This window comes from Pituophis catenifer, unplaced genomic scaffold, assembly GCF_029215685.1.
Source record: "Pituophis catenifer annectens isolate HBS135680 unplaced genomic scaffold, rPitCat1.0.hap2 SCAF_9, whole genome shotgun sequence".
Lineage (NCBI taxonomy): Eukaryota > Metazoa > Chordata > Lepidosauria > Squamata > Colubridae > Pituophis > Pituophis catenifer.
Genome location: NW_027256889.1, coordinates 468,503 through 683,600, shown reverse-complemented (window position 1 = coordinate 683,600; position 215,098 = coordinate 468,503). Strand labels below are relative to the sequence as shown.

At 54.9% G+C, this 215,098-nt stretch overlaps 15 protein-coding genes and 1 pseudogene across 32 annotated transcripts; 12 read left to right on the top strand and 4 right to left on the bottom strand.

The window, feature by feature from the left end:
• Positions 1–5,249: 5,249 nt before the first annotated feature.
• Positions 5,250–10,375, bottom strand: FOSB (FosB proto-oncogene, AP-1 transcription factor subunit). 3 transcript variants are annotated; one of them, XM_070950229.1, is made up of 5 exons: positions 10,244–10,375; positions 8,458–8,799; positions 7,020–7,127; positions 5,866–6,045; positions 5,250–5,712 (listed from the first exon to the last, which is right to left on the bottom strand). In XM_070950229.1, exons 1-5 carry the CDS (start codon positions 10,373–10,375, stop codon positions 5,560–5,562), a joined length of 915 nt encoding a protein of 304 aa, XP_070806330.1. In that variant the 3' UTR covers positions 5,250–5,559. The 3 variants fall into 3 exon arrangements, with proteins under 3 accessions (XP_070806330.1, XP_070806327.1, XP_070806329.1); XM_070950226.1 differs by having other exon boundaries at positions 5,250–6,045; XM_070950228.1 differs by lacking the exon at positions 7,020–7,127 and having other exon boundaries at positions 5,250–6,045.
• Positions 10,376–29,594: 19,219 nt separating this feature from the next.
• LOC139321307 (snake venom vascular endothelial growth factor toxin-like) lies at positions 29,595–33,575 on the top strand. The gene is made up of 6 exons (XM_070949978.1): positions 29,595–29,599; positions 30,189–30,337; positions 32,409–32,605; positions 32,723–32,802; positions 33,299–33,349; positions 33,515–33,575. Exons 1-6 carry the CDS (start codon positions 29,595–29,597, stop codon positions 33,558–33,560), a joined length of 528 nt encoding a protein of 175 aa, XP_070806079.1. The 3' UTR covers positions 33,561–33,575.
• A 2,294-nt stretch (positions 33,576–35,869) lies between these two features.
• On the top strand, positions 35,870–50,533 carry PPP1R13L (protein phosphatase 1 regulatory subunit 13 like). Of its 2 annotated transcripts, none has more exons than XM_070949724.1 (13): positions 35,870–35,911; positions 41,581–41,693; positions 43,511–43,641; positions 44,133–44,676; positions 45,541–45,639; positions 45,986–46,080; positions 46,200–46,599; positions 47,100–47,614; positions 48,113–48,250; positions 48,985–49,118; positions 49,262–49,428; positions 49,653–49,852; positions 50,024–50,533. In XM_070949724.1, exons 2-13 carry the CDS (start codon positions 41,639–41,641, stop codon positions 50,060–50,062), a joined length of 2,517 nt encoding a protein of 838 aa, XP_070805825.1. In that variant the 5' UTR covers positions 35,870–35,911; positions 41,581–41,638; the 3' UTR covers positions 50,063–50,533. The 2 variants fall into 2 exon arrangements, with proteins under 2 accessions (XP_070805825.1, XP_070805824.1); XM_070949723.1 differs by lacking the exon at positions 35,870–35,911 and adding an exon at positions 36,380–36,435.
• Positions 50,534–53,091: 2,558 nt separating this feature from the next.
• On the top strand, positions 53,092–64,840 carry ERCC2 (ERCC excision repair 2, TFIIH core complex helicase subunit). Of its 6 annotated transcripts, XM_070949418.1 has the most exons (23): positions 53,092–53,172; positions 53,348–53,447; positions 53,564–53,641; positions 53,795–53,857; positions 54,031–54,144; positions 54,493–54,609; positions 54,910–55,026; positions 56,069–56,192; positions 57,018–57,114; positions 59,403–59,536; positions 59,763–59,931; positions 60,187–60,305; positions 61,046–61,115; positions 61,361–61,430; positions 61,568–61,669; positions 61,843–61,906; positions 62,151–62,272; positions 63,051–63,143; positions 63,331–63,403; positions 63,603–63,673; positions 63,959–64,102; positions 64,187–64,330; positions 64,557–64,840. In XM_070949418.1, exons 1-23 carry the CDS (start codon positions 53,168–53,170, stop codon positions 64,647–64,649), a joined length of 2,283 nt encoding a protein of 760 aa, XP_070805519.1. In that variant the 5' UTR covers positions 53,092–53,167; the 3' UTR covers positions 64,650–64,840. The 6 variants fall into 6 exon arrangements, with proteins under 6 accessions (XP_070805519.1, XP_070805520.1, XP_070805524.1 ...); XM_070949419.1 differs by lacking the exons at positions 64,187–64,330; positions 64,557–64,840 and having other exon boundaries at positions 62,151–62,262; positions 63,535–63,673; positions 63,959–64,093; XM_070949423.1 differs by lacking the exons at positions 64,187–64,330; positions 64,557–64,840 and having other exon boundaries at positions 62,151–62,262; positions 63,959–64,047.
• Positions 64,841–64,987: 147 nt separating this feature from the next.
• Positions 64,988–71,104, bottom strand: KLC3 (kinesin light chain 3). The gene is made up of 12 exons (XM_070950089.1): positions 70,759–71,104; positions 69,710–69,937; positions 69,308–69,356; positions 68,824–69,049; positions 68,509–68,596; positions 68,261–68,362; positions 67,291–67,464; positions 66,719–66,818; positions 66,561–66,601; positions 66,155–66,279; positions 66,016–66,082; positions 64,988–65,379 (listed from the first exon to the last, which is right to left on the bottom strand). Exons 1-12 carry the CDS (start codon positions 71,044–71,046, stop codon positions 65,323–65,325), a joined length of 1,545 nt encoding a protein of 514 aa, XP_070806190.1. The 5' UTR covers positions 71,047–71,104; the 3' UTR covers positions 64,988–65,322.
• A 12,788-nt stretch (positions 71,105–83,892) lies between these two features.
• Positions 83,893–89,931, top strand: CKM (creatine kinase, M-type). The gene is made up of 8 exons (XM_070949956.1): positions 83,893–83,991; positions 85,589–85,802; positions 87,216–87,370; positions 87,625–87,757; positions 88,139–88,310; positions 88,580–88,703; positions 88,978–89,167; positions 89,552–89,931. Exons 2-8 carry the CDS (start codon positions 85,610–85,612, stop codon positions 89,728–89,730), a joined length of 1,146 nt encoding a protein of 381 aa, XP_070806057.1. The 5' UTR covers positions 83,893–83,991; positions 85,589–85,609; the 3' UTR covers positions 89,731–89,931.
• A 2,061-nt stretch (positions 89,932–91,992) lies between these two features.
• Positions 91,993–115,418, bottom strand: MARK4 (microtubule affinity regulating kinase 4). Of its 4 annotated transcripts, XM_070950059.1 has the most exons (18): positions 115,111–115,418; positions 106,870–107,136; positions 105,867–105,920; positions 103,981–104,029; positions 103,366–103,431; positions 102,509–102,579; positions 102,175–102,231; positions 101,606–101,842; positions 101,034–101,153; positions 100,282–100,381; positions 99,929–100,038; positions 99,432–99,591; positions 98,385–98,602; positions 97,023–97,126; positions 96,135–96,404; positions 93,942–94,021; positions 93,112–93,156; positions 92,320–92,476 (listed from the first exon to the last, which is right to left on the bottom strand). In XM_070950059.1, exons 1-18 carry the CDS (start codon positions 115,159–115,161, stop codon positions 92,412–92,414), a joined length of 2,124 nt encoding a protein of 707 aa, XP_070806160.1. In that variant the 5' UTR covers positions 115,162–115,418; the 3' UTR covers positions 92,320–92,411. The 4 variants fall into 4 exon arrangements, with proteins under 4 accessions (XP_070806161.1, XP_070806159.1, XP_070806158.1 ...); XM_070950060.1 differs by lacking the exon at positions 93,942–94,021 and having other exon boundaries at positions 91,993–92,476; XM_070950058.1 differs by lacking the exon at positions 93,942–94,021 and having other exon boundaries at positions 91,993–92,476; positions 98,454–98,602.
• Positions 115,419–120,049: 4,631 nt separating this feature from the next.
• On the top strand, positions 120,050–138,770 carry EXOC3L2 (exocyst complex component 3 like 2). The gene is made up of 12 exons (XM_070949720.1): positions 120,050–120,076; positions 124,362–125,082; positions 129,394–130,012; positions 130,183–130,297; positions 130,835–130,945; positions 131,747–131,847; positions 133,109–133,219; positions 133,412–133,547; positions 133,879–134,001; positions 134,338–134,493; positions 134,836–134,957; positions 138,254–138,770. Exons 2-12 carry the CDS (start codon positions 124,383–124,385, stop codon positions 138,546–138,548), a joined length of 2,589 nt encoding a protein of 862 aa, XP_070805821.1. The 5' UTR covers positions 120,050–120,076; positions 124,362–124,382; the 3' UTR covers positions 138,549–138,770.
• Positions 138,771–143,634: 4,864 nt separating this feature from the next.
• On the top strand, positions 143,635–145,872 carry POLR1G (RNA polymerase I subunit G). Its single transcript, XM_070950129.1, has 3 exons — positions 143,635–143,707; positions 143,835–143,964; positions 144,061–145,872. The coding sequence occupies exons 1-3, from the start codon at positions 143,635–143,637 to the stop codon at positions 145,688–145,690; spliced, it is 1,833 nt and encodes a 610-aa protein (XP_070806230.1). The 3' UTR covers positions 145,691–145,872.
• Positions 145,873–146,012: 140 nt separating this feature from the next.
• On the bottom strand, positions 146,013–150,609 carry ERCC1 (ERCC excision repair 1, endonuclease non-catalytic subunit). 2 transcript variants are annotated; one of them, XM_070950138.1, is made up of 9 exons: positions 150,213–150,609; positions 149,203–149,529; positions 148,556–148,659; positions 147,866–147,965; positions 147,495–147,571; positions 147,173–147,272; positions 146,986–147,057; positions 146,561–146,629; positions 146,013–146,101 (listed from the first exon to the last, which is right to left on the bottom strand). In XM_070950138.1, exons 1-9 carry the CDS (start codon positions 150,258–150,260, stop codon positions 146,048–146,050), a joined length of 951 nt encoding a protein of 316 aa, XP_070806239.1. In that variant the 5' UTR covers positions 150,261–150,609; the 3' UTR covers positions 146,013–146,047. The 2 variants fall into 2 exon arrangements, with proteins under 2 accessions (XP_070806239.1, XP_070806240.1); XM_070950139.1 differs by lacking the exon at positions 146,561–146,629.
• Positions 150,610–150,718: 109 nt separating this feature from the next.
• Positions 150,719–166,541, top strand: CIPC (CLOCK interacting pacemaker). Of its 6 annotated transcripts, none has more exons than XM_070950131.1 (5): positions 150,719–151,069; positions 151,923–151,987; positions 162,709–162,921; positions 163,248–163,423; positions 163,603–166,541. In XM_070950131.1, the coding sequence occupies exons 1-5, from the start codon at positions 150,939–150,941 to the stop codon at positions 164,458–164,460; spliced, it is 1,443 nt and encodes a 480-aa protein (XP_070806232.1). In that variant the 5' UTR covers positions 150,719–150,938; the 3' UTR covers positions 164,461–166,541. The 6 variants fall into 6 exon arrangements, with proteins under 6 accessions (XP_070806232.1, XP_070806237.1, XP_070806233.1 ...); XM_070950132.1 differs by lacking the exon at positions 150,719–151,069 and adding an exon at positions 151,138–151,417; XM_070950134.1 differs by lacking the exon at positions 150,719–151,069 and adding an exon at positions 160,670–160,757 and having other exon boundaries at positions 151,138–151,987.
• A 3,991-nt stretch (positions 166,542–170,532) lies between these two features.
• On the top strand, positions 170,533–177,692 carry LOC139321427 (cytochrome P450 2G1-like). Its single transcript, XM_070950130.1, has 9 exons — positions 170,533–170,739; positions 173,221–173,383; positions 173,473–173,622; positions 174,049–174,209; positions 174,555–174,731; positions 175,321–175,462; positions 176,198–176,385; positions 176,823–176,964; positions 177,308–177,692. The coding sequence occupies exons 1-9, from the start codon at positions 170,560–170,562 to the stop codon at positions 177,487–177,489; spliced, it is 1,485 nt and encodes a 494-aa protein (XP_070806231.1). The 5' UTR covers positions 170,533–170,559; the 3' UTR covers positions 177,490–177,692.
• Positions 177,693–182,500: 4,808 nt separating this feature from the next.
• Positions 182,501–186,593, top strand: LOC139321430 (cytochrome P450 2G1-like). Its single transcript, XM_070950137.1, has 9 exons — positions 182,501–182,695; positions 183,218–183,380; positions 183,575–183,724; positions 183,832–183,992; positions 184,176–184,352; positions 184,750–184,891; positions 185,401–185,588; positions 185,680–185,821; positions 186,412–186,593. Exons 1-9 carry the CDS (start codon positions 182,516–182,518, stop codon positions 186,591–186,593), a joined length of 1,485 nt encoding a protein of 494 aa, XP_070806238.1. The 5' UTR covers positions 182,501–182,515.
• Positions 186,594–189,263: 2,670 nt separating this feature from the next.
• On the top strand, positions 189,264–191,433 carry LOC139321305 (cytochrome P450 2A5-like). Its single transcript, XM_070949976.1, has 5 exons — positions 189,264–189,455; positions 190,235–190,397; positions 190,462–190,649; positions 190,798–190,939; positions 191,252–191,433. The coding sequence occupies exons 1-5, from the start codon at positions 189,279–189,281 to the stop codon at positions 191,431–191,433; spliced, it is 852 nt and encodes a 283-aa protein (XP_070806077.1). The 5' UTR covers positions 189,264–189,278.
• Positions 191,434–194,302: 2,869 nt separating this feature from the next.
• LOC139321304 (cytochrome P450 2A13-like) lies at positions 194,303–198,971 on the top strand. The gene is made up of 9 exons (XM_070949975.1): positions 194,303–194,482; positions 195,371–195,533; positions 195,806–195,955; positions 196,342–196,502; positions 196,786–196,962; positions 197,385–197,526; positions 197,760–197,947; positions 198,101–198,242; positions 198,557–198,971. Exons 1-9 carry the CDS (start codon positions 194,303–194,305, stop codon positions 198,736–198,738), a joined length of 1,485 nt encoding a protein of 494 aa, XP_070806076.1. The 3' UTR covers positions 198,739–198,971.
• A 2,264-nt stretch (positions 198,972–201,235) lies between these two features.
• LOC139321431 (cytochrome P450 2A13-like) lies at positions 201,236–212,670 on the top strand (annotated as a pseudogene).
• Positions 212,671–215,098: the final 2,428 nt, after the last annotated feature.

The window sequence follows — 215,098 nt, the reverse complement described above, 5'->3', positions numbered from 1 at the left end:
TCTTCCTTACTTCCCCTCCCCAGCCATTGAGTAGTGACCCTTCCTCTCCCACTTTCCTTGGCCTGGAGGGGGCTGGGCAGTTGCTGGTTTTCCTTCAGCTCCCCCCAAGAAATTGGGGAACCCTTGCAAGGGGGTCGGGGGAGGACCATCATCCCTTTGAATCTCAGCCCTGCAGTTGCAGAGGCTCAGGGAAGCTGCTAAGGGCTGCCTCTTTCCCTCCTGGGGAGGAGGGGGCTGAGAGAAGCCCCCACTCACCCACCCACAGCCAAGGATTTGTCTACCAAGAGCCGAGGGGCTAGTATCCCACGCTCCTTTCTCCCTCCATGTCCTGGCAACTTCCTCCTCCTCCTCCTCCTCTTCCTCCTGCCTGCAGTATTTGTCCTGGGTCCTGAGTTGAGGCCGGCCAACCTGGAGCATCCTTCCCTCTTGAGGAAGGGGAGCCGCTCGAGGTTGGTCAGGACTACCTCTGCGCCCCCCCCCCCTGGTCTGTGGGATGTTGTAGCTGTTCCCCCCCCGCCCCTGCCTCTCGTCATCGGCCGGGCTTCAGCTTGGCTGATCAGCTGGCGGGTTGGGTGCAGCCAGTTCTTTTTGCCTGGATATTTACACTTTAATAAAAACAGTTGTGAGAAAAAAATAGGTACGCATGACCGCTTGGTCTCCCGAGTCTTCACTCGTGGCTGTGGTGCACTGTGTGGGTGTGTGAATGTGTCTCCCTGCCAAAATTCCTTTTTTTGCTCCTCCTCCACACCAAGTCATAAAGTCTAGTTGTAAACTGCAGGGGCTTAGTGTCCAAGCCACAAAAGTTGGGGCCAAAACGCCCTTTGCCTGTCCGTGTTGCCGAAATTGTGCAAGTAAATCATGTCCTGGTCTTATTCCTGCAAGCGGTTGAGTTGCCACACAGGCAATTGGTGGGATTTGCCTAAAAGGGGGACCTCCAAACCTGGCTATTTTAAGACTTGTGTTCCAATATCTGAGGGGGCCAAAAAGAAGAAGGAATCTGTTAAGATATTCAGTTTAATAGCTGGAGAAATGAAGGGTTGGAAAACGAGTAAAAACACACCCTTTGTAGCTGAGTCCCTCATGCATGAGGGAATCTGAGCTGTGATTGGTTGATGTGAGTGTCAAGAGGGAGTTTCCTTCTTTCCCGCCTTTTTCCTCTGTGTGTGCCATGTATGCTGTAGACTTTACCTCACGATGTTCCTGCAGTGTTAATTTACCTCAAGGGTGGGCATGGATGGCCTCGTTATGATTTGTGGACTTCAACTCCCAGACTTACGCTCTCTCTATATATATAACTATATAAGTCTACAACTATATATATATAGTTGTAAAATATATTTATTTAAAACTAGGCGTCAGCGTTTTGGGCTCCATTTGGACACCAGCTGTACAATTCCTATCAACCTATGCTCCAAAGCACCCAAAGGCAGAAGCAACAGATGGAAACTGATTAGGGAGAGAAGTAACCTAAAACTAAGGAGAAATTTCCTGATAGTGAGGACAATTAACTAGTGGAACAGCTTGCCACCAGAAGTTGTGGGTGCTCCTTCACTGGAGGTTTTCAAGAAGAGACTAGACAGCCATTTGTCTGAAATGGTATAGGGTTTCCTGCCTGAGCAGGGGATGGACCAGAAGACCTCCAAGGTCCCTTCCAACTCCAGCTATGCCAGTTGAGGAATTCTGGGAATTGACGTCCACAAGTCTTAAAAGTTGCCCGATTTGGGGACCCCTGACCTATAACAACTGCCAATGGTGATGGAAATCATGTAGCACCTGTGCCCACTAGCCTTCCTTGGTTCACCCCAGGACTGGGAAGACCCTGATGCAAAACCCCCTCGATCCTGGGGGGATTCTGGCACAGCCCCTCACTCAGTGTACCAACTCCTCAGTGTGGTGGTTGGGAAAGTACAGGAGGGGGAAATATAATAAGTGCCACTTGGATCTCCTGGAGGGAAACCAAGATTAAAGGAACAAGCCCACAACAATCCATCTTTGACAAATTGCATCATGATCAGGGGTCTTCAACCTTGGCAACTTTAAGCCTGGCGGACTTCAACTCCCAGAATTCAGAAAATTCAGAATTCAGCAAAGCTGGCTGGGGAATTCTGGGAGTTAAAGTCTGCCAGGCTTAAAGTTGCCAAAGTTGGAGACCCTTCATCATGAGGACCAAACTCTCTGATGCTGGGAAGGATGGAAAGAAAGACAAGACCATGATCGGCTGCCAAATGGAGGGACCCAGTTACAGGGGTGATGGGGACATGGTTGGGAGACCTGAAGAGGGAAGGTTGGGGAGAGGTTCTTTGTACATGGTCAGTAGTAGTGGTCTACTACTACGTGGTCTAAAATAATTTGGCCTATGGATCAGTCTCCATCCAGCTGGGCTGGGAGTGTGGCCAGCAGAGGGAGCCCAAGGATCACAACACCTCAACCACAACTGGAAACTGTAGGCAGTCCTCCACTTATGGCCACAATTGAGCCCACAATTTCTGTTGCTAAGAGAGACGGTTGTTATGAGTTTTTGCTCCCTTTTATGACCTTTCTTGCCACAGTTGTTAGGTGAATCACTGCAATTAAGTTAGTAACATGGTTGTTAAGTGAATCTGGCTCCTCCATTGACTTTGCTTGTCAGAAGGTCGCAAAAGGGGATCACATGGCCTCAGGACACTGCAACTGTCCTAAGTACATGCTGGTTGCCAAGTGTCTGGATTTTGATCATGTGACCATGAGGATGCTGCAATTATCATGTAAAAATCATTAAGTCACTTATTTCAGTGCCGTAACTTCAAGCAATCACTAAATGAACTGTTGTACGTTGAAGACTACCTGTAGGTAGTCAGGAATTAAAGTAAGCAGGGGGCAGCACTAAGTGACTCTGGGGCGGGAGATCTGCAGGGACACCAAGGGCCATAGGCCAGACTGGGCAGGACGCAGCAGTCCCAGCAGGAGGCAGTGGAGGCAACAGCCAGCCACTTCTCAAGTGCTGCTAAGTCATGAGAAGCTGGTGCTCTCTTTCCTTCTCTATACAAGGATGGCTTATTCACCTTTCAGGTTTTCACTACTAAGTGGAGCCTCCATATGCAACAAGACTCTACCTCAACAATCCCAGGAGATAAAAATTTTAGCAGAAGACACCACCAGATAATAAACATGCTTGTTTTTAACAGGACTGACAAAGACTATATGGATCCTGGGGTGACACCAGAGAGTCCCCTGCAAGGGCCTCTCATCAACTTCACCCAAGCCCACCACCCAAGACACCGAGGGTGACGGCAACGGGCGATCGGGTCTCAATGTGGAGAAAGCCAGGCAGATCTACGGCTTGAGATCTTTTATTGCATCTCATTTTTTTCTTTACATGAATTTGAAAAAATAGATCATATATTCATCATAAAAAGTGCATCTTTTTCAAAGCTGTGTTTATTTGCTATTTTGCTGACCAGTTAAGTGCAGGACAGGAGGGCCAAAGCAGGGGCCAAACTTCGCCTTCCTCTACTGGCCCTTGGATTGCTTCATCAAATACATCACAAAAAAATATTACAGCACAAAGGGGTAAATAACAATAATTAAAAATAAAAATATTCCCCCAACCCCGGCAAGGATCTGTTTTGTTTTCTTTTGTTTTTTTAAAAAAGCTGGTTAAATAAAAGTCCATAGGTTAAAAAAATAAAATAATAAAAAAAACCCACAACATCCAAAGCTTGGTCACAAGAAAAAGTTTTGGAAACATTCTGTATAGCATCATGGCGAGCTCTGGGGAGCCAAGAAGCAGCACAGCAGCTTTCTCAGTCCAGAAACACACTCGAGGGGAGGTTAACCAGAGGCACAGAACAGAGCAGGCTGCACAAAACACCCCACGAATGCAGAGTAGCTGAGGACCCCCAGCACAAAATGGAAAGCAGCCCTGGGTGGGAGGCTCAGAAGGGCTGATGCTCTCAAAGAAGGTGCACTTGGCACAGCTTGGGTCGGGGGGGGGGGGGCAAGAGGCCTCAGGGTGGGGCAAGAAAGCCCCCTGGCCAGGAGAACCAGGTCTGGAAAAGCAGCAGTGTGATTAGGCCAGAGGTGGGGGAGGCAGTGAGCAATTGAAGCGGTCACACTCCAAACTACCGGTCTAAAGCAGCAGAGACGGACCCCTTTCGGACCGCTGGGCAGCCCGGAAGCCTGGCCTGAGAGCAGAGGGGCAGCAGCTGACCGTCCTAAGTGGGAGAATGCAATGAGTTTGAGGTCCAGCTGGCCAAGGTCAGGAAGCAGAAACCTAGTTCCCAACTGCAGGGAAAGCAGTCACTTGCAGAGGTCCCTTCACAGTATTTGTCACCCAGACCCACCCCACCCCCCATCCCTTCTGGAAGCCAGTCAAAGAAACAGCAAGGGAGGTGGCCAAAGGGAAGTGGATCCCTTCCAGGGAATGCAGAAAGTCCACTAGTCAAGCCTGCTGGGTGGATGGACTCACTGGAAGCACCGCCTGGGCCTGGCAGGGAGTGGCCAGCCAGCCCACCTACAACAGCAGTGGAAGAAAAATCTCAGCTGCTTTGGGGTTTTTTTGCAGGTCCCATTTTCCTTTGGCTTCTCAAAAGTTTCCTCCCAGATAAAGTGTTTTTTGTATCACCCATCATTCCCATTTCCAAAACTGGAAACTGAATAGATCTTTAAAAGTCAACACTGACTTGATGGCACAATTAATTTGCTTGGCTGAAGGTTTCAGGGAGAGTTGAATGCCCACCGAAGAAATATCACCCTGACCTCAAAGAATCCAATGCCCAAGAGCAGCCTTACAATTTGCAGAAGTCCACGGGCGATTAAAAAGCAAGGCTGCAACAGTTTGGCCCACTTTAATATGACAAAAGCTTTCAGCAGGAATGTGCCCAAATAATCCATAAAAGGTCTGCCCTGATTGGCCATTTAATGTGGATTTTTCATCCTAGAGGAAGCAGATCCTGTAGAATTGTAGCCTGAGAGATCCAACACTCAGGATGCGAAGCTGACTAGCAAAAGCGATAAAGTGCCTGTTTTAAAACCATGCAGTTAACACATTCACAAAGCCACCACAACACATGAGCTGGGTGGGGGCAGCACAGGGAGGGTCTTCCCCCTTAAGTTTTCCTCTCTGCAGGGCAGCCCCTTGGCACAACCCTCATTGACAGAAACAGTGATGAAGTGTGGAGGGAAACGGCATCGTCCAGATCCACCAAGCGTCCCAATTCAGTAGAAGGCAAATCCTGTTTCCAGAAGAAAAGGTGGGCTGGGTGCCCTCTGGGTAGGGGGATCCAACTCACAGCCCAGAAACATCCTCCTTTCTCCTCTCGATGTGGGAATCGGCCGAGGAGAGGGCCAAAGGACAACCATTGGCTCCACTGTGTGCTGTACCCCCAAGGAGGGAATGAGAACGCATCGCAAGGGCTAGAGGCGGCGGCTGCAGTTGCAGCAGAGCGGGTTAGAGGCTCCCAGGTGGTAGCGGTGTGCCCAGGCGCATTGGGGCTCCGGCCCCCTTCGCCCAGCCCAGCATTGGCAGGGGTGGGTGGGCTGGCAGGCTAGACCCAAAGGCGCAAGTTGTGGGTTTGAGTGTCACAAAGCAAGGAGCGAGGGAGAGTTCAGAGAGTCCGGGGAGTGGTCGCTGCTGCCGTTCCGCTGGTGGCTGGCTCCGCAGGTGGCTCCCTCTGGGTAGGTGAACACAAACGAAGACGTATAGGAAGGGTTAACCGGGTACGGGTCGGTCAGCTCTTCACCATGGCTAAAGTAAGAACTAGAAAACGCTACCTCCGCCGGGGCCAGGGCTGCGGCCGGGAGTCCGCCCAGGGCCTGTTGGTAATGCAGGGGCACTGAGGAGTAGGAGGCCGAGGGCCCAAAGGGGTCCTCCTTGACCGGCATGGCCAGGGCGCTGACCTCTGCCGAGGGGCCGGGCTGCCCGCTCAGTTCCGTGATGTCCTGGTAGGGGATTTTGCAGCTGCCCTTGTGAGCCACGAGGACAAATTCCAGCCGCTCCCGTTCCTTCTGCAGCTCCGCAATCTCCGACTCCAGCTCAGCTTTCTCTTCCTCCAGCTGATCCGTCTCCTGGGGAAGAGGCAGCACCAGGTCAGACTGGGCTGGAGCAGCCAGGAACCAGGGAGGCAAGCAAGTCGGCCCAGAGCAGCGCCTCCTTCTTGCCCGTTTCGTCTCCTCCTTCCAGGCCCATTGGAGACTCAGCTCAAGGGAAGCGTTAATTGTTGGGATCCTTCCTCACCGTCCCCCTCCCTCCCCCCACCTTCCAGGTTCCCCCCTGCTTTAAGGTGCAGGGACTGGGCTGGGGTCTTTCCAAGGGGAAGGCCTTTGGTCTCCCAGGGGTCCTTATTTGTGGATTTGGAGGGGGCGTGGCTTGCTGGAGCAGACGCCACCAAATCTTAGTGAGGGTGGCAGAGACAGCTTCTTCCTTCTCCTTTTCCCAAATGGCCCATGAGCACAGGAGAAGGAAAAGGTCCAAGGGGACCCCTTCCTCAGCCACCCCCAGGTGGGCCGCTAGAAGACCCAGAGCGGTACCCCAGCAGCATCTCCCCCTGGAGCATTCCACTTCAGAGGACTGGTGGAGCAGTATCACCCCCAAACTTTCAGAAAACTCTGCAAAGTGTGGTCAGAAAAGTCAAGGTGACATCGGCATCAGCACAGTGGAAGCTCTGCCAGCTTTCTAGGAGCTGCAATGGCAGCTTTGGGGCTGCATCCTTGACTTTTTGACTGCACCATGCAGATACCCCTGCCCCCTTGAAATAAAAGAATGAATGATTCTAATGCAAAGTGAAACATCCTCCTCCCAAGGACGAGGCCCGCAATAAATTATAATAAATCCTCTCAAGATAAGGTAACTCAAGGCCAGGGGTCTATCCTGACAACTGGCTCCTTGCTTAAGGAAGGTCCAAACGGCCAAAGCCTTTGACTTAGGAGTCGGAATCTATGCAGCCACCACAGGGACAAGATACCAGATTCCCTCCTGGGGGCTTTATAAGGCCAGAACAAGGATAACACTAACTCACCCCCCTATTTGCACTAAAACTCACCGCTTGAAGCCGGTCGGTCAGTTCTCGACGTCGATTCCGGCACTTGGCAGCCGCCAGCTTGTTCCTCTCCCTGCGGACCCGGCGCTTCTCTTCCTCCTCGGGGGTCAGCTGTGCGAGCAGAAAGGAGAGGCATATCAGGCATCGGCTGCCATTGTAAGGCCAGAGGCTTCCCAGGACTCCTGGCACTTTCTTGCAACTGGGGGGCAAGTTAAAAGCACCCCCAAAACACGGATAGGAAGATGGAACTGTGTCATCATCCTTTATGACAGATAGATGGGGAAGGGGAGGCAGGGAGGGGGGACAGAAATGTCCAAGCAAGGAACAAACCAAAGAGCCGGCCAGTCTGCCTGTTGGAACACTTTGGCTTTTGAAGATCTTTAAAGCAAATTTATTTCAACCCTAATTCAGGCTTCATGGGTTGTTTTATGATTAAGGCTGTTTTTTATCATGTTGGTTTATTCCTAGGCTTGCTTTTTGTAACCTTCATGCCTTGTAAGCCACTCAGAGTCTTTTAGGCATGGTGGGCTATAAAACCTCTAAATTAAATAAATCGGCACAGTGTATTTCTAAACTGATAAGGCTCTAAATTGGGGCATAAAATGTTTTTTTTTTTCATGAAATTCAAGAGCGTCTGTGGGCCTTACAACAGGGGTCTCCAACCTTGGCAATTTTAAGACTTGTGGACCAACTCCCAGAGTTCCCCAGCCAGTGCATGCTGGGAGTTGAAGTCCACAGGTCTTAAAAGTTGCCAAGGTTGGAGGCGCCTGCCTTATGACACACATCTACTCCTCAAGGCATGTCAAATCAAGATAATATAGCCACAAGTAGCTCAACCAATGTTGGTTACTGCAGCATTTGATTCAATGTCACCAGAACTAGCTTCCGTTTGGCCTCAAAATTGGACGCAGCAGAAGTAGTCCTCTGGATTTCCTGGTCTCCCAAAGTAGCATCTGAAGCTATAAAAGACCATCAAGATGATTTTTGGGAACCTTCAAACTCATTGCCCCAGGAAGATCCATTTTCTAGATTGTTTTAATTTTTCAAAAAATGAATGGGAGCTTAGCAAACTGCAGAGCACACGCTGCTGTCCTAACCCCTATTTTCCTCCCAAGACCTTCTTAGAGAACAGAATTGGGGAAGGAGGCTGCCTGTCAGCTGCTCTATTTTTCTTGAGGCGAACATGTGTTTTTGTGACCGGGGCACTCCGCACAATTCCCATTTTGTAAGAACACTCACAATGGATTTTCAATGGTGAACGGACTGTTGATAATCTTCTAGCTATATTAAGTCCTCCCCACAAGGCATCCCAACTTCCAAGGTGACAATTTGGAAACGGGGAATCTCTTCTGGGAGATTCCAACATGCCAGATATCAAACTTTAGCAAGCAAAGAGAACCGAGTTCATGATCTCCTGGCTGAGGAAGGAAAAGCAGCTCACCGTTTCTTCCCGTGTTCTTCGGGGCCGGGCCCTGCTGGACCGAGGCGGAGTGGTCGCAGCCACAGGGACAGTCGAAGGGCCAGCCGCATAGGCACCCATTCCTGGGGCAGCGTAACTGGGGCCGGGCAGGTCATAGGGGTCCACTGGGGGTGGATGTGGCCCCGAAGGCTGCTGCTGCTGCTGCTGCTGCTGCTGCTGCTGCTGCTGCTGCTGCTGCTGTTGAGACTGAGCCATTGAGGAAATCAAGGTAGGCTGCACCAGCCACTGGAGGTCTTGGCTTGTGGATATAGCAGTCACTGTTGGCACAAAAGATCCGGGCATTTCCCCAAGGCCGCTGCACTCCTGGAGGAAAGTGAAGGGGTCAGGTGCTCATTATGGGGGTCTGCTTTGGAGAACAGGGAGCACTTCCCTGGCTGCACCGCACCCCCCTCCAAGGCGGTTCCACAGGCATCCCACGGCCAAAGCAGCTCCCATTTGCACTGCTCCTGTGTCCAGCATGCAGGACCCCATACCCGGGGAGGGAAGGCACCAGCCAGAAGGGACTGGTATGTCGCCCTAGGCACCGGCTGGGCAGGCTGGACCCCAGAGACACCCCCTCTACAGCCGCACCCTCAGCCAGGGAGCCCCGCAGACCAGAGCTGAGCGCTGACTCTCGAAGCCAAAAGCCGGCTCTATCAAGCCATGGCCGGGAACTTAATTTAATTAATTGTGGGTTTTAAACTGAATTTTAATTGTTAATTTTAATCATATTTATTATTGTTGTTTTATTGTGATTTTATTGCTGTGAGCCGCCCCGAGTCCTTCGGGAGAAGGGCGGCATATAAATTTTAATAAACTTAAACTTAAACTGAGGCTCATTCGGACTCCGAGGGCGGGGGCTTCACTTTGGCCAGCCAAGATCAGCCCGCGGGGAGGCAAGAGCCTCCGCGGCCGAGCTGGGAGGAGGGCAGCCCGGCGGGCTCCGTTCCCCAGACCCGCGGGATCCCCAAGGTCCCCCGAGCCGGGCAGAGACGGAAGCGCAGCCCGGGGACAGCCGCGCTCTCGGGCAGGGCTGCACCTCGAGACCCATCATCCACAGCGGGCAAGTAGTCCGGCGCCGGGGGGGGGAGGCGAGCCAAACAGCCACCCCTCGGGCGCCCCCCGGGCAGGGCCGGCATGGCAGCCCCGCAAAAGCCTCCCGCCCGCGCAAGGACCATCTCGGGCAGCCCTGCGATCTCAGCTGGTAGAGGGACGGGTCGGAGGGGGCGCGGCTGGAGAGCCGCTCGACCAATCCGAGCGGCCCCCGGCCTTGCCCCTCCCCCTAGCAACGGGGGAGGGCCAGCTTTCCAAAATAACCCGCGCGCCTCGGGGAGGAGGAGGGGGAGGAAAACGCGCCGTACGTGCCTCACGTCAGCACGGAGCGTTCCAGTACGTCATGCGTTACGCACAACCCCGCCCCCCTTTCTCGCTCGCGTTCTCGCCTCTCCTCCAGCGCGCGTGCGTGGAGGGAAGGGGAAAAGAATTGAAAGGGGACGATGAGGAGGACTTGGGGGGGAGAGGGTGGCGACCCCCTTTGCAACGCCTCGGACGGCGACCGGATGCCGGGAGAAAGACGCTTCGTCCGCACCGGGATGGGCAATGAGGGGGGGGAAGCGAGCGGACCCCCCAAATCTGGCCGGGGGAGGGGCAGGGGAGCGAAGGAAAGACGGGGGTCGCAAAGACCTCCCGGGATCGGACCACCCGCGCTATTCCCGCCCTCCAGGGAGACCCCCCCCAAGACCCGCAGCCGGGCGCCCCCGTCCCTTACCTGCGAGGAGGCGGCAGCGGCGGCGGTGGGGCTCCCGAAGGAGTCCACCGAGGAGAGGTACTGGGACTCGGCCGAGGGGGACGAGCTGCACCGGGAGGTGGAGTCGTAGTCTCCGGGGAAGCCCTGATACATCTCCCTCGGGGGCGCAGGCAGGAAGCCGCGGCCGCGCGGGGGTCGCCTGGAAGCCAAGATGAGGGGCAAGCGGGGCCAGCCAGCGGGCGAGCGGCCGGCCGAGAGTGCCGCCGCCGCCGCCGCCGCCGCGAGGTCGGGCTGGCGAAGTTGCCTCCAAGCGGGGCCGGCTGGCCGCTCCTTCTTCCTCCCCCTCCGGCTGTCAGTGCCTGGGGGGGAGACGGCGGGCGCCCTGAGCGGCGAGAGGCTCGCCCGGTCCTAGATCCACGTGTTGCAGCGGCTGGGCACCGCCGGTGGAAGCGTCCGCTCAAGTCCGGGAGGAGCGCTCCTGCCTCCGATTCTGCAGCGCCTGCAAAGCCCGGCGCCTCGGCTCAGATGGCGGCGGCCACGGGGATGCGGGCGAAAAGGGGAGTCCACCGCCGGGGTCCCTCGCAGCTCCGTCTCCGTCGCGGGTCAAAATCTTATGAATGAAGCGCGGTCGACAGTGTGGCTTATTTATACAAGGAAGGGGGCGGGTCCCTGCTCACGTCACCAGGAAAAGACCCTTTGGGGTCGCCGAAACCGGGCTCCGGGCCCGTCTCCGCGCCCCAAACTCGAGCGGTTGCGTTCTCCGGTCCCTGCGGCTCCTCCAGCCCAAGAAGGTCTCTCGGCGGCCCCGGCAAGGGGGTCTTTTTCAAGCGCTAAAGCAGGGGATCCCTCGCTCCGCCCCCGGGTGTTCCTGTGTGACGCAATTAACCATATTTGGTCTTGTGCTGTGTTTGTTTGGTATCCTTAGCAATACGTCAGAGGGAATCCCTTTCTGCTAAGCCGCGCTGCGGCGGCCGCACCAGCCGCGCTGATCCGCCCCCTGAGCGCGCGCGGCTTTTGTTGGGTATTAATAGAAACTTTTACTATATTCTAGAAACGGCATGAAAGCTCCGCGGCGGGCAGGGAAGGAGCACAGAGGGAAAGCTTTCTCTGGCCGCCGCGGCCAAGCGCTGCACGGCGCGAGAGGCGAATCTCTCGGCTGGGCACCGAGCGGGCGCCCTTCTCCGCCCCGACCCCCCCCCCTCCGCAGCCAGGGGCAGGAGTAAATCCTGTACCCCGTCCCCGGCAGGGCCCTTAATGTGGGGAGCTCGCTGCCCCGGGATGGAAGGAGGGCGGCCTTTCCGCCAAAGACAGCCTGAAAGGATTTCGACGGGTCCTTTGTACGTCTGACACAGCGGCTTCCCTGTCCACGCCCAGCCCACAGTTGGGGGCTCAAAGCTTTCATCCCCACCGTCGTGAAGCGGGGAAGTTTCCAGGTGCGGCTCGGTTTATGACCCACATTCCCACAGCCGCAGCAAGGACGACTGGCACCTTGACGCTGAAAGTGATTGGCCAACGCACGAAAATGTGCTGTATTTTATTCTGCCTAGCCTGCTAAGCCAAGAAGAGTTAATGTTTCAAGGAGGGGTTTTTGAAGGGCTGGAAACCCCCTCCCTGCCATCATCATCATCATCATCATCATCATTTTACATCCTCCAACGATACCTTAACAGTTCCTAGGTCCTTAGTTAGGACTCAAGCTGCTGAGCTATTAACCAGCCTCAAAGGCTATGAATCTCACTAAAGATTAACTAATAATAATAATAATAATAACAACAACAACAACAACTTTGTTGTCATTATATTTGCATATACAGTATTACCCATACAACGAAATTCACTTAACACCCAAAGACCAGGTCCAACACACATAATAATCCCCAAACGCCCCACCACCACCACAATTCCCCACCACTAAACCACCCAAACATCCACACAACAGACCAAGTAATGCTGTCCAACAGCTCACTGATGGTGGCCCTTCAGTTCATGGTTGAGTGCAATTATAGCTCTGGGATAAAAACTATTCAGAAAATGTGTGGTCTGAGTTTTAATTGTTCTGTATCTTCTGCCAGAAGGCAACAGTCCAAAAAGATTGTAAGCAGGATGGGAAGAGTCTCTGAGAATGTTATGCAACTTTCTCAAACAGTGAGATTCAAAGATGTCGTCCAGGGCCAGTAGCTGGAGTCCGATTATATTCTGGGCGGTTTTAATGATTCTCTGTAGAATATGCCTTGCAGATATTCCAGTTTGGTGGACCCTGTTTGAGGAGGGAGGGATTAGACCCGAAGGCAGGAACTTTATTTCGCTTTGTGTCTATACACAACCCCTCCCTTACCTGACCTTTCTGGAGCTTAGCTAAGACATCACACCCTCCTCCACTTCCAAGAGAGCCAGCCTGGTCTCGCCTGTGGCTGGGGTGTCACGGGGTATGTGCATTACCCAGTCTGGAGTCAGGCAGAATGGAGCAATCAAGAAACCTTCGAATCTCAGGGACTGAGATTCACTTCCCCTGCTAAACAGGGAGAAAATTGTTTCTTGGTTTGTTTATTACATTTATTTGCTGCCCATCTTACTACAAGGCAACTCTGGGCTGCTCAGAAAACATTTCAATACAGTGAAATACGAAGGGAGAAGCTATGTTGAAAGAGGTACATGCAACCATCTTATCCATGTTTAGCTAACTCACAGCTCACTCAAAGCCTTGGATTTGCAGAACTTGTTGACCCCTCACCTACTTCTTTTGCACAGAGTGCGGTTTAGAGTGCCATGTGAACTCAACCACAGAAAGGCAGACTCTGACTGCAGAGCTCAATAAAAGGGAAACCACCTTTCCCAGGCAAGGAGTCCCCGCACAAAGGAAGGGATCGCCTGAGGAAGGCCCCACCCTTCGCTTGGGAAAGGCTCAGCCATCCTTCCTCCTGGGTGAAAGGCCTGGAGGTTCCCCCCCACAGCAATATATCACACACTGATAGGTAGGATGATTTATGATGTGGGTCTCAGTGTTAGCCTGGCTGCCTCTTTCCCTCTGTAATCTGTGGAGTGGGCCAGCTAAGCCTTTCCTCTTCAGTTGCAGTCTTCTGATCTATTCCAGATGTGTTTTGGAGAATATCTGGTTACTGGCCTGCCTGCAGAAGATTTGCTGAGCCGGGATCATCTGGTTTCCTTTGGCTTTGAATTAGTATTTGAATTCTACCACCAATCAGCAAGCTCAATGGTAGAAACTCCAAAAAATGTTTTGAGCTTCTTAGAAGTCTGAGGCAGGGGTCTCTAACCTTGGCAACTTTAAGACCTGTGGATTTCAACTCCCAGAGTTCCTCAGCTAGCTTTGCTGAGTCCACAAGTCTTAAAGTTGCCAAGGTTGGAGACCCCCTGTTCTGAAGCTTATATCCATATCCAGAATGGCAAGACCTGGCCTAGTGACAGGGCACCTGCTTGGCACCCCCAAAACTTTCCTGGAAGGTGCAGTTTCTGCTTTGGGGCCTTTGGAGAAACCAAGGTTGAGTTGGGCGAAGAGAAGAATCTGCCTTCTGCTTCTCTGGAATTCTCCCACCTCCCACCCCCGTCTGATGGATGCCCTCATCTGTGCAGAATGGCACTGGGGCTGCTGACTGCAGATCCTTTGAGGCTGCTGGGTGTGCATGAGTGAGGGATTGACCCATTTCTGGACCTCAGACAGCTGAATGTGTGAATTTACTGCCTTGCGCTGACTGTAATAATAGCACTCCAGTGCCCTACTCAGAGTGGAACCTCTAAGTTTGGATTCCGCTTTCTGCAGGTCTAAATGAATGCAAGTGATGTCCTTGGTTGCTGGGTCCATGAATGTGTGCAGGGAGCAATGATCCGTGCCGCTCTGTTCCAGCAAGGTGTTTGTCCCCAATTCGGTAGGAAACAGGAAATCCAGGATCCTCTTGCAAAGAACATGTTCAGTGCGCTGAGCAGAGCAAGTGAAAACACTGCAGGCCTCCAAAAATGCAGGTCATGATCTGAGATAAAATTCCTGCTGCATTGGCTGGGAAGTGGGGTTTTTTTTTTGGGGGGGGGGAGGTACTGGAAGCCAAATGCCAGCTGTGAATGGAAGCATTTCTGTAAGTAGAGCAGCCGCGTATAAATTTAGCAGCAAGCCAATAATCCGTCCTTCTCAGAACAAGTCTTGCAAATGCGCCCCGAGGACACCATCGTGCTAAAGAAGAGCTGGGTGGATTTGCTGAGTCCCACGCAGCCCACAGAGCGTGTGGCAGGAGGAGAGCGGGGGCTCAGGGCTGAGTTCCTGTGGGCAGGAAGGGAGGAATAGCAGGAATCAAATGGGTTTAAATGTAAACTCTTCACCTTCACCCTTGTAATCTGTTGGCTGTTTAGATCAAGAACTGTTTCCTCTCAGCAGCTAGTTAATGTATAATCCCAGAAGTTAAGAGGGAGAAGCTTGGGGGGGGGGATTTACTCCTGGATAAATCTGGAAAGCTGCTCTTTTGGTCTCTTCTGGGGGTTCAGAGTGGCTGATTTCAGACTTCTGACAGTCTTCCTTCAACGAGGCATCTCCTGGGGTCCTGGAAGAAATATTAAAGAATAACAGGTTCTTCTAGGCATGCACAGAGTGCCTTCCTTTGCCACTTTCCCCATCCTGGCACCTTCAAGCCTGGGCTTTGGGGATCTGGGGAGGAATGTGCCCAAAATTTGTGCTCTTCCCTCTAACATCTGAGGTGGGTAGAAAAGTAGGTCAGAGGGAACAGCTCATTTAGGACACAACTATTATCAAACATGTACAGAGTTTATTTTTCAGGGCGGCTGGCATTTTAAAAATAAGGCATCATTAGACTCTGGTATACAGCTTGTTCTGGTTTCGGCTGGGACTGGGTGTGAGCGGCGTTTGTTCCCAGCGACAAGAAACTTTCTAACTTGGTCAGTTGTTTGCATTCCACCCAGCCTGGCTCATAACCACAGAAGGAATAAAGCACAAGAGCCTCTGGCAGATCACACAAGACCCGGCCAGCCGCGGGCCAGACGCAAATAATGACAAAGTGGGACCTGGACATTTTGCCCGGTGACCAAATATAGTCCCTGCCCCACCAGCAATCAGACAGGCCAGGCTGGGCTATTCTGGTTCTTGCTCTGTCCTGCCACCCCCTGTCTGCTGTCTGACCAAAGGACCCCACTGGATGGAAAACCTGGGTGCCCACATGCTCACCCCTGCTTTGCCAAGTCTTTGGGTGGAGCATCAAGTTTGCAGGAAGTGCTCTTAGGTACTCACAGGTAAGTTTGGCAGGACACAGCACCTGGTGCCTTGAAAGGGGTCCTGGGCCTCACATCAGGTGGGTCAGTTTTTTCTACCCGAGTAGAGTTCAAATTTAGCCATTGCAGCAGGGCATCTGGGAATTGTAGTCCATGTGGGTTCCATGCTGGGGAGAACTGGTCTATATGCAGTGGATCATAGAATCCTGGGTTTGGAGGATATTTGGGGGGAATCTAATCCAGCCTCGTGCAGGAATCATTAAATCACCCAGGACAAACGGCTGCCAATTTTCCTTTTAAAAACTCCAGTGATGGAGCTGCCTCAACTTCAGGGGGCAGCTCTCCCACTGCATCAGAAGTGCCCCTCCCAGTCAGGAAATTGCTCCTCCATTCAAGTTTGGGTCTCTTTCTGTAAAGCTTCCACCTGGCCTGCCTCCAGGTGCTATATCAGGATGAGGATATATCCCTCCGTCTTCCTCTGAGAGAGACTCATGTCTCCTTTTAGCCTTCCCTTCCTTAAAGACCAAGCTCCACTCTGCACATTTCACCTCCAGGCCCTGCACCATCCTTGCTGCACCTCCCTGCATGTTTTCTGGGTCCTCAGCATCCTCTTTTGAATTGTGGCTAAGCCACAAGTGAGTATATCTGTTGTTTAGTGTTCTGTGGGAACTCTGTTTGTGAGATCCACTTCTTAGAACATACTGCTGTCGGGCCACTTTAAAATATCCAATTTTTTAGTCATAGAAACTGCATCGTTGGATGTCCATTATAAAAGGGATGTCTTCCTAATATGTTTTCAAACCTATTACCCACAGAAGGGGTGCCCAACTAGGGCAACTTTAAGATCCGTGGACTTCAACTCCCAGAATTCCCCAGCCAGCTGTGCTGAAATTGAAGTTCACAGGTCTCAAAATTGTCCTGGTTGGACACCCCTGCAGTATTCTTTGCAACCAAATCTGACCCTTTAGATCTTGATCAACCCAGGCCAGCCACAGGGGTGTGCTGGGGCATGTGTGTATGTAAACTAGTTCAAAATGGCAGCCACGGCCATGTGATCAAAGCCCATCCCCATTCATCTCACGTTGCCTGTGAAAAAGACTGGGCTTTGCAGTCCTGGCTGCTGATGCAGACCCCTCTGGTCAGCTAGCTGCTTTATCACCTCTCCTTGTCACCTCCTCGCTCTGTGAAGTGTGTGTACCCCCCCCCACACACACACACCAGGTGAGTACCACAACCCCAATTCCACCTGTACACCCAGAGGCTCCAGAGCAGAAGGTCAGAAGCCAGAACTGGGTCCGATGTGTCTCTGGACATCTAGATTCATCCCCTGGCAAGGATGCTCAGCGACCTTGGCATGGCCCCTGATGAGTAGTGGCCACTGAGGAGGCGGCTGAGAAGACCCCATTGCGGACTCAGAGAACAGAAACAACCTGTTTTCAAAAATCCTTGTCTGGGGTGTTCACCACTGGCAGGAAGTGGAGTTTGGTTCCTTAACCTGCAGGGTTCTTGCAAAGACACGGGACACTAAACCTTTCAGCATGTTTTGCAAATTCAAACCGACACAGTGGGACAAATCTCTGACTTTGCACATGTTCTACAACTGTGATTCAAAGCAAGCTGTCCTGTCCTCCTATGGCCCTCTTACCTGTCTGCCCCTTTCTTTGGGGTACCTCCGCTTCGTCACAAGTCCCCTGCTCCAGACCAGCTGACCATGGGCCAGAAGGCAGAAATGGAATGCCCTTTCTCAGGGCTGACTGCCAGCGGCGGAGACCCCATGTGGTGGGGGCTTTGAGGTTTCCGCTTCAGAGACCGGCTGTTTTCTGAGAAGGCATTTCAGATGGTCTGGCTGGCTGGGGAGGAGGGAGGGGGTGGAAGCCCAGCCCGGGATCTGACACAGCACTTTGATGTCACTGGCCAGGAACGTGGCAGGCATGTCAGGGGGCTGAGTCATGCTTTGGGCTGAGCCTAGCTCTGCGGAGGAGCAGGCAGGGCTGACTAGAGTGCCCCCCCCCTCCTGCCCTCCTCCGCAGAGGGGATGTAGAGAGGAGGAAGGGGGCTTTTGATGTGTGCTGGCGCCCTAACTTCGACAAGCAGGTGTAATTGCGGGTACAAAGAGGGGAGCTACGACTCATAGAACAGAACAGAGTACCAGAGTTGGAAGGGCCCTTGGAAGTCTTCTAGTCCATCCCCCTCTCCAAGCAGGAGACCCTATACCACTCCGGACAAGTGGCTGTCCAGCCTCTTCTTAAAAACCTCCAGTGATGGAGCAGCTACAACTTCTGGAGGCAAGCTGTTCCACTGGTTAATTGTTCACGAAAGACCAAGAGGGCTAGTGGTTAAAGCAAGGAAGAGGGGAAGGTAGGGCAGGTTTTATTGGGAAGGGAATGGGGTACAACCAACAAATGAGAAACTGAGGAAGCCCCTTTCCAGAAGGGGGTTACTCTGGTTTTTAAAGGATTAAAAGCAGGAATCCTGTGTTTTTTCAATGCTTTTCCTGGATGTTGGAGGAAACAGGGTGGGCCAAAGGCCTGAAGCATGGCTGGGCACTCTTTCCCATGCTCTGGAGGCTGAAGGAATCTGAGGGTTACGGCAGCATTTCTCAATCTCAGGAACTCAGCCGTGGGAACTTCAACTCTGAGAATGACATTGAAGTGTTTGGAGGATTCTGGGAGTTGAAGTCCACGCCTCTGAAACCTGGGTTAGGCAAGGTGATAGGTTAGTCTCTCCTCAGGCTCAAGGTTGACTCAGCCTTCCATCCTTTCAAAGGTAGGTAAATTGAGGACCCAGTTTGTGGGGGCAATAAGCTGACTTTGTATAAATATACCAAAGTATGAAGGCTATTGCTTAGCGCATTGTAAGCCGCCCTGAGTCTCCGGAGAAGGGCGGCATATAAATTAAAGGGGAAAAAAAAAACTAGGCAAAGTGAAAGGAAGGATCAGAGGAGATATGACAGCAATCTTTCAATATTTGAGGGGTTGCCCCAAAGAAGAGGGAGTCCAGCTATTCTTCAAAGCACCTGAAGGCAGGACAAGAAGCAATGGGTGGAAACTCATCAACCTGGAATTAAGGAGAAAATGTCCTGACAGTGAGGACAATTAACCAGGGGAACAGCTTGCCACCAGAAGTTGTGGGTGCTCCATCACTGGAGGCTTTTAAGAAGAGACTGGACAGCCATTTGTCTGGAATGGAATAAGGACTCCTGCCTCGAGCAGGGGGTTGGACTAGAAGACGTCCAAAGTCCCTTCCAACCCTATTTATGTATTTATTATATATTTATTTATTGAATTTATATTGCCGCCTAATCGCCCGTGGCGACTCAATGTGGTTTACAGAATATATTGTTCTATTCTAAATATTAGTGATGCTTTGTGGGCACTTTTAACTTGTTAGCCTGCCGACCTTTGGAAGGAGTTAAAGTCCTTCTTTTAGGAATCTAAACAGGAGCTCCCATTTCCTCCCCATATCTGTTCGCTGGTCAGACTGATGCCTTCTCTCTCTCCCCTCTCTCGTGGCATGTGCTTGGGCTGCCCAGGACCTTCCCGTGCTGTGCGAGATGTGCAAGCATTCAACCACTCCGTTTTTGGCTGCACATTGTGTCTCAGAATTCCCTTCCTTCCTTTCCAGCTGAAATAAAAACACACATGTTTCTTTGGCTTCTGCCTGTCACATGAGCTGGAAGGAAAACTCCGGCAGCAGGCAGTAACATGTGTGTACGTGTGTGTGAGTGTGGGGCCTGTGGTGGTGGGACAGGGTGGAATTGGCTCGTAATTGGCTCTGCCCTTGGAAACAATCCACACCTCAGCAATAACTGCCTACCTCACCCCCCATACCAGTTTAACCTGGCTGTGGTGGGAGGGGACGGAGCTCTGGGAAGGCTGGATGCAAAAGGATGGTCTTTAGAGTAGGAAGGGGAGCTTCAGAGAGACCCACTGGGACCCCCATCCCTGCTGACATCATTGAACAATGCCCACCATAGGTGGGTGGGGGTAGGGGTGGAAGTAAGCTTTCCAAATAATAAAGTTTATTTGTACACCAGCCTCAGTCCCTGAGGGGTGAAGGAGATGGGCAGTTTTAAAATTAAGAGACAGAGATGAGAGACAGACAGACAGACAGAGAGACAGTCCGATCCATCCATCCATCCATCCTGGAGGCCCTCAGCCCAGCCCCAGAGCTTCCAGCGTGGTGCTGCAGGGGCCTGGACGGTGGGCTTCACAGCCACGGAAGAGAGACCGAAGAGAGACGGGGAGGGGGGCGTCCTTTGCGGGCCGCCGGCCAGAGAGGCTGGGAAGGTTAGGGGGCGTCTGTGGCCGGACCGGGTGCCGCGCAGGGAGGAAGTAAGGCTGGGGGGGGCCGTGCCTGGGCTGAAGCCTTCGCCGCCCGTGGACGCTCTCCCGGCGTCTTCCTTCCGTTCCTTAAACGACGCTCGTTTTTCCTGCGACTCCATCGTTCGGCGGGCCACCAAAGGCAGCTCAGCCCTCCGGAACAAGCAGGGGAAGACGGCCACGGAGTCGGGGGAGGCCTGCCAGCCGTGGGGGGGGGGGCAGAAATCCCGGGAGGGACAGAGAGCGCGCCATGGGCTTTGTAGTCCAGCGCGTGGGGCGCGCGAGGGGCCCCGTGGTCCGCGGAAGGGTCTCCGGCGCGTCTCCGCCGATCACGCGGCCGGCCGAAGAGAACAAACAACCCGCCGTTGCCCGGCAACAACGTTCCATGGTCCGCTGACGTCACTCTTCGTTTGTTGACGTTTCCAGGCAACGGCGGCGCTGCCCCGACAACCGCCTGAAGGGGGCGGGCCTCCCCGCCTGGCCAGCCTCCTGAGGGGCGGAGCCAGCGGTGCTTGTGGCGGTTGCTCCGGTGGGGAGAACGGGGCGGGGCCCTTCGCCGGTGCCCCCGCTCCCCCCCCGCGTGGGAAAGGCCCTGCCGGCCGCCCCGACCTGCCTCCCGCGGGAGGCGCGGGGACCTTTGCAGGCACCGGGTCTGCGTTGCGGCTTGGTTGCCACGCGAAGCCCCCGCTGCGCCTGCTTTGGGGCGACCGGGCGGGACAGGTCCTGTCCGGGCTCCGGCGGCGGCGGCGGCTACTCCCAGGCCCTCGGGGCCCTCCGCGGGGGAAAGGCGCTTCTCAGGCTCCCCCTGCCGACCCTGCTGCGAGCGCTCCGAAGGGCGGCCTTATGCGGGAGCCCCCTCCGGCGGAGCAGGCGAGCGGCGGCCGGGCCTTGGGAGGGCCAAGAGGATCATCGCTGCGCCTTTCCTTGCTCCGGCCCGTTGGCCGCCCGTGGCTGCGGAGGAGGCTGTGAGCAGAAGGCTCCGCCGCGCGGCTGAGGGTGACTGGAACCCAGAACGGCGTTTCTCAACCTGGGCAGCTTGAAGAGGGGCGGACTTCAACTCCGCAGCCAGGTGGAGAGAAACCTGCCCTGAAGGTTAAGCAGCGCTCCTGGCCAGGCGATTCAGGGCAGCCGTGCTGGACTAAGACCCAGGAGATGCTGATGGCGCCTCCGCTGGTTTAGGGTTTGGCGTGTGATCTGGCAGTGGGGAGCTCTAAACCTTCTTTCAGTGTGACCAAAATTGACCCATGAATTGAATTGAATTGGCTCTTCACACAGCCTTCTGATCCCAGCACATGATGCTCGGTCCATCACCCAAAGCCTTCCAGATGTGTCACCCTTGGAACATGTATGACTGCACCGGTGTAAACAAATCTCATTGCAACAGCTGGTGCGTAAATGATGCGTGCGGGGTTCCTGAAAACACTCAGCATCCAGGAATGGCGCTGGGATGGGGGGAAGCAAGCAGCATGTCCTCTGGGCGTGTGAGAAAGTGGGGTGGGGGGGAGAGAGATTTGCAGCCTAGGGCAGGAACAGGATTCCTTATCTGGGTAAGTGTGTCAGGGAAGGGACCCAGCGGAGCATTTTGTGTGTGAAAGGTGACTGCAGGCGCTGCACATTCCAACATTCCCCGCCTGTCTTGCGTGCCAGGAACTGCTGGCAGCGGCAACCCAGCCTTTCCCCACCGGGCTGTGGGCTCTGGCGCCCGTCCAGAAGAATTTGGCCTCTGGCCTCAGTAAACAACAACAGCCAGAATTGGAAGCCGAAACGTGTTGCTAAGAGACACGTGTTTTGCTTCTGAGAAAATGGGGCCTCCGGGCTGGGAGGGGCTGAGAATGGGGTGGGGGACAGAGGGAGAAAGCAAAGGGGCGAGTAGGTCTCAGGAGTACAAAGTAAAATGGGGGGGGCTTCTGGAATTCCCTCCCCAGAAAGGCCGCACTAGTGCCCAAATTGCATCATTTCAGCACTAGGAAAAACTTTTAAGTTGCATTCTAGTGGTAATATAAAATACAAAAGAAAATAATAGGAAAACGGGAGGGAGAAGGAAAAAGAAAAGACATTGGCTTCCAACTCCCTTTGGTGCAGCAGAATAAGATAATAAACCTCAAGTTTTTACTTTTACATAATAACAACAAGCATATCCAATTGGTAAAACCCAAAATCAAAGTTTTAATGTTTCTACCTCAAGCACAAAGTCCAGAAATGGTTTCCAAGTAGAAACAAAAGTACTTATGTTTTTTTTTCTTTAATCAAAGCTGTCGGTTTTGCCATCTCTGCTAACTCCATCAACTTTTGCAGCTGTTCCTCCATTGTGGGAATCAAAGTGACCTTCCACTTTTGTGCAAAAAGTGATTTTGCTGCCGTCAACATATATAACATCAAAGTTCAAATTTTCCTCCAAGTCTTTTTCCATTCATTCTAGTGGTATTGCTTTAGATTGTGGTTGTTCAACCTTTTGGCTTGCCTATGCTCATCGAGTGAAGAGGAATTGTCTTGGGCCGCAGATAAAAGATATAATATATATATAACTAACAATTTTTTTTATTTTTTTAATACTGTTTATTATCTTGTGGGGCCACATTACTAATTGTCCAGGGCCATGTGCTGGTTGTTGGACTGCGGGCTGGACAGGTCTCCTTTAGAGTTTGACATCTGCCTTGCTGTGGTCAAAGTTGTAGTTTATTTTGCCTTTTATTTGATGTTGTTAGTATATTTCAGCTTAAGTTGTCTTGTTTCTTCTTCGGTGTGTTTAGAGTAAACCACCCAAACAGTTCCTGCTATTGGGCAATTTAAAAATTGTGTTCAATAAATTTTTTTTTTAAATTAGAATAATAAATTGTTGCACAGCAGATACCCTCTCTACAATATAGCACCCTGTTCTGCCTTTCCTGCCTCAATGGACCTTACAGCTGTTTTTCTCCCTGCCCCTGGTTCTTTTCCTGCCCAGGGTCAAAACGTGGCTTAGTATACACCCTCCCCCTTGGGGCAACTCTGCCACCCCCCTGCCCATTTCCGTGCCTGTCCTACAGCTTCCTCTCTCTGCCTTTCTGTCTCCTGTGCCCTCTGGGGTTCCAGCATGGTGCCAAGGCAATTTATATAACATCAGACCTGTATCTTTGGGAGGTGCCATGCAGAGGTGAAATGTAGCCGGTTCTCACCTGTTGTCCGAACTGTTAGTAAATTGCTTATGCAGTTCAGAGAACTGGTTAAAAATAAAGTGCAAGAGTTTTTTTTCTCTCTCTCTCCCTTCAGTTAATAGCTCCACTTAACTGGAATGCAGCCGATACACGCTGAATCAAGTCAGTAAACAACAGAAACTGACAGGATTAGGGCAGGGAAAACCATCAATCACCCATCTAGGGATGGGATTAACCTTTCCCTTCAGGAAGGAGGACAAGATTACAAACATTTTCATTACAAAGAGTATTAAGTAACACATCTGTGATCAGCTGATACTCCCTGCAGCTTTTATAGCTGCTGCAATGTTGGCTACTTCTTGTTTCTTCCTGGGGGAAAAGATACAGGAGACGACAACGATGCAGCTTGATCGTACAGGCCCTGAATCTAATGCATGTGTGGTCCAGCCAGCTGTATGGCTTCAGCTGTGAAGCACCCACTTTAGAACATAGAGAACATAGAATAATAGAGTTGGAAGGTTTAATGGCTTTTGGCAGCACGCCCAGGCTTTCAATTAGCCTGAGCAGCTGCTCTTAGTTTCCCTCTCAGCTGCTGCGTTTGCTCTGGGGTTGACGTTTTTAAAAATGGGGAATGGCTGTTTTAAGTTTTCTGCATTTAGTGGTTCCTGGCACTGTCCTTTTGGGGTGTACTTCCCTCACTCTTTTTGAAAGTCTCTAGTGATGGCAATCTATTCCATTGGCTGATTGGTCTCACCCATAGAAAATTTCTCCTTAGTCCTAGGTTACTCTGTTATTCTATGCTATTCTAAATATTGGAACAGTGCTATTTTATTATGAGTTGGACTAAGGAGAAATTTCCTAAGGCTGAGACCAATCAAGATGGCCGCACCTACCCAGTCACATGACCCATTTCCCACAGAAAACACTGGGAGCCACAAAACCTGGGCAGGTGTGGCTGGGGTGTGTGTCATGTGACTGGGTGGGAGTGACATTGAGTTGGCCACACCTGCCCACCCAGTCACATGACCACCAAGCCACACCCACCCAGTCACATGACCTCCAAGCCATGCCTACAGAACCTGTAGGGAAAAATTTTGAATTTCACCCCTGGTGCCATGCCTTAGTGGTTAAAGACTTGTCAGCTGGAGAGCTGACAGCCCAGGTTCGAGACCTGAGTGCCACGCAATAGGGTGAGCTCCTATGCCTTGCCCCAGCTCCTAGCAATTCAAGTGGATAAATTGGTGCCATGTGCCTCAGCGTACAGTCATGCTGGCCACATAACCGTGGAAAGTGTCTTGGACAATGCTGGCTCCCTCCGCCAGGAAGCGGAGATAAGCAACCTCCCCCGAGGATTGGACATGACTGGAAAGGGGAAACCTTTACCTGCATGTTATGATTGCAAAGCTCCAGCCCAGGGAAGGACATTCTGTGGAGAGCCACCTGGGCCCCAGAAATAGATTCCTGGCCTCAGCCTGGCACTGCCCTGGAGTGCTTCATTTATGGAAGTGTCCCTGGCTTGGCTGCAGGAATGGGGGAATTTTACAAGCAATTGCAGATCGGCGTCCCTTTCTCTCCTTGTGGGTTATCTCAAAGTTTCCAGCTGTCCTGCAGTGTCTCTGTAAGGAAGGAGGAAGATACTGTGCAGCCGAAAAGTTGCAGAAAAAGAGCAAATAGGCAGCTGAAGCCCTTTTTCAGAAAAAAGGCAAAAAACAGGGAAAAGGGGAAAACAGAACAACCTTCTCCAATCCAAGGTCATGTAGTCACCGAATTTCAGTCAACTGAGCTAATGCTGTAAGGAAGCAAAATTCCAGCCACGCCACATATCCAGACATTGTTTAGAAAAGGAAATTTCAAACCAGATAGCAGGCTGGCACGGCCTCAGTTGTAGCCTGGTCCTTCCAAGGAGGCCCCTCCAGACATCCCAGTTAGCGAGAGCTGTGCCTTCTGGACATTTAGAAGACCACTCCCCACCTGCCCTCTGTCCCTTTCACTTCCAGGACCTGCAATGTGCAACACATACGAGAACGGCCTTTTCACCCCTCCCCAACCAGGTATCGGCTTCCATTTTCTACAGCTGTGGCTGGATTTCTACTGGAGTTCCCAAAGGAAGTACATTTGCTAGGAAAGAGGGAGCAAATGCCAACGGGACAAAAGGGTGGATTTATCTTCATGCAGGGTGGGTCTTCTATCCCCTGGGAGGGGGGACTGGGCCCGGAGGGTTGCATGTGCAGCTCAGAGGTGCTGGCAGGCTCAGGGGAGCAGCCGACTGGGGTCAGCAGCTTTGTCCTCAGCCAGACCTGCAAAGGCAGCGATGGGGCCGGTTGGAGATCCAGGTCACCCAGGATATTGATTGGAAGATGGAAGAGGCTCAGCTGGAGGAATGAGCTGGCAGCAAACTGAGATTTTGGGACGAGATATGCTGCCTGCAAAGGGTCCATCTGGCTCTGGTGCTCTGGGTATCAGCGCTTCCCCCAATCAACAAACCCCCCCCCCAAAAAAAACCCCTTTCTGTTCAGGTCCCGAAGGTGCTTTTCCAAGAGGCAGTTGGACTTTTTGGTTTTTCTTTGAAGACGTTTTGCTTCTCATCCAGGAAGCTTCTTCAGCTCTGACTGGATGGTGGGGAAGGGAAGGATTGATCCTCCTTGAGGCTTCCTGTTGAGGCTGCCATTCCTAAGCGGTGCGCTCTCCTCTGTGCAGGCCTCCTCCATCAGGCCACTTTTTCCAACACTTCCGGCGGGGTGGGGTGGGGAGTGTCCTGATGCCGAGTCCTGTGGACTGTAGGAAGAGTCAGTCCCTCCGCCTGGCTGTTCTTTCGGGATGGTCAGCAGGCAAAGCTCACATCCCCTTCCGCCGTGGGATGCCCGGAGGGGGCAAGCTAAAGGCAGGCCATGGGGAGGGGGCTGAGGGGCTCAGAGCCCCGCAGGAGCCTTCTGGGAAGAGCTGCAAGAGAGTCCCGCCGACCAGTCAGCAGCGAGATACGCGACGGGCGCCGTGGCCTCCGCATTCCTTCCGACGTTCAGCTGGCTCGGCGGAGCGCGGCCCTCGGGCGGCCTCTGGCGGAGCGGCTGCAGAAGGGCGGCGAGCCCCCGGACAAGGCGCGCCAGCCCCTCTTCCCTCCGGCCGCGCGGGTGCCGAGGGCTCGGCGGGGAAAGAGCAAGTCCTCCTCGCGGATCGCGGCGGGCGAAGAAGGCGGGTCGAGGGTCTCGAGGCTCCGCTCCGGCTGCGGCGCCCTCGTAGTCCCGGGGCGCGCCCCTCGGGGGGCAGAGGCTGCCGGACCGTTCCGGGCCGCCTGAGCCCCGCCGGCCTCTGATTCAGCCGCTGCGCCGGCGCCCGCGTCATCCCGGCCGGGCCGCGGCTCCAGAGGAGGCTATTTCGGGCGCGGCGGCCCTAAAAATAGCGCGGGGGCTGCTCCCTCTTGCGCGCCACGCGTCAGCCGCGCTATTCATAGCCCTGCGCGCGCTCGCCCGGGAAGCCGCCGCCCGCCGGACCGAGCCCGCCGCTGCCGCTGCGGCTGACGGCATTGCGCCGCCCCTCCTGTCTTGCGCCGCCCGGCCGCGCACCTGCTTCACGCGCATCTCAGCGTGGAGGCGCGCACGTCTCTCCACCCCCCCCCGCCCCGTCGGGTACATTCACAAGTGACGCGGAGAACACGCCTCCCGGTCTCGGCTGAGTCACCGGTGAGGTAAAAGCCGGCCTCAGCCGAGGAGGGGCTGGTGGCGTCGGTGCCCGTCGCCCAGCTGGTCCGGGAAGCTAAAAAAAGCAGCGCCAGGCACGTCATGCCGCACCGAGCCTCCTTGGGTAGGCGCAGTCTACCCGGGGGGCGGGCGACGGGCAGGGCCTGGCCTTGCTTCGCACCCTTTCTCGTCCGGCGGCCGCAATTCGGGGTTAGGTGCTCTTTCTTTGTAAGGCGGCCAGTGTCGTGTGAATTACTGTCCGCCCGGCTCCCTGGAGGCCTGGCTTTTCGAACATGGGAGTGCATGGCTAGCTGTGGGTGACGGGTGATGTAGTCCAAGCCTTTTGGAGAAACCCGGGGAGGGAAGGCGCTTTGCAAAGCGGCCTTTAGAGGCCGGAATGGCCAACTTTGCACTCGGGCAGCCCATGGCATCTCCCCCCCCCCCGCAGAAGCGCTCCAGCGTACAGGAAGCACTGAAGGGGTGCGACTGTGCTGGAGGGTCTGGGTCGCTTCCAAGACGGGGAGGGGTCTGTAGAGAAGGGGGCAACGCTGGGGAAATCTGGATGCCCACCAAGCAGAATGCCCAGGACAAGGACTCTTCCTCCCCGCATTGGCCTGCTCGGAACCACGGCCAACTTCTCCTCTTCCAGCGGAGAAGAACTGATAGTCCCCAAAACTGTTTGCAACTGAAGACCTTCATTTGCACCGTCTCCAGCTTGAAATAAAGTCAGAGCTGAAATTAGAATATTGAAAGGATGGGAGAGATTCCTAGCCACAAGATGGTGCCATGTGTTTTTCTCTGTGTGACTGTGTGTGTGTGTGTGAGAGAGAGAGGGGGGGGGGAAAGAAAGAAAGAGAAAACATGAACTGATCCCATAAATATCTTTACAGTACAGGTAGTCCTCAACTTACAACCACAAGTAGCCCAAAAGTTCTGTTGCTAAGTGAGACAGTTAACTTTTGCCCCATTTTACGACTTTCCTTGCCACCTTTGTTAAGTGAATCACTGCAGTTCTTAAATTAGTAACACAGTTGTTAAGTGAATCTGGCTTCCCCATTGACTTTGCTTGGCAGAAAGTCGCAACCTGACCCTGGAACACTGCAGGCGTCATAAATGGGAGTCCGTTGCTAAGCATCCAAATGTAAATCACATGACCATGGAGATGGTGGAATGGTCATAAGTGTGAAAAATGGTCACTTTTTGGATTTTTTAGAAAGGGAGGTAGAAGGACCAGGGCTGGGAAATCAAGACCAGCCTACAGGGAACCGCCATCTCAAATGGGGAAGTAGCTGATGGGGCTATTGGGGTTTCCCAGGGTTGGTGCCCAGTCAGATTGAGAAGCAACTGGCAGAGCTCTGGTCTTCCATCATTCCAGGCATGGCCAGATGGTCAGCCGTCCTGCCTTTGCCTTCTCTGCCCATGTGGACCTCCCTCCGCTTCGACTTCTACAGAGTTACATTTCATTTGTAGACTATGGGTGTCCAACTTGGGAACCTTAAGACTTGTGGTCTTTGACTCCCAAAATTCCCCAGCCGGCTTCTGGGAGTTGAAGTCCAGAAGTTCCAAGAGTGGATACCACCAGTCTAGGGTCTCCTGCTTGAGCAGAGGGTTGGACTAGAATACCCCCAATGCCCCTTCCAAGTCTCTTCTTCTTCCTTTTGGTCGTGTTTCTCTTCCTGCACTTTGTCAGGCGTCATCAAATCTCTCCTTCGTCAGCCCTGGGGAGCTCATGTGCAGAACAGCCTGTGAAGCCTCCTCTCCCCCCCCCCCCCCCGCTCCCCCAATCATTTATCCCAGCTCCAGCAAGATGACCTTGACTGCTGTTTCTTGGGAAAGTATGGGCCCACCCTTGTAAGCAATCTTTGCACAGGCTTAGAGGAAGGACAGATGGAGGCGGGTGGGACACCTGAAGCTGCAGCCTTCCCATCCACATCACAATCCCTCATCCCCAAACACTGGATTATGGGTCATCAAGTCAGGGTCAGTGCTTAGCGACCACACAGATTTCCTCCAAGCACACTGGGGACCTGAAAATAAATCTCCCGGCCATTTCTTCTTGTTAGAGCAGTGACAGACAGGATGGATGCTGGCTGGGGAATTCTGAGAGTTGAAGTCCACACAAGTTGCCAAGTTTGAAAAACAGTGGTAAGGGGCCAAACGACTCCCGAGTTCCCTTCCTCACAGAAACCCCCCTCCCTTTTCCCGTTTGCAGTCTGTCCCCCTGGTTGCATCCAGCTGTGCCTCTCAAAAAGGGGGCTGCACTTCGCAAAAGGCAGGGCAGTAAGAACGAGAGCCAGGAAGCCGAGCCAAGATTCCTGCTGGCGGAGAAACAGTTTTCTTTACACCAGGATATGCAGCCTTTGGAATATTTTGGTTCTCCCCCCCCCCCCCCGGGGTAACAAATGGAGCTTCATGGCCATCCCAACCTCATCCCGCCCGGCCACCAGGGAGGCTCCACTCGGTTGAATCCACAGGTTGACGTGGGAGCTACCCACCAGCGTCGCTTACTGGAGCGGCCCGCCGGGCGGGCTTAGCCTGCCGTAGGGCCCCACGGGCTGCTTCCCACCTTAAGGGGTCCGTGAGGTGAAGGGCACCGGGCGCGGGTGTGAAGCCGGCTCCGGTGCGCGAAGGGAACCTGCAGCTCCGTCCTCCGCCTCCTCCGAGTCCCGCCCGAGGCGACGGCGTTTCCCACCACAGCGCTCCCCACGAGGTGGGTCCTCTGGAGCCGGGAGGCGCGCCCTTTCCCGAAGCGTCCGGGAGCGGCATCCAGGGACCGAGAGGTTGCCGCGTAACCCCTGCAGACCCCCGCCTGGCCTGTCGGGACCCTTCCAGTTGTCTTTGAGGGCTGGCAGGGAGCGGGCCTTAGAGCTCACCATCCGAGGCCCTTGAGAGTTTGGCCCCGTTGTCTGGAGGGGGGGGGGCTGCGCGTTGAGCCTGCGCTGCAACTACATAGATCCTAAAGTACTGGCTAAGTCTCGGCCGCTGTTGAAGTTGTTTCCACAGTTTCTACTGAAACATGCAGTACTACTATATTTGTTGGAAACATTTATATTGTACCTCTTAAACCAAAACTGCTTCCCACAATAGATTAAAAACAGCAGTACTGTAATGGATAAAATCTATATTAAATTATTAATACTAGGCAAGGTCAGCAAAGTTTCCTAGAATAAAATTGGAAAGGAGCAAAATGGCAGGTCTGTAGCTTTTTGCCTAGTCCTCCAGAAGTCAATGGACCCTCCCATCAGACAGAAGGCTGCTTGCCCCCTGACACTCCCCAGGGCTTATTCCAGCAGGCGGGCAGCAGAGAGGAGCTGCCCATCTGCAGGGTTCCTTCCTTGGTGGTGGTGGTGGTGGTGATGTGTGTGTGTGACCTTCTGTTTCCCATCCTGCGTTCCCAGCCAAGGTTTGATGTACAGCCTTAAGAATGCAGAGGAATCTGGGCTAAGCATAATGTGGCCTTGCCACAGAGGACCAAACAGAAGGGTGCCACCCTTGTGCCATGAGGGCTCCTGCAAGGGTCTGGCTGTCTCTCCCACCCCCCCACTTTTGGGGCTGGCCAGGGTGGTGGTGGTGGAAGTGGCTCCACTCTGTATGTGTTTCTTCCCAATAGGCTGTGCCCCATTGCTCCTCCCCTCTGCCCCTTCTCCGCCTTTGGGCTGGCCCCTCTCTGTGCCTCTTATAGCTGCTCTTTGCTTTCCATGAAAGCAGATCCGACGGGTACCGACTGCCAGGCCCTGCTGGGCTTCTTGGCCGTGCCCAGTCTGTGCCTGCTTCTGCCTCTCCTTTGTCCTATTAAATCTGACCCCCCATCTGAAATTTGTCCAGTTCCTATCTCACCCCCACCCCCTTCTTCTGAGCAGTTGTGAAGCCAGGAGGATTCAGGAGGCCATGCCTGGTTACCTACTGGCAGCTGCCATCCTCTTCTGGATGCAGGTGAGAAACTGTGGGGTTCCCTGGTGGGGGTCAGATCAGATTAACAGAGTTGGAAGGGACCTTATAGGTCATCTAATCCAACCCCCCCTCAACAGGAGACCCTACACCATTTCTGACAAATGGCAGTCCAATCTTTTCTTGAAACTCCCAATTGATGAAGCTCCCTCAACTTCTGAAGGCAACTTCTGTTCAATTGGTTGATTGTTCTCACTGTCAGAAAGTTCCTCCTCATTTCTAGGTTGAATCTCTCCTTGGTCAGTTTCCATCCATTATTCCTTGTCTGGCCTTCAGGTGCTTTGGAAAATAGCTTGACCCCCCTCCTCTCTGTGGCAGCCCCTCAAGTATTGGAACACTGTCTCCCCTGGTCCTTCTCTTCACTAGATTAGCCATGTCCGGTTCCTATAACCGTTCTTCATATGTTTTAGTCTCCAGTCCCCTAATCATCCTGGTTGCTCTCCTCTGCACTTTTTCTAGAGTCTCAACATCTTTTTTTATAGTGGGGTGACCAAAACTGGATGCAGTACTTCGGTGTGGTCTTACTAGGACTTTATAGAGTGGTATAAAAATAGAATATAATTTTTTATTGGCCAAGTGTAATTGGACACACAAGGAATCTGTCTTGGTGCATATGCTCTCAGTATACATAAAAGAAAAGATACGTTCATCAAGAATCATAAGGTACAACACTTAATGATAGTCATAGAGTACAAATAAGCAGTCAGGAAACAATATCAATATAAATTGTAAGGATACAAACAACAAAATTACAGTCATACAGTCATAAGTGGGAGGAGATGGGCGGTGGGAACGATGAGAAGATTAATAGTAGTGCAGACTTAGTAAATAGTTTGACAATGTTGAGGGAATTATTTGTTTATAGGTCCGGACCCCAAGCTCCTCTTCCCATGGCATGGCGTCCTGCGAATGGCCAAGCCTGCTGCGGAAGGACCAGGTTGGCAGTGGTGGTAGCTTTTCCACAAACATATGTTGCCACCTGGCTTGACTGGCATGACGATACACAGAGCAGCTCCTGGGGCGAAGAGCGACCTGCTCTCTGCCCCCTGCAGGAGACCCAGACAGGTGCCTGGCTGCATCTCCCTCTAGTGGTCATCAGTGGTATAGAAGCTTCTTGATTTCAAAAGTTACCCATTGCATTGTGACCACTGGGCTGGAACCACCGAGGAGAAGGCACTTGGGTGAGGTTTAAACCATCCTACACCAGCAGTTTTCAAACTTGGCCACTTTGGGACGTGTGGACTTCCACTCCATGCTGACTGGGGAATTCTGGGAAATGAAGTCCGCATTAAAGCGGCTAAGTCTGAAGAACACTAACCCCGCCCCCCAGGTGGAGGACTATAAGAGTGGCTGGGGTGCAGACGTGTCCTCGCCTTTGGCACTTCCTGGTTTTCTTGCTTTCCTCCCATCTGTGATGCCCCCAGGTGCCAGCTTCAGGCACCTCTGCTGACTGGGCCTCTCTCTTGCAGGGTTGGTTGTCAGGCAAGGAACAAGGCAAGTACCCCATTCCTCTTCTAAGGTCTCATCCAGTAAATGGGGGCAGGGGTGGTGCCCAGAGCATTGCTCCTGCCCTTGAAAAGAGCAGGTGGCAGACAAGGGGACCCCCGGCTCTCCCCTCACCCCTCTGCCAGAATCTCTGGGTGAAATCTCTGGCAGAAATGCCGCCCTGCCACCTGCGTGTTCAGAGCACGTGGAAAAGGGCTCAGTGGGAGGGGGAGGGGAGATCCGGCCCAGCTGGAGAAGAGGAGGGTCTACACCTGGCCCACCATCCTGGCTTTTTCCCAACCGGGGGAAAGGAAGGCTGTGCTTGGGGCTAAGGCAAGAGGCGAGGAGGGGCTCCGAAAGCTGGGGCAGCGTCTGACCCTCTTTGTCCCTTCCTCAGAGACGCCTTATATGCAACTGTACAAACGCAGTTCCTGCCAGCCCAGAGAGGTGCTGGTCAACATCCTCAAAGAACATCCCCAGGAGACTGCCGACTTCTTCAAGCCCTCCTGTGTAGTCCTGCAGCGATGTGCCGGCTGCTGCAATGACGACAGCTTGAAGTGCTTCGCTGTGACAAAGCGCTCCGTCAGTCTGCAGGTCAGGACAGCTCTGGGGGAGTCAGGTTGGTTCTCAGGGGCTGGGAAGAGCAGAACCCAGCCCAGCCTGGGACTGCTGCTGGAGTGCAACTGAACAGCTGCGTCTCTCCTTGGGTAGATGATGCGGTTGAACCCTAACACACAGAACTTGCGGATGGAATGGATGCACTTCACGGAGCACCTGACATGTAAATGCAGGTGAGGGAGGGGACCAACGAGCAGCCCTCCTGGGTGGCTAGTCAGCGGATGTGGGATGGGGAGAATTGCTGGAGGTGGAAGACGACAAGCAGCTCTTGACTGAAAACCCTCTCCCTTCCCCTCGCCTCCCGTTTTGCTTGCTTGCTTGCTTGCTTCCTCCCATCTTTTATTATTTTTACAAATAAGGTGGCGAACATATCCCTCCTCCTATTTTCTCCATCACAACAACCCTGTGAGGCGGGTTGGGCTGAGAGAGAGGGACTGGCCCAAAGTCACCTGGCTCCTTTTCCATACTGGGGCCCCTGAGCAAGGAAGGCTGCTGCAGAGGGCCGCTGAGCAGGAGGAGAGAGGTGGAGGGTGCAGATCTGTGCAGATTGGGGGGGGTGCCTCCTCTCCTCTCCTCCTCTCTCCTCCTCTACCTGGAGCCCCCAGCCCTGGGTCGGCTTCTGTGCCTGCTGGCCATGCAGAGTGCAAACAGGTTACTTCCTCTTTCCAGGCCTCGGATAGTGAACAGGACAAAGAACGGGAAGAGTCGGAAGCGCAAGAGGTACCTGGAGTGGGGCTGTGGGGGCTAACAGAGTTGTGAGGGACCTTGGAGATCTTCTAGTCCAATCCCTGGCTCAGCGGGTTGGGGCAGGAGGGCAGGGGCTGTCTCAGAGCTGCTTCTCCAAGATGGCTGCTTGAGCTGAACTCTTCTCTCTCCCCTTTGCAGGAGCCAAGCGGAAGGGGAGCCGAGAGCCAGACTCCCCTTTATCTGACCAGCCTTGGAGGTGGAAGGCTCTGGTCTGCAGAGGCCAGCTGGGGCGGCCCTGGGTCCCTGTTCTTTCTGGTGCTGGGAGTGGGTGGGTGGGTGGGAAAGGGAGGCATGTCCAACTTCTGGAGAAGTTGCTGTGTGTCTATGTGCCTCCCCCATGTTTTTTGAACTACAAAACACATCACTCCCAGCCAGCAGGGCCAGAACTAAGACCCAGCACAGCTTCCTTTTCAAACAACCCAACAACTGAGTTTGAATTTCTGGCACCTTTTTCTTACATCTGAAAGCCAAGTTTGACCCCCTATCTCCCTTAGGCTTTGCCATTCTCTCAGCTTCAATGGCTTTTAGTAACATTGTCCTTGTAATACACAATTTTTAAAATTAGAATTTAATCTCTCCCGGCTCCTCATCAGGGGATCTGGGGGAAAACATTTAGTTTCTTTTAAAGAATGCGGAATTATTTCTTTCGGCCCCGTCTGGACCTGCATGATTTTTACAGAGCCTTTGAATAAATGGAGTAAACTACAGGTGGCTTCCTTGCTTTACTCTCAATGTACAACAGGTGGCGCTGTTCTGTAAGGATTGCCAGTTTTTAAGCAACACCTGTCTCCTGATGTGTTCACCTCTGCAAGGCTTGAACCCAGAGCTGAGTTTGTGGACTTAGGAGGTAGTTTGCGATCCCAGCTTGTGGCTTCTGGCCGCAAAACCGCCACTCTGTTTCCCTGAAACCTGAGGGCACCTGGGGAGGCCGGAGCCAAGTCCTGACACCTGTCTGGGTGAGAAGCTTAGTACAAGAATTGGTAGGTGTGGCGGGACCCCCCCCCCCTTAGTGTCTGTCAACATGGCCACAATTTGATGGTGTGCTCAGCAGCCTGGAAAAGGGGCCGCTTGTTCCGTGAAGAGAAGCAACCTTGCGAGTGGCCTCACTTGACGGCCCTCCGGCTCCGGAAGGCCTACGTGTCCTTGAAAGGCAGCCAGGGCCCCAATCAGGCGGCAGTCCTGTCCCCAGCCAGCATCAAGTCTTAAAGTTGCCAAGTTTGGAGGCTCCTGCTCTGGCTGGAGAAGCCCACAAAGTTGCCATGTTTGGGGAGCCCTGGTTGAGTTCCCCTCCCCCCCTTTGCTGGCTGCTTAAATTAAGAGGGTTTCACATGGCTCCACCGAGGTGCATTATGTGCTGCAAAGCTTTCACGTGAGGGCCTGTGTGCATGTTTGAACATTGTACAGGTAGTCCTCGATTTACGACCCCAATGGTGACCAAAATTTCTGTTAAGTGAGACAGTTGTTACATGAGTTTGTTCCTTATGACCGTTCACTGTAGTTGATACATTAGTAACACCGTTGTTAAATGAATCCGCCTTCCCCATTGATGTTGCTCGTCAGAAGGTTGGAAAAGGGGATCACGTGACCTTAGGACACAGCAGCCGTCATAAGTATGAGCCAAGCCTCTGAATTTGGGGATGCCGCGAAGGTCGTAACTCTGAAAACCGGTCATAAGGCACTTTCTTCAACGCCGTTGTCGCTTTGAATGGCCTCCAAATGAAGCGTTGCAAGGGGAGAACTGCGGCGACTGCCGGTGGCTGCGGGGAGTCTGGACGGACTTCTGGGCTGCAACCGGAGGCGCCTGAAACCCGCCGGGACTTGATGGGCGGGAATGAGCGGAACTAACCGGGATCAGACAGATCTCCGTTTACTTGCTATCCCAGCAATAAAGGCGACGGCGCGGATGCAGCGAAACCCATTCAACTAAAAGACCAATCTGACCCCCCCGGCGGGTCCTCGAGTGCTGCCCCCTAGTGGCGCCTTCAGTTCCGTTTCCCACCATCGTCTCGGGAGGGGCGGGGCCGCTCAGTCGCAGCACTCTGCACCGGCTCAGAGGCCGCCCTCCGCTCTGGGGCAGGGCGAGGCGGGGGCGGAGGGGAGGGGAGAGGCGGGGGGCATTCCAGAGACGTGCGTCACGCGGGGAGCGCGGGGGCCGCCGGGAGTTGTAGTGCAGCGCCATCCCCGCTCCAGGTGCGCCCTCCGCTTCTCCCCGCGCGCCCATCCCCAGCCGGCCTCCGCATCGGGTGCCGTCCGAGGCCGCGGCGGTCCCCGACCCGATCGCCCAGGGGAAAGCCGGGACGGTTCCCGCGAAGCGGCTTCCGCCCGCAGCAGGCGTCGGCTCACCTGGGGGGGCGGGGTCTGCCGCGGGAGGCGGCGCGGACTGCAACTCCCAGGGTGCAGCGCGGACACCTGCGGGCGGGGCGGGGCTGTCCGGCGGCGGCGAGTCTAGCGGAGCCCGAGCGAGCGCCCCGCGGGAGGCAGAGGAGCGGCGGAGGGTCCCGGCGAGCGCGGCCGCAGCTCAGCTCCCCGCCGCAGGTCGGTGGCGGGCGGGCGGGCGGGCGGGGCGGGTCCCGGGTCCGGCTGCGGGGCTTCGCCGGGGCCGCCGCTGTCCGGCCGAGGAGCCCGCGGAGGGCGGGGGGCTGGCCGGGGGGGAGGGAGGCGCGGCCGGCGCCGCGCTCCTCGGGTGCCCGAGGCCCCGGCAGCCGCCGACTGAGCGGCCCCGTCGGGGGAGCCCGGCTGGAGACTCCGCTCCGCTCCTCTCCGGACGGGCCGGGCGAGGGAAGGCCGGCCGAAGCCCCTGAGCAGGTCCGGCGGGAGCTGGGTCTTCCCGGGGCGGAGGGCAGAGGGGTGGTCGCGGCCTTTCCGGGGCAGCCAGGATTGGGGCACCTGGCAAAGCCCCTCCCGCCTCCAGATGTGCCCGAGGGCAGGGCAGAGCCAGGGGGGTCGCCGAGGGTCCTTCTCTTGCAGCCGGACCTTGGGCTGAGAGCCAGGAGGTCACCCTCTCCGCTGATCACCCAGCCGGCAGCGCCCAGGCTAAACTTGTTCCCCGCCCCTTGCAGGTGGGCTCCAGACCCCACGCGGATCTCCCCCTGGAAGAAACTAGGTGGGAGGATGGGGAGGGCCTCCCCCCCCCCCCGAAGTCTGTAGGGAGCTGGATCCCACGCTGGCCCTTGCCTGGTGCAGCTGCCTCCATCTCTGCTTCTGAGGGGTGGGCCTGATTCTTCCCTTCTTGCTGATCCCCAGCATTCAGAGATACGCTGCTCCTGTTCAGGGAGGTTCCACTGCTCTCCTGGCCAGGGGCTGCTGCTGGCTGGCCCCTCCACAGCTGGCTCGGTCTTTCCAGCTCTCTAGGAGCCTTTGGGGTGTGGACACCCCTGATCTTCTGTCAAGGGGGGGGGCAGCTTGAAAGGGGATGAGTGAGCCAGCGAGGGAGAATGCAGTTCTGCTAAACCTGCCCTGCTTTATCGGGTGACCTTTTCAGCACGTCAGCCTGCAGCTATGCCAGGCTCTTTGTGTGGCAGACTCTGCTGTTTGTCTGTCTGCCTGCCTGTCCCTGGGTGGGAAGTCTTTGGGGTGGAGCAGGTTCCTTTCCTCAGGCCCACAGCCACGCAAGCTGCCTGGCTGCTTCCTGCATTGGTGGCCACTGGCTGTGACAATTGGCATTCTGGGCACATTCTGGGCAAGCTGCTAGCTGGCCTCTGGAGCAGGCAGACTGCTGTTGGGAAAAAGTCCCTGACCCAGGCCCTAAGTGCCTTGCTGATGTCCTGGGCCAGTGCGTTCTTGGTCTCCCAAAATCTCAAGCTTCGGTGGTCCTCGTTTGCTCTGTCAGCCAGAACCTACTGAGATCAGGTGTATGTTACCCATAGCTCCCTGGATATTCCTGAACTGCAGATCCCAGGCCGTTGTTCCTGTGTGTTGGGGCTGGAACATTTGGAGGGCTACACATCCCTGGCACTGTTGGGCTCCTGCAGCAATCTTCTGGGCCAGCTGTTGAGGCAAAGAGCTGCTCAGATAGAATGAAATGAAACCTATTAACCTTTTGGATAAAATGGATCTGTGATGGGTTTTGCTCTGTTCCGGTGCAATTATAATGTGGAGGAAACAAACACCAAGTGCAGATATTTGGCTATTTATTTACTGCTGTTTACCTCCTGCTTTCTAATAAACAGGTCATCAGTGGCTTACAGGGGTGATTAATGCTGACCAGCTAAGAGAGGACTCCAGATTCTGCTTCAAATCCTAAGGGGTAGCACCAGCCCTGATGGAGCAGAACTGTTTGCCCCTTTAGAATAAGCAAAGTCTCCATCTGAGATGTCAAGACAGACTATGGAAATTGAGCCATTTAACCTTTTAAAAATGGATTTAAGTGTAACAACTCTGTATGATTGCTCACAAATGCTGGGCACCTTGAACTGACGTTCTTGGGTTGTTTCTTGGTCCAGGAGAAAAAAGAAAGGAAGATATTGTATTAATACATAAAGTCAATAATGGATTAGGGAAAAATGTGGTTGGGTAGCTTAATAGATGGCTTTTGTCTTCCCTGTAAAATACGATAAATGAAAAATTGCTGTTGCAATGTTACACAATGCTTCCTACTCAGAGTAAACTGGGTCGGAGATCTCAGCTGCTCTGCTGTTTTGTCAAGTTGGTGCCAACTGGAACCTGTTTGGGCTGGTGGGGGATATTAATCTAACTCCCCCTCAACCACTTTAAGATGGGGGCACTTCAGCTCCCAGAATCCCTCAGCCAGCGGGCCAGGGAACTCTGGGAGTTGAAGTCCACCTGTCTTAAAGTGACTGATGTTGAGAAACACCCGTCTAACCAGTTGTGCTGGGCCTGGTTGGGAAAAACTGGGATGGGCCCTGCAACCATCCCGTGCAGATGCAGAGAGAACATGTCACATGGGAGAAAAAGTCCTTTTTTTCCTTGCTCTGTTTGAGAAGTCAGGATTAAAAGGGACTCGTTTTAGCTTCTTCCAGGCTGGAGCAGCTTAAGATCATTTAAGGTCGCTTGGCAACTGGCAGGTATTGACACTGGTTGCCGTGTTCCAGGTCACATAAAGTCAATGGGGGAGCCAGATTCACTTAACCGTCTGACTAACTTAACAGTGGCAGTTATTCACTTAACGACTGGTAGGAAAGATTATAAAGTGGGGCAAAACTCACTTAACAGCTGTCTTGCTTAGCAGCAGAAATTCTGGGCTCCATTGCAGTTGTAAGTCGAGGACTCCCTGCATGGAGTTTTCTGCTCACAGTCTTTTGTGCCTCCTTCCGAGGAAGACCAGCAGAAGTGCGTAGACTGGCCTTTCCCGGCCTAGTGCCATCCAGCTGTGCTGGACCAGCTCCCATCATCAGCCCAAGTGGTGGTTGACTGGGAGGGGGGTCCCGTCAGAAAGACCGTGGCCCCACCCTGCTGCAAGACTGGCAGGACTCCACAGCGGTTGAATGTAAGGGAGAGATTTTTGTTTTTAATCTGTATCCTCTGTATCCTTCCTTTATGATGTTTACAAACAACTCAAGGCAGCAAACACAGCCTTCCTCCTCCTCCTCCTATTTGCCCCACAACAACAACCCTGCAAGGTGGGTTAGGCTGAGAGAGAGTAAATGGCCCAAATTGGCTTTCATGGCTAAGGGGAACTTGAACTCATGGCCTCCCACTTTCTAGCCTGATGCCTTAACCGCTAGACTTGAAGTGGCTGCAGATGCTGAGACAGGTGCTCCTTATTGGTTCCACAAACCAGGTGAATTCTGCTCATGCTCAGAAATTCCTTCTTGTTTACTCTTTCTCCAGAGCAGGAACTCCAGACTTGCAAGATTCTTACAATAAAAGCAGAGTTAGTCCTCACGGTTTTGGTTTCCTGCCTGGACTAGCTCAAACATCTGACGTCAGCCTTTGCGAGCCTGGGAGCGTTCCCCGCCTCTGCTTCCCAGAGAATTAGGGGAGAGGGTCCCTCCTGAATCCCATCCCTCCTTTGGATTCGGATTTCTCTTTATTTTTCTTTGGTCACCTTCTCCCCAAGGTTATTCTCACAGCCCATTACAGGGCTGGAGAAATGCTTGCTAAGCCATGGGTTCTTTAAAATGTATTTTTTTGGGGCGGGGCTCTGTTTTACATTGCAGCCCTTTATTAAAAGTTTCGAGCAGGGCTGTCCAACTTTGACAACATTTAGACCTGTGGACTGCTAACTCCCAGAATTCCCCAGCCAGGAAAACTGGCTGGGGAATTCTGGGAATTGAAGTCCACAGGTCTTAAAGTTGACACAGATACCCCTGGCTTAGAAATTCCTCGCTTTGTCTTCAGTTGTTGAGAGCAAAAAGTGGAAAAGAGTCTCCTGGCTTGCAGTTGAATATGGCACCTTAAAGTAATCTGAACTCAAAGCTTTGGGGGTCCCTCTTTCAGCCACAGCCCCCTCCTTCAAAATGAGAATGCCTCTGAGCATGAGCAGAAAGCTTTTGCCTTCCTGCTTGGTGATCCCGGGCTTGAGATCTTGAGAAAAGTGCCATCGTTCACCGGGATGACTGTTCCAGGTCTGCCAAGGTGAACACTTTGGGGAGCTGCAGCTGGGCGAGGCGGAGGGTGCACGGGGGGCTCCACCTGGCCCCCCCTGCCCTGCAGCCTCGTGCGCTGCATCCCTGCTGGGGATCCGGGCCCTTTAGAGAGCGCGTATTTTTGGCAAGGGCAAAGGGTTGGCGCCTGCCCCGCAGGGCTGGGTTGAGGCTGGCATGTCTGGGTTGGCAGGGTGACAGCACGTCACCCTCTGTGCCTCGCGAGGGTGGATTGCATCCTGCATGCAAATCAGGGTAAATATTTTTAGTCTTTGCTCTCGTTTCCAAGGGGGTAATTGGAAGCTTGACCAGAGGGTGACCTGGGCTTGAATGCACTTACTTGGTCATATCCCTTGTGAAGTCGGCCGGTTGCAAGAATTCCATGGGGTGAAGTCACTGGGGAGTCGAGCTTGATGCTGGGTGATTTACAATCCATCTGTGTTATTTCCTTATTAACAATGTGGGGTTTGTTTGCTTCCCTGTGTCTGGTTTTGCTTCCCAGCCTCGTTGGGAGACGTGGCATCCTGGGTGGCCTCCCATCCGATGCCTAAACAATTTTTCTCAGCTCAGGCGACTCAGAGCAGCTCGGAGCTTCCAGGGGCACCTTAAATGGGTTGATTGGCAGCCCAGTCCAGTCTATTTGTGGTTAGAAGGAAGCAGCTTCCTTCCTTCAGACGTTTCCTGAAAAGCAGCTCTGTCTACGGAGGTTTATAGGGGTCTTTGGGGCGGGGCTAAGGAGACCCAAGCCCCTTGTGAGCAGGGGTGGGGATGGAGAGGATGCAGTCCTGCTTTACTTTTTCCCTGAGTTGGAAAGAAACGTAAGCTGAGAAAATTGAGAAAGAAAGACGTGGGAAGCTTAAGGATTGTAGGAGGCAAACTCCCTTGCAACAGTGACTCCGTCTTGGGAATGCAGAGGCGTTGAGGAGGGACAGAAACCACCTTTTCTAGGAACAGGACTGGGAGAAGGCAGGGATGGGGCGAGGATAAAGGCCCCCCTGAAAGGGGCTTTGCTGGGTTCCCTGGATGGAGGAATGGAAGTCAGATGCATTTTTCTCCTTGCTTAATTGGATTCCTGGTGTCATTTTTTTCAAAATTGGCTCTAAAAAGGCTGCTTTGATCACTGACGGAAGTAGCAAGGGAGTTCACTCCTGCCTCTTTGCTTGTCATGACTTTGGCCCCTTCCTGAGGACTAGAACCCTGTTCAAGCCTGAAGCTAAGGCCCCAGAACCATCCTGGAAGCCAGCAAGAGGCTTGTTTTGGGGAGCTATTTACTTCCCAGCTAGCCTGGCACCTGGCCCCTGGCCCAGGAAGAGGCCACACTGGTGGGGGAATCCTGGGGCTCCTCCGCTTTTGGCTCCACCTACCCTCTGGCACTCGGCTGGGCTCCCCAGGAGCTTTGTGATGGCGCAGCTCTTCCAGGTCTTGCCAGCCTTGCCCAAGAGGCTGGATCAAGAGCTCTGCTTGGTTCTCGGCCCCTCCCTGGAAAAGCTGCACCGGTGCCAACTTGCAAGCAGGAGACGGGGAAGGCTGATTCCTTGGCAGCTGCAGAGCTGTCCTGGGCAGGGCAGGGGTGCCAGGAGTAGGCATGGAGATGCCACCCTGGGGCAGGGCAGCAAAGGGACGTTGGATGCCATTTACGGAGATGCTTCCTCTTCCCAGGTCGCTGAGACCCTCGGAGTGCTGCTAGCTGCCAGTGTGGAAGCCCAAGTCGCTCGCCATGGCCAACCAAGACCTTGCCAGCGCTCAGGAGCTCCTGGATCTCACCTTCCAATGTGAGTCGAGGGGAGGCAGAAGAACAGGCATGGGCTGAGAGAAAGAGAGAGAGAGAGAATTGGAAGGGGCCACACTGGGCAGCTCCCGCTTGGACCCCCCCCTCCCTCCACCACCTTTATTCTTCCAAGAAAGCCGAGTTTGATCTCCACGTGGAAGGCCTCTCCAAGCCCAAATTTGACAGCAGCAGGTTTCCTAAATCATCCATAATCAGCCTTTGTCAACCTTGGCGGCTTTATGATGGGTGGACTTCAACTCCCAGAATTCCCCAGCGGGCTAGGTTGAGACCCACTGATCCCTATATTCTAGAGCAGAAGTCCCTCGGTCCCCACACAGACGGTAGGGCTGCAGCTGCAGAAGGCGGCACTTTCCCTTCCTTCCAGGCCCACCTGGAAGGCTGTGTTGGTGACCTCTTTGTGCCTGAGATGGCCACTAGGAGCGTGGGACCCTGAATAGCAAGAGCCCTTACATACCACTTCACAATGCTTTGCAGCCCTCTCTAAGCGGTTTACAGAGTCAGCCTCTTGCCCCCAACAATCTGGGTCCTCATTTTACTCACCTCGGAAGGATGGAGGGCTGAGTCAATCTTGAGGCGGTCAGGATTGAACTCCTGACAGCGGGCAGAGTCAGCCTGAAATGCCGCACTCTAACTACGGCGCCACCAGGGTTCAGTGGTCAGAATGCAATAGTTGAACCTGAATTTCTTTGCATTCCTCTCTGGTTGGGGGAGGGGGCTGTGGAACGATGGGCAAGCACAATCTCTCAGAAGAAGAGAAGAAATGGCTCGGTTGGAGTTTGCAGCGGCAGACTGAAATGTGAACGAAAGAGCTTGTGTGTGTGTGTGTGTGTGTGTAGGGAGCCTGTGTTGTGTACATGCAGATAGATGAGTGATGGTTATAATTGTTGGTTAAACGGCCCCTTGTTGCTCTGAGTGTCTCTGGGGCGGATGGTCGCATTCCCCAAAGGGTTCCTCTGCCCCCTTCCAGAGGGGCCCTGATCCATTGCTTTGCAGAGATCCCCGTTGTTTGGCTGTGCCTACTGGGGATGAGGGGGACTGTAGTCCAGCTTCTTGGCTGGAAACCCTTACCCCAAGCTGTGTAGATTCCCATGGAGGGCGTATGCCAAGGTTTATCTTGGCAAAAGAGGGGTGGAGAGCAGGTGTCCCTGCATTCAATGGGGACATGATGTGGCTAGGAAGTAGCCAACTGGCTCATGTCTGGTAATTTCAATGCAAATGTAGTATAGATATGCAGGGTATTTACACCTGATCAGCTTCCTTCTTTAAAGTGCAAATACTGTTAGGAAGCCAGGGATGCTTCCTCACAATCAAGAGCCTCTGAAGAGTCCAGCTGTTGCACCAGGCCACTGGCTGGGCCCTCTCCATTTTCTCACAGTGGTCAGGGAGACGCCCCCTTCTTGAGAAAACCCCAGGTGAACAGTTTCACCCCCACCCCATCACCTGCCATCTCATTTCCTTGGCTCCTGCCATTCTGCTAGCTGGGGAATTCTGGGAGCTGAAGTCCACATGTCCAAAAGGGGCCAAGGTTGGAGACCTCTGAGCTAGGGCCGGTTTGGGCTAAAGCCGGGGCTGTTTGTCTTAATTTTGAGAGGCAGAAAAAGACCCCCTTGTGGGAGCATCTTGCTAAGGACAGGGCCTTGGGCTAACCTCCCATCTCCCGCTTCTTGCCTTCGACTTTGATTCCCATCATCCTATATGGCCAAGGATAATGGGTGTTGAGGTCTACCACACTCAGAGGTTGTTCTTAAAGTTCTCAGGGGGGGAGCCCTGCCCCTCCTCACCTGCTGTTCTTCCCCACAGCCCTGGCTTGCAAGCACATGGACCTCAAGCAGCTGGAGCTGGACACGGCCGCAGCCAAAGTGGACGAGCTCTCCAAGCAGCTGGAGTCGCTCTGGACGGACCATCCCGGGCCACCCGCCCTGCCATCCCTGGTGAGGCAGAGGAGGAGAGGCCAGGGCCACCCTGGGGTTGTGTGGGGCCTGCCAGGCTGCTCAAGGGGGCTCCATTAAGCGGTTCCAGGGTAATTGGGCGCTGCTCTGCCGTCTTGGGAGGCGAACTGGGGATGTTATTCATGGGAAACTGCAGCTCTGACACTCGGCAGCCTTTGGTGCCAAGCAATTTTGGGGGAGGGGCTGAGCCTTTCTCTGGAGGGTGGCCAGGCTGCTCCCTGGATCTGCTCCAGAGGTTCTGGGGCAGAGAAGTTGGAAACCAAGCCCTCCCGAGGGTGTCCCAATCCCTCCTTTCCTCCTTCGAATAAACAGACATGTCCTTTCATGTTGGAAGATGGTGATTTGGGGATTGGGCCCTCCCTACCGCAGGGAGATGGCAGCGATCCTTGGCAAAGCCCCCGCTTTAGGCGGAGGCTGCCTTTCCTCTGCCTGGAAGGAAAGATGGCTGATTCTCCCCCCACTTCGCTTGGCAGATGGCTGACAGGTACAGCTCCATCTCTTCTCCGGACCTGCTGAAGATGGACACCCGGGCCGCCTCTCCCCTGCACCTGCGAAAGAGCCCCACCTGGGACCTCGTGGAGCCCAGTGGCCCCCCCAGCTTGTCCCCCTACAGCTCCTCGCCCAGCCAGCTTCTGGCCCCCAAGCCCACCCTGGGACGCCCCTCCTCCCCACGGCCTTCCTTCTTCCTGCAGTCGGATGTGGACTGGAGCCCCACAGCACCCTCCAGGCCCAAAGTCATGGCCGTCCCTTACGAGGGCCTGTCAGGCCCCGGGGCCCATGGTGGGTCCCCTCGCTGCCTCCGGCCTGCCGGCCTTCCTGAGCGCCAATTTGACTACCGGCCATTTGCTGCCACCGGTGGGTGGGGGGGCCGGGCTGGTTCTCCGCGGCTGCCTGGAGAAAGCTCCATGTCCCAGGCCTTCTTCCCAGAGCGAGGGCCCTCTCCGCGCCCCCCTCTCCCGCCCCCCTACGAGAACCACAGCCTGTATCCTTCGGCGCCAGGCTCCTTCTGGGCACAAGGTAAGTGCGTGCCAGACCTGTTTGGCCCTTTGATTGTTTAGGTGCCCTGCAGCTGCATAGCACCTGGATTGCAACCCAGGTTCAATCTCTCCCAAGTGTTTAAGAGGCTAATTATGGACTGCATTCAGGGCGCAGAGAGGGGTGTGTCGGCTGAAGGGGGTTGGGATGTGCTCTCCCAAGGAACCCGACCTTTGAATATCAAGTTTCCAGCTCTTAGGCGGCTGCCGAGACGTGTTTGGGCAAGGCTAGATGGATGCTGGGGGCCACCTTGGCTCAGCCAGATTTCTGGTGGGAGGGAGGGGGGAGCCAGTGTTCCTTTCATGTCCCGTTCACTTCTTTGTGCTGCTGAAAGAGGAACGGAACAGCAAAGGGAAACGAGAGGAGAAGAAATCCGAACAAAGGGAACATCTGCAGAATTTCTGCAGAACAGAACATCCCTCCCCCCCCCATATCTCTGTTTTTAATTTGGGCGTTTCAAAAGATAAAAGTCTTGCCTTTTAAAAAGCAATAGCAGAATTTAAGTTGAGAGCTTGTGCAAAACGGCCCTTCCCTCCTGGGGATCTCTAGTTGGACTGGGTGCAGCCCCCCCCCCCCAAGCAGCAGGTGCTGGGAGTTGTAGTCCTGCAACGTCTGGAGGGCTCTAGGTGCTGGAGCTGCCCTAGAAGAAAAGGAGGCGAGCAGAGCTGGCAGAGTAAAACGAGGCCACCTTTTTCTCCAAGAAGCTGTTCAGGCACCCCCCAAAATCTGGCCTCTGCTGCATCTGGCCAAGAGCGTCCCCCAAAGGCTGGTGTGGCTTTTCCCCTTGTCCGGGACGGAGGCACCTGGAGCACTTCTGATGCCCTCCTGGCTGTTTCTTTTCTGCAGACGACCTGGTGATGCGCAGGAGAGCGCCAAAAAGCTGGAACGAATCGGATCTGGATGTGGCCTATGAAAAGAAGGCGCCGCACCCTGTTGGCTACGAGCGTGAGTCTGCCGTGGTGGGGTGGGGGTGGGATTCCCTGAACAGACCTGGCACTCATAGGGGGCACATGCCAGAGGGTGGCTGCCCCAACAGAATGCTCTCCAATGCCCACTGGCAGGTTTTCCCAGAGGATCCTGGAGCAAGATCTGGATTCCCCCTGGTAGATCCCAGTCCCAGGGGGTTGGTGCCTCGTGTGTCAGAGGGATCCCGCTGAGCGAGGGTCCCTCAGAGGCCGTTCCCCATGTCGGTGCCTGTGACTGGGGACAACTGCTGGGCACAGGAGAGATCCCCGGCAGAGGGAGGGGCCAGACAGGGACTTGGTCCCACTGACGATGGGCTTCCCCCCAGGTGTGGATCCGCACGCAAGCCTTCGCCAGAACGCGGCTGGGCTGCCCCTGGCTCCCTGGAAGGAGTCCAGCCTGGATGGGGGCTGGCCAGGCAAGGTCAGTGTCCCTGCTGGAGGCCCTTTGGCGGCTTCAGAGACAGCAGCTGGTGGACAGGAGGAGGAGGAGGGATGGAGGGTGGCAAGTGACCCTCTCTTTTGGCTTCCCTCCCCCTTCAGGAGGAACATTATGGGATGAACAGCGCCACCTTGCCCAGGAATTACAAGGTCTCGGCCCTGGCCGGCGAGAGGCACCCGGACAGCTCCTTCCGCCGCTCCCTGGGTGCCAACCAGGCCGGCACCCTGCCCCGCAACTGGCAGCCCATCTCCCGCATCCCCATCCCCCCGCCTGCCCCGCAGGGCGGCAGCCTCCCCAGGCGCCACAAGCCACTGCCCCTCTCCATGATCTTCCGGCTGCAGAATGCCTTCTGGGAGTCGGGCGCGGCAGGTGGCAAACTCGGGCTGCCCCCGGGGCCGGTGGGGTCGCCGTTGGCCCTGCGCTCCTTGCAGAAGCTGCTGCTGCAACAGCCGGCCGTTCCAGCGCAGCCCCCCCTCCGGACGGTGCAGCCTGGCAGCGAAGGTGAGTGGCGCTGGAGGGAGGAGGCAGTGGGCAAGGCTCCCTGGTGCCACAGCTGGAGGCCCCCCGTGGGTGAATGCAAGTCAGCTGGTAACCCCGTGGTAAATACTAGTTGTCCTCGACTTAACAACAGTTCATTTAATGACCATTTAAAGTTACAGTGGCACTGAAAAATTTTTCACACTTATGACCATTGCATAATCCTGGTCACATGATCAAAATTCAAATGCTTGGCAACTGGCATGTACTTATGCCGGTTGCAGTGTCCCAGGGTTATGCGATCCCCTTTTGCAACCTTCTGTCAAGCAAAGTCAACAGGGAAGCCAGATTCACTTAACCACTGTGTTACTGCAGTGATTCGCTTAACAACTGTGGCAAGAAAGGTTGTAAAGTGAGGTGTGGCTCACTTCAAAACTCTCTTGGTTAGCAACAGAAATTTTCTGGTCATAAGTCGAGGACTAGCCATACACGAATGCTTTTGCTGAAGGCTTTCCCCCCTCTAGGCAACGCCAGCCCCAGAGCGCCAGTGGTGCCAGCTGAGCACATCGTGCCCATCGTCCTGACCCCGAGCGAAGCGGAGCCTGAGCTGGAGAGCCTCTTGCCAGGCAGTGAGCCGGCCGAGATGGACGACCTGGCCCGGCCCCTCAGCCCCACCCGGCTGCAGCCAGTCCTCCCACCCGAGGCCCAGAAGGTGCCCGAGTTTGAGGAAGTGGCCCGGGTGCTGGCAGAGATGCCTCGGCCCCTGAAGCGCCGGGGGTCCATGGAGCAGAACCCCAGCCCGGCCCTGCTGCCCCCCCACAAGAAGCAGTACCAGCAGATCATCAGCCGCCTGTTCCACCACCAGCCCCGCAAGGAGGCGGCTGCTCCCACGGGGGACCCCCCCTCTCAGCAGGACCTCTCGCCCATCACTGAGGCTGCGGAGCAGAAGGGGGGCCCGGGCACCCCAACCGCCACCCCTGCCATGACCCCTCCGCCAGCACCAGAGAGTCCGGCCACTCTCTCTCCAATGGCCAGCCCGGTAAGTGCAGGGTTTGGCGGCTGTTTTGCCCAATTCCCTGAGGATGAGCGCCCCCCCCTCCGGAGGTGTGACCAGCTGGCAACCACAGCAGACAAGACCCTTTGCAACCCTGAAGGCTGTTCCTCCTTGCTTGGGACTCTGGTGCTCTGTAAAGAGGAGGCCGAGGGGAATGGCTCCACCCAAAACATCTGTCTGGACTGAGGGGCCTCAACCTGCCCTAGCTGGGCTGTTCTGGTGCTCCTCACAAGCTTAGCAAAATGCTCCCTTTTGAGTTGCCCTTTGGCGATTCTGCGCAGCTGTGTGGCCCCCCCACCTCGAAGGGTCCAGGAGCCCCTGGAAGGAGGGCAGCTCATTTGGTTGAGGAGGGGGCATAGGGTGCCCATTGAGGCTCCTTCCTCCTCCTGGCTTGGGAAGGGACTCCCAGGGGCCGATAGCGGGAAACGGGAGTTTGTGTGTGGAGGGGGGTTTGCTTTAATTGCTCCTTGGGCTGCTCTGCAGGAGAAGCGTTCGGTGCTGCGCAAGGTCTCTTCCCCCCGGAAACGGACGACCAAGAAAGCGCGGCTCAACCCCTTGGTGCTGCTGCTGGACACGGCCCTGACTGGAGAGCTGGAGGTGGTCAAGGAGGCCGTGAAGGAGGTGAGCTGGTGCCTGGCAGCCCTTGGATGGGGCACCTTCCCCTGACTGAACATCAGGGTGAAATCCAGCAGGTTCTGACAGGTTCTGGAGAACCGGTAGCAGAAATTTTGAGCAGTTTGGAGAACCGGCAAATGCCACCTCTGGCTGGCCCCAGGGTGGGGAGGGAGTGGGGATTTTGCAGTATCCTTCCCCTGCCACGCCCACCAAGCCACGCCCACAGAACCGGTAGTAAAAGAATTTGGATTTCACCACTGCTGAAGGTGCCCTGCGGTGGTTGTTACGGCGTGGGGTTGGTGTTCTCTCTCTAAGCAAAGAGCAGCTGTGCGAGGCAGTTGGACTCAGAAACTGCGACTCCTGCAGAGAGAGAATCCAGAGCAATGAGCTGGGATAAAAGGGGATTCGTAGAAGGAAGTGAAGCTCCGTTGCTGGACTGACCGGGGGGGGGGGGGGGAGTCTTTGGTGCTCTCTGAGCTTGGCGGTTTCCTTGCAGGCATTTCATTAGCAGACTGGGTCACATCCTCACTGCAAGCAATCCACCAAGCTCAGAGCACCAAGAACTCTGCAATAGAGGGGGTGGGGGTGGGGGTGGGGGTGGGCTGGGCTAATGAACTGATGCGGGGGGGAGGTACAGCCAGACTGGGTTTCTGGGTAAATCTGTCCCATGAGTTGGTGTGGCCATTCTGCAACCCAGTATGTTCAGCCTTGGATGGCTCTCTGCCCCTTTCCTGCCCTAGCTGAATGACCCGAGCCAGCCGAATGACGAGGGCATCACCGCCCTGCACAATGCCATCTGTGGAGCCAACTACAGCATTGTGGACTTCCTGATCAACATTGGGGCCAACGTCAATTCTCCAGACAGCCACGGCTGGTGAGTCCCGGGGACGGGATGAGGAGTAGGAAGGGTGGTGGCCTCTGCGAAGCTTCCTGCCTGTGGGGAGGGGAGCACCCTGTGTGGCCGTTGCCCAGACACGATGCAGGCCTTCCCTGAGCTGGCCGCCTCCTCCCTTCCAGGACCCCCCTGCACTGTGCAGCTTCTTGCAATGACACTGCCATCTGCATCGCTCTGGTGAAGCATGGGGCCGCCATCTTTGCCACCACGTTCAGCGACGGGAGCCTGGCCATCGAGAAGTGCGACCCATATCGAGAAGGCTACAACGAGTGCTTCAGCTACCTGGCAGGTGAGGGAGAGGAAGGCCGGCTGGCTGGGAACCCAGGAAGGCAGGAAAGTCCTGGCAGCCCTTCGATTTTGCTCAGTGGCACCAAGCAGGTCCCGCTTGGCGAACTCCCTCATTTCTCAGGTGGCACCGACTGGCGCCACGGACGTTTCTGGGGCACTGAAGCCCGGAGGCTGACTGCTTTCTGATTGTTTGCCATGTGTGGGGGGGTGTCTCTCTTGCCACAGACGTGGAGCAGAACATGGGGCTGATGAATAATGGGGTGGTCTACGCCCTGTGGGACTACAGTGCTGAATTCAGCGACGAGCTCTCCTTCCGCGAGGGCGAGCCGGTCACCGTGCTGCGCCGGGATGGCCAGGAGGAGCTGGACTGGTGGTGGGCCTCTCTTTATGGCCAGGAGGGCTATGTGCCCAAAAATTACTTTGGGGTGAGTTTTGAAGACGGGGAGGTTTGTCCCGGGGGAGCCCAGGCCAGAGGCAGCCCGGGACCAGAGGGTAGAGCAGGCAGGGTCTGTGTGTCCTGCTTTCCAGCCACGTGGGGCTGCCGGCTTTGTCAGTCGTGGCCTTTCTTGCTCCTCACGGCCCCCTTCCTTCCTCAGCTGTTCCCCAGAGTGAGGCCCCAGCAACAGAAGACGTAAAGCTCCAGCGAGGCTGTCGGTGGGGGAGAGCGGGAGCCCGATGGTGGGACTCGCATCCGTGCCCGTGGAGAGACCCAGGGGAGGGTCCCTTTCCCTGCTTCTGCTGGCCACCCTCTGCTTTCAGAAGAGCGTAAACGGAGGGGGAGGGGTGGCATTCAACCCTTCCACACTATCCCCCTCCTCCTGTCGCCTTTCTTGCTTCTCTATGTGAATCCCACTCCCCAGCTGGGAGGAGAGCTTTGTGTCTTCCACAACAGCCAATGCAGCGATGCGCCCCTTCCCCAAAGGCTGACCAGGGAAATTGGTGCAGTGCATCTGGGGCTTGGCTGCACTGGGGGGGCTCGGCTTCCAGTTCTCCTCTGCCCCAGTTTTGCTGACTTTCCTCTGGAGCCCCCAGCAGAGTTTGCCTTCGGTGGAAACTCCTGCCTCCCGGACTTCATCCTTGGGGTCACTGTGGTGCTGCTGCCCTCAACTCACAGTTGGTGGGACTTTCAACATCTTTTTTTTTTTCCCTCACCAACCCGGTGAAGAAAGAAGAAAGATGGGGCACCCCCTGGCTCTTTCTGTGCCTTCTTCTTGGGCATCTGGAGAAAGAGTGAACTGCTGTGCAAGGACAGAGTGCAGAAGGGGGGGGCACAGCCCCCAGGAGTTGAACTAAAAGCCATGGGCTCTGTAGTCTACACTTCATTTTAAATGGGCTATCCTCAACTCCAGAAGTTCTTTCTCAAAAATTCTCACTGCACTCAAGACACGTACGGCTGACAAGTACCCCATCATTTTGAAATGAGTTAAGTGATCCCAAGTTGTCACCTCTCCGTATAACTCTCAAGTGACGCCAAGGCTGGGATCTGCTCCCCATGATTCAACATTAAGACTGCAGTGCAGAGGTCCCCTGAATCCGGAGCAGCCAACTCTTCCCTCTCAAAGAAGCATAGCCCCCCCATTTTTACAAATCATGTCTAAAGTTGAACCCCATTGTGGACTTGATTCCCTGAGGTTGCAGCTGATGTTCTGCCAGGGTGGAAGAGAATGCCCCTGGCTGCTTAACCTGAGTAACTCAAAGCATCCCACTCCTACTCCGGAGGGAGGAAGGTGGGGAGGACCCTGAGTCAGTCTGCCCTGCTGAGAGCTGACAGAGGCCGTGCAGCTGGACAGCAGCTGGGCTCCTTCCTAGCCAGTGCTGCCCACAGGCTGATATTCCAGCTACAGCAGAGGGCTGTGCACAATGCTGGTGTTCATTGTGCATACTCTACAGCTGGAATGAGATCACAGGGAGGGAGGGAGGGAGGATGATGCCCCCTGCTCAGTGCCGCCTTTTTGCCCACCTGGGCAGAAGCTGCAACTTGCGTGCCAAAGCTTGGTTTCTGTGCCTGCCTCTGCCAAGCCAGCGTGGGGCCTCCATGAGAGCTTCGCCTGGCCAAGAGCCCCTTCTTTTCACACTGCGCCTTAATTTGGGCCGGGATGCCAGGGTGTGTCCTGATGCTTCTGGGATGCCTTTGGTGGGCGCTAAGGGAGGCGATTTTGTGCCTTTAAGGGGGTGGGGTCTTTCAGGAATAGCTTCATGCAGGTTGGGGGTCCGTGGCCTGCAGGTCCCGCATCTGAAGGCTGCTTCAGTTGGGGCTTGGCCAGGCCCAGATCCAGGGAGGGGGGTCGCTGAGGTCCAGGTGGGCCCTTCCTGGGATTGTTGGTAGCCCTGGCTGGAAAATGTAGCATTCTGTAATAAAATGGTCTAACTGGACAAATGTGGCGACTGTGTTCCATGTGGGGGGAGGGGTATTATTGCCTCTGTGCCAGGAGGAAACATTTGGCTGTGGGGTGGAATACCACCCACCCACCCACTGGATGATCCGAGTAAAGACTAGAGAAGACAGCAAAGGTGCCCAACAAGCACCAGAGTGCATAACACCAGACATGTCACTAGAAGGCAAAATCACGCCCCACTTGCTTTGGTCACGTCTTGCAAAGGAATTCAATGGAGAAAGCATTTATGTTGGGAAGAGCTAGCAATAAATGGAAGCCAGGTCGCCAAAGAACACGGTGGACCGTTCACAAGACAACAGTTGGTGCTTGGATTCCCACAAAACGAGTTTGAGTAAAAAGCACCTTTGAGAAGGTGGCACATGGCTCTGTCACAAAACAAAATCTCACTTTGGCTTAGCGCATGTGCATCCAGCACGAGGTTATCCAAACCATGCAACTTCCCCTCTGACGGGGTAGAGCTGCTTCCTTCCAATTTGAAAAGGCCAGACGGGCATTAGGCAAATTCAATTACGATTTGGGGCTTTGATTCAGAATGGCCCCGCACCAATCATGCTGGGCTTCTCTGAGGGAACCGGGTGCCAAAAGTCCTGCCTGTAGCAGCCCCCCCCCCCCCACACACACACACTACAGCAGCCCCGCCCCTTGCATCTCCCTGCCTTCCCTGGCAAAGAGCAAATTGCCCCCACCAGAGTGGGAACAGGACCTGCTGGGCCACAAAGGGGTCTCAATGGGTCACTAACTTCTTGAGCAGGCTGGTCAGTTTGGGATTCAATGCCAGGAACGCAGGTCAATTACGCATCGCTTCAGTTAGTCACACGGTAGTCTTGTTTCCTGCTTGGGTCATTTCTATAGGAAGCCTCCGGTTGGGTTGCTGGCTAAGGAACTGGGGAGGGGGAGCTTTGGGGGGTAGCGATTGCAGTCCAGCATATAATTAAGGAAGGCAATTCAACAGGTGAAGAAGGCCGGATGAAGCGCAGCCACTTTCCCACAGCCCGCAGCCTCGCGGTCCCAGGAGCGGAAAGCTACCGCAAGATTTCAGGCTAGTAGGGAAAGCTGAATCCATGCTCTCCGGATTCGACTTCTTCAGCCTAGGTTGCAGGCACGCCGTACGATCATCTTTTGAGCGGCTCGTGATGCCTGTGCGCTGCGCAGCCGAACGCTGGGCAGAAAGACTGATAGCGGGCGGAGGCGGGCTCTTTTCAGATCAGCCACTGAGGCCTTCGTCGGGGAGTGTCGTGAGCCAATGGGATCGAGAGCGAGAGAAGAAGCGGAGAGGCGACCGAGGGAACAGTTTTCCTTTGAGAGGACCGGAGTGAGAACTTCACAGCAACCGCGGACGAGACCATGAAGTGAGCGGCGGCTGGGGGGGGGCGGCTGGGAGGTACCACTTGGGCGGCGGGAGGCGGGCGGAGGTCCCGGGACGGGCTGCGGGGCGTTTGCCGGCTGGGGATGATGGGATGCGGGGGGGGCGGGGAACCCTCGGCCACTCGCTTCCTCCCTCCCTCCCTCCCTCCCTCCGCGCAGGCTGAACATCGACGGCTTGCTGGTGCTCTTCCCCCACGACTACATCTACCCCGAGCAGTACTCCTACATGCTGGAGCTGAAGCGGACGCTGGACGCCAAGGTGGGCCGGGCGGGGGGGGGAGGGCAGGACTGGAACTCAGAGCCTGCCTCCGCTCCCAGCCCGGCACCTGCGTCCCTGACGCTCGCCCCTCCCTCCCTCCCTCCCTCGCCCCGCAGGGCCACGGGGTGCTGGAGATGCCCTCGGGCACCGGGAAGACCATCTCCCTCCTGGCGCTCATCCTGGCCTACCAGCGCGTGAGTATCGGGGGGGGCTGCCCGAGACTGCAGGGGCCCCGCAGGCGGGGAAGGGGGGGGCCTGGGCGACCCCTCCTCCGACTCGGCCTGCTTTTCTTCCAGGAGCCCCCTCCCCTCCCAAGCGTAGCCCTCTAAGCCAGCCCTCTCCCCCAGGCCTACCCGCTGGAGGTGACCAAGCTCATTTACTGCTCCAGGACCGTCCCGGAGATTGAGAAGGTACCCGAGGGGGGCGGGGTGTGGCGGGCACTCCTGCCCCTGGCACCGGGAGAGATGCCCTTGGAAGGGGGGGGAATGCCAGGGCTGGTGGCTGGCTGGGGTGGGAGGAGGGGCTTTCCTGGGGGGGTCTGGGAGCCTCCCCCGTATCAGCCACTGGGCTTCTCCCCCCCCAGGTGATTGAGGAGCTGCGGAAGCTGGTGGACTTCCACGAGAAGCAGACGGGACAGAAGCTGCCCTTCCTGGGCTTGGCCCTCAGCTCCAGGAAGAACCTCTGCATCCATCCCGAGGTGCCTCTGCCGGCCAAAGGGCAGGGTGGGGCGCTCGGCCTCTGGAGCAGCCAGAGGAGACTCGGGGAGCCCCTCTCGGCCACCTCTGGTTCCACTCGGGCTTCTGTCCTTCCACTAAATGCACTGCGGGGGGGGGGGGAGGAGGCTCCCTTTGCCTCTTCTTGAGTCCTCTCCCAATAACCCTGGTTGGCAGGAGCGAGAATGGCCAGGTGGTCTCTTCTTCCGAGCCCACTCTCTCTGCTAAGAGTTCATTGGCTGCTTTGGGCCAAGGCCACTGAATCCCCTGGCAGTGGGCAAAGCCATGCCTGTTTTGCTCCGACTTTGCACACACACCCTTCCTTGTCGTAGGTGAGCAGCCTGCGCTTCGGGAAGGAGGTGGACGGCAAGTGCTTCAGCCTGACTGCCTCCTACATCCGGGCTCAGCACCAACAGGATGGCAGCCTTCCCTCTTGCTGCTTCTTTGAGGTAAGGGTGAGGTGCTCAAGGGGGTGGGGCAGTCAAAGCCCTCCCCCCCAGGCCCCAGGGAGGAGGACCTGGGTGGGGCCCTGGATCTTCTCCCCAGGGGCAGAAAGAGGCCAGATTGAAAAGTGAGGTGGACCAATTCTGCCCCTCTCCTTTCCCCATGGATCTGTCATGTGTATCCAGAGGTATTTTTTCCCCTCAAAGTATGTTTGACGTGAAAATTTGAGCAGCCGAAAAACATTCTGGCTTGTTCGTAAGGCCAGGGCAAGGAGATCCATTCAGCCCTGCTGTGATTCCCTGCAGGAATTCGATGCCCACGGTCGCCAGGTGCCTCTTCCTTACGGCGTCTATAACCTGGATGACCTGAAGGCCTACGGTCAGCAGAAGGGCTGGTGCCCCTACTTCCTTGCCCGCTACTCGGTAAGACAGCTGGCAGACACAAGCCCCCTCCCTTCTTTCTAGGGCAAAAGGGGTCTTCTTGAAGGATCCTTGGTGCTCTCTGGCCTTGGTTGTTTTCTGGCAGACGTTTCATTACCCAAACTAGGTAACATCATCCAGGCTAGTAAGGAGAGGGGTTGGCTCAACTCAGTTTATTCCCCTTTACAGGATCTCTTTGGTTAGATGAGCTGTTGGGATGCTGCTTCTTGTTATTGCAAAAGTTGCAGTAGGGATTGAAGTAGTTGGTGCACAGTGACCGAGTAAGGTTGGTTTTTGGGGGACTTTGTGCCTCCCCCAGTGAGCTAAATCCAGCAGTTCTATCAGTAGGAGATTCAGCACCATCAATGCAAGTTTCTCATAGCATTTTTCCCTCGGCTTTTGAGCACAGAATCCAAATTGCCTGTGAATCTCCCAATGCGACTCTTTCATTCTGAAATGTCCCTCTGTCATCAGAAAGTCTGCCTAGGTAGCTTTGAAGTTAAGAGAGATAAGTACATTTTAATCCATTTTGTAGTTAAGCATACAGATAATCCTCGATTGACAACAGTTCATTTAGTGGCCACTAAAGTTACAATGGCACTGAAAAGTGACATGACCCGTTTTCACACTTATGACCGTAGCAGCATCCCCATGGCCATGTGATCAGAATTGGCAACTGACTCATATTTAGGACGGTTGCGGTGTTCCAGGGGCACGTGATCCACTTTTGTGACCTCACAAGAAAGGTGAATGGGGAAGCCAGATTAACTTCACAACTGTGGCAAGAAAAGTGGTAAAAGTGGGGCAAAATTTAGCAACAGAAATTTTGGGCTGAATTGTGGTTGTCAGCCAAGGACTCTCTGTCTCTTAGCACATGATTAGAACTGGGGTTGGTCCTTTTCTCCTTTCTTTGAGAGTAGAAATGTCTTGGCATTTCCTGCCTGCCTGAGAAGCCCTCTCGTTCCCATTTGGGGATTTTGAAGTTCTTCCGTGCCCAAGGCAAGTGGCCAAGCTCTGCTCTGCTTTCTCTCCCCACCTGGAACAGATCCTCCATGCCAACATTGTGGTCTACAGTTACCACTATCTCCTCGATCCCAAAATTGCAGACGTGGTCTCCAAGGAGCTGGCCAAGAAATCAGTGGTGGTTTTCGATGAGGCTCATAATATCGGTAGGTATGAGAAGGGCTGGTGAGCGCCTGGTCCAGGAGGTGAATTGGGCTGTCTGAAAAATACGTTGGGATCCAGTTTCTTTCCTTAGAGGAGAGTTTCTCAGTTTTTCCAACTTTAAAATGTGTGGACTTCAAATCCTGGAATCCCCTCTAAACACGGCGTTAGAGATTAACTCCACTCTCACTCAGTTTAATTTGGGTGATGAGAATTCAGCCAAGCCGCCTGTAAGGAAACCAGATTCAGATTTTTTTTAGTTGCAATTTTATCCTTAGTTTATAATAATTTTCTTTTTTTCTCTTCTTAATTACAGATAGCCTTTGATTTATGACCCCAATTGAACCTAAATTTCAGTTGCTAAGTGAGACAGTTGTTAAGTGAATTTTGCCCCATTTTTGATGTTGTTTGCCACAATTGTTAAGTGAATCACTGCAGTCGTTAAGTGAGTAACCCGGTTGTTAAGTGAATCTGGCTTCCCCATTGACTTTGCTTGTCAGACGGATGCAAAAGGGGATCACGTGACCCCGGAACACTGCAACCGTCATAAATATTAATCAGATGTTAAGCGCCTAAATTTTGATCAGGTGACCAGGGGGCTGCTGCAACGGTCCTAAGTGTGAAAAACAGTCATAAGTCACTTTTTTCAGTGATGATGTAACTTTAAATGGTCACTAAATGAACCGCTGTAACTCGAGGACTATCAGAACTGTAACTGCTAAGAGTCTCCTGGATCAAAAAAAATAAAATTACAAGCGTAATCTCTGAACCGATTGACTTCAGCTCTCATGGGCTTCTTAGCACCCCCTTTTCTTTTCCTTGACCCACAGACAACGTCTGCATTGACTCCATGGGGGTCAACATCACAAGGAAGATCCTGGATCGCTGCCAAGGGAACGTGGCCACGCTCCAAGCTGCCATTCAACAGTGAGCAAGGATTCGCTCCTTCCTTCTCCTCCACTTCCTGGCCTTTTGCTCTCCCCAAAGGACGATACTCTGTGCTACTTACACAAATGACATCTGTGTGTGTAAAGACACAGAATTGGAAGGGATCTTGGAGGTCGTCTTGTCCAGGGGTCTGCAACCTCAAACACTCAAAGAGCCACTTGGGCCCGTTTCCCACAAAAAACAAGACACAGAGAGCCACAAAGCCTGGGTAGGTGTGGCCAACCCACTCCCACCCAATCACATGACATCCCCCAGTCACGCCTACCCAGGTTCTGTGGCTCCAGGTATTTTCTTTTAAACAGGTCACTCTCTCTCCCCCCCTCCTCTCTCTCTTTCTCTCTTTCTCATTTTTCTCCCTTTCATCTCTCCTTTTCTTTTTCCCCCTCTCTTCCTCCCTCCCTCATCTCTTTCTCTCTTTCTCATCTCTCTACCGCTCTCTTCCTCACTCCCCCTCCCTCGTGTATGTGTGTGTGTGTGTGTGCATGCGCACGCAGGTTCCCTCTTGAACCATTTCCATAAACAGGGTTGGTTTTTTTTTCTGATATTGTTCTTTTTTTCTTCTTTTTACCATATGATTTAATTTTAAATCAAGTGTCATTTCAGGTTCCCAGATAAATGAAGCTTCCCCCCCCTCCCCGCTGTGGCTCCCTGTTGGCTGGTTGCCCCCCCGCCCCTCCCCCTCACTCCTCGCCTGCCCTGAGATGAGAAAGGTGGCGGAGGCGGATGGAGACTCTCGGTATTTCAGAGCGGAAGCAAAGCCCCTCTAATTGCCTCTTTTTCCGGCCTTTGTTGGGAGACACGCGACTTTCTCCACCCCGAGAGCCCAACTGGGCCGCCCCAGCTGATGCTCCGCATTGTAATGGGCTCCAGGAGGAGGAGGAGGGAGCGCCGTCTCCCCCATTGTGCAGCGCGCTAAGTTCAAGTGCAAGAGCAGGAAGCAGCCACGGAGGCAGCGAGAGGAATATGGGGAGATGTGCAACTTTCTCCGCCCCGAGACACTGGCTGGGGCGCGTCTCCCCATATTCCTCTCACCGCCTCCGTGGCTGCTTCCTGCTCTTGCACTTAGCGCACCGCACAGTGGGGGAGACGGCGCTCCCTCCTCCTGGATCCCATTATGACGTGGAGCATCAGCTGCTGCCGGGCGGCCCAGCCATTGTCTCGGCGCAGAGCAAAATCACGCATCTTTCCCCAGCAGCCGAGGTGCGCACAGCACCCACAAGGGCCAGAAAAAGAGGCAAGTAGAGGGGCTCCCGCTCTGGAATACAGAGCCAGTCTCCATCCGCCACAGTCGCCCTTCTCTGGGCAGGCGAGGAGGGAGAGGGAGGGGAGGGGCCACCCAGTGGTGGGCTCATCTGACAGGGAGCCGCAGGAGAGGGCCCAAGAGCCTCATGCGGCTCTAGAGCTCAAGCAGAAGATCCTTATTCTACCATTCCAGACAACTGGCTCTTCTTAAAAACCTCCCCTGTTGGAGCCCCCACAACTTCCGGAGGGAAGCTGTTCCTCTCATCAATTCTTCTCATTGTCAGGAAATTCCTCCTGAGTTCTAAATTGCTTCTCTCCTGGATCAGTTTCCATCCATCCACAGACCTGGCAAAGCCTCCTCTCTGGAGTCTCAGCAGGCGATGCCTGTCATTGCACACACAACTTCATATTCCTGTGGGCTAGAAAGTAGGAACTTGCTTTGCGTTCTGAAAGCAGAGAGGTTCAGGGAACTGAGTCGGACTAGAAGACCTCCAAGGTCCCTTCCCCACTCTGTTATTCTGCCTCTAAGAAACTGCCTGGACCCCTGAATTGTACCAGGCTGCATTATATTATGGGACAGGCGCATTCAAGGGGCATTCCGGGGGCCCAGGCTCTGTCATGACTGCCTCTCTGCTATCCAAGCTTCATGAGCTGACAGCCTGACATTAGCAACGGGCGCGAGCGGAGGATTAGGATGTAGGGAGGAGGGAAGCCCAGCTGAGCCGGCCAAGGTCAGCCATTGGAACAGAGCTGGGAACCGAGCCACTGTTTCTTAAACAACATACAAGCACCTGATTGGACATTGACAGATAACGGGGAGATGGCCGGGGAGGAAGAGGAGAACTTCCTTTGTGTTGTTTGTGCAGGAAAAGCTCCAATTCGACTTCGCTGCTTCTGTAGCCACAGACTTCAGTAAAGGACACTTTTGGCAAGAACAAGTGGCCAGGAATCTCCCTTTGCTAGACGGCTGAGAGGCTCCGAGTTCCAGTCCTCTCACCTTCCCTCCCCACCTGCTTCCTTTCCAGGATCAAGGAAACAGACGCGCAGAAGCTGAAAGAGGAGTATCAGCAGCTGGTGCAGGGATTGCGGGAGGCCAATGTCGCCCGGGAAACAGACGTCTATTTGGCCAACCCGGTGCTGCCGGATGAGATCCTGCAGGGTACGTCGGCCCCTTTGTGGGCAGGAGAGGGGGAGCTGGTGGGGCGGGAAGGGATGCCGATGCCCACTGTGCTCTCCCTGCTCTTCTGCCGTTCGGCATCGGTTGTTCCTGCTTAGGGAGGATGGCCTTGGGTGGCTCATTGAACCGGGGAGCAGGGGGTGGGAGCAGGGGCAGCCCTGCGACCTGCCTTGGAGCCACTGCCCTGACTGGCCCTCCCCTCACGCAGAGGCCGTGCCGGGCAACATCCGGACAGCAGAGCACTTCGTGGCTTTCCTAAAACGCCTCTTGGAGTATCTGAAGTCCCGGCTCCGTGTCCATCACGTGGTCCAGGAGAGCCCCCCGTCCTTCCTGAAGGACATCTTTGAGAAGGTCTGCATCGAGCGAAAGCCCCTCCGGTGAGTGCGGGCAGGAGGACCCCCGTGGGCTCTCCTAGAAGAGAGACCCTTTCCCTCCTCATCTTAGCGGATGGGTCATCCCTCCTCCCCACCGCCAGACCCATGTTGCTGAGCCTTGCTCCGTTGCTTGGAAAGGACAGGAGCACGGAGGGGCACGTGAGGAAGCCTGGCTGGATCCAGCAGGCTGTCCAGAGGACCTCGGGGCAGCTGTTCCAGGGTGTCCTCATACCAGCCTCGATTCCTGGGTTCTGGCAGGTTCTGTGCTGAGCGACTGCGTTGCCTCCTTCGCACGCTGGAGATCGCGGACATCTCCGACTTCTCGCCTATCACCCTCATCTCCAACTTCGCCACTTTGGTCAGCACTTACTCCAAGGGTAAGGAGGCCTCTCTGGCCCAGTGGCTCCGCTCTTCAGCCAGCCGGCCTCTCGGGGCCTCCCAGGTGTTGTAGTTTCTTCCCATCCACGTCACCTCCTTGGAATTGGCAGGGCGAAACCTGGGAGGGACCTGGAAGGCGCCCAAGAAGGAGCTCTGGGGAGTTAGAGGTCTGCTTTCGGGAATTGGTAGGAAGGCCAGCTGAGGACGACATAAATAAGCAGGCAGCAGCCATCTTCACCGAAGGAAAACCCTCGTGGCTTTTGTGGTGGCCGGCCCAGCTTTGATGAACATTTGGGGGTCTTTTGGCGTCAACACAAATATGTCCCAAAGATGCTTTTGCAAAAGGCAACTGGGCTTTCTTGATTTTGTTCCTTGAAAACATTTCACTTCTCATTCAAGAAGCTTCAGGATGAAGAAGTACGAACTGAAGAAGCCTCTTGGATGAGAGGCGAAGCTTTTCAAAGGAAGAAAACAAGGAAGTCCAGTTGCCTTTTCCAAGAGCACCTTTGGGGCAGCCATGACGGGGGCCCTCCAGAGACAGCTCAAACGTGGGAGGAGGGTTGGTGCCCCAGGCTTGGATCTTCAAAAGGCCCTTGACGAGGCTCCCCAGAGGATTGCTGGCTGAGGGCGGCCTTCCCCGATCCCGCCGGGCAGCTGCTTTGGGCCTTCTCGGCCGTGCCATGCAGGGGGAGGCTCTGTGCCCCTCGTCAGCGCCTCTTCCCGTTTTTATTCTCCTCAGGATTCACCATCCTCATTGAGCCCTTTGACGACAGGACGCCCACCATCCTCAACCCCATCCTGCACTTCAGGTGAGGGGCTTTGGGGTCTGGCTGGCTGGGAATTCTGGGTGTTGCGGTTCAGAGGAAAACCATGCTGGGCGGGTTGAGTGGAAAAGGGCCTGGCTGTGCCTTAGCTCTTCAGAGGATGAAGGGTCTCTGGCGGTCTCAGCCCCCTTCTAAAATTTGGGGGTCTGAGCTGGGAGGAGGCGCCTCTCTCTGTGTTGCCTCCTCTTCCAGTTGCCTCACGCCAGAGAAATCAACGCTTCCTCTTCCAGCTGCATGGATGCCTCGATCGCCATCAAGCCCGTCTTTGAGCGGTTCCAGACGGTCATCATCACCTCAGGAGTGAGTGCCTGGGGGACAGGGGCATTCTTGGCCGGTAGCAGGACACACACACACACACACACACACACCCCTGTCTGGGGGGCTGGAAGTGTGGGAAGCTGCCGCCCTGACCTGCTATTCTCCTCCCTTGCAATTAGACCCTTTCCCCCCTTGACATGTACCCCCAAATCCTGGACTTCCGGCCGGTGACCATGGCCACTTTCACCATGACCCTTGCCCGGACCTGCCTCTGCCCGATGGTGAGTGTCAGAGGGCGGGAATAGAGAGAGACTGCCCCCTCCCGTTCCCTTCCTAGGGGACCAGGCAGGCCCCTCTCTGTCCAGCCTGTGGGCCCCTCTCCTCAACCGGCTCCCTGGCCCTGGCTGGTGACAATGGGGTCCTGGGCCCTTCCTCTCTTCGGTTTCCCTTCCAGATTGTGGGCCGAGGGAATGACCAAGTGACCATCAGCTCCAAGTTTGAAACCCGCGAGGACATTGGTGAGGGTCTTCGATGGGGATGGGGCAGCAGAGCCTGGAGCCGCCTCCCTTCCCAGGTTCAGGGGGCATCCCCTTGTCCATTCAGGCTGCCTAGTGGAGGGGAGGGCAGTGCAGTGCTGTGACCACTTGCAGTTGAAGGGAGGGGTGGGATTTTGCGGAGCGACCCCTGCCTTGCCCTCCCCTCCTGCCCCCAGTTGTGAGGGGCAGGGCCTGGGAGCCTGAAGGGAGTGTGCTTCTCCGGCAGCCGTGATCCGCAACTATGGCAACCTCCTCCTGGAGATGTCAGGCGTGGTCCCTGATGGCATCGTGGCCTTCTTCACCAGCTACCAGTATATGGAGAACATCGTGGCCTCCTGGTATGAGCAGGTGCGCCAGGCCGGCTGTGTTCGGGGCTGCTTTTGACGGGGCCCTTTGGGGGGCTTCTGCCGAAGCAGCAAACAGAGAAGCGGTTCCTGGTGTGCCTGAAACCCCTGAGAATTCCAAGGGGGAAAACTCTCAAATGGGGGCTGCGTTGCGTCCAAGACCAGACTTGCTCTCGGTCAAACACTCAGTCCATCTTGGGGGAGGACAGCCCGACAGCTATGGAATTTGGGGAGGGGTTTCCCTTCCTCCTCTGCCTGGTGAGCTGCAGCCTCACAGCTCCTCTTGTGCTGCTCCTCCTTTCCTTCTCCAGGGCTGATGCCAGGAGCTGAGTTGAAAGCACTCAGAGCTTATTCCAGGCTCCTTCTGCACAAGAGGCTGCTCTACTGTCAAGGCAAATTGGCCCTAGATAAAAGTCAACGGAATTCATGGGGGGGACGGGGGGGGGGGCTGGACTTGGGTCGCTTTTGGCTGCGTAAGGATTCCAAACCGATAATGCATTTGACCTCACCTTCGTCTCGGACGTCCTTTCAATAGCTGATCCCAGAGCTTACCTCTGTGGTCATTAAGCGGGGCACCGATCTAAGACTTTGGGGGTGTGGAAATAGACACCCCCCCCCTTGCACAAAGCAGCCAGGCATTCTGCAGGTCTCACAGGAACCATCCAGCTGCCGCTCCATGCTCTGAGAAGGTGTGGGGTGGGGGAGACCCAGGAGCAGAGCCGGGCTGCAAGGTGGGCTTCCCACAGCTGGGGCTCCACCTCTCTCCTCTCGGGCTTCTCCAGGGGATCCTGGAGAACATTCAGCGGAACAAGCTCATCTTCATCGAGACGCAGGATGGAGCCGAGACGAGCGTGGCCCTGGAGAAGTACCAGGAGGTGAGGGGAGGGGGGGGTCACTTGCTGCAGGAGGGATTCTCCCCCCCCCCATGTACCTTTCTCCCTCCAAGCTTAATCCTGAGGGAGGACTTGCTGCCTTTTGGAGATCAGTGCGTTGACTTTTTTTCTGAATTTGGGGTAAAAAACTGTTGCGGGGGATAAGAGGATGGGTTGGTTTGCACTCCAGGCCTGCGAGAACGGCCGAGGGGCCATCCTGCTGTCGGTGGCCAGGGGAAAGGTCTCCGAAGGGATCGACTTTGGTGAGTGCCCTCCCCCCTCCCTTGAGAAGCTTTGAAGGGGATCCGGGACCACGAAAGCTCTTCTGGGCAGAAGCTGGCCTGGGGCTGAGTTTGCGCCTGGCCTTAAATGCACAAACGCCTTGAAATTGCAGGGAAAAGACCGGTTTAGATGCAGCGTTGACCTCCCTCCCCCCCCCCATCTGCTTCCTCCCTTCCCCAGTTCACCACTACGGGAGGGCCGTGATCATGTTTGGCGTCCCCTATGTCTACACCCAAAGCCGAATCCTGAAGGTGAGCCCCGTGTCGGCTGCTCTGATTCGCTCAGGCAGCAGAGCCTTCATTTCCTCGAGGGGGAAGGTCTGCCCCCCTTGCCTCGGTTGGGGGGGGGCAGGCTCCTGTAGGAGAGAAGTCGCCCATTTTCCCACCTGCTGTTGGCGTGGCTGTTTCTCACAAGCTGCTGATGGAGGGAAAACGCTTCTGGCGCACCTGGCAGAGCACTGCCACACCTGTGCCGATTTCTTGGGGAAGGGGTGGAGAAGGGGGAGCAGACCCTCACTGTCCTTTCCCCCATCCCAGGCCCGGCTGGAGTACCTGAGGAACCAGTTCCAGATCCGTGAAAATGACTTCCTAACGTTCGACGCCATGCGGCACGCGGCCCAGTGCGTCGGACGGGCCATTCGCGGCAAGACAGACTACGGCCTCTTGATCTTTGCCGACAAGGTGTGTCCAGTGGGGTTGGGGGGGGATCTTCTTGGCTGCAGCCTGGACGGCCGGGCAGCGGCTAATCCTGTGTCTCCCCTGCAGCGCTTCGCCCGGGCAGACAAGCGAGGGAAGCTTCCTCGCTGGATCCAAGAACACATCACTGACGCCAACCTGAACCTAACGCTGGACGAGGCCGTGCAGGTGGCCAAGCACTTCCTGCGCCAGATGGCCCAGCCCTTCCGCAAGGTGGGGCAGGGGAGGCGCTGTGGTGGGAAGAGGCTGGCTCCGGCCACGGGCATCTTGTACCCCAAAGGTCTGCAAAGTTGGCAGCTCCCAGTTCCCCAGCCAGCCATGCTTATTTTTATTTTATTATTAAATTTATTTGCCAGCTCTGGGCAGAAGTGGGTTTGGTTGTCCTGGCAGGGGGCCAGCGGGCATCTTGACCCCTCCTCCCATCTTGCTGTCTCTCCAGGAAGACCAGCTGGGCCTGTCCCTGCTCACCTTGCAGCAGCTGCAGTCGGAGGAGACCTTGCGCAGAGTGCGGGAGATTGCCCACCAGGTGTGAGTGGCGGCCGAGGATGCCAGCCAATGCACTCTGCAGGGCAGGGACCTCGGCTGGCCCTCCCTCCACCCATCCACCCACTGCGGAGCTCAGCGGGGACAGGGAATGCCTTTTGGCCTGGATAAGCCCCTCCTCCCCAACTAATCCTAGATTTCTGGGCTGGCTTTTTAATAAAGGGGATTACTGTGCTGCTACTCAAGTGATTTTCTGTGTGTGTGTGAGAGAGAGAGAGAAAACTGGGGGAGGCATGTAATCATTTTCATCCAAAGCCACTTTGGACTTAAAAACTTGTAGAGACCTCTTCCCCTGCCCCAAAATAAAGTCATTCATTTCCAACAGACTTTATTTAAGGAAAAATAAGGTGCATAAATAAACTAAGGATTGGCTTCACAAGAGCCACAGAGGGATTGGGGTGGGGGGCAGGCTGCTGCCCCTGCCCCAAGGAGTTTAAGGCAATAGCCGGGGGGGGGGGAGAAGTTTCCTCCCCCCCCTTGTGATGCTTTGGGATGGCAGCAGCTGCTCCGTTCCTGAGAAAGAGTCCTTTGTGACCTGGGAGGGGCGCTTGCCACCCCCCACCACAAGGAAGACTTTCCATGCATGCGGCGGTCAGTCCAGGGAGTGCCAGGTGAAGTGCTGGAACCAGCAGGCCACCCAGGGAGAGGGAAGGCCGGTGGGCCTAGTGGGCGGTGCGGTGCGTGAGGTCCTGGATGCTGGTGCTCAGGTTCCGAGTGGGCTGCAGGAGGGAAAGAGGAGGGGTCCCTTTCAGGCCTCAGCCTCAGCCGTGTCCCTCTTCAGGCTGTGCTTGGAGAAATTGGGGATTTACTGCCGCAAATGTTCTCTGCTCCAATTCTTGCTTTTTCTCTTGGGGTTTGCTGGGTCTGAACAACAGGCTGAACCGGATTACCCAGCAAGCTACCCGCTCACCAGGTGTCCTGGCTCCAGCTAAGGGTTTGGGCGTTTTTGGGTGCCTTGGCAAGGCTTTCCACAAGGGGTTGGCCATTGCCTCCCCACTAGGGCTAAGGCAGTGACTGGCCCTAAGTCACCCAGCTGGCTTCATGCCTAAAAGGGGGACTAGTCCATCTGCTTCTAGCCTGGCACCCAGAGCCCCTGGACTGGATTGTCTCTCAGCTGAGTGGGAAACGGGACACAGCCCTAGTTAAAAGTGCCCGATGGCTCCGGTCGTGTGAACCCAGCCCCGCATTGTTTGGGGCTGTCCGGAAGTGGGGGCTCAGTCGGGGCCTCCGCAGGCCTCTTGGATCCGGCCAGATCAAGCCATCGTGGGGCTGGCCAGGGCCTTCGTCCATTGTTCCAGTGTTCAGCCTGGGGCTCTGCTGCCGAGTGTGGTGGTCCTTCTGGGCCCCCGACTCACCTTTGGGGCTGTGACAGTTGCAGCCTCGTTCAAATACAGCATGTTGAGGGAAGTGGCCCGCGTCATCCTGAGGAAGAGAGGCCCGATTAAGCTCTTCCTGGCCGGCCTGGTGGAGAGCTTCTTGGGAGCCCCGACTCACCTGGGGGCTGCGGCGTCCTTGGGCTGCCCCACTGCTTGGCCCCGGAGCTTGGAGACCAGCTTCTCACTGCTGCGTTTGAGGGACTCCCGGAAGCGAGAGAAGGAGCTGCTGCGCCTCATCCCCTCCTGGAGAGAAAGGGGGGGGTGCACACTCAAAACCTGGGGGGCTTCCCCATCCCCCCCAACCACCTGCCATCCAAATGGCAACGGAGGCAGCCACGGCCGCCCTGCCGCCCTCTTACCTCCGTAGGCTCAGCTGACAAGGCTTGGAGGAGGCAGGGGTGCCAGGGTGAAAGCGGCTTAAAAGATTTGCTCCTCCGTGCCCCCCCCACCTCCCTGGCTTGTCATCCCTCCCCAGATGGTCAATCTCCAAAGCCGCTTGCAGGGGAAGCGCTCCGAGGACTCACCTGTCCTTCCCAGGTGTTGCCAGCTCCTGTCCAGCTATAATCTGAAGAAGACGGAGGGAGAGGAGGGGAGGGGGTTTCAAGAGGTGAATCCAGATGCTGAGGACCCTGCCTTCCCCCACTTCCCCCAGGGAAAGGGCTGCCCAGCGCTGGGCTCTTACCACCCCTGGGGGTGCTCGGCTCCTGGTCCTGCAGGGACAGGATCTCCTTGTACAGCTGCTCAGCCTGCTGGAACTTTCCCTGCTTCACGAAACACGAGGCCTGGCCGGAGAGAGGATGCAAAGCACCGTGTGTGTGTGTGTGTGTGTGTGTGTGTGTGTGTGTGTGTGAGCCCCCGCCCTCCTCAAATAGAATTCAAATAGGATACGCAACCCATGGACCCCCAGGCGGGCAGCAAACACTCCCACCCAAAGGGCAAACTAGGAATCCACCCCAGGGAAAAAGCCACTGCTTTGGCGAGGATGCTTGTAATTCTGCCTGGGGGGTGGGAAGGAAAGGGGGAGGGGGTCAGGGGGAACTGGCCACTGCAACTCCACAGTTGAAACAGATCTTGGCTTAGTTTTAAAGCTTATTGGTCAATGAAAGCCTCATCATTGGCATATGTTGCCCTTCCTTAAACATGTTTTAGCCAAAGAAATTCACCCCAGCTAAACTTCAGAGCCAGCAGTAACCCTCAAAGTCCCAGGGAGAAGCTCCAAGCTCCCCTTCCCTCCCCCCACCACCCCAAGGTTACCAGGTTATTCTTGGTCTTGGCCACGTTGCAGGCGTTGGGGCCCAGCTGGGTCTGGTAGATGCGAAGGGCCCGCTGGTAATACTGCTCCACCTCTTCGAACTTGCCCTGGTTTTGGCACAAGAGAGCCAGGTTGTTGAGCTGCTTGGCCACATCTGGATGGTTGGCGCCCAGCACCTGTGGGGAAAAGGGCAGCGGTGCTCAGCTGATGGGCTGCTTGGGCAGCAGTTGGTGGGGCCATGTGTGCTCCTTGCCCCTCTCCGATTGCCGGTCTGAAAACCGGGCATCTCCCCTAGCCCCCGAAGCCAAATTGGTTTATAGCAGGGGGTCTCCACCCTCAGCCACTTGATGAATTGTAGACTTCAACTCCCAGAATTCCTCAGCATAGCAAGTCGTCAAGTGGCCGAGGGTGGTTTATGGCAACCGTCTCCATATTCAGGCAGGCCTTTGGCTGTGAGGGCTCATTCAGGGCTTCTCTCCCCCGCCCCATTTCTGGCCTTCAGGACTTCTCCCCTCACTGCTCCTGCCTGTGCCAAGGATGTTTTGGGGGGCGGGGGAGAGAGAGGAGTTCAGTTGCTGCTCTTCCTCCCACTCCAGATCTAAACCTTTCCAATACCGCCTGGAGGCCCCAGGGCAGGAAAAGCTGGAAAAAGACCCATCGGCTCTCCCCAAGGATCTCAAAGGTGGACATTCCCATGGCAGGAAGTGGGCGCTTCGGTGCCCTCCCTGCTCGGCTGGGGGCAAGCTGCAGCACTGTCCTTCCCCATCTTTAATTGGAGCGTGGCCTTTGGTTTGTATTAACTTATTTATGTTTTTTAAGCTGCCCAGAGTTACTCTAAGATGGGCAGCCAATAAATGTTCTCTCTTTATAAATAAATAAATGAATAAGTAAATAAATAAATAGTCCATTTCAAGGGGCCAAGGACACAGCTTTTCAGCCTCAGGATTGTGGTGCCTGTGTGTTTGTGTCTACCTTCTCTCGGATCTCCAGGGCTCTCTTGCACAGAGGCTCGGCATCTTGGTACTTCCCTCGCTTGCCGTACAGCACAGACAAGTTGTTCAGGGTGGCAGCCACCTGGCAGGAACAAAGGGTGGCTTAATGAGGTTGGAGACCCTCAGAAGCTGGATAAAACGGTGACAAGCCAGATGCCCCCTCCCTCCTTCTCGGAGCCTCTGCCAGCACCAGCCTTCCCCCCCTCTCCACACAGCCTGGGCACTCACAGAAGGGTGTTCTGTGCCCAGCGCCTGCTCACGAATGTCCAGGGCGTCATTGAGCAGCTCCGTGGCCTCCTTGTACTTGTTCTGATCCCTGCAGGAGGAGAAGCAGGGAGGTTGGGGGCGGCAGGGTGCAGCCTGCAGGCGATGCCAGGGCAACCCCAGGACGCAGCTGCTCAGAGGACTCCAGGGTGGGGTGGGAGCAGAGAAATGCAACAGGCAGAACAAAAAGGCCCCCTGGAGTTCCACCCCCTCCCCGGTCTTTCTGCGTGTTCCCTAGAAGCAGGGCCCGGGGGGGGGCAGGCACCCCGGGCATCTTACCGGTAGACCAGGGCTAGGATATTGAGCATCGTGGCCACATCTGGGTGGCTGTGCCCGGAGCTCTTCTCCAGGTCCTCCAGGGCCTGCTTGCAAAGCGGCACGGCCACCTCATAGCGCCCTTGAGACGCGTACTGGATCACCAGGTTGTGCAGCGTCCGCAGGCGTGCTGGGATCTCGTACCCGCCCTGCTGGGCTGCCAAGGCCGCTGCACCCGGACTCTGCCCCTCTGCAGGACACAACACGGGCCGGGCGGTGAAAAGAGAGGCTGGGTGGCCAGGCTGAGTAGAAGCTGGGGGTCCTTCTGAACCCGCCCACCCTCATCCCCAGCCGGGGCTTCTCCTGCTTTTGTGCAGGTTAAAGTGCTGTCCTTGGAGACGGCTGGGCCTCAGCTTCAGCCTCACTGAGGCAGACAGGCAGCCGTTTGTCAGGCCGAGCTCTGCTTGGGAGCTGCCTGAGAAAGCCAAGGACCGCCTAGGAAACACACCTGGCCTTTGGCCGTCATCCGTGCTGAGAAAGGCTTCCTCCGTCTCCACCTGCAAGGAGATCCTGGGAAAGTCAGGGAGGGGCAGGGAGGAGCCCTCACTCCGTTTTCCTCTAGAAAGCTCTCTGTTAATCGCAGGCTTTGGAGGGAGGGATGCAGGATCCATGTTTCCCTCCCCGCCTCCTCCTACACTTCCAATCATCCTGAGCCAGGGTGCTGTCTGTGAGCATTCAAATAATTTGGGCTGAATTTGAACTTGGGATCAATGGTTCATAGGAACCTTCAAAATTTCTTTGGAGACTTGAATCCTTTCAGCTGTAAGCAGCCTGATCCATAAACGGGTGTCACTCCAAGCAGTTCCCCCACCCTCCACCCTCGGAAAAGCCCCTCCCCCACCAGCCGCACCTGCTCCTCCTGGGGCTCGTAATGCTTGAGCTGGTTCAGGAAGCGCAGGTGCTTGTTCTCCTCCTCCAGCTGAGCCACGGCCTCCGCGCTGTGCTGCAGCCGCAGCTGGGTGCCGGCCAGCTCGTCCCTCAGCCACAGGTTCTCCTGGCCCAGGCGCCTCACCTGGGCCCGCAGCTTCTGCTTCTCGGCCTCCAGCGCCCCGATGTGCGAGGAGAGGGCGATCAGCATCTGCAGAGAGGAAGGGGCAGCTCCAGCAATCGCAGCCTTTGCCCTGAGGAGACCCAGAGGGGGCTGTGCAGAGCCACAACAAATGACTTACAGAAATACGAAGAAAAAAAGGAAGAAAATGGGAAAATAGGGGAGGAAAGGGGAAGAAGAAAAAAGGGCACTGACTTCCAACTCCTTTGGGTGCAGTAGAATAAGATAACATTATTTTTATATTTTGAGAAACTAATTTTTATATATTGTTTTTTGACAAATTTTATATGTTCTATTGCTTGTGTTTGCATTATATTCAATTCCAATATATTGGAATTGGGTCAACCTATTCTCCAGAGCCCCTGAAGGCAGGACAAGAAGCAACACATAGAAACTGATCAAGGAGAGAGAAGCAACCTGAAACTGAGGAGGAATTTCCTGACAGTGAGGACAATCGATCAGACTAAGATCAATTGTTGATCCAGAAGTCGTGGGGGCTCCATCACAGGAGGGCTTTAAGAAGAGACTGTCCGGAATGGTGGAGGGTCTCCTGCCTCAGTAGGGGCTGTGAGTAGAAGACCACCAAAGCCCCATCCCCATCCCCAGCCTTAACAAATAAAATATTTAAAACCAAACCAATAACTCGAAGGCAGCCGATGCAACCCAGGGACAGTCAGGACAAATGGACACCCTTGACCTTTCCGGTTGGAGCTGGCTGCCAGGGTGGCCCCTGCTAGCACTACCTCCCAGGCTTGTGCAAAGCCCTCCCCCCCAACCCGGAATTCCCAAGGGCTCCTTGAGCTTCCTTATGCTCCATGACATCATAGCCAGCCAAGCAGCTCCCGGTGTACCTGGCCTTCAGCAATGCCCAGCTCTATGCCTTCCAGGCTTCGGCAGACGAGGTCCTGCTTCTCCTCCAGGAGCTCCAGGGCCTGGGCATCGGCGGCTGCCAGGGAGTCCTCCCTCTCGTCCATCAGCTGCCGCTCCTTCAGCAGAGCCTCCTGCAGCTGGTGGTGGATGCTCCAGTTCTCACTGTGCAGGGCTTCCAGGCCCTGCATCACCTGGCGCGTCTGGAGGATGATGTCATCGCCCGTCATCCTCTCCGATCGGCTGTCATCCAAGCCCACCATGATGGACATGGCGGGCCACGTTGGCCCCAAGGAAGGGGGTCTCTGAGCTCCTGGCGTCTCCTGGGGGTTTTCTAGAAGGCAAAGGAGGAGCCCTCTGGCAGCTGCATCTCAAGGATGGGAGCGTGTCCTGCACTCCAGGGGTCTCCAACCTTGGCGACTTTAAGATTTGTGGACTTCAGCTCTCAAAATTCCCCAGCCAGTGCTGGCTAGGGAATTCTGGGAGTTGAAGTTCACAAGTCTTAAACTTGTCAAGGTTGGAGTTCTCCGCTTTAATCCTAGACAGGAAGATTATCCAAGTCCTTTTTTTCACCCAGGATTTATTAATCAGAAGGAACATCAGCTAGAGAAGTTGATGGGGGGGAAAGTGAAATTTCTGGCCCCAGATAAAATGGCGTCCTCCATGCTGGGAATGCAGGAGCCCTTTGATTGCAGCCAGGTGGGGCCGGGAGTCCGACCCACCTGGCCCAGGCCCTTTGGAAGGCTGCCTGCTGGATCCACAGCTAAATCCCAAACCAGTCTCTCCAGCTGGATGCCACCACCAGAAAGCAGGCAGCAACACGCTTCTCGGCCGAGCCTGTCTGCAGCCATACACGCCTCCCAAGGAAGAATCCTCACCCGCCTGACTTCGCCTCCTTTGAAGGTGGGCCGGGTCTCCTTCAGCCGGGATCAAGACTCCCCCGCCCTCACCATGGGAAGGGTGCCAGGAGGCCGCCAGGCAGCAGGACTTTCTGAGGCTGTCCTGGGCCCAGACTAGCTGCCCAGCCACTTCAGAGACCCCCAGGGAAGAACCCTCAGCGCTGACCACTTCCCTCTGCCAAAAGTGGGTGTGGGAAGGGTGCACCATCCGGCCCTGGTGGCTGCTTTCCCCTTCTCAATGGATCTGACCCCCTTTCAGAGTTTCTCCGTTGGGTGCCCATATTCTTAATCCAACCTGTGCAGAAACACTGCCAGTATTTCCTGGGCAAGTCTGCTGCTTAAAGAAGCCCCTGCTTTGCTCTCACTTCACCCTTCTACCGAAAGGCCAGGTTCTAGTAGCACTTAGACTTATATCCTGCTTCCCAGCCCTCTCTAAGTGGTTTACAGAGCCAATATCACAGCAACAAGAAAGCAAAATTTACCCTTGCATTATCTGAGACCCTGCCATCATGTTCTTTCCAGCTTGCCCTCCATTTGCTTTTTTGCGACTTTTTTTAGAAATATGTACATATTTTGGAGGTCTGGCAACCAGAACTTCACACAGTACTCCCAGAATACTCGTGGTCCAGCAGAGCGGCATTTCTCTCATGCCACATCTGTCAAGCTGCACCTCTGCTACATCAAACTGAAGCGCTCTTCCCATGTCTGCAGCCATCAGGGCAAGGATGTTGGTTTGTGGATGCTTTCCAGAAGGGCCTCCCCCACTCTCTGGAAACAGTTGCAGCGCTGGCCCAGGGCTGAGGCAGGAGCCCCCACTCCCCCCTAAGCCTCTCCCCTGAGAACAAGTCCTGGTATAAAATCTCCTTCAACTTTTGGGGCTCTCTGAGCTTGGCTGTTTTGTTGTAGACATTTCATGACCCAACATCTTCAGTGGTAATGTGACAATGAAAACTTGTTCAAGGAAACAGCCAAGCTCAGAGAGCCCCCAGGACACACACACACACACACACACACCCAGTTCAAGAGAGAGCTACAAATATTCTCTTCTTTAGCTGCTGCGCCACAACCCGTGGATTCCCCTTCACAAGCCTAGAAGCATCTCCTAATGCGGGCCCTGTTGAGCCAGTGAAATCCTCTTCTGTGGTGGAGTAAATATTTTGCACAAAACTAGCCTCACACACAGACCCCTTGTAAATCCATCACACACAAGGGCCTCCTCGCTCTTCACTGAGGCTGGCTTCTCCTCGGCGGGGCCCGCCACGCTTCCGCGTGGGAGACCCCGATAAGTGAGCGGGTTCAGTGCCGACTGGAGCTCGGCCCGGCTCTCCTCGCGCCTCTCCGCAGCCGAAAAAGCCACTCGGAGCGAAGCAGGCCGGCCCGAACCTGCTGCGCCGGAGCACCAGCTCTGCCAAGAGACGGGACGGAGGTCTGGGACTGGATCGCCCCCGAGGGGACCCGCTGAGCAATCCTCTCTCCCCTCTCCAAGCTCCCCCCGGACATCCCCTTTGCCTAGTGGGAGCGGAGAGGTAACCCAGCTCAGGCGGCTTCGGAACCGGGGACTCTGCGAGCCGCAGCTCCGGCAGCGAGGAAGACGCGGCCGATTCTCCCGGGCAAGGCCTGGCCCGCCGCTGCCTTACCTGCCTCCCTGCCGGCCTGTCCAGGAGGAGGGAATCCGCGCCGTGCGCCCCAATCCGCCAGGCGCGCCCCGGCAGCCTCCGCTCAGCGGCTCGCTGGGAAGGAGGGGCGCTCCTGCCCCGCCCAGCGGAGCCGCGGCTTACCTGGGCCGCGACTGGAAGGCGCTCTGCACGTGCCCAGAGGCGCCCCGCCCCTCTTCCTGCGCGAGGAGTGGGAGGGCTCTCTTGAAACCAAAATGCGGCTCGCCCCAATTTCAGTAAGGGTCCCCCTCCTTTCTCCTAAAGCACGCCGCAACCTTCTTTCCACGCAGTTGCCTTGCGCCCCACTCAACCCCTTACCTGCGCCGCCTCCCTCTCATCTGCGCCCGACGTCTAGGGAGGGGGCTCCGTAAAGACCCGCGCCCGGTCAGCCCTTTGGGTCTTTCGCTGGAAAGGTGCCCCCTCCCCGCCTGGCCTTGAGGCTACCGCAGGGACCCCAGCAGTGAGCCGTGCCCTCTCCCTGCCCCGGCGCCGTCGGAAAAGCGGTGCCAAGCAACCCCTCCGGCTGTCTAGCCGAGGGGTGGGGAGCCATCACTTGGCAGGCTGGGACCAGCCTCATGAGCCCTCCCCCTCCCCCGCCGGTCCTTGGCTGGAGTGAGGGGGCGCGATTGGAAGAGATGGAGAAGCCGGGCGCACCGGGCGACCTCGGCCTGCCCTACGGTCCCCCGTTCCCCCCAATCCCGCTCTGTAACCTTCGCAGCCTCCAGCCAAACTTGGATCTCTGCGCTCAGGAAACCAGTTTGCGGGGCGTCCCCAAGAGATGGGAGCAAGCAAGCCAAGAATGGCAGAGCCCGATAAGGCCGGGTCTCTGCTCTGCTCCTGTGAACGCGGGAAAGAATCACGTGTCTAACGGCAAAGGTGGTGGGTCTGCTCGCATTTAATAAACTTCTGCCAACTTTTGTTCGTTGTGGGTGGCTCGGCCTTTGGTCGCTTTACAGGTCAATGTATTCTGTTAATCCAGGGAATGGCTCGGTTCAGTCAGGGGATTGTGTGAACGCAGTCCCGTGTCTTCGGCTGCTTCTATCCCTTCAAGTTCGAATTGCAGAAATTAAATCCCGGGAACTCTCTTTGACCGCGGAGTGAAACAGGAGCTCCTCTGAGCATCGGTCAAGTTTCTTTCCCTACCAGTTGTGCCTCGGGAACTCAAGGAGAAGATTCCCTCTCCCACCCATAAATATGAAGGTTCCCCGTCCGGTCCTCGCCTTCGCTCTCTGCTTTCAAGGTTAATTTAAAGCGACGCTGTTGGTTGGGGGGGGGAGGGGCTTTGCACCAGAGCAAAGGCAGGCAGGCAGGTGCTGCCAGGCTGCTCGTGGTCGGGAGAGGCAGGAAAGGGAGGGGGGAGAAGCCTCTTCCAGTTCCTTTAATATTGTATAAGAAGAGCGCTTGGAATGCGCCTCGCTTCCCTGCTTGGCTCATAAAAGGCTGCGCTGGCCCAAAGCCAGTCCAGTTGCTCTCTTCCTCTGGGGGGGAGGAGGGGGAAGGGGCCGGCAACGCCAGTCTGGAGACTGGCCAGCAGTAAAGATGGTGGACGGGGAAAGGCAAAGGGGGAACTCGGCCCTGTGCAGGCCTCTGTCCTCGCCGGGCACCGGCCAAGCCGGCGCATCCTCTCGGCCAAAGGCGAGCAGCAAGTCGGTCCCTCCCCAGCCGGGTCCCTTCGGAGAGCCCTTCTAGCATGGGGTCTTGTTAAGGGGACCGCGGGTCGCCAAAGGTGTCTCTGGGGAGCCACAAACCAAAGTGCCAGGAGCCAAGAAAGCCCCCCACAACCACAAGGAGAAGGAGATGTCTTGGGATCGTTTCCTGGCCTCTAGTTAAAGCCGGGGCTTCCCTGGTGGTCCCCCATCCCGGTTCAACCTCAGCCCGGGAAAGGCGAGCCTGGTGCGGCCCCCTGCCGAACGAGGCCTTTGTCCTTCGAAGCAGGGGAGGAGAACCGGGCCGGACGGGCGGCTCGCTACGGGGCTCTCCTCGCGTAAGGACCCCCGACCTCTGCCGCTCCCTTCCCTTTGCTCCTGCCGAGCGCGGGCCGAACACGGACGGTTCCCTGGATGATTCTGGGACGCGAATAAAGCAAGGAGCCTGAGCCGCCCAGTCAGCGCTTTTCATGAATGCATTTATTCCGGGGGGAGGGGGTGGCTGGACAGATGGGGAGATGGCAAGGCGAGGAGGCTCCTTTGCCAAGCGCTGAAAGCTGCAGAGACGCAGCCAACCGCCCCCCCCTCCGCCGCGTTCCCGGCTGTAAATTCTGAGCAAATCCTCTCGGCTTCTCTGCATCGCATCTGGCCTCGCGGCGGGGCAGCTGTCTAGCTCAGGAACACTCGCCTGGCTTCAGAAATCGGCCCGAGGCGAAACATCCCCGAAACAGCCGGGCTGGTTCCACAGAAAGTTCGCGGAGGCCCTTGGTCCTCCGGGTGCCCCTGTCTGGAGCAGAGCGTCTTACCCTCCGGAGGCCCAGGAGCTCTGACTGCAGGTCTGAAGCCCCCTCCCGCCCTCAGCCCGGGGATTCCCTGCTGGGCGTTCATCTCGGGGCGAAGGCTGGCACCCGGATCCGCTATGCCCAAGCCCTACGGCTCTGCAAGCAGCCACCAGAGGGCGCTGCGCTTCCACGCCGGACCCGCGAGCGGCCGAAATGGGCCGGCCGGTTCTTCCAAGCGGCGTCACTGCGGGACGAGACCCCCCGCCCCTCCCCAACTGGAGCCCGGAGAGCCTCCCTGCGGAGGGTATCCTGGCGCTGCTTCAGGGGAGGGTTGGAGTGGATGCCGGGTCGGAGACATTGAAGCGGAAGGGCGGGGTCCGGTCAAAGGTGCGCCCCCGTCGATGGGAGGACCCCAGGTGCGGAGCCACCCAAGGAGGCGCACCACGGCCGCTTTGGTAAAGAGGCAAGCCGGTTCTGCAGGCTGGGAGATGCTGTGGGGAGGCTGAAACCCATTTGCCCCCAGGGATGCTCTTTGCCTGTTCTGATTTCCCCACTGCTTTCCCAACTTTGTGTGGGTCCAGTTCCCATCATCCCCTGCCAACCCATCCGCTTAGGCAATGTCCCCCCCCCACAGCTGGGAGAGGTGTGGACTTAACTCCTAGAATTCCCCAGACTGCTCTGCTCTGCTCTGCTCTGGAGTTCTGGGAGTTGAAGTCCACATCTCTTCCAGTTTTCAAGGCTGAGGCATCTTGATCTAGGGGATGATGGGAGTTGGAGTCTGGCACAGGGGGCCTCAGTGTTTGCTTCTGCCAGGACAAGCAGGTGCCCTTTGTACGTCCTCTGCAGCATCAGATAGAGCCTGCTGTGCCCAGAGCCAGGCCTGCCTCTCTAAGGAAGGAAGGTGGTATTCACGATCCAAAATAATGACGTTTCCTTAATGGCTCAGATCGCAATACGTAGACCAGATTGGTTCATGCCTTAACCTACCAATGGCCAAAGTAATCTGTGCAGCTCTGGGTTGGCTGCTTGCATCAGACCCAGTTCTGGAGGTGATCTCTGGATCCCACCAAGGCCAGGATTCCTGAATCCATCTGATTGTGGGAAGATTGAGCAAGCCCCTTCCTAGGATCTGGAGAAGACAGGTCAAAGTAGGGCAAACTCTCCCCTTCACAGCTGGGTGGCCTTGAGGACTTCATATCTTTGGGGCCCGGGAGATGTCACAGGCTATGGGTATAGGTTGGGGGGGGGAATGGCTTCAGAGGTGGGTTTCAGCAGGTTCTGACCAGTTCTAGAGAACCGATAGCGGAAATTTTGAGTAGTTCGGAGAATTGGTAGTAAAAATTCTGACTGGCCCCACCCCCATCTATTCTCTGCCTCCCGAGTCCCAGGAAGGGGAGGAAATGGGGATTTTGCAGCATCCTTCCCCAGAGTGAGGTGGGAATGGAGATTTCCCACCCCACCAAGCCACACCCACCAAGCCATGCCATGCCCACCAAGCCACGCCCACAGAACCATCGTAAAAAAAATTTGAAACCCACCACTTGCACAGCTCCCTTCACCTGACCCAGAGAGCCAGACTTGCCCAGAAGGCTGTTTCAGAGTCTGCAGCTGCTCAGAGATATTTTGATCTGTTGATAACCTTATCTATTTTTAGACCTTGAAGCTTCTGCCCGGTAAGCAAACAGAGCAGGTAGAGAGACCTTTCTGGGATACAGAGAGGAGAGACAGAGGGGACAATGTGGTTTCTCTCTGTTGCTCTGCCTTCTTGACACGGGACCCACACCCTGCAGGCAGAGATCCCTGTGGAAAGCATCTGGGAGGCTCCCCAAACGGAACTGCCCAGGGGCTGCCCTCCTTTTGAACTCCTGAATAACAGAATAACAGAGTTGGAAGGGACCTTGGAGGTCTTCTAGTCTAACCCCCTGCTCAACAGGAGAGCCTATATCAGGGGTCTCCAATTTTGGAACTTTAAGAATTCTGAGAGTTGTAGTCCACCAGTCTTATTGCCAAGGTTGGACACCCTTATCCTAATTGTTCTCACCTTAGTCCTAGGTGGCTTTTCTCTTTGATTAGCTTCTATCTGTGACCGTTGATTCGGCCTCTTGTGCTAGGGAGGGCTTTGCCCTTAATAGCGCCTTTATCAGCAACCTGCCCAGGAGTTGTAAATATGAGCAGAGACAGCTGCTCTCCATCTGTCCTTCCCTGGGAAGTGAGTGTGTGGGGCGGAGGGTGGATTCAACAGCAAAAAGGTCCAGGAGTTGCCTTTTCGAACAGGATCCAGTGATAGATTTTGGTTTTTTTAAAGGAGGCATCACTGGATTTGGGTGAGGTGAGAGATCCTCCAGCCAAAGGAGCGAAGTAGGAGTCCAGCAGCATCCTGCCCCTTCTTTTCAGAAAGCCTCCTGAAAGTGGGGCAGAGTCCTGCTGGAACAGACGACTCTCCTGGGAGCTGGGCTGTGGTTAAACCAGAGGATGGCATTAATTACTGAACCATCTCTTGGGGGCCTGGTCACCTCCGTTCTCTTTCCTTCTTCTCCTACCTGGCACAATGAGGGCTACTTCTGGCTCAAGTGCAGAGCCGGAAGCACAACATGGTCTGTTAGTGTTCAGTTTGCTTGTCGTTTCTAGAAAAGCGAGTTGTGATGTTGCTGTTATTTGGAAGAGTCTGTCAAGAGTGCTCAGAGCATGTGATGAGTGCTTTTCGATCCTTGGAAGCTGGGAATTTCATTGCAGGGATGACACCAACAGCACAGGCTCCTCTACAGATGCCACACAGCTCTGCTCTAGAATCCATTTTCCACATCTGGGCTCAGCACATAAAGCTTTGAGGCCAGGCCTCTGAGCATGGGCAGAGTGCCCTTACAATGTCCCTTGTGAAAACTCGGCTTATCTTCCAGAGATAGGCAGAGCTTTGGGGAAAATCACCCTTGGAAAAACAGTCCAGCCGGAATTCTTCTCTGCCCTGCTGTTGCTCAGTTCCAGCCTGCTGTTGGCAGACCTCCCACACGGACCCCTTGGCGAGCTCTGTACACTGTAACCTCTCCCACAGGACCCCTTCAACAGGTGGATCTGCCAAGTGTTGCCCGGGGAGGGGGGACTAAGGCAGCCTGTGCATGCCTTGGCAGGAGCAGAGTAGTGGCCTAAGACATGGAGGGGGGGGCAAGGCAGCTGCTGCAGACTGAAAGGCTTGAGAAAGGGGGACTCTCTCAAACTGACCCACAGGAGCCTTGCTTGGTGCCCTTTGCTAGCATGGAGGATATCTGCCTGCCAGGCCATTATCCTCCACAGCCCCTCCCCCCTTATGTGTGCAATTCCAGGCTTCTTAGAGCTTTGGCAAAGCGGTTGTCGAGAGGAGACCACAGATTGCAGACTTCTCCCTCTGGTGTACAAAAGGGCAGGATTTTCACATGGGCAACTGGCACAGGGGCCCTTGGCATAAGGCTGTCCTGCCCCCAGAACCTGCCCACTTGAAGGAAAAAGAAGAAAGAAAGAGAGAAAGAGAGAGAGAGAGAGAGATAAAGAAAGAAAGAAAGAAAGAAAGAAAGAAAGAAGAAAGAAAGAAAGAAAGAAAGAAAGAAAGAAAGAAAGAAAGAAAGAAAGAAAGAAAAAGAAAGAAAGAAAGAAAGAAAGAAAGGGGAGTGGATAGCTTTTACAAGCATCCTCTCCCATAATGGGAGGGCTTCACTGCTACCCACACCCCCCATCAGGCATCTGCCCACTCCCAAAAGCCTCTGCCTGGGACCAAAATTTGCCCCTTGTGGCCAGACCCCTTCTGCCTTTGGGCTCCTAAACCAGCCCTCCTCCTGCGGTGCCCACCCAGAGCAATGAGCAAGCAACCCACTGGAGACGGGCAGCCAATCAATTGAAACAAACACACAGTCTTAACTCAGTGGAAATAATTGCATCATCGCCAGAGGCCACATGGCTGCTGGTATCTGGACTTCAAATGGGGAGGAAGGCAGGGCGGTTGGTAACTTGACCATGGCTTCCGTGTCCAGCTTGCCGCTTTCCCAGGAACCAGGAACCACTTGCCCCCCCCTGCCCCCCGTGGGACCACAGTGAATCCTGGTCTGGTCTGGAAGAGCTGATTCCATGAGATCAGTACCATCTCTGGCACTGCCCAGTTCCAAAGCGTGTCTGGAGTCTGTCATACTCAGCCAAGGGGTAACCCTGAGGGGAGGGGCTGGCCTGGTATGACCTTTTGCCTTTCTGGGGGTATTAAGGCCTCTCACTTGCAGGGGGCTTGCAATGCCCAGCCTTGAGCCCCAAATCAGCCCCAGCCGCCCCCCCATCTACCCTCTGCCCTTCCTTCACACCCAGGCAACAGAGAGCCATGGGGAGCTGGCTACAAAAGTTGGGGCTCTCCAAGAGCTTTGGGACAGAGAGAGTGGTGCACAGCCCTTCTTTTTCTTTCCCCTCTTTGGTGTGAAACCAGAGACAGTTGCGGCTGCAGTGGGAGAGGAGATCTCTAAAAATACGTTCTCCTCACCCCACCCCACCCCGGTCGCCTGTGATAGAATTCCCATGGGTGAGCTGATCCAGTGGGTTGCTGATGTCAGATAGGGTGCCCGGTTCCCAGCGAGGAAGTGCTAGCCAAGCCCCTGGATGAAGAGTGGGTGGAATGTGGCCCTCCAAGCTACGGGGTGAGGAGCCCATTCAGATCTGATTAGGATGGGAGTGGGTATTTGGCATCTAGGGCTGGTTTCCATCCATCTGGTTTCCATCTTGGGGCCTCTTTCTCAAGCCTAGCCACTTTAAGCAATGTGGACCAGCAAGCTGGCCGGGGAATTCTGGGAGTTGAAGTCCGCATCACTTAAAGTGGCCAAGCTTGAGAAACAGTGGGGGGTTTGTGCCAGAGAGGAATGGCATCACATGGTCTTGTTGGGGGAGGGCGTCCCTCTTCACCTGCAGGTCAATTGCTCAACAGGCTGACAAGTTTCCTTCTAATGTGTCTCTCCGCCCCTCCCCCCAACTGAAGGGCTAGATTTCTGTCTTCTCAGCAGTCCAATTTGGTTGTGCAGACGAGGCGTCTCCTCTGCCAAGAAGGCGTTCCCTTTGCCGGAATCCAGATTGAGCCAGCCCAAAGCCTGAACCCAGGAAGGAAGGGAGGAAGGCCTGAACACAAGGCTGCCTCTGAGCATGAGCTGAGTGTTGACCTCGTTTGGAGAGTCTAAACACAGGCATCTCTCTGCCAGGCCGAGCACAGCAAAGGAGGCTGTGGGGCAGGGGGTGGACATTATTGGTGCCATCCACATGAGCTGGGGATGATGGGCTTTGTTGGACTCCAAGGGTGGAAATTGTGCAGCTGTCTGCCCTCGGAACTGGTCAGATGCATCCTTTATTCCTCAGAACCTGAAGGTTTTGTCCAGGGGGCAACTGTTAACACTCTTTCTTGGAAAGATCAAATGATACTTTAATTTAATCAGCCAAGATCCCTCATTGAGTCACTCATCCGCACTCCCTGCCTCCAGATCTTGTGGGAAGAAGAAATGCTTGGGATCAGTTAAGGCCAGAAGCGGCCTTAGGAGTGTGCGGGATAGGAGACACGGAGGCACGCAGAGGGTGCCCAGCCTCTTTGGCTGAATCATAACTCTCCATAAATGGAGCTAAACAGGATTAAATTTAAGGTAGAGGGAAAAGCTGGCGAAAAAGAAAGATTGCTTAACGCATTGTAAGCCGCCCAGAGTCTCCGGAGAAGAGTGGCATATAAATCAAATTTAAAAAAAGAAAAAAAAAAGAAAAGGAAAGAAAAGAAAAAAAGACAGAAGGAAGGAAGGGAGAAAGACATTTTGAAACTCCCCCCCCCTTTCTGGGGTCCCTCCTGGGACAGGAACAGAACCATTTTTAAGAGGCTCTGCAGGACTTCCTAAGATTGTGTCTCCTTTGGGAAAGAGGGGAGGCTGGAGGCTGTGCCCCCCAGAAGCAACTTCCCAGCTTCTGATTGGAAACCTCCACTCTTGGGTGAAAGTTGGCCCCCAGAGCTCTGGACCTGCCTGCAGAGTCTGCGCTCTCAGTGTCCTCTCACGGGGCTTAAGGGGCCATGCCCCAGAGGGGAAGTCAAGCAGCCCTTCCAGAATTCCCCTAAGCGGACAGGGCTCCCCCTTCCTCCAGAAAAGCACCCTCGACCCCAGGCCAGTTCTGTCTTTGTGGAGCCTTGCTGGATGGGAGGGGAGGGGGGGTCACAGGCAGACATGTGGGGGGAGGGGTCCCAATCTGAGAAGAACCACCTGTGGGGGCTTCGTCCTCTCTTAGAAACCAGGAGGGTCTCTGCCTCAAAATCTCCAAGGGAAGGAAGACCCTGCTCCCTGCAGCCTTTCTCAGTCCCCCATTTCAGGGCTGGCCAAACCCGCCCCAAATGTACTGCTGGTCCTGCCTCCCCCAACCCCCCCAGCCTGGACAAAGGGGCAGCTCTTTGCACCTGGTCAGGCCGTAGGACTGGAGGCAGGCATGGACAGGGCAGGGGGAGGGGGAGGGAGGGAGAGAGCGTGAGATCAAATTGCCATCAATCCGTCCAAAGAGGCAGCTGCTGCAGGACAGAGGCTTCTCCCCAGAGAAAGGGGGCTGGGAATGAGGAACCTGATCCCACTTTGGCTGTGGGGGGCAGGGCTGGGGCAGGCCCAGTTTGCAGGAGGTGTCCTAACCCTCTTGGAGGAAGCGTGTTTCTAACTGTGGCCTCAGAGAATTTCCCCATCCCCATTAAATCTGGGTCCCCCACTTTTCCAGGAGGTGCAGAGGAAAAGAGGCCTCTGAGCTTGTGCAGAAGGTTGAGAAACCAGTCTGGGTCTCTGCCTGAGGCTGGCAGTGACTGGATGTCCCATATTTTGGATTACAAACCCCATTACCAGAGCAAGGGCATGATAGGCTCCACTCCGGCCCTTGTACTTCTTACCTAACCTGAATGCCTGGGGGAGGGCACATTCCCTCCCAGAAGCGCCAGGGTTCCAGTTACCACACTGAGATGAGAGGGGCCCCAGTTTGGGCAGCAGCTGGAGGCCCTGCACCTGCTGGGCTGGGCGTTGGGCGTCATTGGGGGGGGGCATGGAGCAAGAGATATCTGGAGCAGCTGAAGGGGGGGGGGGCGGGATGATCCTGGGGAAGCAGAGCTTTCCCTGCAAATCAGAAAGCCAAGTTCCTGTTTTCACTTCATTCTGCTCTATCTGAGGGATGGGGAGGGTGGATGGGGAGGGCTACAATCAGAGGAGCCGGCTTCCTCATTCTCTGATGGAGCCCACTTGCCAAAGGAGGCAGAAGCCGGCCCCTTTCTGCATGACTGGCATCCCTCCTGCCCCAGGATGTGCATAGAAGGACCCCCGAGGGCCCCCTGGAAGAAGGTCAGGCCTGGCAGGGGCCCCACTAGCCCCAGAGCTCCTGTTTGATAGGCAGTCCACCTCTGAGTGCCAGTTCTTGGAGGGGGGCATTGCTTGGGGGTCTTTCTGGAAGAGGAGAGATCAGCCAGGCTATTGTCTCATCGACCCGCCAAGAGAGCAAAATCCTCCAGCAAAGAAATGGGTTTTTTTGAGCTGACTTTCTCTTTCCTCTGTATCCCCAGGCTCACCCCAGCTCCCCACCGCCACCACCCACGCTGATGTCCTTGGCAGAACTCTGGAAGCCTTGGAAGGTCCAGACTCCTGACCAGTCTTCCTTCCTCTCCCACAGATGATGGGTCTTTTTCCTCTGCCCCCCTCTTCCTCTAGGGTGCTTCTAGCATGGTTCAGGCCCCTCAAAGCAGCCCCCAGCCTTGCTCTCTGCACCCCATTTGCCTCTTTTCAAGGCAGCGTTGAGGGCCTCTAAAAAGCGAGCAAACATTTTGCAAAGGTCCATCTCTTTCTGCTTGGAGGCTCATTCAGGAACTGTGTGGCACCAGCTCAGGTGAGGGAAAAGCACTCTTCACACACTGAGAGCCACTCCTACAAACCACTCCTACAAACTCAGGCATTCCTGGCCAGGTCTTAGCTGGGGGAAAGGGAGGCTCTGGGGCAGGAGCCCGCAGCTGCCCCGTCCAGAAAGGATGCCTTCCTTTTCCAGTGCCCAGAGCGAAGACTCCCACCCATTTCAAGTTGAGCTGAGGGTGCTAGGTCCAATCACAGCTGGGCTGCTGGCCGGGACTCAGCCAATGGGGACGAGGGCCAGGGTTTATATGCTGAAGCCCCCAGCCCGGACTCTTGGGTCACCTATTGTGCAGGAGTGAGACAAGGCAGCCCCTGGGACTCTGCAGGCTTCATTTCTCCTGGTCAGGTAACCCCCCCCCTCTGGTCTGGATTTGCAGTGGGTGGGTGGGGAGAGAATGGGCAGAAACAAGTGGGGTACTTTTGCTAGCAGTTTAGGGGGAAATTTAAATGGCCTTTTTTGAAAATGCTGCCCTTAATGCAATGCACTATCCATAAAATCAGGGCTGGGATTCGCTTGCAGGGGGCAGTTCTTCTAAGCGGGTATTTTGGGGGGGATGAATGGGGAGGATGACCACAGATCTGGCCATGACCGTGTGCTCTCCCTGCGGTGTTGGGGTCAAGGGTGGGCAAAGGGAGGTTGGAGACTGGGGGTGCCTGACAGAAGCCCATCTTCTGCAGAGGCTCTGCTCAACCTCTCCACCCCCCCTGCAACCACCTTCCCTTCCTGGGCTCCCCCCACCCCAGAGACTGGGTGTCTGGCTTCTCTCGTGGCTGCAGAGAGTGCTGACAGTGGTCAAAAGTTGCCCCGGGAAGGCCGCTGCGTTTGCGGCCAAGGTGCCGCCCTGCGCAGAAGCCACAAGAGACGGTGATTGGGGCCCTTTTGTGGACAAAAAGAAACCACTATAAATAAACTTGCTTCCGAGAGGCTAAAATTATCCTGGCTTTCTGTGGGTGGAACTGAAGGGGAGGGGCAGAGCCTGTGCCTTCCCCACTATCCCACGCTCTTGGCACCCACACCCAAGATCGTCTGCGCAATTGCTGCCTTCTGGGTCAGCTGACATCTCCAGTGGTTGACCTTGTGGGTGACCCTCAAGAAGGGGACCCCATTTCAGCCTGAGTGCCACTGGGAATTAAGACTGTCCCACCTGGGAAACCTTTTGGGGTGCAAGCAAGGGAGAAGGTGAACGGCTTTTCTTGCAAGAAAAGCCTTGAGGGTCTCCAAACCCTGGCTTGCCAAGGGCTTCCTCCTGCAGAGATGGGCCCCCAGGTGTTGCTTCCTGGAGGGGCTCAGTCCTGGGTACCCTCTGGTATTGATGGACCTCAAGCAAGCAGGGCAAGCGGGATGGCTTCTTGGATGGTGGCCGAGCGAGACCCCCTCCTAAAAGGGGGGGCAGAGGTTTGCTTTGAAGAATGCCAAGAAGGAGAACTCTTCGGATCTTTGAAGGGCTGGGACCCCAGTGATTGAGGGGGTCCTGTCTGCTGCCCCACATTGGGGAGATGACCAATTCTGGCTTTAGAATCTTAGATAGGGGTCTGACTGCCCCCCAATGTTTCTGTTACTCAATATTTGACACCCCAAATGCAAGGAAATAGCCCTAAGCCAGGTCTGTCCTGCAGTGAAAATGTGGAGTTTGGTGCAATGTGAAGTCGTGGTCTGTTTTCTTTTCAAAATCTCCCCTTTCTCACTGAACTCTTCACCTGCCAGGTGAAGCTTCCCCTGTGAATTTTCCCTTGTAAGACCCACATTTTACATCTGGTCGAGGAAACCTTTTCAGGCAGTGACCCTAAGAGCCCTTCCCATCTTTCTAAGCCCAGCAGCCTCTTCTGGAGGGGAAGCGATTTCCATAAGCCCCCATCTCTGGGTACATTTTCACAAGTCTCACTGCCCAGAAATTCTGCTGCAGCGCCAGGCTCTTCAGCCTCTCCCTGTCTGCCCCTGGCAGGACTCGCCATCAGCCGCCACCATGCCTTTCGGAAACACCCACAACAAGTACAAGATGAACTTCCCTTCGGAGGAAGAATTCCCCGACCTCAGCATGCACAACAACCACATGGCCAAGGCGCTCACCCAGGACATGTACAAGAAGCTGCGGGACAAGGAGACGGCCAGCGGCTGCACCCTGGATGACGTCATCCAAACCGGCGTGGACAACCCAGGTGGGCCCTGTCCCTCCCTTGGTCTGGCTAGACGCGGTGGGGCCCCTTGCCCGTTTTCTCTCAGCCCAGCTAGAGCGGTCGGACGTCACCCTTTGATTGGCAGCAGCCCTGGAGGGTGTTGCCACTGACCTTGCCCTCCATGCAAAGCACAAGCTGTGCCTGCTGGTGCCCCCTCCTCCCCTGTAGCTCACTCCCCCCTCTGGCAGGGGCTGGCATCACATTGAGCAAATTGGCAGCTGGTTGCCTTTGGGTGAAGGCAGAGAAGAGCCCAGCTTGGCTTTCTATCTTTCTCTTCTCTTCCCTTCCCTTTCCCTTCCCGTCTCTTCTCTCTCTCTCTCTTTATGAATTTATCTCTATGTCAACTCTATAGCTGGCCTGACTGAAGCCATTTTTAGGATCCAGGGTTGCCACAATGAAAAGTTGGTTTAATGCCAGGGTTCCAAATAATACACCCATAGCAAACAAAACTTTAAGTTCCTTAAATAATAGTTTTATTATACATATCATATTGGCACAGGCTGGTGAAAACTCACTCTAAAGGCTCCAGTGGTTTTCACTTAATTAAAAGTAAAAGTTTTCCCCCTTTCCCAAACAATCAGTCACATGGTCTAATCAAGGAGCAGTCTGGTTGGTTGGGCAACATCATTCCTCCTCTCTTCAGCCACCTGTGGGAACCCTGACTAACTACCTATCATCTCTCTCTCTCTGTCCAGCTATCTGTCTAATCTATCATCCATCCATCCATCATCTATCTAATCTATCTATAATCCATTTGACTTGTGTGCTGCCCATCATGCACAGAGCAGACTTCCGGGCATGGGGGAGCGGAGAGGCGAGCTAAAGCATGTGAAAAAATCAAATCCATTCTTTCAGTCTTATTATTCACACGGACTAAAAAAGTTGGTTACACCTAGACGTTGACTATGAATTGCTCTGCTGGCAGGGGAATTCTGGGAGTTTTTGTTTTAATTTACTCCTTGAAATTTGTGAACATTTTGGAGTAGGACAAATGGAGAGGTGAAGGCAAAGGGTTTGGGGGCCCCCGGCTGGCTGGTCACCTGCCTGGAAAGAAGCATTGCTAAACTAGGTTAAAAAGTTTTAGGAGCGACGTTTAGCTTGATAGATGTCACCAGGGTCCAAGGAGGCCAAATGCTGGCATGCATCGACCTGGGTAGCCTCTGGGGGTGAAATCTGGCTGGGCTTCCTTCCCACTGATCCCTGCCAGGCATTCTGCTGGGGGTGATGGGCAAGCCCCCTTTTCTGTCCCCCTCCCCTGTCCCAGCCTGGTCCCAAATGTGTTTGGAGAGAACGGGTGCCAGGCAAGGGTGAGCGGAGACCTCTAGGTGTGCCAACCCCTCATCTTTCAGAGGGGGACTTGAGCCCCCTCCCCACTGAAGCCCTCTGTCCTTGCAGGTCACCCCTTCATCATGACTGTGGGCTGCGTGGCTGGTGACGAAGAGTGTTATTGCACCTTCAAAGATCTTTTCGACGTTGTCATCCATGACCGCCACGGAGGCTACAAACCCACCGACAAGCACAAGACCGACTTGAACCATGAAAACCTGAAGGTGGGGGCAGTGGGAGGCTTGCTTTGCTGGGGGGGGACCCTTGCCATTTAAGTGTGCAAAGATCAAAGGATGTGTGTGTGGGGGGGCTCCCTGGGTATCCTGTGTAGCCCAGGCAGGTGCCCCCCAGGAGCATGTGGGGAGGCCCAGGAAGGGAACGGGAAGGGGTCTGACAGACTCCAAAGACTTCAGAGGGGCTGGAGGGGGGACTGGTCAGCCTGGGCAGAGAGAGGACCCCTGGCTCTCCTTTCCTGCAGGGCGGTGATGATCTGGACCCCAACTATGTGCTCAGCAGCCGCGTGAGGACCGGACGTAGCATCAAGGGCTACACCTTGCCCCCCCACTGCAGCCGGGCCGAGCGCCGGGCTGTAGAGAAGCTGTCCATCAACGGTAAGAGGGGAAGAATGGGGGGGGGGGAGTCGCTTTGTCCAAAATTGGGGGTCTCCACCCAAACTTTGGAGGAGCTTAGTTGCTGTTTGGCTGGGCTCACAGCCCGCCAGCCCAAGTGGACCCCGACCAGCCCCCATTGGCTGGCTGAAGGCAGCATCCGGGGTGGCGCCAGGAGGGTCCCCCACTGGTCCACCATGGGTTTGGGGGGTGGAAACCTCTAATCTTCCCGTTTTGAGGATGGATGCAAACACCAATTTCAGATCCCACAGGGCTGCTGAGAAGCCCCTCCCCCCTTGAGCCTTGTCGGGAGAAGAGAGCGGGAGTGGGAGGAGGGGGCAGCAGCCTTTGCTGAGGGTGGTCCCGCTGTGTCCCCCTGCCCAGCCCTGAACAGCTTGTCCGGAGAGTTCAAGGGCAAGTACTACCCGCTGAAGAGCATGAGCGACGCAGAGCAGCAGCAGCTGATCGACGACCATTTCCTCTTCGACAAGCCCGTCTCCCCCCTGCTGCTCGCCTCCGGCATGGCCCGCGACTGGCCCGACGGCCGGGGCATCTGGTGAGCGGCTCCTGCCCAGCCTGGGCTGCCCACTCGGCTGCGAATCTCTCCCGTGGCACAAAGGTTGCTCCGGCTGCCCCCCCTTTCCTCACCCAGTTCCTGAATCTGACCCCCCCCCGAAGAAGAGCTGCTGAAAGTGGCCTTGGCAAGTCGGGTGGTGGGCAGCAAGGCTGCCTCGATGCCCTTTGGTGCCCCCCTCGCCCAATGCCGACTGAGCATGAGGGCCAGCAGGTGGGGGACACTGAGGCCTCTGCTTCCCGCCCCCCCAGGCACAACGACAACAAGACCTTCCTGGTGTGGGTGAATGAGGAAGACCACCTGCGGGTCATCTCCATGCAGAAGGGGGGCAACATGAAGGAAGTCTTCCGGCGCTTCTGCGTGGGGCTGCAGAAGGTGAGGGGAGCCTGGGGGGGGGGCTCTTGGCTGGCTCCAGGGAGGGGGAGGAGGGCGCACTGTGGAATCCTGGACAGGACAGGAGGATCTGGTCCTGCTCTCTCTGTGGTGACCCCAAAGTGGTCGGGATGGGGATGGGGCTTCCCTCCCATGTCAATGGCATAAAGACCCTTGCTGGGAGAAAGTGCTGGGGGGGGAGGCATGAAGAGACGTGGGTATCGCCTGCTTTGCCACTAACCCCTGCCAACCTCTGCTCTCCCCCCACACACAAAAGATTGAAGAGATCTTCAAGCAGGCTGGCCACCCCTTCAGCTGGAACGAGCACTTGGGCTACATCCTGACCTGCCCCTCCAACCTGGGCACCGGCCTACGTGGCGGTGTCCACGTCAAGCTGCCCCACCTCAGCAAGCACGCCAAGTTCGAGGAGATCCTGAAGCGTCTCCGCCTGCAGAAACGCGGCACAGGTGGGGGAGGGGCAAAGAGGGGGCCCAGAGCAAGGATGCCAGTTCGGCTTGGGCAAAGGGCCAGCTCACCAGTCCTGCCCCCTCAACTATCTTCAGACAGACAGGAAAGATGCCCAGGGGGGATGGGGGCATTTTGCAATCCCTCCTGCCTTTCATCCTGGAGGGGGGAAAGAGGCGGCAGCCCCTGCGCACCCCCTCCTCTCCAGAGGTCCTGATTCCATCTTCAGGATGGTGCTTCAAAGCAGCCCCTTTTCCCAGCCAAGGCCTCTTGTCCTGGGCAGGAGTCCGGCCAGATTGTCCAGCAGCATGTCTAGGGGTCCCATGGGTCTGGCCCTCTACTGGGGGTCGGAGAATTGAGCAGGCACTGTGCTCCCCTCCCCCCAGGTGGCGTGGACACTGAGGCCGTGGGCGCCGTGTTCGACATCTCCAACGCGGACCGGCTGGGCTCCTCCGAGGTGGAGCAGGTGCAGCTGGTGGTGGATGGTGTGAAGCTGATGGTGGAGATGGAGAAGAAACTGGAGAAGGGCCAGGCCATCGATGACATGATCCCTGCCCAGAAGTGAGAGGCCCTGACCCTGGGCGGCCTGGGGCCTGGACTCCGGGGTGACCCCAACCCTGCCACTTGTAGCGGCAGCTCCTGGTGCTCGGCTCTCCGAGGGCCGGGGGCAGCTGCCCTTGGCCAGCTGGGAAGCTCTCCTCCTGGGAGCCCTGGTGGACGGAGTTAATAAAGCGAACGATCGGCCCCAGAGCCTTGTCTCCCGCCACAGATGCCCCCCGTGCCTTTCTTCTCTTTGGCGCACATGCTTGGGGTGGGGCGGTTTAGAGTAGTGTGGTCTCCCATTTTGCCTTTCAGCCCTTGAACCTGAGGCTGCCCAGGGGAAAGCAGCTGGCGAGCTACTGCAGGATCCCCCAAGCCTCTTGGGTTTCCCAGGAATGGCACCCTTTGCACCCTCCACCCAGATCCAGGCAACTGCCCTGCCCCCTTCATTTCCAAGTGAAGGCCGGGCACAGCCTGAGTGAGCAGAGGGGAATGCGGGCTCCTAGGTGGGGAAGGGGCTGTTCTTAGAAGGGATCTGAGCCCACGTGCCTAGAGTACCTCTGCCATGATGATTGAGCATCCAACCACAGTGACAGTCTACCTTTATGAGCAGAGGGGTACTTTTGCCTCAGTTTGGGGGTCTCCCAAGAGCAGGGGCTTCTCTGGCTGGCTGGTTCTTAATGCAGGGCTGCCCTTGGAGAGGGTCCTCTTCCCAATGCCCACCGAGAGGCTTTGGCAGCCATGCCTCTTGCCCCAGGAGCTGCCAAGGCTGGCAGGACTCTCACCCGGGGCCTTGCCAGCAATCAGCCCCCCCCCCCACTTCAGCTCCACGTGTGATGCAGGGAGCAAACGGAGCCAGGAGAGTTTCTACATTTATTGAGGGTTGGACACGACCATCATTTGGGGCCGGAATAACTTACATCGTCCAGAGGTGAAAAGGTGGCGCTTAATATCTCTACCCAGTGATACGGGGCTAAGGGAATGTTATTTACAGGAGGTCTGTACAGAGTGGGGGGCACCCAAGAGGCCAGATTTGAGGAGAAGGGGGAAGTCACAGCATGGGCACCCAGTAAACAAAGGAAAGCTGGGTGGGAGGGAGGGGGCACTGCAGCTTTCCCCACTGGAGTGGCCAACTCTCCCCTCAGCAGCTGTGTCTCTGGGCCCGTCCGACAAGGCCCCCCACTTACCCTGGCCAAACAGCTCCACCCTATCCATGCCCAGGGCACCTGGCAGTCCCCCTCCACGGCTCTTTCCCACTGCTGGGCCCCAAACTCTCAGGGTTGAAAGGTGCCAACCTGCCACCCAGCATGGCCCTCCTACTGCACTGAAGCAGAGCTTCTTGGGCAGCCAGCATCACCAACTCCTGCCCACCCCAGTGAGATGGCCAGCAGCCGTCAGGTGACCGAATCCTGGCTCTTCCACCCACTCGGGAGGACCAGCCCCTTCCGAGCGGGGTCCTGGCACCAGCTCCACTTTCTTCAGGCTTCAGCCTTGGTTCTTAGTCCGGTCACGAGCTCTGCGTGGAGATGTGAGGATTCTGCCTGCTGCCCGGTGCTCGGGACCTTCTGGCCTGCAGGCCTTTGGGCAGGAGGGCCTCCGGTGCCCAAACTGCCCAAGTGCACAGCTGCCTGCCCGGTTGGGTGTGAATGGTGCTGCCACTGAAGGCAAGGCTGGACATGGCGCTGCAACCCCTTTGCCAGTCGGGTGGCCCCTCTTGGCTCAGCTCCCCCCACCCCCCACCCCTGGTTCAGTTGAACCACTTTGCTCTATTCTCCTGCCCAACCCCTCCCCCGCTGACCCAGACCGCAGTGGTCCCCCTTGTCCTGGAGGATGTTTGGATTCCTGGGGCAGCAGCTCTTCTTGCCAGCAATCCAGCCGGAGTGGAGCCAGAGGGGGGGTGTCAGCCTTTGTGGGTGCCAGGAAAGGGAGGCAGGACACTCGATGGGCAAGCCCCAAAACCGCCCCCCCCTCCATTTGGGGAAATGAAAGCACTTTGGCTCCTGGATGGCAATGAGGTGGCGAGTGAAAGTGTCATGGCTGGTGGCCACAGCACAATGGGCAGGAGTCCTCTTTGTACAACGGATGAAGCAGGGGGCACGCCAGAGCCTCGCCTGCAGTTCCCCCCATGTGACTTGGGAAAGGGAAGGCTGGCTAGCCTTTCCCTCACCCAATTAGGGGCCAGAGGAGGAGCCAGTGTCCTTCTCTGCCAGCCCCCCTTACTCTCCCCTCCCTCCTGCCCTCCCCCTGTACCCCTCCTAGCACCACTGACAGGCTGGCTAGCAGGCAGGCAGCGACTGCTCCCATTGGCAGCAGAGGTGGGCCCAAGGACCACCTGGGCCCCAGAGGGAAGGTAGGAGGGCCCCAGGGCCACGTCCTCCCCCATGCGGCTCCCCAGCCTGGGGGTCAGTCAATGCACGGAGCTGGCCGGGCCACCCTAGAGTTGCAGCCGGTCTGTGATTTTGGCCACCAGGCTGCGGAAGGCCAGGGAGGTGCCAGCCTGGCGCCGGAAGAGCACCCCATGCAGCCCCCCCAGCCGCTGCAGCCGGCAGACCTCCACCTCGAAGCAGCAGAAGTGCTCACTGGCGCTCTTCCCGTGGGTGCAGGAGAGGACGAAGGGCTCCGTCTGGCGGCGGCAGCAGTTGGCAGAGTCCGTGGCCTGGCAGAGGGCAGCCAGGATGGCCTCGGCGGAGCGGGTGCTGGTTAGCTTCACATTCCAGGTAAATCGGAGCAGCCGGGGTTCTGCTTCCTTTTGATGCCAAGGTAGATTGCAACTGCGGGCGAGGAGGACCAAGAGCCTGCTCAGCGGGCACCAGCGGCAGATGCCCCAAAGCCCCCAGAAAAGGGACCCCGCCCCAGCCAAGAGGTTATGTTTAGCTTGGTCCGGGTTTCTGACCATGGCTTAAGGCATCGTGAACCTAGACTGCCTATGAATAGTCTAGCCTCGCCTTAGTCCCCCCTCCCGCTCTCTCTCAGCCCATTCCACCTCACAGGGTGTTTGTGGGGCAAAAGAGGAGGAAGGAGGATTAGGTATGTTTGCTGCCATGAGTTACTCATAAAAATAAAGGCACAATATAAATAAGTAAAAATAAACTCCAGCAGACTGTAGATATTGGAGGAGCCCAGATAAGTTAGGTGAACACGCCCTGGAGAGAACGGACTAATTCGCAGAGGTCCCCCCCCCCAAACTGAGCTGGGCTCCTGACCCAGACATTTTACGTGGCACAATCCCCCACATGCCCCCCCAGCTGAATTCTGCAACTGAACTGTGCAAAATCAAGACAATTCTTGCAAAGCCACATTCTCCTGCTGCTGCTGAGGAAGCCAAGCGCCCCCTGGCCTCTCCATCAGCCCCCTTTGGCCTTTCGAGCTCTCAGCACAGATGGGGGCCGGCCCCCCAGGGACTCACCTTGTGAGCGCAGGTCCCCTGATTCTCTCAGGTTCGTCTGCGACCCTGAAAGGCAAGACAGGAACAGCAGTGAAGGCAAAGAGGATGTGGGCAGCGTCATCTGGGGGAGCCCCCCTCCTTCACTGTCAGCCTCCAGCTCTCGATCCTCAGGGAGACGAGGGAGACGGGGTACCTGGGCAGGAGTGGGTCATTTAGAACTGCAAAATGGGGTTCCCTGGGGCCAAACCCTGCCTCAGTCTGCCGCCCAGAGAAAGGTTCTGCCCCCTCCCTTTCCTGCAACATTTCTATGGGGAGGGCTTGTTGTTCTGCCCGGGGGCCTTGCAGCCAGGGCAGGCAACCGAGGCACCAGCTGACCGCCCAGCAGAGGACGGGGAGCAGGCTGGGCTGCTGTGGGGTTTCCACGCTGCCCACAGGCAGAAAAGCGAGCCGCCTCGGCCGCAAAGGCAGCCTGGGCACGGTCCACCTGGGACCATTTCTGAAGAAGCCGGTGACCTCTCTGCCTCTGCCCTGGGCTTGCCCGGCTGCACACCTGGCCCGGCTCTTAGCCGGCCTTGCTCAGAGCCCCGGGCGGGCAGGGGGCACCTCGGGCTCAGCTCCAACCTGCAACGCAAGGAAGAGAGTCCCGAGTGCTTCAAAACACCTTTCTGTGCCTCTTGAACCGGCCAGGTGGGGGTGGGGGCTCCGGAGCAGCCAGGCGCAGCTGAGAGGCATTCCCAGTGGCGGGGGGGGGCCCTAAGGGCTCTAGCCGAGCAAGGGGGGGCAGGGGGAGAAGGCAGCGAGAAAGGTAGCAGCAGCAGAGCGGGGGCAGGGGGGAGGGAGCAGCCACTTACTGATTTTAGATCCTTGAGGCACTGAAGCACCCGAGACGCACCTGTTAGAATTCTGCCGCTTAGAGGGGTCAAGAGTGACCCTGAAAACAGAGAGAAGCCAGAGTGAAAGGGGTGCGGAGGGCGGGGAGGAGAGCAAGAGAGGTTAGTGGGGAGGGGGCGTCAGTCCTGCCTCAGTGGCTGCAAACGCTCCGGGTGGGGAGGGGAAGGTAGAGTCCAGGTTGTGCGGGGAGAAGCTCCTTCCAGCTGGTTTTTGGGGGTCGGGCTCCCTTTCTCCCCAGACTGCATCAGAGGGGCCCCCCAGAGGCTTCTCTGGCTGAGCCCCCCAAAAGCAAATCTCCAACTCCTTTTCTTCACACAGCCAAGCCTGCGGCCAGGAGTGTGAATCCTGCCCCGCCCATTTGCACCTAAATGTCCTCCCTGCCCTGGGCAGCTGCCTGCCCTGACACCCCCTTCGGGGCTCTGGTTCCTCCCTCAGTCCCCAAAGACCCCAGCTCCTGCAAGGGCCCCGCCCATCTCCCTTTCTGCCGAGGGACTTGTGGGGCCCATGCTCAGGATGGGGCTGCCTGGGACTTTGGCCGTTCGCTTCCATACCCCCCTCCCCCCCGTTGGGGGAAGGGGCTTCCTGTTCTAAACTTCCTGCCTAGAGCCCCTATCTGAGCCAGCTGTTTTCCCCTGCCCCCCACCTCCTTTCTCTCCTCTCCCAGGACTGGGGAGGGGGTAGGCCAGAGCCGCCCCTCTCCTCTCCCGGGAGTGTCTCCTGGGGACACAGCCGCCTTCAGCTAAGCAGTGCTGGGACGAAGCAGCTCCACCCAGGGCTCGCCAGGGGGGAAGCCATGCATGCCCCACAGAAGTCATGCTCATTTGCTTGCCCTCCCGGGGGGGCTTCAATGGCTCTGCCAGGCTCTCTGGGGCAAAGCCCCCACCATGGGGGGGGCTGCAGAAAGTGCCCTGTCTTTGGCCAGCCATCCGGGGGTCCCCCCTGCCCCGGCTGTGCCCAGGCAAGGGGAAAGACATTGGATCATCTGGACTGCCATTTATGAAATCTATACCTACCCCCCCTTCCCCCCCCCCCGACACCCAGGGACTCTGCTAGGTGTGTCACTGTCCACACTTTAAAAACAGGCATTTCCTCCCTATTTTGCCAGCATGGTGGCCGCAGCTGTGTGAGGACTTGCGGGGGGCGGGAAGAGATCAGTGGTGAAATCCTCCGTGGTTCGTTAGAAAGCAGAATTTCCTGCTTTCTAGCGAATATAAATCACGCGGCACAGCTGATCATCGGAAATACCGTTTTGGACCAACCGGTAGCTTTTTTTTTGACTACCGGTTCGCCAGACCAGTATCTTTTATCACTACTGGTTGGCCCGAACCGGTGCGAACAGGTAGGATCTTACCACTGGAAGAGACACCACCCCCCTGTTTTCCCTGGATGGCAGACAATGGGCCAAGCAGAGGGGGTCCCCAAGGGGGAGAGGCTGCGCAGAGTCAGCCTCCTTCAGAAGAGAGGCACTGACTGCAGGCGGGCACCTTCCCTCGCTGGGCTGGGCACAGCTGTCCTGAAGGTGCTTTGCCGCCTTCAGCTGCAGGGGGAGGCTTGGCGCCAGTGGGGCAGTGCCAGGGGCTGTAGAGACAAAGGGATGTGCTGAACACCCTTAAATCTCCCCCGTTAGCTTCCTCTTGCCTTCTTTCGGGTAGTCCTCAACTTACAACCCTTCGTTTAGTGACTGTTCAAAGTTACAACGGCACAGAAAAAAAGGGACTTATGACTGTTTTCCACACTTATGACCATTGCAGCATCCCTGAGGTCACGTGATCAAAATCGGGGCGTTTATGACGGTCGCAGTGTCCCGGGGTCACGTGATCCCCCTTTGAGACCCCCTGACCAGCCAAGTCAATGGGGAAGGCAGATTCACGTCAACCGTGTTACTCACTTAACAACTGTGGCAAGAAAAGTTGTAAAATGGGGCAAAGCTCACTTAATAACAGTCTTGCATAGCAACAGAAGCCGTAGGCTCAATTGTGGTCGTAGTTTGAGGACTACCTATATTCTATCTGCAGAGCGGCAGGAAAGGGGCTGAGGTGCTGCCTGTAATCCAGGAATGGCCTGAACTCTGCAAACTAATTTGGAGTGGGTGGGGAGGATTCAATGTTGCAGCCCCCCCCCCCTCCCCCGGGCCAGAAGCAGCCTCCACTTACCTCCGCGTGAGCTTCGAGGTCAGTTTGCTGAACAGGTTGGAGGTGGCCCGGCTGCGGCTCTGAGGCAGAGTGGGGGCTTCGTGGGAGAGGGTGGGAGAGGGGGGCGGCCCGTTCTGCACGCCGGTGCCACGCCGGTCCCGCACTTGTCCCCCGTGGAAGGTACTGCGAATGTTGGTGCCGCGAGAGAGCCGGGTGCGGTCGGACGAGGAGGAGGAGGTGGCGATACTGTGGCTGGAGGGGGAGGCCGGGGGCACCCGACTGGCACCTGAGCTGCAGGGGGGAAGAAGGAGAGGGCACCACTCAGGGCAAACCAAGATTCTTCGCCCCCAACAACGGCAATGTGGGGCCCGGAAGAACTTTGGGGCAAAAGATCTGAGAAATCCCAAAGGTTTGGCCTTTGACCCCTGAGCCACCACTGGTCTCCTGCAGCCCCTTGAGGTGACCCCCATCCCTCCTTAGGATGCTGACCTTGTGCCTGGTCTCTGGACACGAGATGGCCAAAGGCCCTGCTCCCTCGGTGGGATGCCCAGGACCACTCAGGAGCCGTGGGGCAGGCGCTCACAAGCATCCTGTGCCCCCGCTGGGCTCCTCTCTGGGGATAAGGAAAGGGGGCTTCTGGGAGGGGCCACATGGCTCTCTTGGTCCTGTTGAGCTGCAACAACTTCCGTTTCTCCCTCTGGAAATGAGCCTCTCCAGACCGGGAGTTTCTCCATCTCTTGAAGAAGGGTGGACTTCAACTCCCAGCAGGGCTGGCTGAGGAACTCTGGGAGTTGAAGTCCAGCCAACTTCAAGTGGCCAAGATGGACACCCCGTGCCAGACACTGAAGTGACCGTGCCCCAGAGCCACCACAGTGCTACCCCCCATGCCCCGCCCCACCCAAAGTCCACCTGTTCTCCTTCCCGTTCTGGAGCAGGGAGTGGCGGTCGCCCCCAGGCCTCTCCGTGCAGACGTAGGTGTTCCGCCGCGTCATCATACTGGACGGGATGTTATTCTGAAACAGGAAGGAAGATGGCCAGCTCAGTGCCGGTAGATCAGATGGGGCCTGAAATTAGGGGGATGGACTGGGGGCAGCTGCATCACATTCTCAGCATCCGGGTCTTTGGCAAGTTAGACATTAACAGAATGACAGAGTTGGACGGGACCTCGGAGGTCTTTTAGTCCAGGGTGGGCAAATGTGGCCCTTTTACAACCTGTGGACTTCAACTCCCAGAATTCCTGAGACAGCCAAGCTGGCTCAGGAATTCTGGGAGTTGAAGTCCACAGGTTGTAAAGGGGCCATATTTGCCCACCCCTGTTCTAGTCCAACTCCCTGCTCGAGCAGGAGACCCCCTACCATTCCAGACAAGTGGCTGTCCAGTCTCTTCTTAAAAGCTTCCAGTGATGGAGCTCCCATAACTTCTGGAGGGAAGCTGTTCCACAGGTTAATTGTTCTCTCTGTCAGGAAATTCCTCCTCAGTTCTGAATTGGGTATGGCCTGCCTACAGAAAAGAAGGACTAGGGGTGACATGATGGCAGGCTTACAATATTTGAGGGGCAGCCACAAACAAGGGGGGGGGTGTCAACCTATCCTCCAAAGCACAGGATAAGAATCAACGGATGGAAGTTCTGAAGGAGAGAAGCAACCTAGAAACAAGGAGGAATTTCCTGACACGGAGAACAATTGAGCAGTGGAACAATTTGCCTTCAGAAGTTGCAAATGCTCCAATACTGGAAGTTTTCAAGAAGAGATTGGACAGCTATTGGTCTGAAATGGTAGAGGGTCTCCTGCTTGAGTGGGGGGTTGGACTAGAAGAGCTCTGAGGTACCTTCCAACCCTGTCGGTCTGTTAATAGTTGTATCACTGATGGTGACACAGAAGAGGCCACAGGTCACCTCCTAATCCAAGCCCCTCTTTGGCAGCTTCTGCTTCTGCTTGGACACAAGAAACATGACCAGAAGAAAGGCTCCTGAATTTGGGGAGACCAAGCACCAATTTTTTGCCTGGCTCCGTGACTCCTGGGCACAGAAGGACCTGGGCAGCGCTCCGAAACCACCCGGTGCCCTTTCAAACTCCATCCCTCGTTCCCCGATGTCTAAGGAAAGCTCCTTGGCCCTGGCAGGGAAGGAATGCCCCCCTCCCGAGGCCCTGGCATACTGCAGATGTCCCGCCGCCCTGGGGGAACAACAGCATTGCCCACCTTGCCTGCCCCACCGAATGAGGGTTTGTGCTGAGGGAGGAGCCCGCTAGCCCCCCCTCCCTCCCCCCTCACCGTGTTGACCGCACTGTCCTTGCGCCGGTCAGGGATCTCCGATTTGTTGGGGTTGTTTGCGCTGCTCACCATGGGGCTGGAGGGCGGGAGGCCCCCCCGGCCGCTGCTCACCACGCTGCAGCTGGCCTTGCGCGAGGGCATCCGCTCCTCCTTCAGCTCCCCGTCCCCGGTGCTGGTGGGGCTCCGCTTGGGGTGCAGGGGGGTGGGGGAAGGGCCACCTGGGGGGAGGGGAAGGGGGCACTTTCAGAGAGGGCAGCATCCAATGACCCTGAGTGGGCAAGGGGGCAAAGGACAAAAACTATTGTGGATTTACTTCCTTTTAAATTTCCTCTGAGATGAAACCACAGAACAAACACTTGTATTTACAGGTAGTTCTCAATTTACAACAGATCATTTAGTGACCATTTGAAGTTACAACACACTGAAAAAAGTGACTTTTGCCTGGTTTTTCACACTTACGACCATTAAAGCGTCTATTCATGGCTCACATTTATGATGGTCAGTGTCCCGGGGTCACATGATCCCCTTTGGCGACCATCTGCCAAGCGAAGTTAATGGGGAAGCCAGACTCACTTAACAACTGGATTGCTAACTTAAAAACTGCAGTGATTCAGTTAACAACTGTGGCAAGAAAGGTCATAAAATGGGACAAAACTCAATAATTGTCTCATTTGGCAACAGAAACTTCGGGCTTAAGTCAAGCACTACCTGTATTATGTTCCCCATCTCAACCTGTTGACCATCTTGGATGCACCTCAAACCTCTGGAAGGAGAGCTCCAAAGCTGCAGGAGTTTAGAGGAATCAGAGGACTCCTTGAGGCCATCAAGCCAACCCCCTGCTTGCAAGAGGACCCAAGCAGCCTCAGCTTGACACCACTGCCGGATTCCCATGAACTCTTGGACCATTTTATGATTTGGGGGATAAAGCTAAGAGAAGGGCTGGGCTCTTAGGAGGCCCTCCAGGTAGTGTGCTGGGGGGCCATACCAGACCCCAAGAGTGGCCCTCAGGGTTCCAGAGACGGCAGACACCCCCCTCCGGCTACTTACAGAAATCGCTGTGCCGCCGTTGCCGGTGGTATGTGGAGGAGCTCCGTTGGCCCTTGGCGTGTGAGGAGGACTTGCTGGTGCCGTTGGAGACCTCACTGGGTGGCCGTGCTCGGGCCAGCGAGAGGCTGCTGCCTGTGCGGGACTCCCCCGCTTCCACCTGCTGGACAGAGCAGATTGCCAGGCCTGTCAAAGCTGCTGCGGCACATGCTCAAGCAGGCATGTGCATGCCTGCACCTGGGGGGGAGGGAGGCAGCTCCATCCCTTTCGGGGGTGGGGGGAATGGCTTCCTCCTTAGGCCAGCTGGAGCCTGGCTCCTCAGAAGCCAGGAACCCACTCCCACACATGGGGTCCTCGGGTGAATCCAAAACCTGCCCCTTGTAGCCTCCTGGCAAATGGAGCACGGCTGAAGCGTGTGCCCCCCGCACTGCGGCTTTGCACTAGGATGCCCCCCACTCCTGCTCAAACCCCGGGGGGGGGCCCTTTGACAGCATCTGTACCTCGTTCTTCCTGCCCAGCAGCAGGTAGGTGGCTGTGACCTCATTGTACTTCTGGTTGGCCAAGGCCTCCTTGATCTCCTCCCGGCTGTAGCCCATGCCCACCATGACCTCTGGATAGGGAGGAGCAGAGGCAACAGGTTAAGCCAGCCCAAGGCCGGGAGGGGCTCGAAGACCCCACTGCTGTCAGGGATGGGGGATGCTGCCCAGCTGCCCCACTGCCACTCCCCTCGGTGCCCAGAGATCGGTCTGGGATGTGTGTGCAGGTGGGAGATCTCAGGCAGCAGGATCAGCCGCACGTGAGGGGGAGGGTCCAGGGCCGCTCATCCCCCCAAGCACTGGGGGGGGCGCCCTACCTATGCGCTTGGCATCCGCGAAATCCTCCTCGGGTTCTCGGTAAGGCTTCAGCTCGTCCCCTTCGTAGCCGATATTGATCCACTTGTCCTTCATTATTTGCTGCGGGGGGGGGGGAGAGAAGCGTTAATGGGGGACCGAACTGCTGGGCCCTCTCCCAGTCCCGCCAATGCAGCCCCCTCCGGGCCCACCTGGCGCCCTGAGCTTCAAGCCCTCATAATTCCCACCTGAGGTATTTGGGCACCCCGGTGAGCAAAGGCCGGTTCCTGCAGCCCTCAGCACATGCTCAGAGGCACCTTCAATTCTTCACCCAAGGAACTCCCTCCATTTTTTTCCAGCATGGGTCTCCGTTTCAGGGGAGGCACAAACAGCCTCCCAATAAACTACAGGGTGCCTGTGGAGGCCCAACCGGAACACGCGCTGAGCTGTGCCAGGAGGGGAGGGCGTGGGTGCGCAGTGCCTCCCTGACACACCATGCAATTATCCTTGAGTCAATTAGGCTAATTACAGTCATTGGTGGGGGGGGAGTCAGGGGAGGAAGGCTCAGCAGTGGGGAGGGCCAGATCCCACAGAGATGGTTGCTAATTAAAGGCCCGGCTTCTGGTGGGTGCCCGGGAAACTGGCATGGGGGACGGGCACTGCCAGCTGTGCTCCTTCAGCCCCAGAGGGACCACAAGGAAGGAAGGAGCATCTGGAGCCACCCAGGGATGGCAAATTGCTATGCGGGGCTTGCCACGGAGTCGGGCCCCCTCACCTCCAGGGTGCAGCGTTTGGCAGGATTCAGCACCAGGAAGCGCCTCAGGATGTTTTCGCAGTCTGTGGACATGTAGAAGGGGACACGGTACTTGCCACGCAGCACGCGCTCCCGCAGCTCCTGGGAGGGGGGTGGGGAGAGGCCTGTTGGTCAGAGCGCAGCCCAGCTCCCCCCATCAGTCACTCTGGGCAGCCAGTCTGCTGGGGGGCAGCGCTGCCTGGCCAAGGGCGCCAAAGGGCTCATGCCAGGCCAGTGGCCACATGCCCAGAAGATGCCAACCACTCGTTCCCCTGATGGGAACCAGTCTTTGCAACTTCTGGCATTGGGCAACCGGGCAGAGTGAGGAGAAAAGACTTTGCACAGAGAGGTGGGAGATATGCCAATTCATAAAATAAAGAAATAAACAAACAGCCAGGTGCCCTTTTCCCGAGTGGATCCAGAGCCAGGAACTCATCCGGCAGAGCCCCCCCACACCGCCAGCATCCCAGCCAGCCCCCCTTTGCTGACCTGACCCTCCCTCCTTGCAACTGGGACTCCCGCCCTGCCCCGCCCTCTGCACCCCACAGCCTCACCTTGAGGTTCTGCCCATCAAAAGGCAAGGAGCCGCTGACCAGGGTGTACAGAATGACCCCAAGGCTCCAGATGTCCACCTCCGGCCCGTCATACTTCTTGCCCTGGAAGAGCTCAGGGGCGGCATAGGGGGGGCTTCCGCAGAAGGTGTCCAGCTTGGAGCCGAGCGTGAATTCGTTGCTGAAGCCAAAGTCGGCTATTTTAATGTTGGCATCCGCATCCAGCAGCAGGTTTTCTGCCTGGGGGAGAGAAAGGGGGGGGTGTAAAGTTTTGCTGCAGCCCCCAGGCCCAATAAGCTTTTAGGAACCTGCACCCGAAGTCTAACGACCAGCAAAATGCTGGGTGGAGAAGCTTCCCTGGTTCTTCTAGCTGTTCTGGTGAACTCGCATCAACTCTAAGAGCAGGCAGCAATTCTTCCCATTTTATAGGTGGAAGCACTGAGGCTCACAAAATCCAGCCACTCGGGGCAAGTTTTGGGGGCTGCCCCGGGGTGGCTGAACCATTGCTCCCATACAAGGAGAGGAATAGGGGTGGGGGAGGGAGAGATGGCAGCAGCATTGAAACTCCTCACCTTCAGGTCTCTGTGTACAATATTCTTCTGGTGACAGTAATGCACAGCTGAGACAATCTAGGAGTGAAAAGGAGGGGTCCTGGCTAGTGTGCAAGCTCCCCATTTGACCCCTCCAGCCCCTCCACAGCCCCCTTCCAGGCAAAGCAAGTGAACCGGTCTTAGGCCAGGTGAGTACTCAGTGGAGGACACCCTCCCCATGCCAGATGAGCCCATTTGCCCAGCAAGCAGACTCTGCCAGGCAGCCAGAAATGCTTGCCCACCCAGCCAGGCCCTATGGGTATCCCTGCCCGGAGCCCAAAGAGAGGGCATTCTCAGTGGCATCGTGAGGCCACACCTGTCTGAACTTGGCCCGGGCTTCTTTCTCCTTCATGCGGCCATGGGAAACCAAGTAATCGAAAACTTCTCCTGCACGAAGAGAGGAAGAACAGGTGAGTGAGGCCAGCTCAGATGCCAGGGCTAGAAACAGGGAAGGGTGAAGTGAAGGAACGGTGAAGCTAATGGTGGGTGCTATGGACATTTGAACCTGGGGCCATCGGTGCCAGGGAAGGACAGGGTGCACTTGCAGCTGTTCCTGGAGATCTGCCAGGAACAGCTTGCCCAGGTAATGGGGTGGGCAGGTGCCAGTTGGCCAGAGAGAGGAAAGAAATTCCTCAGCTTGTCAGCACAAAAGGGGGTCAGGTGAGGATAGCTGGAGCTCAAGGAAATGCCTGGTGGATGAGCCTGTTTACGCTGCCTCCAAATGCAGAGTTTTGTCACCCTTAGAAACCAGTCCAGGTGACAGACTTTCCTGGAGGAGCACATGCTGACCCCCAACCTCTCTGCAGCCTAAAGGGGGAAGAACCCCTCCCCCAGGTTGCAATGTCTGTGGGGCCCTTGGTGCTCTCTGAACTTGGTGGTTTCCTTCCAGACATTGGTTGACAGCCAACCTCAGAGTGTACTGATGATGTTCCCTAGTTTGGTCATGAAATGTCTGGAAGGAAACCACCAAGTTCAGAGAGCACCAAGGACCCTACAATCTTTCTCCTCCTCTTCCTCCCCTCTTCCTTAGTGACACTGACGATGTTACCCAGTTGGGTCATGAAACGTCTGCAAGTTAACAGCTCAGCTCAGAGGCCACCGAAGACCCCTCCTTTCATCCTTGAGCTACAAATGTTCTCTTCAACCCAGCCGGGAAGGGCAGACAAGTCTTACCGGCGCTGGCATACTCCATCACCAGGTAGAGGGTCTTCTCCGTCTCAATCACCTCAAAGAGTTTCACTGCGCAAAGAACCAGAAGCCACGTCAGCCTCCCCAGCAAGGAGCTGCCCTCCCGGAGACGCTGCGGCTGCCCCACTCCCTCTCCCCCACCCCACCCCCCGTCACCACTGCAAACCTTGCAGGCCTCTTTTTAACAGTGGACTATTTTCTTTTATATGGGGCAAGCACTAGAGAGGGAAGTTAAAAATTCTGGGCGGCAAGACAAGTGAGCACTGGGACCCCCATCTGCGATTCTGCAGCGGTCCTTCCTGGGGGAGCGCGAAGCCTTGTGGGGGCATCCCACAGCAGTCCCTGCTCCCCAAAGCTTTGCCTGAATCCCAGATTCTGCTCATTTCTTGGGGGGTTTTCTGACCCCCACCACCGTACCTAGCAAGCTTTTGCAACTTGATGCCCTCTGAGCTCTCCTTCCTATCCCCAACAAGTTGCCTTCTGAATTGAAAGATGGACCCCCATTTTGACCCCAGCCTCCTGACCCCTTCAGCTGCTGAAGAGCATGACTTCCATGTGGGGGGGCCCGTCCACGGGGTCTCCCAGACTTCTGTTTCTTACCGATATTGGGGTGATTCAGTCCCTTCATGATCCTGACTTCTCTGAAGAGCTGCAAAAATATCCCAAACAGGAGTTAGCTGACCCCCCCCAAAGGTCACAGTATAACATTTTTCTCTCCACAATCCCCCCCTCTCCCAAGACAGACTGGTTTTAAAGTCCCCCAAACAAGGACATTTCTGTAGAAAGGGAAGGCTGATCCAGCTTTGCTGGCAAAAGGAAAATGGGACTTTCCCTTCATTTACCAACCTCCCCCATTGTCCATAAACCTTTATTGTACTTTTTTCACTTTTTTTCAGTGTTTCTGTAATTTTGAAGAGCCACTAAATGAATGGTCATAGACTGAGGACCAGCTGTATACGTGATATGGCCCTGGCAGGAGGTTGGAGGTTGGAAGACAAGAAGGGGAGGTCTGGTTATGTACCGAAAATTTGGAATTTGACAAACCCTGGTCAGCTCCATCATCAGAAAAAGGCTAATAATGTCAGGCTGGAAAGAGCCACAATTAAAATCTTGGCCTGGCGAAATGTTCACTTTCAGCCTCTGAAATGCCCCTTTATAGCTGCAGAGGAAGGACGGATCAATATCGCCCCAGGGAGCCAAGATTTAATTGGTTCTTTAAGAAGAGAGAGATTTTCTAGAGCTTGAGAGAGGCATTGGGATCTGCTCTTCCTTTCTTTCTCCAAGGGCCTTAGCAATCACATGATAACCATACATTAAAAACAAACGTCTGGGGACTTGCCATGAGCTGCCAGAAGTGCAGCGTCAGGCACCCCATTAAGGATTCTGGGTCCCATTAAGCCTCCCTTCACTCTGGTCCCAGGCAGCCTTTTCCCTGTGCTTATATTGTGTGTGCGTATAGCTTGGCTCACTTGCTGGAGCACTTTGCTGGAGTGTCTAGAGCATCCAGCTTTGGGAACAGCCCTTAAGTTTGGCCTGTAGGTCATGGATTATTGGTCTGTCAGGTCTGAATTGGCCGTGGCCGTCTTGCCATGCTGTGCTGGGAGTTGAATGGCCTTTAATTGATTAACCATGATTAATAATCATCCCTTTCAAGAGGATCTCCCAAAGCAGCTTTTGCATAATTAAATTATAATGAATAACAATACTGCATGTCTGACTGTCTACTTGCCCCTCCCTTCTCTCCGTTCCTTCTCTTCCTTCACTCCTAGGGAAGGCACTCTTCCAAGGGGGAGGGGTTTCTCTGCAGCTGAAGGACACTTTCCTAGGCCCCCCTTCCCAGTCAGCCACTCATAGACTCCGCATTCCCTCCAGGGCTATCATTGACCAGCCTTGGCCACTGATATGGGTCTTGCCCTCCGCCCAAAAGACCTGGGGCACCCAAAGAGGCAGCAGCTGAACCAATGGTGACTGTGAAGGGGGGCAGGCAGCCTTTGCAATCTGCCTCCCCCTTCCCTGAAGCTCATTTGTCCTGGAGGATCCAGCCACTAATTAGCAGGTCCACCCCTCCCCCTCCCCATTGGGAAGCTGGCAGGAGCCGGGTTTCCACAGCGACCAGCTTAGACTCACAGCCGTAATTAGGGAGGGGGGCAATGGGGAGCAATCTCTCCCCCCCACACTGCTGGCAGGAAAGGCAGGGAGCCAAAGGGAAGGAGGGGACACTTCAACCCGCATTGCCCAGGCGGAGGGTTCAAGACCCTCACTCAGAGGGTGGCACCCTGCCCACCAAGTGGGGAAGGGGCTGCTTAGCCCTGCAGAGGGGAGGGGGCTGCATCTCTTTGTGGGGCTGCCCAGGGACCTTTCTGAGCAGAGGCGGCCATGGCACTCCTCCCTCTGTGTCACCCCCCAAGTCCCTTGGAAAGGGAGACAGTTGGCAGCTGGGCTCTGAAGCCCACCCACCCCCCGTGTCCCCCCCAACATCTGCTCACCTTCTGGAGACTTGTTGGATTGAGTTGCGTCTTGTCAATTATTTTGATAGCCACCTTGAGAAAATACAATGCAGAAAATAAGCTGACTTTATATAAAAAAGAACACCACTTGGGGGGGGAGGGCCGAAAGCCCTACTAAGCAGGTATATACAAAAGTATGAAGGCTATTGCTTAACACATTGTAAGCCTCCCTGAGTCTCCGGAGAAGGGCGGCATATAAATCCAACCAATAAATAAATAAATAAATAAAATCTGTGGGGCCTTACAATGGCCAGGCGTGGCCTGGATTCAGCTGGGCTGAAGCCTCAGTGGCTCCATGGAGCGGAGTGGGGTGGGGGACATGGACAGCCTATTCAATTCAGTCCAAGAGGGAAATCCACAGGCTTCCCACACACAAGGCAGGAGCTCCCGTGGCCATCAGAGCTGGCAGCTGGCCTGGCTGTCCCTGGGGCTGGGCCCTTCTCTGGGTCTGTGGGGAGCCTTTCCTCCCTTCTGTCTCTGTGCTCCGGAATGCCCCCCTGCCTCTCCCCCCACCATTCAACCTGGATGTTCCGCTGAGTGCAGGAGGAGGTGGGGGGGGGGCAGACTGTGGCAGAAAGTTTGCGTCTGCAGCTGCCTCTTTGCACTTTTCCCTTCCTTGTACAATTGCAGATACTGTCTTTATTTTATGATTTCTTTTGAGGGGGGGATGTCTTTGAGTGCCCGGAGCCTTCTGGAGGGTCTTGGCCAGGCCCAGTTTTTGCAAGGGGAAACCAGAGCAACCCCAATGGGATGCTTCGGAGGAAGCCCTGACTCCCTGGGAAGTCAGTCCCCGGGTAAATGCCTTCAAGTGCAGCTGATTCCCCCCCTCCCCCCGGCCTGTGCTGGGCCCAGCAACCCATCCCCTTGACTTGCCAGCTCTGCCTCTTCCCTGGCCAGTTTCAGCTGTACTGGGAGGGACGGCTCCCCCCACCTCCTCAGCAAGCCATGACCACCCCTCAAAACCCCAAAGGGCCCGACTCACCTCCCTGCCCGTCAGGATGTGCCGGGCCAACTTGACCTTAGCGAAGTTGCCCTTGCCGATGGTCTTGAGCAGCCGGTAGTTGCCGATGTGGGGCTGCTCGTCGGGACAGGAGGCGATGGAGTTACGGCACCGGGCGCCCAGCGAGCGGCTGGACCATGACGAGCTCTTTTCAGAGCGGCTGCTGGCCAGGGTGGAGGGTTGGGGAGACAGCGGCGGCGTCACCGGCAGTGGGGCAGGCTCCAGGGTCACCACTGGGCAGCGCTGGTGCTATGGGGCAAAAGAAGGGTTACTGGAGAGGGGAAGGGGCCTGGCCCCCCAGTGCTCAAATTAAGGGGTGGGGGCATAAACCGTGTCTGCTGGCAGCCGGGTAAGGACTTTGCCAACCTGTGCCCCACACTTACCATCCAGAGCACACCCCCAACTCTCCTTTCCTGCTTGCTTGCATTCTGCCCAGCCCACCTACTCACTTCCCAGCCTGTTTGGGCTCCCCGAGGCCTCCTGAACTGCCCCCGCCCTCCATCCCAGACACTGCTTTCATTTGGCGCTACAGTTTTGGGGACGGCAAGGGATTCCCTCTCACCTCCGATCAGAAAATTTCACCTGAATCAGTTCTGAAGCCAGAGCTTTGGAGCCAAAAATTCTGCTTCTCCCAAACTGCACTTTAGAAAAAGTGGGTGAAAAGAAACCACTCCTGGATGGGGAGTTCCCCCTCCCCCAGGGCCTCCCTCCCAAACCAGGATGGGCCAAGCCGGGGTTCAGGGACGCTAACCCTAACCCTCCCACCCCCCCCTCAGAGGACTATCCAAGGGGAAGATGAGCCGCAGTTGATTCTTCAGGGGCTCCAGTTTTGGAGTAGTCTGAACCAGCCTCTGACAAACCCCCAAAGCCTTTGCTAGCAGTGCCCTGTGCCACACGATCAGCCAATGCGACTGCCCTCCCTGTTCTGGGCACAGCTTTCTGCATGTGTCGGCCAAGGGCTGGGCATGGGGAGCCCAGCCACACAGGGCCAGGATGGAGAGGGTCAGGCAGCCGGCTTGTCTTCAACTTCAGACCGCCGCCAGGCTGAAGGTGCCTTCGCCTCCCTGCTCGCCCTGGCAAGCACAGCGTTTAGCAAGGACTGAACCCAGATGATGCCACAGCCTCTCCAGCAGAAAGAGCCCAGCTGCAGCTCTCCAGCAGTGGCCACAATGTGCCCGGGCCCTTATCATGCCCAGCACCAGAATTCTGGCTGGCAGACTTCCTCGGGGGGGGGGGGGTGGCATTTTCCAGGGCCAAGAACAGAAAGGCCAAAGACGGAACAGGGTCTTCTCCATGGCAGAGTCACGGGGGGGCGGGGGGAGGTGTTTGCCTCTGCAGCCTCCCAGTTGGGCTTTACAGACGGGGGTGCTGCTGCAGGATTCTGGGGGCACATTTGAGGGGGGAACCTGAGCTCTTGGTCTCTCTTCGTTTCTGCAGGATTCACGACAGCCTGCCCCAAGACTCAACCTGCCCCACCAGATGACATTTTAGGGGCCCAGGAACCACCCCTGCAAGCTTGGCAGACAGGCGGGGAGTCCTTGGAGGAGAATTTGCCAGGCTGCCCTCCCTGCAGCAGGGAAGAATGCTGGGCAGAGCCAGCCAGGAGGAGCCGGGTGTGATGATGACCTTGTTACTTGTTTCCAGTCGGAACAAATGTCCTTTTGTGGCTTCTGGCCCTGGGGGTTGAGGGTTGGGGCGGGGGAAGTGCCCAGATCATGGCTACTTGTTGGGGGAGGGCCTAAGACGATACCCCTAAAGGTCCGAGATCCCTACCAGAAGGCAAATCTGATCTGCTGAAGAGTCCCTGCATGTTTCTTCCGGAGGGTCTCCATTCTCTTAGCAGGCAGACACAAAGCTCCCGTCATCGTCCCAGGCTCTTCTTCCCAACCAGACCTCTCCAACCAGCTGCTCTCCAGAGGAGTTAGGATTACAAGTCCCACAATCCCCAGCCAGGAAACATTCTTTTTGACCCAGGGGCTTCTGTTCATAACCCACAAGGCTCAGCCATAGGAACACAGCAAGAACACACGTGTAGCACAGAGACCCAAATCTGTCAGTTTTCCCAGACTTATCAGCTCTTCCCAGAGCCTGCTGGACAGCTGACCGCCTGCTCCCCAGGAATACAGGGAGTCCTCAACTTATGACTGTAATGGAGTCTAACATTTCTGTTGCTAAGCAAAACCTTTGATAAGTGAATTTGCCCCAATTTGCAACCTTTCTTGCCACACGTGTTAAGTAAATTACTGCAGTCATTAAGTTAGCAACACCGTTGTTAAGTGAATCTGGTTTCCCCATTGATTTGGCTTGTAACAAAGTCGCAAAAGAGGATCACCTGACCCTGGGGTGCTGCGACCGCCATGAGTCAGTTGCTGAATTTTGATCATGTGACTCTGGGGATGGTGCAACGGTTGCAAGTGTGAAAAAAGTCACTTTTTTCAGTACCGTTGTAACTTTGAACGGTCAGTAAATGAGCTGTTGTAATTCAAGGACGACCTGTAGTGCATGAGATGGCCGCTTGCGTAATGGATGCAGGCCGAAGGCGTCAAGGATCAGGTTGCAAATATCTGTGTTCCCCGTTCCTTTATTTGTGGAGGAAGCAGATATGACTTGACAGGTGAGGCAAACACCTGGTGGGCTTCCCAAAGGCCATTGAAGGGGGAGAGAAGGAAGAGCGATTGCCCACCAGGAGGGGATTGACCTGGCTTGGGAAAGGTATTCGAAGAGGATTTGACTGCAACCTGAATACAGGGAGTCCTTGACTTACGACCATAAGGGAACCCAACATTTATGTTGCTAAGTGAGGCATTAGTTAAGCGAGTTTTACCCCATTTTACGACTTTTCCTGTTAAGTGAATCACTGCAGTTGTTAAGTTAGCAACCCGGTTGTTAAGTGAAACTGGCTTCCCTATTGGCTTTGCTTATCAGAAGATGGCAAAAGGGGGTCACGTGACCCCAGGACGCTGCAACTGTCATAAATGTGAACCGGTTGTCAAGCATCCAAATCTAAGTCACGTGGGCCATGGGGAGGTCGCGATGGTCGTAAGTGTGAAAAATGGTTATATCATTCTAACTGTCACTAACTGAACTGTTGTAAATCAAGGACTACCTGCATGAAGCTCTGGGAGAAGGGGCTGCCCCAAAGGCCAAGACCACGTCAGGCATGCCAACAGAGGCATCATGCTTGGCTCAGGCCCTCCTGGATCCCGTGTCCAACTCTGGGCACCAGTGCCAAAAACTTCGGAGGAACCGAGAAAGCGGCAAGAATCAGCAGAGGATGTGGAGCCCGGCCCCATGAAGACCAAGCGAAGGGAAGAGCTGGTCACACTCCCCTTCCGAAACCCAAATGGGGCAAGGAGAAGAAAACAGAGCCATTTTCCCTCCAGAAGTGCAGAATATGGAATTATGAGAACCATTAACCAGTGGAACAACTTGCTACCAGAAGTTGCGGGTGTCCCATCACTGGAGGTTTTCAAGAGATTACCGTTTCCCTGAAAATAAGACCTCCCTGGATAATAAACCCAATCGGGCTTTTGAGCGCATGCACTAAAATAAGCCCTCCCCGAAAATATTTAACCGCGTGCGCAGCCGGTCCCCGCCATTTCCTCTGGTTAGGGTTAGGGAGAGAGAGCTGGAAATCAGGTAAGATGGCAAGAGGAGCCCCGTCTTGCTCCACCCGCCCCAAAATAATAAGACCTCTTCGAAAATAAGGCCAAGCGCTTATTTCAGGGTTCAAAAAAATATAAGACAGGGTCTTATTTTTGGGGAAACCCAATACATAGTTTGGAATGGTGTAGGATGGGGGGTAGGGGTGTTTCAGCCTTGGGAACTTTAAGACTTGTGAACTTGAAATTTCAAGGTTGGACACCCCTGCTATAGGGTCTCCTGCTTGAGCAGGGGGTTGGACTAGAGGCCCTCCAAGGTCCCTTCCAGCTCTATTCTGATTCATCCCTCTCTCCCTCCCTCCCACCAGCTGGCTGGGCAAGGAATGGAGCCGAGGTGGGAGGGGGGGACAAAAGTCAGAGACTTTGGCTGGCCTCCTCGGCAGGGGATGGAGGAACAATGGAGGCAAACTGGGCTGTTCCTGCCTGCCCCAGAGAAAGCAACCAGAGAACTCTCCTTCCCTGGGGGGACTGGGGTGGGGGAGCTGGAGCCAGGCCTCGCCTTTCTGGAAACCTCCCTGCGTTTCCACGCTGCAGGAATGCCTTGGTGCATTGTGGGATGCCCAGGAACACCGCCTGTCCTCTTGTGAGTGCGCAGGCAAGGGGAGGAGGGAGGGGGCTATAGCATCCCCCCCTTCAGCACTCATCAATAATGCACTGGAAAACAGCGCTGCCCGCTTCAAAGAGATGGCAGGGTGGCGGGGCGCCTGGTGTGCGCCTGGTGTGAAGATTCTCTCACTCCAGGGGGAGACCTTTCGGAATGCCTGTGGCGTGCAAAACACTGCCGTCCTATAGCCAACCCGCTGTCCCGCACTCGAGCAAGTGCAAAACCTGGGCACATGGTGAGAAAAAGGTGCTCGGTGCATGGCCCCTTCTAGGCTGCAGTAAAACCAACAATGACTCAAGGAATTTCAGTGCCAGCTCCGGCTTTCAGTCACTAAGCAGGCCAGAAGGGAGCCGCTTGGAACAAGGCCAGTGGAGTCCAGAGCCCATGGGTCACAGCTGCCCTGGCACCCCCAGGCCCAAAAGGTTTGGCCCTCTGTTAATGAGGAGAAAGCCTTGGCCAGGGTCTTTTGCCCCCCAATACAGGTGGGGGAAAGGAAGCCAAAGAGGCAGGACCTGAAAGTGAAGCCGCCACCAGTGGGGCACTGGGCCAGGGAGTGGAGTGCCACTTGGGCTCACGACCACCCTCAGTCGTGGAAATCCACTGGGTGATTCTCTCACCTGCTCTCCCAGCCTACCTCACAGGGTTGTTGTAAACCACCTGGGGCTCTTGGATGAAAGACAGGATAGGAATCTAACAAATTCAAAACAAATAAACGGGGACTATTCATTGCATATATTTTTATACAGCTTTTGCAAAGGATCTCTGGATCCTTTGCCCCATTGCTTACTTTATGATGGGATCCAGGGGAAAGTTGTTAGCAAACCAGCCTTCTTTCCCAGCCCATCTCCTTTCTTGAGGTGCCAATCCTGGCACCTCCCTGGCTTGGCGAAGGAGGGTACCCCACAGCACCCACACCCTAACCCCACAGCGCACCTGGCCTCTCCCAAGCGGGGCTCTGCGTGGAAGTCTAGACCTCCTCCTCATTTCCAGCCAGACCTGGGCTCTCATGGGCTCCACGCCGCTCCAAAGCCAAGCCCGGGAGCAGATCCGCAAGCGCCAGGCCCTCGGGCTTACTCAAGAGCAGGCAGGTAGCGCCAGTCCTGGGACCGAGTGAGACTCTCTGAAGCGCCCGGACCCAGGTGGGACTCAGGCAGCACCTTCACTCAGCAGCTGCTTCCGTCAAATCGGCAGGTCGCTCACTCCCCGGAAGCCCCAAATGTTATTAACTTTTAATCCAGGAAGATCATCACAACAACTGAGGAGGAGGAGGAGAGCCCAGATGATCCAGGAAGCGGCCCCGCCCTGACACCTCACCCTCCAAAAGCCACAGGGCCAGTGGCTGCTGCTCTTTCAGGGGAAACCGGAATGGCGGATGAGTCCCCAACTGGGTGAGCGTCCCACTCGGGGTGGGAGACTGGGCCACACCCAGGCAGCAACTCGGCAGGGGAGGCCTGCCCCGGTGTGCATCCACGCCCTCTCTCTCCAGGCCCACACACCGAGGGGATAGCATCCCCCTTGGCCCAGGACTGTTTACATACAACATCTGTGTGAAGGAGGCCAGGAGAGTCATCCAAAAGGCAAGGAGCAGCCTGAGGCCACCTGAGTCCAACTCTTGGAGGGGGGATATTCTCCAGCCAGCCTGCTCAAGGCCCAGCTGCACAGGGAGGAGTGCGACATGCAAAGAAGCTGTTGGCCACAGAAGAAACTGGCCAAGGCCATTGCCAGGCAAAGAGCTCAGGATCTCAAGGACTCAAAAGCAGGAGTCAGTGCCCTTCGGTCTCTGCCAACCTGGCATGGCCAAAGTCTCCGAGCCCTGGTGCCACAGCTCTCCTCAAGGGTGTAATGTGGAGCCATGGGCAGCAGCTTCTCCATGCCAGCTTCATACAAAGCTCTGGATGTCCCTTGGAAGCTCAGGGGAGGAGGTATTCATGGCAGGGAGCCCTCGACTCACCGTTGGCTCCTCTGGAGCTCTGGCTGGAGGAAGGGCAATGGAAGGGCCAGCTTCTCCTCTCGAGGAGGAGGTCTCCATGGCTTAGAGCAGGCAGGGGTCTGCAGCCTTCCAGCTGGGCTTCACTGGGTTCACTGGCTTGGGCTACAGGGAGCTACAGATGCCCGGCCGTTTGGAGAAACCCCCATGAGCTCAGGCTGCTCCTGAACTGGTTTGGCAAAGAGCTCTTGAGCAAGATGGCACTGTCCGCCTCACTCTGTCATTCGTACACGCTGTACTCTTTGATCCGAGGTGCTGGGGAACCACACCCGGGCACTCCCAGGCCCAGGCAGGTAGGGGCAGGCTGCATTACTCACTCGCAGGCCAAGGGAGCTCTCAGCACATGCTCAGAGACACCCTGGTCATTTGACAGCTACTGGCCACGAACGCAGGTGCTAGGGGCGATGCCTAGCTGGCTGCCATGGTGAGGACCTCGCTGCCATGGCAACACAGCGGTGCGGCACTCTTCAGGAAGCCTTGGCGATCAGCAATGTGGTTGTCAGCAACAGCGGTGGCAGAGAGGGTGGGGCCTGAGCCAGAGAAGGCCTGGCAGACAGCAGCAGTGGGCCCAGGGCAAGGGGGGATGGGGCAATGAGGCTGGAAGGGGGCGAGCAGAGTCCACGAGCACCAGGAAAGAGATGGGGCAGGAAGCTGGGATTGCAACATGAAAGGAGGTGACATCCTTTGTCGCACAGACAGACATAAATACACCCGCCCACTGCAACTGGAGTCCCCCACGGCTTCAGAATATCCTGCTGGTGTTGCTAGGGTGTCAATCATGAGCGGAGAAAGTCTGTGCTTGGTGGCCCCGAGAATCTCTGGGGCTCAGGGCCTTTTTGCATCCGGGAATTTTCAGGGGCAAAACCAGGACCTGCACCCACCTTCCCTTTAAAGCCCCAGAAACCATTTGCTGACAGTTTCCCCCCCTTGACAGGGGCATAAATCCAAATGCAGGCAAACAGACAGAAGTTGCTCAACGTCCCCAGAGGGAAAGCGGCTAGGCTGATCCAGGCAGCACCTAAAGCACAACGCACACCGAGTCCCCCACCCCCCCCCTCTGCCTGGCCAAGGACACAGCAGCTTCTAATGTCTCTTGGCAAAACCTGGTCAGGCACTTGGCTTAAAAACCCACTGAGAATGAGCCAATTTATGAGGGCCTCCAATAAGTCCTGAAAATGGCATTTGGTGTAGGCTAGCCCCACAGAAGAAGGGCACACAGGACCCATGCTTCAGACCAAATGATAGGGAGGGGGGAGGAATATTCCTTATTCCAACAGCTTGGCAGAGACCCCTCCATACCAAAGAACCAGCAAGCAAACAAGGCTGCACCCAGGACATCCCCTCCCCTGGGAGAAGGGTATTCCCGGACGGCAAGGACCTCCTGGGATGTCTAAGGGGCGACCGGAGGCGGGGGGGGGGCTCGGCCTGCAGGCCATTGCCCGCCTTTGGGGCACTCCTCGGGGCAGCCGAGGATCTCCCAGCCGGAGAGCGGCTTCCCGGCCCCTCGGAAAGGACCCCCTTTGACCGTTCGCTTTCCGCCTCCTGCCTCCACCCGGGTTGGAGCGGGCGAGGCCGGACGCAGCGCGGCAAAAGCAGCAGTCACTGCCGGAGGCTGCGGGCTCTCCCTCGCCTTCGGCCGCTCAGCGGAGCCCCTCCGCTGACCCCCGGCGAGGCCCACCGCCCGGCCCGCTAACGCTGCGGCCGCCGGAGCCTCGGGAGGGCCTGCCTGGGAAGCCGCGGCACCGGTGGGCGGCCCAGCGGGGTGACCTTCGCCCCGAGGCTGAGTCCGCGTTTCCTTGGCGGGGCCCACGGTCCAACCCGCACTCGCCAGCAGCCCGCAGCGGGGGAGCCGAGCCGGCGCGGAGGCTAGCAACCGGCCGTCGCCAACTCCGGGCTGCCCGCCCCGCCCGCCCGCCCGCCCTTAGTCCAGCCCCGGTAAACAAGAGGGGCCGCCGCCGCGGAAGACTCACCGGCTCGGAATTGCGCTCGTTGCCCGCCGCCAGCGCGATGCGCAAAGACATTTTCTCCCGCGGCCCAAGGCCGGACGCGGCGGGGGCGACGACGGCCGCTTGCCTGCCCCGAGTGGCCACTCATGCGCCCCGGCGCGCTCGGAGGGCGAGAGGCGGGGGGGGTGAAGGGGAGGCGGCTCCTCTGAGCGGAGACGCGGCTCGAGCAGCGCTATGCGGCCCGGGGGGCCATGGGGAGGGGGCCGCGAAGGCAGGCCCGGGCTCAGCTCCGCTCTCGGCCGCCGCCTCTCGCTCGCCTTCACTGCCGCCTCGGTGCCCGGCCCGGCCGCCGCACTCTCCCCGCAGGCAGGAAGGGGGAGCGGCGCTTCCTGCCACCCCCCATATGGCTGCGTCCCCGCGCTGGGGGGGGAGAGGAGGAGGAGGAGGAGGAGGAGGAGGGATGCGGACGCAATCCGAGCCCCGGGAAGCCCCCCCCGTCGCCAGGAGCGGCCGCTGAGCCCCCTCCTCCCGGCCAGGCGGGGCGCGCTTCAGCTGGGGCTGCTGCCCGGGGGCGCCGGATCCGGGGGGGGAGGCACCGGCATCGGCCGCTTGGGGAGGAGCGGGGGTCGAAGAGGCGGGCGTCGCGCAGGAGGAGGAGGAGGAGGAGGAGGGGAGAGCGGGGGAAGGAAGCAGGGCGTCGAGGAGGAGGCCGGGCCGGGCCGGGCTGGGCTGGACAACACCCGGCAGGCGCAGGAAGCGTCTCCGAACTGCTTAAAGGCGCCGCCGCCGCCGCCGCTTCCAGAGGCGCGCCGCGATCCCGGCGGAGGGCAGCGGCTTCCTCCCCGCCCTGGCAGGCGCGGGAGGGGCCGGGGAGGTTTCTGGGCCGGGAGGGCCGCCGGGGGCTCAGGCGGCGGGAAGAGCAGCTCCCGAATCTCGGCCGCCTGGTCCGGCTGCTATTCCCGAAGTCAGGCCGGGTTCTGGCCGCCGAAATGCCGCAGCGACCCGGAAGGCTGTTCCTCGGAGCGCGCAGAGGCTTTGCAACAAAAGCCGGGCAGCTTTTGCTTCTGGGTCCAGGAAAAGAGGCCGGTTCGGATGCAACAGGAATCCTCACGGAGGACCCAGGGTTTATTGGGGGCGGGGGGGCTCCCTTCTCGGGCAGTTGGCGACTATGTGCTGCCCTGAGAAGGCGCTTCGGTAAGGCCATCCTCCGGGCACTTGGAGTCACGCGAAGGCTGCGGAACGCGTGGTGTCCCTGGAGCCCCGAGACGGCCTGCTCTGCCCCCTCCCGCCCAGCCGGCCATCGGCTTCTTCCCCTGGGCACAGCCGTCCAGGAGACCAGGTGGGCAGGTTGTGGATGCCCAGCCTCTGCTCTCTTCTCCGGCAACCGGCTCGGTGGGCAACGTGGCCATTGCAGACTTTGGGCCAAGCTCCCCGTCATGTTTGTCCGAGGGTTGGCTGGCATAAACACACGATGAACGAAAGGGCTCCGGAGGAGAATGAAGTCCTGCTGCCCTGCCCTTCCACCTCCTGTCCAGCCTGGCAGCGGGGAGACCTGCGGGCTTCAACGCCCAGAATTTCCCAGCCAGCATCGCTGGGAGTTGAAGCCCGCAGGTCTCCCCGCTGCCAGGCTGGACCCGCGGCCGAAGAGGCCGGGAAGCTCCGCCTCAAGCCCCAGCACTTCCTTGGGCGGCGTGCGGAGGGCCGGCCTGACCGGGCTCTGCCGAGGGAGCAGCTGACACAGCCCAACCGGCGGCCGCGATTTCCAAGGCTGCCATTTCACCTTTGCCGTGGTCAGCAAAGAGGCCAAAGGCGCCCTTTAGCTGCAGCTGAGCAGCTCACAAGAGAAGCGGCTGCCACGGGGGAAGCTCGGGGGGGGCAGTTTAGTTGCAGGGACGCTGATTGTGCAGCATCCCTCGAAATGCGAAGCGCAACCTGGCAGGGATCCCCGAGGAGTGCGCGATTTACTGAACCGGCGGCGGCCGATTTCCGGTTCACGGCCGCCCCCTGTCCGGTGCCCGGGAGGGGCTTCCAAGGGGCGCCAGGCCTCCCCCAAACGCAGCCTCGCCTGCAGGCTGCCCGCTGCCAAGCCACGCCCATGCAGCGGCCTGGCCCCGCCCATGCTGGCGCTGATTGGCTGCGAGGCAGCATGGAGACAGGCCGGCCGGCCCGCCCCTTTCCCCCTGAGGAGGCCGAGTGCCCTTCACCCGCGCTTTCTATTGGCAGGATGCGCAGCCAATCGCCGTCTGTCGAGCACCGCCCTTAACTCTTGCCTGCTCTACCGAAGGGACGAGGGAGGCGCTTCTGCGCAGCCGCAGCCTGGAATCCGAGGCGAACGATTCTGCAGAGGCGGATCGCCCCGCCCCCCCCGCCCCGCCCCGCCCCTCCGCGGAAGGTCCCAGGTGCTCCGCCGCTCCCCGCGGGGGCTTGAGCCGGTTGCTCGGTGGTCCGGTGCAATCCAGGGGGCTTCTGCAGCCCTCCGCCCTTTGTGGTGGGGTCCGCATCACGAGTCGCTCCTGGGAAGAAGAAGGGCTCCCCGAGCTGGCTGGCCGGCCGGGGATGATGGGAAGCGTGGTGCCCGGAGCGCCCCTGCAGAGGGGCCTGTGGCTTGTCCCGCCGCCCCTTCCTCTGCCTTGAAGGCTGCACCTGGGGAGGTGGGCTGAACCCCCCTCCCAAACCCCTTGTTGCTACCAGAAGTCTTCCACCCAGCCGTGGGGGCCTGTGCTGGCTTTAGGCACCTGCTGAGGTGTGGCTGTGAAATGCCAGGCCACCTCGTGCCAATTGCCCAACTAGCAGCCCCAAACAAAATCAGAATCCTGAGTCTCCGGAGAAGGGCGGCATATAAATAATTAAAAAAAATCAAATGAAAAGGAATAGTTAAAGGGGCTGTTGGAGAGTCCAGCTAGAGGACGGTCCTGGGTCTTCCTGGAAGAGCTCCCCAGGAAGGAGGCGCATCACCTGCCCCGTGGACAGAGAATCCCTGCCCCCCCATGATGGATGCCCTTAAGAGGGTTCCCCCCAAGTCTCCCTGGGGCTCCTATCAAAGACATTTAGGCCCCAAAAGAAACTGACTTGATTGGACAGCTGAGCCCCGGCTCTTCCAAACGGCCCTCTTTGGCTCACAGTTGCAGTTCCAAATATTTTTCAAGGGGAGCCCCAAGCACAGCACCCAGAAAAAGGCCCCATTGGGCCACAGAGCCGTGGGTCCCGGCTGTCACTTGTGACTGTGTAAACTGGCACCGGGAGGGCGGCCTCCAGCTGCTCCCTCTGGGTGGGGCTCAGTGGGCCCTGAAGGCAGCACCAGAGCATTGCCATCAGCAAAGAAGCTCCTTGGAGGGGAAGTTGCTGCTTTGGGGTCAATTCTGCCTTCTGAGAAAAGGCGATGGCCACCAGGGGGCAGGATCGGGCCGAGGATAGGGAGCCGAAACAAAGGCGGAGGAGGCAGCCAGCCTGGATGGAGCCCCCACCTTTGGGCCTTCCTGCATGACTGTGCCTGGATAAATCAGGCCTGGCCGGAGACAGTTTGGGAGCAGGTGGCAAGCCTGGCTTGGCCCTTTCGCTCCCTGGTCCAGGTGGGGGTCAGTCGGTGGAGGATTCTCCAGCAGAAGGAATGAGAGCGGCTGAAGACAGAGACCCCTGGCCATAATTGTTGGGGGGCTACAAGACCCTTCCTCCTTACCCCCTATAAACAGTTAAGAGGTTTGGGCAGCCCAGACGTTGACGGTCAGAGGTTGGCAAAGTCCACAGTGCCAGGCCACAGATCTGCTCACGTTATGCAGCCTGTGCCTTTGTGCAACCATGGTCTATTTTAAAAAATGGAGCATGGAAATGAAATATGAAACATGAAATGAATGTTATAAATATAATACTTGAAAATAATTTTTATGAAGCGGTAAAGCCATTGTTAAATAAATGATAAATGAGGATGTTTATTTGTTTGAAAATATGAGAAACTAAATAACTAGTAAATTTTGAATATGGAGATGAAGCACAAAAGATTTGTAACCGACCGACCCACTGTTTGAAATTGTAATGGAAGATGGATTTATGTTTTATGTTTTGTTTAAAAAAAAAAAAATTCAAAAAAACCCAGAATTGATGTGATTCGTGTACAAGTAGTCCTTGACTTACAACAGTTCATTTATTGATTGTTCAAAGTTACAGCAGCACTGAAAAAAGTGACTTGTGATCATTCTTTGCATGACAGTTGCAGCATCCCCCTGGCCAGATGATCAAAATTCAGATGCTTGGCAAGTGACTCATATTTATGACGGTCATAGTGTCCCGGGGTCACATGATCCCCTATTGCAACCTTCTGACAAGCAAAGTCAATGAGGAAGCCAGATTACTTACTTAGCAACTGCATTGATTCACTTAACAACTATGGCCAGAAAGGTCATAAAGTGGGCAAAATTCACTTAACAAATGTTTCACTTAGCAACAGAACTTTTGGGCTCAATTGTGGTCGTAAACCGTGGATTATGCTGTATTATGCTAGTTCTGAATCCTGGTTTGTAAATGATGCTGGCTGAGCACCCCGAACAAACCGTAACGATCACCCCGAGCTTAATACAAGTGTGCAAAGACAGCCTCTAGGTCGGAGGAGGGTGAAGAAGGGGGGGGTCTGACACCCCCCACAAGCTCCTGGCTGCAGTCGCCCATTTTGGAGGCAGGCGGAGGGCATCTGCCATGGTCTCCCCCCCCCCCTTTCCCGGCTGGCAGAGCTGGAATTTCCCCGGCTCCACCAGGTTGAACCTGAAACTTCCTGGTTGGTTATCCGCCTGAGGATGACCCCCGCCCTCTCTGCCCAGACCCACAGGAGAAGAGTCACAAGATTGTGTCCAGCTTACATAAAGCCGCCCTGCTCCGAATCACCTCCGGCCTGGCGGGGCTGGGAGGGGCTTCCTTCCAAGCCTCCTTGGCCTCCCCAGCCCGGCTGCCCAGAGCAGCCAGACTGCCCGAGAGGAGGGGGAGCCTGCAGGGAAGGACCAAGGTAGGGACTCTGCTCTGCTGGGGTGAGGGGACTCCAGCCCTCTCCCCCTGCTTTCCTTTGGGTGGGGGGCTGCAGCTTCCATCCGGGCATGCCCTGTGGGGGCTCAGTGGCCATCCTACAGTTCGGATCTTGGGAAGCCCCTGCCTCCTATCCGCTGCAGACTTTGAGGGTAATTTGGGCAAACCTTCCTCGGAGGGAGCTCTGCTCTGCTGTCCCCTTTTTCTCAAGGAGTGGGTCCTCGGGTGGGGGGAAACTTCTGTCTGTGCTCTTGTGAGCTGCCCGGAGTTGGTTGGGTGAGATGGGTAGCCGTGCCAACCAAAGAAGTCACCCTCATCATCCTCATCGGTCTTTGCCCCCAGCCCCAGTCTGTGCCCGGCTTGCGGCTGCCTGGGCTCCACTCAGTCTGGGTTCCTGAGCGGGGGGACCATGGTATCCTACTGCAATGGCTCCGGGAATTGGGGGTGGGGGGCACTGTTCTCCTCCTACCTCTCAGGCCATAAGCAGTTTGGGCGGGGGATCAGAGGTCCTCCCCGAGGCCCCTCACTTGTGGGATGCCGCAGGGGTTGGTTCTCTCCCCCCTGCTCTTTAAAATCTATATGAAGCCGCTGGATGAGATTATTTGCAGCTTTGGGGTGAGGTATCATCAATATGCTGATGATATCCAACTCTACATCTCCACCCCGGGCCAACCCAGGGATGCCCTTTCCGTGATGTCTAAGTGCCTGGAGGCGGTGCGGGTCTGGATGGGTAGGAACAGGCTCAGACTCAACCCCTCCAAGACGGAGTGGCTGTGGTTACCGGCATCTCGTGATCTAGTATCCCCATCACTTTGGATGGGCGGGAGTTGCTTACTCCCTCTGAAAGGGTTCGCAATCTTGACGTCCTCCTTGACTCACGGCTGTCCTTGGTGGATCATCTGATCTCCGTACAGTCACTCATGCTTATTTCTCGGTTGGATTACTGCAATGCCCCCTACATGGGGCTGCCCTTGGGGTGTACCCGGAGGCTCCAGCTAATCCAGAATGCGGCTGCGCAGGTAGTTACGGGAGCTTCCCGTTACTCCTGTGTAAAACCTCTCCTACGCGAGCTGCACTGGCTGCCGATGGCTCTTTGGATCCACTTCAAGGTGCTGGTACTCACCTATAAAGGCCTTCATGGCATGGGCCCAGGATAGTTGCAGGACCACCTCCTACCGGCCTCCCACCGACCAGTGCGCTGACATAGGGCTGCTGTCCTCCGGGTGCCGTCGGCCAGACAATGTCGGCTGGCGACCCCCAGGATGAGGGCATTCTCTGTGGCTGCACCGACCCTCTGGAATGGGTTATCCACTGGGCTCTGGACGGCCCCTGACCTCCGCACTTTCCGTGCCGACATGGCTTTTTCAGCAAATTCCCTGATCTGTTGCGAGACTTTTTAATTGTTTGGGGTTTTTTAAATTGATTATTTTTAGTATTGCATGGTTGTATTGTTTTTATCTTGTGAGCCGCCCCGAGTCCTATGGGAGCAGGGCGGCATATAAATTTTGAAAAATAAATAAATAAACAGTACCTGGGCAGCCTGGAAGTGCATCTCTCCCCATCCCACCAGCCGCCTCTTTTATAGCCCAAGGAACTAGGGAGGGTCTCTTCTGAGCCACCTGCCCTGCCCACATTCCTGCTGTTGGCTTTTATCTGACCGTCCCTTTGCTGCCTCCCTTCGCCAGTCTGCCAAGGTCATCCCATCTGCCCAAAGCCACCACAGGGAAACCTGCTGGAAATTTACTGGCAAGGGAGTGTGATGTGTAGGTTTCTCTTCTAAGTGGCCTAAAGTTGCATTTGGTACAACGGGGCCTTAATTGAGGTGATCATCCTCCAGGTAATCTCCCTCCCCCTCAAAATATGCATACTTGCATACACAAATGCATACAGGTAGTCCTCACTTAATGACTGGCCACCTAGTGACCAAAGTTATATCAGACCTCCCCAGAGCCACTTGTTTTTGAAGGCAAGGAGACAACCTCCCCCCTGGCAGCCTGGAGATTGAGAGAGGCTCCTTGGAGGCTGCCTCCCCTCCCCCCCAGCAAAGACCGGGACTTCCCTGGGGGAGGAATTTCCTCCTCCTCGCTTGCAGGACAAGAGTCAAGCCAGAGCACCTCATCCTCCGGGCCTCCCCTCTGGCCCAGTGCAAAACATGTGCTGGAGGAGAAGGATGAGAGTTATAGTCCAGCAAGTCTGGAGAGCCTGGTTCAAGGGTGGTCTTTGTGGGAGAGTGAGTCCTGACCCTCCCACTCTGGCTTGGAGCCCCTTCACTGGGGAGGCTCGATATCACTTTGCAGAGGTTCTGCCACCTGGGCATTTTTGCCCATTCCTAACTTGGCAAAGGATACAGAAGAGAAGAAAACCACTGGCCTCTCCCCGGTTACCCCATAGAACTTTGCTAGAACCTTTTTCCTGCGGGGAGACCCCACTTTCATTCTCACCTCTTCTCCCTTCATGGACAACCTGGAATCAAGAGGTTTGGGAGCTCCTTTTGGGGCAGGCTGTCACCCCCCCTCGAATTCTGGGAGTTGAACTCCACAAGCCTTAAAGTTCCCCAGGTGGGCACCCTCCTCCTCCGCTATTTCAATCTTTTCTTGAGAACCTCCTGTCTTCCGAGGGGGCTTTCAGTCTTGGGCTCTCCCCAGTAGCTCAACCCGCAATTGCTTAGGAGGTGGCCTGAGCTGACCAGAGCCCTGGGTGCCACCTCCTAGGAGGTCCTGTTAGCCCAGCTCACCGTCTCTCTCTCTCTCTCGAGGGCTGCCGTGATTGAGGCATGACCCTCACCTGCCCCACCTTCCCAACAGGGGCTGCCTGGGGGCCTGGAGGGAGAAGTTGGCTGTGCGGCCAAGGAAAGCACCGGGTTCCTTACGGCGATGCCGAGCCCTTCTCCCTTACGGAGACCGGAGACTGCAGCCTCCAGGCTGTGTGGGCAGGTGAGCTGAGGTGGGGCTGGGCAAGAAGGGAAGGAAGAGAAAGTGGAAGTGAGGCTGCTGAGCCGCCCTGCCCTCGGCTACCTGAAGCTCTGGAACCACGGAAGGGAACGCTGGACCCTCCTGGGCGCCTGAACCAGCCTCCAAGGAGCACCCTAGGGGGCAGTAAGTGGGCTGGGGCTCCTCAGCCGGGCTGATGAACACTGAGAGCTGTTATTCTTGCTGGACTTCTGCAATTCTTCCTTTAGTTTTCTCCTTTTCCTTGGGGGAATCTCTCTTGACGCTAAGAGTCTGAAGTTTGCCTCCCTCCCTCTGTCCTGCCTTTCTTCTTCTTCAAGGCGCCCGTCCTTGCGGTCTTAGCAGCCAGGCCCCCATTCGTGGGGCCAGTTGCTCCTGCCCAGGAGAGGGGGGCACAGACAGTTTGGATCACAAGGAATGGTTTTGGCTGTCAGAGCTGTCTGCCAGAAAATATCGGCCTCCCTTCCCACCTTCTCAAGAAGTAGGAAGAGAGCAGGAAAGGGGGGTTCATGCAGCTGAAGGGGGCAGTTGCACAGAAATGAGGAGCAAAGCAACAAGCAATATGGGTTGGACCCGCCCCTGCGTGTCACCTCCACCGCTGGTTCTGTGGGTCAGGAGTCCATGGGAGGTGGAGCTTCCACAGCTCACTTTTGCCCCCTGCCCTGAAACAAAAGTCATTCTAAGGTGGGGGTGGTAAACCCCTTGAGCCAAGGGGAGTCGGGGAGAGCCCCATCCAACTCTGGGCTCCCTGGTAGAACAGCACTTTGGCTGACGCTCCTGCTCTGGAGTGATGGCATCACTTCTGACACATCTTTTCTGCTCTCCTCTCTGCGGGGGCCACTGGGGGGTCCCCTCTGCTGCCTGCCTGCATTTCCCCCTCCATCCTTGGGCCTTCCACTCGCCCCACTTCTTGCAATGCTCCCAGTTCTTTGCATGGGGATTTTCCTGTCATCTTCCGAGAAGCTTTGCTGCCCGGGAGTGTTTCCAGTGAAGCGGGCACCTCCCTCTTCTTTAACCCAACAGCAAAGTCCCCAATTTGAATGGGGAAGCAAACACGTCCCGGGTGTCTCCTTGCTTTGGGTGGAGCCCACGGCTGTCAATTATAAACCTTGTTTTATGGCCCATGGGGTGTGTAAACACAGCCGAAGTTAGCTGATTCAAAGTAACCGGCGCCCTGGTCCCATATTGGAATCTGGCTCCAGAATTTGGAGGGGGGGTGCTGGGATGTCCCTTCCCAGATCTCTTGTGTCAAGTGGGCCCCCCTGAGGGCATCCAGGCGATTCCTAGCAGCCATGACTGAGCATTGCTTCTTCTCCACAGGACCCAGGGAAGGCAGCCACCATGCCAGTCCTCAAGAACCCCCATCAGCTGAAGGCATCCAGCAGTGGCCCTGGGGATAGTGGCGGGGGTGGCAGCCACAGCAGGACACTGATCCTGGCCAAGGAGACTCCGGGGACCAACCCTTTCGAGGAGGACCTGGAGGAGAATGAGAAGGACTCCTTCCTTGGGGGCATCTCCCCCGGCCAAGAGAGGACCCTCCCAGGGGACAGGGAGGACTTTGAGCGGGGCCTCTTCAGCGGCAACCCTGAGGACCGCTTCAGGCGCCGGGCCACCTTGGAGAAGCTGGTGGGGCTGAGTCCCTTCCGCCTGGGCAGGAGCCGCAAGAGCGGGGAGAAGCGGTCGCCCGGGGGCGAGCAGAGCTCCGACCAGCGCTCCTTCCTGGAGCGTATGATGCTGCCCCTGATGGAGGGTAACCTGGGCCAGCGGACGCCCGAGAAGAAGAAGCCGCGTCGCTGCTCGGAGGACTTCAGCCTGCTGCAGCGGTTCAACGGGCGCCGCAAGGAAGGCCTCTACAGCTCAGACTATGGCCCGGCGGAGAACGGCGGCGGGGACACTGCCAAGCGTGGCTCTTTCCTGAAGATCGGGCTGGGCGGGAAGGTGCGCCGGGCGTCCCTGGTGGAGAAGGTCAACCAGACAGAGGGCTTGGAGGCTGCCCCGGCAGCTGAGAAGCATGACCCCAAGCCCAAGGAGCCGCTCTCAGGTGAGTCTGGCCTGGCTGAACCAAACTGGGAGCCCAGCACACCTCTTGGCACCCTGGCAAGTGAAGCCCTCAAGGATGGTGGTGGAGAGAATGCCTAATCTAGGGACCAGCTACGGGGTCCTGATTGCTAGCTTAAGTCAGGGGGGGGGCTCCTAAAACAGGCCCCCATCCTCCAGTGCACTTCTGTCCCTGCTTGTGTAGGGAATTGTCTGGGAAGGCCGGTTGTGTAGAATTCCTTCCCCAAGCGAGCAGCTGAGTCCGAGGGAGCCGGAGGTCGACCAGCCATGCCCCAACCAGGACATCTCACCAGTGTGGCCAAACAGCCTGTCCAGCCAGTCTTCTGAGACCCTCAGGGGCTTGGTGGCTGATTCTAGCCCACAGGCTCAATCACTGCCTGCCTGTAGCATTAACCATATATGTGTATTTCATTTCTTCCTGCTATCAACCACACCAAGCAGAAATGCCGGCTGTGTCCATAGATAACTGCAGGGGGGCCTTGGAGGGGCTGCAGGGCCTGGCTGTGCAGGGCTGCCCACCGGCAGGGGAAGCTCTGAGAGGCATGGAGGGGACCCCCTCAGCCTCAGTTTTAGCAACCCCACACTCAGTGCAAGGAATCGCCAGCCATTTCACATGCATGTGCACTGTACGCTTTCTTGTGGCGGTGCCTTCAGTAAGAGGACTCCGTAGAGGAGACGGCCACTGTGCAGGGAGAGGCCCCAAGTGGTTTCAACCTCTTTTCGGTTTTTTTTTTCAACCCCTTCGTTTGTTTGTCACCCACTTCCACAGATTCTGGGCACTTCACAACAACTACATGTTCATAAGATCTCCTAACTACAGGTAGTCCTCGACTTACAACAGTTCATTTAGTGACTGTTCAAAGTTACAAAGGCACTGAAAAACAGTGACTGATGATCGTTTCCCACAGCTGCGCCCTTTTCAGCCTCCCCAGGGACGGAGACAGGATCAAAATTCGGAGGCTTGGCAACTGGCATGTACTTATGACAGTTGCAGTGTCCCTGGGTCACGTGATCCCCTTTTGTGGCCTTCCAACAAGCAAAGTCCATGGGGAAGCAGGGTTCATTTAACAACCGGGGTAGTAACTTATCAACTGAAGTGATTCACTTAGCAACGGTGGCAAGGAAGGTTGTGAAACGGGGCAAAACTCATTCAACAAATGTCTCACTTAACAACATAAAATTTGGGCTCGATTGTGGTCATAGGTCAAGGACTTCCTGTATAATTTAAACACCCCAGAAAGCCCCCCCCCACTTCCTTCCAAGGGAGGGTTAGCCATGAACAATAGCTTTGCCAGCAGGACTGACTACTTCAAACTTTGGTGCAAGCCAAGATCACCTGATGGCCCCCCCTCCCCCCAGGCGCACCCGGAGACTGGCCATGGATCTCTCCCTATCCTGGGGGTCCCACCTGAGCCACTGTGCTGCCGAAGCCGGAGAATGCCCAGAGTCCCGCTTGCCCCTCTCTGGCGCTGGCTCTCTGCCTTCCCAGGGCCAACGGCTGGCTGTCCAAGTGGCCCTTCCCAGTCCCCCCCCACCTCTGGACGGAGGAGGGGAGGAGGAGCGCTGGGCGTCACTGACCTTGGCCAGGCTGTTTATCAGGTCTAATGAGCTTCTCTTCCCTTTGTGCACATATTTCGGGCTCATTGTTCCCGTGCCGTGATTCAGCGCCTGATTGCAGGAGCGTCTCCTGAGCAGCGGCCTGTGACCTTCCCGAAGAAGGTGCCAAGAGAAGGGGGAGGCGCTGGGGGGGCCACATGTGCAGAAGCCATCCAGCTTCCCCCCAGAAAGGCTCAGGGCTGGTTAGCGGTGGTGCTCTTCTTACCTGGGAGCCAAGGCCGTGCCAGCCCACCCCGCAGTGACCCCTGTCAATGCCCAGGGTCCTCCTGTAGCTGGGCACAGCAGAGGGGCGGGCACTGGGCAAGAGGAAGGCCAGGGTGTGTAAGGGGAGACCCCCATGCTCAGTTCTCCCCAAAAGGCCTTGCTCGGCCCTCACCCTCCAAAAAAGGAGCTGGGTGGAGGGGCAGAGGAGCTCTCTCTGCCTATGATGCTGAGGAGCCCCCCCCCCAAGAAGAGAGAAGTCCTCAGCCAGGGGGCAGGCTGTGACTTGCCTCCCCCTCTTCTTTGACTGCCCTTAAAAGTTGCAGCTCTGTCTTAGTGCGTCAGACCAGAAGCCCCCACCCCACCCCCAGCCACTGGAGCCAGGCTGCTGGACTTTCCTTAGGCAAAGGCAGTGGGAACCAGGAGACATCTTGGGCCACCCCCTCCCCAGCCCCTCCCTAAGCCTTTCTCAGAGGGGCTTGAGACCTGGAAAAGGGTCCCTGGGAGCATTTCTCAGGTTCAGCCCGTGAATCAAACTGTTTGAGGAAAGAGCCCTGCCTGCCCTGCGAGCCCCTTCCCCTCCCCCCAGCTGATCTCTGCAGTTCAGCTGATAAGGTCAAGTCATGGTGGTGGCAGGAGGCTGCGTCATCTCGTCTGGGGCATTTCCCCTCAGCGGAGGGCAGAGAAACGGAAGTGGCTGCTTTTAGCCCAGCCAGACCCTCGGCCCTCCACGGCTGCAGGCGAGGAAGGCTCCTTCCTGCAATGATGATGAGGGCGAGGGCTGCCTTGAAACTCTTGCAAGACCGGAGTGCAGATAATAATAATAATAATAATTTTATTTCTATACCGCCCTTCTCCCGAAGGACTCAGGGCGGTGTACAGCCTATTTAAAAACACAAGACAAAAGAGCAATTAAAATTTAAAATTATTAAATAAATTTGGCTCAATTAAAACCCCAGAAATTTAAAATACCCCAATTTAAAACTATTACGTTGACAGCCCGGCCTGGCGGAACAACAGGGTCTTCAGTGCGCAGCGAAACACCCGGAGGTCAGAGATCTTACGTGTTTCCGGGGGCAGTTCATTCCACAGGGCTGGGGCTCCCACAGAGAAGGTCCTCCCCCTGGGTGTTGCCAGCCGACATAACTTGGCCGATGGCACCCTGAGGAGACCCTCTCTGTGGGAGCGGACTGGTCTTCCGGCAAGCAGAGGATGTACACCAAGCCTGGGACCCTCTTCCCCACCCCTCAAGGCTGACCAGGCCCCTTCTGATTCCAGGGCCTCTCCCAAGGAAGCCAACTGGCCCCAATTACTCCACCCTGGCACATAGGAAAGGTTGGGGGGGGTCTTGTGACCCCCAGCAATGGATCTCTCTTCTCAGGAGGGGCACCTCAAGCATGCCAGCCGTGGAGGGGGGCAGCAAGTTGCCTTGTCCATAGAATAGAATAGAATAGAATAGAATAGAATAGAATAGAATAGAATAGAATAGAATTTTTTATTGGCCAAGTGTGATTGGACACACAAGGAATTTGTCGGTGCATATGCTCTCAGTGTACATAAAAGAAAAGATACCTTCATCAAGAATCATAACGTACAACACTTAATGATAGTCATAGAGTATAAACAAGCAATCAGGAAACAATATCAATATAAATCGTAAGGATACCAGCAACAAGGTTACAGTCATACAGTCGTAAGTGGGAGGAGATGGGTGGCGGGAACGATGAGAAGATTAATAGTACTGCAGACTTAGTAAATAATTTGACAGTGTTGAGGGAATTATTTGTTTAGCAGAGTGATGGCGTTCAGGGAAAAAACTGTCCTTGTGTCTAGTTATTCTGGTGTGCAGTGCTCTATAGCGTCATTTTGAGGGTAGGAGTTGAAATAGTTTATGTCCAGGACGTGAGGGGTCTGTAAATATTTTCACAGCCCTCTTTTTGACTCGTACAGCATACAGGTCCTCCATGGAAGGCAGGTTGGTAGCCATTGCTTTTTCTGCAGTTCTAATTATCCTCTGAAGTCTGTGTCTGTCTTGTTGGGTTGCAGAGCCAAACCTAGGCAAACCTAGATTAGGCAGGCAGTCCACCACTCCACCAGTCAGGTTGATTTAGGAGGCCAGAGCAGCGGTTCTGAGAGTTTCGGCCCTCGGGACCTGTTTGGTTTCTTAAAAACGATGGAGGTACCCACAGGTTTACAATGCTGCATCTCTCGGCCTTGATTGTTTTGATGATGATGATGGTCTCCACTCAGTTGTGTCTGGTTCTATCGATTCTAGGGCCAGGTCTCTCCACGTCCTCCAGTCTTGCACTGCATATTTATGGTTTTAGGGAGCTGCTGGGTTGATTCTTGGCCTGCTTCGAGTCCCAGCCTTTTTTCATTTGGGGGCTCAGGCAGCAGAGCCCCTCTTTCTTTGCCCAAAGCAGGGGCAGTCCCCTCCCAGCCTCAGGCTCCTTTCCCTCTTGTGTCCCTCGCTCAGTCCTGGAGATCTTCCACCTGATCCACCAGCGGGATCTCCGCCTGGCTGACCGGCACATCGTGGAGCTGGAGGCCGAGTGTGCCCAGGAGGGCAGCGGGAAGGACGGCAGCCGGAAGGCCAAGGATGTGGCCCTGCTCTACGAGGCGCTGCAGAAGGAGCTCTGGGCGGTGCTGGCCGAGGCGCTGGCTGCCAAGAGCTCTTACCCGCCCCTGGAGCAGCTGGTCCAGGTCATTGAGCAGGAGGAAGAGGCCGACCGTAGGTGGTGCCAGGCCCAGGGAGACTCCGCGGGGGCCCCCGGGGCTCGACCGCGGAAGATGAGGCAGCAGTGGGCCGAGGCAGTGGACCGGCTGGTGGGCCAGAAGCTGTGCCAGTGCATGGAGGGCCGAGTGGGCACCATCGCCACACAGATGGACCGGCTGGCCAAGTGCACAGTGGAGGACCTGAGCAGCATCAGGGGCCACCTGCTGCAGGCCTACCCCAAGGAATACCAGGCCTTCGGCGTCTACTTGGGCAGCTACCACCGGGGCCTGGCCCGCTGCCTGGCCGAAGGGGTCCAGAAGCAGCTGAGCCTCTCCGAGCTCTACTTCGTCTTGGACTGGAACAGCAACATTTACCAAAGGTAGGCAGTGAGAGACCCCATGGGGGGAGGGGAAGCCCCCCCCCCAGCAGAGCCCTCCGGCCATGCCCTGGCTGCTTCTGGGCCCAGAGCTGGCAAGGTGACGCCACTCAGACACCATGGAGGAGCCTGGATTGTGCAGAGAACTGACCCCCTCTCCCCCTCTCCCACAGGGAGGTCCTCAGCCGGCCAGAGATCTCCCCCCTGGTCAAGCCCCAGGAGCTCGGACCCCTCCTGTGCCCGGAAACGCAGCAGAGTCTGGAGGAGCAGTGCATTGCCGCCGTGAAAGTAATGGCCGGTCAGGGGTGAGGTGCAGGGTGGGTGGGTGGGGGGAACCCATTGAGGCTCTAGACAGGCAAATGGCATTCGAAGTGGGAACAAAATCCCCCACTTGCAGTTATAGGGAATTTCTCTCCTATCTGGCCTCTAAAAGGGAGCATTTTCAGCCAGGTTGCTCCAGACAAGGAGCTGCTTATCTAGGGCAGCTGGATTGTGTGTCTTTGTGGTGACTTAAATTACCCCACAAGGCACATGGGTCCCACTCCCTGCAGGGTGGAAGGCCGGGTCCCAGGGCACAGGTGGTGGTGCCCTTCCTTACAAGGGTGCCCCAGAGATAATCCTGGCCATCCACCATAACCCTGCTCAATTATAGAAACGGTATAAAGCCATTAAAAATCTCCTTCAGAGCAGTCTCAGGGAGGAGACAGGTAGCCAGATGACCTCAAGAGGTCTCCCCACCTCCCTCGAATCCCCAAAGCTGCAAGCCCTGGGTGCCCCTGTCACCTTGGAGCCCCCCTTTGTGAACTCTCTCTGGGGCATCTGCAGGTGACCATTGCCAGGGACATGAGCCAAGAGCTGCAGAAAGAGGAAGAGCGGTGGGCGCAGGAAGACAAGGAAAACAGCTTTCAGTTCGGCTTGTCCAGCAAAGTCATCTTGGTATGTTGGGGTCCCCACCCTGCCCTGGAATCTCACCCCCCTTTTCTTCTTCGGGCAGGCGGCTTCCTTCCAGGACACTCAGCCCCACAGGAAATGGCCCCACAGCAGACCCACCGAGGGAGGCTTCCCTCCGCTTTCCAGCCCTGGCCTGACCCTTGGGAGCTCCGTCCATTGGCCTGGCTGAAGAACTGGACAAGGGCTTAGCTCACCTTGGTCAGCAAGGCTCAGGCTGGCTTCTGACACAATGCCGAGCAGCCTGAGTTGCTGTTGTGGGAAACTGCCCCTTCCCCTGGCTGAGCAAGGCCTTGACGCTTATGCCCCAAACCAGGATAAAAAACCCCAGGTTGGCATTCCGTGGGCATGCAGCCCTAATTTGGAAGAAGGAAGCTCCCCAGTTGGGCTTCTTTCTGTCCTGGCCCCACCTCTGTAGGTCCGTCCTCCCCCACCCAACGATCCCCACAGGGCAAAGGGAGCTGCCATCTGTCCCCACACCTGGGGCCAGTCCCTTCTCTGCAATGCTGGGCCACTGGAACATGCGTGACCCTGCTGGTTGGGGATGATGGGAACTGCAGACTATTGGAGAATGCCAGCTCAGTGCACAGATAGCATCAGAGGCCAGGCATAAAAAGGGTCCCTCTGAGGATGGCATGCTGACCCTGGCAGCAGAGGGGGCAGCTGCCCCTCTTCCCCCTTTCTCGCCACAGGAAGCTCCCCCCTCCCCAATCTCAGGTGGAAGGCTGCCCACCCCCAATATCCCCGGAGGCCTTGTGGGTTTTGCTGAGTCTTTGTCTTGCCCTGCAGGTGCTGAAGGGGCATGCTGACAAAGCCCCACAGATCACGGAGGATTTTGGAAGGAGGGTGGCCCACTGTTGCCTCACCAGCCTGGCAGAGTTCTTGCAGAGGTACTATTGCCCAGCAAGGAGCTGGGCACGGGGCACAAGAGAGGCGCCCAGTTGCTGCAGCATCTGTAGCCAGACCCTCCCTGGGAAGCGGTCTTCAAGGGGGGCATCTGTTGGCTTTCTTCTCTTCCAAAGTGACTGCCAAGCTACAGACCAGCCGTTTCTCCGTCTGAGCTGGGAGTGCCTCTCCTCCAAAATTTAAGCTCTGGTCCTAGAGGCTTCTATTCCCTGGTGGGATGCGGTGAGGATCCAAGGGCTGGGAAAAGCTGGTGGCGCCCCCCTTCCCTCCCTCTGGCACGATATGGCTAAAGGTGGAGCAGTCTTGAGTTTCTTTCTGAGCCCCCCAGTTTTCCTGGTCTGAGCTCAGCCCCAGCTGCCACGGGTCTGCGCTGTTCCACGGGGGCCGAGACAGGGGGAGGTTCAGGGGGAGAAGCACCATTGCGGGGGGAAAGCAAGAGGCGGCACCACAGAGGGCACGTCTGGCTTTTGCCCCCAGACCCACAAAGAGCCTGCCAGTCGTCCTTCTCGCTCCTTGAGGGGTGTCCAGCACCTGACCAACCACACCATGCTTTCCGTGGGAGAAGAAACATGGAGGGTGGCACAGGATGGGCACATGATGGGCTGAACATGCCACAAAATTTCCATTTCAAAGTGGCCGCCAGGAATAGATTCACTTTGGGGCATAAATAGCCGCTGTGGCCCATTTATAAGGAAATGCCAGCGAGGTGGAGCCAAAGGGCCCCGGCGGTCAGGGATTCTGGGGTGGACGGCCAGAGGCTAATTTTAGCTGTTGGCTTCCTGACGTGCCTGTTTTCTGAGAGCTCTGGCTTCCGAGTGTGCTTGCAGTTTGTCTGAATCGAGGCTGCGTCCCCAGGGCCACTGTGGGGGGGCATTGCAGAGTCCCTGAGCACAGGTGGGGTAAGGGGGTTGTGGAGAGGGCTGTGGCTGTGCGTGCAATAAGACCCCCCCAGGACAGCTGCCACAGCGTGTCTGGGGGTCTTCCTGCATGCCAGAAGTGGCCGAAGGGCCCAGGGGGTCTTTGGTGAACCAGCCCCTCTGGATTGAGAGAGAGACGGCCCATTTCTTCGATTTAGCAGGTTCTGATCTGGGATTGGTGCAAAAATGGAGGGAGGGGGTTTCCTGTGCTGGAGGGGCCAACGTCAGGGCAGGCAGGTGGCGCTGACAGCCAGGCAAAACAGGGGCCTTGCGACTTTGCTCCCAGACGGTCTTCCATACTGGCATCCTCTTTGCCCCCCCCCTTCAGCTTCCAGAAGAAAGTCGAAAAGTTTCATGAAGGCCAGGTGGTCAGCAGCCTCAGCCCCGAGAGCTACGTGGGCCGGACCATCATGCTGGTCAACTGCTGCCCGCCCTTCAGGTGAGTGGCCAGGCCTGGCCTTATGCCAACAGGGAAGCCCTCCTCGCTGTGCCCCCTGCTTCCGTCCAGTTCAGTCCTCCCCACGAATCAATGGGGAGGAAAGGCGGTTGTTCTCCCCCCGACCCCCCGTTGTGAGCCTGGCTGCCTTTGCGCAATTCGCACACAGCTCGCTTGATGGGGCTGCTCTTCTAGGGACTACCTGGAGCACCTGGCCAGGTTTGGCCACCCAGACAGCGAGGCTGCGAAGCAGTTGGCAGGCTTGTCCCTCGACCGAGTGACCCGGCTGTGCAACCGAGTGTTGGCTGACCAGCTCTTCCAAAGCCTCAAGGTAACCGGAGGGTCTTCCGGGGCCTGGAAGGAGGAGGGGGAGGCAGGGAGGGTTGTGCTGCTGAGCCCCAATCAGGTGACTGGATCATGGTCCCCATAAACCATGGTTTGTTCCCTTCATGTTCTGAGAACAGACCTATCGGATCGGCTGACACAAGAACACCCCAACCCGTCAAGGTGGCCTGCCAGGATCAGTGGGTGGGTTCCCTGGGGTGAGCTGTCACGAATGGGTTTTGCTTGGAGCCAGGGAAGCCCCCGCCCTCAAACCGGGCCTGCTCTGAGGCTGCATCTGAGACAGGGTCCCTTCCCTGCTCTCCCCCTCCCCAAAACAGCCCTACTTCTACAAGCTGATGAAGAGGAAATGGCTCAGCAACCCCGAGGCCTTCTCCACCATCATGGCTCTCCTGGCGGAGCATGCTCAGAAGCTGAGGAGGATGAAGCTGGGGCCCTACCAGGTGGGAACAGGGAGACCCTCCCCTCCAGCCAACCGTTCTCTCAGGGCACTCGGAGGCTTCCAGGCGGGGCCAGGTGGGATGTCCAGCAAGGCCTCTGTGCAGCCTGGCTTGGTTTCTTCTGCCCTTCCACACGCCTGCCCAACCTCTCCCAGCAGGAGCCGGTTCCCCTCCGAGCACCTGCACCCCAGACTGCCATGGAGGGCGAGCCAAGAGCCTCTCGCGTGCCTCGTGCCTAAGAGAAACCAGGGATGTGGGGCTGCCCCCAAACTGCCCTCTCCTGCCCCAGAAATCCTGGCCCTCTGCCAGCTCTAATTCACACCCCTCCCCCCCCGGCAGATGCTAGTGAGGGAGGTGCACCGGCGGGTGCTGATCGAGTACGTCCGGCCGCTGATGCGAGTGCGGATCATCTGCACTTCGTCCAAGATGAGAGCCAAGGTGGCCCACCGACTCCGCAGCGAGGCCAAGCAGCTGCAGGAGTTCTTCATTCAGCTGGTGAGAAGTGGGGCTCACAGCCTTCCTTGAGGGTAGACGTCAGCAGGCAGGATTGCCCTGCCCCGTGGCGGCCCCCCCCAGAGGTTTGGAAATAAAGGAGGAGGGGGAAGAAGAGCCCGAGGAATGTCCCTCTCCTCGCCTGACCTCTGGCTGGTCACAGGCGTTTGGATTCCCAAAGACAGCCGGGAACTCTGCTCCACCTCCTCCAGCAGTGGGTTCCGTGGCTCAGGGGAGACGGGCCTTCGCGAAGGTCACTTCCTGAGGGTGCTTCTTTGCACAACCCTCCCACCAGGACAAGCGAGGGCCTCTCTATCATTAACTGCCTCTCCTCCCTTCCTGCAGGAATCCTCCTCCTCCTGGCTGGACTCCGTGGTGCCCCACCTGGCTGGGATCCTGGAGCTGGAGGACACGCCGGCCATCCAGATGGAAGTGGCTTTCCTGGCCAGGGCCTTTCCTGATGTGCAGTGAGTCAGGGGTGGGAGGGGAACCGGCCTGGGGTCCCCAGAGCATGTGCAGACCCTCTTGCCTTCCCATCCCGAGGCCTCCAGGGGCTTGGCTGGAGTAGGCCAAGGCTCCTCTTGACCAGGGTGAAGGCCATTTGGGCCACTGCTGGTGCCTCTGAACATATGGGAGAGAGCTGGCCTATTCCCTCCCTAAAGTGATCCCTCCCCAGTCTGGGGTCCTCCGGGTGTATCGGATCTCAGCTCTGGCCACCCATCCCTTTGGTCACCCTGAGCCTCTTTCCCCTTTGGTCAGTGGTCCCTTGGCAGGCTGGAGCTCAGCTCTGGAGGCTGGGCTGCACCTCCAGAGATGGAACAAGGCACCAACCATCCCCAGTCATGTAACTAATGCACGGGGACGATGGAACTTGTAATCTAGCCTCCTCCCGGGAGCCGTGGGTTCCTTGCAACTGCATGGGCCAACGTCCCCTTTGGCTTAATGGCCAGAAGATCCATGGAGGCTTTCAAGAAGAGCCGTTGAACCCAGCTTCTGCAGGACTGGCTTCCACCTTCTCCCCACTCTAGGTTCAGGGCTATAGGGCTGCTCTTTTTGGCGTGGCTCTTTTGCCGAGCTGGGCTCCAGAAGAGGCAAAACTTCGGCCTGTCCCTCCCCTGCATCTAACCACAGCCACGGAAAACCTGCCATGTTTCACCCTTGGGTCACCCTGCATCAATCCATGGACTCCTTCCAAAGGGCTGGGCTCCCAAGGACTCAACCGAGGCTCCACTCTACTCAAGCCTTGGGCCACACAGTGAACTGGGCCTGCCCGGGCTAGAGCTTGGCCCGTTCCACAGTGTGTCCCGTTGAGAGCCAGGATCTGGATGGAAGAGCACGCCCGAGATACATCCATTGAGTGGTGGAGAGGCTGCTGCCCCACTCAGAATTGGCATTTGAGGGAGAGATGTGCCCCTACCTACCAAAGGAGCGGTTCAGGGTGGGGCTGCCGCTAAGACCCCCTTCCTTCCTCCCCAGAGACTGCCCCACCCCATTGCAACAGAGTAGTGGCCACGTCTCTATGAGGAAGGAACAAGACTTTGGGGATACAGGACGTGTCCATTCCCAGCCCCACCGCCCTCAGCCGTGGGCTTCCAGAGACCACCCAGGCATCCTGCTCTCCCCGCCACTACAAGCCTCTTGTAGTTTTCTGCTGTTGTGCCCATCTTCTTCCTTTTACCGGGAGCAGACGCTGTGCCAAGCAACTCGGAGCCCTGACCCTCTGCTCTCGGCTCCAAGGCTGCTGGGTGGCTGCAGCCCCTTGCCCCTTGGCAGCCTCTGCCTGTTCCCCCCTTCCCTCGAGGACCCTTTGATCTCTGCAGTGGAAACTGAGGCAGGTAGATGACGCTCCCAGGTTTCCTGCAGGGAGTCCTCCGTGTCCTTCTCTGCCTTCCCCAAAGGAGCCACTTCTTGGAAGCAGGACTGTCACTTCCAGTTCCCAGGACCAGGCGGCTGGGGAGTTATAAATACCCTTCCCTTCCCTGCTCTGCCCACACGGCTCTGCTGGCTACCAGCCGGCTGCGTCACGGTGGTGGGGGTGCAAGCCAGGCCTTATCATGCCTCCCCCCCTTGTTTTTCTTTCCATCTTCCTGCTGATTGCATCCTTAGGAATTGTTTCGAGGCGGCAGATCACCCGTTAAGGGTGGCTGATGGACGTTTCCTGTTTTATCTGGACTTCTTGTTTCTTGAAAGAAAAAGAGAGAGAGAATAAAGCCGTCCAGCAGAGCAAAACAAGTGGCTGAGCTTCAGACAGGAAGCAGAGTTTGGGGGCCATTTCCTGCCAGACTGCCATTTGGGGCTGGCAGCGGGACAAGAACCACACTGGCTCTGCCAGGATGCCCGGAAGCTCCCCTGGGGCGCGAAGGGCCTGTTGGCACGTCTTCGGGAGAGAATCTTTTGGCTCAGGGCCGCCCACCAGCCTCCTTGGTGCCCAAGACGTGCCAATTGCCAACCCTTGGGAAAGTGGGGATTCACCCCACGACGGTGCCCAGCTTGCGGAGTTGGCAGAGGATGCCTGCCAGCCCGAGCAGAGGATGCCAGCACCCCTTCTAAGCTGCCCTGGCTGGATAGCTTGGAGGAGCAGAGGGGCCTTCCTAAAAATGGGGCAGGGGAACCATGCTGTCAGCCCCACTCCAGGGCTGCTTCCGGGCCTGGCTGATTGTGTGGCCAACTTCCTGAGGTTAAAGAGCATCTGAACCAGCAGGACTTTCAATAAACTCTTTTGCGGGACAGGGGAGCCTCCTGTGCTCTCTCACCCCATCTGGGGCTGGCAGGGAGACTGGGGGGGGGGCAATCCGTCCTCAGACACGAGAGCTTTCCAAACTGCCACCCCCCCCCCAAGAAGCCCAGAGCCTGGACATCCCCAGGAAGGGCGCCCGTCCAGCGTTTGAGAGTCCTGGGGGGACTCGGCTGCACCTGGAGCTATGCTCCCCCCACTGCTGGGAGGGGCTCCCTGGGGGAAGGTGCCAGGGTGGGTTTTCTCCCAGGTCACAAGGGAGGTTTGCTGTTCTTCCCCCCTCCCCCCCAGCCCTCTGCCTGCAGCCAGGTGCCTCTTTCTGGCTGTGTGGCTCCTGAGGGTCCAGTGAGCATTCGGGGGCTCCCTTCCTCTGCACCCCCAGCAGGTGAAGCCCCAGGCTGCCTCAGCCTGATGTGGGTTGGTGGGGGAAAGGCCCTCAGCCTAATAGTTTCCTTCCCCTGCTGTAGCCTCGGCTGTCCAGTATTTTCAGCCACATACAGGGAATCCTTGACTTACAACAGCTCGTTTAGTGACCATTCAAAGTTACAATGGTCCTGAAAAAAGTGACTTATGACTGTTTTTCACAGTTACAACCTTTGCAGCATCCCCCCCCAGTCATGTGATCAAAATTCAGATGCTTGGACGCTGACTCGTATTTATGACCGTTGCTGTGTCCCCCTTTTGCAGCCTTCTGATAAGCAACGTCAATGGGGAAGACAGATTAACTTAACGACCGGGTTGCTAACTTAACAGCTGCAGTGATTTGCTTAACAGCTATGGCAAGAAAGGTCGTAAAATGGGAGAAAGCTCACTTAACCACTGTCTCTCTTAACAACAGAAATTTTGGGCTTGATTGTGGTCATAAGTCAAGGACTACCTGTACTCCCTCCCCATTCTCCCCCATGCAAGCCCAGTCCCTCAGGAAGCCATGCAGCGCAGCCACGCTTGCCAGCCCTGGCGCCCAAAGTCCCCGGGGGGATGACGGGCTGGGTGTCCTCCTGCTGCATCTCCCTTCTTCCCTCCCCCCAGAAAGAAGCACCTGTCAGCCCTGCTGGATGTCCGGGGCCTGCAGAGCCAAGCCCAGCGGCAGCTCATCCTAGCGGCCTTGGAGAGCCTGGAGCTGATGGGGGCTGAGACAGGCGTCTGCCAAGACCGGGCCTTCTTCTCCGAGATCGCCACTGGCGAAGTCTTCTGTGTCCGCGTCCAGCTGCACCGCCTCTCGCACTTCGGGCTCGCCTGCATCTCCCGGATGCGCCGGAGGCCCCCCCGCCTGCAGCGAGAGAGGAGAGGGCCGAGAGAGAAGGAGGCTGAAGCTCAGCTGTGAGGACCCCAACCGGACATTCTTGGCCTTTTGGCCAGAGGGCTACCCTGCCCTTTCCCAAGAAGCCCTGCCTTACGGTGCTCACCTGCCGAGGAGGAGTGCGGCTGCCTGCTGGACACGACCGCTCAGGTCTTGGGCTGCAGGCCTCCTGCAAGTGGCCAAGAGCCGGACGGGCAGCAGCCTCCCTATGACCACCTGGAGTGGCCATGGCAAAAGACCACTGCCTTTGGGGTGCTCTGGATTTGGGGGTGATTGCTGGGGAGGGGGTAGAAAGGGGGCTGGGGCACAAATCCAACAACTCTTAGACTACCTGAAGGGCCCCCCCATGCCTATAACCAACAGGTGGATCCGAAATCCTGATGCTCCTCTCAGCCCAGTTCGAGGCCAGGACTATTTCAGGGCTGATGGAGTCTTGTGCCAACTGGGGCTTCTGGGAGGCCGAGGGAAGGAGCAAAAGGAGCCACGGCTCAGGAGGAAAATGCAGGGAGAGATCCAGGAAACAGCCCTGATTCAGCCTTGGAACCGCATCAAACCAGGTGGAGAGACAGCTGGAGGGAGGGAGTTGGGATGCCAAGTGCCATCTTCCTTGCCCAGAAGAAAGGAGCGCATGGCCTCTGAGAGCATAGAACAAGCTCTCTGGACTTGGCCGCTTTAAGACTTGTGGGCTTCCATGCTGGTTGAGGAATTGAAATCCACAAGTCTTAGAGTGGCTAAGTCTGGAGACGCCTGACATAGAACATAAGAGTAATAGGGCTGAAAGGGACCTTGGAGGTCTTCTAGTCTGACCCCGCCTATAGCGAGAGATCTTATACCATAGGGGAACCCTCCAGTCAGCTCGTTCACCATGGCGGAGTTGGAGGGTGAAGAATCGCTCATACGTCTCCCTCGTCATAGTTGGGGTTCTGCAACATCCACCCCTCCCCCATTTCTCTCCATCCTAGGTGTGAAGTGGGAGAGGAAACTGGCAGCATCTCACCCCTCCCAGCCCCCATCACAAACTAGCACATAAGCTTCACCCCTCCTTCCCCACCAGCTCAGAGGCAGGAGACCCCCCCTCCACCATCCTCAGACCGGCTCAGTGGATACCAGGCCCCCATCCTGGGCACTGGGTACCCCAATACATAGCCATTGCCATTGGCTTGTTCTCCCCCTTTTAACGTTTGTATCTGGGCTGACCTTGAAAAAGACCCCAAGGAAAGCTGGGCCTCCACTGGGATGTGAGACCACCTGGAGATCCCAGGCCTGCAGACTAAACCCAGGAGGGAACAGCCAGCCCTTCTGTGCACAAGTTGGAGCCTCCTCTTCCTCTGCTTCATAGCTGCACTGTTACCAATTTTATTTCTGCCAGCACTAGAATGACGAAGAAATGTTCAAAATTTCTTTTTGGCCTTGGGCAAAGGCTGGTCTGTTTTCTAAAGCTTTTTGATATATCTTAATTTGAAATGTATATGCTGCATAGACACTTAACTCCTTCGCCTCCTTTTCAGTTCTTTACTTTCTCGTGTGTATTGATTAACGTGCTTATTATGTTATGTATTTGGATTTTTATTTGAATTTTTAAATCCGGTAAGTCTAATATATTGTAAGATGCTTAGATGAATGGCCTATAAATTTTAAAAATAAAGACCTAAAACAGCCATCTATCAGCCAGGTGTTGTTTCAGGAACACAACAAATTCTGGGGAGTGCGGTGTGCGTGCTCCAATCCAAGGAGTCCCGGTTGCAGCCTGGCTGGCAGGGCCAGCTTGGACCCGCACGCTCTGTCCGAGCCTCTTGGCCTCTGGCGGGCAGCCTCTCCTCCCCCCCCCCACCCGCAGGCATCCGGATCTGCACCAAGAGACAAAGTGTCCCCCCAGGACCGGCTGCAGTCACGCCGCGTCCCCATCAATCCTGCTCTTGCCCTGACCTGTCCGGCCGGCCGATCCCTGGCTGTAAACAGAGCGGGAAACGCCACTCATTTATCCTGCGAGATGTAAACTTTCCTGATGGCTGAAGAATAGCCGGCCTCTTGGCCAGCCTGGCGGCCTCCAGGGAACACAAGGCGGCTTTGCAGGCAGAGCAGCAGCAGCAGCAAGGGGCTTCCAGGAATGCCCCCCTCCCTCCCCCTGAAGAAAAACACCAAGAAAAACAGTTTTTCTTCCTGACACTTCCCACTTGGCCAAGGATGGGCTCTGCAAGAGGTCATCAAGCTGTCTCTGGGCTTGGCCGCCTGGAGCCTTGGATCCTACACTGGAAACATCCCAGAACGGATACAGGCTGCGGGGGCAGAGGACGGGGCCACTGGCCTTGGGGAAAGAGCCCGCTGGGCCCTGCTACATCCAGCTACCATGGCTCTTGCGTTCCAGCCTGTCACTTGGTTGAACCAGGCAAGGGCTGCCACAAGCCCACCTCTCCATTTCTCCTGCATGCCTGTTGCCTCCCCACTCAGAAGCCCCCAAGAGCAGCGCTCGCCAATCGCCTCCTTTGAGGACCGAGGCAACTCCCGCTGGGCAAGAGAAACAGGGAAGGGGGCAAGAGCACGACCCAGGCACGGCCCACTCACCCGACGCACAGGTGCCCGCCCAGGCAAGAGGGCAGTGCCTGGGGAACGGAAGCCCCCCCTTCCCTCCCAAAGGCTTCCCCAGGACAGGGCCAGAAGGCGAGGAGCGGGTGAGGGGTCAGGGGGATGTTTACAATCTGGGACGCTCAGGAAAAAGCCCCCGCTTCTTTGGAGCGCATTTCCTTCAAAACAGCCCAGCCTGCCTGAGTGGTGAAATATGACCAGCCCTGCTGGAGGAGGGGTGGGTGGGAAGCAGCCGGGCTCCCTCCCAGCACCTCTGGAGCCTGAAGGTGAGGTGGGGCTGGGTTGATGGGCATGTTCCTGCTCTGCCCTTTGGCTTCCTGATCTCCTTCTGGCACGGAGCCCTGGCTCAAATTAGCAACCCCCCCCATCACCGTCCTTGCAGGATGGGTTTCTAGGAAGCCCCTCAGTGGGAAGTGGGAGGGGTTGGGGAAAGCTAATAGCCTTTAGCCACTTATAATAAGCTGCTCTTCTTACAGCCGCCTCCAACCATAGAGCCCACCCCCCTTCGGCATTTTCCTTACAGCCTCTGGCTTCAGGACCGAGAATGCCCCCTGCCTGGAAATGCTAAATGAGGGGGGCTTGCAAAGACATGCCAGGCCCTAAGATCTTAGGGCCAAACTTTTAGATCGGAAAATGCAGCCAACTCAGGGGGGTCCCAGGGTCTGAAGGCAGCATGCAAGTAAATCTCACCTACAGCGAGCAAGTCATGCCTGCAGCTGACCAGCCCCAAAGTCTTTTTTCTGTTTGTCCTTTCAGTCACCAGAGGCTGCAGGCAGTGGGCACGTGGATACCCTGAGGAGGACCCCAGAGCTCTTGCATGTTGGGAAGGCCAGAGCAACAACTTGTTGCTTTCTAAGGGGCTGCCCTCACCTGCTGTCCATTGAGCAGAAATCTCTTCCCTGGGAGGGTAGGCAAACATTTGGAAGAAAAAGAGTTTGAAAAATGATTTTTAGGCACAGGGGCCAAATTAAGGCCGGCTGCCTTTGACACTGCTGGGGTCAAGCAAGCAGTGCAGGCTGGGACTGGAGTCGGATTTTCTTAGGAGCAACTTTGGCCAGGGAAGAAAACAGGAAGCTGGACCAGCGCCCCCCCAACCCCCCTCAGCTCTTGGGAGGTTGGAAGTGAAGGTGCAGCACTCACAAGGGAGGAGGGGGTCCCAGTGGGCCTCACTCTGTCTGCAGCCCCAAAGGGCTGACGGAGGGAGGGAGGCTATTTTCAGCCATCCACTGGGGAGTCCTTCTTGGGAAGGAGCCGTGAGAGGCTTCCCGTGCATAAGCAGAGGGCCTTGAGGACAGGAATAAACCCTTCCTGGCCAAGAGGGAAGGGGCTGGAGGGAAACGCTGCGGAGGAACCCACAGCTGACGTCAGATGAGGCGGGGGGTGTCCGGGTTTTGGCCCTGGAGGACAGGGAGGAGATGCAGGGGCCTCCGCCAACTGCACCCCAGGCCATGACCCCCGGCTTGGTTCTTCCAGACCTACTTTGGCCAAGGAGCTGGACCACCTTTCCTGAGGTTGCCTTCCACAGGCTCTGCTTTCTGATAGAGGCAGGGCAGAGAAGGGCTGAGATCTCTTGATCAGTGGAATCTGGGAGTTACCTCGGTTTCCCCAGAGCCCCCTTGAAGCCCTCCTCTTTGCCAGCACTGCCACACAGCGGGTTCCTTTCTCCAGGCTCCATTCCAGCCAGGAGGCAGAGGCCACTCAGGCTGGCACCGTCTCTTCTGGTGTGGGTACCAGATTAGCTGTAGGGCAAAGCAGCCCCCTCTGCCCCCCTCCAACCTCCCCACTCTGGCTTGTGGTCGCCTGCGCACCGTGGCTGCTCCTTGGCCAAGGGAACTGAGCAGCACTAGTGGGAGCAGCGCCCAGGGCTGCCCTCCCCAGGCAGGGCTTCCTCCTCCCTGGCCGTGGCTTGTGGCGCTGCTGACCGCTTCCCTTGGATTCACGCGCAAGAAACTTCCATCTCGGGCCGCCGCGCATTGTCCGCCGGGCTCCCGGGGCACCAAACACCGCTGCAACAGCGACACCCACCGGCCAGACCGCGCGCTGCGCAGGGCCAGCCGAGGCCAAGCAGGCTCCGCTTCTGATGGCTGGATGAGGCTTGTGAGTCTGGGGGCCACGGCCAGGGACCCTCCGCCACCCCCAGAGCTCCCTTGCAGGGGGAAAGCCGCGCTGGGCTCGGTAAGCCGGGACTGCTGGCTCCCTCCCACCCCGCGTGCAGCCCCTCCAAGCCCCCCGCCCCCTCCGATCGATGGGGCGGAGCTGGCTTCGGTTCGCGGTGGGAAGGCAGCCGACGTGCGGGGGATGCCAGGCCGGACCACCAGTCCCATCAGCCGCGCCACTGGGCGGGGCGCCCTGGGATGATGGGCCTGCAGCCCGAGCGGCGAGCGCGCCCCTCCCGGCCTGGGGCTGCTCCGCGCGAAGCTCCCCGACGGCCTCCGGCCCCTCGTGGGCGGGGCCATGTCGACGACGTCACGCTCGCGCAGGCGCACCGCGTAGGCCGCACGGAGCCGCGCCCCCTGCTGTCCGCGGCATGCAGCCTCCCGGAAGGCGCGGCGCCGGCGCGGCACGTGGTCCGGCAGAGATGGGGGCGGCGGAGGCGGCGGGTGGGGCTCGGGGGCCGCGTGTCGGGGGAGGGGGGCCCGGAGTCTGCCGGGGGGCAGCGCGGGATCGGCGGGCGGGGGGCTCCGGGCCGCGCTGAGCCCCCCGTGACGGCGCCGTTGCTTCCCGCAGGGCCCGCCCGCTTCCAGTGCCCGGAGGACTTCTGCGCGCGGCGCCTGGCCGCCTTCTGCCCGGAGAGCCTGGGGGCGCCCGGCAAGCGCCTGCTGCTCATCAGCGCCCCCGCCGACTTCCGCCCGGAGAGGTGCGCGGGGGGGGGGGGTCGGTGTGGCGGGGCGGCGGGGGGCCCTGGGCGGGCTTGGGGCCCTCGGGCTGAGCGGCTGCGTCTCGTCCCCTGCAGCCTCTCCGGCCACCGCCTGGCGCTGCCGGGCTCCCCCCTTTGGAGGGCATCGCAGCCAGATGGCAGCCAGAAAGTCTACAGTCTCCAAGCCAGCCGGGAGGAGAGCGCTGCCCGCCTGCTGATCGCCGCTGGCCGGCCGGAGCGGCTCGCCTGCGCCCGGCCTTTCGGGGCCTCCCTGAGGATCCAGGAGACACACGCGGACCCCGGCGCCGCCCGGGCCCTCTTCCCCGTGGCAGAGAGGCCGCCGCCCCGGGTCCCCGAAGGACTCAAGCAGCGCTTCTTCCCCTTTGGGGCCCGGCTCAAGGGCTCGGAAGCGGCAGGGAAGGCTGCCCGGAAGAGGGGCAAGAAACGGCCGCTGCTGCCTTTGAAGCAGGCGCTCTGGCGGCCGGAAGGTCCCAAGCAGCTTCTGGGGGGCTCCCCGGAGCCTGCAGGGGGTCTGCTGGGAGGGTGGGCGAGGGCTGGGAGCAAGCAGCCGCTCCTGGAGGAGGAGGAGGAGGAGGAGGCGGCAACTGAGCCAGCCATGCTCCCAGTGCTTGGTGGGCAGCTGCTGTGGCAGGACGCCCGGCCAAGTGGCCACTTAGAGGAGGGCTCCTCGGTGGAAGAGCCGGACAGGAGGAGAGCCAGGAAGAGAGAGAAGTGGAAGACCGGCCTGGAGACAGAGGAGTTGCCAGATCCCAGTTCCAGGTATTGGCAGCCTGAACAGGAACCCCGGAGGCAGGGAGGGAGGGAGCCGCAGGGAGATGGGGGCGACTGCGCAGGAGAGCCGGCCGGATGCAAAGCCAAGAAGAAGAAGAAAAAGAAGACAATGCAAGAGGCCGTGGCAGAGGATCTCTGGGATGCCGCTGCCATCAAGGAGGAGCCGGTGGACGTCCCTTGTCTGTGGAGCCTCCCGGAGGAGAATCCAAGGGCCATCAGAGAGGACCCTGCTGGAGTCCCTAGCTGCAAGAAGAAGAAGAAGAAGAAGAAGAGCCGAGAGAGGCTGGCAGAGGGGCTGTGGGGTGCTGCTGCCATCAAGGAAGAGCTGGGGGATGTCCCCTGTCCAGGGAACCTCCTGGAAGAGGGTCTGGGGTCACCCAGAGAGGAACCTGGTTGGGAACTCGCTGGTTACATAAAGGAGAGCCCAGGGAAGGGGGCAGGAGGGCTGTGGGGCATTGTGGCTCTTAAAGAGGAGCTGGGGGATGCCCCCTCTCTGGGGAGCCTTGCACAAGAGAGTCGGGGGGTCATCACAGAGGACCCCGCCGGGGAACTCCCCAACTGCAAGAAGAAGAAAAAGAAGAGCCGAGAGAGGCTGGTGGAGGGACTGTGGGGCGTTGCTGCCATCAAGGAGGAGCCGAGGGACATCAGCTGTTTGGGGAGTCTCCTGGAAGAGGGTCTGGGGTCAGACAGAGGGGGCCCAGCTGGGGAACTCCTGGCCTGCAAAAAGAAGAAAAGGGGGAAACTGGACAAGGAGCCCCTGCAGGAACAGGGGACAGAAACACAGGTGGACTGGGCTACTCCTCTCTGGCAAGAGAGAAGGCCAGAAGAGCCATTGCAAACTAACGGGGCGGCCCCAAGTCCCAGACCCAAAAAGAAGAAGAAGGGCAGGAGGGAGAGGGAGGACCAGGCTGGACTCTATGCAGCAGGAACTTAACAGCCAGGGAGGGGCGGCTCTATTCCTGCAAAGTGTTGTTGATCAGTTGTCATGCTTTTATTCACGCTGTCTGCCACTCTGAATAAATTCAGGAGCTTTGCATGACAGCATTTCTCTGAAGGTTCTGCCATTTCTCCCCTTAAAAATGAGCGGCTGCCTTGTTCGTTTTTTTCCTGCCGGACAGTGTTTTATTGTCTGTTTTGTTAAGCAATGTTCACATAGCAAAATAGCTTCTTTTCTCCTCAGAGAGGGAGTTTTGTTGCTTTCGTTGGTCTTCTGGGAGTTTTGAGGGAAGAAGTTTCTGAGAAGATTGTGAATTGTCCTGGGCTCATCGCCTTCTGCTCTTGAGCCCCTTCCTCACTTGGGCACCTTCAGAAACGGCTCATGAAGGATGTCAAAGAGCCTCTTGGCCTGGAAAGAAAGAAGAGGTGCAAGTGAAGGCAAGTCTGTTTGGGAGGGGTCTAGGTGCTTTGGGGAGTCCAAACTTTAAAAGCCTCTTTTCCCCTTTATGAAACTCCAGCTGTTCCCCACTGAAAGCCTTTTCAGATGCAGCAAACTTCCTGTCAGGCCTCCCCCAGATGTGTTGGGACTCAAAGTGCAGGACGTCCAGCAATATTGCGGCTGGGTTACCACTGTGTTTCGCTTCCCAAACTGAAATGGCCGCTCCCCCCCCCCCCCCCGGTGCCAGCTGGTCTCCCTTCTTGGGAGAAAGTCCTGGCTCCACAGACCAGTTGCCATGAGGTTAAGGGCAGCAAGCGAGGGATGCCCCTTGCACAGGCGCTGACTCGGCTTTCCTTAGAAAGGGAGGTGGGGAGGCTTCCACTGTGCCAGCCGATTGTTTGAGGGCTTGGGGCAACAGTTTCCACTCACCTTTTGAGGTCCAACCCCAGGGCACAGGGAGAGGTCCTCCTTGGACGCCCGGACAATGTTGGCTAGTGACTGCAAGGTAACAGCAGAGGGACTCAGTGGGACGATCCCCAGGGCATTTGCGGGCGTCAGACCTGCCATAAGCTCAGAAGGAAGCGAATGCACAGATGCCAACACCCACCTGGGAGTCAAGGGGAAGGAGGCTTGACGGCAAAGGATAAAAGGTAGTTCCGCAAAAATCGCTCAAAGTCCCATTCCTCCCACTTTTGCTGCATTGGTTAGGGCTGATGGGAGGTGGAGTCCAACAACCTTGGTGGGCGGGTGTGTCACAGACCACCCCTTCCGGCTTGTACACTGCTGGGAAGTGCTGCTCTCAAAGCACCACGTTCTCCCTGCCCACCCCCAGCACAGAGAACTGGCTTGCTCACTCTGAACGTGGACAGCAGGCTCAGGGTGTCTGTTTTGTTCACGGATTTCACGCTGGTCAGACAGTCGCTCACCTGGGGGAGAACAAAGCAGCTGCAGCACCAGGCACATTTAGCTGCTGCGCAAGGCAACTGGTGGCTGGGATGCCTCTGCCCTCCTCCCTCCCCAGCCAAAGGAAAGCGGTCGTACCCGCGACAAATAGTCCTGCTCCACTTTCTCCTTCAGCAGGTCGGCCGGCTTCTGCTCGTAGGCCTTGTACGTCTCCAAGTAGCGTCCAGCTTCTTCTGGACTAAGGGTGGGACAGCATCAGAGAGCCATTGCAGGAAGCTTGGGAGAGCTGCCTCTGTGCTCATGAGGTTATTCCTGTCTGTCTCGGGGAAAATCTAGGCACAGACTGTCCATGTGAGCAGGGGCATTTGCCTTAAGGAGGAACTTGCTTTCCGGTGCCTCCCCCTTGTAGGGGGTCTTCTCTAGCCAGGTCTCTGCCACCCGCCCAGCGCTGGGGTCTCACCTCCAAGCCAAGATGAGGGTGCAGTCAGCAAGGATGCAGATCTTGGCCAGCTCCTTGACTGTCTGGTGGGGGTCTTTCTGAAAGAGCGGAGAGAGGAACTGCGGCTAAGGTAGCCAGCCAGCCATGGAAGGCAGAAAGGGGTCCTGCGCTCCAGCGTCTTCCCGCTGCAAGAGGGCCAGCCCTGCAGGCCTCCCGGCAGCTGCCAAAGTCTCAGCAGCCCCAGAAAATGAACGGAAGCGTTGTGGGCCTGATTTTGTTAGTGGATACTGGGCTGGGAAAGGAACGTGGGGCCAAGGAAATCCGTAGAATCAGCTGCCTGAGGCAGGAAGGGGGTGGATTCTGAGGGGGGAGGAGGGGGGGCTGCATCTCACCACGTCAACCTGAAGCAGGAGCACCTGCAGCTGGTACGTCTTCCCCAAGTTACGCAGCCGCTCGTGGATGTAATTTGGATTCAGGTTGTGGTACCTGAGGCTACAAAGATAAAGGTCAGAATGGAGTTTCTTTTTCAAAGGTTTTACCAAACCTCAATAACGTTGCAATAATGATTGAAAAAGGGGGCCCGATTCTGATCTGCACTGGATTCTGCAATAGGCATCCTAAATCTCTAGCTCCATGTGGCTAAAATCGGCTGGTGCCTTTCAGGCTATTCATTTCACCAACTCTTATCGTAGGAAGTTTAGAAACATGCTCCAAAGAAAAGAATGGAGAACATTCTGCTTCTAGCAAGGGGGAAACAGCATTTTGGACTGGAAGAAGAATTTGCATGACCTAATGTCAGATGGTTTCCTGTGTGGTACCCTGTGATCTCTCCCCCCCCCCCAAAAAAAAAAAAAGGAAAAAGCCTAATTCCTTTTGAACTATGAACAGACATGGGTTCCCTGTTTCTGGCAAAAAGCACTTGTGTTTCAACTGGCAAAGCTTGTATTTAAAACTGATATTACTATAGATGCAAGTACATTTACAGTTAATTATAAAAACACTCTCCCTGGCAGGGGAATTGAGCCCAAAGCCACTACCTGAATAGCTTGTGGCGGAAGGGAACCTGGGCTTCCTCTCCTTACCTCAAGAAAAGGGCACATGAGCTCTGGCCCAACAGGTAATCTGGGACAACTTCGCCGAATTCCCAAGGCACGTTGCGGACAAACTTCAGAATGGGGTTACCCCTCTGAGGGCAGAAGAGAGTCCTCAGTCACCGCAGAGGAATTCCCACCTGCCTGTGGTCACAGAAGAAGGCAGGCAGCCCACTGCTATGAAGCAAGATGAGAAACTCCCAAAAGCATCAGCAGTACCTGGAAACTCCTGAAGAATGTGGAGAAAAGCCATGCCTTCTGCTGAAGGAACAGGGAGGGATGGGAGCTGGTGCCAGTTTGATAGAAAGGCCTCAGCAGTGCCTATGGTGTTTGGGGAATGCTGGGAGATTTAAGTCCACACATCTGAACAGTTCCCAAGGTGATCTAAGTCAGGGGTCTCCAAACTTGGCAACTTTAAGAATTGTGGACTTCCAACTCCCAGAGTCCCTCAGCCAGCTTTGCTTAGACCCCCTAATCTAAGTGGTCTGAAGAGTAGCCACGCCCAGTCGCTGCCACCTTCCTGGACAGCTATCCCTGAGCACTGACCACACTTGCCTTCTGTCCTCGCAATAGCCAGGCTGTCAAAATGGGGGGGCTGAACAGGAATGTTCCCTGCTGGTGTGCCTGCTTTGTCTCACCTGCCGGGGACTGACGATAATAGCATTGTGCTTGGCCCCCACTTTGGGGGCGGTGGGGTTCAAGGGGGAGCCTTTGTCTTCTGCTGTGCTTTTGGGGGGCACAGTACCCTTGTCCTGGTTCTGCAAAGGGGTTTCTTCTGATATGCTCCTGGCCGATGCAGTGGGAGCAGCTGAAGTGGATTTCACCTGAGCAGCAGCGGAGGAGGAAGAGGTGGCCATGGCTCGCCCAACAATGTAGTCTGCGTAGGATGCCCCCCTGGGCGCAGCTGAGGCTGCAAGGACCGTTGCAGCTCTGGCTGCCGAAGCGGCTTTGAAGAGAGGCTTCACCTGGGAATGAGGGAAAAGGGGGGGGGGAGAATCCGTCTCAGATGCTGAAAGGAGAGATGGTGGCCCCTCAGAGGGACTCTCTGGATAGAAGCTAAGGACCCAAATTGTTTTAAATGGATAGCCACAAGTATTTAATGTTTTTTAAATTGCTTTTAAATTCTATGTGTTATGTTTTACCATGGCTGTTCACCGCCCTGAGTCCTGTTGGAGAAGGGCGGTATACAAATTAAATAAAATCAAAATCTAAATCTAAATCAAATCTCCCGGAGCCAAGGGAAAGGAATCTGCAAAGAGATTCACAGATCACTCAGCGAAATGGGAGGAGAGGGGCTGGCAGAGGGGAGGGCAGGAGGCAAGCATGGGATTAGCCTCGAATGGGCCCAAGAAAGAAGTTGCAGAAGGCTTAACTGATCTCGTGAAGTGATCTCGGAAACTCTCTCTGGTTTTTCCCCCAGAAAAGGAATCCGCCCAGTTCCGTTTGAATTGTGAACACGGCTGTGGTTCCCCCGTTTCTGGCAAAAAGAGCTCCTGAGTTTCAACTGGCGAAGCTGCCATTCAGTGCAGGCAAATGCATTTACGCTTGAGGATAAAAACTCTCCTCCTGGTGGGGGATTTGAGCCTGTGGCGGAGGGGAAGCTGGGTGGCCCAGAGGGGGGGAAGGCGGGCGGGAGGGAGGCGCTCACCTCTTCTTCCTCCTGCGGCGCCTGCAGGGCGAACCTCCTGGCCTCCATGGCGGGCCGGGCTCAGCGCGGACGGCCAGCGGGCGCTCCCAGCCGCCTCCTCCGGGCGGGGCCTGCGAGGAACAGGATCGGGCGCAGCAGGAGCGGCGAGGCGGGCAGATTCCCGTGTATTTTACCTGCCGCCCATCTCGCAGCCGCTGCACCGGCCGGATGACAACCGCGCCGCCGGAGCTGCACCGGTGGGGCAGAGGCCTGGGTTCAGGCAGGCCGAGCGAACTTCACCTGTGGGATTTCCGCCTACCGGTTGCTTTTGCGGAGGCGACGCCGTCCCGCGTCCAGCTGCGGGACCAATCACAGGCTTGCCTGTCTGGCGCATGCGCGCCACCTCAGACGCTGTGGGGAGGCAACTAGGTCCGGTCCCTGAGAGGCGGGCCCGGAGCGCCTCGTTTCCGCCGCGGCGCTCTGTCGACCCGAGCTCTATCGTCCTCCGCCGGCGGGACAGAAAGGCGCCTGCGCCGCGAGAGGGAAGCGGCTCCGGAACTTCTGAGACTGCCCCTTCGCCCCGGGGCCTCGCTAGTTCTTCCGCTGGGAGGGGCGGCAGCTCTGGCGGCTCACAAGAATCGCGAACTGACCTTCAAGGGGCGGTTCCGCCGCGCGAAGGTCGCTCTCCCTCCCTCCCTCCGCCGCCTGGCCTGGAGCGGCCTCGGGAGGCGGAGCCAGAGGCCCGTGATGTGGCCAATGGGAAGTGAGGCGCCCTTGGCTCCGCCCCCTGCGGGACAGGAGGGTAGCCTGTTAGTCGCTGCGGCTGCCGATCAAGCGGAGGGTGTGGCCGCGCGCCGCTCGCTCCGCCAAACGAGCAGGTAGGCCCTCCACGAGGACTAGAATCCCCTCCCCCCACGGCCCTCCCGCGTCCTCCGAGCGGCCGGCTCAGCCCCGTCGCCGCTTTCCAAGGGGCCCTCGCGGGGGCGGGGCAGCCTCCCCCGCCCTTCTGGCTGCGCCTCCGGCGTGGTGGCCGGTCGGGTTTCCGCCCCGGAGGCTTCTCGCAGCGGGGCCGCTCGCGGGATGGAGGCGGAGGGAGCCCGGGGACAGCCCGGGGCGGCGTGGGCGGCATTTCGGCTCTTGGCTTTGCCCCCTGGCTGAGCAGGTGAAGCGGAAAGGCCCCGTGGGGGTCCCGCTGTCGGGCGGGGCCTCGTGGCCTCCTGGGGGAGGTGAGCGAAGAGGAGGCCGCGGGTTGGGACGTTTCTCCTGGATTCCAGGTTGCTCCTCTCCTCGGTCCATGGTTTCCTGTGCTGCCTTCGGGCGCTTTGGAGGATGAGTTGAGCCCCCTCCTCTTTGGGGCAGCCCCTCAAATACGGCAAACCTGCTATCGTGCCCGCCCCCCGGCCCTGCCTTCTTTTCTCTAGCCTGGCCAGACCCAAATCCTGCAACGCTTCTTCCCAGGTGTCTGTCTCCAGGCCTTTAATCACCAAGAATTAAAGTGCTCTTCTCTGCGCTTTTCCCAAAGCCTCACATCGTTTCTGTAACCAAATTGGTGACCAAACATTTTGATCCTTGGAAAGGGGGGAAAAGGAAAAGGGAAGCTCGCTCCTTTGATGTAGCAACCGTGCCTCTGCTCCGCCCTTCTGACCCCTGCTGTGTTCAGAAGTCTCTGGGCCTGTGCATGAGAGGGTGGGGGCTTCCCTTTCATTTGCCAATGCCCCTCCCTTTCCTCAGTTATGGTGGAAGAAGGATGGCCGAGGACAGAGGAGGAGGAGAGAGAGGGGCTCTGCCCCATTCAGGTGAGGCTGCTGGTGGATGGGCAGGTTAACCCAGGGGAGGGGGATGGGCTGACCCCCGAAGCCAGCTAAGGGCCCCTGATCTGTCTGCAGCTATTGCGCCCCCCCCCCGTTTCCTCCCTGTCCTTAAGCTGGTAGCAGAAGTCAGCTTTGATTTTCTGGCTCCTTTGTGATCCATAGTTGATGGTAATTTAGTCCAGCACTTGTGGAGGAGGAATCGGCTGGTGGGGGAGGGGGGGTCGCTTCAGTCAGGGGCTGCAGACTAATCGCCCAGATCTCTTTTCTCCAACTTGCTCTCCTTCGGTTGGAGTTACAGCAGCTTGTTTCACAAGGCTGTGATGGACAGCTGGGATTTGCAGGGCAAACTAAGGTGCTACTGAAAGAGGCCAGGTGCCCTTAGCTTGTGGGGTGCCCTTCCTAAGCTGTGCCGGATGGGGGTCCCTTTCACTCAGGCCTGAAAGGGGGGTGACTGGAGTGCTAGTGATCGTTTCTTGAAGGCCTTGATGAGAGAGTCTCTGGCCTGGATACGCGGCAAACGGGGGTTCCCTCGAACGGGGCCAGAATTCCCAACCCAATGTCTGGCTGCTAGGAATGCGGCAAGGCAGCTGCAAATGGGGATCTGCTTTCTGGGCTTCAGAGAGTGGTGGGGATGATGAGTGGGCCCAGGAAGGAAAGGGCTGCCCAAGGCACCGGGAGGCACCGGCCTCTCTTCCAGGCTCTCTTCACCCAGAGATCAGCTGCTGGAGCTAGAAATCCCTCTTCTGGGTGGTCCCCAACAACTCTAGTGCTTGTGTGTGTGAGCGTATGTATGTGTGTTTGTGTAGGGGGATTTTTTCAGTCCCCTCCGCTGCATTTCATTGCTTGGAGCTGAGCTGTGCTTCGCTGGGTGGGCTGGATGCGAGGAGCAGCATGTGATCCAGCCAGTGGCCCCTCCCTCCTCCTTTGGCCACTCTCCTGGAGCAGAAACCAGACTCTCCCTTTCAGCACCTCCCTCCCCCACATAATCTCACACCACCCACTTCCAAGGCATGCAGGGAAGCCTGGATCTTGCAATGCTGGGAACACTCTGTGCTGTTACATAATCTGGCTTGACCTAGGAAAGGCGGTGCAGCCTCTGCTCGGGGCCCTTCCTCTCCTTGCACCCCCCACCCACCCCGAAAGGCCCTGTGCTAAGCAGACACATGGCTAGCAAGCTGAATGGGGTGGGGGCGGGACCGGAGAGTTGACAGTGTTGGGGGATAGCTGAGCCCCCTGGAGACTGGGCTGAACAGGGTGGGACCACATCCAGAGCAGGAGAAAACAAGGGGACATTCCTGAAAGGCTGAGCAGACAGGGGACTTGCCCCTTGGCATGCTTTAAACAAAGTGGGCCACATCTCAGCGTTTGGGGCAGGATGGGGCTTGGGCGCTGCACAGATGTTTCAAGGCCTCTGCACCACACAAGAAAAGATTGGCTGCCATTTGTCAGAAATGGTGTAGGGTCTCCTGGACTAGATGACTTATAAGGTCCCTTCCAACTCTCTTAATCTGTTTAAAAAACCCATCAGTCCGGGGGGGGGGCACCGTTTAGGGAGGGCTGAATGATGCCTGCAGAGATGCCTTCTGAGAATAGAATAGAATAGAATAGAATAGAATAGAATAGAATAGAATAGAATAGAATAGAATAGAATAGAATAGAATTCTTTATTGGCCAAGTGTGAATGGACACACAAGGAATTTGTCTTTGGTGCATATATTCTCAGTATACATAAAAGATACATTCATCAAGAATCAAGGTACACTTTATTTTTTAATTTTTAAAAAGTTTTTTATTTTAAACACATTAAAAACACATTAAAAATCAAACATATACATACAACAAAAAATAACACAAAAAAGAAAAATATCACTTTAAAAGTACACTTTAATACCACTTTAGATTGAACTGAAAAGGGAAACAACAGGAGAGACGGGAAGGAGTAGAGAGAGAGGAAGGGAGAAGAGAGGAGAGGAGAGAACAGAAAGAAGAAAGGGAAAGGAAGAAAAGCGGGGAAAGAGGAGTAGAGAAGGTTAGAAGTGGGGAAGAGAAGGAGAGAAAGAACGAAGGAAGTAGGAGAAGAGAGAGGAAGGAAGAGAAAGGGAGGAGAAGAAGAAAGATTGGAGTAAAGGTAAAGGGTAAAAGAGCAGTCCCGAAAAAGTAAAAATTAAAAATGAAAGTTAAAAGAAAAGTTGAATGAAAAATGATGAAAATGACTGTACATGTAAATGTGTTTATGAGAAATAAAAATAAAAAATAAAAAAGAATCATAACGTACAACATTTAATGATAGTCATAGGGAACAAATAAGCAATCAAATCATACTAGGAAACAAATCAATATAAATCATAAGGATACAAGCAACAAAGTTATAGTCATGCAGTCATAAGTGGAAGGAGATGGGTGATGGGAACGATGAAAAGATTAATAGTAATAGTAATGCAGTCTTAGTGACAGTGTTGAGGGAATTATTTGTTTAGATTCGGGAAAAAACTGTCCTTGTGTCTAGTTGTTCTGGTGTGCAGTGCTCCATAGCATCATTTTGAGGGTAGGAGTTGAAACAGTTTATGTCCAGGATGTGAGGGGTCTGTAGATATTTTCACAACCTTCTTTTTTTTTTTTTTTTTTAATTGCAAAAGTTTTACAATTACATTTTCACCCCTTTTTTCACCCCCCCACCTCCCTCCCCAAACTTCCCATCCTCCCTAACCCTCCCTAACCCTCCCCCCCCAGACTTCCCTATTACATACTCATAACTAATAACACTAATATATAAACCTGAACCCATCCCTCCCCCTATATAATTTTTCCTCTTTGTCTCTTTACATTAAAATATTTCTAATACATTATTTTCAAATAAAAGCTATTTGATACTTTCTAGTTTGGTATTTGTTCTGAACATATTCTATCCACCTTTTCCATTCCCATTCATAAGTCTCTTGTGAACAATCTTTTAAATACGCTGAAATCTTCGCCATCTCTGCAAAACTGGCCATCTTCAAAGTCCATTCCTCAATAGTAGGCAAAGCTTCATTCTTCCAATATTTACCTATCAACAATCTTGCTGCTGTTATCATATACAATATTAGTTTTATTTCACCCCGTGTAAAACCCTTAACTATACCCAATAAAAACAATTGTGGAGAAAATTGAATTTTTTTCTTCAAAACATTCTGCATGACCCACCAAATTTTTATCCAAAAAGCCTTAACTTTCCTACAGGTCCACCATACATGATAATACGTAGCATCCAAACATTCGCATCTCCAACATTTTGGCTGAACATTAGGGTACATACATGACAACTTTTTAGGATCCAAATGCCATCTATAAAACATTTTATAAAAATTTTCCCTCAAATTCTGCGACTGTGTGAACTTAACATTCTGAACCCAAATTTTTTCCCATGTTTCCAACATCACTGGTTCTTCAAAATTTTGTGCCCACTTAATCATACAATCTTTAACTAATTCAGTTTCTGAGTCCCTTTCTAACAAAACATTATAAAGCCTTTTAATATGCATTGGACCTTTCTCTCTTATATGTCTAACTAATTCTTCCTCATGCAGTATAATACCAGTTTTTTGGTCCTCTTTCCATCTCATTTGTAATTGATTATATTGTAACCAGGTTAAATTAATCCCTTCGTCCAACAGTGTCTGCAATGTCTTCAGCTGCCATCTGCCCGCATCTGTAAAAAGAACCTCTTTGTATAAAAACCCCCCGAGTGACATTATATTTGTATTCCACAAGGTATGACCAAGATCCAGCCATAGCGGTATTTTATAATCCCATTTGAGTCGGTGCTTCTTCCAAACTCTCATCAAAGAATCTCTGAGTATATGACTTTTAAATACTTTATCAACTTTATCATCATAAAATAAGTAAGCATGCCATCCAAATTCAAGATCAAAACTTTCTGCATTCAATATTCCAGCCTTTTTATTTCCAAACCAATCACTTGTTAAAGTTAAAGCTGCTGCATCATAATATAACTGTAGGTTTGGGAGTTTAAGGCCTCCTCTTTCTGGAACATCTTGCATAATTTTCAATTTCACTCTCGGCTTTTTCTCGTTCCAGACAAACTTATTCACACCAGACTGCCAGACTTTCAGTTGTTTATCACTTTTAAGCACCGGAATCATTTGAAACAAAAACAGAAATCTTGGCAAAATATTCATCTTAACTGCTGCTATTCTTCCAAGTAAAGACAGTTGCAGCTTTTTCCAAGTCTCCATGTCTTTCTGAACCTCTCGCCACAACACCTCATAATTATTTTGAAACAATTTCATATTTGATTCTGCAACCTGAATTCCAAGATATTTTACCTTAGGTACAATTTCAAAACCTGCCCTCCTTTCAAGCTCATGTTTACGATCTTGTGTCATATTCTTAACTATCATTTTAGTCTTTTTTGAGTTCAGTTTAAAACCTGAAACTCTACCATAGTCTTGTATAATGTCGTTCATCAGGATTGTTGATTCCATTGGTTGTGATAGGGTAACAACCAGATCATCTGCAAATGCCTTTATTCTATAATCCTCTTGCCTTATCACTATACCTTTCAAAATTTTTGAGTCCCGTATTGTATTTAGCAAGACTTCCAATGTTAAAATAAATAAAAGGGGGGACAACGGACATCCCTGTCTTGTTCCTTTTTCAATTTTAAACTCTGTCGTCAAACTTCCATTAATAATAATCTGTGCTTTTTGCTCTTGATAAATTGCTGAAATCGCCTGTATAAATTGGTCCCCAAAGCCCATCTTTTTTAAAGTCTTTAGTAGAAAGTTCCAATCCACTCTATCAAAGGCCTTCTCCGCATCCAAAAAAACCAGCACTGCAGAAATCTGTTTATTCTTATCAAGATATTCCAATAAGTCTATTACTTGCCTTACATTGTCCTTCATGTATCTGCCCTCAATAAATCCCGCTTGGTCCTCATGAATCACTTTTTGGATTACTGGCATCAACCTGTTGGCTAATACCTTCGCATAAATTTTATAATCTGTGTTCAAAAGAGATATTGGTCTGTAGTTCTCTGGTTTTTTAGGACCAACTTGTTCCTTTGGTATCAAAGATATATAAGCAGTTGTCCAAGATGGGGGTATTTTACCCCCTTGTTGAATATTGCAAAATAAATCTCTAAGTTGTCCCACCATTTCAGCTTGTAAAGTTTTGTAATACACTGCAGTCAAACCATCCGTGCCAGGAGCTTTGGCTGTTTTTAGCTGCTTAATTGCTGCTATTATCTCCTCCTCTGTTATAGGATAATTCATTCTTTCCTTTTGTTGATCAGTAATTTTTGTAACTCTCTTATCCTTTAAATATTTTTCTATAAGTCCATTCTGCACCTCTTCTTTGGCATATAATTTAGTATAATAATCCACAAAAGCTTCTTTAATTAATTTTTGTTGAAAAATTTCTTTCCCTCCAATGTCAATACTATCAATAGTCCGTATACTTTGTTTTTTCCTCAGTGTGTAAGCCAACCATCTGCCCGGTTTATTAGCATTGCAAAATGTATTATGCTTCGCGTATTGTAAACTTGTTGCAACTTGTTCCGCCATAAGCATTTGAAATTGGTCTTTCAAAAGTTTTATAGCACTTCGTATTCTTTCATCTGTTGGGTTTTTAATAAGTAACTGTTCTTTATTCTTTATTTCCATTTCCAACTCAGATCTTTTCTTTTGTCGGAACAGTCTATGTTTAGAATTCATGTAGATAAGTACCCCTCTCATATAAGCTTTACTTGCGTCCCAAACAATTTCAATTGGGGTACCTTTATTCAAATTTATTTCAAAAAATTCTTTCAAATGCTTTTTAAGTTCTATTGTATTTTTTTCATATCTAAACAAGTTCTCATTTAATCTCCAAGAACGTCTCTCAACCTTATCCATCTCAATTTCTACCCATACAGGGCTATGGTCAGTCAAAGTTCTTGGAAAAATCTTTGTTCTTTTTGTCTTAACAAGTAGATCATTTGACAACAGGATAAAATCAATCCTAGAAAAGGATCTATGTCTATCGGAAAAGAAAGTGTAATCCAATTCATTTGGATTATGTATTCTCCAAACATCTTTTAGTTCCATATCTTCTTTCATATCAAAAAAGGTCTGCGGTAGTCTAATTCTAGACTTTGCCAAGCTCTTTTTGTCTAATTTAGAATCAATTACTCCATTCCAATCTCCCATAAATAAAATAGATCTATAGTCCCATTGCAATATTTTAGTATGTAACATCTTGTAAAAATAATCCTGTTGTTGGTTGGGAGCATAAATTCCAATCAAAAGAATTTGACCATTTGCTGTAAGCAATTCAATTGCTACAAACCTACCATCTTGATCTACTTCTATAACTTTTGCTGTTAATTTTTTATTTACATAAATAACCACACCATTCTTTTTCTGCGAGGTTGAAGATATATAATGTACTCCTAATTTTGAATTTATCAAATATTTCTGATCTTGAGTTGTAATATGCGTTTCTTGTAAACATATTATATCATTATTGAATTGTTTCAAATATGTAAATAGTTTCTTCCTTTTCTGTGCTGAATTCAACCCATTAACATTCCAAGATAAACACTTAAGGGTCATCAGCCTGTTTCTGGAGCGCAGAGCAAAATATTTGAAGTTCATCCAAGAGCTTCGATCTTGCTCCTCCCATAGCTCCACTCTCTTGTGGGGTACTCTTAGCTGCCTTCTTGTCTTGTCTTTCCTGTTGTTGTTGTTGCTTTTGTTTAAGTAGCTTGGATTGAGCTCTAGTTATACGTTGATCTTTAACTTCAGTCAACTGAATCAAATCCAAAATTGGAGAAGAATCCAGCAAGGGCTCACTCAGAAAACCTCCTTCTGCACCTTGCACATTTTCTAATTCCTGCTTAGACTGTTCTTCCAATTGCCTCTCTTCACTCTCCTTAATCTCCAAAACTGTAGATGTACGTGGAGATGGTGTTCTTTCCTTAAGAATAGTACTATAAAAATGTTGTGCCTTCTCCACGGTATTCAATCGATATCCTTCTCCCTTATATCTAAAAATTATCCCAGCTGGTGCATCCCACCGGAAGGGTATCTGTAAATCTTTCAATTCCTTAACAAGAAAACCAAATTCTTTTCTAGCTTTCAGCATTTTAGGAGGTAATTCTTTAAAAATTACAAGTCGTGAGCCCCCCACTTGTACAGAGGTGTGAAAAGATTTTTGGAGGATTTCATTTCTAATTTCTCTCTCAGTAAAGTATATGACCACATCTCTAGGCAGTTGTCTTTGTCTGGCCACCCAAGAGTTCACTCTGTAAATTTTATCTATTTTATGAAATACCATATCAGGGTTAACTTGTAAAATCTTAGCCAGGGCTTCAGAGCAAACTTGTCTCAAGTCCTGTCTCTCCTCCTCTCGAATTCCCCGAAGCCGTATGGCAAATTCCATCGCCCGGAATTGTATCATGACAATCTCATCTTCAATTCTCTGCATTTTATTGTCAGCTTCTTCAATTTTATAGTCATTATCTTTCATCCTAACATTAACTTCTAATTTGAGTTCTTCAACTTTAAAATCAACTTTCCCAATAAAATTTGCCAGGCCAGACGCCACTTCTGATATTTTTTTGGTCACCATATTTTGATTCTGTTTCACCATATCTTTAACTTCATTAATTTCCTGCAAAAATTCCTCATGTGATTTTTGAAGTTTATGATCTATTTCCTGTTGAGATTCTTGAAATTTTTCATCCAAAGTTTTAGAAATAAATTCTTTTAAATCTCCCACATCAAGTTCTTTTTTCTGAGTTTGTAGCTGTTGAGCAGGGGGAATTTGCGTTTGATGTTTGTGTGTGGGGGATCCCCCCCCTGATGCCTTCCCTTCCTGCTTCTTTGAAGCCATCGTGCCACGTAAGCTAGTTTTTCTAAAGAGGGAAGTTCTTTTTCCTTTCCCTCTTCCACAGAAGCTTCTAAAAAAGTCCCCCAGATTTAATCAAGTAAAACTGAAGTAAAGCAAAGTCAAATTTTAGCAAGAAAAATTTTTTCCTTTAGGTAGAACAACTTTGTAGCAACTTTTCAACTTTGTAGCAAAGCAGAGAGGCTTTGCAAATCCACTTTCACTAGCTCGTTAACTCAAGTGCTGGACGCCATATTTTTTCAAATCACTTTCACTCGCTCACTTTCTCTTTGATTTAAAAAGTCAATAAAGCACTAATACTTGCAATTTGCAGGTTTCTGGATTCAAGTTGATATTTCCGCTATTTGTTAGAATTAGTTCCTCTCACTTTAAAAGTTTGCTGCTATCGGCTTGTTCTGCTGAAGGCAGAATCGTCCCACGCCGCCCGGAGTCTCCGCAGGTTGGAAGGGAGCCGCTCCTGTTTTCACCCCCAGAAGCGATTCCCTGGGGGGGTTACAGGGGCTCAACCTGTACCCTGCTGTCTCTGCTCCTGCAATCTTCAAGATTTCGGAGTTTTCGAGCCGCTCCTCGTTCGCGGGGCGGCTCTACAGGCGGCGGGGCTGGCGGTCTTTAGAAAATCACCGCCGTCGCCGAAGCTCGCAAACCGGAAGTCCCCCACAACCTTCTTTATGACTCGTGCAGTCTACAGGTCCTCCATGGAAAGCAGATGGGTAACAGTTGTTTTTTCTGCAGTTCTAATTACCCTCTGAAGTCGGTGTCTGTCTTGTTGGGTTGCAGAGCCAAACCAGACAGTTATGGCAGTGCAGATGACAGACTCAGTCATTCCTCTGTAGAACTGGATCAGCAGCTTGGCATGGAGAGCCTGGTATGTTCAGGCTGAGCTGCGTTCACCAGCCTGCCCTTCTCCTAGAGGTGCCATCTCTTGAGTTGGTGATGGTCAGGGAGAGGGAGGAGAGGAGTGCATTAGATTGGATGGTTGCAAGAACGAAGGGCAGGGATGACTTGCGTAGCCCAGATTAGCTTCTCCCATTGCCAAGGACGCTTCGGGCGGGGTATGTGTGTGTGTCTGGCATTCTGGCCTTGGAGGGAGACAATGAAGCTGCCACTTTCTGCAGCCCCTTGGAGGTCCTCGACCCTCTCCACTTTTAGCCTGCCTGGCTGTCTTTAAGGTGGGCCTGGGTCTGCTCAGAGGTAGAGAGAGAAGTGCACATGGCTGCACAGCCTCCAAGTTAACGCTGCCCACAATCCACTGTGGGCCTGGAGAGAAGAGGAAGCCACCAGGCAGGCTCACTTGTGTCATCAGCCACCTCCCTGGGCTGCCCGGTGCTCCAGGCCCCGCCCACTCAGGAACCCTCCTCCCTAGCGGAGGGCAGGGTGGGACTTTCCCCCCTCCCAGAGGAAAGAAGAGGGCACCTGCTGCTGGCCACAGCCAGAGAGGCTCTGCCATTCCTGGGGAAGCAAGGCCAGGCCGAGCACGGATGGCAGAAGCGCCATGGGTGGGTTCACAAGGGCACACCAATGCAGGTGCCCCCTCCCCAGGTTGGCTTCATGGGGCCCAGGGTTGTTTGCTGCTTCTCTTTTTAACGAGAGACCCCTCGACCAGATGCAGGCAAGGTCCCTTCCTTGCCAAGACTCCCCCTCACACACTCCCAGTGCACAGGGGAAGGTGGATGGCAGTTGGATGGCAGTTTCCCAGGGGAATGGGTCCTGCTGGCACCAACTGGTGGCCTCTGCTGTGTGGTGCAGGGGTAGCGCTCCTGGGATCAGCCCCTCCTTATTTAACAGGGACTTCCCCAATATATCCTCCCCCCACCCCCGCTCAATCCCTGGAGACCAGGGGTGCCCTTGAAGTTGCTCTGCTGTGCCCTTTCAGATTGCAGCTCCTTGCCTCATCCAGTGACTGTCCACCTGTCCTTGCTTGGGGGGCATTGGGGGGGATCCTGTTAGCATGCCTGTGTTGTGGCCCATACGCAGCCTGTGCGGCTGGCACTTGAGTCGGACAGTGAGACTGGAGAAGATGTGGTGCCAGAGGCAGGGATTCAGCCAGCGCCTTCAGAATCTCCAGAAGCTCCCTTAAATGAAGAAGATGAAGAGGAGGAGCCTCTTCTCGATGCAAGGGTGCGCAGAGCTGCCGAAAGGCAGGAGTGGCACCTCAGGAGGAGGTCTCCTCGAGTAAGGCTTGGGGCTAATTGGCCACTCCCTTAGCCTATTTAAGGAGGAACGCCGACTGAAGCAATTTGCAGGGAACAACTTCGTTCACTCTCCTTCGTGCCTTGATCTTGGTTCTCTGCAAATTGCTTCTGGGCTTTCTGCCAACCATAGTAAGATTAAGATTATTTATTCTTTGGATTCTTGCAGGCTGTTAAGAAAGTTAATTAACAGCCTTTGATTGAAAAAAAAAAGATTTTATTTTAGTAAACTAAAGTTCGTACAGACTTTGTGTGTGCTGCGTTCTTTGGGGTCCGTAGCTGGGGCAGAACAGCCTGTCTCTGCCCAGCCCTTAGCAGGGTGCTTGATGTGCCAGCCGGTGGGGCACTTCAGGTTCAGCAGGGGCAAAGGGTGAACTGGAGCCTTCCAGATGCTGCTGGTTGCCATTTTGGGGGAGGGGAATTCTGCTTTGTGGGGTGGGTTTTTTTTTTTTTTTTTTGCTTTAATTTATATGCCGCCCTTCTCCGGAGACTCAGGGCGGCTTACAATGCGTTAAGCAATAGCCTTCATACTTTTGTATATTTATACAAAGTCAGCTTATTGCCCCCACAATCTGGGTCCTGACTATTCTGTGTCTTTCTCACCACCCTATTTTTGCCTCCTTACAGGACTGTGTGAGGTGCAGGCATTCCTTCCAATGAGCCCTCGAGCCCCCCTTCCTGCCTTGCACATCACAAGAGGAGCCCATTGGCCAGGCCAGGTTCAAAGTGGGGGGGCCACGTGGGGCAGCCTGAGAAGATGGAAAGGGCCACCCATAATTGCCCCCCCCCCCAATCCCAGCTGCCCAGTGAGTGAAGGAGAAAAGGACTCTGGATTTTCAGGTATAGACCCTTGCCCGGGGGCGGGGGGCATGCTATAACAGCCCCCTTGCTGGGGCAGGGTCTCTGTCCCAGTGGTGCGGAATCAGTGGCTGGGGGCTCTGGGTGGAGGTGAAGGGGGCAAGAGGAGGACAGTGGTCTTCTCCCTGGGAGCGGAAGGGTGACCTGCATGATGGAGGGTGAACCTGGCGCACTCGCTCCTCAAAACCACCCAAGTTGGCGTGGGCGGCGCTGCAGGAGTGGCAGCCACAAAGGGCCTCTGTGGCCAGGAGCCACCCAGCCTGTCCCCTCGTTGGCTTCACTCGCTTCACCCCCCTCTCTCTGCACAGATGGCAGCTTGGAGTGCCTGAGTGCCATTGAGCAGACGGACAACGAGGACTCGGCCAGCCCACCCTTGCCCCCAAGGCCGGCCAAGTCGCAGAAAGCGAAGGAGAGGCTCCTGGGTGGCACCTTTCCTGGTGGGCTCACACCTCTCTACCTCATCAAGAATGTGATCCTCGAACAGGTAGCCTGTGTGGCTGGCCACCTGGGCCAGGCCCTTCCCCACCCCCCATCACCCAGCCTGGCCACACCACTGACCTGCCTGCCTGCCTGTGGGTGTTTATGGCACCTAGGAATCGGATGCCATTGGGTGGCCCAGGGAAGCCTCCCTTCTGAGCCCCTGTCCCTCTCGCTCTCTTACAGACCCTGGGAGTGTCCCCCACGACCCCCTTCCTGGCCTGGAGCAACCAGCACCCCCTGGAGGGTGCTCACAGCTCTGCAGCCCACCTCCTCCTCCTCCAGGAGCCCATGGCCTCTCTGAAGCCCATGCTCCCCAGCCAGAAGCCCTCTGCCAAGGAGATCCACTTCCCCACCCTCAGCGCTTACCCCAGAATTGCTGCTCACCTGGGCTGGCAGGCCGAGGAAGCACCCAGCCCAGTGGCAGAGCCCAGCAGGCACAAGCAATTCTACGCGGGGGAGGCCTGGGCATCTCCAGAAGCCCCCACCGCAAAGGACAGCTGCGAGAAACCGCCAGAAGAGTCGCCTGCCAACTCACAGACTTCTGCCCTTGTGTGCCCAGAGGCACCCGCTCGGCCCACCCTGTCCTGCACTGGGTTATCCCCTGCTGGGGACAGGATGGCTGTCAAGGGTGCCAGGAGGCCGGGGGGACACAGCCTGGCGAGACAACACCGCCTGCACAACACAGTGGAGATCCTGCGCAGGTCAGGGCTGCTGGGCATCACGCTACGGACCAAGGAGCTGCTCCGGCAGAACAGCAGAACCCAGCGGGAGCTGGCCCAGCTGCGGGAAGAGGCCCAGCTGCTGTGCGAGGCCATCCGGAGCAGCGACTCCCGGGTGTGGGCTCGCCTCCAGGACGCCATATGCTGCTCGGCAGCCCCCTGCCCATCCAGCAAGGGGGGCGGTGCTCGAACCCACTTGGGGCAGCAGCCAAATTTAGCCGCTCAGCCCACGAGCCCTCTCCTGCCCAGCCCTGGAGAGCTCCTGTCCAGCTCTGGGCTGGCTCTTGGCCCAGACACCACCTTGCCTGTGGCTCTGCCTTAGCTGCCCCCTGAGCTCACGTTGTGCCCTGAGCAAAGGGGCACCATCTCTCTCACCAAAGGAGCTGGCAGCTGCCAACGGGCCCTGCCTGGCCTTGCCCTGCCGGCGAAGGCGTTCCTTTTCCTGGTCTCAGGGTGGGCTGGTTTCTCCTGAGCTCCCAGGATGGGGTTTAGCAGGCACAGGATCAGAGCCCAGAAAGATGGAGAGGGAGGAAGGCGTTTGGGAAGCACCCATCATGTTGGGCATTCTTTGCGTCAGCCATGAGCTGCTGTCTCCAGAGTTTGGGCAGTCAGAAGTGGGGGACCCACCCAAAGTGGCAATCCGGACATCACTCCCCTGGCCCTCGGCTAGCAGCTGCACTGGTCTGTTCATCGGGGCAACTGTGCCCTGAAAGAGCTGGTTCTCTGCTGATGAACATTGGGGCTGCTCAGAAGTAAGCTTCCCCCCGAAGCCTGCCCTGCTGTTACCAGAAGAGGCATTAATAAAAGAAAGTAAAAATCTGGATGTGATTCAGCCTTTGTCCTTTGCCACTGCCCTGTGGGTAAGAGGGTGCCGTGGGGTGAACGGGTGCTGGGGCAGCCACTGCAGGGCAGCAAAACTTCAACCTTGGAGTGAGCAAAGTCTTGGGCACGCCAGGATCAGCCCTTCAGCCTCGCCAGAGATGCTAAGAAACCCCTTTGGCCAGGCCGGAGTGGCACAAGGCTTGGGGAACCACATTTAGGAAGGGTATGTGATGTAGGGGCAGCCTGTTGGGAAGGTTCAGGGGCCGCCATGGGGGGGCCTAGCCACGGGCAAGAGCAGAGAGAGAAGCGTAGAAGTGTGTCCCGTCTCCCCCTTGAGATGTCTTCTGTGTCTCTGGATCACCCCCTCCCCAAGAACCTCTGGATTACTGTTTACTGCCTCTGACCAGCTTCTGGGGTTATATCAAAGCCTTTGACATTTACAGGTTTTCAAGAAGAGATTGGACAACCATTTCTCTGAAACGCTATAGGATTTCCTGCCTGAGCAGAGGGTTGGACTAGAACAGGGATCTCCAACCTTGGCAACTTTAAGTCTGGAGGACTTCAACTCCCAGAATTCCCCAGCCAGCAAAGCTGGGAGTTGAAGTCCACCAGGCTTAAAGTTGCCAAGGTTGGAGACCCCTGAAGTCCCTAACAAGTCTGTTATTCTGGAGGCGGGGATCCCTGTTTCGGGAAGACTGTTGGCTGGGACCTTCTGTACTTGTCCAGATGTGGATTTTAGGCTTCTGGGGGAAGAAAATGTAGCCCAACAACAGTAAACCCGTGTTTTAAAAAGTTTCCAGAGAACTAACACAAGGAAAAGTCAAATTGTATAAAAATGTGACAGGGCCCTCATCTGCCATTCTAGCAGAGCAGAGCTTTGGAAAGTGCCAAAAAAAGTTGTTTTAAGTATTTACAGTCTTTAGCTGGGAGCTGCTCCCAGGTGTCTGTTCTGGGTTTTGGAAGTTGGCTGCTTCACCTGCTCTGGCCACAGTGGGGAGGGGGGAGGAGGCTGTCTCTATGCCCCTGACCCACATCTGGGGGACAGAGGAAGGGGAAGGGAAGGAAGAAAGGCAGGCATGGTGGGAGAAAAGCCTTTTGGCCTGTGGCCGCAACACAGACAACTTGAGGCAGTCACGCTTTTTTATTTTTCAAAAACAAAAACAGCATAAAAATATTATCATTCCATACAATTAAAGGCAGTGTATCAGTTGGTGGCATTTTTTGTGCTCCTCCTCTCTTCAATTTATCACTAAACATGCTAGTTTATTTCCAAAAATTTCAACATCCATTTATATCATAATTATTTCCAATTCTTATTCTCTATCCATTGGTAAAATAAGTCCCATATCAAATAGTATTGTCTAGCTTCCTGCTCTCTTATTTCAAATGTCAATTTACTCATTTCAGCACATTCCATCATTTTCTTAATAATTTCTTCATCACTAGGTAACTCTTCTCCTTTCCAGTTTTTAGCAAATACAATTCTGGCTGCTGTCAAAAGATTCACAATTAAATATTGCAGTTCTTTATTATATGTCTCCAGTATGATCCCTAATAAAAATATCTCTGTTTTAAAGTCAATATGTCTCTTTATCATTTTTTCCAACCACGTGTGTATCTTAGTCCAATATCTCCTTGCTTCTATGCATGTCCACCACGTGGTAATAGGATCCTGGGTCTGATCACATTTCCAACATTTCTCGGATTTATTCTGGAACATTCTGGCTATTATTGACGGGGTAGATGCCACCTGTAGAACATCTTATACAAATTCTCCTTATATGCTGTAGACATTGTCATTTTATAATTATGTGACCACAATGTTTGCCATTTCTCTAAATCAATACCATAGCCAAAATTCTTCCCCCATGCTATCATTGATTCTTTAACTTGTTCTTCTTCCAATTTAACCTCTAATAAATAACCATATAGCTTTTTAATTACATGGTCATCAGAACCCATGAAAATCTTGTCAAAATTAGTCAATACATTTTAAAAACCTTGTTTAAGATCTTCTCGATATCTAGAAAGTATTTGTATGTATGAAAACCAATTCATCTTATACCCTTGATCATACCTTGCTTTGATTTAAGTTCACCCTTTTTGTCCAATAATTCCTTATATCTTGTAATTTGTTTCCCTTTGAACGCCACTGGATACGAAAATGCTTCAATTGTAGATACCCAGACTGGTATCTTCAAGTAATGATTTTTTTTGTCTTCTCCCAGTTCAACCATAAGGCTTCTGGTATTTTATGTCTTCTAAAATACCCCTGTATTTTAGTTCCTTTATACCACAAAAAAGCATGCTATCCCAACAACAAATCATGTCCCTCCAAATTTAACAATCTAGTATTTTTTTAATGGTATCCATTCTTTAATCCACAGTAAACTAGCTGCTTGATAATAAAGTTGAAAGTTAGGTAAACCAAAATCACCCCTCATTTTAGCATTTTGTAATAACTTCATTTTTATTCTTGCCTTTTTCCCCTGCCAGATACAATTCAATCCCAAAGGGCTTCTTCTAATGGAGGCACTTTGGGGATTTCCTGCCAAGGAAGGAAGGCGCCAGCCAGGATTAACTAACAACCCCAAGGCTCTTGGGGGGGGGGGGGTTGGGCAGCGGTGGATTAACCATTAAACAGACTAAGCATGTGGGGTTTAGGGCCCCAGGCCCGAAGGGGCACCACAAAGTTAAAGAAAAAACCCCCAATGAAGATTGGCTTCGTTTGTACAGTATGTACAGAGGAGGGGGGCACCAAGATTTGTCAGTGCTTAGGGCACCAGTGAGCCTTAATCCGCCACTGGTTTTGGGTCAGGCTGCCCCCCCCCCCGTCCCCTCGGCTAATCTGGAGAGCGAAGAAGGATCCTGGCGGGACCGCCGGTGGTTGGGCTCCAAAGCTCTGCCGGGGGTCCTCCCCTCCTCTCGAGCAGCGGGGGCTGGAGGGGCAGCAGGCCCAGGGGCTGCCCCCCCAGAGATACACTGCCTCTGGACTAGGGCGCTCCTCACAGCCCCCCTCCCGTTCTCGTATCGGGGACGGAAGGCCTCCTTCCCACCTGCTCTGCCCAGGGTCACTCGGGGACAAGGACTGCCCTGCCCGCCTTCCTTTCAAGCCCGGGGCCGGAGGATCGCGGGGAACGCAATTCCCGGCCCTTCGCTCGGGGCCGCTGTCCGAGGCAGCCCGGCTCACCCCTTTCCCCGGACAGGTGCCCAGCCCAGCCGCGCCCGGCCGGCCTCCCTCCCCCCCCCCGCAGCAGCGACCCTTGGAAAAGAGGCGGGGGCGGTGGGCGAGCGCTGTCCCGGGTGGCGCTCCCTTCTTCAGCCCCAGCGCAGAGCTGCGAAGGGCGGCACAGGAAGAGCTCCTTAGCCGTCCTATTAATTGCCCTAGGACAGCCGGGCAAGGCCCACAAGAAGGGGTCCCCAAAGGCCAGCCGTGGTTGGGGGGGCAGCTCGGCTGCGGCTTCTGCCCTGGGCTCCTTCCCTCCTCTAAGGGTGGGGGGAGGAGCTGTCAGCACCTTTGGCCGGCATTGTAGGGCTTTGGCTCCCTGCCTGGGGTCAAACTCCGCCTGTGTCATGGTAAATGTCTAACTACAACACCTCCCTGATCACCCGGCCGGCCCTGCAAGGGTTAACCAACCATATACCCCATAACCCCCGTAACCACTCCTTACCTCTTTGCCCCTCCTCCTGGGTATAATAGCTCCGACCACGAGGTCCACATCCCATCCAGATGTATACCTGAAAGAGAAAGGTACAAGGTCAGTGACCTCCAGTACCATTAAGCCTACAATAAAGATACAGAAAAGAATTGAAGTCTGTCCTTGAGTTATTGGGCTAGATCCAACTTTCAACAGCCTGGGCTTTGTTTGTGCTGAAGGTGTTTCTGTTAGTACAAGGATATGATTTTAAACAGAAAACATTTCTGACTAACAAACACAACCCCCCCCCACCCTTCACAGACCTCAGTCCAACCCTGCCTGAGCTTTGGGTCTCTGACTGGGCTGTTGGGGGCAGAACAGGCTTCAAATGCACTGGGAATGATTAAAAATTGTTTGTGCATTTACGCTTAGGAGCAATATACACATCGGGCAAGATGAATATTGCCTCACATCTGCCGCAAGCAAATGAGGAAGACTTTGTGCCACCCAAGGTGAGGGAAGATGGCACAACTTTGTGTGCTGCCAATACAAAGAAAGGAGTAAGGGAGGGTCCCGTTCGTCCCCAGGTAATTGCATCCCCTCCTCTGCCAGACCTGGTGTAAACACTGGCTTTCCTGTTAGCTAAAGTCCTTCCTGAAAATACTTAAAGATGCAAATAGAGACATGGGGAAGACACCCCACAAAGCATTTCCTACTTCCACCTTCTGCCAAGCCTGGTCTTGTCCAGATGCCCTCCGGTGGGGAGGGGGGGCGTTGTCTTCCCACTGATTTCTTCCCTGGGGGTCAACAGTCTCCCCAACAGCCTTCCATGGCAGACCTGGTGGGTTGCAACCTGCCAAGCCCAGGGCGTTCTGTGGGGACCAGTCCTCTGGAAGGGCCCCGGTCGGAGGGGGTCTCCTCAAGTGAAGATCCCCACTGAAGGTCCTGAAGGGCTGCCCCATCTGACCGGGAGGCATTTGCTGCTTCAATCCCCAGGGCCAGGAGCATCGGGGGGAGGAGGCTTTGCTGTCATAGGAGAGACTAAAGGAAAAGTCCACCTGCAGCCTCACCCCACTTCTGGCTCCACAGACGGGGTGCCCTGAGGGACCTTGAGGCCCTGGACTTTATGGTGCTCTTGTGCAGGGCCAGATTTCCAGCTCTTGGCTGCAGATGAGCTTCCTGGCCTGTAGCGTGCCCAATGGCAAAGCCCAAATGCCAGTCAGAGACCACACTAAATGCCAATCTGGAGGGCAGCAGCCCATATCCATTTGTTCCTAAAGGGGAGCCTCTGGGCTCCTGATCCCCAAGTCAAGGCCTGAAAACAGCTGGAAACAACTGCCTCTCCCTGCAGTTGTCCCAGGTAACTTTGGCCAGATGCAGATTTTCCCACCAGGCTGGGCACAACTGCTCTCTTAAACTTGAGTTTCCAAAAGTCATATTTAAAATAGGTGGCCTTATAAATCTTTTAAATCAATCAATATCAATATCAATCAATCCCCAGCAGATCCTGCACTGCCTGAAGGAACTGCCTGGTCACCAACCCAAGGCCTCCCTCTCCTCCGGGTCTCTGGGTACAGCTGCTGAAGCTCCTGGGGCGCCCTTGCTTGAGCTGGCCTGGGAGCTTCTGGTGGCCCTCTGAGCACCTGGAGTGGAGAAGCAGAGGGAGGCCCCCAATGCCAGGACCCTCCTTGGGCAGGAATGCAGCCATGCCCATGGGCACCAGGGGAAAAACAGAGAGAAGCGAGGAGATAAGGCATGGCATAAACACTCTGCAGAGATATGACTGATGAACACTAGGTCATATGTTACCAAAAAAACCTTTCTTTCTGATTTGGCACCAGTATCAGTGATTAAGCATTTGATATATTTACCTGGTGCTCTTACATAACCTAGAAGTGGTGCCAAACCCAGCCCCAGTTAAATGCCCACAACCGCACTGAGTCTGGACAGAGGCTGACAACATGGAGCTGGCAAGCGTAATCTCCCTCTTCTTGGTCGCCTATCTCTCCTGCCTCGTCCTGCTGTTCGTCCGGAGGAAGTCCTCTGCCAGGGGCCGGCTGCCTCCTGGACCCTCTCCTCTGCCTCTGGTTGGGAACTTCCTGCAAATTAAGGCATTCAAAACCTTGCCTTCCCTCCTCAAGGTAAGTCCACCTCCCTTGCCCAGAGGAAGCCCCAGAGATGTTCTCCCCTCGTCCACTTCCACCTGGCCTCTTGGGTCTCCTCAGCCAGCGCCCTGGGTCTTCCTTTTCCACGATCCCAAATGTTCCCAGATGTCTCCTTCCAGCACCACCTTCCCTTAGCTTCCGTGAGATTCTTCGGGCTGAATCTTCTTTTGGGATCCAATCTGGATTGGTCTTCTTTCCTTTCTACTTCGGCTTCCATTTATGCATTCACACCTACGTGATATCTGGGAAAGGAGTTTTCCCCTTGGCCATCGCATCTTGGATTTGGCAGAATTGCCTTCTGATCAAGCAGATCGAGTTTCTCCCCGGGAGCCACAAGAATTAAGTTTAGAGAACACTTTTCTAGACTAAAGCGGTTCTCGAGCAGCCTGATGGGACTGGGAAAACGATTTGCTTTCCTTGCGGAACCGTGTCAAGACTATTCAGCTGGCAGAGGAAAGCCTGTCCCCCAAAACATGGCACACAAAGTTGTTTTGGGGAGCAATTCTATAACCTAGAGTAGCCAACCCCCCCACCCATTTTTAATTAGTCTAGTGTCTGGGATATTAATGATGAAGCATCAGGAAATGCAAATATCTCCTTTCCTGAGCTACACACCTGAAGGATACCAATGCTGCCTCCATTGTCAAAAGATCCCCCAGAGCTGTTTTCTAGAATATTGGAAGCTTTGTTTCCAATACTTTAGGAGTGTGTGTGGGGTGTGTTTGTGTGTGTGTGTGTGTGTGTGTGTGTGTGTGTGTGTGTGTGTGTGTGTGTTGTCTTGGTGCAACTTTGGGACATTGTGCAATTTTTCTTTGGACTAAGGAGTACACAGTGTGTTATGTTACATGATGAATAAAGGAATGTTTATTTAATAAACAATATTTACGTTCTTGTTCCAAGAACTGGACTGTCAAGGCAACTGGTGATTCATCAGGGCACCTTCAGTGGCTGCCCTGCAAACGTTCTGTGTCAATCGTTTGAGCCACAACTGCTCAAGTCCTGCAAGTTGAATGACTCTTGGCCTAGTCCAAGGCAAAAATGAAGTGGGCCCTCTTTTTTTAAAAAAAACAAGTTTTATTTAAAAAATTCTTTCATCATACATGTTTTATGAACAGAGTGTTGACTGGGTCACAACTTATACATCTTATACATAATCTAAATCATCATGATAATATATCTTAACCTAGAGTAGCCAGCACCCCTACCACCCATTTTTAACTGGAGTAAGTGTAACTGAGGAGAAATTTAAGGCGTAAAGTGATATTATTCATATAAAATTGAAAATGATAAAGAATAATGGAAAGAAAATAATGTGACAGCTATGGCTCGAAAGCCTCCCGGCAGCAGTTCATCCAGCTGGATTTCATGTGGCTCATCAGAGCCCACTATTTTCCAGTCTGTTCCCACTGCGACATCAACTGGAAATCCAGCCCTCCTTGTAGCTGTCCTTCAAAGGGCAGTGGAGGCCGGTTTCCACAGCAGAGAAACTCTGATTGCATTCCAAGAATTTGTAGTAATCCAGTGACACATGTCCTGTTGGTTCCATGCGGTTGGTTGAGGAAGGAAGAGCTTGGAAGCAAAGTCCAAGAAAGCTTGGATGGATCCCAACTCTTCCAGGTTTCCACACGGATGACCCTGAGGCTCAGCCTCAGGGCATCTCTGGGGCTCCACACAAAGGCACGAAGGCGCTGCCTTCTCCTTCATCTGCCCTGCAGCCCTGGGAACCCTCAGTTCTCCATTCGAGTTTGTCCTCAGGCAGACCTTGCTTGGCCTTTCGTGGTTACCCAACTGATGAATTTGAGATGGGTGGCTCCATGAATCAAAATATTCTGTCAATCAACCAAAGCTGGGTGATGCAGCTACCTACGGAGGCAGGTGGGTGATCCGTCTGTGGAAAGAGGAGCCCTGCAGGGTGGGGCAGATGAAAGAAGCATCCTGTGGCCCATTTTCTCTCTGGGAAGGATTTCAGCCATGGCCGCTTCCCTCCCTTCAGAGAATGTGAACATGGCAGCCCATCTTCACCTGAAGTAGAACCAGGGACGGGGCCATCTAACTCTGGAGAGCTGGATCTGAGTACAGGTAGAACTTGACTTACAACAGTTTGTTTAGTGACCATCCACTGGAAAATGTGACTTATGACCATTTTTCACAGTTACAATCTTTGCAGCATCCCCATGGTCATGTGATCAAAATTTGGACTGTCGGCAGCAGTCTCATATTTCTGACGGTCGCAGCATCCCCGGATCCCATAATCCCCTTTTGTGACCACCTGACAAGCAAAGTCAATGGGGAAGCCAGATTCACTTAACGACCGTGGCAAGAAAAATTGCAAAATGGGCCAAAACTCACTTAACAAATGTCTCACTTAATAACAGAAATGTTGGGCTCAATTGTGGTTGCAAGTCGAGGACTGCCTGTATTTTCATTTCTCCTTTTGGTTCCTCTTCCTGTGTGCAGCTGCGGGAAAAATACGGCCCCGTCTTCACGGTGTACTTTGGGAACCGCCCGATTGTGATCTTGTGTGGCTACGAAGCCGTGAAGGAGGCCCTGATTGACAAGGCGGAAGAATTCTCCGGGAGGAAAACCAACCCGACCCTGCAGAGGACCTTCCAGGGTTACGGTGAGGGCCTCAGGCTGGCGGGGCAGGAGCAGGCCAGGCTGCCCCCCCTTTCCTGGCCACGGGGCCCATTGCTCTCCTCTGCCCCCCAGGGGTGGTCTTTGCCGAGGGGGAGCGCTGGAAGCAGCTGCGCCGGTTCTCCCTGACCATCCTGAGGAATTTTGGAATGGGGAAGAAATCCATCGAGGAGCGGATTCAAGAGGAGGCCCAGTTCCTGCTGGAGGAATTTCAGAAGACCCAAGGTGAGGCTGGGGAGGGGGAGAGGGAGAGCGGACGGTTTGAAAGGCCTCTGGACCAACCCACCATCCAATCCATTATAGCAATGCTGAGGTCAGATGTCAAGATGTCCAGAAGATAAACATAGAATCACAGGGCCGGAGGGGACCTGAGAGGCAGGAGACCTTGAGCAGGGGCGCGGACTAGGAGACTTCTGGTCCAGGAGATGCTTGGGCTGAAAAAGAGCATCATGGAATGTGGTTTCTTTCTTTGCTGACTCAAAGAGGCATCAGGCATCCCTTCCTCTGCAAATAATTACGAACCGGGGAAGAGAGGAACCACCTCCACCCCTCCCGAAACAAATCAGGAGAAAATTATTTACCTTTTTGGCCTAAGCAGTTCCTACAACCTGTTGACCCTCCCTTTCTTCTCTCTTTCTCCCTCTGCACCAGAGAAGCCCTTCAGCCCCATCTTCTTCCTCAGCTGCTCCGTGTCCAACGTCATCTGTTCAATCATTTTTGGGAATCGTTTTGATTACAAAGACAAGGAATTTCTGGCTCTCATGAAGATGATGAATGACAGCTTTCGGCAGATGAGCAACAGCTGGTCTCAGGTAGCTCCTCGCCTCTTTGCAGCAAAATGGGAGGTCCGAGACTGCTCCTCCTTCAGAGAAGCTGGCACTGTCTGAAGACGCTGGGCAACGGCCGTGGCTTGGGAGGATGAGAACTCTGGTCCAAGGCACAAGGGGCAGCCAGGAGGGAGGAAAGGACCCTTGAAAGAAAAAATCTCCAATATTCCTCTCATATCAGCTTTATTCTGCAAATGCACCTGCTGATTTATTCTTGAAATGCTGCATTCATTAATTGATTAATTGATCTCATTGAGTCCCTTTGGCTATGCATCCACTGGCTGCAATGAGCTCTTTTTTGATCCATCCTTTTCCTCTCGTTTCCTGCAGTTCTACGATATCTACGCCAACCTCCTGAGATACTTCCCAGGGCCCCACACCAAGATCTATGACATCCTGGAGGACATGAGGCTTTTCATTGCCAGGAGGGTGAAGAAGAACAAGGAGACCCTGGACCCCAACTCTCCCCGGGATTATATTGACTGCTTTCTCATCCAGATGGAGAAGGTAGGACGCGAGCAGAGAGCCAAGGATGATTTCCTCAGCCACAAGGCACAGGGGGCTTTGCCACAGGGCAAAAGAAGCCCCAGGGGTAGGAGCAGGCTTTCCCTTCCTAAGCAAACACAATCACCAAAGGACAGAAAGGCTGGGAGGTGGGAGCTTCTCAGCCGGATTTCGTCAAAAGAACTTCCAACCCAGCCAAAGGAAAAGCGAGAAGCCCACCAGGCCACAGTCTCTGCAGCTGCACCAGGGCCCAAGCCGCCCTTCCTCCCTCGTTCCAAGGGCAACCTTGGGATGCCCAGCCTTTGCGGCTCCTTTCCTGCAGAGGGCACTGGGGCACTGGCAGAGATGGGGAGGGAGGCAGGTGAAGCAGGAAAGGGGCCGGGAGTGGAGGCAGCCCATCCCCTGGGAATCCCTTGGCCAGTCTGGCCACTCGATAGGACCAAGGGGCCATTTCTGTTTTGGGGGTGCTGGCACTTGATCAGCCTCCAAAGAGGGCTCGACTCGCCTGGTGTGCACCCCCAAACCCAGCTGGAAAGCCTCCTTCGAGCCCCCCCAGGGCTTCTCATGCACTTGGCTTCCACTTTGCCTTCAGGAGAAGGACAACCCGAACAGCGAATTCAACCAGAAGAACCTGGAGATGACCACCCTCAACCTGTTTTTTGCCGGGACAGAGACGGTCAGCTCCACCCTGCGATACGGATTTCTGTTGCTGATGAAGTACCCTGAAGTGCAAGGTATTTGGGGGTGTGTGATTCAGCCCAGTGGTGAAATCTGAACCGGTTTGCCACCAGTTCACTGGCCGTGCATGTGCGGTGTGCGCCAAATGTGTGCTGCATGTGCGCTCATGCATGGTGCGTGCGTGCGTGGTATGTGGTGTGCGCCAAACATACTCTTTGCGTGCATGTGCAGTGTACATCAAATGCACACTGCACACACGTGCATGCACAGTACATGCCAAACGCACGCTTCGCACAGAAAAAGGAAGCTTGGGAAGGTAAGCAGAACAGTGGGGGGGGGGGGACAGCTATCCTGCGCGATTTAGATTCACTAGAAACTGGGATTTCCTTTTTTTTACTACCGGTAGGCCCAAACCAGTAGTTTTTATCACTACCGGTTTGCCAGAACCGGTGCGAACTGGTAGCATTTCACCACTGATTCAGCCCCACCAGAGCACATGCCTCTAGGCCAGGAAGCAGCCCCCACCCAAGTGCCACCGGAATCGCTAGGCCAGCAAGAAGTTGCTGTGAGCTGCACAAAGGCCTGGATCCAGCCTGAGAGCCACCCATATAGGAGGTCAGGCCAGAAGCTTCCCCTGCCGTGGGACGAAAGGGGGGATGCCAGCCCCACGGCCCTTGAGAATAGCCTCCTCAGCAAGTGGAGACCCTCCTGCCCAGTTCTTTGGCCACTGATCCAGGAGCATCAGAAAAAGTGCAGTTGAAGCCACTAAATTTAAGGCCACCTTTTGCCAGCAAAAATGCAGGAAGAAATTGACAGTGTGATTGGCCAGAACCGGATCCCCAACATTGAAGACCGGAGCCACATGCCCTACGTGGACGCAGTCATCCATGAAGTGCAGCGGTTCAGCGACCTCATCCCCATGAACGTGGCCCACGCGGTCACCCGTGACACAGAATTCAGAGGCTACCTCATCCCGAAGGTCAGAGCCATGGGGAGGGGAAGATGGGCCAAGGGGCATGGGGCTGGCATGTTGCCACACTGGGTGCTGGTTGGGCTGCCCAGCAGGATCGGGCAGAGAGACAAGGGGCCGAGGAGGGCTGGCCAGGATGCAGGAGCCCCAGGCGGAAAGTGCCCACCTTGAGGGGGCAGTTTGCTAATGGCCCAAAGGCAGTGCCTCCTCTCCGCCCACCCAGCCGGCCAGGTGTGCTGGGGGGAGGGTGTTGATGGGGTCCCAAAGGATCGGCAGGACAGAAGGGTAGGAAAACCCAGGTACTCAGCACCATCCAAACCGGCCCCCGCTCTGTCACTGCAAAAAGGAGATCGTCTCTTGGCCGCCTTGCCCAGATTGCTCAGGCATCTGGTGCCACCTGGGCGAAAGAACCTCTGTCCCTCTGAGCCGGGCCTTCTCTTCCTCAGGGCACAGAAGTCTTTCCCCTGCTCAGCACCGTCCTGCATGACGGCACCAAGATTAAAAGCCCCGAAGGGTTCCACCCGGAGAACTTCCTGGATGAGAACGGGTGTCTGAAGAGGAACGACGCCTTTGTCCCCTTCTCTGCAGGTGCAGATACACTGAGCCCCCTTTCTCCCCTCCACACACACCCCCTCCCAGGCCAGGCTTCTTGGCTGCCCTTGGGATTTTTCCTTTTGCGGCCTGTTTTTCTGGTTTCCATGCCAAGCTGGCATTGGGGGCTGCCTCGGCATTTCCTGCGTATGCTGGACCCCCCTTTGCCCCCACTGGCAACTCAGGAACCCAGGCGAGAGGCGGAAGGTGGCCCTCTAGGCAGTGGCCCTGCCTTTCCCAGAGAACGGTGAGTGGCTCCTGGCCATCCAGCTTTTGGCCAGGAAATGGCTTGGACCTGCCCAGAGGGACTAAGCCTGCTTCTCCCGCCTTTGCCTCACAGGGAAGCGCATTTGCCTGGGGGAAGCCCTGGCCCGGATGGAGCTCTTCCTCTTCTTCACCACCATCCTGCAGCGGTTCCAGCTGAAGCCTGTGGTGGAGCCCAAGGACATTGACCTGACACCTGAAGAGTTCGGCTTTGCCACCATCCCGCCCCTGTACGAGCTCTTGGTCGTCCCCCGCTGAGAGAAGGGAGCCAAGCGGGTGGGCGAGTGCGCCCCACCTCTGCACTCCTGTGCTTTTGCACCAGCTGGACTTTCGGGGGGGCGTTGTTTGCACAGTCTCCTTCTCTGCAACCCCCCCAGGGGCCAGGATCTTTGAGGGGCTGGGGAAAGATGCCTCTTCCAGGTGTTTGCCTTGAAAATATAAAGCTTTGCGGGGATGCAGGTGACCTGAACTGGTGCAGCCTAAGTTTGTTCTAAGCCGTGTGTGTGTGTGTGTGTGTGTGTGTGTGTGTGTGCTTGTTTTCTGGTTGGTATTGTACCCCAACACAATCACTGGGGTAAATCTAGATGGTCTACGTGGTATTGCTTCAAGAGAGCAAAGCAGAAAAAGTAAGTGAGCGGAAGCCAGAGAAACGGTGATCTGCCCAGCACGTTGCCATAAAAAGCCACAGGATACCCTCCCCCACCGGCCTGTCCCGGACCACATGGCCCCAAATGCCCCCCTATACGTGGACTTCCTCTTGCTCAGGCCGTGAGCTTTGTGGGGTGCGGAAAAGGCTGGACAAAGGACCAGGGACCCTTCAGCCCTGTTTCTTGGGCCAGTAGAGCACCTGGCCTGAATTGCCCAGCCTCCTTCAGCCGCCTTGCAGGGCTGGAGAAGAATGGCTACCAGGCAGCACCGGTGCACACCGAGCTCCGGTCAGCTTCTCAGGCCAGACTCTGGGCAAATTCCAGGACAGGCATCAGTGCCAGCTGAGCTGGAGCAACTCTCTGGGCAGAACAAGAGGACCCAGCCGGACTGGCCAAGCTTCAGTGGGATCTGAAACAGCTGCTGATGGGTTGCAGCCCAGAGTCAGCCGAAGGGAAAAGCAGCTCACCCAGAAATGAGGGAACCCCCAAAGCAGCAACCCCCTGTGCCAACCCACAGCTCCCAGGCTGCCTTCACACAAGGTGCATAGTTCAGTTATAGAGTCGTCCCCTGGTGTATTCATCCATCAACTCCCCTACGTTCACTCTGTTTGCTAAGACCCCCCACTCCAAAAGATTAATCCAGGATGATGCTAAGGGAAATATTGGGCAAGTGCAGCCATGGAATCTGATCTGAATTATTTGTGTGAACACAGCCGGGAAGAAGGAGAAGAAATAAAATAATATGCTGGTCTATGGCCATAATATAAATTATGAGGAGGAGGAGTGCCCACTATCCAGAGGGCTGAAAGGATGGCAGGGCAAGAGAGTGAAGGGGCCAAAGGAGTCCCTGGACCAGTCCCACCTGATGCCCTGGCCACAAAGGGCTCCCCTTGCAATGCAGCCTTTCTGGGGTCAGGATCATAATTAGGATTAAAGCTCTTTCTCCCCCCTCCCCCCACAGATATCATCCAGACCCTGAATGCCCTCAACAGCTGCCATTCTCTTTCAGAAAACCACAGACATTCCCTTGAGATTTGTTGTGTGCTCAATTTTGCATTTGAGCATCTTCTGACTTCAAACGTTTCCTGGGTCAGCCGTTGCTTTGCAATCCCCTGAATTCCTCTAGCCAATCTGGGCTTTGTGGGGGGGAGGTATGGGGAGGGGGCTGGAAGCTGCACATCTAGCATGGGCAGTTTGAACAAAGATGGCCTTCGAAACCTCTTGAGATAATTGTGATCTCAAGGCAAAAGACAAGCCCCCTTTGCTGGGACCTCTTCAAAACACAGCCCTCACAGTGGGCATTGGATTGGGTGGCAGCAACCGTGGTCAGGCAGGCCAGCTGAAGCCCAGTTGCCAACTTCTGGGCAAGCCTACACACCGTGCTGAGGCCAGGAGGTATGCCAGGCCCAGGATGCTGCCAGCCTCTGAAACTCTAACACTCTCCTCCTGTCCTGCAGCCACAGGGCTCGACAAACAGAAACACAACCACAACTAAGGCAACAAGGGAGAAAAACCCTATCAAATGCCCGGGGGCATGCTGCCAACTATTGCTTCACCTGTTGAGTTTCTATCTGAAGAAACCATCAGCCAGAGGAATGCATAGCATAAACATTTGAGATCCAGTTACATCACGTGTCAACAGGTTGTTCAAAACTCTGGTTTGGAGCAAGGCTTGAGTGGCATGATGGGGGGTGAGGTCAAGTGCCTGAGCCTCCTCGACCCCTGACCTGGATGGAGCCCTTCTGGATGCTCTTTTCATCCACTGCCCATGCTTGGGACACTTTTGCAGTTGGAGAGCAGCTATTTTAAAGAGAGCCTTGTCTCTTCTCTGTCCCCTTGGCTGTGACCCTCTGAGCACCCCCCCCCCCGGTCACCCTGGTGAGCTTGGCAAAGCCTGCCCTGCGAAGGGGGAGAGCTTTACATAAGCCGTTGCCTGGTTAAGCCTCTTTCTCCACTCACAATGGGAGCTCCGGGGAAGGGCTCCAGTTTCCTGGCCCTCTCTGGGTTTCTCACGGGGCTCATCCCCTCCTGGCCCAGCCCTTTGTCTGCCAGGGCTCCTCTGCACGCTTGCTGGCTTCTTTGGGCCGGGGAGGGAGGCGGCTTGGCTTGGTTTCCGAGGAACCAAGACAGAAATGAGCATCGTGTTTACAGGAGAGATTGTGCGAGTGAGTGTTGTGTAACCCCTTTCACAAGTGGAATTTCACAGGGCAAGAGCACATCCAGAGGCCAAGGCAGGCAGCAGAACCCGATGTTTAACATTGCATTGGGGTGGATATACGGGAGGGGAGGGAACTTCAAGGAAGTTTACTTGCTTCCTGGCACAAGTGAATTGCTAGCAGGGAAAAGGGGAGATTTGCTGCTTCCTGGGGGCCCTCAGCAGCTGGGCTCCTTCAGCAAGCGTGGAGGAGATGTCTGAAACCGTTCCTTCTGGGACCACATGTTGTCCACTGCCACCAGAGCTGGAACATGAAGGCAGCCCGGGAGCCAGTCTCTGGGGCCATGGCAGCCGCGTGCCCCTGCCAGTGGAGAGATGTGCAGGGGCATTCCAGCCGGGCAAGGCCACGTTCTACGGTGGATGCGCCACCCTCTACTGGAGCAAAACAAGCAGACCTCTGGAGCAGAAAGGGGTGGGCAGGAAGTTTTCCCAGCCCCTGCAGTCCAGAGAAGGTGCCGCTGCTTTGGGGAAAGGATAACCCTCTTGCTTGCCATCCCAGAACAGACCTTCCCCAAGAGCTCAAAAGGGCGGGCAGCCTCTCTCTCTGAGGCCGGGTCCAGCAACGCAAACACTCTCACACTCACAGCGTGGTGGGAAATGGACCCTTGGCTGAGCCCCCTACCTGAGCCCAGGGAAGGCCGTAATCTCAACCTTTCCTTGAAACTCAGACAACTGGCCCCAAACTCCAGCCCTCTTCATGCCAACCCGTGTTGGTTCTCCCTGGGCCAGATTGTGCCTGCTGCCTTCTTAGCCCTCAGCAAAAGATAACATCAAAGTTTGGTCCTCTGAGTCTTTCAGTGGAAAAATGATAAGGGACGTGTTGCAAGAAAGGAAAAAACCCACAGAACTGAGACGGTTGTCCTTCTTCATGGAAATTGCCAAAAACACCCCGCCCTTTCCTGCTCAAAGGTGCCTGTGCAGAGTTCACAGGATTGTTTGATGAGCCAAGCTGTCTCCTCAATGGAAGCTCCACGTTGGAAACCTTCCCAGAGCAGCCCTCAAGCCCAGAGGCATCTTGGCTAGCCCTGACCCTCACCCGGCTCCCCACTTTGTTTCCCAAGGGATTGTGCCACACGTGGACAGAAGCCACAGAGGGCAGGGGAGGACTATTGCCTTGCAGCAGGTTATATAATATCAGTCAAGAGGTAATTCAATCATCTTTACATAACTGCCACCCTCCGTCAGTGTCGGGGCAGCTCCTCCAGAGGGGCCCTCGCAGGACGGCGGTTATGTAACTGAGGATGGAAGGGAAGAGAGTCCGTGGTTGAGTTCAAGGGCAGGATGCTGACTCTTGGCACCCTACTTGTTCATTCTCCTTCACTTAAGAAGGAACGAGCTCGAAGTTGATGGCAAATGAAGCAATCCGCCGGCTGAGCTCTGGGGTCACGACAGGGCAGCCTTTGCCAATCGTGGCCTTGGTGCCAAGCCTGATGTGCAGCGGGCACAGGCCCAAACAAAGCATAAAGGTCCTGGCTCCTTTGGCATCCTGCCCGTTGGGCTTCTCTGTGGGGAGAGCGGGGGAGGGAAGCTGGTCCCAAGGACCACTTAAGGGAGAGTCGGGGCCAAAGCAGCCCCTCCCTGCTCTTTGAAGTCTGGCAAGCCACTGGAATTTGCTAGAGGGCCACCCCCACCCCCCAATACACTGCTCTAGCCAAGAAGAAAGCTTGTTTTCATCTCCTCCCGACTTTGACTCTTTTCTGGGCAGGTCCATAGAGAAAACTTTGGCGCAAGCGCGGCCTCCCTCCTGGCCCTTCTGGGAAGCAAAACTCAAGATGGACGTACCTTTCCTTCCAGCACTTCACAATTCCTTCTTTGTTTTTTAACTCAAAGCAAACACATATTTTGTAATGCACTCAGTCAAGATTCTGGTAGCCACTGTGGAAATTGTCTGCGACTCACCTGGTGCCCAGAGGCATCACCTCTGGGAGTCCAGACCCCCATAAGACACTTCCAAACCACCCTTGAAGTGTCCTTTGGCCATCCGGATCTGCTGACAAAAAATCCCAGCATCCCCTCTTGTTCTACTCTCTTGTACTTTGTTGAAGGGGGAGGGTTCTCCTGGGTGGTTTCTCGACTGAGTGGCCAAAACTCACCAGTCTCTGAAAGGCAGACGCGCCCCTTCCATTGGGGTCAGAAAAGTCTCTGGCACATCTAACTCTGGTTGTGGAGATTCTGCCTTCCTGTCCCAGTTAGGATGGGAAGATGGTATAGCTCCCTTTGCATTAGGCCAGAAGGCCTCCACAAGCCCTTCCTGCCCAGGGAGATGCCCCCTCCCTCCCTCCCTCCCTGCCAGGCACCCAACAAACGTGGCTTTGAAACCCAATCTTCTTTTCCTGCTCAGCTCCTGGGTTTCAGTGCCGGGAGAGGCAGATAAATAGTAGCAGGTCCTGGGGGGCCCAGGTGCATTTCCCGCCTGGTCATCATGGAGCTTGGGGGCACAGTGGGCATCTTCCTCGGCATTTGCTTCTCTTGCTTGCTGCTCATCTCTGCGTGGAAGCGGATGCACAAAGAAGGGAAGCTGCCCCCAGGACCTACCCCGCTGCCCTTCCTTGGCAATATCCTGCAGGTGAAAACCAGCGAGCCCTTCAAGTCCTTCTTGGCGGTGAGTTGTCCCCTCTTTGGTGCAAGGAGGTGCAGGGGAGAAAGGGTGACTGGAGGTGTTCAATTTCATGGGGTGGCTGAGCAGAAGCTCCAGGTTACCCAGAAGGAGCAATTTTAAGCTCTGGGAATGAACACCCCTCACACACCCCCACACGGTTCCTCAAGAATCTCCAGGGGTCCATGAAAAATGGAGGAAGAGCTTTTCTCAAGCCTGGTTTGGCAGCACCATAGCCAACCAGAGCTCCAGGGCTTGATGGCAGTGCCACCCTATTTTTGACTCTACAATAAGCAGGCCCCAGGGATGGGCAGCTCCCAACCGTGGACGTGCCACTGAAGGCTCCTCAAGGCTGTTGGAATCCTTCATAGAGAGTAGATCAATCTAAATCCATTTTAGAGTCATCGAAGATCTGGGTTTCACCAGACAATCCCCAAAAGAAAAACTATCCTGCCTCTGGCCTAAATTTGCTGCCACGACCCCAAGTGGAAGCCTTTCATGAACTTCTGTCCTTGGTCTTTCCTGCAGTTGAAAGAGAAATATGGTCCCGTGTTCACAGTCTATCTGGGCCCCCGGCGGGTGGTGGTTCTGTGTGGACACGACACAGTGAAGGAAGCTCTGGTGGACCAGGGTGAGGAATTCAGTGGCAGAGGGGAAATAGCCACCATTGACCGGAACTTCAATGGTTTTGGTGAGTATACCAGATCCAGGGCATCTCCCCAAGAGAACCCAGGTTTTCCAGCAGAAGGAGAAGCCGGTGGGAGGTTGAGGGAACATTGTGGGGGAACTCTCATTTTCTGCGTGGTTCATTGCTTCAGAGAGGGAATTGTTTTTATGGGACTGAAGAGGGTGCCTTCAAAGGAAGCATGACCCCTTGCTTTCCAGGTGTCGCTTTAGCCAATGGGGAACGCTGGAAGCAGCTCCGTCGCTTCTCCCTCACCACCTTGAGGAACTTTGGGATGGGCAAGAGGTCCATTGAAGAGCGGATCCAGGAAGAGGCCCAGTACTTGATGGAGGAAATCAGGAAAACCAAAGGTCAGTGATGACCAGACCCAGCAACACCTGAATGGAGTTTGGGCTTTCCATGCCTCTGGTTCAGGGAAAGCTTCATCCTCAGGTAGCCCTTTGCTTCCTGTCTCTAGGCCAGCCCTTCGACCCCACCTTCTTCCTGAGCCGCACGGTCTCCAATGTCATCAGCTCCGTTGTCTTTGGCAGCCGCTTTGACTACGAGGATAAGACCTTCCTCTCCCTGCTGCAAATGATCAATGAAAGTTTTATAGAGATGAGCACCCCTTTGGCACAGGTAGTGGGCAATTCTGAAGCAGGCCTTCTGCCAGGTGTGCGGGTGTGGGCCAGAAGGGTCCTCCCACTGGGCTCTCCCTTGCAGAACCGGGAGCAACCCAGTCTTCCTGGGTTGACTCTGGTTAATTCCAGGGTACCGATTTTGCCCAACAAACACACCAGGTTTCTTTTCTTTGCCTTCCAGCTCTATGACATGTATTCCTGCATCATGCAGTACCTGCCGGGAAGACACAACCGCATTTACTACCTGGTTGAGGACCTGAAGGACTTCATTGCCAGGAAGATCAAAACCAACCAGGCAACACTGGATCCCAGCAACCCTCGCGACTTCATCGATTGCTTCCTCATCCAGATGGAGAAGGTACCGCCAGGAGTTTCTCAAGCCCAGAAATCTGAGAGACTAGAAGATGGGCTGGAGTGGGAGATGGGTGGAAATTCCCACTGGAGTCCGTCCCACGAGACTATGAAGGAGTAGGAAGCCATCTCAGGAGCCATTTCTTCTCCCTGCAACACAGAGGGTGGACCCATCTGGTGACAGCAGGAGGTCCCCCACCTTAGATTAGTGTTCCCCAGCCTGCTTCCCTCTGCTCCCCCAGTAGTTTTGGGGAGCCATCATTGCATTTCAGTTCCAGAATACTCAGCTACTAAATAAGCGAGTGGCTTGTAAACCTGGACTTTCTGAATCCACGTTGCTTCTTACACGGTTCCTCTACTCACTGTGCACGCCCTGCTGAGATAAGCCGTTTGTTCTCTCGAAGGAAAAAGGAAACCCTTCCACTGAATTCAACCTGAAGAATTTGGTCCTGACCACCCTCAACCTGTTCTTCGCTGGGACAGAAACCGTGAGCTCCACCCTGAGATACGGACTCCTTTTCTTGATGAAATACCCAGAAGTGGAAGGTAGGCTGGCCAAACTCTGAGCTGTTTGCATGGACTTGTCCGAGGGAAGGTAGCTTCCTCCCCACAGATTCTGGGAAGCCCCCCCAGGGGGTGGGAATCTCAGCTGTCTGAATGGAGCATGAGCATTCACCCCAAGAGCTTACACAAGACCTGTTCAAAGTGGAGAAGGCAGCCAGCAGGAATATTTCTGTGGCTATAACAGGAATGTGGGTGGCTGAGCAGAGTAATTTTTATCGGGGTGGCCCCAATGAAATAAAGTGGGGGGGAATGTGTCCCTTGGGTGAATCTATTCCCACCTGACGCTTCTGCCTTGGCTGTGAGAATGGGGGCCGTGGGGCTTGGAAAAGGGGGGAGGGGGAGTGAGCTGCTCTGGACCTCTTCAGTTTCAGAGGCCTACCCAGGTCTGCCCGGCCTCCTAGCTAAGGGGCCCGAGGCAGTGGCCCCCACTGGGATGAGAGGCCTGGCCCACTTGTGGCTTCTCCAAAAGCATTTCCTTGATGTTTCGGCAGAGAAGGTCCACAAGGAGATTGACCAGGTCATCGGCCCCAATCGCCTTCCTGCCACGGAAGACCGACTGAAGATGCCCTATACGGATGCCGTAGTCCACGAGATCCAGAGGGTGACGGACATTGTCCCCATGGGAGTGCCCCATACGGTGATCCGGGACACTCAGTTCCGGGGGTACCTTCTGCCGAAGGTGAGGCTCCCCGAGAGGAAGGAGACATGTGCAGCGATGAGCTCGGCCATCACTGGTGAATGGAGCTTCATTCTGAGTTTGTGTTTTTCAGGGCACGGACGTCTTCCCCTTGCTTGGCTCAGCTTTACGGGACCCCAAATATTTCAGCGACCCCGAGAACTTCAACCCTGGACACTTCCTAGACGAAAACGGCCGTTTTAAGAAGAATGAGGCTTTTGTACCGTTTTCCTCTGGTAAGCGTTTGGGTTTGCTCTTTTTCTCTTCAGCTGTCCTTGCTCTGGGGCACCTGACAGGGCAGCGCGAGGGGCAGCACAGGTGAGGCCAAAAGGCAGAGCTGCCTCGGGACCCAGGCAGGACCTTCCCAAAGAGCTGCTTTGGCCATTTGAGCTGCAGTTTTACAGCCAGAAAGAAGAAATAGCTTCCGCCTCCGATGCCCATCAAGCTCCCTTGGAACACCCCCCCCCTCTTCGGGAGGCAGTATCAGTCTTAGGAGGGCAGTATGGGTGGCCTGGCCCCTGGAAGCCTGAGGCCTGCTCCAGGCTGACCCTCTGACCCCTGGCCTGGCCCTCCCATTGGCTCTCTCGGCCAGCAAGATGGGGGTGATGGTGAGAGTGGTGGCCTTGGCCTGAGGCCCCCCCCCCATGATAAGCCCACTCATGGCCTTCAGCCAAATCCCTCCATCAGGTTATGGCCCTCCCCCTCCCTACCTGAGGCCTTGAAAAGATGGTGACCCCCAAGGCCAAGAGAAGGGGGAAAGTCTTCCTCGGTGGACAAGGCTTCCTTGTGGGCAGACTCTCCGGCCGACGTCTCTCCTCTCCTCCAGGGAAACGTGTCTGCCTGGGGGAAGCCATGGCTCGGATGGAGCTCTTCCTCTACTTCACCACCATGATGCAGAACTTCTCGCTGAAGTCGCCTCTGCACCCCAAGGACATCGACGTCTCCCCCAAAATGAGTGGCTTTGGGAACATCCCCCCCGTCTACCAGCTGAGCATGCTGCCCCGCTGACCCCGGGCATCTGCCTGCTTCTCTCCAGCTCCCTTCCTGATGCTGCCCTGTCTGAGCCCCACAGCCACCCCACCCGGGAAACGTTTCCGTCCAGACAGCTCTTGCCCTGGGCGCCTCCCTGCCTCTGGCTGGGCCAGTTGAAGCAGATCACATGCTCTTGGATCTGCTAGGTCAAATGGGCCCCTTCCTCAGAGCAGCCCCTGTTCTTGTCCAGATCCCAATCAGGGGGAACAGGGAGGGCATCTGCGGAGGAGCCCATAGCATCCCAGTTGTACTCAGCCCTGAGGAAACTGTTCCCCCCACCCACATCAACTGGCACCCTGTTCCATCCCAGCCCCGCTTGGCCCTCCAGCTGGGAGCTCTGGCCTCTGCTCTTCTCTCTGCCCCACTGGTGCCCATACAGGGTTGCTGCACCCACACCCCACCTAAGACCTTCTCCCAGCCTCCAGCCATGACTGGGTGGGACAGAGATTTGGAGCGGAGTGTGCTCAGTTCAGTCGCAGAACCATCTGGAGGTATTAAAACAAAATGCCTTAAAGGTGACATATTCCTTCTGTCTCTGTTTGGCTCTTTAGCTGGACGCTTCCTCTCGTGTTTCAGCCTCCCACAGCCCCTTCATGGCCCAAAGAAAGGTCAAGGACAGCCCACCACAGCCAACTGCTGCGGGACAATTCAACGCTGTATTAATCATTGCATTGCATTACTTTTATTATTGGTGACCACATTTTTGTCAACATTATTGTAACACTTACACTTCTGGATTGACTTTATTTTATGATTATTGAACATGGTTCCATCAAAATCAATATAACTTTTGTATTTGTTAAATTGTCCCACGGCGAGTTGGTTGGGATAAATTGGTCATGGTGTGTTGCCCCCTTCCCCCCCAAGAGAGGGCCTGAAAGCTCCCAGCCCCAGAAAGTATACAGGAGCTGCCTTTATACGCAATGGTGATTCCAGAGATTCTTCTGTCAGTCTTCCTCTCATACGTGTTAACTCATCTTAGAAATCTGCCTGACCTTTAAAACTACAAGTAAAAGCCTGTTTAGAGAAAGCACCCACAAAAAAATCTGTATTTTAATAACAAGATATTTAGACTTGGAGAAGTGAGTGAAACTGTGGAAACAGAGGCTGCTGCAGTCAACCTTCCTAAGCAGAATTTATTTCAGAAATCCTTTTTTAGTTTCCTATGAATATTCCTTTTATTATGAACATTGTGAAGACATAGAAGTTTTAGGAAGAAAGAGAACAAAATGCTGGATTTAGTAAGAAAATACTTATTATGAATGATCCTGTACAGAGTTTGGACAAAGTTCAAACACAGAATAAAACATGTTTTACTATCGAGAGATTATGCATTAAATTTACGGGATTAGGACATCTATATCGTGTACACACAGAGGGCTTCAATAGGTGGCCTCTGCTTGGGTCAGCTTCAGCCCAGGAGAGTGATTCCCAGAGGGAAACTCTAAGGGGTCCTCTTGGACCCCTCAAAACACGGAGAAGCCACAGGGGACTGAAGTGCAGAGGTCCCTCCTTAGGGCTGACTTAGCTGGACAAGCCCTCCTTCCTTTGCGCAGGAAGCCCCTCTTCCCTTGTCCCAGGCAGGGCAGTGGGGGGGGGGCGTCCTGACATTTCCATAGCCCTATCAGCAGTAGCGCTGTGGGGTGTGAGAGGCAACCCTTGCTCCAGCGGGTGCAAAGAGCCGCCTGCTCAGGCCTTTGGCCAGTCCGACGGTCGGGGTGGGGGTGGGGAGGAATTGCACAACCTTGGGATCAGCTCCAGCCAATTCCCACCTGGGAGAACCGTGCAAGAGCAGCCGTGTGCTTGTGGGGGTCTGGAGGGGTTTCCAGAGAAGATGGCATTTTTCCCTTGCCCCATCACTGCACACATCACTTCTGGAGGGGCTGTGGGCATTGCCCGCCCATCATTGAGGCATCTCTTGGTTCCTTTCCATCCCCCCTTCCAAGCATGTGGGAGGGGGACCCCAACTCCCATTGGCCACAGCCTTTCCCTTCAGAGGCCTAGCGATGGGCCCCCCAAGACTGCTGGGCTGCCAGTTCTGGGTCTTGCAGTTGATCCAAAGCTTCATCCATGAACGGTCCTTGCCCTGCATGCTGGCAGTCCCTGAATCACAGCCTTTGGTGCCTCCCGTCCTCAAAACCCTCACCAGAGTTGCCTCCTTGCCCATTAATGCAGGAAAGGGGAGGGAGAGACTCCAGAGATGGCATGCACCCATCCTTGCATTCAGGGCAACCAGAGGGCAGCTCCGCAATGTCCCCCGCCAGCCTGCAATCTTGGGAGCTTCGGGGGCCTTTGCTGCAAGTCCTCCCCCAGCCTTCCTCAGCCTTCTGTGGCTAGAGGAGCAGGCTACCACCTGCTCCTCTTCTGCTTCTTCGGGGGATTGATCAGTTCACATCTCCCTGGCTGGGCTGTGCAGAAGGGGGGCATGGAGGCCCAGCTGGACCGGACAGTCTCTGGGAGCAGAGACGCCAAATCTCAGAAAGGGGAGAAATACGCCCTAGGCAGGCTTCGCTCTTCTGCCTGGCTTAGAAGAGACCTGGGCTGTTGCTCAACCTGGATGATGAGGTGGGTGTTGCATTTCTTTCCGGATCCTATATTAGGTCCCTAGAGAGCCACTCTCCCCTAGGCAGCCCCTGGGAAGTGCTGTAGCTGCCCATCCCCATGGATCTCCTGGGAGCAGGGACCCTCCTCCTGGTCATCGCCCTGGCTGGCCTGGTTCTCTCCTCTTGGCAGCAAATGCACCGAAGGGGCAAGATGCCCCCTGGACCCACGCCCCTCCCCCTGATTGGGAACCTGCTCTGGATAGACCAAAACAACCTGCCCAATTCACTCATCAAGGTAAGGCCTCCTCCTGCCCCCTATGCCCCAACCCCCTGCCCTTCTGCCTGCCCCTTCCTACCTTTCCCCTGACCAGCTCAAGTGGCCCTTGCTGGCTTTGGACTCCCTGGCATCAAAGACCAGCCAGCTGGCAGAGCCCAGCACCCCAAAGCTTGAAGGGGATTCTCCCGGTCCCCCTCTTCAGAGGGCCTAGGATAGAGGGAGAGGAAGAGGATTGCTTGGTGGTTGATCAGGTGCCATGAAGCACTTGTTGACTCTTAGTTGCCGAGCAGACAGAGATTCCCCAGTAGAACAACCCAGCTTGAGAAAGAGAGAGAGCAATTGTAGTCCAGGAAGAGAAGATCCCGATATTTTAAATCTTCATTTTAATAAAAATAAATCTTTCATAATTGCCACACCTTGCTTGATGGATTCCTGATTCCTTTCCTGATGGATTCCTTTTCAGGAACCAGGCTGGTAGGAATTTGGGAGCAGCTGGGGGCAGAATTTGGGGAAACAGGTGGGTGTAAAATAGCAGAAAGAGTCAGGAGCGATAACCTCATACTAGAGTGGGTCAAATAGACCCCCTCCCCAGTATCTGAGGGTTCCAGGGGTTGAACCGTGTTGTCAAATAAAGTTAATCCACAGCAGTTGCCCCACCCCATGGATTTCCCCAGTGAGACCCTCTCTGTCCAGCAGCTTCTTCCCAGGCCTGGTCAGCCGGGGAAAGATGCTCCTGAGGACCAATTCTGTTCCATTGGCCAATTCTCTCCCCTTCTCTTTCCCGGTTTCTCTGGCAGCTGAGCAAAAAGTACAGGCTGGTCTACATGCTCCAGCTGGGCCCCCGGCGCATCATGGTGCTGTGTGGCTATGAGGCCATTAAGGAGGCCCTGGTGGACCAGGCGAATGAGTTCTGGGACTGGGGACTGCATGGCACTTTTGACTGGATATTCCAGGGCCACGGTATGGTCCAGGCTCTGGGCCATAACCCTAACCCTAACCCTCCCTCTTTCTGATCTCTCCCCAGAGAAGATCCACGAGGAGATTGACCGCGTCGTTGGTGTCAATCAGACTCCCAGAATGGAGGACAGGCTGCAGATGCCCTACACGGAAGCCATGATTCATGAGATACAGAGATTTGGGGACATTGTCCCCCTGGGACTGCCACGCCGGGTCACCCGAGATGTGCAGTTACGGGGCTACACAATTCCCAAGGTATTAAGGGGGAGATATTTCTGCTCCCATCCTTCAGCTACCGCTCCAAGGTAGTCCTCCAGGGTGCCTGTCTTCCACCTCAATTGGATCATGCCTCCCATCATCCCCAGCCAGAGTAATTGATGCTTCCTTTATTTCCTGCCCTCAGGGGACCGAAATTTTCCCCATGTTGGGAACAGCGATGAGAGACCCCAAACATTTTGCAAGACCTGAGGAGTTTGACCCCCAACACTTCCTGGATCAGAAGGGGCAGTTCCAGAAGAATGAGGCTTTCATACCCTTCTCCACTGGTGAGCCCCCCCCAATTTCTCAAGCCAGAAAGTCGCCTCTGAGAACCCTCTCATAGAACCCCCTTAGAGTCAACCCTGTTTCCTCCCTGATAAGCAGAGGACTGATAAGCAGAGGGCTGGTCCAGAAACACATCTTGGCCACAGTTGTGAGTTTCCTCCACAAAGCACAAATTCAAAAGAGATGCAGAAGCCGCAGAAGGGACCCCCAACTCCTCTGTTGCATCTGCAAGTTATGTGCGCTCTCAGGCCCCATTGGGGAGGCAGCCAGGGGGTCCTCCTGCCCACCAGCCTCTCTGCTCTGGTCTTTTGCAGGAAAGCGCTACTGCTTCGGGGAACATCTGGCCCGTGCTGAGCTCTTCCTCTTCCTCACCAGCATCCTGCAGCATTTCCGCTTCAAGTCAGCTGTGCCCCCTGAAGACATCGACCTCTCCCCAATGTTGGTGGGGTTTGCAACTATCCCACAGTTCTATGAGTTCTCTGTCATCCTCCGCTGAGGGGGGGGCCCTCTGGAGCCTTGGCAACGTTCCTTTCTACATCTCCCACCACCACCACTTTCCTCTGGCTGCAGGAGATGCCCTCTAAGGACATGGATCTCTTGCTGAGGGCACCACAGCTGCCTCTCCATCTCCAGAGAGCCTGGCACCTTCGGGCACCCCGTCCCCTGCATTGCATTCCAGCTCCTGCTCCTCTACCCCAACCTCTGTGCCCTTTCCTCCAGCAGCTCCAGCCAGGCCAGCTTTGGGTGGGGGGCATGGAATTCAGCTGGTGTTCAGGTCTCCCCCTTCTCAGACAGTCTAGTTCAGTCCCGCCTCTCTCCTTTGAAGTTGCCAACTCAGGCGGGTTTCTGGCTTGTAAAATCTCCTCTGTATGGTGACCTGTTTTGTACATGAATAAACCTTCTTTGCCAACCTAAAATGGAAGCAGAGGCCAAGTTCAAGGGTTCTGTGCCAGTAGGCAGAGCTGGAGCTTGAGGCTGATGCCAGGCGATGCCAAGAGCTGGCCTGTCCTTCCCTTGTCCGTCCTGAGCAGAATTTGAGATTCTTCGGCCCAGATGTGGGAAAGAATCCTTGAAGATTCCATTGAAGAATCCATTCCAGGCTTCCTGGGAAAAGAGCAGCTGGGATTCCGGAATTCCTTTGCAATCCTTGAAGCTCAGACGCCATAATCAGAGTTCCTCTTGGCTTCCGGTTTGCTTTAATCGGCACAAGAAGCTCCCAAGAATTTGACCTCCAGAAGGTCTTTTGACCTGTTTCTCTGCAGGAGGTAATTCAACGCAACTGCACAGCCTCCTTCCCACCATTAAACAGCCCCCAACCCCCGCTTTCCCTGTGGTCTCGTCTACTGAGTTTCCTGCTGAACCTGAAAAATGGGTGCAATTTGGGGTTGGATGGCACATTCACGAAGAGGGAAATTGAGGCAAGGGACCCGGGAACAAGCCTTCCTGAGCAAGTGATGTGTCTTCTTGCGTTGACTGTCACCGCTTTTCTCCGAATTGGATGCTGCTGCATGGAAAGGAGCTCAGGCCAACGGGGAGCAGAAGGGGCCCCACTCCCAGGAACCCCCCAGCAGCTGGAGAGCCCCTAAGAGAGCTGTGCCTGCCCTGGGGAGGACGGTAGCTGCCTTTCCCCTGGAAAAAGGGGGTCCCACTTGGCGGGAGTCAGTGGGTATTTGCAGAAGTGCCCGTGTTCTGCCCATTGGCCCACCCTCCCTAGACCCAGATGTGGGTCTCCCTCTGCCTCCCTCCCCAAAAATGTCTGCTGGCACGAAAGGCACCTCCTGGCCTCTCCCCCAACATCGGTCCTGTTCCATCCCCATCCAGCTTTTCCCTCTAAGCTCTGCTTCCCCCTCTGCAGCTATTACTTCACGCTCTGCCCCCAAAGAGCAAAAGTACAGGCCCTTTCCTTAAAGGGGGGCATTGGTCAAAGGTCAGCAGCTGCCCCTGGTGACACCCTTGTGCTTGCTGGACGGGTTTTATCCCCTGGAGCACCCATCCTCCTCCCACCTGGTCCGAGGGAGCAGGAAGGCAAAGAAGGAGGAAGGCCATCGGTGGAAAGAGAAATGGCTGTCCTGCCCATCCTCTCTGCCTTCTCCACCTGCCCTGCCCACCTGGGGAAACCACTTTTATGTCCCCTCCCGGTGTGGGGCATCCTAGCATGTCTCAGTAGCCATCAGCAACAGCACTGTTGAGCCTTTGGACAGTCCAGCAATCGGAGACAGGAACTCCAGCCAATTCCTGCCTGGGAGAATCGCCAGGAGAAACCATGTGCCCCAGGAGATGTTGAGGGGTTTCCAGATAATATGGCATTTTCCCCTTGCCTCATCATCTGCACATATTGCTTGTGGAGGGCAGAGGGGCAGAGAGAAGTACAGGGGTATTGCCTGCCTATAGCTGGTGCATCTTGTTAGGATATGATTTGAGCCTAACAAGTTGTCCAGGCAATATATGTGTTCTGTGACTTTAATATGAATATGTATTGTGTGACTTTAAAGTTCTACTGCTGATTCATTGTAATGCTGAGTCATGCTGTAATTAGTTGTGAACGTATTTAAGGAAGGTACTGTAACGTATTCAGTTGATGATAAGCTACCATTGTGTGAGGAGTGCTATCCATTGTGCTATCATCGTTGGATGGATCGTTGGATACCATCATGGTTTGTGAACCAGAGTGAGTTTGTTATTCTAACCAACTACTGTTTGTATGGTAAGAAGATTTTATATCACTGGACTGATTTAACTGGCAAAGACTTGGATTGATTTAAAGACTATGAGATTGTTTTTTCACTATAAAGTAAACTTTAGATAAACCAGTTTGCACATCTCCTATTCATTGCTCTCAGCAACGTTTCTCTCTGCTCTACACTCTGCTGGTTGGTAACACAACACAACAGTATCCTTAACACATCTCCTGGCTCTTTACATCCCCACTTCCAAGCATGTGGTTCCGCCAATTGGCTGCAGCTCTTACTGATGCCCACCCCTTCAGAGGCCTAGCGATGCTCCCCCTTGGACCGATGGGCGGCAGGTTCTCTTTATTTGCATCAATGCTGAGACCAGAAGATACAAAGATAAGAAGAGGCAGACCTGCCTTGTAGGCTGGAAGGAAACACAGAGACATTGTGCACAGAGGCCCAGCTGGACCGGACAGGCCTGGGACCAGAGACACCGAATCTCAGAAAGGGGAGAAATGCCCCTAGGCAGGCTTCGCTCTCCTGCCTGGCTTGGAAGACACCTGGGCGGTTGCACAACCTGGATGATGAGGTGGGCGTTGCACTTCTTTCTGGGTCCTATATTAGGTGCCTGGAAAGTCAGGCTGACACTCTCCCCACGGCAGCCCCTGGGAAGTGCTGTAGCTGCCCGTCCCCATGGATCTCCTGGGAGCAGGGACCCTCCTCCTGGCCATTGCCCTGGCTGGCCTCCTGGTCCTCTCCTCTTGGCAGCAAATGCACCGAAGGGGCAAGATGCCCCCTGGACCCACGCCCCTTCCCTTAATTGGGAACCTGCTCTGGATAGACCAAAACAACCTGCCCAATTCACTCATCAAGGTAAGGCCTCCCCCTGCCCTTCTGCCTGCTCCTTCCTGCCTTCCCCCTGACCAGTTCAAGTGGCCCTTGCTGGCTTTGGACTCCCTGGCATCAAAGGCCATCTGGCTGGCAGAGCCCAGCACCCAAAAGGGCCTTGGATGGAGGAAGAGGAATCGGATTGCTTGGATGGTTGATAAAGTGCCATCAAGTCCTGGTTGACTTTTGTCACCCGGCAGGCAGATATTCCCCAGGGAGAGCAACACAGTTCCTGCCATTCTCTTCCCTGCAAGGGCTCCTGCTTCTTTTGGACAGCCAGAGGTGTGCTTTGACCTTTTGTGTCCTCTCCATGCACACGCAGGTCACCTTCCATGTCTCGCTCCAAGTCCTTAACCTGATTTTTAAATACTTATACAGAGAGAGAGAGTTGTTGCACCCCAGATACAACAGACCCATATATATGTTAAATCTTAATTTTAATAAAAATAAATATTTAATAATGACACACCATGCTTGTGTTACATTTCCTGCTGCAATCCCTTTCAGCAACCAGGCAGGAATGAAATTGGGAGCACCTGGGGGGCAGAATTTCGGGGGACAGGGGAGGGTTGAAAGTGCTGCTGAACCAGAGGGCACCTTAGGAGTTAGCCAGGAATGATAACATCAACCTAGAGAGGGGCAAAACAGCCCCTCTCCCCAGCATCTGAGGGTCTCAGGGGCTGAACCCCTGCTGTTCAATAAAGTTAATCCACATCAGGAGACCCACCCCATAGATTTCCCCAGTGAGACCCTCTCTGTCCAGCAGCTTCTGCCCAGGGTCACATCTGGTCAGCCGGGGGAAGATGCTTGTGAGGACCAATTCAGTTCCACTGGCCAATTCTCTCCCCTTCTCTTTCCTGGTTTCTCTGGCAGCTGAGCGAAAAGTACGGGCCAGTGTACACGCTCCAGCTGGGGCCCCGGCGCATCGTGGTGCTGTGTGGCTACGAGGCCATTAAAGAGGCCCTGGTGGACCAGGCAAACGAGTTCCAGGACCGGGGGCAGCAAGGCACTTTTGACTGGATCTCCCGGGGTTATGGTATGGTTCAGAATTGCTGTTGGTTGACCTCAAGGGAGCTGCAGGGGAAGCTGTATTTGAGGTCCCCTGCACTGAGGCGTGTTGCTCAAGGATGGTTGTCTTCACCATGACCCAACTTTCCAGACCCCTGGAGAGCCCCCTTTCCCTGTTCTCTGTTCTAAGGAAGGGCTCAGAAAGACTACCTTCCACTAGAGTGCTGGGCAATCCTGCCCCTGCTGGGAGGTCTTCTTTGGGTCCCAGCACCCCTTCCCCCTTTCTCTTTTGATCCACAGGAGTTGCCTCCAGCAACGGGCAAAAATGCATCCATCTGCGACGGTTCACCATCACGACTCTTCGGAATTTTGGGGTGGGAAAGAGATCCATCGAAGAGCCTATCCTGGAGGAAGTACACTTCCTTCTGGAAGCCCTGAGGAGCACAAAAGGCAGGTGGATTTCTGGATACCCCTGAAGTGGGGCAAGGGGGGAATTCATGGGTGGAAGAAGGAAAATGGCTCACACTGGGTCAGTGAAGGCCAATATCAAAAAGGAGAACCTGGCTTAAACCATCCAAGCCGAGCTCTTTGCAAAGCACCAAGACCACCAAGGGGAGGTTTCCCTTTCCTGCCACCCAGACCCCCACAATCTTCTCTGCATGGCCCCCAATGGCCCCAGAGGTGAGGCTGGCCCAGTTGAAGGAGGGATCTTGATCCCTCCCAGGAGACCTGCAACCAGAGCCTGCTTTAGCCTGGGGTGCTTTGTTTCTTTCTTTAAGGGGTCTAGGAGTGTACCCCTTGGTTGCTTTGGGTCTAGAAGGCTTCTCTCCCCCCAGGAGCCCCCTTTGACCCCACCTACTTCCTGAGCCGCTCCGTGTCCAACGTCATCTGCTCCATCATCTTTGGCAACTGCTTTGACTACGAAGACCAAGAGTTCCTCGCTCTGCTGACTGGAATACTGGAAATTTTTCGCTTTGCCTCCTCAGCCCAGGGACAGGTACCCCCCTTCTGCTGCTGCTGCTTGGGGAAGTCATTTCTGGGGGTTCTGAATCTCGCGGCACTGGAGTGGGTGTTTGTGTGAAGGGCAGGTTGCAAGGTCAATGGCTGGCTATTGAAGGAGGACCTTCTGTGGACTTGAAGGAACAACTCTCTTGGGGGAAGAAAGTTTCCACTCCCAGGCCTAGCCCTCCCCATCCTACCTCAGCTCCACTTGCCAGGGTCTTCTTCTATAAGAAAAACCCTCCTTTCCTCCCTTCTTCAACCTGCCATCCAACCTGCAGCTCTTGGACATCTTCTTTGGAATCGTGCAACACCTCCCTGGCTCACAGCAAAAGTCTTTCAAGATGTTTTCAGAGCTGAAGGAATTTGTGGCCAAGAAGGCAAAAGCCCACCAAGAGACCCTGGACCCCAACTCCCCACGAGATTTCATTGACTGCTTCCTGGTGAAAATGTTGCAGGTAAAAGGGGGACACTTTGCTGATGGGATGATTAACACACAGACCAACTTGAATGGGACCAGATACAAACTTTGGGAGATTGATCCAGAGTTTAAGTAAACAAAAGTCCAGTGTTGGCAGCAAAGTCAGCCTAATCAAGGTTCAAGATGTCCAAACTTCTAGAGAAACTCGGATATCAGCAAATTAGGAAATCTGTGAAATAGCTGGAGCTCCATGTCTCTCCCTAATTTAACAGAGGCCATTCAGAAGTAGATGGAACAACTTAGTTATTCAATTCTGACTCTTACTCCCAAGCAGACCTTCAGTCAAGATGGTGGCTGTGCTGGTGGAGGGGTGAGGGGAGTTGTAATCCTGATGGCCAATAGGCTGAACTAGAGAGATAAACAAATCAATTTTTAAAAATTCCCTTTTCTCTCACCAAGGAAGAAAACAAACCTGACTCTTTCTTCTCCATGGAGGAATTGGTCGCAACCACGCTTAACATCTTCATTGGTGGTACGGAAACGGTCAGCACCACTTTGCGTTATGGATTCCTGATCCTGCTGAAGTACCCGGAGGTGGAAGGTGATTTCCATGGCAACAGAGAAATAAAACCCATCATCCAGAGAGCAGGGCGGTGGTTGGAACAGGAGCAGTTGAGAGCTACTTGTGAAATTCAGACCCGTCACCTGATCTCCTGCATGCTAGGTGGCCTTCCTGCCTCCTCAGGAAGCCGCTGGGGTCCCCAGGTCAGAACTGGAAGGGCAGAAGTAGATCTCCTCTGGCTCTTCCTCTCCCTCTTTCTGATCTCTCCCCAGAGAAGATCCACGAGGAGATTGACCGCATCGTTGGTGTCAGTCGGACTCCCAGCATGGAGGACAGGCTGCAGATGCCCTACACGGAAGCCGTGATTCATGAGATACAGAGATTTGGGGACCTGATACCCATGGGGGTAGCACGACGTGTCACCCAAAATGTCCAGTTACGAGAGTACACAATCCCCAAGGTATTTTTGGGCAGGAGAATATCTCTGCTCCCATCCTTCAGCTACTGCTCCAAGGTAGTCCTCAAGGGTAGCTTTTTTCACACATGAGTTGAATCATAGACCCCATCGTTCCCAGCCAGAGTAATTGATGCTTCCTTTATTTCCTGCCCTCAGGGGACTGAAATTTTCCCCATGTTGGGAACAGCGATGAGAGACCCCAAACATTTTGCAAGACCTGAGGAGTTTGACCCCCAACACTTCCTGGATCAGAAGGGGCAGTTCCAGAAGAATGAGGCTTTCATACCCTTCTCCACTGGTGAGCCCCCCCCCCAATTTCTCAAGCCAGAAAGTCGCCTCTGAGAACCCTCTCATAGAACCCCCTTAGAGTCAACCCTGTTTCCTCCCTGATAAGCAGAGGACTGATAAGCAGAGGGCTGGTCCAGAAACGCATCTTGGCCACAGTTGTGAGTTTCCTCCACAAAGCACAAATTCAAAAGAGATGCAGAAGCCGCAGAAGGGACCCCCAACTCCTCTGTTGCATCTGCAAGTTATGTGCGCTCTCAGGCCCCATTGGGGAGGCAGCCAGGGGGTCCTCCTGCCCACCAGCCTCTCTGCTCTGGTCTTTTGCAGGAAAGCGCTACTGCTTCGGGGAACATCTGGCCCGTGCTGAGCTCTTCCTCTTCCTCACCAGCATCCTGCAGCATTTCCGCTTCAAGTCAGCTGTGCCCCCTGAAGACATCGACCTCTCCCCAATGTTGGTGGGGTTTGCAACTATCCCACAGTTCTATGAGTTCTCTGTCATCCTCCGCTGAGGGGGGGGGCCTCTGGAGCCTTGGCAACATTCCTTTCTACATCTCCCCCCACCACCACTTTCCTCTGGCTGCAGGAGATGCCCTCTAAGGACATGGATCTCTTGCTGAGGGCACCACAGCTGCCTCTCCATCTCCAGAGAGCCTGGCACCTTCGGGCACCCCGTCCCCTGCATTGCATTCCAGCTCCTGCTCCTCTACCCCAACCTCTGTGCCCTTTCCTCCAGCAGCTCCAGCCAGGCCAGCTTCGGGTGGGGAGAATGTCAGCTGTGGTGTTCTGCTTCTCCTCCTTCTCAGACAGTCTAGTTCAGTCCCGCCTCTCTCCTTTGAAGTTGCTGACTCGGGTGGGTTTCCATTTTATTAAATCTCCTCTCTATGTTGATCTTGTCGTATATGAATAAACATTTTTTCCCAACCTAAAATGGAAGCAGAGAGGAAGTTCAAGGATCCTGTGCCAGCAAGTGGAGCTGGAGTTTGAGGCTGGTGCCAATCGATGCCAAGAGCTGGTCCATCCTTCCCTCGTCCTTCCTGAGCAGAATTTGGGATTCTTCTGCCCTGATCTGGGAAAGGAGGGCCATGGGTAGAGAAAGAAGCAGCTATTCTGGCATGTTCCTGCCGCCTGGAGAAACCACGTCCTCTTTTGCTCCTCTCTTACGGGAAGCTCTTCCTCCCTTGTTCCAGGCAAGGCGGTGGGGGCATCCTGTCATTTCCGTAGCCCTTTCAGCAGCTGTTCTGGGGAGAATGAGAGACAACCCTTTTTGAAGTGGGCACTAAAGCTACCTGTTCAGGAATGGGAATTGTACAGCCTACAGATCAGCAGAGATGGCAGAGTTAATAATGATAAACCATCAGTTCCAGAGGCCCCTGACACCCATGACCACTCCCTCTCGTCAGGGTTCAGCTGAAGCCCTTGTCCCCGATCCAGACCCTTACAGGCCCCGAGAGAGGGTGACCACAGCATCGCTTGGCTCACTGGGGATGGAGATGGAGAGTTGGTGTATCACCAGCAGGCTGAGCATATCTCGTTCCATGGTGCCGGATGGTTTCACCCAGCAGCTTCATGTCACTGTCAGATATGTTTTTTTCTTTTTTGCTTGCTTTGCTTCCATTAAAAAAAGCCCTTTAAAAATCTAAATTTGATCTTCTTGTAAGAGTTGAGAAACATTGTAGCGAAAAGCCATTGAAAACCAAATGTAAGACTAGCCATCTCTGTCAAAAGGACAGACAGTGCCAGGAGCAATTCAAACAGGAATAGAATTTATTCTGGGAGCATATAAAAAAACCAATATTCAATAGCCCAAAAATGAGGATGGAGAAATTAACACACTTAAGTAAACACTTTAACAAACTGCCAGATCATCAGAATAACACAAACACACATATACATCCCTCTTCCACGGTATGTTCCCCTTTGTGCATACACCCACCCACCTTTTTCCTGTAAATGAAAGCTCCTGGAACAATATTTTCATAGATTACCTTTTTGGGAGACGACCTCTGTGCTACACTCCTGAAAATTAACTGGAGAGTTTCGTCTTCTAGCAGCCTCTCTTCCCGCGTTCATTGCCAGCTTTGATCTTTGAATAATTGGTGACCACGAAGGGACTGAGAGGAGCGTAGAAAGTACCGAGCCCTGTGGCACCGCACAAAGGAGTAGCCGAGGCTGGACCTCTTACTCAGTTTCAACACGGATTGGGAGCAGCCTTGGAGAAAGGAGCTAAACCAGGGCAAGACTGTGCCACCAGCCCCCATAGCCAGAAGGAAAGATTACAATGGTCAGACGCTAACTGATCCCTGAGGCCGAGCAATCTCCAGGCTCCTTTCCATCACCCCTTGCAAGCAGGTGGTCTCCAGCCTCCCATTTGAAAAAACAAAGTAGCCAGGGCTTTTCATGACCCCCTCCCCTGCAGAGGCCAATGCCCCGCCCCCCAGATCTCTGGGCTGCAGGTCCTCTGCTGCATCTGTAAAAGCACCTTGGAGTTGAGCCGAAGTTCAATCAATGAACATTCCTTGCCCTTGAATATTCCTGGTCCCCCTGCAGTCTCTCACTCCATTCTACCTTGTATCGGCCTCCTGGCTTCTGTCCTGGATAATGCAAACTCTATCCTCAGAGGAAAACTTTCCCTTTCTCCACACACCCCAAAAGATATCTAAGTTGTATCAACTGCATGATAACTTCGGGATGCTGAGGAGGTCACTATGGTGGTCTTCGATGCATGTGATTATTGATGTTCCCGCAATTTTTAATTTAACCTCCAATTAAGGAACAAAACTATTGTTTGAGGTAGGCAATAGCCCCAACTTTGGTTCCTGAGCAGCCTCCACCTATAATTTGAATAGATATGAATTGGCAGAAATGTGCCCTAGGCAGACGTCACTCTCCTGCCAGGCTTGGAAGAGACCTGGGCTGTTGCACAACCTGAATGATGAGGTGGGTGTTGCATTTCTTTCTGGGTCCTATATTAGGTGCCTGGAAAGCCAGGCTGAGACTCTCCCCACAGCAGCCCCTGGGAAATGCTGGAGCTGCCCGTCCCCATGGATCTCTTGGGAGCAGGGACCCTCCTCCTGGCCATTGCCCTGGCTGGCCTCCTGGTCCTCTCCTCTTGGCAGCAAAAGCACCAAAGGGGCAAGATGCCCCCTGGACCCACGCCCCTCCCCCTGATTGGGAACCTGCTCTAGATAGACCGAAACAACCTGCCCAATTCACTCATCAAGGTAAGGCCTCCCCCTGCCCCCTATGCCCAAACCCCCTGCCCTTCCACCTGCTCCTTCCTGCCTTCCCTCTGACCAACTCAAGTGGCCATCGCTGGTTTTGGGCTCCCTGGCATTAGCCAGCCATCTGGAGGAGTCCAGAAAGCCAAAGCTTGATGGGGCCTCTCCTTGTCCCCCTGTTCAGTGGGCCTTGGATGGTGGCAGAGGAATCGGACTGCTTGGGTGGCTCATCAGGTGCCATTGTCTTGTTGATCCTTCATTGCCAGCAGGCAGTCCAGGAAGAGAAGAACCTGTATATTTTAAATCTTAATTTTAATAAAGATAAGTATTTCATAATTGCCACAACCCTTTTCTATAAATATTTCCTTTCTTGTTGGATTCCTTTTCAGGAACCAAACAAGTAGGAAATTGGGAGAAGCTGGGGCGGCAGAATTTGGGGGATCATTTAGGTGTAAAAAGAGCTCCTGAAGCCGAGGAGATTTTTAGCCAGGAATGATTACCCCAACATAGACTGAGTCAAATAGCCCCCCTCCCCAGTATCTGAGGGTCTCAGGGGCTGAACTCCTGCTGTTCAATAAAGTTAATCCACATCAGGAGACCCACCCCATGGATTTCCCCAATGAGACCCTCTCTGTCCAGCAGCTTCTGCCCAGGCTCACATCTGGCCAGCTGGGGAAGATGCTCATGAGGACCAATTCAGTTCCACCGGCCAATTCTCTCCCCTTCTCTTTCCCGGTTTCTCTGGCAGCTGAGTGAAAAGTACGGGCTCCAGCTGGAGCCCCGGCGCATCATGGTGCTGTGTGGCTACGAGGCCATTAAGGAGGCCCTGGGGGAGCAGGCGAACGAGTTCCGGGACCAGGGGTAGCAAGGCACCTTTGACTGGATCTTCCAGGGTCATGGTACGTCCAAGCTCTGGGTCCCTCAATGATTTGATGATAGTCAGCAGCATTTGAAGTACCTTGTGCTGAGCAGGAGAGCTGGAACACACAGACCTCTATGATTCCAGGATGGATAGCCACATCACGAGCCACCTTTCAAGATCTCTAGAGAGACGCCCTTCTCCGGCATCCAGGAAAGCAGCTCTAATTAAGGGCTCAGAAGGACAAAGTTTCTGCGTCTCCTGGGAGGTGTCCTTTAGGTCCCAACACCCCCTTCCCCACTTCTCTTTTGTCCAGGAGTTGCCTTCAGCAACGGGGGAAAGGCCAGAGAGCTGCGACGGTTCTCCATCACCACTTTACAGAGTTTCGGAGTGGGAAAGAGATCCATCGAAGAACAGATTCTGGAGGAAGCCCACTTTCTGCTGGAAGCCCTGAGGGACACAAAAGGCAAGTAGTTTTCTGGGCCCCCAGAAGTGGGTCAAGGGGGCAATTCATGGAGGTTTGGGGAAGGAGGAAAGTGGCTCAGGCCTGGTCAGCGAAGGCCAAAGATCCAAAAGGGGAACCTGACTTTAGCCATCCAACAGGTGCAAAGCCCCAAGGGAAGATTTCCCCTTCCTGCCCCACCCCCACCCTCAGCACCCTCTCTGCATAGCCCCGGATGACCCCAGAGGTGAGGCTATCCTGGTTGAAGGAGGGATCCTGACCAGTCCTAGGAGACCTGCAACCGGAGCCCGCTTTAGCCTGGGGTGTTTGTTTGTTTCCTTATGGGGGTAGGGGTGGGCCCCGAGTGTTTCCGGTTGCTTTGGGTCTATAAGGGCTTCTCCCCCCCCCAGAAGCCCCCTTTGACCCCACCTACTTCCTGAGCCGCTCCGTGTCCAACGTCATCAGCTCCATCATCTTTGGCAGCTGCTTTGACTACGGTTGGCTCCTCTCCCACTGATGAAGGAGGACCTTCTTCTGCAGACCTGAAGAAGCAACTCACTTGTGGGGAAAGGAAGGGTCAGGGCCTGAAGTCTCCTGGGATCCTTCTCCTTCTCCTCCCCCTCCCAGGCCTTGCCCATCCCCATCTCCACTCAGCTACACCTGCCAGGGTCTTCTTCTCCCGGTAAAATCCTCCTTTCCTCCCTTCTCCAACCTGCATCCAACCTGCAGCTCTTGGACATCTTCTTTGACATTGTGCAACGCCTCCCCAGCTCACAACAAATGGCTTTCAAGAGGTCTTCAGAGCTGAGGGAATTTGTGGTCAGGAAGACAAGAGCCCACCAGGAGACCCTAGACCCCAACTCCCCACAGGATTTCATTGTCTGCTTCCTGGTGAAAATGCTGCAGGTAAACGGGGAACACCTTGACCTGATTAATGGGATGATTAATGCGCACAGAAATACAGGCACAGCAATATAGTCAGACCAACTCAAATATGCATCCCATTGTTGCCAGAACATCTGACGTATGCTGCGGTTAGGCCCACAAACAGGGCCGCGGTTCTGAGGCCTCATCAACACAGCCTGTTAGGCTTAGCACCTGGTCTACACAGCTCCGGTCTTGTCAGAAGCCAGCTTGTTCCACAGGCAAACTGTCAAGTATTTGCAAGCCATTGGCACATATATCATACAGACACTAGTGGAGGCAGAAAGTGCCCCCACCCCTATGTGGAGAGGAGGGGCTTACACTGAGTATAAAACCCCCTCTAACCTTTCCACCATGCTCTCTTTTTACGTTTGTTCTCCATGAGACATGATCTTTGATAGGGGTAGTCACACACGCTGTGTGCCCCCTATCCTAATGGATATTAAGACAGCCTTTGTATATAGTTAATATGTTTTGTTATATGAATAAATACATTTATCACATTTATTCATGCATCTGCCTTTGGACTCTTCTATGCTCCTGGGTGTTTCTACGATCCCAATTTCCACAGAATGGTAGCAGAGGGAATGGTAGCAGAACTCCACTCCAGGAGCTGCTGAAAAGGCGAGATGCCCTCCAAAATAACCTGTGAGAGAAGCTCCCCTGTTGTGACCAGAGGCCTTCAACGGAGGAGAACTTCACAGCAGCCCCAGACTGAATCAACGATGGAAAACATTGAAGGGGGTTTCCATCCAGCTACACCCTGGCAGCCAGAGGCCACCCAGATGCAGCAAGAGATCCCAGGGGCCGAGCCAGGCAATGTTGGAGAAGGCTTCTTCAGCACTGACGAAGAGGGGGCAGAAGGACCGGATGAAAGCCTGGACAGGCAAGTGGCTGACATGTCAGAAGAGGAGTGCAGAGCAGCGCTTGCCTCCCTCCTGAAGACAAGGGCAGCAGCCAGAGAGAGGCCTGAGGAGGCAGCACCAGAGATGCCTGCCATCCCGGTAAGGACTCCCCTGCCTGATCTCTCCAAGATGGCGCCTGCCGCCAGAGAGACTGCCCCCCCACCCAGTTTCCCGCCAAACAAAATGGCCACCAGGCCACTTCCGGAGGCAACTTCCTCCAAGATGGCTGCTCCCCTGGGCCCTTTGCCAGCACCACGAGCCAGGCCATCCCCAGCTCCACAGCCCAGGCCTACAATGCCAGCCAGTCAGTTCAGCATTCCAGCGGCCCAGAGGACCACTCTGAATCCACAAGCCCCTTGCCAGGCCCCGCCTGCCATGGCAAACATCAAAGAGGCCATAGAGGCCCTGGTCGCTGTCCTGGAACTTATGGAGCAACCACCCACTGCCCCCTCCGAGGCCCCAGACCCAGCTGCCCACTCAAGGAGGGCCCCAAATCCAACCTCCCACCCCCGGAGGAACCCAGATGGACCTGCAGCCTCCCACCCCCCACTGCAGAGGCGCTCACCATTCACTGAATGCTCCAGGGAGGCCCAGGCTGAGGCCTCCGCACCTTTCCGGCCCTGCTGGGATGATCCGGAGCTGCAATCCTGCTCCTCTGATGGAGAAGAGGAGATCCAGAGACATTTCCAGGCCTACCCAGCCCATGGACCTCATCTGATGGGCCTCCAGTCTCCAGAAAGATCTCCAGGCCTTCTTCCCACTCCTCCAAGGCTTCCCCGCCACCCAGATGATGTTCGGGCCTACCCTGAAGCTCCAGCCAGACCTGACTTCAGAGCTCAGAGAGGGAGATCGGAGCTCCAACAAGAAAAGGCTTTGGAGCATGCTCCATTTCCTGCACGTGCCCAGTTGCTTCAAACTACAGAAGGACTACAAAAAGGAGCCAGACCTAAGCAATCGATCCCAGGCTTAGGGATCCCAATGCCATTCACAACAGGCTCTTTTCAGCCATTTGAACAACTCCCCATGCAGTTTAATGGCAATAATTTTGTAACTTTGCCAAATAATTTTGAAAAATTACATTTAAGTGGTCAGAATTTTAAAAAATGGTGTAAAGAGATTCAGATAATTCTCTTAAGAGAAAATACTCTGGACATAATCAAAAGACCACCCCCTTTACCTTGGAGCCCTGAAATTGAGTTCCTGCATAAAAGAGCTTACACAACCCTGTTAAGTTCTATAGACACAGCTCTGAATGCCAGTCTTTCAGACGGCCTCACAGCTCAGGAAGTTTGGACTGCCCTATATAATTTGTTCCATAGTGACAATATGGCTGCAACCAGCAGATTGTCAAGAATTTTCCACAACTATAAACTCAAACCTGGTGTCAAAATGGGGGAACATTTGGCAACGCTTAAAGTCATGAGGGATGATCTTATACAGAGGGGGGAGCCTGTTTCTGAATCCACTTTAATTAGTGTGATGTTGAACTCCCTAGACAAATCCTGGAGTCCCTTTATTATTTCTCTAGAAGGGGTTTCTAGGGAACAAAGAAATATAGAATACTTTTCTGGCCGCTTTATTGAGGAAGATTTAAGGCGCAGAGATGAGGAACAACAAGAAATGAAGGAGGCATATCACAGACCTAGGCCTCAGAGGAGGCGCCAGGACACATGTGAAAGGATTAATACCCTTCCCACCTGCTTTGACTGTGGCATACAAGGTCACTTTAAAAGGGAGTGCCCTCGCTCTAGGGCCAACACGGCTGGACTTAAGCACAATAAAAATAAAAGAGGCCGTGGAAGAGGGGGAGGTGGTCATAAAGGATACCAATTCTGTAGTATCACTAGTGACAATCACACCTCCCAGGTAAAGGATGCTGAGGGGCTGTGGCTTCTTGATTCAGGTGCATCAACGCAAAAAGCCAACACGAAGCCACGATTTAAGGTTTTACACCCACTCAAGTCCTCAGTAAAAGTTGCCACTGGGGACAAGGCAGAGGTAACTGGGGAAGGCGTGATCAATGTGCCTGGTATAGGAGATGTCACAGGGGCACTGTATGTTCCCTCAATCAAGAACAACCTTTTAAGCATCTTAAAATTGACTGAGGATAAAAATGTAAAACTGGTTTTTGAGAAGGGTGGAGGTTATGTTTCCGAAAATGGGGGTGTTGTTGGCGATATTGTAAAAATCAACAATTTGCCTTATTTTTCCCCAAAAGCACAGGTCAAAAGGCACAAGAAATCTAACAAGAGGGCTCAGGGAGCTAACACCCAGATAGAGCAGAAAGCTTCTGTGCCAGCCCCCAGGTTGTCCAAACTCAAGGAGCCTGGACCTAAAACCAATGAAGCTTTTAAACCAGCTCCTAGGACATCCAAAGCCATTAAGGCTGAGCCCATTAAGGTCACAACTCCTCAGCCAACCCTGAGGAACTCTAAGGTGACCATTAATCCAGTGCCTACTCTCATTACTGAACAGACCAAGGCTTGTAATAGTAAGATACATAAGGTTGACAAAGTATGCATGGGTAAACCTTTACACTTGGATTATGCTCATATATTACACCGCAGGCTTGGCCATGCCAGCTTCCCGGTTATCAAGAAAATGCAAGATTTTTCTGATGGGCTTAAGATAAAGAATTGTAATACCTATTTGGAATGTGCCATCTGTAAGGCAGCAAAATCTAAAACCGCTGCTATACCTAAGGTCTCTTCCCGTCGTGCAAGGTACCCTTATCAGCTGGTACACATGGATTTGGTTGGTCCTTTTAGACCCTCCCTTGGTAGGGGGCGTTATTTTTTAACGGTAGTAGATGATTACTCTCGTTATGGCCATGTATTTATTTTAAAGGACAAAACTGAAGTCTTTACCAACTTCAAATATCTTTACAACCAGATCCAAACGCAACACAAGGTGTGCATCGCTCAGGTGCAGAGTGATAGGGGGACTGAGTTTACATCCAAGATTTTTGAAAAGTGGATGAAGGAGAGAGGTATCCTCCATTTTAAATCATCCCCTCGAACTCCGTCCGAGAATGGTATTGTAGAAAGGAGAAATGGCGTGCTGCAGAATGTCATGAACTGCCTACTTGCAGATGCTGACATGAGCCAAGTTTTTTGGGCAGAAGCGGTCAAAATGGCTAATTATCTAGTCAACAGGACGTGGAGTAGTGCCATTAACCAAACCCCATACTTCCTGGTCCATGGAAGGAAACCTAGCCTCTCACACCTGAGAATTTTTGGTTCCTATGTCTGGGTCCATATTCCCAAGCACCTCAGAAGAAAGGGGGGCAAGGCATCAAGGAGGCTCAGATTTATAGGTTATGCAACCGGCAGCAAGGCCTCCAGGTTTGTAGACAAAAATAACCTTGTCATTGTCTCTAGATCAGCTTCCTTTGAGGAGGGGTCAAATTGGTCAAAAATTCATTCCAATGAACCCGGTTATTCCCCTATTAGAAGCGACACTGAACAACCAGCACCACCTGAAGAGGATGAACCAACAAACTCCAAACAACTGGCCAGCGAAGATCCGGATGGTGATGAATCCCTACCTGACTCTGACGACTCAGACAAGGAATCCCTGGGTGACTTCACACCTCCTGCCTCACCTAAACGACCATATCTTCGCAGCGCCTGGGACAGAGGCCCGCCCCATTTTGATTGGAAAGATACTTCCGGCAGCTCCAATTCTGACACCGATGCTCCGGATGACAATGATGATGGTGAGTGGCAATTTCCCAGACGGTCAAAACGCTCCAATAAAGGGGTGCCACCCAAAAGGTTGGATATTGGCTGTGTTGCCTCGGTCAACAGCGTTACCATGGCCCCTAAAACGTACTCAGATGTCCTCCAGCTTCCCGAGGAAGAACAGCGCAGGTGGAGGGTGGCAATGGAGCGGGAAATGGACAGTCTCAAAAAATTGAAAGTCTTCATCCCCATGGAAGTCCCCAAAAAGAGGAAAGCAATTGGCACCCGTTGGGTCTACAAGGTCAAGCCAATGCCCAACAACAAACTCCTCTATAAGGCCCGGCTGGTAGCACAAGGCTACGCACAGCGCTACTTGCAGGACTTTGATGAAACATACTCCCCCACCGTGAGAGCGGCTTTGGTCACCGCAGCAGCACATGGGGAACACATTTTTCAATTTGATGTGCAAACTGCTTATTTACACGCACATCTAAAACAAGAAATTTACGTCAGAGGTGCCCCCGGATTTCAACGGCAGGAAGGCCACACCTGGCTTCTGAAGAAAAGTTTGTACGGCCTCAAACAATCAGGCAGACTGTGGTACAAATGCCTGACTAAAACTCTCAAATCACTGGGTTTTCATCCATCTCCAGCTGATAAATGTACCTTCACAAGGGATACCAAAGGGGGGCTGGAGAAAGTCCTAGTGTATGTCGATGACCTTTTATATATAGGGCCTGACAAGGGGGGAAGTATTATATTTGCCAGGACCCTACAAAAAAAGTTCACTCTAAAGTCTTTAGGATATGTGGACAAGTACCTAGGCGTACAAATCATCACTACACCAAAAGGTTTTGCTCTCTCCCAAAAGGAAAAGATAGAGGAACTCTTGGTGAAATGTAAAATGGAAGATAGCAAGCCAACGGCTATCCCAATGCAGACCGACTATTATGGATTGGCACACAAGGATAGCCCAGAGTTCCAAAATAATACTCTATTTAGGTCAGTGATCGGCTCATTACTATATATAAGTAACTGGAGCCGTCCAGATATTGCCCTGGCCGTAAACCTGCTATCTAGACAAGTGGAACATCCTACCCAGTTCCACTGGTTGGCCATTAAAAAGCTATTAAGGTATCTCAAGACCACAGCAGATTACGTGCTTCGCTTGGAACCTGAGAATAGAGACAAGGCCCAATTAAAATGCTTCGTGGATGCGGACTGGGCCGGAGATACCAAGACACGTAGGAGTACTTCGGGCTTCTTGGTACTATTAAATGAGGCACCCATCCATTGGCATGTGGGGCAACAGAAATTTGTTTCGTGCTCCACCGCTGAGGCCGAATATGCATGCTTATCAGAGGCAGGGAACGATCTGATATGGTTTGATGCCTTAATTTCTAGCATCTGGACACCACCGACTTTGCCCATCCAAATTATAGAAGACAACACCGGGGCCATAGGCATTGCCAAAGCCTATGCGGTGGGAAAAAGGTCCAGACATATTGATATCCGCTATCAAAATGTTAGGCAACTAGTAGAGATGGGGTTTATATCTTTATCACATTGTCAGACCAAATATCAAACAGCTGATATTTTCACAAAACCTCTATCAGCAGATAGGCACAAAGATCTGTGTAAAAAGTTATGTCTCACAGGGTAAAATCTGTTGTGCATTGCATTTGTATGTTTGCATGCCATTGGCTCGCAAGATGGGGAACTGTCAAGTATTTGCAAGCCATTGGCACATATATCATACAGACACTAGTGGAGGCAGAAAGTGCCCCCACCCCTATGTGGAGAGGAGGGGCTTACACTGAGTATAAAACCCCCTCTAACCTTTCCACCATGCTCTCTTTTTACGTTTGTTCTCCATGAGACATGATCTTTGATAGGGGTAGTCACACACACTGTGTGCCCCCTATCCTAATGGATATTAAGACAGCCTTTGTATATAGTTAATATGTTTTATTATATGAATAAATACATTTATCACATTTATTCATGCATCTGCCTTTGGACTCTTCTATGCTCCTGGGTGTTTCTACGATCCCAATTTCCACACAAACGTTGATCTATTAGGGCGTCTATCCTGTTTATAATTAATCTTTCCAGGCATATGTAGCAGGAGTTCAAAAGGGCGATGGGGCGGTAGATGACAAACTGTAGATCATATTGTGACCGGCTGTAAGCTGAGGACATATACCAGTATTTGAACATAGATCTTTTTAACATTTATATGTTATTGTGTTTTATGCATAGGTGAAATGTTTATATATGTCGCTAGTCCATGAATGATATGCACTAAATAAACAAGCAACCTAAGTGGGATCAGATACAAACTTTTGGCAGATTCTCAATCAAAGGGTCTTTTGAGAGGAACTGCCCCAGATTCCTGCTCTACAAGAGCCTAAACCACTGGACAAGTTTGTGGTCAAGGTCCGGTTCACAGTTCAAGTCAACAAATGTCCAGTGTTGGCAGCAAAATCAGTCTCAGTTTCAGCGTTTTCAGACTTCTGGAGAAGGTCTGATATCAGGGAATTAGGAAAGCTGTGAAATACCTGGAGCTCCAGGGCTCTGCCTAAGTGTAGCTGAGGCCACCCAGAAGTAGATGCAAGAACTTTGCTACTGGATTTGGCCTCTTTCTCCCAAGTAGACCTTCAGCCAAGTTGATGACTGTGCTGGCTGAGACATGGGGTGGGGTGGGGAGTTGTAATTCTGTTGGCCAATATGCTGAACTAGAGAGATAAACTTAATAAAACCTTTCCCTTTTGTTCCATCAAGGAAGAAAAAACCCCTAACTCTTTCCTCTCCATGGAGGAACTGGTTGCAACCGCAATTAGTATCTTCTTTGGTGGTACGGAAACAGTCAGCACCACTTTGCGTTATGGGTTCCTGATCCTGCTGAAGTACCCAGAGGTGGAAGGTGACTTCCATGGCAAGAGAGGAGTAAAAACTCCCAGACAGAGAGCAGGGGGGTGGTTGGAACAGTTGAAACTCCAAGGCCCAACTCCTTCTCCTAAGTACCAGTTGAGGGATTTGTTGGAGTTCCATCACCTTTTCTCCAGGAGTTGAAGCTCTTCCTTTCCTGTTGTCACCCACAACTCCATGGGTAGGTGGAACTGAGAAGGATTGGAGCAAATCACTTAAAGAACTTCTCCAGCTGTGGGTGGAATCTGGATTTTTCTGATCCTCATCCATCACCTTAATCATTACTTCACATCAAGAAGTCAAGATAGTTGTACACTCTCAACTCACATCTTTTCCATGCTTTTCATCTTCCCATAACACACTCCTTGTTGAGCAATTCTTACCACTGGTTTTTCCTAAGAACTAATATGTGAGAAATTCAGATATGTCATGTGGTCACCTGTATGATGGGAGATCTTCCTGCCTCCTCAGGAAGCTTCTGAGGTTCCCAGATCAGAACTGGAAGGGCAGAAGTGGACCTCCTCTGGTGCCTACTCTCCCTTTTTCTGATCTCTCCCCAGAGAAGATCCACAAGGAGCTTGACCGTGTTGTTGGTGTCAATCAGACTCCCAGCATGGAGGACAGGCTGAAGATGCCCTACACGGAAGCTATGATTCATGAGATACAGAGATTTGGGGACATTCTACCCTTAGTAGTCCCATGGCGGGTCACCCAAGATGTCCAGTTAAGAGGATACACAATTGTCAGGGTATTAAGGGGAGGGATATCTCTACTCCCACACTTCAGCACCCAGTCTAAGGTAGTCCTCAAGGGTATCAGTCTTCCACATAAGTTGGATCATAGTTCCCATCAGCCTGAATAATCAATGCTATTTCCTGCCCTCAGGGGACTGAGGTATTCCCCATGTTGGGAACAGCAATGAGAGACCCCAAATATTTTACAAGACCTGAGGAGTTTGACCCCCAACGCTTCCTGGATGAGAAGGGGCAGTTCCAGAAGAATGAGGCTTTCATACCCTTCTCTACTGGTGAGCCCCAAATTTTTCAAGCCACAAAGTTCCTTCTGACAACCCTCCCAAAGACCCTCCCCCAAAGGTCACCCCTGTTTCCTTCCTGCCCCTCCCTGGTATGCAGAGAGTCATCAAGAAACTGCATCCTGGCTCATTCTACTTGGACGCAGTTATGAGAAGGGATCCCCCAACTCCTCTGTTGCATCCTCAAAGGAAGGACCCTCTCAGGGCCCATTAGGGAGGCAGCCAGGGGGTCCTCCTGCCCACTGGCCTCTCTGCTCTGGTCTCTTGTAGGAAAGCGCTACTGCTTCGGAGAACATCTGGCCCGTGCTGAGCTCTTCCTCACCAGCATCCTTCAGCATTTCCACTTCAAGTCATCTGTGCCCCCTGAAGATATTGACCTCTCCCCAATGTTGGTGGGATTGGCAACTATCCCACGGATCTATGAGTTCTCTGTCATCCCCCGCTGAGCGAGGGGCCCTCTGGAGCCTTTGCAACGTTCATTTCCCATCTCTCCCCACTTTGCCAATTCCTTCCTGGTGACCTTCTAGGTCCAGGAGATGCCCTCTAAGGACATGGCTCTCTCCCTGAGGTCACCACAGCTGCCTCTCCATCTCCAGAGAGCCTGGGACCTAAGGGCACCCCGTCCCCTGTATTGCATTCTGGTTCCTGCTCCTGTACCCCAACCTCTGTGCCCTGTCCTCCAGCAGCTCTGGCCACTTGGCTTCAGGTGGGGGGAGACTTCAGCTGTAGTGTCTTGGTCTCCCCCATTCTCACACTCTGAAGGTGCTCTGTTTGCTGAAGGTGCTATTCAACCTAGAAACGTTCACCATCAAAAGTAGCCGAGACTAGAGAAGAAGCTTGACTGAGTTGGGAAAAGGTTCCTGGGATGCCCACCACTCCCACAGTCCTCCCAGGAGCCTCGTTCCTTCCGTCTTTTGGTTGGCGTGCTTAATGCTTTGGGCAGGTCAATCTCTGGGATGGGCAAAGGGGCAGAGACAGAATAACGGAGGTGGAAAGGACATGGGAGGTTTTCTAGTCTGCTCAGGCAAGAGACCCTTTGCCATATCAGTGGCTGTCCAAGCTCTTCTTCAAAACCTCCAGGGATGGTGCACCCACAACTTCTGGAGGGAAGCTGTTCCACTGATTAATTGTCCTCGCTGTTAGGGAACTCTCTTTAGTTCCAGGTTTTCTCCTTGATTAGTTTCCATCCGTTGCTTCTTGTCCTGCCTTCAGGGGCTTTGGAGAAGAGGTCTAGTTCAATCCTGCCTCTCTCCTCTGAAGTTGCCAACTCACGTGAGTTTCTGTCTTGTAACATCTTCTCTGTATGTTGACTGTTAAATAAACATTCTTTGCCAACCTAAAATGGAAGCAGAGGTGAAATGGAAGGTTCCTGTGCCAACAGGCAGACATGGAACTTGAGGCTGGTGCCATTTGATGCAAAGAGCCGGTTTGCCCTTTCCCCATGTTTCATTCGCATCTCCTCTGGACTGCCCCAAAATGTCTGGCACTGGGGATCCCCCAACACTGCTCATCTAGTGGAAGCTGGGATCCACAGTAGATGCCTTGCAACCTCCACAATGGGGAGCTGGAAATTCTCTTCTGTTGCAAACCCTGCACCTCCATCACGCACATCATCTCCCTTTCCTGCCCCTCCGCTGCCCTTCAAGGGCCCCACTGAGGTCTCCACCTGGGCAGCAACAAATGGCCCACAAAGGGATTTTGCAAAGGGTGGTTGAAAGGCACAGAGGGAGCCTTGTTAGGAAAGGCAGGGCTCCCCCCGACAGTGGTTAGGTGTGATTCAGAGACTTTTACCAGAATTGCCAGGACTGGCTAGGAATATTGGCAGGGTGTGCAACTGTTGCTTGGATCCACACTGACTGTGATGTGATCGACCCTGACGACGTGTGAAAGGTTCACCCTTAAGAATTCTTTCCAGGCTACCTGGGAAAAGAGCAGCTGGGATTCCTTTGCAATGAGCGCCTGCTCTCACTGCTCTCTTTGAAACTCATGTACATTCATCAAAGAGTTCTTCTTGGCTTGGACCAAAGCGGGCACCAAGAGCCACCTGCTCAGGCCTTTGGACAGTCCAGTGATCCGGGAAGGAATTACAGGAACTTTGAACTGGCTCCAGCCAATTCCACTCTAGGAGAATCGAGGTGGCATTTTCCCCTTGCCTTGTCACCTAAGCACATCACTTGTGGAGGGCGAAGTTGCATAGGGGGACACGGGCATTGCCTGACCATCGCCTGTGCATCTCCTGACTCCTTTCCATCCCCCCTTCCGAGCAGGTGGCCTCCAGCCTCTCCTTGCCCTGAATGAGTGGCAGCCCGAATTGCCATTGGCCGCAGCACCTGGTCCCTCCCTGCCCGGCAGAGGCCAATTGGTCATTCCCCCCAGACCGCTGGGCTGCCAGAATAAGAGGATAACAGGATAACTGAGTCGAAAGGGACTTTGGAGGTCAGCTGGACCAAACCCAGTGCAGGAGACCCTGTACTATTTCAGACAAATGGCTGTCCAATCTCTTCTTGAAATTTATTTATTTATTTTGTTTTGTTTTATTGCATTTTTATACCGCCCTTCTCCCGAAGGACTCAGGGAGGTGTACAGCTATAATAAAATAGTAACAACACAAAATTAAAAACCATTTAAAATAATTCAATCATTTGGCCGTAATTAAAAACCCCAAAACTAAAAACCATTCTAAAAACCCGTTAAAAACCCAATGAAATCATTGTCCTGTCAGACCGGCTTGATGAAATAATAGGGTCTTCAGAGCACGACGGAAGGCACGGAGGTCGGGGATCCTTCGTATATCCGGGGGCAGTTTGTTCCATAGGGTTGAAAACCTCCATTGATGGAGCTCCCAAAACCTCTGGAGGGAAGCCTCTTTAAAAG

Coding starts and splice junctions, on each gene's coding strand:
- ERCC2 (XM_070949418.1), top strand. Junction 57,115..59,402: donor CTCCAAGCTGCCATTCAACA/GTGAGCAAGGAT, acceptor CTTCCTTTCCAG/GATCAAGGAAACAGACGCGC. Junction 61,116..61,360: donor AACCCCATCCTGCACTTCAG/GTGAGGGGCTTT, acceptor TTCCTCTTCCAG/CTGCATGGATGCCTCGATCG.
- MARK4 (XM_070950060.1), bottom strand. CDS start 115,161: ATGTCTTTGCGCATCGCGCTGGCGGCGGGCAACGAGCGCAATTCCGAG. Junction 103,432..103,980: donor ACTGAATCACCCCAATATCG/GTAAGAAACAGA, acceptor TTCTTTGCGCAG/TGAAACTCTTTGAGGTGATT. Junction 101,843..102,174: donor TTGTACACAGAGACCTGAAG/GTGAGGAGTTTC, acceptor TCTCTCCCCCAG/GCAGAAAACCTGCTGCTGGA.
- LOC139321304 (XM_070949975.1), top strand. CDS start 194,303: ATGGATCTCCTGGGAGCAGGGACCCTCCTCCTGGCCATTGCCCTGGCT. Junction 196,963..197,384: donor TCCTGGTGAAAATGTTGCAG/GTAAAAGGGGGA, acceptor TCTCTCACCAAG/GAAGAAAACAAACCTGACTC. Junction 197,527..197,759: donor GAAGTACCCGGAGGTGGAAG/GTGATTTCCATG, acceptor ATCTCTCCCCAG/AGAAGATCCACGAGGAGATT.
- LOC139321430 (XM_070950137.1), top strand. CDS start 182,516: ATGGAGCTTGGGGGCACAGTGGGCATCTTCCTCGGCATTTGCTTCTCT. Junction 183,725..183,831: donor GGAAATCAGGAAAACCAAAG/GTCAGTGATGAC, acceptor TCCTGTCTCTAG/GCCAGCCCTTCGACCCCACC. Junction 184,353..184,749: donor TCCTCATCCAGATGGAGAAG/GTACCGCCAGGA, acceptor GTTCTCTCGAAG/GAAAAAGGAAACCCTTCCAC.
- EXOC3L2 (XM_070949720.1), top strand. CDS start 124,383: ATGCCAGTCCTCAAGAACCCCCATCAGCTGAAGGCATCCAGCAGTGGC. Junction 130,013..130,182: donor AACAGCAACATTTACCAAAG/GTAGGCAGTGAG, acceptor CCTCTCCCACAG/GGAGGTCCTCAGCCGGCCAG. Junction 134,494..134,835: donor AGGAGTTCTTCATTCAGCTG/GTGAGAAGTGGG, acceptor CCCTTCCTGCAG/GAATCCTCCTCCTCCTGGCT.
- FOSB (XM_070950226.1), bottom strand. CDS start 10,375: ATGTATCAGGGCTTCCCCGGAGACTACGACTCCACCTCCCGGTGCAGC. Junction 8,800..10,243: donor CCGCTGCCGCCTCCTCGCAG/GTAAGGGACGGG, acceptor ACTTTCCTCCAG/GAGTGCAGCGGCCTTGGGGA. Junction 7,128..8,457: donor GAAGAACACGGGAAGAAACG/GTGAGCTGCTTT, acceptor CTGCTCGCACAG/CTGACCCCCGAGGAGGAAGA.
- POLR1G (XM_070950129.1), top strand. CDS start 143,635: ATGCAGCCTCCCGGAAGGCGCGGCGCCGGCGCGGCACGTGGTCCGGCA. Junction 143,708..143,834: donor GGGGGCGGCGGAGGCGGCGG/GTGGGGCTCGGG, acceptor TGCTTCCCGCAG/GGCCCGCCCGCTTCCAGTGC. Junction 143,965..144,060: donor GCCGACTTCCGCCCGGAGAG/GTGCGCGGGGGG, acceptor CGTCCCCTGCAG/CCTCTCCGGCCACCGCCTGG.
- CIPC (XM_070950131.1), top strand. CDS start 150,939: ATGTGGCCAATGGGAAGTGAGGCGCCCTTGGCTCCGCCCCCTGCGGGA. Junction 162,922..163,247: donor AAAGGACTCTGGATTTTCAG/GTATAGACCCTT, acceptor CTCTCTGCACAG/ATGGCAGCTTGGAGTGCCTG. Junction 163,424..163,602: donor AGAATGTGATCCTCGAACAG/GTAGCCTGTGTG, acceptor GCTCTCTTACAG/ACCCTGGGAGTGTCCCCCAC.
- LOC139321305 (XM_070949976.1), top strand. CDS start 189,279: ATGGATCTCCTGGGAGCAGGGACCCTCCTCCTGGTCATCGCCCTGGCT. Junction 189,456..190,234: donor TGCCCAATTCACTCATCAAG/GTAAGGCCTCCT, acceptor TTTCTCTGGCAG/CTGAGCAAAAAGTACAGGCT. Junction 190,940..191,251: donor TTTCATACCCTTCTCCACTG/GTGAGCCCCCCC, acceptor GGTCTTTTGCAG/GAAAGCGCTACTGCTTCGGG.
- KLC3 (XM_070950089.1), bottom strand. CDS start 71,046: ATGTCCATCATGGTGGGCTTGGATGACAGCCGATCGGAGAGGATGACG. Junction 66,819..67,290: donor CCAAGACCAAGAATAACCTG/GTAACCTTGGGG, acceptor CTCTCCGGCCAG/GCCTCGTGTTTCGTGAAGCA. Junction 66,602..66,718: donor GCCGAGCACCCCCAGGGGTG/GTAAGAGCCCAG, acceptor CGTCTTCTTCAG/ATTATAGCTGGACAGGAGCT.
- LOC139321427 (XM_070950130.1), top strand. CDS start 170,560: ATGGAGCTGGCAAGCGTAATCTCCCTCTTCTTGGTCGCCTATCTCTCC. Junction 170,740..173,220: donor CCTTGCCTTCCCTCCTCAAG/GTAAGTCCACCT, acceptor TCCTGTGTGCAG/CTGCGGGAAAAATACGGCCC. Junction 176,386..176,822: donor GAGGCTACCTCATCCCGAAG/GTCAGAGCCATG, acceptor TCTCTTCCTCAG/GGCACAGAAGTCTTTCCCCT.
- LOC139321307 (XM_070949978.1), top strand. Junction 30,338..32,408: donor GGGCTTCTTGGCCGTGCCCA/GTCTGTGCCTGC, acceptor TCCCTTCCTCAG/AGACGCCTTATATGCAACTG. Junction 33,350..33,514: donor AAGAGTCGGAAGCGCAAGAG/GTACCTGGAGTG, acceptor TCCCCTTTGCAG/GAGCCAAGCGGAAGGGGAGC.
- PPP1R13L (XM_070949724.1), top strand. CDS start 41,639: ATGGCCAACCAAGACCTTGCCAGCGCTCAGGAGCTCCTGGATCTCACC. Junction 46,600..47,099: donor GGTGCAGCCTGGCAGCGAAG/GTGAGTGGCGCT, acceptor TCCCCCCTCTAG/GCAACGCCAGCCCCAGAGCG. Junction 49,429..49,652: donor GTGCTTCAGCTACCTGGCAG/GTGAGGGAGAGG, acceptor CTCTTGCCACAG/ACGTGGAGCAGAACATGGGG.
- ERCC1 (XM_070950138.1), bottom strand. CDS start 150,260: ATGGAGGCCAGGAGGTTCGCCCTGCAGGCGCCGCAGGAGGAAGAAGAG. Junction 149,530..150,212: donor CGCCGCAGGAGGAAGAAGAG/GTGAGCGCCTCC, acceptor CCTCATTCCCAG/GTGAAGCCTCTCTTCAAAGC. Junction 147,273..147,494: donor ACCCTCATCTTGGCTTGGAG/GTGAGACCCCAG, acceptor TCCCACCCTTAG/TCCAGAAGAAGCTGGACGCT.
- CKM (XM_070949956.1), top strand. CDS start 85,610: ATGCCTTTCGGAAACACCCACAACAAGTACAAGATGAACTTCCCTTCG. Junction 87,758..88,138: donor AGAGAAGCTGTCCATCAACG/GTAAGAGGGGAA, acceptor CCCCCTGCCCAG/CCCTGAACAGCTTGTCCGGA. Junction 88,311..88,579: donor CCCGACGGCCGGGGCATCTG/GTGAGCGGCTCC, acceptor CCGCCCCCCCAG/GCACAACGACAACAAGACCT.